This window comes from Brachyistius frenatus, unplaced genomic scaffold (assembly GCF_029030835.1).
Source record: "Brachyistius frenatus isolate BFR_SWC_R1_liver_20210118 unplaced genomic scaffold, ASM2903083v1 Contig_30, whole genome shotgun sequence".
Lineage (NCBI taxonomy): Eukaryota > Metazoa > Chordata > Actinopteri > Embiotocidae > Brachyistius > Brachyistius frenatus.
In genome coordinates, this window is record NW_027210629.1 from 1,597,423 (window position 1) to 1,885,780 (window position 288,358).

General features: G+C 40.6%; 5 protein-coding genes across 15 annotated transcripts in view; all 5 read left to right on the forward strand.

Moving 5' to 3' along the window:
- Positions 1-10,828: 10,828 nt before the first annotated feature.
- Positions 10,829-16,028, forward strand: LOC138621351 (coiled-coil domain-containing protein 112). Its single transcript, XM_069699339.1, has 14 exons — positions 10,829-10,888; positions 11,423-11,553; positions 12,271-12,392; positions 12,610-12,699; positions 12,844-12,919; positions 13,225-13,351; positions 13,447-13,563; positions 13,758-13,895; positions 14,461-14,582; positions 14,719-14,845; positions 14,981-15,148; positions 15,335-15,433; positions 15,573-15,691; positions 15,823-16,028. The coding sequence occupies exons 1-14, from the start codon at positions 10,829-10,831 to the stop codon at positions 15,851-15,853; spliced, it is 1,527 nt and encodes a 508-aa protein (XP_069555440.1). The 3' UTR covers positions 15,854-16,028.
- Positions 16,029-16,304: 276 nt separating this feature from the next.
- pggt1b (protein geranylgeranyltransferase type I, beta subunit) lies at positions 16,305-28,721 on the forward strand. Its single transcript, XM_069699500.1, has 9 exons — positions 16,305-16,432; positions 16,792-16,910; positions 18,868-18,932; positions 19,308-19,459; positions 20,104-20,236; positions 22,386-22,431; positions 24,611-24,795; positions 25,419-25,527; positions 28,251-28,721. The coding sequence occupies exons 1-9, from the start codon at positions 16,305-16,307 to the stop codon at positions 28,415-28,417; spliced, it is 1,104 nt and encodes a 367-aa protein (XP_069555601.1). The 3' UTR covers positions 28,418-28,721.
- A 6,652-nt stretch (positions 28,722-35,373) lies between these two features.
- On the forward strand, positions 35,374-67,005 carry trim36 (tripartite motif containing 36). Of its 8 annotated transcripts, none has more exons than XM_069699487.1 (14): positions 35,374-35,964; positions 41,274-41,520; positions 45,139-45,204; positions 48,698-49,044; positions 49,852-49,998; positions 51,280-51,375; positions 52,428-52,565; positions 52,763-52,878; positions 54,008-54,129; positions 59,227-59,344; positions 59,463-59,668; positions 62,116-62,299; positions 62,768-62,881; positions 63,594-67,005. In XM_069699487.1, exons 1-14 carry the CDS (start codon positions 35,902-35,904, stop codon positions 63,961-63,963), a joined length of 2,334 nt encoding a protein of 777 aa, XP_069555588.1. In that variant the 5' UTR covers positions 35,374-35,901; the 3' UTR covers positions 63,964-67,005. The 8 variants fall into 8 exon arrangements, with proteins under 8 accessions (XP_069555588.1, XP_069555589.1, XP_069555591.1 ...); XM_069699488.1 differs by having other exon boundaries at positions 41,274-41,508; XM_069699490.1 differs by having other exon boundaries at positions 35,375-35,964; positions 45,139-45,168.
- A 1,142-nt stretch (positions 67,006-68,147) lies between these two features.
- Positions 68,148-190,159, forward strand: ccser1 (coiled-coil serine-rich protein 1). Of its 2 annotated transcripts, XR_011310943.1 has the most exons (12): positions 68,148-68,388; positions 74,207-75,224; positions 75,891-76,308; positions 78,862-79,046; positions 87,790-87,880; positions 90,109-90,214; positions 107,698-107,872; positions 111,991-112,068; positions 122,083-122,160; positions 126,226-126,306; positions 181,679-184,334; positions 190,102-190,159. XR_011310943.1 is itself a non-coding variant. In XM_069699499.1 (11 exons), the coding sequence occupies exons 2-11, from the start codon at positions 74,232-74,234 to the stop codon at positions 182,501-182,503; spliced, it is 3,030 nt and encodes a 1,009-aa protein (XP_069555600.1). In that variant the 5' UTR covers positions 68,148-68,388; positions 74,207-74,231; the 3' UTR covers positions 182,504-186,566. The 2 variants fall into 2 exon arrangements, 1 of the variants encoding a protein (XP_069555600.1); XM_069699499.1 differs by lacking the exon at positions 190,102-190,159 and having other exon boundaries at positions 181,679-186,566.
- Positions 190,160-227,875: 37,716 nt separating this feature from the next.
- The window catches only part of grid2 (glutamate receptor, ionotropic, delta 2), a 475,952-nt gene continuing 415,469 nt past the window's right edge, over positions 227,876-288,358 (forward strand). Inside the window, exon 1 of one of the 3 annotated variants that reach the window (XM_069699497.1) lies at positions 227,876-229,030. In XM_069699497.1, the coding sequence (XP_069555598.1) occupies positions 228,943-229,030 (88 nt within the window). In that variant the 5' untranslated portion in view covers positions 227,876-228,942. The remainder of the gene's footprint in view (positions 229,031-288,358) is intronic. The other 2 variants (XM_069699496.1, XM_069699495.1) reach the window with 2 other exon arrangements.

Below are 288,358 nucleotides of genomic sequence, written 5' to 3' on the forward strand. Positions count from 1 at the left end.
GTAAGCTTATTGGTGTGCATACATGCTGAACTTACAGCCTGTGCCTCTGTGATTCCTTTCAGCCCCTCCGGCCTAGTAAATCTATCATCACTGTCCCTTTAAAACAGGGTTTAAATGGAGATAGATTGATCCCCTGCACTGATTCCCCTTTGATTTCTTCTTTACTTTGATGCGCTGGACACGGCATCGTGTTTGTATGAGTGGAGCACCTGCTGACTGTAAAACAACAAGGTGGTGACTGAGAAAATGGTGCTGGGAAAACGTGACCGATTACATAAGAGCCCCGGCAGCTAAAATAGATAGGGAGGGTATTAACATGGGGATCACTGTGGTCTGAATCTGATACTTGTTTGGACTGGACACCCCGGCCTCTGCCTCACAAAAACACATGAAAAACACACACACACACACACACACACACACACACACACACACACACACACACACACACACACACACACACACACACACACACACACACACACACACACACACACACACACACACACACACACACACACACACACACACACACACACACACACACAATACTCCCTGATTGGACCATGGGGGACTGCTAATTGTGTGTGTGTGTGTGTGTGTGCGCGCGTGTGTGTGTGAGACTGTAGAGGATGAGTTATCTATTGTGTGTGTGTACTGTATGTGTGAGAGTGTTTGCCGATCTCCTAGCACACTGGCACCGAGACTTTCCACTTTGAGTCAGCTGTCAAAACAACACTCATATAAATAGAGGGAGAATTAGCTGGCATGGCAGTGATTATAACAACAGATACACAAAATCAACACGCATCTGCAAACGACACACACACACGCACAGATCCTCTTTTGACTGATTTGACAGTCACTGAAGCTAACTAATGACTCTTGACAGGCGTATTAAGACACTTAAGGAATGATTTGAAGATAGTAAACACATAGAATCACACACACCATCCCCAAACACACACTCGCTCTTTTTCCCTTTTTAAAATTTTTTTTTTTTTTAATTTTTATTTGTTTTCATTTATTGGGCAGAAAACAAGTGTGGGATAACACACCACGACGCCCCTTTAATATTGATTTCAAAGCCTCCGTCCAGCAAAAGAAACACAGAGTTTAGAGAGTTATCAGTTCAAAGTGTTTTCAGTGTCCAACTGAAATTAAATAGAAGTTATTTTTTTCTTTTTGTGGATGTAAACTCCAGCGTTTGATCCGTATTTGGGAGCCTTTGTATTCAACATGAAATAATCATGGCCTCATAACCCTTAATTGAATCTGTCTGAAAAACTTCATCCGTGTGGGTTTGGTTTAAGCAGATGCAACACAGACAAAAACACAAATACAGAAATCCTAAATGGGAAATACATGAAAATTGTTGTAAAATGTGTTTATTAAAGATTTGATTCTCATAATTCGAGGCCATTTTATAAAATACGTTTTCAGGGTGTTGAAACATTATTGAGATCATTTCTTGGAAACCAACAGACAAAGAGCACATCTGTCTACACCTTGTTTGATCTCCTGAGTTCCTTCAATCCAGTTCCACTTGTCTAATAAAGATACATATGGAATTTCTACATTTCATACATATGGATTTCACTGTCTTGTACTCGTGTTCTGTGGCTAATTCGGGCTAACCTGGGCAGCCGATACTGGTGACTGTCCAGGCACGAACACACACAGGAGTGGGCATCCTGAAACTCAAGTCCTGCTTCAAGTCATTGACATTTGGCAGCAGCGACGCTGAAAGACCCAGGGGCAGTTTTACACACAGATTAATCAGGAATTTGTTACTTCAGTCTCCCAACGCCACACGAGGTTCATTTATAGTGTCTGGAGCTCAGGACTCTTACTTTGACACTGAGAACTAAAGTTTATGGAAACCATAAACTAACTTGATCCCCCCCCCATATCACTCGCTCTAGGTTTACCATGACCTGTTCACTCTCTCACATATGCCAAGATCTATCTTGGTCAAGAAAGGTGGGGGATTTGTACTGTATGATGGTCCTGGAAGACTTGAATCCAGCATTTCCCTGACTTTTAGTAAAAGTCACATTTAAAGGGATTTGTTTTTGCCTTGAGAATTTGCATGAGAATTTCCTGCAGCTTAATTATCAGAAAGTTGTGAACTATACTTCTAATCTGTAATGCCCCATGACGTCCAGCAGAGACAACATTTTTTTAAAGTGGTTTCTAAAATAACCTCAACATGTTATTTTACTTAGATTGCCACTCCAATGAAACATTAGCTTAGCTTCCTGTAGATGCATGTGAGGGCTTCATATCAAGTTTCAATAATATACCACCCATAAGGGGCAGTTTTATTTCTATTTACTGTCCATAATTAGAAGTTTGGCAGGCTAGATAAGAAGGAGGTGACATAAAAAGGTAAATATAAAAGCCTGCACTAGCTGTCTTCTCATGATGACTAATCAAAAAAGAGCCTGTCACGTTCCGCTAAAATAAAAGCTCACGTTTATCTCTGGCAAGTAGAAAGCATGTTGAGTTGAAAGCGTTGGTGCTGTAGTTTGCTTTTGTCATTTTCTGTATTTGTATACTTGGCCAGGGCAAAAACGTTCTCCTTTTTCTCCTTTTTAAATGCAGCTTGCACCACAACAGTTCCTCTTGATCAGTTGAAATGTTTGGCTGTGCCCACATTTGTTGCCAACGCCAAACCATCTGCCACAAAGCAACACTGACTCATCGGGCCCGCCTACACTCTTTTGAGAATCCATAATTTCCACAAGGTGCCTCCTTCTCTATCTAATCACCATGTACTCTACCTTCCCCAGTATTTCACTGTGGCTCTGCAGTGCTGAATCAAACACAGAACTGAGTGTGTGGGCGCAAAGTGTTGCAGATAAAAGAGCAGTCACGGCCAGAACCTCAGCCTCGCAACAAATGTGTGAATATAATGCTGGTTTTTGACAAAGCTCATCCAAATTTCTTAATTTATGGAACAAGGTTAAGTTCTCTATTCTATTCTATTCTATTCTATTCTATTCTATTCTATTCTATTCTATTCTATTCTATTCTATTCTATTCCTGTGTTTTGTCTAGTTTGCCTGTTGGACAATTATGTCACGCCTCCAGTGCCCAGACACATAATGACATGCATGTGTGAAAATGCACTCACACACACACACACACACACACACACACACACACACACACACACACACACACACACACACACACACACACACACACACACACACACACACACACACACACACTGACAGTCTCTCCCTCCCTCTCTGTCCTGGCACCTATCAGTAGTTGATAATTTACACAAAGAGCGTCAACAGTGTTTGGTCTGGTCCTGAGCTGCCAGGAACAAGCAGGGACAGATCAAGTGTCCAGAGAATAAACTAGATGCTCCAGCCGGCTGGTGTCCATTACTCATGATCACACCGACACAGCTGATACCTCACTTTAAAACTGTACTTCTGTCTCTCTCTCTTCTTTTATTTTCCGTATTTCCAGTATTCCTCCATGAGGACATTTTTTTCTATGATATATTTGTGTATAATCTTTCTATACTCGTCTCTTCAATGGGAGACAGAAAAATGGGGGTGTGGTGTTAGAAAGTATTGAGCCTTCAGATCATCTTCTCAGGATGTCTGTCGATAGTGGAAACATCAGGCTTCCTACGTCCACACTTTGTTGTTTGACAGTACAGCTCAAGCAGGGAGTGTCTGAGAAGTGTTCTTTAGTCATTCACAATAATCAAGGGTGGAGCACTAAATTACAGCGCTGCTTGCCACTGTCTTGTGTGTACAGTATGTTTACTTCAGTTTGTTTTCTGTTGCTCTCTTGTTGGGCGCAGAGAGGCTGAGAGAGGTCATGGGCGAGGCAAAGGGAGGAGAATAAATGTGAGCTTATGTGCCCACGTGCCAGAATAAAAGTAGAAACCCAAAGTTTTGAAGCTTCCGTCAGTCTGGCCAGTTCACAATGCATAACATTTTTCATTGAACCTTTTATGTCTGCAGCTGATGTGTGAGCACCTCAGAAATCCAAAGTCTCCTCCAGAAACCACAGGGACACGACCAAACTACTGCTTATAGAGGTGATGAAGAGGTGGTGAAGAGGTTTCAATTTGAAGAGAAAAGTCGTCTTCTTTACTGACAGTCGTCTTTAAGAGGTGAACTTTCTCTATGTGAAGATGGTCTGACTGCGATGTTATGCCTCTTAATAAAACACTAGGGAGGGGTAGGGTGAAATCAGCATAGACTTTAGAGCGGTCAGACTGCTCATTAAACCACACACACACACTCGCATGTATCCGAGCACACTGTGAACCCTGAGTGGCATGTGTGCAATCAACTCCTCTGAGCTTGTCAGGTCATATCTGACAGATTCACTGCCCTGTCGTTAAGGCTGAGCTGATTTAAGAAAAGAATTTCAGTCTTGCCCATATCTCAATTTTTATTTCCCCAGGCAAAATGATATGAGAGCATTACGTCAACAGTGAATAGAAGCATAAATCAGCCTATGCAAACAACACACTCAACTTGTGTTTTTGCACTTCAGTTTTTGTAAGGATTAAACAAACAAGATGTGTTAATTATTGAGCTTTAGAGGTGTCAGATGTTGTTACCTTTGCACAGAGCAGGATGGCTGCCTCCCCATGTTTCCAGTCTTCATGCTAAACTAGGCTAACGTCTCCTGGCTGTCCACAGTACAAACAAGAGAGTTGGGATAATCGACAATTTAAAATAGTAGAACATAAGTATTGCTTTATAGTGAGAACATGTTCAGATTGAATGTGGTGCAGACATTGGAGTTTGAAGAGCAAGTTGAAGTTACCCTGCTCTTACCGTCTGTGGCAAAATCGGCAGAGTTGCAGCTGAAGTTAACACGTGATCATTAACTGAAACGCTTTCCGTTACTTCTTCATCTTTTTTCTCACTGAGTCTTCATTCGTCGTTTCAACCTCAGCATGTTCTCACTAAACCTCATTTGTCAGAAAAGGCACTGAAACCTGAAATAATTCAATGCTCCAAGTAAACTCGAAAGTAAATCAGATTGTGTGTATCCCATGACAGTCGATGATACTCCCTTCAGTCGGAGCTGGAGTAGACAGAAATCACAGACACGAAGGCTGACCCACTTGCAACAACTTTGAATTAGATATCAAGAGTTATCACATGATTGTTTAATTGTTTAATGGATATAATGTATAAAGTTAGCTTGGGCAGCAGGACTTACTACCTGCACATTCTCTATATTATTGTATTGGTAGAATCTAAAAGCTCAGTAAAAACATGATATGGATTATAGCTTTTACAAAGCCTTTTTGTATTTTTTATAGAGTATTTCTAAAATATAGAAATAAACCTTCATTTTTAAACAATCTCACCACAAGGTCCATCTGATTGCCACTCTTGATGGCACCACATGATCTTCATCAGCAGCTGATTGTTCCTTTTGTTCTTTGTCAATATTTTAAACATAAAATTTACATAAAAGTCTAGATAATACTTATTGACATAATCCTGAATATAATATGTAAGATTTAGTACCACATCCCTCTAAATAAAGTAGTTGAGTAAGGACATGTATCTCTTAGTAGGTCATATAAGGACAGCGGTGAAAGGCTTCTGTTGTACATCGCTGTGTGAAGAGTGTGGGTGAGGTGAGGACTTATGTCACCGTGGATATGTGAGAGGCACTCTGGATAAGAGCATCGTTTTTATAGTGGAGAATGTGAGTGAAGCGACAGTCAAAAGAGAGCTGCTGTGCGGCCAAGTGCTGCCGGATTTATAAGGTTTTCTAAGAATAGCAGAACTAATAGTCTTCCTGATCAAATCAACCAAATAAGCATCAGCTCCCTTATTCAAGAGTGAAATTCAGGGTAATTTACTCTCATGGTTCTGACTTCACTTCGACTTCTTGGATGCACTGATATGGCTTTAAATTATATTATTCAATAATTTCTATTTAGCATCAGGTTTATGAGCAAGTTTCGGTAAAGGAGAATTTCTGAAGTCATGACTTTATCACCAGTTTGCTTATACAGTGCGTGAATTTTTTTTAAATTTTTTTTTACATGTTGTAGTGTTAAAATGTTTTTTAAATGTCACTTTAATCTAGCTTTATTTTTTTAATGATGCTTAGACATGTTTGAAAGACACGGTTTTAGGGCTGCAACGATTCAACATGAAAATGCCAGAAAATTAACATTTTAAGGCAAGTACTTCCATAAAAACACCCAAGTAGTCATATGTATTCTGTATATGTGTGTTAATACTTCAACTCATTTCAAGCGGGACAAGTGGAGTGAGCTGAAGTGCTGGGCGAGTGGAAACTTTGGCCTGATGTTGGTGTTAAATGAAAGGTCAGAGGAGAGGATCACTGAAGTTATCAGGATTCAAACCACAGGGACTGTTAAGATCTCTATGCCAAAACTTCAATCTGTCCTAATGTTGTTTTATATTTTCTTGGCCTAAAACCCCTTAAATTGGAGTGTGGCCAACTTGAAGACTACTTGGAATGGAAAACATGCAAGGACAAGAGAAAAGCCAAGGGAAATTATTATTCTTGTCTCATGCCCTCCTCAGATTTCTGTGCTCCAGCTCGAGGTGCTATCCCTGCCATCTTTGAAAAGTTGGGGGCTGCAGGAGGTAAATGAAGGTCACATGTAGGACCGCATTAATAGAAACTAACCGGCAGACATGCAGGAAATTCAAAAGTTCATAAAGCAGGCATTTTCAATTAGTTCAAAAGATAAGTTGCAGGAGACGTGTTCAGTTTGACCAAAAAGGTCCATTCGCAGAAATGTTGCTGTGTTGACGTCACAGAGAGAGAAGCACAGCCGCAAAAGCAATTACACTGATCACTTTCCCCTTGCCTTCCCAAGCTCCTTACCACAAGTAATTTACTGATATGTGTACACACACACACACACACACACACACACACACACACACACACACACACACACACACACACACACACACACACACACACACACACACACACACACTCTCTCTCTCTCACTCTCTCTCTCTCACACACACATATATACACTCCCAAAAGCATGTGCCCACTCTGGCCTGCCAAAGTCGAACATGCTCAACATGTGCAGGATGCAGCCAGATCGTGTTGCTCTGTGACACCATATACAATTACAGCAGGTGTCAGAACAAACCGTGTGTGTGCGTGCACGCGCGTATGTGTGTGTGCGTGCGAGCGTGCAAGAGGTGTCAAACAATTCGGCCAACTATCGTCAAAAGCCTCACTAGCGCCTACATAAGTAGCCAAAGGGTTACATAGATTCACCACGAAGACACCCGCGCACCTGCCATGCCTAAAGCACGCCTAAACGTGGAAACGTGTACTTTGGCGAGCAGTAACAAACGCCACATCTGCACAACACTACATCTATACAACTGTAAAGGGACATTGTTGTCGGCGCAAATCGTGTTTTGTGCGCTGCTGCAGACGCCTGCACGCCCAACCCGTAATTCACCGGAGGCTGAATCGAGAAATCCATCTCTGTTTTCACCACTAATCAACCAGAGCGGTGAACTATTGTGTTTCCCTGGAGACTTACAGGTGTGTGGTTATATGAACTGCGGCCGCGTCCTCACAGAACACCCAGTACTGAAAACGAAATTAACTTTCTTGACATAGCCTCCTGTAAACTTTTAAGTTCGACGTGCGGGAATGTCGGCGGTTGTTTGTTGTGCGCCAAATGGAATTTCACGTTCAAGTAGGTGTGACGTTTCTGGGCACCAAATCGGATGTAGCCTACCTTAGGTGCACGCGCCTTCATCATTTAATGTGAACTAAAGCGCCAGCGCGACAATCTAAACCACATTATGTAACTTCTGTGTCTCCATTCAGACTGTGTATGTTGTTGGCATGCTTAAGTGGGTGCTAGTAGGCGTTTGATGACCGTTTGACACCTCATACGCTACACCTGCCAAATGCCACCTGGTTGATTAATGGTGAAAACTGAATTTATTGACATGACCTTCCTAAATTCGACGTTGGGCCTGCGGGGCGTTGGCAGCAGCTCACTAAATATGTTTCCTAATCACAACAATGTACCTCTACGCACGTGTAAATGATCTATCAAGGTGTAGTGTAGGTGTGGTGTTTTCTGGAGCTGGCAGAAGTACATGTTTACTCATCGGGGCATAATTTAGCCGTAGCAGGTAGGCCTACGCTGGGAAGGTACTGTGTGTTCGTTGCCTGAATAGTTAAGACACCTCGTAGGCATGTATCCACCTGTGTGTGTGTGTGTGTGTGTGTGTGTGTGTGTGTGTGTGTGTGTGTGTGTGTGTGTGTGTGTGTGTGTGTGTGTGTGTGTGTGTGTGTGTGTGTGTGTGTGTGTGTGTGTGTGTGTGTGTGTGTGTGTGTGTGTGTGTGTGTGTGTGTGTGTGTGTGTGTGTGTGTAGCCAAATTAATTATTGTTCTGGGCCACCAAACCTTCTGTGCTGAAGCCAAACTTCATATATCTCAATTTTGAGAAACACAACTTTGTTTAGGAGTACGCTCCATGTAAGAACATTATAAACTAAAAATAATAAACGTCTTAAAACTGGAGGTTAACAGCTTTAACCTCCACTAGACAAGGCCCTACTCGTTGATATCGAACTTGAATAAATTGGCAGATCAGTGGTGATGAATGAACTTGTAGCTTTTTGGGGGGGCCCACCGGTGTTGGTGTGGGGCAACGAGATACATCCCACCAGTAGATGTGTATGTGTGTGTGTTGAGGAGGTGCAAGTGTGCGTCCACGGTATGCATCTTTGTCCGTGCATGTTATTTATGTGTTTGTCCACACAGTTAACCCTTATTAAATCAGGCATGTTGACTCAAAATACTCCCATCTAGCAACAGTCTAATAACCAGCAGGAGTAAAAGTTGACACACTCAGTCACCTGTGCTAGAAGAGGAACGCAGCTCACGCTCTCCCATTGGAAACACACACATACACACATAAACACACAAATAAACACAGTGGCAGATGGCATAAATAGCCCTCTCTCGTTCAAAGAACTAGCAGAAATGGAGCTCATAGTTCCAGTGTCCATGAATGCAAAACTGACCTCTCAGTTTACAGGGATCATGACTCATAACATTTCCAAATAGCCCATTACCTCCCAAGAGGTCAAAGGTTCTTGCTTTCCTATCTTTCTTTCTCAGTTTTCCTCCTGCATCTATCGGCCTCAGGTCGTAAATCCATTGTTTAACCTGACGTTTTAACATGAGTGGGAGAACTCGAGCTTGACGAAGGAAAATTTCAAGATAAAGGCCTGTTTTGAAACAGACCTCTCTTCCCATCCCGGGAGCAGATTTTTGTTGTTGTTTAAAAAAAAAATCTTAATGAGGAAAACACTGATTTTTATGAGAGAAAGTGTCAAAAAGAACCAAATTATTTACTAGTTAGACAAAAAAAAGAAGTTATACTTACCTTCTTACTTCCTGAGCCAAAGCTTTCTCTATAGTTGTTATAACCTAAATTTCAACCACATACAATACTTAAATCATGTTTTGCGATACCTTTACTTTAATTGAGTATGATTCTACTCCGCTATATACTCCAATATAATCAACAACTAAATTGAGCTACCCAGCTGTATTTAAAGTAATTAAAATGAGCTCCAACTTTACCAGATGTTTACAGATTAATGCATTAACAATTATAATATGACAACATAAATATGACTCTGGAACAAGCCATAATGTACGAAAGAGGGATTTTACTTTTGGTACTTTATTTTGAGTTAAGATTTGTTTTCCTAAAGTTATACAAAAGTCAACAAAAAAAAGCCTTTCTCTGCAATAAAAAAAAAAGAGGTATACTTTGTTAGAGCTGGTTAAAATGATTCAAAAATGTATATTTTTGTGCATAAATATACTCTTGTCTTGTGTGGAAATCCCCTACTTTGTAACAATATGTTTGCCTGATCTGTTATGCCAACCATTTGACGGCTCATCTGATTGTCTCTCTTATCTAATTAAGTGAGTCCCTTGGCTGAGGATGAATTCAGGATATTGTAACACTCTTCATTAAGGAGAGCGGTTGCTATTTATGTTGCGATGACAACTCCTCTACTGCACCCATGGGAAAGACCATCCCCAATATCTGCACTCAATAATGGATTCAGGTTACTATTTATACTCCCTACGCTCCCCTCTCTTTCGCTCAGCTCTTTTCTCACTAAATTGTCACTTTTCCAGCTCTCGAAATAATTATAGCTGTTGGCCATCATCATCATCATCATCATCATAATAAAAAAAAAAAAAGAAGCTGTTACAGAAATAACCGAGGCCTCTGTAGACATCATTTAGACAGTTATTTAAGAGGACTAGATGTGTAGGTAACTCAAACCATCTAGTTGTGTGAAGGTACAGTCAGATGCAGAAAAATGCATCAAACACAGCAAATCAAAATTCAGTCTGACTATACTGGCCGCAAAGTGAGGACACTAAAAGGGAGGAGGAGTTTTATATTTTGTATTTAACAGACTAATTTGAGGATTTTTTAAATTTTTTTAAGCCCACTCAGTTTGGTTATCTCAGGGGGAAAAAACAACCCAAAAAACTAAAGTCAGGCAAAGATCTCATTCACAAAAACAAACAATTTAGTGAGATTAAGCGCGTATGTTGTCATGGCTACAGTCTCTTAGTTACGTTCGGTGTGCAGCACCAACCAGTCTAACAGGTTCACGTGTTATAATACTGCGAACCAGCACTCGTGAATGACGAGCAGCGTCCTCTGCTGGTACAAACGAGTAACTACAGAACTATTGAACAGGAAACTCGTTTTTTAAATAAAGTTTGCTTTTGTTTACAGAATCACTTAAACATGGCCTCCCTAGCAACCGAAAGACCCAATGATAAACATTGCTCAGTAACTACCACAGAGGTATTTTCCTGCATTTGATTTAACAAAAAAACAAAAACAAAGTGACACATATTAGGCAGTCGTAGATGTTTAAGTTCACTCGTATGTTTTACTGTTTTTCGGGGAAGCAGGAGATGTGGACGAGCTGGCGTTCGTCAGTCAGTGCTAGCCAACGTTAGCAAAGTTAGCTATCAGAGGGCGGGGGGGGGGATTGTTTGGTAACTTTAATGATTTTGTTACTTATTCTTGTTACTGGCTTCTTGTAATCGTACACTCGTCATCAATTAATGTCATTGTTTTGTTGTATCTGCCTGGTACTTTCTTGGAGGATACGCTACTTCAGTGGCGTGTGTCCGACAATGGATGCCTTCTGTCTGTCACAGTTACCCGAGGTGCTGTATTACTAGATTGACAACGGGGCCCGGTGTTGTATTATCGGACGCAACGCTGCGAAAGTTCAGCGTTTCCGAATTTGTTAAAATTATACCTGCAGTTTTTGTCACATGGTGCACTAAGATCAGCTCTTGTGTTTTGCTTTTACTCAATTAATTTCAGCAGGGAGAAGGAGACGCTAGTGTCCAGCGGCCCTGCACATCGTCCCCGGTGATCATTGACAGCGGGGACTTCCGGCAGACCAGACTGAAAACCGCACAGTTTCTCAGGGAAGCCGAGAAGAACAGGAGGCAGTAAGTGAAGCTTCTCATCCATAAATCGCTGTAAAAATGACAGGAATACCGTACAATAAAGTAAATCCGATATACTACACGTTTTGTTTCGTCCAGGCTTATGTCTGATCAGTGTTTTATGACCTGCAACAATTAGTTGATGAAGCAAATTCGTTTATTGGCAGAAAATTCATCACCGACTATTTTGTTAATCAATTCATAGTTTTAAGTCACTTTCTAATGATAAAAATCGTAAAAATCTTTGATTCCAGCTTCTAAAATGTGAATATTTTCTGGTGTCTTTGATCCTCTGTCATAATAAACTGAATATCGTTTGGCTGTGGATGGATGGTTGGTTGGGACAAAAGAAGACATTTTAGGCTGCAACTTTAGCTTTGGGAAACTCAGGTCAACATCTCTCACCATTTTCTAACATTTTAGTGACCAAACAGCCATTCGATTAATACAAAAAAATAATCAACAGGTCTATAATAAAAGTAATCAGCCTTATATGACTTTGAGTATTAATTTCAGTCTCAGTTATTTCACACATGTACTATATTTTGTAAGAGCAAGCTTGCTCATTTACGTTTTATACTTTTACTTTCAAGTTTAAAGTTATAAAAAGTTAAAAACAGAAATGTAGGCCACATTTCTTATCTGTGCTGTATTAATGTAATCAGTTATTAAACCACTGTAACGTATTGAAGCAGTCGTTTAACTTTTCTGTTCTCACAGGATTGAAAAGTTGGAGAAAGAGAGGACACTCAATGGCCAGTGCAAAAAAAATGGCTGGACAGATGTGTCCGGAGAACTGGAGGAGTACGAGAAAGGGCTGGAGGAAGAAAGAAACGCTGAGAGTGGGTCCGACATTTTCTCAAGACAGTTTAATGTGGTGACAGGGCCTCTCAGACAGCCTTTTTACTGCGGTATAAAATACTCTTCTGTCAAGACTTATTGTATGTCTAGTTTCTTTCACCTTCACCAAAGGAACTCTCTGGAGTGGAAATATCCGTCCGCACCACTTTACCACTGCTATTCATAATTTTCTCCTTTTATTTTTTAATTTTTTTTTAGAGTTGAATCTTGAAAAGCAGCTCGTGAAGATCCATAACGGTGTGAGGAAGTTTCAGACACATCTAATTGATGTGAAACCAACTCCTGAGCGTAAGTTCTGTCGCTTGCATCAATACATCAATATAATAAATGCTATTATAAAGTACTGCACTGCTATTTATGAGCATAATGACACTAATTGTAAAGGAGTACAATGCATTGATAACATTTCTGCCTTTGTACTTGGACTTTCAGTGATTGAAAGACTGAAGGAAACTATGTCGGAGGTGGAAATCTCAATTAACAATCTAAAGGAGAAGCAGCGGTCATGGTAACAGGATACACAAAGCGGATTTGGACCAAATTATAAAAATACCAAAAAATTCAATGCGCTTTAATACAACAACTCTTTAATAAATACTTCATTTAACTTATAATGCTAATGACAGAATGTATATAAAGAACACAGTATTTAATACAATGGAACCGATTTTATATGTTTAGGTCAATAAAAGTAAGCAGGCAGTTAACAGCCGAATGTTAGCGAAAACAACAGTGACTGCTTCATACTGGGTATGAACACGTCTTTAAATTAACATATTATAAATAATCTTTGTGTTTCTTTGTTCCTCTCAGCTTTGAGGGATTTTTGAAGGAAGAGAGGATGTGCAGACAGGAGATCACTGCCTATGAGAAGAAGATTGAAAACTGGAGCCTTGCTGTCAACTTAAATGCCAAACTACCCACAGCTCCCAGTGTTAAGGTCAGTCCCTCTTCATCTGGGTTCCTGTGTGTATTTTCTCTGCTTTCCATCCGTTATTCAACGAACCTCATTCATAGTCTTATCTTTTCCATCAGACCAAACCCTCAGACAGAGACCTCCCTGCAGAGGTCAGAGCACTGGAGGCTTTCCTGCAGAAGACAGGAGGTCCTTATGGAGGCTGGGACCAATACGACCATCAGGCCTTCCTTAAAGTAAGTAAGACATCATTCTTTCCCAGTAACCTCTTTATTTCACCACCTTCTACTTTCAGGTCCTTGCACAGTCAGTGAGCATCACTCCTTCAATTGGGTTTGTTCAATGTTTTATCCTGTTAATTTCAGCGGATGCAAAGCCAAAAGTCCATCACCTCAAGGTTGTTATCTGACTTAATCTGCTTGATTGGTAGGTCTGGACGAAGCACAGTGGGCAACCTACCTACAGGAAGGAGGCCAAACTGTACCTGACTGGTAAAACACTGGAGGATATAGAGCAACATGAGGACTGGCATCAGGAGCTGATCTACCTGCAGGATAGAAAGAGAGAGGTAAAGTTCAAGAAAACAGTCCTCAATGCGCTGTGAGCCTCAACTTCTTGAGGGCTTCTTGACATTAAAAGTGAAGTGTGCCATTTTTGGTTGTCAGAGTAATAATAAAAAAAACACCACACTTCTGTCATTTCTACTCTCTTTTTTTGTTGTTGTCAAAATTCAGTTTTCATGGTAACTGTGGGGGGCACTAAATTTAAGAATTTTAAGAATTTCATTCATTTCATGTATTCAACAGCCTACAATTTAATGTATTCTACAACAAATGAGAAGAGAGAGAACTAATTACCATAAACTTTTCCAGCATTATTACACTTTTGATAAAGGCCCATTTGATTGGCACACTCATCTTTTATCCACCAGGTTGTAGGTACAATATAGTTTAAACTTCACAGACAACACAGCACCTAACCCCTCCAGAAACCAGGAACAAACCCTGACTATGCCTATATATATATATGCCTTATACTTTTATTAACCTCAATAGGTTTTCAGTTTTTTTTGGAAGATGTCTACTGAGTATTTTGTGTCTCATTTTACCGCTCTTACTTAATACCATACCCAGGCCATTCAGCGGTGGAAAGCCACCAAGCATCAAGAACGCCAGACCAGGCTACAGAGTCAGGAGGAGACAGGAGAGTCAGAAAGGAGGGAGAAGGAGGCCAGGGGCCAGGCCCAGCAACACAGGTGAGTCAGAAAAGGAACAGAGTTTAAAAAAAAAAAAAAAATCCCACCTCATCTAATGAGAACTCAAAGTGTTGGATTTTATTGGTCTTTGTTTTTTTTGTTTGTTTTTTAGCATGTTTGGCCTCTTCTGTTTTAGGACTGAGGAGGAGAGGAGGGAGGTGGCACGGCGACTAGACGAGTGGAGGGAGGAGAAGAAAAGGAAAGAAGAACAGGAAGAGGAGCAGAGACTGACTGAGGAGATACAAAAGAGAAGGCGGGAAAAGGTGATTTTATCCATGTGTGTGTGTGCCTGTGTTATTTTACTGGAGTTGTAGTTATGTAGTTATTTCAGGGTAGCTGCCCTCAACAAATTGCAGAACAGTTTGCCTCCATCAATCAAAACGATTTCTATTTGTTAGGAAGAGCGCCGACGCCAGCTGGAGGTGAAGCTGACTATTGAGGAGCAGCTCCGACTGAGGAAAGAGGAAGAGGATGAGCAGGGGAGGAGAAGGAGAGAGGAGGAAGAGAGAGAAATGGAGGAGAGGAGAAGGGAGGCAGCAAAGGGCATCAAACGCTTTAATGAAAGGGTACGATGTCTGAGAATCACAGAGACACAGGGAAACACAAGACCAAATGTTTGCTTTAACCCAAGGTGCCTGGTGTCACTACTGTCAGAGGCCAGATTTAGATGTGGCCGTGAACACGGTTGTTGTTCGGGGAGGCTGTGATGTCACCATACTCTGTAAAGTACAAAGTCAACTGCCTTTCTGCAGGATCTTCACAAGGTGGAGGCAAAGCTTCATGAAAAACAGCTGATGCAAAAAGAGGAAGAGGAAAGACAGAGGAGAATCACTGCTCAGTTGAAGGAGAAGGTAAGCGTTACAGAGTGAACAGTCTTAGAATGATTCACAAAAAGAAAAACGTTTTAATCATTAAATCTGACCATCTTTAACACCTTAAACAAACAAAATAAAGAGGGTTTAGATGGATGTTTATTTGTTCCACATTCAGGTGGATGGTCATGTCAGCAGAGACCCTTCCAGGCTTTCCCGTCCCACTAAGGGATGGCAGGAGCGAATGAAACACATTGGACCCTCAGGAGGAGGGCCCGTCCTGCAATTGTTTCACAGGTCTGATCCCGTATACTTTTTGAAATTACAGTCGGTGGATCAGGTTTCTTCTTGAAACAGAAGGAGTGTTTTCGCTAATAATAACTTTAATTGCTTACTGAATTCCTGAAATCTTCTTTGTCTTGTTACAGAGCTGTTCCCACTTGGAGACAAGGCTTGTGATGAATCCAACAGAACAGACCTGAAAAATATTCAGTGTATTGTTAAGAAATAAAATCAAAGAAAAATGCACCAAATTGTGCCTTTATTTGAATTTACTCTGTGCTGCTGTTATACAATCTGTGAATCAAATGAGTTTGCTTTTCAGACTGGGAAACTGTTATTTTCAATAAATGGTTGCGAAAACTTCTCCACGTTCCTATCTGATGATCTATATTTGCTCCATGAGTGATTTTTGGTGGAAGGATGATAGTGACTTGTGTTTATCGTGGATTATCGAGCAATTTCCCAAAAGCAATATTAAAAAAAAAAAAAAAAAAAAAAAAAAAAAAAAAAAAAAGTCAGTTTGTATAACATCTCCTAGTTGTGTACACTCTTTGTGTGCGTCGCTCTGTTGTCCGAGCTTTTATTTTGAAAACGCCGGAAAGGGTTCCTCATAGGTGCGGATTCAAAGATGGCGGAGGAGGAGAGCCAGTTTGAAGAATTTGAGCAAATAGACTTTTTAAGGGATCGACATGTACGATTCTTCCAGAGAACGCTGCAGGTGTTACCTGAGAGATACGCATCGCTGGAAACAACCAGGTTGGTTCCCGGAAATGGAGAACGGTGCTCTGGTTTATGTGTTTTGGTTGGAGAACTTGACTTAGCGTCCGAGCTAACTGCGGCTCACCAGCAGTTTTGAATGGAGGCTAGTGCTGCTCAGCGTAGCATTCGTGCTAAACATCAGCCAGGGAAGTTGTGATAGAGAGAGATGTAGTAAAAGATGTTTATTTTAGCCTGCTAGCAAACCTTTTACAAACAATTTTTTTATTTTTTTTTATTTTTATCATCCAGTATTCTCGTGTGACTCCTCACTGCCACAGGTTTTTCTGGCCAGGCTTTCATACTTCTTACATGTTGGGTTCTTCTGAAAGAAATCCTAAATGTTCCTTCTTTTCCAGGTTAACTATTATATTCTTTGCCCTGTCTGGTCTGGACGTGCTGGACGCCCTGGAGGTGATTGATAGGAACAGCATGATTGAGTGGATCTATTCACTACAGGTTCTGCCCACAGAGGATCGTAAGTCGTCTTCCTTTTTTTCCACACCAGGCTGAGTTTACAGAGTTAATTTCCCCCCAAAAATTACACAATTATACATTATACATCGGCAAAAATAAATGAATTAATAATAAAAAAAAGGTTAACAGGAAGCAGCAGATCAAAAGATGGCAACGAACGACATCATATGCAAGTTGAATGAAGCGCCTCTCTTCTCTCTTCTACGCTCTTTGAATGCCCAAATGAACACATGAAGTTGGCATCGGTCGTGTACCTATAGATGGATCCAGTTTCCTCTGTTATCTTCTGCACAAAAAAAAAAAAGTTGCCAACTTTAGTATAAAAAAATTCTCCTGAGTCAGAAAGTAGTACTGTCAAGCCCCCTCAGAGCTTTATCAAACTAATTCATCCTTGTTTTATCTCTGGCAAGATCGTTTTTTTTTTTTTCTTTTTCAGTACTGTTTTGACAAAGCCAGAAGAGAGAAAAGGCTCGCCAAGGAAAGGGCCTCCTAATTTCTGTAGTAGGTGGAGGAGGTGCAGACACGCCCTGATTTCCGGGACGGGAGGGTGATCGTGTGTGAATGGTGACACCAGGAAAAGCATAACTTTAAGGAGTTTTGTGGGGACGTGATGGAAGTTAAAACTCATACCAAAGCATTTCGGGTACATTTCTCTATTATTGCTGTCGGACGTGCATTTGTGAATCCTTCGGTACCATCATGGTGGGAGGGGGAGAGGGGACTGCAGGGTGGAGGAGGGGGAAGTTAGCGTTATCGCCGTTATGAGTTTTTCTTTAAGCAAACATTTCAAAATAGTCTCGTCACATTTGTCAACTTCAGAGCTGTCAAACTTGAAAGCTGGTGAAACATTTTCCTACTTTTTGGACCTTGAAAGAGATTCTGTCCTCCAGGTGTCCCCTACCTGTTACAGCTGCACCTCTGAACATCAAGGAAAGTTTCTCTCTGAATATTTGATGACTCTTCTTTTGAATTTCATAATTTTTGTTTCTTTAACAAGCCACTCTGCCATCTGTTTGGATACCCGTTTAGTTAATTATTTAAGACATAAACCGAAATAGTGGAGAGATGGCCATGCTTGATTGGTCTCAGCTTTGCTGCTGCCATATGTTCGGTGTCTCGCTGGTTTCTTGTCATTAGATGTGAAAATGCAGTTCGGGAGGCACCTGAGATTTCCTAACGTAGCATCAGTATGGAAATGCATTTTTGATATGAAACTGTTCAGACTTCTGACAGTTGTTTATGGACGTATCCAACTGAACGCCGGTGTGTCGACTCGATTAATCTGTTTCTGTACATTTGTTTTGTGTAACGTGTGTCTGCATCTCTGGCACACGACTTCTGTCCATGATGCTGTTCGAGGTACCATTTTCAAACCAAAATGTGGTTGTCAGACAGTTGTTTTTGCAGCATTAGTGGGTTGAAAATACATCCATATTGCATCGTGTGAAATGATGGTACAGCTGTTAAATGGCAAATCTCAAGAATAATTGAGAATAATCCTTCCTGCCATGTAGATTTAGAGTTTATTAATCCCGCAGTGGGGAAATTTAGTAACGACATGTAGTGCAACATGACCAGTTTATTATAAGACTGTCAGTCAGAAATGGTGATATTATGTGTGACATGTAAAATTTTAATCTCTTTTTTTTTTAATTTTTTTTTTTTTTTAATGAACATATGTTGAACACTTCATGCAGCATGATGACATTTTGTCCATCGTGGTTTGCAATATGTTGTATTTCCATCATCGCCAGCAGATGGCAGCAGTGCCCTTTATTTTCTTTATAACGTTGAGCATCTTTGTGGCACCTGACTGAAGGTCATCAGAGAGTGAGACAGTAAAACAGGAATGCTTGCTTGGTCCATTTTCCCTCGATGTTTACACAGTACTCAATGCTGAACTTTTTTTTTTTTTTTTTTTTACATCTGTTCCTTCCTTTCTCCCGTTTCTCTGCTAGAATCAAACCTTAGTCATTGTGGGTTTCGAGGTTCGTCACACATTGGAATCCCTTACAGCACAAAGGTACTTTTCTTTACATTTCTTAGCCTAAAGTGTTTTCAGGTGTAACCAAACATTGTGTTTTGTGTGGAAGATGTTAAATGCCCCTTCATTTGAATTAGGCTAAGTGATTTAAATATAATTTGGGACACGGTTTCACTGCTGTGACCCCATGTTAATGCTGTTTTTCTCCATTAATCCTTCTCAAAATATTTAGATTTTAAACTGTTTAAATCAGTGTACCGATATGCTCTCTCACAGCAGGAGGTCTGAGCCATTTCTGCTTTATTAGCACCATCCCTGCAGCTGCAGGACTAGCACTCGGTGGCATTACCATTTCTTGTTTTGCCTTTCCACTGCAGCTGTATGAATGATGTCTCGCTGTGATACTTTCTTCAGGGTCCAGGTGTGCTCCATCCGTACGACAGTGGCCACGTAGCCATGACCTACACTGGGCTGTGCTCGCTGCTAATACTCGGAGATGACCTGAGTCGAGTTAATAAACAGGCCTGCCTGGCTGGTCTCAGAGCACTGCAGCTGGAGGATGGCAGGTCAGTACACACACACGCACGCACACGTACGCACACGCACACACATTAGCATTCTGACTCTACAGTGGCAGTTTCACTCTGACTCTGAAACACCCGAGGTCATGTGAACACTAGCTCCCTTAAAGTGGACTGACATTAACTCACAGTCGATCCTACGCTAGTAGATCTTTGGCCGCGTCCACAAACACACACACACACACACACACACCGCAAACACACGTGCGTTGTGTTTGCAGAATCATGCCTGGTACATAACACTATCTTGAGACATATTTATGAATGAGCTAGCAGTTTAGCAATTTCGGTTGACAGGCCTTTAACAATGTCATGTCAAATGCAACAAATTGCCATTGAAAATTGTGGAAATTTTCTGAAGTCAATGTCACCACTTTGACTCGGTCAAAAATGTCCAGTTTGCCCTCCTGTCCTCTTTGTCTTTTTTTTTCCCAGATCTAAAAAGTTTATGTGAAGCAGTTATCACAGATCCAGAGAAACAAATACATTAAAACTGAAATGTGTAAATGTGGCAAAATATTGAGATGTCTGTCTCGTGTTTCTGTCAATCCTCAGGACAGACAGTCGGCTAACTTCCTGTTTGTGTGACTCTTCTGTTGTTATGGCTCTCTGTGTCTTCTCTCTTTCAGTTTCTACGCAGTGCCAGAGGGAAGCGAAAATGACATACGGTTTATCTACTGTGCAGCCAGTATCTGTTACATGCTGGATGACTGGTCAGGAATGGACATCCAAAAGGCCATCGAGTACATCCGAGGAAGTTTGGTGAGCAGATGTTAAAAATCTAGACAGAGGTGGGGAGAATGTGAACCATGATGAATTAGTACAATGAGACCAGCCCGACAGGGTGGCTTTTTCCGCACCAGCCCAAGCAATGCTGCAACACTTGAACGAGGCGAACAGGCCACCCACTTTCAGGAGGTGGCACTCTGCCTAGAAATACTTCATTTATAATAAATGGCGGGGGGTGGACAGCAGTGCATCATGGTCTTAAAGCTGCAGCAGAGGGTTTTCTGCAGGAGGAAAACAACATGTTCAAACCTCGTGATGTGGTACTTCAGTCATAGTTTTGTCAGATCACTGACTGATGTTTATCTCAACCCTTTACTTTAACCTCGGTGGGGTGCAACACTTCAAAGCTCTTGGAGTGAGATGTTGTCATCGATCAGTCAGACTTTATTTAGATTCATACAAATACAATGTAACACAAAGTGCTTTACATGATAAAAACAATACCCCAGTACCATCAGACACACACACACACACACACACACACACACACACACACACACACACACACACACACACACACACACACACACACACACACCTCTCCCCATCCACACGCAGGCAATAGATTACTATATTATAACAAAGATTCAATAAAAACAAAGGGACTCGGGGAACATTATCTGTCACACAAATCAGGAAGGAGCAAACACCAGACTCTGAATTAAATGTTAAATAAAGTACTAATAAATACAAAAAAAAGAGTTTGCATTTTCAAGTCAGCACAGAGTCAGAGATTTAGCAAAAGAGTGTTTTATTACATAGCTTCCCTATTATTTACATGGGTGTGTATGCACACACACACACACACACACACACACACACACACACACACACACACACACACACACACACACACACACACACACACACACACACCGAGACAGAGAAAAGTCTGTTCATTATTTGATAGATAGCTGTAAATCATGACTCAAAGTATATTTGTCCGCTGGCTGAGTTCTGTTGGGTGGATTCCAAAAAGTCTTTGGCAAAGCAGTTAGTAGTTTGGTGAGTGTCGGTGAGTGTCGGTGTACGTAGAGCTCCAGCTGAGCGTTTGCGTGTCAGACCGCCTGGAACAGGAGACAAGTTCACCAGCCACACTGACAGTCTCTCTTACATTTGGATGGCGCCAGGTATCCATTTACTAACCTTATTGTTACGGTCTGAACCGACCAGACAGAGAACTGTTTCCCAACTCACTGCCATCTGTTGTTTGTATTTTTTTTTTTGTATGAACTGCCACTTATACTTAGAAAGCTGTTTTCCATAAAATTGCTTCAAAACATGTCACCGTTTCAGGGTCAGTGAGGTTTCTCTAAAACCTTAAAAGTGCAACTAGATCCCGGTTAGCGAAACCTACTCCAGGTCCTCATTTGTAATTTCCAAACGAGGTCACAAAGCCTGTTTTTAATTTTTCTTTTTTTTAATTGTCGGTTATTTTTAGCTGCTGCGCTCCAGAAAAATCTGAAATAATACTGTAAGTGAAACCCTTCTGGGAGCAAGACCACATTTAACACTAACATTTTGAATTAAATACAAGATGGTGATCACCTGGTGTACTTTAAATCACCTTACACCTCCACATTCAGTTGTTTAAAGTTTCCCCTACAAGGTGCAGTGTTGTTGTTTTTTTAACTGGGTTTCTCTTTGAGTTGCAAAGTCTTTTATATTTGTAATTTCACAGCAGAAAGTGTAAAAGCAAGTGACAGATATTTGGTAAAGAAAAAAAGTACCGTTTGTAGCATGCGAAAAAGCTATTACAAGGAAGTGGGGGAGGACACAACCACCGATAAACAAAAAGCACAACTGGATTAAAAGTGGGATCTCATTGTACCTTGTAACCCTCTGTTTTTTTTAATAGCAGTTCACAAAAAAAAAAAAAAATCTCTTAATCTTAAATGTTTTTTTCCAAGCTTTGTTTGTTTCTTTTCCTGAAAATGTTGGTGTTACAGATTTAAGTGGAAATAATGTTTTTCTGTTTTAATGGGGTTTAGTGAGCGAAATGAATACATTTACGTGTTTCAGCCTCTAATCTTTTTTCATGAGTGTAATGAAATATTTTGCTTCTAATTGAATGTTGTTGTTTTTTCCTCTCTCTCTCTCTCTCTCTCTCTCTCCCCCGCAGTCATATGACAATGGGTTTGGCCAGGGAGCCGGGCGAGAGTCACATGGTGAGTTTGATCATCTTCTAATGGTTTATACTCAGTCAAAGATATCAGAAGTGTGTGTTAGAGTGTGTTAGAGGTGGAGATGTGTTGAGGTGCACTAGAAAACGTACAGATTTTTTACACACTTTTCAGCTCAAATGCATGAATACTGATGTGATTTTTGAGTTCATGTGAGATCAAAAGATGCGGAGGTGCTTTGGCAGAGTCGCGGTCGGGTTTGAAAAGTGCCCGATGGGAGTAACTACTTTAAAGGATTAGCTATTAAAATCCATCTCTACGGTTGTGCTGATTAATCCCTCCCCCTGTCAAATTTAACCTTGTTACTCAGGCATGAAAGCCTCCATCCTACACGCATTCTCACGCACGCACGCACACACACACACACACACACACACACACACACACACACACACACACACACACACACACACACACACACACACACACACACACACACACACACACACACACACACACACACACACACACACACACACACACACACACACACACACACACACACACACACACACACACACACACACACACACACACACACACACACACACACACACACACACACACACACACACACACACACACACACACACACACACACACACACACACACACACACACACACACACACACACACATCTTCTCACACACACACACACACACACACACACACACACACACACACACACACACACACACACACACACACACACACACACACACACACATCTTCTCACACACGCACACACACCTCTCACACACCCACACACACACACACACACACACACACACACACACACACACACACACACACACACACACACACACACACACACACACACACACACACTTCAAAGCACTGCTCGGTAACATATCTGCAGTCACAGTTTTTGTCCTTATGAACGAAGAATTTCCTTATCAGCTTCGTGGCCCGCTGTGAAGGCCTAAATTAAAAACTATGAAATGAAAACTGCTTGAAGGTGCAGATTCTAGTGAATTTTCATAACTTCCCTCCTCGCGACAAGTTGTGTGATTAATGGCTTCATTGAGGCTCAGCTCTCCTCTGCAAACCAGCCAACTCTGTCTGAGGGCTGATTACACATCAGTAGAGATACACAGTGGATGTCCATTACCCATCCACCCTCGAAGCGTGTGTTTGCTCAGCACCAAGACCTCCCACACCGTGCACCTTAAATGTGCGCAGACTGGTGCACTGTTGTGTTGATAATTGTGCAGGGCAATACGAGAAACATGGTGTATACATTAATATTCCTCTAGTAAATTCACTGTGCTGCATGGGGGGGGGGGGGTTAAGTCGGGTGTGAGTATTTATCAAAGTATCCAAAATGGTGCCAGAAAGCAGCGTTTTTGAGCATTTTTACTTTTTTTTTTTTTTTTTTTTTTAACTACAAGCCGTCCGGTAGAGTAGATGGTTTTGGAGACCCCACGGATGTGTTGCATTCCGATTCATATTTATCCCGTCTTCCTCTGCTTCGGGCAGATAGTAAGCCAGACATGGTTGATTAGAGGCTCGTGTGACAGGTTGGCAGATTTACACTCCTGACCCAAACACTTCACCTCACCTTCCTTTTGTCTCCCTCCCTCACACGGGAACACACAAACACAGATATGCAGGTCGGGACGGCGGTAATGTTTAGGGGTCATTTAAAAGCATGGTGATAATGACGGCAAGGTTGGAGAAGGTGATGAATATTCCCCGCTTGCGTCCACACTGATAGTCGATGAACGCTCGCATGTTTGTATGACTCCAGCTGAAAAGGCTTCGCATTCAGTCTCACCTTAAACCCAAAATTCTGGGGAAATGGCATACGTTGCTACCCCACACAAATGTTAAAAAGGGCCGCCTAAAGCATCTTAATACCACTGAAAAGTCTTTAATTATTCTGTATACTCGTGTGAAACACCAGGTAACTCCATGTTATCACTTCCAAAGAAAGGTTGAAAGTGAGAGTAGCAGCTTGCTATCAATTATTTGGCAGTAAATGGGCCCACACACTGACACACCCTCGGTTTTTTACTGCGGTGCCCTGTAATTATCTCGTTGTCTTGTCATCAAACCGTGTTGGGATGAGCCGTTTTAATCAGACAGCAGTTGTCAAATTGAATTGTGATTTACACGTATCTGTTGTGTGTGTGTGTCCAGGCGGCTGGACGTACTGCGCCATAGCCTCTCTGTGTCTGATGGGTCGACTGGAGGAGGCGCTGAGTCAGCGGGAGCTGGACAGGATCCGGCGCTGGTGCATTATGAGGCAGCAGAGCGGTTTCCACGGCCGTCCCAACAAACCTGTAGACACATGCTACTCCTTCTGGGTGGGAGCTACGTTAGAGGTAAAGATGGATGGAACGCACACACACACACACACACACACACACACACACACCTACACACCTTCCTGCATGCATTGACATGTAACACATTATAACGCAGTGTTTATTCTCACTACCTAAACCACTGGGTTAAAGTTTCACATCTGCAACCCAAAATATAGAAAAACCTTTCAGCATGTGGGTCAGAACTATGCTAGAGGTACACACATGAACACGCATGATCCAGACAACCGTGAGCTTAGCAGCTATGAGTAAGCCCCACACACACACACACACACACATACACACACACACACGATGCAGGATAACTATGGATTTCTGGGTCAGAAGTGTGCCAGAGGGACAAATGTGCAAACAAATCATTTTTACGTGGTAAACACTCAAGTGTGTGATCACCGATTGCAGGAACGCACCTTTATGAAATGCAGTGATAGCAGCGTGATCTCTCTCTCTCTGAACACAACACGCATCTTTGGAACTGAATTTGCATCTGAAACCGTACAAACAGCCAGCTGAACATACTGAACAGCTCTCTGATTTTCTTCCTGGAACTTCCCCTTGTACTTCTCTCTCACCCTCTTCCTCTCCCACCCTCTTCCTCGTCACACTCTCTCCTCTCCCAGCTGTTAGACGTGTTCCAGTATTCGAACTTTGACAAGAACCGGAGCTTCATCCTGTCCACGCAGGACCGGTTGGTGGGCGGCTTCGCCAAGTGGCCGGACAGCCATCCAGGTACATGATGCGACCCTGAGAGGTGGCCGTTGCGTGAACACGTTGCAGTGGACGCTCGCCGTCGTTCGATGCAGTGCAAATAAAAGCGCACCTCTGGAAAGACAGTTGTGAAGCCATAGTTGTTTATATGGGTCTTGTCTCGGTGGGGTTGTCGCGCCTCTGCGCCAGCGGCAGCTGTAGCTGGAGGCACGATGTGTTTGGGTGGTCTGTGCATGCGAACATCCGTCCTGTTCTCATGAAGGCAAAATCTCAAGAACTCCTTGAGGGAATGTTTTCACTTGGCCTCAAAGACGAACCGATTAGACTGTAGTCGTCTAAGGTCAAAGGTCACTGTGACTTCACAAAACATGTTTGTGGCCATAAGTCAAGAATCCAGATCCTAATTATGACAACATTTCACGCAAATGTCTCAATAGCATAAAATAATGAAGCGATGCCATTTTATATTCCAAAGGTCAACGTCACTGTGACGCCATAATGTTCCCGCAAAAACACTTTCTGTTGTCCGCCGTGAAACTCTGGGGATTGAACGGATGTTCTGTGCTGGCGAGTTAGAGATGTGTGTGACGAATCAACATTTTAGAATTTGTACCTGCTTTGCAGCAACATTTATATTTAAAGCATTGTCCGCTGGCAATCGGCTTTATTGGACATGTTATGGATGTTATAGTACATGCCTGGACAGACATGGGACGCAGACTACAACTTGACTGGTTGGCAGAGGAATACATCCACGAAGCGGTATTTCTCGTTTGCACCTGTACAGGTAAACTAAAGTACAAGTGACACAAATGACGTGCTTTATAATACTTTAAAGGCCACAGAACGTTGCTATTTATTTTTCCCCCGAAGCTTCCCATTGAGCACAAAGCGTCGGACGATCTAAGCGGTTCGCGTTTCTTTTATTTTCAGCCTCTCGGTCTGACCAGTTTCTACCGCGCCTTCCACAGGTGCAGAGGTCAGGGTGGAGTTGCGTTTGGCAGTTTTACTTGAGATCAATGGAAAAGCTCTTGTAACCCTAAACTTCAATGATCTGTGTGTGTGTGTGTGTGTGTGTGTGTGTGTGTGTGTGCGCGCGCGCGCGCGCGTACGCGTTTGTGTGTTCTTGTAATGTGTAATTGATGAGGTGATTGTTCGTAAGGTAGCCCAAGGACACAGGAGATCGAGCTCCTCACATTACAGGAACAAGGCAGAGAAGATGGTGTGGATGAAACGATGAGATGACAAAAAGACAGTGAGAGTACAAAGCCTCGTAAATATCGCTCAACAAAAGAAGAGTTTTAGGACGTAAAGGCGACTCTGCTCCAGTGTGGGCTCAGATAGCTTTGGATGTGTGTGTGTGTGTGTGTGTGTGCGCGCACATGAGCGGTGAACTGGTCTGGGAAGATATGAAGAGTAACAATAATCAAACAAAAGAAGATGCTGAGTATTTGCGAGGCAGATCTGTGGTAAATGTACTTTGAACGTTTGACACATTCTGGGTTTGTCCACAGGTCGGAGGAAGGTCAGGTCATTACTGTTAGTGTGTTTTCTATAAGCAAGAAATATGTCTCTGGAAACTGATTTTGAATTGTTTATATTTGAATTTAAATGATTTAATTTGAATAATTTCTCTGAAAAGTGGAGTCTGAAGAGCATAATCTGAAATTGAACTAAATTTGAAACTGAATTTCGATAAACTTGAAACTAAATGTAACATTATGAAATTGCATTAATTTGCTCTGCAACTATATTTGATCCTCATAGATTATTCAACTCTCTGTGTACTTCTATGTTCAATTCGCAACATTAAAATTCAGGTCCGGGAATTTAACTTTTAATTTGTGCTTCGCACATGCAATCGAGTTCTCTCCTTTTCGGCCAATCGGCACCTCATGTAGTCCTGAAGACAAACTTCTCCCACGTGTCCTACCGTCTTCACGTCTCTGACCATTTCCTTCACTCTCATTGAAGTGCCTGATGGAACAGTATCTTCCACTATAATCATCAATAACGGCAAGAGCCCATTCCTGTTTGTCAATATTCCCTCCCAACCCCCTCAGAATGATTTGACTGTTTATGTTGTGTAAAATGTTCCATCGTCATCAAAACCATGACATAGTTAGACGATACTATGAGCGAGTACTGCAGGCGATAATATGGTACGTTGCTTAGTGACCTTCGGTGAAATGCGATTGTGATTTTACCACGTTGCGATGTTCTGCAGTGTCGTCCAGATTAATTATTCTGAACTAGCTGTTTTAAAACAAATATTTACGTTTTCGCATTGATTGATGCAGCTAATGGGGCTTTAATCGACTCTGACGTCTCCGTCCAATCATCTGTCATTTCATGATAATTCAATTGCTGCTCCATTTACTGGCCGCTGTAGCGTCTACTCTCGTCCCAGGGGAGGGAAATGGCGTGCATAATTTATGTCCGCTTAACGGTGCAGTTCAACAAAACTATATCGGGGAGGTTTTTAATGGGAGATTAGATAATTATTGTCTTATCGATTCTGTAATGGGGAATGAGGTGACAACCTCCATCTCTGTCTTATCTCTTGATTATTGTGAAGGCTACGGCCCTGTCACATGCAGGTGCACCTGCTCTGATGCATGTTCCCATGTCTGACTTACATTCTCTCTCCCACCCCCACCCCCCTCCTCTCCCCTCCCCCCTCCAATCTGTCCTGTCACCCCTTCATCCCTCATTGTGCTCCTCATTCTCTCCCCCTGTGCCAGACCCTCTCCATGCCTACTTGGGGCTGTGTGGTCTGGCTCTGATCGGCGAGCCCAGCCTGAGAAAGGTCCACCCAGCTCTTAACATCACCCAGAGAGCCTTCGAGCACCTCCAGCAGCTGCAGCAGACGTGGAGGGACAACACCGGCAGCTGCAGCAGACAGCACTGACAGCGGGACGCGCCGCAGCTCTGTCCTCTGAACAGGTTCAGTAAATGGGAGGTTGAAGTCGACTGGACTTTTGCCGTGTGTCTCGAAAGACGTCGGGCCACTCGTCCGAGGGGCCCTCGTTTCAGGAACCAAGGGCAACTTTTCATCTAAAGCGACTTTTCTGTTTTAGCAATACACGCCACACTTTTTCGCTGCCTTTTTTTTTTTTTTTTTTTTTTATTAGTCCGCAGTAGTCAAGAACAGTGTGGTTTGTGAGAATATAATGATGTGCCAGAAAGTCAAATTTGAGTCACTGGAAACTTGGGAAGAAAATCCAGATGCCTCCATTTTGCAAAACATTTTAGATAATGGCCTTTTTGGAGTTTCCCTGTTCATTAGCCTTATTGTTGTAGTCAAGAACACCTTCCCAGCCAAGGATCAACACAACCTTCAATTCACATGGACATAAGAAACGCCCTCTCGGTCAACCTTCCTCACAGTTTGAGGGGGTATCACAGTAGACTTAGGGAACATCTAAAGTGTCTTTTTAACTGGTTCTGGAGTCACCTGTCCAGCTGAATTATATCTGTATATTTTAAGCAAACATAATCTGGTAATTTATGGGGTAAATATGGAAGATGTTAAATCAAATTATGATATTTTTTTTTATTTAAAGACGACTGAAACAAGTCCCTTTCCTCCAATCATTATATACAGCGTTTGTTTGCTTTGCTGCTCTTCTGACATTTCCATCTTCTTTAAAGCCTTGAGCTCTCCCATCCTGAAGGTGATTCCAGCCTGGCAGGTTCACTCTCCTGAGCTTTTCACTCCAGCATCTTCCAGTTTCACCACTGCAGGCCCTGTTCAGTGATCGAGGTTTAAAAGATAATTGGGCTGCTGAGGGGAAATTCAGGCAAGAGGCGGCAATCCAACTTTTAGGAGAAGAGAAAAAAAAAACCTCCTAAAAAGGAAGATTTAAATGGGTTTAGCTTACAGGCCTTATCATCACAGAAAATCTCATTTTTGTTTGCATCTTTCCTAAGGCAAACAGAAAAATAGATTGCGCCTCTTCAGGGAATTGGGAAGACGGTGAAAATCCCTTCTTTCCCGTAGGGCAGTAAGCTGTCGGTTTTAGCGGAAGATCCCGTCCCGACTCCTGCAGCCTGAGCTGATCCGAACTGCACTGTTCACTCGCTTCCATACTCCCTGCAAGGCAGAAATCAATGGAAGAGAAATAAGACAATGGCAACACAACTTGAGGAAATGTAACCCTTTGAACTGCGCTGGGAATTGACACGTTATTTTCAGTACAGAAAGGAAGCAGGGCAAAAACAAAGAACAATGAACGTGTGCAGAATGGACCGCCGTGTGTCAGGAAACACAAACATGTATCCAACGTGCCGGTCACACACCCCCTTCCCCTCCCCCCTCCCCCCCTCTAAAGTGTTGATCACCGCCAAGACTTGACGAAGGTTTGTGATCCTGCCATCTACTCCCGGACTCCCCGCCACTGAGGCAACGCTGACTGGACGGTCTGCACAGGTGCTCACAGGCATTAAGAACCACTTGCAGCGCATTCAAGTCGCCTTCGGGCCTTCTTGCCCTCGACTTGGGGGTGCGCAGCGGGTTTTAAAATTTCAAATACGATCCCAACGCGGTGACCCCGCGGCGCTGAAACTCGGAAGCTGCACCTCTTGCCCTTTATATCAGCTCTCCCGAGTCCCAGCAAGCAACATTTCCAGCTTCGCGACATCCATCCAGCCCCCCCCCCTTGCTGAAGCCACACCCTTTCATTATAAGGCCACTGTCTCTACAAACACCTGCTCCCCGAGAGAGGAGGGGACGACTTCACAGCGGGTCAGAAATCCAGTCGTCGCATCTGCAGCGTTGGCACCTGCGGGAGTTTCCCCGCGTGAAGCCCCGCCTCTTGACTGGTTATGAACACTGGATCGCCTCTGCGGTTTTGATTCCACCATCTAAAATAGAGCTGCTATCCGCCCCTTGTGTTTCTTCCCGCCAAGTCACCCTCCTTTTCGGACCTAAAAGGCAGACCAGTCGGACGGAGGGAAGGAGAGAAGAGGTGGATAAATAAATCATTTGAACCATCTATTATTAAAAGCAAACTGTCAGAGGCTGAAATCTCCTCTCTGAACCCAGACCACACCCCCAGAGTTAGATCGGTTTTGGTGGAGAAAACCATCACTTTACTCAATACGAAGCTCTTATTATTTGATGTTACTGCTTTACCCGAGGCAATAGGCTTTTCTACACCTCTGCCGATCATTTTCCTCTAATATTTTCTTAGTTTAGTTTCGTTTTCTTATGCCATCACGGTTTTGCACAGGATTTTGTATCGCCACAATCGTCTTTTATATTGTCGTACTTTTCTCAGACGTCGCAGCTGCTGAAATGAGCCTCAAGACACAAATGGTGTGATTAAAATGTGCTTTTTAATTATTCATCGTCCAATATCGAATATTCTCAATATTTTTGTGTTTCACGTATTCGAGGCCCCTGAATCTGAAGTCAATGCGAGTGGTCCAAAATACACCGAAAGGAAAAACTGCAGTCGCTGCACCGCTGTAGGCGCAGATCAATTGAAATTGAATTACCCCCTCCCACACACACACACACACACACACACACGCACACACACACACACACACACACACACACACACACACACACACACACACACACACACACACACACACACACAATGCTTCTTCCGATATACCATTTATTTCTAGCACAGGCTGCCATTCTGTCCTTCGCCGGACTCAGAAATGTGCCTCACGTAGCCTCGTTTTGGCTTTCTACACATACAGCGCACTTATATTGGGTTTGGCGCGGCTCTTTCTATCCACGCGGGCTCTGAATGTTCGTGCTCCTTTGAGGATGCGGAGGAAATATCTACTCTACATGCTCGCGAGGAAGAGGAGGAAGAGGAATGCACTCGGTAGGCTGACTGGTCGGTCGAAGTCGTTTCTGGCTTTACCCGTTCACGTCCGATCGATATTCTCCGGGACGAGGGAAGAATTCAATCAGGCGGGACCCACGAATGCTCACTCGACTTTTAAAAAAAGGATGCGAGAGGGACGGTGACGGGTCCGCCGCTTCCCGCAGACGAAGCCTGCGTCTCCTACTTGCGCTGCAGTCGACGCTCTTCGGTTCGCCAAAAAAAAAGGGGAGGGGACCTCGGCTTTGCGCTTTTTAAGAGGGAAATCTGTTTGGATCGCCCAGAGACGCGACGACGGGTCTTTTGAGATGCAGCCATAATGCCACACGCGGTCAACCTTTGCTCTATGAAAAAAAATACGTAATGTAATAATAAATAATGTAACAATAAATGTAATGGAATTTATTTTTTCTATGCTTTGTAGAAGTATCGAGTGTAGATACATATGTAAATGTCTATAAATATGTGACTTCTATTGTGCAAGTGGTCAAGACGAGAAAAAAAAAAGAAGAAAAAAAACCCTGTTTACAGCCACATCCGTGAGACGGTTGGAAGAGCTGGATGTGCAGATGTTGGCATGTGATCTATTGTAGTATTTCAGCTTTGAAACTGGGGACAGTCATGTTGATTCTACCTTGACAGTGCAAACTGTATTTATGGTAAATAAAACGCGTACTAACTTTTACAGTTATCTCTGTGTTTGTGGGGTCATTTGTTTGTGTTTTTCCACACAAGGATGTAAAAAAAAAAAATTGGCTTTTGGTGTATAAAGCTGTGCTGGGGACATTGAAGTAGAGAGCGTTATCTCCTTCGCAGCATGATCGCGCGTCTTCTCGTGACATAAAAATCCTCAAAATCGTTCAACCGCTGTGAAAACCGAAATCTCGGCGGGGATCTGCACCGCGTACGCACAGAAAAATCGCTTGGTTTTTTTTTCCTTTCACCCGCATCTTTCCAACATGAACTGAAATCGATCAGGTTTCTGAGCTACCGCGCTAAAAAAAGGGAAGGTGGTCATCCTCCCGGGACCATTAACGTCCCGACCGGCTGGTTCTCAAAATATCTCCCTCTGGGCAGGAGTTTGATCGACAAAAAAAAATACAATTTAAGGACTTCTGTTCATCAGGGACAAAATATGTGGCTTTTTCTACAAAGAGAACTCAATGACTCATAACCTGGAGGTGTCGGTCGGTTCTGCTTAGATTTTTTTTTTTTTTTTCCCTACTGTTGTTTTAGTCGGAGGGATCAGAGGGATGGAGGTCAAAGAAGAGAACGCAGACTTCACGTGTACGTCGTCATGGAGACGAAATAACTTTGGCCTTTAGTTATAAGTCTGTGGCTGCCTCCTCAAACCCTGTTCACAGTGTTGATTCCTGCCTCTCTCTCTCTCTCTCTCTCTCTCTGCTGTCTCGACAGCTTGTTAAATAATTAGTGCAACAAAAACCTTCAGTAAGGGAGGCCGGGGGAGAAATTGATCAAACACCTGTTGAACAGAGAGAACACAAACCTGCGGGAAACATGACGCGGTTGACTTGTCTTCTCTCCACGCGCAAAACCGATGTGTTTTCCCGCGGATGTACAGAGCTTGCTGATAGCTGAGATGTTACAGTCACCAGTGGCTTTGTCCCTGGAGCCGGTGGAGGACAGTGACGGACGCTAAACCCAAGACCGTGGGTACAGCCTTCATGTGTGGGTTGGAGGAGTTCTTTTAGTGAAAAAGGCCTATTGCTCCATTTGGAGACGGCTAGATGGAGGCATTGTTACGATCACTGCTCGTCAGAAATTAGATGTTATTATATCGTTCACCTTTAGCATGTCTCTATCCGGTTCAAACATGGCACTTTTGTTTTTTTCCTCCTCATCTTGTCCCCCATCTTTTCCTGCTCAGGTTTTGTTTTCCTTCCCTGTATTCATTTAAAATGTAACTATCTTTACATGAAAAAAGAGACCAAGCAAATCTTTCCTCCTTTGGGTGTTATACGATTCGTGGCAGCCACGACAGCTGATTTTCTTCAAGGAAGGCATTATTTCCTGAGTGCGGCTCGATGACTCAACTGCTGTTAGTCTATTTTTAAATGACAACTGAACTACATTTTGCCGAATTTGCTTCAGTTGCCTTTCATGTTGCTGCCATGTGGATGGCTGATGATTTTTTTTTTCCTCTTCTTTGCTGGGTTCAGTGACTAACACGTAATTAAAAGCTGTGGGGGAGGGGAGGTTTCACTGGATGCAGATCAAACATGCAAACACTCTCTTGAGTCCCACCTGGGAGCAGTCACAGACTTCACTGCTGGCTGTGATGGGGTAATGCGATCCAAACAAATGTGGGCCTAGTGATGTCCAATCTGAATGTAGAGTAATGAATCTTTAAACGGTACCAGATTACACATTTTGTGACTTTGCATTTTTTGAAATCATTTTTAAAGAAGGAAAACTGAGGTTGGAAATGTATTTTTTCCCCATGTGATTAAAACCCAACCCAGAATCGTCTAGAGATGCTCCCCCGATAGAGCTGCAGCTGTTTGGGTGTGGTTAGGCAGCAGTTAACTTACACCTTTCTCTGTCATATGAGATATATTTTTATTCAGTATATTGTCACAGAAAAAAAAAAAAACTATGTATAAATCAGGCTTTTTAAACATTGATGACTCAAAGTTTCTACCAGAAGTTCAGTTCATTGTGGTAAAAAAAACTGAAGCCAAGATCACTTGTCATTTGTATTTCTTTGTCAAACCCAGGAGACAGAACACTTAATGTTTTCATTTCTGTTATTTTGATGTCTCTTGAATAGAGCTGTTGCTATGGCTTTCCATCATATGATAGGAATGATTCATATACGATGAGGCACTGAGGTGAACTAAAATGTGCTTCTACAACAGCTGTATTCTCTGTAGTTATTAAACCTCAATCAGTTCTACTTAGTAAAACACTAATCAATGCAGTACATTGATTATTCAGTCTGGTGGAGAGCACTGTGGTAGTTATGTGGCTCTTAATGGAGCAGTCAAGTGTCATTTCCACAGATATTATACTTGAGCACTAGTATATCAAAAACTACTGGATGCACTGCAGTTAAAGCTGTTACACACATTAATGGTTCCCTGGCAGTGAAACTGCTGACTTTGGTAATTCCTTGACTTTTCATTTTTCTTGCATGAACATGACATTTCGCTGTGGAATTACATTTCTGGATTTATTCCAATAATGTTTGGTGCAGACATGCATCTTCCCTTCAGGCTGAATTATAACTTTGGTAACTTTGGTTTATGAGAATGTGGCCATCAGCATATTAAATCAAAGTACAGCTTCAAAGAATTGCTGGCATGTAGATACAATCTAGAAACCAAGAGGGAGATTTTAAAGATATTCTATTTTATCTATAAATCAAATTATATTTGTATTTTATCACAAAGTATTAGACCGTTTTACTTTTTTTCTTTTTTTTTTTTTTTAACCCCAATTCCAATGCAATTAAGTTAATTTTGAGTTTACCTCTCACTAGAAAGGACGGGTTTTTTTTTCCAAAACGTACCATTTTGCTCCACTGATGTCAGTCCACAGTGCTCATCACAGTGTTGGGGAGCTTTTGGAAACACAGTTTTTTAGTTTTGTCATGTTCCACATGCTCAGTGGGGTGGAATATGTCCGCATGAAGCCATGATGCCATCTGCTGACGCGGAACAAATGGCATTGCCAGAAAAATTAAAAACAAGAACTTAATCCGGTCTCACGCAGTCGCCTCACATTCCGGCTCTAAGCGTGAAACGGGTCTCTTGTTTGGATGTGTCACATTCAAGTGGCGATTTATCTCCCCCAGGAAAACAAGGGGCAACTCCTCCCAACAACCCCCCCCCCCCACACACACACAAATAAAACCCTGAACGACCAAAGACCTGCTGCAGTCTCAAATTTGGCTTGCAATGACCAGAAGTGGACCCATGAAGTAACACTTGAGCGCGCTGCCAGACATGCGTAAATGTCCAACTTGACTTAATGCGGCACTAACAGATTTATGACCCCCTTCCCTCCCTCCTCCTGCCCCTTAATCTTCAGGATGAGATTAATATGATTGTTTTCTAGTGATAGACAGATTAAATTCCCTGTAGGTTGATAAATGGCAGATCAGGCGGATACAAAGAGCTCTGTGCGTCGAGACATCGCCGCTGAGGGATGATGTAGGAGGAGAAGGAGGGAGATGGTACAGTAGACTACACGAGGGCGGGGTTTTCCCTCCAAGATGAGGCTAACTAAAAATCTAATTGCAGCCGGCGCATATACTGTAGATTTTTCGGACAGACATAGAGAGAGGGAGGGATGAAAGAGGATGGTGATGGAGGGGATGTGGTCTGAGGAGCGGCTCTTCTCTCTTCATGTACTGTCACCTCCCCTGTGAAGCTGTGGAGCTTGCCATCCTGTTTCTTTAAGCCGGCGGCTGCTGTTTGTGTGTTGTTTTTTTTACCTTTTTAAAAAATATATATATATATATATATTCCCGTGCGCCTTGACCGCTCTGTATACTGTGTTCCCACCATCATCATCCGAAGCCATGTCGGACTCTGAGGACATGACGGAGTTCGCCAGTATCGTGGAGCGGATCGAGCGGGGCGAGGTGAGTCTCATCCGAATGATTTACGGTCCTTCTGACAGCAGCGGTCTGCCTGTCAACCGGGCCGGCCTGCAGGGCTGTCAGAGGATGGAGAAGGATCCCCACAGACCTCTATTCTCTATTCTATTCTATTCTATTCTATTCTATTCTATTCTATTCTATTCTATTCTATTCTGTGTTGATGTCACATTGTGTTCTATTAGATGAACTGCTCATATTGGCCCATGATCTGAATTATTAACTGGTTATCTGTTCTATTAATTCAATTAGGCCACCTGTACTTAGACCCACGCCCTCTATTCTCTTCCTTTAGAATATGTATTGTGTAACACTGTGTTGTTGAATTATTTATTCAATGTTATATTTGACTGATATACCACTAACTCACACTAACCTAGCTCTGATATTTTAAGATCTGAGGTATTAATAGACCCCTAGATCCCCCCTTTCTATTCCCCTGCTATATTCTTTAGTTTAGGCTTTGTCTTGCAAGGAATATGTCTTCTTTTCCATTTTTAGAAGAAAAAAAAAAAAGAGCATTGTGAGTTTAATTAGAGGCTTTTCTGGGCGTGTTGGTAGTTGGATAGTGCTGCAGGGAGATCACAGACTTCTGTCAATATGTGGGACACTTGGCAGCAGCTGTGCAGCGAGACGGAGCGCTGAGGTGTGTATGTGCCTGCATAGAGGTGGGAGGGGGAGGAGGAGGGGAGGTGTCCTTCTTGCCCATTTCACCCATTTCAGACTGACAGAATGTGTTGAAATATATCTCTCCCGATCACACTCTCTCTGACATTCATTCATGCGTGCACGGAGATCTGCGCACGTTTCACGCGATAAAACAAAGAGCAGACTGTGTACACGCAACTGACTCTCTGGCCAGCTTCAGTTTCCAAATTCAGTCATGTAATCAGACTTGTCTTGCATATTGGACATTACATATTGGTTTACATGAGAGTAAAGTAGTGTTGGGATTATCACCTAAAATTAAGATACCAGCAAACATAATGTACAACAGAGGACTCACTGTGAGCGATTCTTTGTCTCGTTCCGTAGACTACAGCACAAGTGAATATAATGTCACAAAATTTCCCAACAGCTGTGTGACACTGTTAAATAGATTTAGCGAATTTGGACCAGGTTTATATTGTGGAAATGCTCCAGATATTATACAGTATCATAAACATTTTAGCTCTGAGAATAAAACCAGGTCACTAATCACCCTTTAGAGGGTTGTGGGGAGGGTGGACCCCCATCCTGGAGAACCCAGGTACACCACGGACAGGTTGCCAGTCAGTCACAGGGCTGACAAATAGAGACAGACAAACAGCCGGGGTCATGTTGACGCCTACAGGCGTTTGTCAGTGAACCCAACCTGTATGTGTGGACCGCGGGAGGAAACAGGAGCAGGTGCAGGGAGAACATGCAAACTCCACACGGCCAGCCGGCAGATCCGAACTCGCAACCGCCTCACGATGAGGCGAAAGCGAGATGATACAGTCCACAGTACCACTACAAAGGACCCAATGAAACTGTCTGTATTGTTCGCTGCCAATAAATGCTGCTGGAAAAGAATGAATGACTCAGCAGAGTAGTAAAGATGCCTCCACTGACTGTGCACATGTTGGCCGGTATATCAGTTCAAACATTTCCTCCACTTTATTCTCTGTTGCTGCACAAAACTGTCAATGCTGCACTTTACTTCCTTCAGAAATTACAGCTTCCTCCCAACCCCTCCAGCCCCAAGCCCCCCGCACACTGTTACGCAGTCCATTTTGTTCTCTATAACCAAAACATGATTGGGTTGACTTACAAGGCGGCCCCGGTGTACAATAAAACTAATAGCAGACCTCACCAATAACCACTGCGGCGAAATGTTAGCAGATCGTAAATCCCCTGAAATAATTAAAGACCAACGTGAACAGAGGTTGCAGCTGACATGGGACCCTTCTGTGTGTGAGGGTTGAATACAGTAGCCCAGTGTTGAGATCGGAGACTCTGGAAACCTGGGTAGCCTTTTGTATAAATGATAACCAATACTGAATTTGAGAGCTTTTGTGTTTTGTTTGCTAACACTGGTATAAGACACTTTACTAATGACCCAATTACAATTTTTTTTTATTGCAACTTTATTGCCTCTTTCTTTTAGAGCACACATCAAATTTTGTGTCAAAATTTTGGGGAACAAAAAGAAGTGGCAGGAATTCAAATTAGTTTTTTTTGTGGGCGAGAAACTCAAGCGTTTTGAAAGCTCAACGAGTGGGCCCCCCGTTATGTTGAAGATCCATCGCCGACTGAAGTGCCACCGCGCAACATTTCAGGACATCTGGACCGAATATTTTCACTCGGACGCCTCAGAATGTCACAGTTTAAACTCTGTGTTGACAGTCCGACTCCGGGGGAAGAATTCAAGATGAATAACGACGCAAATGTTAAAGAAAACCCACTCGGCCGCTCCTGACTTTGATGCACCTTCTTCGGTCTTGAACAGTGACGTTCTGCCCCTTAGGAAAAGTAAACTCCACTCAAAACACCCCGGCCCGGCCCACAGTTTCATTTCCGTAGGTTTTCCGAGGCATTTTAAGGGTCTCCATTGCCGAGTTTGAAACAAAATATGACATTTCTGTGCTCATGTCCATTGTGAAATCACAAAGGCGTACATACCACTGCTTACAAGCATGAGTGTAACTCAGGTTGCTGATGTTGATCGAGCGACGTAACTTGCAATACTTACTCACTGCAGTTATTACTTCCCTCTGCTCCGTACACGTGCTGCGCTGTTTGTGTGCAACATGGAGTTCCTGAACGTTGTATAGCCTTCTCAAGCGAGCAGTGTGGCACCATGGGTGGCAATATTCAGTCTACCACTTTGGACACAGTCTAAAACATCTCAACAATATATTAGATGAAGTGCCATAAAGTTGCGTGCAAGCCTTTATGGTCCTTCGAAGATGACTCCTATACTGACTTTGGTGATCCCCTATGGTGCCACCAGCAGGTTGTAGTTCAGAGGGAAATGTCTCTGTTGGATGGGGTGCTGTGACATCTGCTGTACATAATCAGAGTCCTTAGAGGACAAATTCGACTGATTTTGGTTATCTGCTGACTCTTACTCTGGTATTAAAATCTGCTGGAAGTCTTCACTTATTCAGTGAAATAGCATCAGACGTCTAGGATCGGATCCAGTTGACCTTTTTGGCTCAGCATGACATAGTTTACAAACCATCTGATGGATTGCATCATCAAGTTTTGTACAGACAGTCACGTTCCCTCGTGGACAAAGCTTGCTGGCTTTGGTGATCCCCAGACTTGTCATTTTGTGCAAAATTTTGTGTAAAACTGTGCATGTGGCTCAATCCACACTGCACCCCAAAAAAACAATAAAGCTTACCTATTCTCTTACCTTAGCCAACATATAGATCCCTTAGCTTGAAATAGATAGATAGATAGATAGATAGATAGATAGATAGATAGATAGATAGATAGATAGATAGATAGATAGATAGATAGATAGATAGATAGATAGATAGATAGATAGATAGATAGATAGATAGATAGATAGATAGATAGATACTTTATTAATCCCACAAGGGGAAATTTTGTCACTACAGCAGCATTATAGATACAGGGTAAAGCAATACAAATAACAGAGTAAAAAAAAATATTAAATATAAAAATGCACAATATAAACAATAAAATAGAAAAATATTAAATTAAATTAAACTAACTAAACAATAGTGGAAGGATTTATTGAATGATAATGATAATAATAATAATAATGATGATAGTGCAGAATTGCAAAACAGTGCTGATATTTAAACACTTGAAAGGGCCAGAATAAGTTGGAGTGATGACTTTATTGAAGTTTACGTGCAGCAATTGAAAGGCAGCGGCGGCGGCTCGTACGTGCAGTCTCTCCCCACCACCACCACCACCAACAACACCACTCTCTCTCTCTCTCCCCACCTCCCTCACAGTCCCACCTCGTGTCTGTCTGCCCCCCGTCCCTCCCCCGCCTCGGCCCGCCTTTGCACTGCAGCAGGGAAGAGGTTGCTGATTCACTCCCGCCCCGGCGCTGCCTCCCCCCCTCTTCAGCTGCAGCGTCACTCTATTTAAATTCACTCAGCCGTCGCTGTCGGCATCTTCTGCTGGTCGCGTCCGAAGAAGTTTGTCCTCCGGCCGAACTAAAAAAAAAACAAAAAAAAAAAACAAAAAACAAAAAAAAAAAAACGCCGTGTCGACAGAAGGCGTTTGTTCTCACACGGGCTTTGCATTTTCTCCCTCATCATGTCTGCGGAGATGCGGCGGAGCGGCACGATTGCGGTAAGAGTTTGGAAGTTGGGGGAGAAAAGTAGATTTGTGGATTTCGATTTCGACTCGTCATTGTTTAACAGCCCGTAGTGCCGCCGCTGTGGACGCAAAGAGAGCGGGCATTGTAAAACAAAACAAAAAACAAAAAAAAAGATAGTAGTTCATTGCCGAGTCCAATCTTCGTTTGATTTCTATGATACGAGACTCTTCGGAGAAGTTTGGGAACAACGTTGTTGTTGTTGTTGTTGTTTTTCTTCCCCTTCTGCGTAAACTTCCTTTATCCTGCTGTGTGTTGTCTTTTTAAACACGTGCCGAGGCGTTTTCTTATGTTTGTTCAAGAAGAAGCCGGAGGAGGACTCGCTTCATCAGGATGTTTAAATCGCACCACCTGAAATAAATCGCACTTCGCGAGGACAGTTCTCGGTGTGGAGCCGCTTGTGGAAACTAAACCGTCTTTTTTATGTGTGGAAACGTGAGCTGCTGGAATCGTGCATTTCACTGTTTCTCTATATTTAGCCGGGTTAATCCTGTCTTATGTAATGCATCAGAAACTCGGTAAATACAACTGTGGCTGGGGCAGTTACAAGAGGGACTGAACTAGTATTTTTTTTTCTTTTTTTTCTTCTAAATAAATTGACTTGGGTAGGATGAAGAATGATTTTTGCCATCCATCTTCCCACTTAAAAGAACACTTCCTCCCTTCTGATGGAGCAAAAAAATGTTGTTTTTTGAAGACAATAGCCCCCTTTTTTTTTTTCCCCCCAGTTGTATTGTTCAGCTCAAATGTTCCAAGATTCAAAGAAAGCTGCATCGTGCCCCCAAGCTTCTATCAAGAGTGATCTCTGAGGCTGTTTCCGTGTTTGACTTCACCTCGCGCCTCTTCGTCTCTTGTTGGAGTGTATTAAAGGAGGGAAGAGGTTGTGGTGATGCTTCTTGCAAAAAAAAAAAAAAAATCCTGCAACATCTCACCATTTAAAAAAAACCAAACATGTCTCCATCATCAGGTCCCAATCAAGAACATCGAGAGGGAGCTGATCTGCCCCATCTGCAAGGAGCTCTTCACCCATCCTCTGATCCTGCCATGCCAGCACAGCGTCTGCCACAAGTGTGTCCGAGAGCTGCTCATGCTGAACCACGAGGACTCTTTTGATGCCGGTTCAGAGTGCTCCCTGCCGGGCAGCCCCAGGTCCAGGGTGCCCTCGCCCTCCATGGAGAGGCTCGACAGGCTTGTGAGATCAGGTGGGTCTCGGGGTAAGAAACCTGAAATATTTATTTTCTCTTTTACAGGAAGGACTTTATTGCGGGAAGATTAGTACGAGGCGGTGGATCAAACATATCTCCAAAGTCAAAGGCTTTTCAGACCAGTGTGTTGATGCATTAGTTGGAACTAGTGCTTGTGATGTTGCATGATTATGAGAGTAACGTGAGCTGATGGGGAGCTAATAATCCGGTGATAGGAAATGCAAGTATCAAATTCTTCTTAGGCTGTTTGTAATGGGTTCCAGGAAAGGCAAACGGAGTCATGACAACTTCCATTTAGTCCGTCATAAAACTTCAGTTTTCTTTTTTTTTTATCATCTCCATGATTCAACAGGTTTCATTGGCTTGAGCCCGCCTGGGGTTTACTTCCATTGAAAAAGCTCAAGTATTTCTCCATTAAGGAACTATGTGATGCAAATTTAAAAAAATACTACCTAACTAACAAACAAGTCCAGGACTTCATTAACCAATAAGCAAATCTTTAGCCAATAAGCAAATCTTTAGCCAATGCAAATTAATGGATCAGACTGAATGGGCTCATGGAAACTGAGCAAGGCTGAAACTGGGCCGAGTATTATTGTTTGATATTTAGGTTTTGGTGTGGCGCAGACACAGCCCCTCCTCCCTTTTCTTGTCCCAGATAAAGTAGAACAAACATAAAAATCATTTTGAATAATTTCACCACTCGGCCATAACACCAGGAGTCATCACGTCCTCTAATACCGTCTGCTTTTACAGGCTTCATTAAAGAGAGCAGAGGAACTCGACGAGCTGTATTTTGGCTTTCAAGGCAAAAGAGCTGTTGACAAGCTTACTCAAACCTCCAATTGTCTTCACTGTCTGCCTTTTTAAATGGCCCGGGGCCATCAAACATCCCCTTCAATCATGCGGAGTAGCGATCGTTTCCACTCCTTTAATCAGATATACAGGCGGTTGTGTGTTATGTACACACGAGTGAACAAAGCACATCTGCAATCTCCTTTTGAGGTATTTTAAACTCTTTTAAAAACCAACCTGACCTGAATGGAGGGAACGTTGAGTCGTCACAGCATTTGAAAGTTCTCTGCTCAACACGTCCCACTGCTGCGGCCAGGCTGGAGCAGGTCAATGTCTAACCCTTGAGAACGGCACGGTGGGACACAAGGCTGCCTTTCTGCCTCCCGAGAGCTCTGGGCGAAGGCCATTCCCATTAAAGATGTCGTGTCATTGGCACACTTGGTCTTTTTGGTGCGACCAGAGCTGTCTCTGACTTCCAATACATCCTAATTCTAATCGGGATGTTCATGCTGGAGAGATGATTGGTCAGCTTAGATCCTAAAAACACGAGGTTTTTGAGCTTACTGTCGCCCCACAGTGCGTTTCGTAAAGAAAACAGAGGAGGTGCTACTTGGTGATGAGACGGCTACAAAATTAACGGGGAAAAGCACAAAATAATGCAAAATTTCTGCTTGTATGTCGGGATACAGAATAACTAACATACTTTACTTATTTTGAACTAACTGCAAAACGCTGCGTTGTGAAACGGTTGCACGTTTGTTAAAGACAGCTTGAGCAATAAACCAGTGTTGAACTAGGACACAATTTGGGACAAAATAAATGCACACACAGCACCCGAGTCCCAAATCCATACTACACACAGGCAGCTAACAATTCTTTTTTTTTTTTTTTATCATTGATTAATTTATTAAAATAGTCTGATTAATTTTCTGTCGATCTACTAATTGAGTCGATGTTGCCACTCTATTAGACACTTACTCGAGGTAGGTTTTGAGTATGTTGTGTGTTCATATTGGGGAAAGTGACAAAATAAAGTATACCTAAAACAGTACGCTTAATTATGATATATATATACGAATCAGCGGCCCATACTATATGAAACTTAATATTTGGTGCTTCCATCTTTAACTAAGATGTCAGGTTGCCTCAGAGCAAACGCTGAGAATATGAACCAGACGTCCAGGGCAAAGCAAAGCAAAACAAAACAAAAAGATCCCCAGAGCATAGTGAGGAGAAAACATTTTTGTGGGCCATTCAGCCTCGGTTGAAAACCAGCGAGGCCGGGCTCTCGAACACAGCCTCCCTCATTCAGAGTCCCTCTCTTCACCCTGAATGAATTCATTCTTCACGGGCAGGACTGCATCTGTTGCCGCAGAAAATAATCAAATCATGCTTTTAAGTAAACAAATCTCGCGTCTCGCCGAGAGCCAGCTCGCGCAGTGACAATAGCCTCGGTGTAATTTGCGCACTCTTATTGCTGCCTAAATTTAAATGGATGCGCAGTGTTAAGTCATGCATAATCCTCATTTTAATGTACAGTTAAAGGAAAGTAAATGAATTCGGCCAGCGTGAAGCGTGCAGTGGGTCTCGTACACGTGGAGGTTTCCTCGGGGATTATTCGGTGAGGTTGTTCCTGTGTTAATTGTATTCAACCAGCAGGTTACACAACGCTAAATTTCACTGCGTTAAGAATATTTGGGGAACCTCGAAGTACGTTACGGAACAAACTCGCGGTTCTCCGACTGCGTTTGCCAGCGGGAGGTCAGATCGTTGGTAGCCGCGGTGACGGAACCTGCCTGTCGGGAATGAATAGGGGATTTTAGATGAAGGGAGAGGAAGAAGAGACTCGGGGCTATATTTATCAGCTTGGACAGCCTCGCCGCGCTGCCGAGACGGAGGAAGGCGGTCACTGAAACTTCATCGGCACGGCTTTGACGGGAGCTCCTGTTTAAAAAAAAATAAAAAATTACCACTTGAAATTTGTAGTAATGTTTAAAACACTTGGTTCTAAAAAAAAAAAGCAGGATAACATCAGTTAGTTTTGACAGCTGAACTTCTCATGGCTGGATTTTTTTTTTAATGATTTAGCGAATGGAGCCGACGTTACTGCCAGCTCAGACAAACGGTTCAAACATGGATGGCTTTTACTCTTTTCTGCGTCTACTCGGTTTATTAAAAAAAAAAAAAAAAAATGGAAACCCTGTAAAACCGGCTTAACGGCAAACTTGAAGGCTAACGTCACGTACAAGATGTCATGGCAGAGACTAAAGCTTCATGTTCGACGGGAGAGGTCTGTCGGTGTTCCTCAACTGTTTATGCCCATGTCGCTAAGCTGACCACATCCTGGTTTCATTTCACTTCAAGGGAAGTTTTCTTCTTCTTGAAAACAAATTAGTATATTTCCCAAAAAGCCAAACAAGACAACAGCCTGAATATACTCATTTGTAAGGTGTTTTTTTTTTTTTAATTGTTTTTATTTGTTTAAAAAAACAAAATAGTTCTGAAAGTAAGTTTTCCCACACAGACGGTGTAAAAGTAAACATTGAAAATAAATTAAGAGTTGATTGTACTCTAATAACTGTTCACATCCTGTATGAATTGTTTAAATGCTGTTTTGTATTTCACTCTGAACTGCATTGCCAGATTTTTGTTTAATAGTTTCCTCAGTTTACTTTTAAGTTGGCTTTGTTGTTTCTCCAATGTCATGATGTGTTTTTTTTTTTTTTTTTTGGTTTTTGTTTACAAAAAACTGGATTCACACATCTTCTCACGTTATGTATTGTTTCATTTTTCTTGTTGGTCTCACCTCACTTCTCTGTTCATTGCTTGCAGCCACAGTGCGAAGGTCGTTTGGAAGTCGAGGTAGACGCGGGCTCCGTGTTTTGAGTAGCTGTAGTAGTGAGTACAGTGTTACTAGAACCCCCTGTGAAACCCTAGTTTGGTTCTACCTTTTCTCTACATGGTCCACTTTAGCCCTGTCAACATGACCGTACAAACTCACACCACTGGTTATATATAGAATAGATCTTATTCAGGGGAGTTACTGCAATTAATGTTGTAAAGCATGCTATTAATTCTTCATTAGGCACTTAATGATAGGTACTAATAGCTGAAATTAAAAGACCCTTAAAAATGTCCACTGAGCATGAAAGTGTTAATTCTTTTACTTAAAATCAACAGGGCATTTTAAGATGGTGCTCGGAAGAGGAAAATAAAATGCTTCGGGTGATTTATTTATTTATTTTTTTCAAACTTTAGCATTGAATTTTGTCATTTAGAAAAATGAGCGAAAGCAAGGGAGAGGGGAACAGTGTGACCCTTGAAGAGGACGATGAGTCGGCGTACAAGGAGACTGACCAAGTAGTACCTAATGGAGGGGCGCGTATTAAAGACAGTGAGGTTACCAAGTGCCTAAAAGGCATTGAAAGGAGCCAAGGCCAATATTAATGAGATCGGGGCGAGGAGGTTTCCTAGGAGTTGAAGTGGGGCAGGAATGTGTGTGCATGTGCGTATCTGCGTGCACAGCTAAGCTTTGCATTCATTTCTCTAATCACGGTGGCAAAGCAGCTTTCTTGAGACGGAGAACTGTAGGTCTCTGTTGTTTCTGAGTTAAACAAACGCACACTGAGGGGAAAAGCTTACAATATGTTTGGGCTTGCCAAGATTCTTAACTTGGTTTTACTGACTAATATCGGTTTGCCTTTAGGGTTCTCTTTATGCTTCACTTGACAATCGTCAGTGTTTGAGAAACAGTTTATTAGAACACAGACGTGTCTCAGCCTATCTAATCATTTTAGTCGTGATGAACTGATATAAGTGTCGTGGCCAAGTAAAACAAGACTGAATGTGAGCTTTGTTGCTCCTAATAAGCCAGCTAATGTGGTTATTTGACATACTCGGTGGATGTTTTTAAGAAGAAATGCCATCCTCTTCTTTCTTCAAAGCACAAAAGAGATTTCTTTCCTCCTAAACGTTGACATAAGATGTCGATTTAAAAGCAAGCGAAAATAGGGATTTATTTTTTCGTCAGCCTTCTTGATACTTGATGTGATGATAGCTTGACAATTCAGATTTTATGTTTGCATAGGAAACAAAGAAACCTAATGTGGATCTCTGACATTTAAAAAAAAAAAAAAAAAAATTATAAATCACTCTCGAGCACAGACTGACGGACCAAAATGTCAGAACAAATGTTTGGATTGTAAAATCACATTCATCAAGCTAAAGTAAGCACAACTCCACAGACTTTTATCTGCCCTGTAAAATGAACAATGAAATGATGAGCCGGGATGCTATACCAGATTCCACCAGCCATATTTAATTGTTTTTAACAAATATTCAGTTAAAACTGCCGACGCATTCATATTTACAGTAACCAGACTACGTCTGTCACGACACCTTAAAGTGCTCAGTTCGAGCGTCGTACTGCGACTGAAGATCTGTGCAGGGCGAAAAATCCAGTCCCTTTTGCTGTGCAATGACTCGTCAGTTTGTGCTATCGACTCAGCCTCCCGCTGCAGCTCCATTAACCAGCACACACACACACACACACACACACACACACACACACACACACACACACACACACACACACACACACACACACACACACACACACACACACACACACACACACACACACACACTCTGCTGCAGGCTTCTCTGTATGGACATATGAATTTATTCGCACACACCTTTTGTCCTGACTAGAGAACCGGAGTCAGTATCCCTACATGACGTGCACATGAATAACATGCACGCACTCGCTCACTGTCTTTGCAGGATAGAAAATGACCTTCTGCGTCATTCGCAGGTTTAAATATGGAGGCTTTCTGCCAGACTTCCCTTTTCGTCCAATGACTTCGCTTGCCTTGACAAGACCATGTCCTCTTCATCCCCATCATCAGACTAAGGTTTTCATCATAACGTCACACCACAATGTTAAGTTCATCTTTTTCAAATGAGCTCGGGTAGGAAGGGTAATTGATGTGCAGCAAACATAGCTCAGTAGTTCATTTCCTTTGTCAGATCATCGACAGATTTGAACTGTTCCTGCACTGACACAGTCTTCAGTTCTGCTCACACAGCATGCACATTGCTACAGACATCACATAGTTTATGTTTGCTGTTCTTTCACTGCTTTTCCCTCGGCTGCACCTTTTTTTTTTTGTGTGTGTGTGTGTGGAAGTGCTGTTTTTCCCAAGTAGTTTTCCTGTGTTTCGCTTACCTGAGGAGTGTTTGATTTAATTTTCAGGTCCTCGGAAACGGAGTGGAAATACTGGCTTGCTAACTGAGATAAATCCAGCACTCCTCGCTTCCCCTGTCCCCCAAAAACGTGAAGCAATATTTAAATTTTTGCGTGTATGGACTTCAGTTTGCTGGCTTTGAGTGTGGCAACAGTGTTGTACAGACCCTGCTTGTGTCTGTAACGTGGCCTTGTGTAGCAGTTCCTATGTCTCCACCTCATGTTCCTGTGTCTCTGCCTTGTTATGATGCTGCTGCATCAATAACAAGCACGTGTATTGTGACAATCTCTTGAAAGCATAGCTTCAAGAGAAGATATGTTGTGGAAAAAGTGTTGATGCATTGAACTGGACATTTGAGTTATTATAGTTCAATTGCTTGAAATTTTCATTTAAAACTTTTGCTTAATTTCCATGTCCCACAGTGTTGTTCAGTTGCATCGCTTGAGTTCAAAATGCTGTGGTTTGTCTTACTTTTATTTTCTCAATCGCTCATTATACGAACAAAAAAAATATTTTATTTTGTCCAGATCATTGTGAGCACTTAAAATACTCTTCACTCCTCTGGTAAATATTGAATGAATGAATGAATGAACAAACAGAGAACCCTCTATAAGCTCCAAGGATGCTATCTTCCCCATGACTATCCTGCATCTCATCCCTCCTCAGTATTGCCCCAGTACTCTTGGATGATCTGTCTTCCTGGACTTTTTTCCCCCTGTATGACAACTGCTCAATGCTTTGCCTGTGCTGGTATTTCGCTCCATACATCATTCCTCTATTGAGCAGTGGTCATTGTGGAAATAAAGCACAAAGGGAGACACACTGAGGCCCTATTATTGAAGGCTTGATGTGTCCAAAAACATTTTTGCCTTAAGACCATTCTTGACAAGTCAGCGCTGATGAGCTAAGGCTGCTTTTGTGAAACTCGGCCCAGAATCTGCTGAACATGAAACGGGATTCGCATTTTTCAAAGGCCCAATTTGACTTGGAAACTATTCCTTCAGTGTGATCTGAAGTCATAGGACACATGTTTCTCTCGTGTCAAAATAGGGCCTCAGACAAGACTGGAAACTGGGTGGCAAAAAGGCTATGAATCCATGTTATTCATGTTCTTTCCTCACTTGTCCTCCTTTGCTCTCCTCCAGGTTCTATCTCTTCTCCGGGGTGGCGCAGAGGGTCTGTGACTCCCCGGGTCACCACCATCCCATGTCCGGGCTGCCAGCACGACATCGACCTCGGCGAGCGCGGCATAAGCATGCTCTTCCGCAACTTCACCCTGGAGAACATCGTGGAGCGCTACCGGCAGGCTGCGCGCGCCGCTATCGCGATCATGTGTAACATCTGCAAACCTCCACAGCAGCAGGAGGCCACCAAGAGCTGCATGGACTGCAAGGCGAGCTACTGCAACGAGTGCTTCAAGCTGCATCACCCCTGGGGCACGCCTAAAGCCCAGCACGAGTACGTCGGTCCCACCACGAATTTTAGGCCCAAGGCAAGTTACCATCTCTACCTGCGAGAGGTTTCTTTTTCTTTTACCATCAGACTCAAAGACGACAAACGAAACATCTCGAGTCAGTTGGACTTTGAACATTTTCAGGAGATAAGTTGTCACATCAGACGGAAAACAAACGGTAGCGTGTATAGATTTATCAACGCTCAGTCTTGAGGTTGAATCCATTGGAAATGTTTTATATGGAGTCAGATGTTGCAGTTTAATGCAAAACGCTAGAAATCTGTGACTGTCTTATCTCATCATTCATTGTTCATAAGACGTTATGGGTGTTGGTGAGTTTAGTACAGTAAATAGAGACTCGGTCATCTTTATGTACTCGGGGGGAGAGAGCTCCAACAAGACTTCTATGTTGATAGTGTTTTTCAACCTTGTCTATATATTGACATTTTCTGTCCAATTCTCTATTGATGAAGCAGCTAAATGTAGTCGTGTATAGCTTCTGATGTTTTTCATGGCATTTAAAAAGTGCTGATTTAACTTCTATTTTAAGACTCATCAGGAAATGGTTCACAATGAGCTTACGTCTTTAAGTTTACCTTCCTCTTTCACTTCAGCTAGTTTTTGATCAGTGTTTTGTGAAACCAGTGTGCAGTAATCTGTGCTGTTGAACTTTGCTGTCGAGTATGTGTGCGCGCATACTTTCTTCGGTCTAATTTTAACTCCTGACTGTTCTGTAGATTATGTAGCTAGTGTAACTGTATAGTATGCGGCTGTGTGCAGCAGTTGTGCCCAAGAAAAACTGCTCCTCGGGGAACAATGAAGTATGTCTTGTCTGAAATTTCCCAGGTGCTCATGTGTCCGGAGCACGAGATGGAGAAGGTGAACATGTACTGTGAGGTCTGCAGACGACCAGTGTGTCACTTGTGCAAGCTGGGAGGATCCCACGCCAACCACAAAGTCACCTCCATGAGCAGTGCCTACAAGATCCTCAAGGTAACACAATCAGACCGAGAGAAGATAAGCTGATTACTTGTGTGCCAACTGGATGCGCTGGAGTTTATTTAGTTATCTGGGAATACTTGAGTAAATCGGAGTGTTACACAATACTGGTTTATGACAACGGGTATACCCGAATTTGCACACAATACCACTGTTAACAATGACTTGAAGTAGTCATGGTGGAGCAAAGCAACCTTCGAGTTTAGAATTATTGACGTTTTAAAAAAAAATTTAAACAAGGTTTTCAAGGCAGATTGCTTCTCCGTTCAGTCAAGCATCTGTTAACAGAGCTACTTTTAGGAATACGATGTTTCCATAGCTACACTATTTACCATAAAACCTGAAAGCGAGTTTTTTTGTGGTGCTGTATGACACACCGACTTGGCCTTCCATCGCTCATCTCCTGCTGTAATATTAATGCCTGACCTGTACCTGTGCTGAAATACACACGCTGTAGATATCAATCTCTGTTTTGAAACCAAAACCCAGGCTGACTATCTGGGTTAAGACTCGTGTGTGGTCATCAGATTTTTGTCTCTCCGAAGATTTAATTTCAATCAGTCTGAGTGTTGGGTTGAGCTTATGTGGTGACAAAAATGTCAGTAAGTCGTGTTTCAGGACTGTGTTGTTGTCACGGCAGAAGTAGGCAACACAAAACATTGAACCTTTTTAACAGAATGGGTTTTAAATTAAAATGTATTGAGTAGCAATTTATTTTTGTTGGCGTAAACTCCATCCAGTTTAAAGGGCATGTTGCCAGGTGGTTCAGCAAGTCGAGGCAGGAATCTGTGTGAAACTCAATATGCTGGTTTGTGTTTTGACACAAACAATGGGGTGCTTAATATTAAATGAGACTATTTGTTCCCCATGATTTTGTGTGCATTGTATCTTTAAATTGCTGGAAGGCATATCAGATATCCTGAACAGTCCCGGAAACCTTTGTCAGCCTGGAAATGGTTCGGGTTTCAATTGACTTGATGCGCAAAAATGCACCGTCATTTTTCATGTCCGGAAGTTTTCTTCAATCGGGAATCACTTCTGGTTATAGCTGAGGCTGTGACAGTAATGAGATGAGAGAATATTATCAGAACTAATGCTTGGGAATGTGAGCACATCTGTAGACGCAGATAAATCCCACTCTGTTCCTTAAATTGGCACATATTCTAATGAACTTCTGTGTGTCTGCAGTGTTTGGTGCAGATATTTCCTTTGTGTCTCAGAGTTTAAGGCCTTGTGAAACTCACTGTAAATGCGGCTGATATTTTCTCTCACCAGGAGAAGCTGGCCAAGAGTATCCATTACCTCATCAGCAAAGAGGACCAGGTCAGGACTCAGATTACTGATCTTGAGCTGCTCATCAATCAGACCGAGGTAAGAGAGCTGACGCATGCTGCTGCGACGCCAACATCCTTTGTTCACTCCACTCTTAGAACTTCACAGTATGTGGGGCAGGTTTTTTCCTTGTTTTTATCATTTATTTTAAATCTCCAAAGGGTCAAATTGCTCGTTACAATTTACAATCACACTGCACGCATTTAACTCGTCAATTAAAGCCTCCATTTCTGATCTCTAACTTCACCTACTCCTCCTTTCCAAAGAGGTTTCACAAGTTATTTTAACGTCTCTGAAATTATTTCCTAACACGGTGAAAGTGGTACATTTCAACCCTGAACCTGCTTTTAAATATAGTTAAGGTGATGGTTCTAGAAAGCAGAATGAATGTATTTTTTTGTTTCGTTTTTACAGACATAAATGTTTGCTTGGCTTTCTTGAAACCAGTCTGTTGTGTTGGGGAACAATTGTACATTCTCTCCGTCTGAATAAGGAAGGTCACTAAGCAAACAATACGCAAACGAGGAAACACAGGATTTGGCTACTAGCTTTCCTCATGATGTCTGGTTTTCAGCCTCTGAGCTTCTTCCCCTTTTATGTTGATGCTGGTTCTAAATGAGAGGAGTATTCAATGCACCTTTGCTTTCAGTGAGGGAAGTGTGTGTGACTAATAGAGACCGATGTCTGCGGTGAGCTTTAGTTTTTGCTCCACTACCTGTTCCCTCTTTAAACTGTAGTTATGTGATGTAATAAATATGCCTCTGAGTATAACTTACAAAAGGGGGGTGTCATGTATTATTGAACTATTAACTGTGTTCATCAACTTTCTATCGAACAAAAGTTGAAATAAAATGAGTAAGTAGAACTGTACCTATTCGTGTCACTGTTTTCTCTACAATCTTGTGAGGAGAAGAAAAGAAAGGGGGGAATCGTCACGTTCTTTGTGCTTTGGTTGACTCGGCACTCTGACCCCTCTGAAGAAAGGCATACTTATTGTACCTTTTTGTATGTTAATTTAGGGAGGCGATATATGAAAAGAAAATTATATTTACGTTGTACATATTAATAATAAAATTCTCTTGCTCTTAAAGGAAAATGGCCAGCTAGCAGAGCGTCAAGCCAACGAGCACTTTGAGCATCTGTTTGAGACGCTGCAAGAGAGAAAATCAGAGATGCTGCGGTCCATCGAACAGTCCCGCACCCGACGCCTGGACCATCTCAAAGGCCAGGTATAAAATCCTGTTGAGTATCCTCTACTCATGTTATTTATTTTAACTCTTCATGCCTGAATTAAACTCATGAAGAGTGTATTCTTTTTACCTCTCAAGATCTGTCTGAAAAAGAGTGAAAACAAGCCTTTTCTTCTGATCATGCTGCCAAGATAATTGTAGTAACAAATGGGTTCCGCAATGGTGCTATTTCGCAGGTGGAGGAGTACCAAGGTATGCTGGAGAACAGTGGTCTGGTGGGCTACGCTCAGGAGGTGCTGAAAGAGACCGATCAGTCTTGCTTTGTACAGACTGCAAAGCAGCTGCATGTCAGGTACACAGCCTGGCGATATTGACCTTATCATTAATGACTTTTTTTGACTCTATGTTGATCAATGATAATGGCCAACTCTGAAAGAGTTCAGAAAGTTGTATTGTATCATCAACTATAATCCTGTCTTAAAGTCAAGGAAATAAAGTGTATGTATTACGATATAATAGTTTGCAAGTATTGCTGATTTAATATCAGCATTGCGGCAATGTGGAGATGCACAAATGACCCTTAAGTTTGTGATAAAGGTGCTACAGTCCAATTTAACTGAAAACTGATTTATCTGTTGGGTGAAATATTGTAGTTAAAACGATCCTTGAGCGAAAGAAGTCGGTGATTTAAGAGTACTCATAAATGTATAATCATGTACATCGCTATTCTTTTGATGTGGAGTAATCAAACTGTGCTCTTAAAACACACCTCCAGTGTCCAGGAAGTTGTCCTCTTCTGTTCCGATAACAGGAACGTGACGCGTTTGACTAAACTGTCAAATCTTTAAATAAACAGCTTTAAAAAGATTACCAGCTGATAATTGATATCAAATTACAGGAACGAAACATGATTAAAGAAACTCCACAATGACAGATTGACGTGTCTCATTTTGTCCACATACAGTGAATCATCAGCGACCGATATCTTAACTGGGATTTGGTCCCGTTTATTTTGGGTGACGGGAGTGTGTCGGGAACACGTGTGCACACAGGTTACCAAATTCAAGGGCAATTAAGGAAAGACGGCGCCGTGTCCAGTCAGTGTGTTGGAGTAGCTTCTGCTCTAAGCTGACTAATTGATCTCCATTAGACGCTTTGGTTAATCCGGGAATCATTTCACTCAAGAGCAATGATACTGCGGCCTGTTCAGTTTTCTCGTGTCGACACATGTTTTTTTTTTTTATTTTTTTATCCTCTTTTTCACTTCTGAAAGATATATAAATATAGACACAACTGACCCCACAGTACTAAATTGAAAAGAAAACATATGTTGGGACATACCTGTCTGCCTGCAGTGAATAGTGGTCCTGTTTTGTGGTAATATAATTGTTGATCTTCCAAAAGTATGTTTATCCAAATTTAAAATCGGCCCTCTGTTAATAAGGGTTTTATTATGCCGTGTCTGCCTTGTATGTTTTTAGGATCCAGAAAGCCACAGAGTCTCTGAGGACCTTCCACCCTGCAGCTGACCCCTGCTTTGATGAGTTCGCGCTGGACACGTCCAGAGAGGAAACTCTTCTCAAAGAGATGTGCTTTGGCGGAGGTACAGCCGATTTATTTCAGTTGCTCTATATGATGTGAAATGAAAATTTGTTTTCTTGCACTGTGCTTTAATTTTCCCAGGTATGATGTTTACTTTGACACTCTTGCTAATTTCAGAACTTCAATGTGACTGAAATATGAATATGTTTACGGGCCTCTTTGTGAACCCTGTTTGCAGGGGTTCTCTGCGCTCAAACAATATTCCACTGATTTTAAAGGGCAAGCTGCTCATTCATGGAAAAAGTGACCATCAATTGATGTCTGGAAAATATGGTGACATTTTCTGCTGCTATTCATGTATGAATATGAAGACGGTCTTTGTTCATGTCCTCTTGAGCATGGCAAACCATGGCCACATAATAATGAGCTTTGACATTTCGTAAGTATAACACATAAAGCTGTTCTTTAAAACTCTGTAATGTGGCCATAATAAGTGTTTTGTCATTACCTGTCCATCACAGGCGCAACTCTGTGAACTCTGCTGTGCTAAGAGGTCAGAGGTCATCTGTGGGCAGCTAAATTGGATAAGCACGTAGAGACATGGGAGCACTCCCAGTGGATTTTACTGCTCTGTGAAGCTTTGTTCTGGTCTGCTGATTTACAAAGGCTCATTCTGTAAACAACTGCTCAGGTAGAAGTTTCCCGGGGATAAAAGGATACATACTTCTCTGATTGCACTGGCATTACTGCCTTGTTAGAAAATACATTATTCTACGGTACTTTAGCTTTACTCATTATTGAGGCCATGACGAGGAGGAAAAAAAAGAGCAGACTGTGCTGTTCGAGGAATAGGAATAATCATGTCTGCTAATATTGCGACATACCGCTGTCAGAATACCGACACGGTAATTATCCTGTACAAACTTCAACTGTTGAAATAATGTCTTGGGAGTGTACAGTGCTTTTCAGATGATGAACAGCAATTTTCTGCTAAATAAACTTTTATACATCTCGATCAGGGATAAGTTATGTTTTAAATCGGATTTGCCAGTTAATTTTGTGAACGTTGAAGCGCTGTAAAGGGCTCAAGAACTTTGTGTGTTGAAGAAGGTTGTCAGACATAACAGCAAAAATTCAAGTAATCAGTCAAAGTTGCCACAAGCAAAAATTAAAAGTCTTTCTGTAGATAATTGAGCAAAAATGTCTCGATTAGGAAGTGTGAATAATCGCAAGTCAGTAGAAGGTCAGTCAGAGGCAATGTTAGCACTGTAAAGAGTAATAGTCTCTGACATTTATCATAAAGATGCTTGGCTGATGTGTGTGGCAATATTTGGTGAAAACAGTAATTACTGTCATTATTATTTGTGATGTTTGGCTAAGTCCAGCCGAGGCTTGTTTCAAACGCCTTTTCTTGTAGTTTTTATTTAACCTGATGACATCTTGCGTTTGGGTGACTGATAGGCAGAACAGTATTGAATAATCTTTGTTGCAGACGGTGACTAAATTGTGACAGCTCTTTCAGTCAGTTAGCCAGTGACAGTTGACTAGTGTTTGAGGTCATCTTGAAAACTAAGAGCAGCTGTCTGTGTATGACGAGCTGGTCGGTGGCAATAAAGGCTTTCGTTTTGAGTGGCAGCTGTGCTCCTAGATGTGGAAAAAAAAAATGATTGGTGGAATATAGGTTGCTGATATTGCCGAGTTGTCTTTGGCGCAGATCCAATATTGCGCAAGTGGATGCAAATAAATAACGGACAGTTGTCTCGGTGACCGTTGGTGACAAACAAAGCAGGGGGTGAGTTTGTGGTTGTGGGCTTTTGTTGCTACAGGGGAGAGCAGTTTGCCTCAAGTCAGCGACGTGAGACCCATGTCAGAGGTTACGGTTGGCTCTGTAGATTTAAACGAACTAGAAATGGACTAAAAGATACAGTTGGACAAAACTATGAACTCCACTGTGATTTGTTTGATAAAGGAAGTAACTGAAAGCTCTGTATTCCAAAAACATTGCCTATAAATGGCTAGAAAATGTTTCCCTCAGAAACCCACAAAGACAGAGAGGGGAAGAGAAATGGTGATGAAAAGTAGGTTTTATAGTGTAGGTGTGAGCTTTTGTCTTTGAAGCTTCTTTTGGCCAAATAATGTCAGTGAAATGTAACATATCAGTAGGCTGCAGTGTAAAAAAGAAAGCAGGAGGATGATATTGCACACAACAATGAACAACTGCATCTCCAGAACATACTGTTCAAAGATAACTTTGTATTGAGATAAGTTCTCAACCCAGAAAGCTGTTAAAGAACATTTGAAGAAATTGCTTGTGATTTCATCATCTGTGACGAAGTGGAAAAAAACTAAATGCATGTAAACCATTAATTGTGTAATTTCTATGACTGTGTTGATGTGCATTCAAAATTTAGTAACAGTCACTTGTTTTTTTTTTAACCAAATAAGCAAAAAACAATAATTGCAATTTTTTTTAAATTTAATTGCTGAATTTCTATGCAAGTGTAATTTTTTCTTAATCTAGTTTGTTTTTCATTAACAGTATTAACAGAGTTATAACTCATCTACTCTTAAAGTGACTGAATATTCATCATTTAGCTTATTTGAGTTTTTAATGACAAAAATGCAGCTTAAATGAATCAGTGCTGCATCCCTTTGGGAAAGTGGTGCGTGCCGCATTTGGCTGAGCTATTATATGATTATTATGTCATATTGATGTGTGTCTTTAATCCCAAATGGCCTGCGGGAGTAAATGATGCTCTTATGCTGAGCTCAGAGGGGGAAAAGGAGCTGTTGGTGCATTTTATATACTGCAGTAATTTAATTTAAGTCTTGGCAGATGATGCAGCAGTAAAAACCACCACAGTGTCTCTGGAAAGTTTCACTTGGTCTTCATCCAGTTCAAATAAAGTCTACAGGACACTGAAAAAAGAAATTTAAGTCAGCCTCAAGATTTTTTTTTTTTTTTAAAACATAAATGCGTGTCAGATCTTGCTGCAAAGAGGGTTTTAGTATTGTCCTCTGCTCAACAGTCAGCAAAAAACATCACTTGATATCGTACTCTAAAATCTTAGATGTGATTGCCAGGCGGCTTGTTGGTGTGTAAGGCTCCCATGCTGGATTTTTGCTCAATGTCTGTCCTGTTTTCTTCTTATATCCTGTTCTCTTGGATAACCATGTGTTTGCTTTCTCTCCCATGTTAACCCAGCTATGGCCCTACTCTATGGTTTTGACCCCATGCTCTGCTTCTTAAGAGGCTGTGAAAGACTGCCTTGTCAAGTCTAAATGCCCGTTTGTGGTCCGTTTCAGATGGAGTTTCCTTAAAATGTCGGGCTGAGAACAGCGCTCCTTTCAACAATTTCCTCTTGACAAACTTCACAAACACCCTCTTAAATATATGAATTATTGAAACATTTTCAGCAGGCGCAGGGGAATGAAAATGGACATAAAATAGACTAACTCCCTGCAGTGATTTGGCCTTGCTTCTGTCTGTCTGGCAGCGGTCTGCACTGTATGTGATCAATAGTGCTTTTTTTTGTTTTGTTTTGTTTTTTTCTTCCTTGAGTCACTGATCTAGTGCTGCCTGTTGTGTTGGGTGGCTGTCTGCCCTGTTTGGTCCTTGCTTGTTGGTCCATCTGTTGGAAACAGGTGAAAACATGAAATCACATTTGTAGCATATGGTTGGATTCTCTAACAATGCTGGTGTCTCATTAACTCTGGAGTGGTCACTCATTACTCTCCTCGATAACTACTCATCTACATGAATGATTGAAACTCTTCAGTATCAGGAAACTTTGTTTATATCTATTTGTAAGGCTCAATGGCCAATGGTTGAGAGATCAAACTGCAAAATTTCTCGTGACTGTATTTCCTCATTCTCCAAGAAACAAATGTGAAGACGTAAAAAAATGAAATACTATTTTTTATCTTGCATTATTTGATAATGTAAACGTGTTTCTGTACATACAGTTTGAGACCAATATAGCAGTGCATTTGTGCATTTAAAAAAAAAAAAAAAAAAGCATTGGGCTGTGAGAGGAGACATGCTCATGAAGGAGAGCTGGCAGGGCCAAAAGACTTTGAGCCTCCGAAGTCACTTGGTTAATCCTCAGTCTTCAGAAAGCTCAGTAACTGTGGTGACACTGGTCGACAAGAGGAATCCATCTGTAGGGGAAAGGAGCTTTAGAAAAGGGACGGATTGGGAATTTCAAAAATAGGAAGCGTAGCGAACTAGAGAGGGGATAAGACAAAGGAGATGAGGAGGGGGATTCTCACAGGGAAAGTGATATAAATGTGGAGACAAAAAAAAATCGCCTTGATCCTGGAGCGAAAGACGCTGACCTACATGGTTAATGTCATGCAATTGTGTTTCTGTACAAAAATTAGCTGGGAACTGTAAATGTTAATGTGACTGAAAACATTAGAATCCGTCCTCTGACATAAATCAGGTTGATGCTTCACAAGAAAATTCTACCACTACCAAAAGGAGAAAAACATAATATATTTAATGGCAAAGTATAGTGGAAGAAAGGTGAAGCGGAAGAGAGGAAGAGCGAGGTGGTGGTGGTGGTGTTGATGGTCGGAGTGTTTTTACAAAGTGTGTTTCCTGGCAGTGAGTCTGTGAAAACCTCTTAAGCTCCATTATGCAAGATAGTCTTGTCCATTGTCCTGAGTGTAGTCCTGATCCTACCAAATCCAATCTTTGCCACACTTGCATTGCTTCATTTGCTTAAACCCCAAGTGATTCAGCGGAAGTGCAGTACTTGGCATGATTAAGATCCAAGTGATTTTTACTGTAACTGCACTGTGTTCACTCCACATTTTCAATTTATGCATATAATCTGTTTAAATCATGCTAATCGCAAAGAAAAATGTTTTCCAGCATTAGCCTCTCTAATGTGAAATGTTTTTAAAACGTGGGCACATTTTTTTTCCACTTTTGCTCAATTTTGGCAGCGTTTTAATATTTTATTTTGTTAGCTGCATATGAGACATGTAAAACATAATATTTTAGGCCTCTTCTCCCTCAAACACGAGGTCTACTTGTTTACTCACTCGTAACTGGTCTAGGATCACCTTTTGTAGACCGCCTTGCCATTTATGGTTTACGTATTATTATTTGGTTACTTTGGTCTTCTTGCCTTTTCTTCCTCTTCTCCAGTTCCTGACCCGCCGCTGATCGACTTGTCCAACAGCAGAGTCTATAATGAGGCCTCGATCTGCTGGAGGCTGTCTGATGACCACCTACCTACAGATCACCACATGCTTGAGTACCGCAGGTGGGTGGAAGTAGACCCAGAGACGAGCTGTGTGTGTGTGTCTCTGTGTGTCTGTGTGTGTGTCTGTGTCCTAATTATTCTAATCATTAAAATCTTTTTTTTGTTTTTTTTTGTCCAGACTTGGAGGCCCGAGTCAGTCCCCTACCCAAGAGGACGGTGAGGACAATGGAGTCTGGAGGGCCACAGACAGGGTGTACAGTTCCAGCACTGTGGTGTGTGACATGGAGCCCAACAGCCTTTACTCCTTCAGAGTCCGCAGCTGCAGGAACTCCATGTTCAGCCCCTACAGCCCCGAGGTCACCTTCCACACACCACCTGCACCCGGTAAGCCTGCGACATGTGGTTGGGTTTGTGTTCTGTGCCTGTCCTTTGACTCTTTATTTAGATGTAAATCGAAAATGGAGGAGTAAATGAGGTGTTGAAGCAATTTAAAGTTGCTGCTGAAGACGAAATGTTGAAAAACGTAGTATAAAATTGGACTGACTTTATTTCTTAAATTCACTAAAATCAATCCGTGTTATTTGTTGTTGATGCCAAGTGCATTAATTAATTAATTAATTGACGAACTGACTATCTGAGGAGCAGCCCCTGTTATTGGGCCTCTTTTTGGCCAAGGCAACAACTAAGCTCCTCCGTCCCCTTTAGCTCTCAGAGCACGTCTGAGTGGTGAGCATTGTGCTCGATCTGGAGGAAGATTATTAGAACACAGATGCTTCACCGTTTTATATTTTGAATTCTGTTTTTGCATGTGTAATGTAGATGAAGCACCCTGGTGTTTTAGTTTATCACCATGGTAATGGCTTTGATGTTGTTGGATTTTTTTTTGTTGTTGGTAGATTTATGAAACCAATATAGCTTTTGTCTGAGTATGTGTGGGAGTGGATGGTGCTTGGAAAAGGAACCTGCAGTTGCATCTGTTGCTGGCATTCCGCTTGCCTGAGCGAAGCAAGGTGGAATTAATTTAAAAAGGATCATCATCCCCAACCATCTGCTCGGCCTCAATTAAAATCGCATTCTCTCACTAAGGGACTGTATCACTTTGATTCATATCCTCACTGGCAATCATCACGTTCTCCTCCCGCAAGGCTGCTTTTGTTGATGTATCTATACTGTGTTTGTAGAAGTCTGGGATTTGCAGTGGTGTCGGTGTCACTAAGTTTTGATCTGAAGATTTTCATAATCAACATTTACCCCTCCCACGGCTGGAGCCCGCATCAAAAACAGTCATTTTCACATTTGTCACATCCCTCTGTGATCTGATAGGGCAGCACAACCCCTGTCATTTTTGTGTGAGCGTCTACATTCCTGTGCTCTCTGGTTCGTGTAAGACTGAGTGGATGGAGTCGGTGTGCGTCAGTAATGAGGTGGAATTTCAAGCCAGGGTGAAACGCAGAGGACAAAACATACGCGCACGCACGCGCACACACACACACACACACACACACACACACACACACACACACACACACACACACACACACACACACACTGTCCCTTCGCGCCACGTCACGACTAGCAAAGTTACAGTTTGAGTTGACAATTTCATTTTTTAAAATTTATTTATTTTTTTAAAACAGCCCCTTTATAAGAGTTTATTTTAAAAAAACATGCAAGAACTTGAATCAAATCTTAACTTGCACCCTCTTCTGTGACAGGTGCTGCAAAGTCAACATTTAACATGCTGTAAAGAAAGTCATTTTATAAAGCGCTGTGTACTTGGTAAATTTGTGAAATTAAGAATTGTTGCCGGGGGACTAATTTTCTGCCGCATCAATTATATTTGCCCCCATTTTTCGAAATTATTTTTTTAAATGAATGGAAGCATAATTTTCCAATATTAGGCTAATGACACAGGCTCTTTTAAAACATGCATGTTAACTATCACTTTTTAACGTTGAAAATGAACAAATTCCACACCACTAGTCGCCAAACATAAAGTCTAAATAGTCGAACATGGTGTCTAAATTTAATCAGTAGTGATGACAAGCTGGTATCAAAAAATGCATACTTTAAACCAGTTCGCTTTTGTTTCAGACTTTGTAAAAGATTTCAGGTGTCCATTTCATTATGATGCTATAGCAGTCAGTACCAGTGCATCCCTGCTACATAACATCATATAAAACTGCTGCAAAGTTGTCTGTTCAGCCTTTAGGCAGGCTTATACTGTTATCATTATCATGCCCTAGTTGTTATAAGACCTTCCCTAGACACATGCAAATTAACTGGTCTTCCCCAGTGTAGACCTCAGATTGTATGGGATGGTTGAGTGAACAGGCATAATCATGTCGGCCTATATGGATCCTGGATTATGGTAATTACTGCCTTTGGCCCATAAACTATTTATGAAATGCATTTAATTGCAACCAGAAGAGGAATGTGAATGGGAACTGCTCATGAGAAACAAGGACTGAATTTAATCGGGCTGTTCCTCCTCATGTGTGATGAGGATAGCAAGTAGGGCTTTGTTGAGCTTTTTAAGATTGTGTTACAGCGCCCTCTTGTGTCAGCCTTTGTTAGTTAGCCAGTGTTAAACCTGTTCCAGAGCGAGCAATCCACGGCTTTTTGCATGAATTGATAGCTCAACCAAATCAATTATTTTCTCAATGCAAACTTTTTTTTTTTTTTTTTTTTAAATCCTCTTTTACCTTTTCTGATTGTCACGTCATCTTCTTCTATCCCACCTCTGTCTTCCCTTGTATGTCCACCTTTCCTGTATATTTTCTTACACTTCTGTCCTCTGGCTATTTCTGCCTTTTTCTCTTCACATCCAGCTTTTGGGTTCCTGTTCAGCGACAAGTGTGGATTCAGCACGGAGCGTCTCCTTCTGAACAAGCGACGGGACACTGTGGAGAGCGTCGCTGGCATGGCCTTCCTCCTCGCAGCAGAACGTGTGCAGACGGGCAGCTACATCGGACTAGATTACATAATTGGGGACATGGGTATCTCTCAGGGAAGGTATGCAAAAGAATAAATGACAACACTGGAACTTTTTACCAAGATGTTATATTGAGCAGTGTGGTTTATTTGATACACAAGAAGTGAACCTCAATGTTAGAAAGGGAAAAAGGTATAAACTTGTACCGACCTTAGATGTTAACACACACAGGCAGTGGAAGTTGCTGGTGTCTTGCTTGTTAGACTATCAGTACGTTATGCAGTCAGACTAAAAAAATATACAAGAGGGAGGGAGCGGACGTAGAGCTTTATTTGTGTGCACAAGGTAGGTAGGTAGGTAGGTATTTACTTTATTAATCCCCGAGGGGAAATTTTTAAATTTTTTTTTACTACAAGTCTGTAGTATTATTAAGTTGGCAGTTCTGTGCCATCTTTTTTTGCAGCAGAGTTGTCGGAGGGCAAATCAGAAAATTGGTCTAACTTCCAGTCATCTAATAGAAAATGTAATTGCTCTGTTTTGTTTTGCAGACACTACTGGGCCTTTAAGGTGGAACCGTATTCCTACATGGTCAAAGTTGGAGTGGCCTCTGACACAAAGCTGCTTGAATGGTTCCACAACCCGAGAGATACCAGCAGCCCAAGGTATGTGCAGGCAGGCGACCATCATTCAGTCAAAACGTGGTTTACCTTGTCACAACTCTGACTGCAACACAACACAAACAATCTCAGCACAGCGTTAAGTGTGTTTGAGTCATACCTAATCCTGTGATGTAAGAGAACCAGTATTAACTCGTAAAGAGCTTACACGCAGACAAAGCCCGCCTTTCTCACCGGACCAACTGATGCAAAAAAGCATGTAAAGGAGCGCATGATTTGTGCAAATACATTTTAACTCTATGGTAATTACATAATGCATGCCAAGTGCCAAGCACCAGGCAGCATACGGCCAGTCAGCAGAAGGGTGACTGTGCATTTTTCCCTCTGAAGAAAATGCCTTAAAATCTAAATTGCTCGTTTCACAGCAATTAGATAAAGAATCCTGCCGAACATTAACATTCACAATATTACTTATACTTTTCTTTTTTGATTAGACATTGAATGTATTTGAACTCGTTGGTCAGACAAAACAAGACGTATGAAGGCGTCACTGTGGCCTCAGGGAAATTGTGATGGGACAATTTCACGTCCACATTCTATAGATCTGACAATTAGTTGATGAATTCAGCAAATTGATTGACAATGAACGTGAATGCTGGACACACTTGAATCGACTGGGAGAGTTATCACTCTGCTTTCGGTTTCACACCTGATTATGACACCCCCCCTCCCCCCACCTCTTTCTTCCTTTCACCAGGTATGACCATGACAGTGGGCATGATAGCGGCAGCGAGGACACGTGCTATGAGCTCTCCCAGCCCTTCACCCTCCTCACCATGGGCATGGGCAAACTCTTCATCCCCAAGGGCTCTTCATCCTCCTCCGTTTCCACAGCAAACGCCGCGTCCGGTGACCCCAGCAACCGCATGCTCCCCATCCCCCAGCGCTTGGGTGTGTGCCTGGATTACGACGCTTGCCGGGTGTATTTCTACGACGCCGACACCATGCGGTGCCTTTATGAGAGGCAGGTGGATTGTTCAGGAACAATGTATCCGGCTTTCGGCCTCATGGGCAGCGGCAAGGTTCAACTGGAGGAGTTCATCACCACGAAGAAACTGACCTTCTGAGGAGGGCTGCAGTTCGCTGATGCATTACGTCCTGAATCGATTTATTGTTTTGGTATGTTCTGGGAAGAGCAGGTTTTATTGACAGGGTGATGGGGTACAATCCAAAAAGATTTTTGAGGGTCAAATGAGATGGATGTGGTCAGGTCCTGAATGTGGAAATGGGATATCTGCCAGAGACTGGTCTATTTCGAGTTGGCATGTATAATGTATGACCTCCGCATTAGATGATGACACTGAATATCAGTCTTCAGAGGTTGGTTTAGACATGAAAGGTCTTCTCTACATACCAAAGGCTCTGCATCTGGTAATTGTATTTGACCTGGTTTTAAATGCCAGCTATGATCCGCTGTTGATGTGGACTTGGCTGCACAGTTAGTCTGCAGCCACGTTAAATCTTTGTTTTAACATGAAACGCCTTTGAGCTTCCACTTCCACTTCCTCTTTTGCCAGTTTAATGTTTATAGATCATTTTGTGCGTGTTAATTATTGGGTGGTAATTTTGCCTGTTTTCTGTAACTGTTTGTCTAAATGTAGCAGCATAGGTTTAGATGTAATCTTAGTGGACCTGAGAGCCTTGTAGCTACTTTAAAGCTAGTGCCTTTGTGCCTTTTCTTTTTCTTTTTTTTTAAGGAAATGGTTCACTTAGTTTGTTCTGGCAAGCAGATGTTTGTGTCATTTGCGCAAACATCATGGAAATACCTATCAGCTTAAATACTGTATGCGGATTTACTGTAGGCATAGTTTGACACTGGTGTTAAAGTTATTGGTATTCATTAGGACTCGTTATTTACCTATTTACTCTTTATCACAAAAAAAACACTACTTTTCCTACTTGTCACAGTTCTGTTAAGCTGTTTTTGCACAATATGATGAGTGACTCATCGCACATGATAAACCTTTACAATCATCACAGTTTGATCACTACCTAGTTAGCTTCTTCACTTTTTAAATGTTGCCATCACCACATTGACGTCTCACACTCACAAAAGAGACTTGAATCCTGGAGTTGTTACTTTGATTTCAAAGCCTCTCACTGTTTTCTCTTTCACACGTGTTGCACAGCACTGAATGTGACGTTGAACATCATAAAACTATCCAGGTACCAGACCACCGTGCTCTTGTAGCCAGCGGCCGTTGGACAGCCACAAAGTCACAATTAGCCAAAGCTTTTTGGTTCTGGTGCTGACTTAAAGTGCAACCCACAGCTTTGCAGCCTCACAGCCTTTAAACCGTTTAGAAACAAAACACAGTTTTTCAGGTTCTTACAAGAAGTGCTATCACAAAACACACCGTTCTGTACCTATGCTGTCAAAACCACTGTTTACTTGCAGTGCTGACACATGAAGCGTGGCATATTGTTTAAGTTTGGCTATCAGACAGACACCTAAGTGGTTTATTGGCTTTGATTAAATCAGCTCAGATGTTTAAGTCTAAGAGAGCACACTAAACAAGACTTGTTTGTTTGTTTGTTTGTTTGTTTGTTGGGAAACCACACTTTGTTTTGGTGTAGAGACATGCTGTACAGTATATGTGCCTGCACGTGGATTTGTTTGTGCATTTCTATATATTTTGATTTCTGGAGGGTTAGGGTAATTGGTGTGTGTTTTCTCAGGTTTCTGGCCCTGATTGGGGCCCATTGCTACCTACCTCTATCCATCAGGCCTGGAAAACCTTAACTACTACTACTGTACCTTTCCTTACAGAAACAAGTTTATATTGAGTTACAGCTTTCTTTTTAACAGTCAGTTCATGATCTCTGCCTTGTCATTACCGTCAGATAATAAGCAGTTTTTTTTTTTTTTTTTAGACTTTGATTTTTAAATTTCATGTACATATTAATACAGGCTATATTATTTTCATTGAAATAAAATAAATCATAAATGTTCATGTAATTGGTGTTTGCTTGCAAATCAATATAAATGGATATTACTGTTCAGCTGCCTTTGTCAAGGGAGCATTTTTTTCAAATGGAACAACCTTTTCCTCCTCTTGGTGTTGGCTTGATTGGTCTGTTTAAATATTTAGGTTTTAGATTGTAATACAGAATACATACATCGTTTGTTTTGGTTTAAAAACATTGAATACATTTGCTCTTGCATTTATCTGAGCAGAAATGTTCTCCAGTCTCAGTGTAATATCTGATTACTCTTGATAGTCTGCAGTCTCACAGATGTTCACATCTACTGTTTTAACTCTAATCCTCACAGACCTGAACCCTGATTCTAGTATGTTAAAATGGGCTTATTAAACATCTTTTAAACACATCTATGCATTAATGAATTAGCAGGGCAGGTTAACTGTTTTATTTCCATCACAGAATGTATTCTTGTTCATAACAGAACAAATGGCTGAATGTTCTTTTTGTTATTGTTGTTGTTGTTGTTGTTTTTTTCCTGTTGGTTTGTTCCACTTGGTATCACAGCACACTTATATGTAGTTACAGAAATCTGATGAAAAGCTTGTATTCTCAATACCACAGCTGATTTTAAATTTAGATGTATCCTATGGCCTGCTTTTCAGAAATGAATTTAGAACCAAATGTTTTGCAGGCTGGCTCTCAATCTAATTTAAAGCTAGCACTTTAAAAATCTGTAGCATGTCAGCAACTGTTTGGCTCTGCAGGTGTGTGTAATACGTGTGTGTGTGTGTGTGTGTGTGCAATATTAATAAATGGGCTGTAGAACCGAAGAAAACGTTATAGACACACAAGCCTATAAAGACAATTTGCACTAAGTTTATAGGTTGTGGTTTTAAATGGGCTTTCTCTGGATATACAAAAAGAATTTAAAATGCTACTTGTAAATGTTTTCCCCTCTGTAACACTCAGATTTTGTTTTTCTGATCTCTAAATTTTAGTGACTGTGCATTTGTCCCTGGTGTTTTCTTCAGAGGATTGGATGTAGTGTGTAAGTGGTGGATTTCTGTATGTGTACTATGTAAAGATGTGGAAATATTGTTATTTGCCCCGATTCCTGGGAAGGTTACACTTTTTAATTTGCTGTGTGGGGATTCCATCGAATAAAACTAGTGTTTTTAACTCTATTTAGTCTCCAGTCATTTTTCAGTACTTGTGCAGATTTATAGCTATGCTCTGATTAGTTCAACAGGAGTTACCATTGGTCAAAATATGTTTTGGCAGACATTGCAATCACTACACATTTGATGCCATTTAATGAAACAATCTAGCTATTCTTGCATTAGGATTTTTTTTTTTTTGCGTTAGGAAAAGCTCTCTTGCAATGCACATTTGAAATCGAACCACAGATTTAGCATATTTACTGTATTTCAAAATCTGAGTTTTTATTTTCTTGAAGTAGCTCATATGTTGAGGTATGTTTGTTTTGTAACACGTCTGTGTAGCTTCTCTGGAGCCTTTGCCTCCTGGATTGGTGCATCGACGCACAACAAAACCCTGAAAAAAGACTTGAAGAATCCGTTCAGCTCTGGCACTGTCTTCACACGCTGTCAGTTACAATATGGCCCGAGACAAATACACAAGATGAGGGTATACCTTAGCAAAGTGATTTTTGTCAGTTAATCCATTCAATGACAGAAAAAAAAAGTATGGATTACACATGTATACATATATTAATACTGTATGTTTATCTGCTTTTCAGGAGGAAAAGTAGATAAACATAAATTCTGTATGCATTATTCTTAACTCTGCCCACCACCCAGTCCCATGTTTAGCCTTAGATCTGCATCTTTATTGCCTACACTTTATTGATTTAGTAGTGTCTTAATGCACTTCATTTTGACAGTGAGTTGTCTATGCTTAATTTATATATAGATATATATTTTTTAATTTCTTTTATTTTTACTTATTCTACTTGATTTTGTAGCCTATACGGTGTTCATTTTAATGATGTTTTATCTTTTTTTTTTTTTTTTTCTTTTCTCAGCGGTGATGCTTAAATTGCGGTGGTGTCTCAATAATAAAACAAATCCCATCTTAACATACCAAACGATAACAAATCGACATTTTTAGGAGGTCAACTAAATGTCAAATTCATTTAATACGAGGCTGCAGCCCTCATAAATCTTGCGCTGTGAACAAAAAGAATCGACTCCCCAAGATTTTGGAGGTTTTGGGAGATCCACCTGCTTGAAGGATGCTGAGCTGTGGAAGTCTGGGAGGAGGAGGAAGAGGAGGAGGAGGAGGAGGAAGAGGAGGAGAGACGTCACGCGGCGCACGTTCGCGGCCTGTCGTTCGCAAACGCGGAAGGAGGAAAGAGGCTCTCCACGTCACTGAGGTGTAATACTGGCGTCAGTGCCAACACAAGGTGCTACCTCAGTACGATTTCAGTACCGTCCCCAGACCTCCTCATGCAGGATATGGTAACTCGCATGACCACGAAGCGAAGATACATTCAGCTGCTTGTGCTCCGAGGGCGCGTCGGCGGGGACTCCGGGAAGCCGCTGAAGGTAAACGTTGCGCACGGAAACTGGGGACGTCTGTGTGTTCGTCCGCTAACTACCTGCTAGCATGACCCGCCTCATCCAACCGGACGGTGCGTGCCGCTGTGTTTCCACCCCCCCCTCCCCCCCACCGGACACCGCCGACCTCTGCATCCCCAAGAAAGCGATACGCAGCGTTTGCAATTGATCAAAAACAAAAACAAAAAATGTCGCAGGGACGTATTTGCGCCAGTGCCGGCGCGCTGACCCCCAGCTAGCTTTGTCGGGGATTTAAGGTCGGTCCGGCTGCGCAGCGATGTTTTCGGTTTGACAGCAGTCGGCGTCCCTCTTGGGCTGCTGCTGCTGCTGCTGCTGCTGCTGCTCACGCTCACATGCTGCATGCATATCGTCTCCTAAATCTTTAATCCCACAACCACGGCGACGCAAACCGACTAAAAAAAAAAAAAAAAAGCAGCCGGGCCCGGTCGGTGACAAGTCTGAAAGGAGTGTTGATAACACCGTCAGCGCTGAGTAACAACGAGCTCGGGCCCATTCATTGTTTATGATTGAGATGATGTGGACGCATTGGAAAACACGGTGCCGCTATATGAGCAGTAAAGAAGCATATATTCAGCAAAAATTAAAAACAAAACAAAAACTTAATGGGGCACGGCATTCGTCACAGCTGCTTTTGAAAACAGCTGTCTCCTGTGGCTCTGGATGAGTCCGGAAATCAGAGTTATACGGACTTGGGGGATTTGGAGACTAAAAGATTTTCAAGAAAAGCCCTGACCTGGACCCGTTTGAGCCCAAATGCATGTCTTATTCAAACTGATGCCTGCGTGTGCGTGGCTGGCCAACCTTGACGTGGGGGATCTCTTTACTTCAGTTCCGTAAGGTGTTAATGTTTAGTTCAGTGTTGTGTTATCTTGTTGATCAGTATTTGTGTTTTAGCCCCTCTGATATCGCTGCTTATTGCCATGTTCCTTTACTACCTGCGGATTTAGGCTCAATTAGGAACAATGCACTATTTTGATAGGCAATTAATCATGTTGAGTCTTCTTCTTTTAATGAAGAAAAAAAACAAAACAAAACAAAAAACCCCGCAAAAATTCCCTGATTTCAGCTTCATAAATGTGAATATTTTCTGGTTCCTTTAGTCCTCCATGATAATAAACTGCATATCTTTTGTTTGTGGACTGTCGGGTTAAAACAAAACAAGACATTTTAGGCTGCATGTTGGGTTTTTGAAAACAACGGTTAACAGTGTTCAACATTTTCTGACATTTTAAGGACCGAACAGATAATTGATAAAATAATCATCAGAATAATCGGGAATGAAAATGATCATTATTTTCAACCCGGGCTCTGAATAATAATGTCAACTAAGCTAGACAAGAAGAATGTAGGTATATTAAACTTTCTGAGCACAGACTGTATATAAAAGTGGACGAAGCTGTCAGCTCTGAAAAACGAGGCCAAAGCGAAAGTGCTTTAAACTGCAACAAGTGTCGCCAGAGGTCGACTCCACAAAAAGTGACGTTTTCAATAGACTCACTCAACTTCAAGTCCAAAAAAAATTCCACAAGTTTTCTGTATGCCATTCGCTAAACTCACTCTTCCAGATTAGTGTTCTGGAGGTCCATCTGAAAATAATCCTGTCATTAATTGTAAAATAAACTTCAAAAAGCTGTGTTTTTGGGGGCGTGTAGGTTTGATTGACAGGCTATCGGTGGGCGGGACGTAGTATTGGCGGGTTTCCAGGTTTTCCGGGTTGTGTGTGTGTGTGTGTGTGTGTTGTCAAAGTGCTTGCCTATGTGTTTTCTTGAGTTTCGGGACATTGTGCTGTCTGTCATCATGGTTGTCCCTATTAACATACGGTACCCAAATGTGGGATTCATGTTTTTTATAGTAGGATTTGTAGTTCCAAGATGGTAGTTTCTTGTTTTGCTAGTGGCTTAAAACCATTATTTGTTCACACTAGCAGCGTTTCTGTGGGGCTGAAGTTTTGTCATTTCAATCTCTGGTTAAACAGTCATCCTCTTCCTCGAGGGAGATTATATTTCCTCACCTCTATGGTGGAGGTGTGTAGTTTTGACAAGCCTGCTTTCAGTGATTTTTAATCCATTTTGTGGAAATGGATTTTCATTTCAACACAGATTGATTGAAAAAAGACGTTATAACCTGAGAGCTTTTCTAACGTAGCTTAATGTTGAACCTGAATTAAAAGAAAAGAGAACCTGTATCTGTCATTACATCCGTCTTATTATTGTTTTTCTCTGTTTTGCATTGACTACGGCATTAGAGCCAGCTTACTCCGACTGAAAATACACACTTTCTAAAATCAAAAGCGCCCCAGGCGAAACTGAATAACTAACCCACTCAGTCGGTTGTAGAAGCTCTGTGTTACATTTCTTTAAAGTCATCTAAAGATCAGTCAGGAAACTGAACTCTGGTATGAGTTTTTCTTCAGTATTCAGTCATTATGAAGAACAACAGTACAATGTCGCCTACATGCAATCTTTCATCACATCTAAGAGGCCTGTGCGTAATATGTGGCCGCTGTTGTGAAAAAGATCCCGTCAAGAACCTGTTTAATAGGAAACACCCAGTTATTCACACCCCATACACACCTTATCTTATACCTATCCACCTTATTTAACATCTTATTTGACACCTTATATGACACCTTATATAACACCTTACATGACACCTTATTTGACTCCTTATATGACACCTTACATTCTTTCAAACCGACAGATAATCACATATCAGAGTAAAATTTCACAGCGACGGGAGTTTGCTCTTCGACCACGTTACACGTTCGTCGACTGATTATTAACCAGTTTATGCTGCAGTTGTCGGGTGTGTTGATAGGAAAGTGCAGACCACACAGCGGTGCAGAAACGAAGGCCTCGGTGCTAATCCGTTTTGTCTGATAGATGGTGTGTTCATTGGGAGCATGGCAGAGGGAAATTATTCGGATGATGTAGCGATCTAGAAAGCTGCAGATGTGTGTGAAGCTTAGAGATCTATTAGTCTGGTCCACTCCGAGTGACCTTCATCTATTTCGGCCAATTTCTAAGTCCACGTTTAAATGGAAGTCTGGCAAACCTGCAGCGCATCAAGTTGTGCTTGCGCTGCACTTTATCCTTCCAGACAGCAGCACTACCAGTAACTTGAGGGAAAGAGGAACCGAGGTGAGGGGAAGTTTGCTTCTCTGACACAGGTAGTGTCACTTGTTGTGCAGCGAGGAAGTGGGAAGATGCTTCAACGTCGCGATGCCGCCGTTTGATCTCTTCCTGTAAGTTCCAGCCTGTCAGACTCTTGTGTGCATTCGATTCGATGATTGAGAAATGTTTCAATGACATGGCAGCATTCGGTCATTACGCGCAGTACAATAACGCAGCGGCACGTGCCCCTCCCTTCCAGAAAACGTGATCACCTTTGACCCAAACGTCACGTGATCGGTCACCTGTGAAACCGCGCGTGTGGTTTGGGAACATTCTCATAGTGTAACATGTGAAGCCCACGCGGATTCCCATGTCAAACTTGTCCGCACATTTTCCCCGTGTTATCAAACGTAGCAACATGTGGCAAACATGGTATGTCCCACGAGGAGGGACAAAAAACAAAAACGGGGAACCGGTGTATTCTCTGTGAGGGCCTCAGCAGTTGGCGCTTGAAGCGGTCTGAGCCTATAGCTGTCCAACGTTTTACTCCTTATGAGGCTTAACACACAAAAGAACAGAGCTGTTCTCAATCTGCTTTAATCTCCGTCTAATACGTTGGAGGACGGTTACGTTGGCTTAATGACCGAGTTCGGCGTGCCACGGCCCGGTGAAAAAGCTCGCGTTGGTGGTGTGAAAACCAAAAGCTGCTGAACTGCCGGGTCTTCTGAAAAGGGAGTGTCTGACAAGGCTGCTGACCCCGCAGTGTGCAAGTCTCGTACAAAATGTCTGAAAAAGGATCCAAGACGGACGGCGCTAAGTATAACTGCATTTTGTTGCGCGTGTAAATACCACGTCACTGTTTTACTACTGTACGTCTTGACTGTTTTTTTTTCCCATTGGCCTCTTCCTCTATTTACGAATGGTTTTATGCGTTATCGAGTTAACTTGTAATGAGAATCGGGACCTGCGTGACATTTAGAACGTGATGAAATTTACCTTAAAGGCGGTGACACGCTAATACGCCACTTCAATTAAAGGGTGTTAATGTAAGCTCATTACACGCAGATCAAAAACATAAACCGTTCCGTAGCGCCGACGGACGCAGCATCTTCAACTTTACAGCCGTCAAATAGTCACTATTCAGCTTGCGCATAATAGGGAACAGTGAGAACGGGAGCATGTACAGAAATGAATGCCTACAGATAATCTGACTCAAAATGGGGAACTCGGATAAGGTCCTAAAAACATCGAGACAACAACGCCGCTTGCGGGTGTGTTCACCGAGAGACTCGCTCGTTGTAAAATTGCAGAAAGGGTCTCGTTAGCGAGGATTACATGAGGAACTACCTCCGTAGGCTGATACTCTTGTTTTCTAGTCTCAAAGACAAACTGTGCAGGAGAGAGGTTGAGCCACTGGCAGAGAAATTCAGGTTCGCTGTCGTTTGTCCAAAATCCCTGTCGATTTTTCTCTTCTTTTGTCATCTTTTGCGTGCTGTGCTTTCAGTTCGTACTTGATTTAATTATGTTTGGGAGAACAGAGCGGGAGGATGATCAGAATCAGCTCTTTTCATGTATTATTACTGTGAGCCACCGCAAACTCTCAAACAACCGCAGTAACTGCTGCAGTTCGGTTTCTGGTACGTCCATCCATGAAGAGATAAAGATGATGTTTCTCTCTCTCTCTCTCTCGCTGAACTTTCCTTCCCTCTTTGCATGTCTTGCTCTCCCATTCTGGTTAGTCATGTCTCTATATGATTCAGTTGTCAAATGAACATTAAGTGCTGTATGTGGTATGTTAAGTGAAGTCAGCGCTCCTGGTCTCATACCAGCAGTAATCACATCTGTTCGTTCAGTCAAAGCTCAACCGAAACATATTTTTGACTTTCGGGGACATAAAGCTTTGAGTGCCTGATTAGATTTTGTGTTTTTTTTTGCACAGATCATGTTGCTTGACCTCATTTAAGAATATAAGAAACTCTTTGTTACGGGGGTTATGTGACATGCCTTTGAAGTTTTGGTTTAAAAGCACAAGCTGACTGAATGACAAACTCGGCCCCGATTGTGTGAGAGTTCACCGATCTTTATTCTAATCACGACGTACCTGAAACGGAACCACACCTCGGCAAGGCATCTTCAGTACGCTCGGTATTTGCAGTTGATAACCACCACTATGTGAACATTTGAAATGAGTATTTCTTTTGACTTTTTTTTTGTTTTTAAATGTTTTCATAACACAAACTTCACAGTGAGTCTTGCAGGAACAACAGGATAAACAACGCTGTTCCTGTTACATTACATTGCAGTGCCTGAAGAGCATCAATCTATCTCCGACAAATGACACCGCTATTTGCAACAGAGGCATCTTTCAGTGTAAAGATGCAGCAGTGTGGGAAATGTGAGATTTCTCAATTCAAACAGTCTGTGGACTAAAGCGCCTGTTGTTTATTTGTTTGTGTATGGGTCCAACATTTGCTTAGAAGGTTAGTGGATGTCATTTTATTATTTGAGATTTATTGCCTGCCAGATTAAGGAACACATTGTGTGTTTTAAGTTGTGACACGGTTATTAAATGCAAAGAAAATGAGGGACTCTGCACAGTCTTGTTTTTGCTAATCTGTTTTGATGCATGTTATATCCATTTCATGTTTTTGTGGGTTTCTTTGTTCCCTCAGAGTGCACCACCGCCTCAGCTTCTAGATGGGTGAATCCGGCTCACGGCGTTCCACACTTGTTTCCCGCCTGCCAATCTTCCGCCGCAGCAGCAGTAAGAGGCAGGAGTCTCTCCCCTCCTCTCCGTCTTCAGGCGGAGTGGGAAATGGCGTCCACACCTCCTCGCCGTCCAGCACCAACTCCAGCTCCGGCAGCACCGGGAAGCGGCGGAGCCTTTTCCGCACCCCGTCGCTGAGTTTCACGACCAAACGACACAGTGAACCACGCGTCCAGCCCATCAATTTAAACCTCACCCCTCCCCTGACGCAGGGCACTGACGCAAACGGAAACAACCAGCAGACGATAACGTCGTCGGCGTCCACCGCGTTCAGCGATGGCGGCGGACGCCCCAAGTCACGACACTCGTTTGGGTTTGGCAGCCACAGGCAAAAGAAAATCACGCGCTCTCACACCGAGGACTTCGACAAGGCTTCCTCATCCTCCTCCACAGCCAATCGAAACGTGTTCATCAACTGCATCAGCGGCTCGGGGGCCAATGAAGGGGACGACTCGGGGTTCCTCGACGACTACAGCGGCGGCAGCAACAACAACAAGCGGTCGTCACGCCAGAAGAAAACCCTGCTGCCCAAGTCGTTCTCAGCTCACCACCGCTTCTCCCGGACATCTGATCACCACAGGCCTCCGGAAGTGAACCTGGAGCCGCCGAGCTCCGCCGTCGTCACTCCGGGGGCCGAAGGGCTCTCCCCGGGGTCGTGGCCCGGTGAACTGCTGGGTGCAGGGGGAGAGAGCTCGCTACAGTCCCCCATGATATCAGAGGATCGGACCACGGCCATCACCCCTTCAGAGTTTATTCCCATCACAGAGGACTCTGTGTCCGAGGTGGACGCGCTGCCGGTTCCCAGCCCCGGATGCGGTTCGGCCCCAGGACCTGCATCTGCGCCTGCGCCGGACGCTGACGCCGCTCCGCCGGAGCCCCCGCCTGCTCCAGAGAACTTCAGCATGGCCGTCTCTACCTCCCAGGTAGTGTGCTTTGAAATCAAACAAGGTTAATTGATGTAGACATATAGTTTGTTTCATATTAAAAGGGTTCTCGTAATCGTCATACAATAGTTGGAGTTTGCTGATGAATATGCACCGTGTTGACAATCAGGAATTTATTTGTAAAAAAACAACAACACGAGGGCTTCAGGAATTCACAAAACAACAACGGGTGCCCTTGAATTTCGAGAACAACAACCATAGAGGAAGAATGTCTGTGACTACCGTTTGGGGCTGAAATGTGTGAAATGTGAGCATCAGGCTTGAAAAGTCCTTTTATTGAACGAGCTGAGGCTTTAAGAAGAAAACGTGCGTTTGTCTCCGGACCGCCCTTCACATCTCACACCTTTGTGCACAGAACTTATCCTCCTTCAAAAAGTTATTTCCTAGCCGAGGAGGGAACGACATAAATGAAACCCGCCGCAACGGGTTTCAAAAACAAAGCTCTGCCTTTCACTTTTAGGCCACTGAAGAGTAAATACTGCGTGACTTTGCTATCTAAACATGCCCACTTCGGTGCCTGAGGACAAAAACATCCACTTAGTACCCACTCGCTGTAGTGAGATTGTCTCGCTGTCAACTGTTAGCTTTTGGCCGATAAAATTTGTCTCGTTTAACACGCACTCAGTAAAAATGTCCTCTCCTTAGGTTTTCTTCACTCCAGCCCAGTCCAGCGCGGAAAAACCGTTACTGCCCGACACCAGCACAGCCAACAACACGGACTACGAGACGGCCGTGTCCCTCTCGGAGCCAGAGACAGCTGTTCCCTGCCTGCCCGTGAAGGAACAATCACTGGAAGAGAGGAAGGAGAGGGAGGAGGAAAGGAAGGAAGCAAGGAAAGAGGTGTCCGCCGCAAAGAGGAAGGAGTTGGTCCTGGAGAGGAAGACGTGTTACCACACGGAGACCACCAGTGAGAGCGAGACATGTGTGGTGCGCAGCGAGGGCTGTCACTCCAACCCCGAGCAAACGGAAAGGAGGACGAGACACGCGCTCTCTCTTCATGAAAGAGGAAGCTTCTGTGGCTGCCATGAACCCAGGTCCTCGCACTTGAGGAAACCACATGCAGGTATGGAACTCATGCAAATCGCGGATTTGCGTGCACCGCCGCAGACACGCGACTCTCATGCGCACGTGCACAGCGGAAGTCACAGAACCAGGTCGATCCCGTGGCGACAAACTCAAGATGTCCCCATCAGAACTCGTTTGACATTCCCTTTGCGGAGAAGGCTCCCTGAAATTGATGACCAGGCATGTTGTCTCAAAGGCAGCAACACCACTGTCTACTTGCTTAGCAGTGACCGTGCGTGTGGTCACTAACAGTGCAGTTTGGTGTAAATGGAGCCACACACACACACACACACACACACACACACACACACACACACACACACACACACACACACACACACACACACACACACACACACACACACACACACACACACACACACACACACACACACACACACACACACACACACACACACACCGTCTTTGTAGACTTAGATGTGTGTACAGTATACAGTCACTGTAGTCATTCAAAACATTGACAAGAATTTGGACCAAAATGGTTTTCACAGTAAATGTTTATTAAGTAGTTGAAGGGATGTCATTCTTGTTGTTGTTGTTGTTGTTGTTGTTCTTCTTCTTCTTCTTCTTCAGTGTTGTTCGTTTTTGCTACTTCCTTATTCATAACTGAGCAAGTGTGAATAAGATTGGCAATTAAAAATCTTTGAGAGTTCATCACCAAGCCTCTTTAAGAGATTCTCGAAGGTAGCTGGTGAGTGGAGGTGGTGCAAACCGGGCTAATCACGATTCAAGTGTTATTATACTCGCGTCTCTCAGCCTGTTTCCACTCCATGATTGAAGATTACGAGATGACAATGGACATATGGACCATAATGCCTTCCCAGTTTCCTTCCTGCCTTCCAGTTTTGAATGAAAATGTAGCAGCTGCAAAACAGATTCAAAACTCTTGTAGCTGTCACTCATTCAGACAGTTAATCTGGAAAGCCTAATAAATCAATGCCAGTTTTTGGCTGACTGAAGCAGTGTATGTTGTACAGAAAACATATTTCTTAACCAAAAAAGACGTGTTACTGTTCTCCTTACTTCACCTTCCGCTGCTGCAACATATTGCAGAGATATTTTTTTTTTTTTTTGCCGCAGTTCTCTCTGGCAACAAAATGTAAACAATTAACTTTTTTTCCTAACTCTGCAGCATGTTATTATGATTTCGGATCATTGTTTAGCTCAAGTCATACTTAAATCAGACCCTGAAAAACATAACAATTGTGGTGTTGTTTATACGGGCAAAGACATAAGATTTTTCAAACAGCAAATTTAGGGTTTCACAAGTACTAAGTAATTAACTGTGTGAGTAGGAATCCGAGTTTAGTTACTGCAAGGGGTCACTGCATATTGGCAATAGTAAAATGTCACTTTGTTAAGGCTCTCCTTGCAGTTGAAACCATGAAGGCGTTCATAAGAGATGTGTGAAACTAATGGGTATTATCGAGGTTCAATCATGATCAAAATTTTAAATATTCAACCAAGTGGCTGGGATTACATTTTCATGTATAAAACATGGACATTTATACACATACACATTCTAGCACACGTACTGCTGTCATCTTTCTCTTTTATTAGAAACTGTGGAAGAACTGTAACTGTGTGTTGTAACTGCAGAGTGTGTGCTGCTGTGCATTTGAAAGTCGGCATGATTGTACGACCATCTGCCAGCAATCGTTTAGTGTTGTATTAATGGCCCGGTTTTACATTATAGTGTAGTGAGCACACACACACACACACACACACAAACTCACACACACACACGTACATATAGTGTGTTGCAATCCATGCTTGTAGCTGAATATTAAACTGCGCTGTGAGTTTCTAGCTTGCAGTCTTTGAGAGCTACAGATAGACTACAGTGAAAACCGGATGAGCAACAGAATTTTCTATATTCTCTATTGCAAACAGTGTCACAGTTCTTTATGATATAGATCCCTGCGAACTGTCGGCCTTTCTGGGGGTAATATTCAAAATCTCAAGTAAAATGGTTGTGTGTGTGTGTGTGTGTGTGTGTGTGTGTGTGTGTGTGTGTGTGTGTGTGTGTGTGTGTGTGTGTGTGTGTGTGTGTGTGTGTATGTGTGTGTGTGTGTGTCTGTGTGTGAGTGTGTCTGTGTGTGTGTGAGAGAGAGAGAGAGTGTGTGTTAGAGGGGTGGGGAGGAGCAAGAAAAAGGAAAAGAGAAAATGGTTGGCACAAAGTCCTGTTTTTGTTTTATTGCCTGTTGCTCAAAAAGAGGATGTGATATTCTCTTCCTGTTTTCAATCTGTGTTGGTAGTCAGGCTAAACTCGATTATTACAAAACAATAAATACAATTTGACCGAAAACAATAAAGCTGAAGCGCTTCATGAAGGGAGATTTAGTAAAAGCTGCTTTGTGAAATAGTTTATGAAAGAAACCACATTTCTTTCAGGAAACGGGGCTGCTTCAGAAATATAATAAAAAGATGATTATATCTCTGCTTGTGGAATCACTGTTACAACAATTTCACCTAGATTCATTATTTCTGACTGACTTTGTGATTCTCTTTGTATCTTTCCATCCTCCAGCTTCTCTGTGTAACAGTGCCAGCCCATATCATGAGGTGATGCGGATGGAGAGGCGTCTGCGCTCCTCGTCTGAGGGGGCTGGTGGGCCTCGTATCCATGGAAACCACAGAGAGGCCCCGGGCATGGAGGGATGTGGTCTTCTCAAACACAGAAACAACTCCTCCTCATCTAAACTGGGAAGTCTGGTAGGTTTTAAGCTTAAGTGTGTAGTTGTGTTTGTACGCGTTTCATTTTACACCATATAACGATGGTTTATTTGACAGGTTTTGAAATGCACAGTGTAGTGTTTATTCAACAGTTTACATTTTAATTAGGATGTTTACATGAAGCGTACACAAGTAAAGCCTCAACGTGTACACACACACATGCACAAGCAATTAGCATGACTAAATGGCCTAGTATGTACTACTTCCTCGTCTGTACATCGTCACAGTGAGGCTTGGCAAGTTTGTTTGTATAAGCAAAAAGGCAGGTGAAAGGACTTTATATAAAGCAAAGCAATTAATTAGAACAACATTTAAAAAGGAGAAAACAAAAATCAATTAGGAAATAAAAATGAAACGGAAAAACAAATGACCTACGAGGAACACATTTCTGTGCAGTTCCAGGCCAGTGATACATCGTCCCAACTTTAATTAAGGAACTAAACGCCCAGCAGAGAAAATGAATCCACCCAAGACACAGAAAAACAAGAAAGAAATATGCGTGTTCCTTTGTTGGGGTTGTGTATGTGTGTAAGCATATATAATTATGTGCTTTACTTTATACTTGTAATTTAAGTAACTTTTTCGTAGATTCCTATTGATTCCCATGCAAGTCATGTGTCGAGGTGATGAAGTGCTTTTTATTGACTCTTCAGTTTCTTTCTTACATGCAGTGCCAGCGTTGAAGACATTCATAGAACCATTAATATAAAGATTTGACCTTTAAATGTTGGCACGTCCACTTAAGTCTTCTATTCAGTCTTGTTGTGTTTCCCCCGTCAACAAACAGTTGGGAACTTTGGTGACAAAGAAACTTTGTGTGCATTGAAAGGACCTGAACACATTCTCCGTGTCTTGCACATGGGAAAGGATTGCGATGTGATATTCATACAGCAACTTGAAATGTGTGAAATAAACTCGGCGATGATTTAATGTCCAAATACTCGACCAGAGACTCTAAAAAAAAACCCAAAAAAAAAACCCACCATCTGCCCTTTACGGTTTATTTGTGTTGCTGTTTACTCACACTTACAACTCTGCATATTCAGGACAAGAATAATGCTGCCATCATAGAGAAACCAAATCACCGATACATTTACAGGATGAGCCCTGTTTTTAAATGGTATATAAAGAGGGGATGTAATTGGCCACAATTATAGCGAGCTGCTAACGCACTCCCCTGCAGGATACATTCTAATCTCACCCAGTTACATGCCTCTGGCCATGTCAATACAAGAAGTTTTCAGGCTTGCCGCGGGCAAAGCGCCCATAGTGCTCTCAACTTTGTTTTGCAGCTGTGAATCACAAACAGTTTTGTTTTTTTTAATTTCCACTCCATTTCAATTTAAAAACCTCAAAACAACAAAAACATTTCCACATTTGCTGAAAGGGTTTATTTTGAAATTGATTGTGCCTGTTGATATTCAGACCTTGGACAGAGGATGGTGTTGGTGTTGGTGGTAATTGAGTATCCTGGTAATCTCAGAAGCTGACTTCTCTTAAACATTTTCTTATTTAATAGAATGTAAAGAGAGTTAAGTTAGAAAGGTGATGCATTCAAAGGTAGTCAATAATACTTTGTTGATTTTTCTATGACGGTGTTCCCACAAGTTAATGTGTCACACAGGACAGATATTCAACAGCTGAAGTTAAGAAAAAAAACAATCGTTAACTGAGTAAAACTCTGTGTACTTAAAAAAAAAAAAAAAAAAAAAGCATGATAGAGGTGTTGTTTGTTAAAGTCAGCATTTTGCCTTAAATATCTTTAAATTTAAGTTCAGTATGAGTGTGAACGGATGAAGTACTTTGAAAAACTTCAGTCATCTGTAGGATTTAAGAGTAGTATCATCTTTGTTAGCTCAATCTGTCCAACAAACATTGCACTTGTATTTATGGATGCATGCTTCAGCTATATCTACTTTTCCTTCTGGGAGTAAGCTATAGCTACTGCTGCATATGGGGTGGTTTTCTGTCAACAGACACAAGAGAGCTCAGTGGGAGGAAAGTAAGCCAATCCCATTTATTTTACCAGGGACTATAGGCTTCTACTAAGAGATTAGAAAGGGCAGGGATATACACAGCACGTTGTTATGTACCTTCCAGACTGCCGACTGCCTCTTGACCTACACTTCACTAAACATGGTGTAATCTCTTCCTTTCTTCCTCTGCGCCTACAAAGGGCCCTTTAGGGGCCTGATCCCTGGAGGAAAGCTACAAGTCTGGGAGTGTATATTACATGATGTACCACCACTCTTTGCCCTAATGAAAGGTTTTTTTTTGGTTAGCTGAAGGCACTTAAAATAGTCGGGGCTGCGACGCCTTTTACCTGCATGCAAAATGTACAATATAGATACAAGTACACAAACGACATCTTCTAAATGAATAAATAACTAAAGGTAGTGAGGGTTTGAATGAAAGGATTAGAGCGGTGTGCTCAGTGTTTATACAGATACTTTGTGTCTGACTGTGGTGTTTATGTTTTAAGGAGCCATGTGGGACATTACATCCTTTGCAAGGTAAAACAGAGACAACCTGAAACAGTGGTTCTCAACTGGACTAGCATAAGGACCTGCATTTCTCTTTAGTCATAAAGTAAAGCTTTTGACATTTATGAGCCACTTCTTTCACAAAAAAAATAGTGCCGTAATACACGATGCCTCCTGGTCGTTATTGCCATGGCAACACGAATAGATATTGATTATTGCAAGCGCTGCGTCATGGTAAATGCATGACCTTCAAAATAAAAGTACATCAGAAATTCTGTTGACTTCAAAATTAACATATAACGGTAGTTTGACTTTTTTTTTTTTTCTCCTTCACACATCCGCGACCCGCACAACATGGCCTTGCGACCCCCCCTTCCCCCACCCCCTCTGGTTTGCACTCCACTAGTTGAGAACCACTGGATGAAAACATACCAAACTAAACAGTGGATATGTTTTATTGCTGCTGTGTCATTGCAGCCCAGGCAGAATATAATTATTATCAAGCAAATCCAGATTTGGTTTGCAAGGACACGTGATTAATTTGTTGAATTCAGAGATAAACTGTGAAGCTTATGTTTGCTTGAGCTTGTTGGGTGATCTCATTCCAGTTGTCATTGTTTTTTTTTTATAAATCCCTTTGGGAAGCTGTGAGATATTTATTTTACCAGCATATTCAGTGTTGGTTGCTCATAAATCTCTCAATGACAGCTGTGATAATGCCGTCACAGGCTGACAGTGATTACACTCAAAACTTGCTCACAAAAAGGAATTACTTAAGGTGTTCTTCAGAAACTCTCTCTTATCGTACAGACAAGCAGAACAACTTAGAACGTACACTTTCGTTGGTAGTTTGAGTGACATATATGGCAGAATAGTTCAACTGCAATTCACTTTACTTGTGAATTGCTGATCAGGTGTCTCAGCGTTTCCTTGTGTTGCTTATGCATATCAACAGTTGCTTGACAGTTTGCTTGATAAACAGTGTTGTAATAGAGTGATACTTTTTTTTTTTTTTTTATGTCATCCAGTCTGATTGCTGCCTTGAAAAAGCTCGATATCCTAAGTTGTACTTGAATTAATCAGATAACAGATCCTCTACCAGACAGAATTTGTAATAACCACAACCAGATGGTTGAATTTTCAAATATAAAACATTGATGGCTTTTTGCAAGTACTAGTATTATAACGAATGCTCTCTTTGCCCAAAGATATTGCATAAAAGCAGTAACAATTATCATACACACATCAAATCAAATTTCAAATCAAACCATTTTCTCTGAGGCTATGGTTTCCTAATAAGTCACAGTGGAGTGCTGAGAGTAATGGTTAATGAAACAAATCTCATGACTAATACAAAACCATTCATAGTTATTGGCACCAATAGCTTGCTGGGCCAAAAGGCTATAAAATAGACAGCACTCATATTATAATTTGAGGTTAAGTTTTGTACAAATGCTGTCCTACTACCAGAGAATATGGCACAAATGAATAGCATGCACTACATATTTTATTATTGTAGTTAGCTATCTGTATGCTGTATATCTTTACAATCAGTCATTTTCTTGCTGCATTTACATGTTTGTAATACAAGCTATTCTTAAAACCACCATATTCCTCTACATGTACAGTAAACAGATTCTATCAATGCTTCAAACAGGCTAATGCTATTTTTTTTTTTTTTTTTTTAAATCTATCTAGTATTGTCTAATATGTTTTATTGTTTAATGGTAATTATGTCTAAGCCCAACACCTCATTCACTACCTGAAAGGGTTTATTTTAAAACTGCATTAAGATTAATGGAATGGTAAATATACTTAAAAAGAATAGTGTTGTTTGTCAATTAGGGGCTTATTAGCTATCAAATAGGAAAAAGACTAGAGGACTCAACACCTTGAGGATTGCCTTGGCTGTATAAATGAGATTTAAGAACATTTATGTTAATTCACTGCAACCATTCACCTCCAGGAATGTGCCTAAAGAACTCTCAGACTATCCTGTTCACATCTTCTTGGTGATACCGGTGCATTCAACAAGTATTTTGTCCTTGTCTTATTTTGAAATGACAAACGAGAGTGAGCTTCTAAGTCGATCAGGTAGCTCAGGAAAATAAAATCTTTAAATTTAATTGTAAATTCTTCACATTTAATTGTAAGCTGGTAATTTGTAGTCTTTAAGTAATTTCACTCCTTGCAGCTTCCGACTGGAAATAATAACACCCCATTTAATTAAATTAACTTTTGCCGCTCAAGTTCTTTACAGAGCTTTGAAATGTACGTCTTTGTACCATCTTCTTGGAACACCCATGACAGCAAGGTCTTTTTCATTGTAATGTATACATCAGGAGTAATCATTGCAGAAAAAGCACTACTACTCACTTTAAATAAATAAATAAATACCGTTATGTCCCAGCGAAAGTGCTTCCAGACCAGATTACACCAAAAACAATGAGGCAAAAAGCTGGTGGGATACAAAATAGCATTGATCAGATTCTAAACAGAAACCTGCAGCTAAACTTCTGCTCACTACAGTCAATCAGCACATCTCCTTCCCTGCTGCTGTGTCATTTTACCACGCCGTTATAAAACAAGGATATAAACAATTAATTACTACAATTAGACACCACTACTCTCAAACTGGCTGGACAGTGGAGGACTTAATGATTTTGCAGGCCACAGTACAATCAATCTGTACTCAACATGAAGAGAATAAATCTTTACTTATTTTACAAATGAAGGGAGTGCAAAATCCTGGTGGAAATATGGATCGACAATGGCAACAGCATAAAGCCCTGGGATAAAGTATTTGTGTGTCATGCGTTTTAAATGGCATGGTTTGTTGAATATGAAAAGGGTTTTTGCTTTGCTCTGGGGTGACTGATTATTCTGTATTGACAGAAAAAGATAGTTGTTAGGAAATGACCATTTTCAGGAGATAAACTGTGAGACACTGGGGGTATTTTTTATTCATCTGAGTTTTATTCAACAAACGGGTTTCCAGTTTGACTGGACACTCAATCCTCTATGCCCTTGGGCTCATTGTAAACACAGCTGGCTATGAAGCATCCACTCAAACAGAATGGAAGTCATTTGTTAGTCTGTATATTTTCCATTGCTAGAAGCTATAATACCTGCCCGCAAAGCTCAATCGCTCTCCCTTGATCTTAATGCATTTGCCACCCTAAAGCTCTGAAGCAATGTCATTTTCATAGACTCTATATGCGATTTCCACAGAGTGTGAACAGAAACCGGTGGTTTTTAATGGATAGAAAGAACCTCTTGCTTCCTGTCATCCCTGTTTTGGATGTCATTCTGCTTGGCAGTTAAGAGATGGAGCCATCTTTTAATGAGACCTGAATCCGATATTATCTCTATTAACTCAAAGATTATACTCACTCAGATCACATAAGTGAGGTAAAAAGGTGACAACTCTGGCTTGTAAAATCATATTAACACATTTCTGTGGTTAGAGGTGCATGTTAAAATGGGTAATTTAGCTTCAAATGAAGTCTGTGTGCAGTAGCATCACACGGTACGGGTCTTCATTTCTTTTCTAATACCTTTCAGCTATTAGCTTTAATGCCTGGAATGAGGTCTTGTTTTCAGGCGCACATAACACTGAAATGCATTCTAGTTTTTCTCTGATGTTTTCTGCACTGAGTATCAAGTGAAGACCTGAGAAAACAGCACTTTAATGTTACATGGTCACACACATAGGTTTTGCCTGGAAGAACACTATTTAGAGGTAGAGTTTAGAGGTGTGGTGTAATAGTCAGACATGTCACAAAGCACTGAGGCTCTTACATTTAAATAGGAGGAGATCAATACAGAGAGTGGCTGGGAGGTTGTTTATGTCCAAACAAACAGTGATGAGAGCTGAACAGAGTTGGTTATTGAATTTTCTCATCCATCTGCAGATATTGCACAAGACTGGTGCATTTGGATCTTGATATTTCGCTCCGCTTGTGGTTTTTCATGTTTTAGTGCACACAAACTCAGGTGCCGATGTAAATTGCCCTGAAAACCTGTGTGTGTACTATTACATTTCTTTTTCAATTTTGTCTAATAGGTTGTTTCAGGTACAGAGATTCTTCAGAAGCAGCTCAAAGCACTGTTGATAGTAAATAATTAGTTTGCATCCGCTGAAAAGCATTCTTTGTGGTGCTCTTAATTACTGATATTTGTTTAAAGGCTTATCGTCCACCTACTACATGTTCCACAGCCTAAATCAATGATGCAGAATTTTTTTGACTTTGTATTTTTCTTTTGGGTCTATACAAACATGCTGATGGTGAAAGCATGTTCCCTGGAAAACTGGCAGTAGAGAATTCCTTACACAATCCCAATTAGTCAGTTTGTCAAATGTCTTTTTTTACCAGTTCACTTCCTCGCTGCAACTAGTGATAAATAGCTCCAATAATTATATTTTCAATCAGTAAAATATATGCTATGTTTCAATCATATTATTTTCCACTCTTTATTCTTGAAGCAACAACTTTTTTTCTGCAGTGGTATTCCTTTTTATGACCATCAGATGGCAGCATTGACTTTTGAAATGTAACAGACCCAAAAGGAACATCATCTTACTGCATCATTATAACCTCATCATCATGCCAAGTACATGGTGGCATTTACTGAAAGATTACAGTGAATGTGAGTGAATATCTGGTGTTGAGCATGAAGCCTGACTCACTACAGTCCTGTGGCTATTGCTCATTTAAGATGGAAAGAACGGGAAAAATCGACATTTTAAAACTGTCAGTGGGTGTACTGGTGATAATGCAGAACCACCCAGGGTGGAGGACTGTTTAAAAAACATAGAATTCTAAGGCTTCCTGAAGTTTCTCGAACTATTCTTGCTTTGTTTGCTGGATGGAAAACAGTATCTCTGATGTCTCAGTTATTCAAATTTGGAATTTACACCAATATCAGAATTACAAATTGTATTTTGAAGGTCTTCCAGAGAAAACCTCCCCCAATGTACTACTACACAGCCTGTACATTTCTTTTTTTTGTTTTGAGGGGCGTTTATGTGGCGTCAAACTTAATTGTAATTTTTGTGGTATCATTAATTATCATGTAAATTACTTTAAATTTAGTCATTTAATATTTGTAAGCAGATGATCTGCTTTGAATTCAGTGGCATTTATCAACTTTTAAGCTCATATTGCATAACCATATTTAAAAGATTTTATTTTTACTTTAATGTGGAATCAGTTTTCTGTTTTACATTGTTTTTTGTTTTCATGTTGGACTACATGCAACCTAGTAGTACTAGTGTACAGTAATTCGTATGGGTTGATTTATAGCCTCAAGGGAAAAAGCCAAACAACAGTCACAGTTTTCCTTGAAATTGTATTTTCTTTTATTTTTGTGTTTGGTTAAGGATATCAGTGCTTATACTTGGATCGTATTGGCACAGAGCACACTTTTTTCTGCAAGGTATATGGAATAAAATGCCAAATAGTTGGTGTTAAGTAATTGTTAGTTTTAATTTCAGAGCCTGCAAAATTCATGAGACAAATGCCTTTATGATCATACAGTTTTGAAAATCACATGACTGAGCAATGGGCTGCTTCTTTTTGTCATGGGGAGTAAGTACTGTCGATTTACAAGGATTTTGTGGTTTGTTCAACAGATTTGTTTATTTTTCTTGTGAAGCACAGGGAAAGCTGACAGATGTTCCACAAAACTACAAGCCTCATTTTGCACATTCATTGCTTTCTCAAACTAAACTCTAATCGTCCATACATAACAAGAGTAGCAATTTGTTTTCATGAGTTTGGATGCAATGATGAGGGACTAAATATCTCATTAAGTGCAGGCAAAGTGAAAAAAATACCACGCTGTAATAAAATAACTAAATGCATCTTTTTCTGATTCTGGGATTTCATTCTGAATGTTATGAGTCACCTGGATTACGTTGATGTAAATCTTTTAATAATTTTCTGCTATGTTGTCATATCTTTTTGTGATCAGTATTTTTTTTAATTATTTTTCCTCCTCAGGGTTTGTGGAAGCTGTTGGATTAATGAGTGTCTCACTAAAGTTGTATTAAAATCATTAATCATAAGGATTTGTTTATAGCAACGTTTTTATTCTTAAATGTTTTTTTTTCTTATTAGGAATGCAGAAAAGCCATTAATCATACTGTTGTATATTAGAATAATAAAGAATATAAGTGTACAAATGTATAGTCTGAGTTTGTTTGAAGTTTATGTGGTTTTGTTTTCTTCCATCAGGATGTTCTAAACAACCTGGGGTCGTCAGAATTGGATGAAGACGATCTTATGTTGGACCTGGACCTCTCTGACGATCAGCGACATCGACATGGTAACCGTTTTATTGCAATTGCCTTCATAATGTTGGTATAGTGTTAAAGTCAAGCGCAGAATGTAACTCTATGAGCCGCTGGGTCATATATACTTCACAAGGTCTTTTAAAATTGTAGGTTGATTTCCAAAAAAAGTCGTTGTATTCTGTTGTTACAAACTAAACATTAAAATCCAGAGATCATCGGTCACACACTTCACTTTATCTATATCTACTTGTCCTTCTACTCAAGTGAATGTCCGCTCATATTTTCTCATATTGCCACAGACTTCCGCCCCCCCCCCTTCCTTTCTTGCTTTGACTCTTCACTTCTTCTTTGCTGTTGTTCTCTACCTCACCATGTTTCTCTTCATTCTCCGTCTCTCTTTTTCCTCATTAAGCTGCCTCTGTTTCATCGGCTTAAAACATGAAACCAGTGTTCTGCCTGCTTCATTCAACATGTGCCACAACTTTGACGTAGCTGCCTCATTTACAGCGATTTATCTCCTCTGATGTTTTGGCATTTCAGTCACACTCCTCCTGACATGCCTCATGGTTGAAAAGTGGCTGTCAGAGAAGAGTTATTGCTCGTGCCCTGCCACAGTGCAGCACAGCGTGCCAAACACAGTAACCCCAGCTTCTTTTCATACAGCACACAACGATATTACTGTCTTGAATGAGTGCAGTGAGCGGCGATACCTTCCTCACATGTGAATGTGTTCACACTTTAAAACAATTTGAGCTCATTAACTATCGCGTTCATGTCGGAAGAAGATGTAGTGAAGTTAAATGATTGACTTTTTCAAGCATTATTGTTATTTATAGGAACATTGTGTTAATTGGGCAAAATTGCAAGCTCTTGCATATACAGTCAGTATTGATTATGTTTCTGATGATCTATGCTTGCAAATGTTTGCTTCATATTAATAGACATCACGCTGCACAGACAAAATATACACATTGACTTGACAGTTGGTGTTTGGCTGAGCATGACACATGAATAAAATGACTCGGCAGAGGAAACATAAGCTTGAAATGTGATCACCCTTTATGTCTGTGATTCAAGTTGCTCAGATACAGGGACTACATGTTTGACAGCGGCGTGGTGCATCTTCATGTAAGCACGTCTAGCTTTGACTCTTATCCAACAGAGCTCTGAATCAAATTATATGTTAAATTGAGGTTGGATTCATCTATCTCTCGGCAATATTTAAGTCCCAGATGGGCTAACAGAGTATTACAGTTGCAGTCAAATAAAGTAAAATACTTAGCAGCACTGTGGAGTAAAAACTACAAGAGGAACTTCAGCCCTAATAAACTGTATTTCCTCTGCTCGTGGGGTTTGGAGAGTTTTGGGAGAGAGAAGGTGGGTTTAAGCTGAGCACTCACACACTCACACACCCACACAAAAACACTCGCATACGCATTGAAAGCATCGCCGCAGGCACCGGCTGATCCAGAGCTAAAGGAGGCACCATCATTAATACACACACTAGCACACAAGCGTGCATGCTTAGTCATTAGACCTAATGGTTTGCAGACTGTAGCATGAAATTAAGAGGTTTGATGAATTGTTTTCATGAAGTCAAGGGACTCAGACTTTGTGCTGGGAATAGAAAGAGTAAGGTTCTTCCACACGCTCAAAGTAATGACACATACGTGCACACACAATCAGGCAGTGCACACCGTGCAGACCGACTCGGGCACATGTAAAGGTTCCTACATAGATGTATACCCAGCTGACCCGCAACCATCCAACCACCGCACACAATCGAGCACCTCATTTGCACTCCTCAATTTTACCCCTCTCGGGTGGCTTGTTGAAGCCTTTATTAAAAAGCAAGCAGTCGCACAGCAATTTATAGTCAGCAGTGTTCAGCTGCAGGGTTGTGTGTTCAGAAAGAGAGGGAGACAGAGGAACCTTTGCAAAGACATGGAGAAGTGACGACTGTTGGCTTCATCGCCAACTTTTACTCCCCACTCTTCTGCATTGCTTTGTCAAATGTGCCATTAAACATAGACCTATCATTTTTTTTAAACGACTAATGATATCGTCCCGACTGAATTTTACTAAACTACTCTGTGACATGACTGGTGCTTTATAGCTTCTGATTCAGTTTGGGAGGTGTAAATAGAGAGTTATGGATCATATTGGCTAAAATATGTCACGGTCAGGTTTGTTAATCAGACACAAGTGTCAGCTGAGGTTAGAAAAACCAACTTGATCTAATGATTATCTGTGTGTGCAGTGTCCAGAGAAAACTCCAGCCAGTCCCTGGCTTCCTGTCTCAACCTGCTCCCCTCCCCCTTGGACCCATCCGGAGATCGCATCACAGGGAAAGAATCCCATCACAGGTAAATATGTCTATTTGTGTGAATGTGCTGTATGTCCTCTCATATTTTCTATAGGAAAGAGAAGAGATTTAAATGGACCATGGCAAAAATTCACAACTGTTGTCGGTGTAATTTGATAGAAATTCCGTGTGAAGTTGTGTCACTGTGTAAAAGCAAATGACAACTGGTAGGTTAAAAAAAAAGACCTCTGTTTTATATACTGTACAGTATTCTTTACTACTTTTAAACATAAATAATACAATGAATGTTGCCATTTCTCAATTAAATTGAAACAAAGTGCAGTTCATAGAAAACAAACCCTACTCGACTCGATACTTGGTGTGGCCACGCTTTCCCTTTCCCTTTCCCTTTCCCTTCCTCGGTACCATTTGTCAAGGTTTTCGGCAGGTAGGTTGTTCCAAGCATCTTGGGGAACTTGCCACAGTTCTTCAGTGTATGTAGGCTTCCTCAGTTGCTTCTATCTCTAAATGTAATCGCAGACTGACTTGGTGATGTTGAGACATGACTCTGTGGGGTCCATACCATCTGTTGCACGATGGTATTATAGGTTGGGTTGAATAGAACCACAAACCTAGAAAGAAAAGAAGGGGAAAAATGGGCCATGGTCTGGTTTTGTTTGACCTATAACAGGATCTAGGGATCTGTTTTGATACATTTACCCACCAGGCATTTATCCTCTGTACAGTGTAATGTCATTACATTACAGCAATATAGCTTCTTTTTTTTTACAGCACACTGAATTGCCGCGGGAGAGACAAAGAGAGAAAGACAGAGGGTTATTGTCTATTCTAGGAATTGCTGATCTTGAATGTTCTGTGTAAATGCATTACATGTTTTATGTCTTTTCTTCCCTTGGAGATGAGACAGAAAGAGGGAGGCTAAATAAATAAATAAATAAATTCTCTTTGAATAAATATGCAAGCTGTCTTTCTGTTCTCCTCTGTCTCCCCGTAGCCAACTGCTGAAAAAGAACACTTAGAGTTTCTGTTTGTACATACCACTGCCAAGGACGGTTCCTTATCTGACTTGACTTGGCCACTTGTTTCTTGTCGACGCTCGGAATCAGGATAGGTCTTGCTGGACACGCACACAAGTGTATACACATCCACTCACCTGCACACACATACAAAGCATGTGGATAGGGCTTATTTGGTTTTATGGAGCCAGTGGGTAATAAAAGGGCTGTATCACCAGTGGTGTCGTCCGGTGTTCTGTCTGACAAGCCAGCAGATGATTATTACTTTACCTTTCAGTGTTCCTCTCTCCACTCGCTAGTTGAATTTATTTTATTTCTGCTTGCACCCATAGAGTAAATGCTTCTGTCTATCTATGTTTTCCCCTGAATAAACTGGCTATGATCGTATTTGTTTGCGGAGACAGTGCAGGTCAACTTGTGTGAGTGGTTTTGAAGTAGAGGTTGAAGGATTTATACTACACCGCCGAGACACAAGGCTTAGCCTGAGTTTCTTTTTTTTTTCTCTCTCTCTGAGAAGGGTTTTTATCACGCTTCTAACACTCTTGGAAAGTTTCAATGAATAGAGAGACATTTTTTTCCATCTAGACAGCGTCAGTGAATCATGCAAGTCGCAAGTCAACCTTTTCAAGACATCAAGGTTTTTGTCAGACAGTTCATTGGTTGTTACAATTATACTGGTCTCACTTGTCAGTGGAGGAGCATTCATGACCGCACACACACAAATATTTGTATTAGTTCTCCTTACGTACAAGGTCAAGGCTAAAATGTCATTCAGCTGAATCCAGTTTTCTTCAGTGTGATTGAGTTTGCATGGACTGACGCATCGCAGTTCAGCCTGGAAATGTCATAACATGAGGAAATGGTTCCATCTCTTACAATCCAATCAGAGACAGGTATTATGATAGTTTCCCTGTAGCAGAGAAAGGAGATGAATGAATACGGTGCTTTTACCAAAAAGCTATCTTCATCATGCTAACATACTGATGTGTGCAGGTATTGCTTTTATGGTATGTTTACAATTGTTCCCTTCCTAATTTACCTGACAACGTTTGTATTAACATTAAAGGTAAAGTACAGCCAAGTCTGTTAGAAATGTTGTTTGGTTACAAACCAATGTTTTGGACAAATTAAGAGTTGGCCCTGATGATGCTATAGAAAACATAGGTGCCAGAGTTGATACCCATCCTGAGAGAAGGCTTGAATGTGTGCACCAAATTTCAGGACGATCCATACAGCAGTTGCTAAGATACATATTTTTGTTTGGACCAAAGTGGCAGATCAATTGACCGTCAGATTGTAAATTTCCATCTCTGGAGCCATGCTGCTGATGTGGGTCAAAGAATATGCAGTAATTCCACGTTTAAAAAATCATGGTATGCCTGAGCTATGACTTGTATGCCAACTTTTATAACAACTCGACAGACTGAACTTAAGTCCTGAACCTTGTACTCCAAAATGACTTAAGCCTCCAAAACTAACAGTGACACAGTGATATGATAGGGGGCTTAGAGAGAAGTGTGTGTTGAGTTAACTCCTCCACGGCAAGGGAGCAGTTTTTGTAGCTGAAATTCAGAGCTGTAGAGTAACTTCAGAAAACATTAAAAAAAAAAGACTGGATTGAAAGTGCAGCTTTAAATCATACCACTGAAGCGCAGTCATACTTTCAGAGTCTTCTTTCTTTTTATTTTAAAGTGAATTTAAATATTGTGTTTTATTTAAAAAAGGCATGTGATTGATAAAAAAAAAAATTAAAAAAAATGTAGATCAGTAGCTGACGTCACCATGGTAACATGATCATGTTTTGATTTGTTTTCATGCCTCGGCGATGGTCACAGCCATAGCCAGGTATGTCTGGCTGTAAATTCGTCCCGTTACGGTGAACACGATATCGCCAGAACACTTTGACAAAATTTCTTCAAATGTCTGACAAACGTTCACTTGGCCTCAACGATGGCCTGATTCGATTTTGGTGGTCAATGGTGACCTCAAAAGACATGTTTCTGGCCATAATGCAAAAAAAAAAAAAAAAAAAAAAAAAAAAATCATACACCAATTATCACAACATTTCACACAAACGTCTAATGCGATAAAATGGCGAAGTGATAACATTTTATGAAAGGGCAAAGGTCAACTTCCTTATAAAAATTCAATGTTCTGCAACAAAACTTTTCTGTCTATCATTCAGCGCCATAACTGAGGAACAGAAGGGGAGAATATGACATAGAATACTGACACTGATCTTGGGTGTCCAGCATGAAATGAATAATCGTATCTATATTCGGTGGTGTTGGGTCCACAATGTGTCTGAAGTCTCTATGTTTTCGAATTTGTAGCTTCTTTGCAGCAACATCCGTATTTTAAGCATTGTCTATCAACTTTATTGGCCACGCATGTGAACTCATGACAGGATATTTTCAATATCTTCTCTACATGTATTATTTAAATCTGGACAGGAGTGGATGTAAACTGCAACTTGACTGGCATACAGCTACGAAGCGGTAACTCTGGTTGCTCTGGAAACTGGGGCAGATTAGATAATAGAGCCACATACAAGTTTCTTACCCTGACCAAGATGCTGCTGCTTGCAGGTGTTAATTTCCCACCACTTTAGTTCAGCGTCTTTACTGATTTCTTCTGACAAAACATTTTCACACTAATTTATCTGTAAAATGAGTGAAGTTTGTGAGTGAAACACCTGAAATTGGAGGGGAGAAAGGGAGCAAAATGTGTTTGCCCAGGGCTTCCTCTATCTCTCACACACTGTCTTTCGTTCTCTCTCGGTCTATTTTGCTCTTCTATTTTGCTCTTTGTCTCAGGTTCCACATTCCCTCGGGGGGACATTGATTTGCTGGAGGCAAAGCAAGCTCCCTTCTGCTCACACACAAGAAAACATAAACAGACACATGCGCAGTTGTGTTTCCATCATTTTAGAGGACATTACATTTACTAATATTAATTTCAGGAAGATGTACCCTGACCTTAATCTGAACCGAACCTAAAACCAAGGCTTGATAATAAAATGAAATGATTTACATTACGTGAATTTCTTTTTGTCCTTAAAAGGTGGGCTGGTCCCCACAATGTGACTAAACAGATTTAGGTCCCACAACACACACACACACACACACACACACACACACACACACACACACACACACACACACACACACACACACACACACACACACACACACACACACACACACACACACACACACACACACACACACACACACACACACACACACACACACCTGTCAGTCAGGCTGTCCAGAGAGAGTATCAGCTGCAGGATACTGCTGGCTGTCTGACAGGCTGCACAGAACATCTGCTGTGTATGCAAAAACACACACACACACGCACGCACGCACGCACGCACACACACACACACACACACACATGCGGTATTGCAGACATACCTTCTCTTTGATGTATGACAGTTGGATGATTTTGATGGCAGGTATTTAATTTGCTGTGTTTATGACTTTGTAAACATTAATACCACAGTAACAAAGCTATGGCAGTAAACAGCCATGTGCTCAATCTCCGTCTTAATTTTTTGTGGCTGCATAGGTTTGTAGAAGGAGTGCTACAGAGACAGAGGGGGATATTTAAGGACAGAAAAGAGAGACCTGAGACATCCGAGTCCTCATTCAGAGTGTCCTATATTCACTTGAACATCAATAAATAAGGGAGACATGGAGTCACTATGTCCCCCTTCACCTTATACATGTTGCACAGCAGCTGGTGAGCAGGGATCATTCATCAGAGACAGTATGCTCCACAGTAGTTTTTAATCATTAACAGCTTGGGATAAAACCAAAAGGATGAGAATAAAGAAGGCATAGTTTAGTTTACTGATGCCACTGTAGAGCTACGTATCTAGAGCTACAACTAATTTGTTGTTGATTCAACTATTGATCGTTTTCTCGATTTATCAATTAACTGTTCTGTTAGGTATAATATGTACATCGTGTAGTCAAGAAAAGCAGATAAGTCCTCCACATTTCAGGCACTAGACCTTGCAAATGATCTGCATTTTAGCTTAAAGAAATCTAAATGGTTTCCGATTAATATTTGGTCAGTTGACTAATTAATTAACTGACTGATTGCTGGAGCGCTGGATGTTTTTACTATGGCTTTGCATCAGCTTTACTTTACAATGAAAGAGTTTTTAGAAAAATCTAATTTGGGTCAAATTAGCTTTAGCAGTGAGCAGTGTCATTTAGTAGTGTTTTTTTTTTATGAACTAATAACACATTCATATTTAAATGTTGAAAGCATGCAGTTAACCAGAGTTACATGCTGATAGGTGAACATGGAAAAATAAATTTTTGGAATCAGTTATATGGCAGATAAATGATGAGTTTCATGTGCTGTACGACATAAAGCTCTCTTCATTATGTTGTGTACTCCTTGGTGTTCAAATGCCATCTCCACTACATTATAATAATGAATGTTCCTCAGTTATTGCTGGCAGAGGTTCAGAGGGCGCTTTGGACCAGTGAATATTTGTGCTAAGAAATTGACTCCTCCCTCGTCTCTCCTATACAAAAAGACGTAGAGGAAATAAAACGTTGACAGTCGGGATATGGAATGCCTGTTGCTATGGTAATGCCCATCTGCTGCCTGTTGAGTGCTCCCCCTCGATTCTTCTTTCCTTTTTTTTTGTTTTCATTGCTGTTGATTACAACGTACAAGACAGGTAGTCTGAGGAGAGGACATTAGAACACTCACGGGTCCTTGTCTTGTCAATATGCAGTGGACAATCAGGAAAGTCTTAATTCCCATATCTCCACTTCTGACTTGAGGATTATTGTGCAGCTAAAACATTCACATGCTCCTGCAGCATAATAAGGCTCATTAGGAAAATGTCAACATTTGTGGATAGGTCACAATTCTCCTCAGTAACAAATTAACTCTATGTGACCCTCATTTGTAGTTTGGGGGTTTAATGTCTTTTTTTTCCCCAGTGTTTTCTTACGTTGTGTCTATGAAGAGTGCGAGAGCAGAGGAGCAATTTAAACAGAAATAACTGGGTCTTGTAAATTAAATGCAGCATAGAGGGTAGCAGCGAGATGACTATAACAAAGGCAGTAAACTCACAGCTGTCATAATTCAGTCAGATGGGTATTACTGTGTTTTTCTTCTAATTCTACTCTTCTAATTTGAAAAGACACCCTTCTCTCACTTTCGGGTTTCTATGGTACATAGTGATACTCTCAGTTGGCTCTGCAGTCTCCCGCAGAGACCTGTAATCTGCGTTTATATAGAATTTTCTCACACACTCACGTAAACAGGGGAACAAATTAGTTTAATGTTCAAACGATTCAAAAAGTATATCAGCCATGTTGCTGTCTAATCCCACCTGACTGAATGTAGTCAGCAAAAGTAACACACGCATCTCCTTCTACAGTAAGTCATATATACCAACAGACATTCACTTACGTGCACATTTATACAAAAAATAGACAAGCATAAAGAATCCAGCTGAGCCTTGGAGTGGAGCTGGGGACAGATAAAATGCAAGGCAATGTGATTTCCAGACACAGACACACATGACGTACAGTGGGAGTTGGAGGGAACCGAGTCGATTTTCATTTTTTGGTTCAGTTTATAACGATGCATATTTTTAAAATCCAACAAACAGTGACCAGACTTGGTCTTTTATCTCATATTAATCACATATTATATGAAATGTTTTTTGTTATTGTTTTTTACTTATTCTTCACAGGAACATTGGTTTATTGTTGTCACAGTCAGTGCCCATAAATTGTTCAGCATCATGCTCTTAAGAAAGAGAGAGGCAAAGCTATGGCTATACAGTTTGTTCTGACAATTTCAATTCCAAGACCAGCCAAAAACACGAAACATATTCAAAATTCTTTGGTGTGCATCAGTTGCTTATTTCTTTTGTGAATTGTTGTTCAGCCTCTAATTTACATCACCCTATTGGGTTTATTAAATGTTGAACACAGGGAGACTAATTAGTCTTGGCATTTGTTTTTCCCCTCTTGCTTTGAGCGGGAACTTGTGGTTCTGATTTGCAATGCAGAGAAAAGCCTTGTATTGGCAATAAATAAGACATTCCTTTGCTTTCCATTTGTTTTTTTTAATCTACTAGCCTCTTCTACAAGAAGGAATTATTAAAGTGTTATCCACTGTTAGTCTTGTATTAACGAGTATTAAGACATATGGCATTAGTGTTTGCTTTCCTGTTATAAGCAGCATCTGAAGAATATGAGAATACCAAAGAAAGCAGTTCTCGCTTGCAAAAAAATGCATTCTGCAGTGATACATTGAGATGTTTCCAACTTTGTTTGTTGCTTCTTAAAACATGCCTTCTACTGTTGACAAAAAAAAAAATAAAAATCACATTTTGTGAGCACTGAATATTTCCTATGAGAACGTGTTGCTGATGTATTTTCCCTGGTAGGGCTTGCGTCAACATTATTATTAATATTACCAGGGTCAGGAAGAGAACGTTTCTTTACAGATGGCATAGAGGCACTTTGTAGCCAAAGACTTATAAGTGCAGTTGGTTTTTGGCAAGTACATGGCAAGTTGAGAGACGTTTATTCTACATTAGCATAAGGACTGCAACAAGGGAAAACTGCTAGCCTGGCTTGCAGCAGAAATGTAAAAACAGTTGCTCACTGAAGTCTTGTTGTCAGAGAGATGTTGCCAGGCTCAATACCATTGATCAATGTCAAGTATGTCTTCGGTAGGACGGGTCCTTCCATGTCTGGTCCCTAACAGGCGAGGGGATTCAGATAACACATAACAGTGCAACCACGCCGAGCTTTATTGACACTTACTGCTGTGTTATGTTCTGGAAATACTGTGTATCCCTGAATAGGTCCAATACTTGTATGTGGGCATACGATTGTAGGTATTTTAAGGATGCCGCTGAAATTCTGGGATTGAAGGACTTGGTTCTAGACCTGGTTCTAAGGATTCTAGACACTGGAACAGTCCTTCCTCAGGATTTGATGATGTAGCATCTTAGAGCTGCAGCCTGCGAAAGAGGCACGTTTGAAATTGAGAAGGACCCATTGTGTATGTTCAGAGACCAAAACTAAAAGCTGAACTTGCTCACCATATCTGGCAACACACACTACAGCTGGAGATGCTGCACAGAAGTACTGGGGCACATACATTTTGTGTAACCAAGATACAGTTATAGCATGTAATTCCACCGAAAACCAAACTGTTGTTTTTCTGTTTGTGTGCAGAAAAGCAAAAGATAAAACTACAGATATTTTACCTTAATTGCTGAGCTTTATGGTTGTCAGAAGGCATATTTTTTAACCTTGACAGAGCCAGGCCGATTGTTTTCCCCAGTGATTTTTGCTTCCGACAGACAGAATTCATTGTTAACTTGAAGGAGGTTGCAATAGATTATATGCATAGTACAAAATCAAAGCAAAATTCTACCTGCTATTATAGTACAGCCATCTATATGTGTAAGGCCTAATTAGACAGCTCCTAGTCTTATTTTAGTATTGCCATGGAAACAGCTTTTAAAGAAAAGAGGAAGAGGAGCATATGTCACTTTATTATCCTGAATTGTAGAAGATATTTTGTGTTACATTTGCACATATTTGATTCATTAAATCCAAATCAGAGCTTATGTAGTTGAATATAAAGAAGACGTTCTGTTTGTGTGGATCAACAAAAAAAACCAACAACACAAAACCTAAATATCCAGAATTATAAAGGGAATATTGGTAAACATTTATTTAGAGTTGCTGTCAATAAGAATATAGGATGGGAGCACTTGAATCTCACTTGAGTGTAGAGCTTGTCACAATAAAGGCACACAATCAGGATAATTGTCATTTAAAGCAGAACCTTGCTATGACTCATGATGGAAGCCTTTGCTCTTAGGTGCTATTATTTTGTCGTGATGGGGACAACAGTGACACCACAAAATGGCGACAAATAAGACTTATGTCTCGCCTTAAATAATATATTTGGCTCTCTGAAAGGAAATTAGGCAGCCTGAGAGAGACTCGAGGAAATTGGATGAAAAGCATTGCGCAACTACATTTAAATTTATTTTGTTGTTGTCGATATTGCAGACTGTCATCATAAAACATTAGCTGTGTTTGTCAGCTGACAGAAAACATATCCTAGACTGAGAATTTACAGCTTCGTGCACTTCCCTCCTCCATGTTTTCTCTTCAAAGCTCACTGCAGAAAACCTACATTTAACAATGTGTGTTTGGTGCCACATATTGACAGCAGTATCATCACATCGTCGTACCGCCAACTGTGATACATATTGCCAACTTATACATTATCATTCACTTACTATAGGCTGCGAGTATCAATTGTATTTTGAAAATCCCACGTGAGATTCTTCATGTTGCTTCTCATGGCTGCAGGGTCAGCTAAAGTATAATGAGGCATCAGTTTCTTGAACAAACACAGTTATAACATAATTATTTGGCAATTGAAATTCTGGTCCTTTATCATCGGGGCTTTAGTATAAATAGTGCAAAATTATCATGTCCTTAAGTAATGAACAGAATAGATAAACATGATTATGTCCTCCAAATAATAATTCCCTTTGGGTGCGTAATTTGCATTTTTTAACATGGATTTGTTGACTTGCGTTTATAAAAGAAAAGATCAGATCTAGTCAACCAGTGGTTGCTTTTGGGATCAGTTGTCACCTGTGGCATTCAGGCTTTTTATTCAGTTGTCATTGAGTTACTTTAAAACATGTCGATCCTTAAATAAGAGGTGAGGAAAATCCTGTATCGCTTGCATAACAATGTTAACTCAAGAGAGTGACATGTCTAAGATTCCCTGGGGCAGTAAGTCTTGGTAGTGGACTTTAAAAACTCACAGCAGGGATTTTGTGCTAAAAAGTGAGAATGTTCTACTTTATTAGAATATTGCTTTAAGGCTTTAATACAGGATAAAAATACAGGATGAAATCTTGGGCAATGTGGTTTGGCAATTTTCTCTGAAATAGGAAAATGTAATGTGACACATGGGACCAATGTTAAATAGATCTCTTCAAGCAACAAAAAGTTGTGATAGTAATTAGCGCAAGTGTTCTGATAACTCCCTTTGGTTTCTCCCCCACATGAAGCTAGTGTGGTGCCTTTTTTATGGGTTAACATCGCCGATGCCAGAGCAATGGATGAGCAGACAGGACCATAAGGTAATACGTCAGAGAGAATAAAATAAGCGAGAGTAAAGTCAACATGAATACAAAAGAGGTAGACGGCACAGATTTCTTGCAAAACAAGGGCAGATTCAGAAGGTAATACGTCAGAGAGAATAAAATAAGTGAGAGTAAAGTCAACATGAATACAAAAGAGGTAGACGGCACAGATTTCTTGCAAAACAAGGGCAGATTCAGAGTTCAGAGTGCGAAGGAAGCAGAAAGGACAGCTAGGTTAATCAGAAAGTTACTCCTGCCATATTATATTACTTTTATATTCTCTCCCTTTCTGTGTCTGAAGAGCTCCATTCACCATTAGACTCACTGCCTGGAGCTTGGCTTGTGCTCACTCTTTAGTCACAGATGCACTTTATGTCGGAGATGAGTTTAATGGCGGCATTAAACATCCGTTGCCTCCGGTGCTGAATGTAGATGAGTACACTGTGTCTGCCCGGTGGAAAGAAGGAGTGACAAATGAGGGTGATCGTTCTCTCTTAGCTCTGGTATACTGTTGTACTTCACTTGTGCAACCGTTAAAGCACACACATGATACACAGATGTCTGCATTACACACACATGTACAGTCATAGTTACACGTGTATTGTATTGTCCCTGTATGTTCCTTGTTGTCAGTAAAATTTGAATAAGGGAGAAGTTGGCAAAGGGAACTTGCTGTGTTTCACTGTTAAAGTGTCTTTTACTATTATTATTTCTAAAACAATGCAATCTTTATTTTGCTGATTGACAAGTGTGCAGCTCACCACTCACTGCTGCTAAAGATAATGTACTCGAATCCCACATCACTTATTTGACTAGCAGTCATTATTTGTCATGTCACACACTAACTGAACATTATGCAAACCAGACATCTAAGGGTTTATATAGGAATTTCTTACATAGGCTCTGTGTATTGATTACTCTTCGTGTGGCTGTACATACTTATATTGTGCGTGTGCAGGTATGCGCCAGTGCTGGGAGCCAACAACCCGGTAATAAAACACAGTGTGAGTAGTAAAATAAGGAAAGTCATAAAAAAGCGGATAATTGGCTTTTCTCTGGTTGGTGAAATGGATCACTTCTAAAACTGCTGTTGAGAACTGGCCTCTAAGAGGAGGAAGGGCGAGTCGGGAAGGATGGAGATGTGAGCAGAACTGAGAGAAAGACAAAAGGTGAAAGGAGTTGGAAACAGGAAAGGAGAGAAAGGGAGCGGGAGAATATCCATGAAAATGAAAGAAAAAGGAAAGAACAGAAGGAGCAAAGGAAAATGAGTACACAGCAAAAAAAAAAAAGGGTGATTTACTCTTCCCCTGTTTACTTTTATTTCCTCCGTGTAATTAGTCTGAAAAGACTGTCGAGAGAAAATCTCAGAGAGAATGTTTAATTGCAATTTAATCCCTGTATTCAGTTGTAATTATCGCCACATTGATGTTCTCATGCAGTACCAGTTTCATCCGCTAGCTCGCGTAATCATACATCTTTATCAATTCAAATTAGGACTTTGTCCACATGTGTAATCTTCTAATTGACTACTATCACAGAACCCTATTCCCTGCACTCACAAACAAACACATAACCTGTTCAGAGGTGCAGCGTGTGTGTGTGTGTGTGTGTGTGTGTGTGTGTGTGTGTGTGTGTGTGTGTGTGTGTGTGTGTGTGTGTGTGTGTGTGTGTGTGTGTGTGTGTGTGTGTGTGTGTGTGTGTGTGTCTCGGTGTGTGAGTGTGAGAGAGAGAGAGAGCTGTAAAAAAAAAGAGAAATAGAGTGAGAGTGTCGGGCTATCGGCTCATGACAGTGAAAAGACAGATGACCCTGAGTAGAGGAATGGCCTCCCTGCCTGTATAACATCTATCATCACTGAACAGACTTGTCTGCAACTGTGCTGTGTGCTTCTTTGAGTGTGTGTGTGTGTGTGTGTGTGTGTGTGTGTGTGTGTGTGTGTGTGTGTGTGTGTGTGTGTGTGTGTGTGTGTGTGTGGGGGGGAGGGAGGTAGGGGGGGGGGCGGTTGTAATTACCTGCACATCATGAGACTAACGCTTAGCTGGAAAATGACTCTGTCTACCCTGTATCTGCAGTCAAAAATATATACTCTGACATACTTATGAACGTGTGAGCACACAGAGTCGTGTTTCCATGGACATTGCATTGATTTGCATTTATTTCCTGGAGACTTAGTATTGCTTCGTTCGGTCAGCTGGGAAGTGGTAAAGTTCCCATTTCCCAGTTAAAAGCGTTCATGTGATCAGTCACCAGTGCTCTGTTTGTGTGTTGCAGCAAAGTAACGTGAGAAAAGCAAAGCAGCAGCAGGTCAAATGCTTTCTAATCTACTGGCATGATTTCTGTTACAGTAACAGTAAGTAGGGAGTCAGAAGGCTGACGTTACATTAGACACACAAAATTTACCTCTAAGACAATTTTATGAAAGTAATTGCAAAGAATCGTTTAATGTGACAACACCCAGCTCAAATTAATATGAGCTATTGTTGTGCTGAGCAAGTATATCTCTTCCTATCACTACAAATGTTGTTAACCTAATCTTAACATCAACCTATAACCAAGTGTTCAACCTAAAACTTTCTTTTTGTTTTCAAAAGGGAGACGAGTCCCACAGTGTGACTGTCTAAACAGATTTATGTCCCCACACTATAAGTAATGCATGTAAAATCATACACAAGCAGCTTGGCAGTCTTTGCCAGTGCTACTGTCATTGATGCAAAACCATTTAATTCAAAGTTTTCTTCCTTCCATACTGAAACTAGGGTTAAACAGATATCCTGTTCATTTTATTCTGATAAAATTCTTGAAGGGAGGTTTCAAAATATGAAACCGTTGATGGTGCTAATATTTGTGGTAGGAAATGGCCCATCACCAGTACCATGCTTCTAAAATATAGAAATATACATCAAAAGTTATTATTTGCCTTTGCAGACTTGGGTGCAAATATACAGTGACTGCTATAACAAGCACATAATATATAAATTCAAATGTAAAACAGTAATTCAAATACTAAAACACACATTTATCAAGGTGAATTTTTCTGGGCCCTAAAACCACCTAGTAAAGTTTAGATTACAATTATGTTTAAATACTTCGCGAGTAAAACCTGACCTCGGGGGACAAAACGAAACAAGATTGTTGTCAAAGTCAAAAATATTTTACTTTACAGGGATAAAATGTGATTACAAATTGTAGTTGCAGATGGTTGTACTTCGTTAGAATAAAAAAAAAAAAAAAATGAAACCATCACAGAATGTAATTTCTATCACCACAGACCGCATGACAGGATGAAGGTTCCAGAAACAAGTGCTATTACCATTTTTCCGCAACACATTTCCAGACCTCAGCTGCTCAGTTTAACCAGAGCTGTTCAACTTCTAGTCCCCTGAAAGAGTAAATGCCTTGCATAAGGACACCTCTATGACTGTTGTTTTGGGTGAGGGAAGTGCCATTTGAATCCTTCTCCCACTCACTTTCCTGTCGCTCTGTGGATTTGATGTGCACCACAGAGGTAAGAGAAGAATCCAAACCTGGAACCCTGGTGAATGTTAGAGAAAGGGCAAGAGTGTCAGGCTCAGAGAAACATAAAGATGTCAAAAAACAAAAACAGAACACAAAACAACCTTTTGAAGGAAAAAAAACAACCCAACCTTTGTTTTGGCACTGCGCTGTGCATTTGACACGGCGCTTAGAGTGAAGAATGCATGATTGATCATTTGTCATTTATTTACTCTCAATTTATCCCGCCTGGATTTCAGAGTGGGGCAACAGAGAAATAAATGGAGAAAGTTCCCTATCCAGAGACGCCAGGCAGAAACAAAACGCTACAGATAAAACTGTTTCAGAGGGGGAGCAGCACCCGTGGCTACTTGACAGACCGCATTCACCTGTCCTCAAAGGACAGCAGGCTTCCTCAACATTTGTTTGAGGCGCTCAGCAGAATCCCGAGGGGGACACCTGAGGCTGTGATACTGCATCAGTTTAGTGTCGTAGGCTGTCAGAGTGATGGTGGGAAGGGGGGGGGGGGTGTAGAGGTGGAAGACGAGGGCCCAGGCGAAGGGTGGATAATAATAGAAGGGCAGGTGAACAAAAGAACAGTTAGAGTGAGGGTCGCATGTTAAGAGTGGTTAAGGTTTGAAGATTGATGAATAGAAAAAGGAGTTAAAAGGGGAGGTGTGTGTGGGGGTGGGGAGGGGGGTAGATGGATAAAGGGGTGAGAGAAGAGGGTGAATGAATGAATTTGCAGTCCGAGTTAATCGTCCGTGCCACTGTTTACTTGGTGCTTTTTCTGGGGAAGTGGGACAAAAAGGCATCTAATTTCCTCTCACCTCCCTCTAAATGGCTATCAGTCAAAGAGAACACGGTCTCTTGATGATGAAGAGCTCCTCGTTTCTGCGTCTACATCTGCCTCTTTACCGCCATCACTCCCCTCTCCTCCTTTTCTTGTTATGCAGACTGTGAACTCGGAGGCTGTCTGTGGTTCTCAGACAGCAAGGTGGTATTTCTCAGCTCACCTTTTGAAAATGTCACAAAGGAGGTGGAATACGCAATCCCCCTTTATGCACTTCTGTCAAAATATCATATCGCCGGCAGAGAAATGTTAATGCAGGAATTTAGCGTATTGATTTGATTCATCTGTAGGTTTGTTTTATTTGTTTTTTTTCCCAATATCTTGGTGGCAACCACCTGAAATAGCAGAACTTCCAATAACCATGAATTTGTTCCTATTGTTTGCTGTCACTCAATTAGGGAAATTTCTATTATTACGGCATGAATATGAATAAATATGGTAATTTGCGATTTTGCTATATAGTGCATGGGCGAACAATTTAAATAAGCATATCTTTATTTACGTTACATAACATTTATAACATTATGTGATCACTTTGGTGAAGTTGATAATTAGCAATTGCTTTAATTAGCAAGATAACAAGATATGTTTGCATTTGCCCGGTCTGTACTTGGGTTTCTATGATGTGACTGTGTTTCTGGAGTGCTCTGTTAGATAATTTGGAGGATTGGTTTCGCAACCGATTTATAATTACAGTGGTAAAACTGAAAGATGAATTCGATCACTGTGCTTGTGGGAAAGAAACACGTCGATATAATCCAGTCATTGTATAGTACAGGTGATTGTTAACAGTCTTACTCCTTCAGAGGCTAACGATTCAACAGGCTTTTGTTGTGTCACCAGTTGACATTTGAAAAATCTCGAATGACCAGGTGAGGGTCATCTCAGCATTTATATTAATTAAAAATCTGACTGTAATTGCTTTTTTGTTGTTGTCAATAGGTAAAGGACTCATTCCATGTTTAGGGTTATACACCAGCCGTTATGGAACGAAGGTTGTGGTTATTTTCACTTTGTTAATTATGCTTTTGAATTCCCATTGTCACACTGTCCTCCAATCACTGTCCTTATTCAATTTTCTACATTTGAGTTCTTAGCGAACCGAACATCTGAGCACACTCAGTATCATTTTAGAGTGCATTAGTTGTACCCATGAACATTGCAAATGTTCTAGTGTGTTTCAAGTGTTTTTTTTAAATTTTTTTAATTTTTTATAATTACTGCTGTGTGAGGAGGGTTACGTGTACCCATGAACATAATGCTCATTCTTAAATGAGAATGTAGAACATGAAAAATGGCTTTTTTTAAAATTCATCTGTTATCACTGAATTATAAACCACAACACCATCTGCAGAGCCATCAATCATTTACACTCAGAATTGTGCAAAAAAAAAAAATCATAAAATAAGCTGTTGTGTCTGTATTCCTAATGCATTTCACATTTTTGATGTATGTTTTGTATACCTTCAAGTCAACAAAAGATGAGGGATTTTGTCACCGAGCGACTTTGTAAACTTCCGTTTTGAATCCTCGATTTCTGTATTTTGGCTGTCGCCGTCTTGCTATTTTGGAGGCAGAAGTGACCATATTTGGAGGATTATGACCTGTCTGACTCGATCCCTGCGGACACTGGCCTCACTTTTCACAGTCAAAAGCTACGTTCACTTTAAGATGAAATTCTATAGCGTTTACATTGAGCAACCCTGTTGAAAGTTCCTTCCAAAACCTGTCCTCTGCTGTACAAAATGCATTAGATGTTTAGGGTCAGACAAAGCACTGTGGCCATACTCCGGAGACAAAAACATTTGGCTCCAAAGGCCTGTTTACTGTTTAATGGACTGAGTTCCCAAATGGGACAGTTAATTAAAACAGTGTTTTGGTTGTTGTTTGTGTTAATGTGTGTCTGAGTTCAACCCTGTGCCACCACAGAAGTGTCACAGCTGTGTGGAGGGTTTCATTGTTTTGAAAGCTTGTTAATAATCAGGCTTTAAAGAGTGACTGATGAACTGGTCTTTTTTGGAGAGTTTTCACCCACACGCCTACAGTCACGCAATCAGGTGCATGCACAAACATTACACGGGGTTTAAAACTAAACTTCAAAATACAACAATGCAAAACACAAATCCCTTGACAATGAAGTATCCTGTAGAGTTGAAAATAATGGTAAGATGCAGGATTAGAGCATGGACTTTGTTTGTTTGTGTGGGAGTATGTATTTACCTGGAAGTGTTGGTTTTAAATCATCTTAAAACAGATTTGTTATAGAAATGAGTGGCCATCAACATGGATTCCTTAGTGGTCCTGTAGAGCAGCTGCTCTGTGTCGGTACTGTTGCAGGTCTTGGTTTCCTTTGTAACCTTTGTCGCCCTGTCTAATTTCCCCATGTGTAGAAATCTCTCTTCTTTCTCTTTAATTCTCTTTTTGTCTCATGTCTCCCTCTTCTGTATTATTTAAAGTGACTTAGTGTATAATTTAGTGTCATGCATTTCACTGAGCAACTTTTTGATTCTGCGAGTGGGAGGTGCTCATGCTGAAAGTTTCAAAATCTCCACACAATAAAAAAAAAAAAAAACCCCGCAACAACAGATGTGTGTATCGCTGCTGCTCTCTGTGTTATGCAGACTGATTTGTATTGCTCTGTAGATAGTTTAGTGTGTTCCAGCTACTGTAACTGCCACACAGTATTGTTCCGCATACTGCCAAAAGTTTTTGTTCAGACCATGTTTGTCCATTGTCGTTGGTCACGCATGGTATCACAGAGAATTCTGGGAATTACTGAAATATTCAGAAGCAGCTGTTATCTTCACATTACTGCGTAATGTATCATCTACACTGTCAGCGCCTACAAAAGGCAACAATGAGTTCCCACTGGTGGACAGCGGCGGGGAGCAGTGAAGGCACGTCGGTGATGGAGTTTTCACGCTGACTCGTCCTGACATTAACATTAACTCTCTCCTTTACCTTCACTCGACCTCTCTTCCAGGGAACCCATCCGTCCGACCAGCCTGCTGCCTGCCGACTGGAGCGCAGGGCTGGGATTAGGGAGAGAAGACGACCCCTTACCGCCGGGCCTGGAGACCCTTCCACTCCGACTAATGCAGCAGGACTGCACCGCTGTCAAAACCCTGCTTTTAAGACTGAGACGGACACTGCAGGAGGTATGAAAATGCACACCGCCACAAGCGCACAGACTCCTCTTGGCTGGAGCTTCGATACAAATGAAGGGATTCAAAATGAAGATTGAACGTTATTGTATTTTGTGACTCTCGTGCATTTGACTGTCACGGAGCACAAAAGTTAGACCAGACTAACAGCCTTTCTCTTATCAAGTTATACATGAATCAAATTGTTTTAAACCAGTAAGGGCAAGGGGTTAGCAAATAATACAAAGCAATTTCATCTGGAGTCACCGTGCACAGTGCTCCTGCCATACATTTTTTACTTCCTTTTTTAATCAGCTCTATTTCAGTTCTGTGAAATCTTGTCAAAGTGATTGCTTTTCCGCCTTCTAAAAGGCCTCTTTAATCACTTTGTTTTGTTAATTTAATCAGATTCTGCATTTGGACGAGGAAACTAGGAGGCTTATTTGAATATCTGCCATCATATTCTTTATATGTACACAAACACACTCACAGTGCACACATTGATCCTACTGTTTTAGACTACAACTCTGCTCTTTAAATGCTTTAACCTGCTTCGATTTTTTTTTTGGGAACCCAGTAAAATTACATCCACACAGATGTAATTAGCTGTAATGGTCACTTAGTAAAGCACTGATACATTGCAATTGCTTCCCCAGGTTTAACTGTGTCAACCAGGGAGCCACATTGACTGCAACCCTGTGCTGTTATTTAATTGTTTTAGCTGCCAGACTGCTCTACACCCAAATTTAGATGAATGAAGTAACATTTCTGCTTTTAGACATTTACATGTTATGTTTTATTAAAATTTTATTGAAGAGGAGGGAAACTGTTATTATTGAGATTATCCTGCTTTTTGGCGGTAAATTGCAACATGCATGACTTAGAATTATGACAGAGAAGATAAACAATGTAATCAACCCTGAATGTACATTGCAATTTTAGTTTTACATTATAGCCCAAAGAAGACCAAAAGGATGATTTAGTTTTACTAGACAATGGCAGAGGCCTGAACAACTGCTTTTAAAGGGTTTATATCAGAGTGCTGTTTATGATGTTTTGTGCATAATGCATATGCCTTATTTTTTTTAATGAAAGTGCTAATATTTTCACTATTACTCCTTGTTACCGTGTTGAAAAATGTATAAAACATTTACATACCAAGATGGATGTTAGCAATATCATAAGTTCAGGAAGTTGAGCTGAAAGCACATCTGTAAGCTTTGTCTGGCTGCTGCTTTTTGTCATCTGCTTAGGGGACTGACCCTCACCAAATATAGAAATATTATACAGCCTCATACTCACAAATACACAAAAAGACATATAAAAGGGTGACCAGAGCTTCCCTAACACCCCACCATTAGTTTCTCTAAGCTAAGATCAAAGCTAGCTGTGAATTACAGACCCCACAGGCGTATGTATGGCTTTCTCCAGATCTTTTCGCTGTTTTTCTCCCAGGACCACTGTGAGAGAGACATGGAAATGATGAAATAATCATTTGTAGAGAGAGACATAAACTAAAGTGGTGATAGAGAAACTAAAGGGAGAGCGAGAGAGACGGTACACACGAGCAGAACATTAATATATCAAAGAGGACAAACTTTGCCCTCTTTGCTTGCTCTATTGTGTCATTAACTTGCAAATCGTGTTACTTTCCATCAGCAGATATAATTTTTTTCTGCAACAAGGGGAGGGTGATTTGGCATGCATTTTTTTCCCTTGCGTTTCATTTGCTTGACCTTCTGTTGTTGAGCCTCCCTCTTCTGTTCTTTTACTTTATACATCCGCTAACTTCCCTTCTATTCCATTCCATTATTTCCTAGTTTTTTTGACATCATTTCTATTTCTAGAATCAAATACGTTATCAAATATTGGAAAGATTTTGGAAGTTGCACGGGAGAGCATTTCTAAAATGACCCATCTCTATGTGCATTCATGTTTCTGAATACAACCTTTCCTGTTTGTCAATGTGAGCCATGGATTCTAGCAAAACTGAGGTCCCATTTGTGACAACCTATATTGTACTATATCCACACACATACCGGCTCAGGTCAGATGGACTCTCACCCCTCAGACAGCAGCTTATTCTTGTTGCGTCCACCAAATCATTTGAGCAGCGCTGCGTTTTATTGGTGGATAATATGTGTGTGAGATGTGTAACTGATTACATTCCAGGTTGTGACGTTCACTTCTGTGGCTATAGTTAAACCAGCTTTTGGAAAGAAGCAGAATTGTGTAACAAAGGTGTGAGCTCATGCGCTAACCGTCAACATCTGTTAAAGTTTTGGTTTACTCCTACAACTGAATTCTGTGTGTGACTGTACAGGAAGATGTGGAACAGATATGAATAAAAAAAATAACTTAAGGCAAGTAGAGTATTTTCAATTCAAAATCCCTTTGTGCTTGCCTAAGAACTCACGAAATCGCAGGACAGCATTTTAAAATGGTGCTGCTGGCCTATTAAAAGCTAAATGTCAATGACAGAGAGTGGGAATGAATGCCCCTTGAGTTATTTGATTTGGTTTTCATTTCTTGATCTCACTGGTATGTGAATGTGAAATAAAGGGGTGCATCAAACTACAAAACCTGCTTTACTTTCTCAGGCCATTCCTCATCTGTAGGCTTTCAGTTTCAGTGTAGTGCAAGTCATTAAATCCGTGGCTCCCTGGCAGCCAGTTCTTAAATCTGAAAGTATTTTTTCTGAACCACTCCTAATTGTGGGGACAGTTGTGTGTTTGGGCCTGTGAGATAAGGGTGACCTTAAAGAGAATGTATTCGAGAGACAGAGTCTAGGTGTCAGTGAGTGCGTGCCTGTCTCTCTACATAGGGAAAGGCATTGATCACCGATGACACATTGAGGGCCTCACGCCATAGCACACCTATAATTCTGATAGGGAGGTATGCTTCCTTAAAAGGTCAGCCAAACCAATAAACCACCAAGTTTATGCTGTGCAAAGATTTGGGCTCAAACGCTTCAGAAGTACCTGAAGTAGACCAAAAATCTACACATTAGACTTTTGTCTAAAAAAGCAAATTTATAATGCATCATGATTGTATCTGATCATCTCTCCCAAACAACAGAGGGTTTGGTTTGTATGTACATCTGCAAAAGGGCAGCGTATGGTGAGAAACCGACAGTACTGGAAATCCGGATGTGTAGAACATCTTTTCTCATCTTTCTCATGTCCCTTGTCATATCTTCCTGGTGAGTGTGCTGCCATGTCCTCACTATGCAGCATTGCATCAATATCAGCAGTCCTGGTTGAAGACATGACTCGCCTCTCCTGCTTTCCCACCTGTCCAATCATAACCCTTCACAGGCGACATTTAGACCAATTCGGGCCAGCATCTGCTCCTCTTCAAGGACCATGTTTCTGTGTCTGTATGCATCCTTTGTCACATTAATGTATGTATTTATTCAGCTTCCTGTGTGTGTGTGTGTGTGTGTGTGTGTGTGTGTGTGTGTGTGTGTGTGTGTGTGTGTGTGTCTGTGTGTGTGTGTGTCTGTGTGTGTGTGTGCGTGCGTGTGTGTGTGTGTGTATTTTGGTACGCCCTCTAGCTGCCCCTGCTCTCTGCCCACTAGACACCTGTATCAAGGATTAGTGCCAAAAATGTGTCTGATCACAGCTGATGTTAGAAAACACAGATTATGGAAGAAATCAGGTGAAAAAAAATACAACATGAACCTTTGTCAGTTGTCTTGATACAGCCACCTCACCTACATCTACATTTTTGTGAACCAAAGGTGGTTCAAACCTTTAGATTAATTGAATAGATGGAATATTGCCTGACAGATATTCAGTGAAAAATACTACAAAGATTTAAGATTCTGCAGTGTAAATGAGCACCTGTCTTCATAGAACCAGTTTATTACGCCTGCTTCTTTTTCGTTATTCAGTAGCCAGACTTCTATGTGTAGTGTTTTTCCAATACTGCTTACAATAAAACAAGGTTGCAAGAATTGAAAGCTAAAACAAAACTTGCAGAGGCTTTAATTTAGTCACAGAATGAAGTATTGACTAAGACCTGTCCTGTTAAAGTCACGCTGCGCACATCACTAGTTTATCATCAGCACAGTCTATATCACACCCCTCATCTTGATATCATTCATATATTTATGCTTTTGTCTTTTGCAGAGCACAGAGACAAGTCCTTTCAGCAGCCTCCAGTCTCTACCCATCAGCCCTTGCAGTGAAAAGTCCCTTCCATTTAAGGTAACCTAAAGCAGACCATTTTATGCTGTTGTTTGTTTATGCATCCGCACAATACTAAATTTGTTTGTGTTCACGTTCAGCGTGAGCGGGCATTAATAAAAGCCACAGGTTCTGTTGTGCAGAAGTACCTTTTATAGTGTGACTCAGCATAATGAAAAACATTAATAACAAAGGCACTGTCTGGCCAGCTTAAAATGTTGATGGAAAACAGAGTTCGTGCCATAATTTTATACATACAGAGTTTTTGTGTTGAGCTCAGTTGTTGTGCCTTTTGGTAGCCACAGATTAAACTATACACGTACAAAACCCTCAACTACACTGAGCTTGCGAGATTAATTAAAAGAACACAGCAGTCAATCTGTGATCAAAACTGTGAAACTGAGTCTTCCTTTGATCCATGTGTCTCTTTCAGTTTTACGCTTATCAGAACAATTAACAGCCTTTTTTCCACACCAGCTTCTAATGAATCATAAAGAGATCAAATAGGTGGAAACAGAGCAGAGGGGCAAAGCAGGTCGGGTGAAAGAGACGGTAATATAATACAGATGAGAGTAGCAAAGAGAGTGATGAAAAGCAGGAGAGGTGGGGAGAAAAGGGAATGAGAGAGGGGCCAAGTGCTTTGCTTGCCTTGACGGGCTCCAGACCTCCTCCGTCAACCTAGTCCATCAGAGGTTGGATGAGATTTATTCATCTCTGCAGGGAGCATTTGTGTGAGTGCTTAAATGCATGAGTGTGTGATCTTAGTTTACCAAGGGACGGCTTTTGTCAGGTTTTTCCCTGGGACTTGTTAGGTCGCAGCAGAGTTCTTGTTAGACTGTTAGAGGGGAGCAGAACAGTCAAGTCCTCAACTCGGTGGTGCTCGTCTGTGGTCGTGTTTGCTGAGCTGCATTGTATTGTAGTCTGGGAAAGGAAAAAAAAAAAAAAAAAGGAAAACTACTGACAGAGTGCCAACAAATATGGAGCATGGCTGTTTACTGAATGTACTGCTATACAAAGTGTGTGTGACTGCACCTATATCGGTGTACCTGTGTGTATTTTGAGACAGGCTGCACGCAGATTTTATGTTGGTAGAGTCGTCACAGTGCATTTATTTGTGTGTGTATGTGTGTGGATGAGAGAGACAGTGTGGGTGTTTGTGTGAATAACTGCCCTCTTTATTGACCTACATGGAGTGTCGGTGGCAGCTGGATGATAAGGAAAAATTAAGAATGCAGGATGGGACACAGTGTGAAGACAGCAGCTCGGGCTCAAACTCTCTCATGAAGAAATGTACAGATGGACAGACAGGGAAGGTGGACAGCTTGAGAAGTGGGATCAGAGGGCGTGGTCAGTTCAATTAAACTGTCCAAACCACAGATGTAGACTTACTGTATATGAAGAATTCACTATAAACACTTCACCTGGAAGCAATAGATAATTATAGAAAAATAATTTGCAATTAATAATCTAAAAGTTTGTATTTCTTAAAAGTTTTTTTAGGGCATCCCTGCCCTGTGGTAAAGCGACAGACAGAAAGCAGCGCAAGTGAAAGGGTGCAGTATGCCACAAATGTTGCTGGCCCAAATTGAAAAGTGGACATAGCTGTCATGTGGCATACACTGTAACTATTTGGCCTGAAGGACGCTCACTCCTAAAAGCTGAAATTTGCCTGTCAGCTTTACAGTGTTGTTTGTATGTACTACAGATTGAGGGTTTTTGTGTCGCGAGGTGTTGCTGACAGACATAACGTGGGTTAAAATAAGCATCACGGTTCATTCATACGCAACACATATGACCTCCATTCAAAGAGATATTCTAAAAGTAAGGCTTCAACTCGCTTCAATTAGCTGCATCCAAGTGTTGAGAAAATCCAGGCAAAATTCTTGCAAAACAGTAATTAAAAGCCAATTTGGAGGTTTGATTTTTATTGGACATTTGCAAGAAAACAGCTTTTTATTTTTTTTCTGATTAGAGATGGAGCTTTCATCATACACATCCTGACCAGGAGAGGGCTATGGTTTCTCAAAGGGAGAGAGATGGAGGGAGGGGCAGCAACACGGAGATTGAAATAGTTAAAGAGGAGGGAGAAAGCAGCAAGAGTCAGAGGAATGAGGTTAGGCAGGAGATGGAAACAGGTAGAGGAATAAGAGACGCGTGTGTCTATATATAGGGAAGAGAATGAGTAAGACAGTGGGATGTAAAGGCTAACCTTTTGACAGCGCTGGAGGCACGGAAAACAACATAAAGATGGAGAGGGCATATTGGATGTGTAGAAGCTGAATATGAGGAAAAATGCGCGACACTGAGAATAGGACACTGTTGCTCGACTGCAAGATAGATTGAGGAGAGACGGGATAAGTGAGGTTGTTGGGGAAAGTGCCGGAGCTACAGTTGAGTCGTATACGTTCGGTTTGATGACATCGACTTAGACACGTAAAAGAGGAGAAAATGAATACAGCGCGAGAGATGGAGGTGAGGGAGCGCAAAAATGAGGGACTAGTTTGAGGAAGAGGGCGGTAGAGAAAGACAGCAGGGAGGTGGAAGAAGAAAGCGAGGGAATGAGGGAGGGGCGAGAAGAAGAGAATTTGTCCTGGCACTCCAGAAAACGACTCTGCGGGTGTAAAAATAATCTACGGTAGCCACCTGAGAGGCTGCAGTGTCACAGTGCGCCCTAGTTTAATTTAGACCCAATGCATATGACACGATTTTCTTTTTACCAGATTTTGTCCCAGTTAAAGTGTTATACTGTATTTTAGAAGAAAGTTAAAAAAAAAATAACACTAGATTTGCTGCCAGAGGTGTCTTCCAGGCACCAGCGTGTTCATAAAAAAAAAAAAAAAAAAAGTCTAGGACAGCAACTTTTGTGCCTAATGAATTGACATTGTGTACATTCACCTTTATTTTAGCAGACAAGAAGACCTTCTTTTTATAGTGAAACATTTATCAACGTGTCAGATGCTGCATAATTAGAAATTAATAATGTATAATTCTAATGAGTGTGAATTTGTAATTATAGATCGTTCACCACAGTGATGCCACAATATGAGAGGGTTAAAAGGTTAAAAAGAAAGTATGCATGTGCGCGCGCGCGCACACACACACACACACACACACACACACACACACACACACACACACACACACACACACACACACACACACACACACACACACACACACACACACACACACACAAAACAAACTCATGCAGAGATTTAATCAAAGAAGTTTACAAGAGTTGATGTCCTGAATCCCATATTTTCTGTTAAATTTCTCTTCCTCTGTATCCGTGTGTCCGTGATGTGAGTTGTTGGGATAAAACCCTTCATAGTGAAATTTGAAAAGTCCTTTTACATCACAAATTATTCATTACGCTAACATCTTAGAGAGAGATGGTTCAATCTGGGGTTGGTTGCATAAAGGCAAGTTGTGCACGGATCTACTGACAAAATTGAAAAGAAATATTACTCAGCTTAAAAAGTTTGTCACGCTGCCCTCAGGCTATTTCAGAACTAAACAGATGTGTTTCTGAAATAATAATCCGTGGAACCTGCTGATAAGAGCTAAACATGACTCATGGTTGTAGAGTGACAAATGTTAGAAGGAAGATATTTTAGAGACTGTATAAAAACCTTAGAAATACAGATATGTATTTTTTCTATTACCACACAACTTTGGAAATTCACAGTAAAACAGCCTTATTAAAGTTTCATTTTTCCAAAAAGCATATGAAGCATTAAAGGCATGGCCAGCTGTGCTTTTAAGTTTCAGAAGTCTTAATTCACTACGAAACACATAGACAAGCGATTATTATATCTAATAATCTAAAAGTCCAGTTATTCGTTAGATCTAAGGCATAGTTAGACTCTGTCTTTGTGCAACCAGCTTCTGCTCCTCTGATATTTAATTTCTTACATCATCAGTGATGTGTCTGTGAGTTCCTGTCTCTACAACATGAAATGTAGAGGAAGTCCAGTATTTAACCACATTTAATTAGCCTCATTTTATGACCTCTTATTCTATATTTAATGTCTCGGTGATAAATTTAGACATAAAGAAACAAAATGTATGTTGCTACGTCTCCGATTGCCCATATATAGGTGACATCTGTCTTCTGTTTCAGTACTGGTTCGAGAGGTTATCTCACAGTTTCTCTGTGTACGTGTCTGTGCAGTGTGCATCCAGATGCACAGAAAAATCTTTATATTTCAAAGTTCCTAAATCATAGCCAAGTTAAGGTACTACAGTGACCTGCTCTTTATATTCTGAGGATATATATCCTGCAAGATGTGATACTGTGTATGTACAAATGACACATTTGTAATCACCTCTTCTCCTTGCCGCCTCTCTTGCCTTGAACAGTGTGTATTGAACTATAGTTAGCCAGGTAGACATACAGTAGATAAACACTGACAGCTTGCAGACAGAAAGAGACAGATATAGATATAGACAAATATTTCATACCACATATAGGCAACGTTATGCTGAATTAGTTTGTGCACAAGTCTTTGCTATATTTTGGTTTTTTGTTTGTTTTGTTTTGTTTTTACCCAACCACAAGCGTAGATATAATTAAAAAATGTAGGTATGTTATACTGCAGATCATCCAAGCAACCGTACGAAACAACCCGCGATCATCACACCAAGGACTCAATCAAATTTGGACTTGGTAACAGTAGCATACTACATATTTATCAACAGGAAAAGTTCTTTATGTGAACATGCAGACAGTAATGCCAATCAGCACCACACAAGAACTCTGCCGCGATCTAACAAGTCCCAGGGAAAAGCCTGACAAAAGCCCTCCCTTGGTAAACTAAGATCACACACTCACACGCATGCATGCATTTAAGCACTCACACAAATGCTCCCTGCAGAAATGAATACATCTCATCCAGATCACACAGCTCTGATGGAGGTCTGGAGGCCGTCAAGGCAAGCAAAGCACTTTGCATGCAAAACACAGTGTTCAAATGTGGGAAACTCATGTTCAGTTCACGTCTAATTGGAGATCTCAAATCTCAGCTATTTTGTCTTTCCTGTGATGGATTAAGTTTTGTGATCGCATATTGAGGTTTTTTTATGTTATATTTTAGATCTTTGGAGCAAGAATTCTTGGTTGTTAATCAGGCTACATTCAAAATTAAAGGTGATTAAGCATGAAAAACTAGCTGCCCACAACACTGCTTCCCTTTGGGCTTAAGATTCTTGGATATTGCTAAGACATTTAAATAGCAGCTTCATGCTATTCTTTTCAGATTATACTTCTTAGTTTTGTTTAAGTTTAATGTAATTATCACTTCTTAGACATTTCCCAACATGCTGTTATCTTGTCAAAAACGAAGTTGGTAAGGAGACGCTGTTGGATAAGGGGTGACTTTAAATGTAGCGAGACTCAAGGACAGTACTGGTCATGCTATTTATGCCATTTTTTTGTATCCCCTCTTGCCCCTTCAAGTCACAAGCACTTGTGGTTTAAGAGGTGTAAAGTTATGATAAGATGTTGGATAAATTGGTATAAAGATAGCAAGGAGAAGGCATTTAATCATGCTGTTTGTCACACCCCTTTCCCCAATTTCAAGAAACAGGCCATTTGTCAAACAAATTGAAGGGAAAGAGGTGTTGAATTAATGGATAAACAATCCTCACATTTCCTCGATTGTGTATTTCTCCCAAAAAAGTTAACAAATTGAATAATTTCTGCTAACACAGGGAATGTAATTCATCTCCATACCCTCTTCAACTGGCTGCTGATTGCAAGCATAGAAAGGCCTCAACCTCCTTACAAAAGTGGATGCACTCCAGTGATTTTGATCAGATTTATCCCCACTGAGGCCATTCCAATCACATTAGAAATAAATTCGCATGCCCCACTTTTCTTCCATAGCCTTTTCTATTCAATTCAGCCCTGAAGAATTGGTTGGAATGCCACCTGATGGGTGGCTTAATGCACTTTGTGTTGCTTCTTTCAGCAAACGGAATACAAATTGTGATTTAAGTTTATATTTCTTAAGCTTTTCCTCATCTTAAATGATTTGTGCAGCGTAGTACATGGTAGGGCTGCTTAGGAATGGGTTTTTGAACCAAATGTCCACCTGTAGATGCTTTTTTTTTTTTTTTTTTTTTTTTTAATGTCCAATGCCTGATATTGAAGGACCTTACTTCTCTCTCTCTTTTTATTTTTCTTATCATTCTGGATTTTTCTCACCTCTCTCCTTCTCGTTCGGTCTGTTTACACTCCTAAGGTGTATTTCGACCTATAAACGAACCACCCAGGGCAATAGTCTTCATCGATTTAGTCGGATTTGCCTGATTTCCGACAATTAAAACACAACTACTATTTTACATGCAGTGTCACACACACACACACACACACACACACACACACACACACACACACACACACACACACACACACACACACACACACACACACACACACACACACACACACACACACACACACACACACACACAGGGCACAGAAGGATACCCACCATGCGGTTGTTGCCAGACAGCTCATTTAGAACGACCTTCAGTCCTATTCGGGTGAGATTAATTTTAGAGGCTGACTAATGTAGTAATTGTCACTGCATGTTAGTCATTTTTCAGCCCGAATCTCATGTTAGTAATTTTAGTGCTGTCTGTGTGTGTTCTGGTAGGAGGTTAAAATAATCCTTATTGTCTATAAATATCGTTATCCCCCCCCAGGCAAAGACAGTAGTGCATTCTAATTCAACAGCACTGGGTTTTGTTTTTGTTAATTGTTTTTCTATTTCCTCGTAGAACAGGTATTTTTTTTTTTTAGGTTTTAGCACAATGGAAGCACTTAGCAAAGCTTTTAGTTTTGTCCTCCTTGACCATTATCTTGCGCCAAGGTAGAATCCCCAACACACAACTCTATATCAATTAGACCTGTAAAATGAGAAAAGCCAGGAAATAAAAACCATCAAAACTTTTTCAGACACGTCGCAGATTTTCAGTGTCTTGGTATTTATAATTCCTGGAAACTGAAACGTGGCCACCACCTCTGTAGCTGTCAAGTTAAGACGAGGAGTGTTTATTGGCACAGTCTTCAGGAAATGAGACCACACTTTCTCAGAATCAGCTCATGTTCTTGCCAGTTGGCTGAACAGCATCTGACCCTCTGACTTCCCACCCACACCTTTCAAATGTCAGAATTAGGGGAACTTAACTTTCCAAAACCTACAATGTGATTTATATACCCACTTCATGCAGTCATTAGCCAGGTTTGCAGAGTCGAGAAAGAAAGCAGGTTTGCACTTATTTCTCTCTTTTTAAAAAAAAAATTTTTTAGTCTTTGCACGGCTATTCCTGGCAATTTTTCATGTGAATGCCCAAGTGCAACACTATGAATGCTTAACAGAAAAGATTGTCTGAAATGTTTGGGTCTTATCCCCTTCTTTAAAGATTCATCATGTCTTGTCGCTCTCTATTTTTCACCATGATGATTACTTTTTGTCTTTTCTTAAAAAAACAAAACAGTTTTCATCTCTTTTTTTCTCTCTCTTCTTTGCAACGCCGATTCTTCTTGCTTCTCATGCACATATATTTACGCGTACACACTTAACCAACACCTCACACACACCAACACAATTTATCCTGCACTTTGCTGTAAGTACATTGTTCAATGCCAGAAACTGTTTTGCTGCTCTGCCTTAATATCTATATACCATGAAACATACACTATTGTTTTATCATTGTTTTGTTACACGAATAGAGGGAAAATGTGTAGCCTTCGGACAGCATGTTGTTTCTTTTTGAACATATTGCTGCCTTAATCATCAAGTCGAGTATTGCACTGCTATGCCAAACTTGATCTGGATTTAAAAATACTTTTTTTTTTAAACATTTTCTCCCGGTACTTTGATATTTCATTCAATCAACACTCAGAAAACGGACTCGGCTGGAGTACGTTTGACTGTGAACTGAATCAACCTTCCTCTCAACAAGTTGCTTAATCATGCAGAAAAAATACGAATTTGATCTTTTTAAGGATGTTTTTCCACTTTGAAAGTCTTCACGAGAACATTGATATAGCACACTAACGTTTAGTGTCCTGAGGTGGTAACGTATTTCAACAAAAATATTAAATGATGAATTACAGAGAAACGTTTAGTATAATTCAAGTATTTTTTTATGTTAAATTTGAATGTTTTTAGAATTTTTCAGTCAAGCATTGTTTTGAAATGACTGTGTGTATTATCAATTCATGAACAATGCTATCGTTGCACAAAATATGTACAAACTCAGTTGTAAAATGTACAAGTGTTTAACTTTCACCTTGGAAACATCCCTTTTTAGTGTCCAGCAGTAATTTTTCCTTGATAACTCTTTTCCATGTGAGCATGTGGAACAAAAAATCTTTAGGTGACAAAGAAATTCTGGAAACGTGTTGGGATTCAGTGTGCAAAAATACAGAAGAAATCGGTACTTAATATTTTTTTGCGTGGGACAAAATCTGTATTGAGCAGTGTTATCTTGTACAGTATGTTGGCTAGTAACTTCCATGGCGTCGTTGCTGACAGATCAGGCCCGCCTCACAATTGACATCCGATGGGGCTAAGGTCAGAAAGTTAAATCTGCGGGCTCAGTTTAGCCTTTCTCTCCCTCGTACAGGTTCACGAATGTTCCCAGAAATAATTTTGTTCCATCACATGACCCCTGGGGCGCTCTCTGCTCGTGCACTGCACAGTTTACAGTTTTACATTTTCTCTGAATTTTGATGTGACTTGAGGTAATTGTGAGCTTCCAGTATCTGTCTGCGTTTGCATCGGAGAGGTCATTTAAAGGACGGTGTTGCAGCTATAACGGTTCCCTGTGGTCTCCCTCTGACTCTCTGTGTGTCCTTTAGCAAGATGGCTCCCCACGGTTTCAGACCATCATGCCCAGCCTCAGGCCCTCTCTGTCCTCTCCTTCTCTCTATCACTGCCTCCCTTTCCCCACGTTCCTCCCTCATTTTCCTCCTGTTATCTTGCCCCTCTTTCCCTCCTCTGCTTTAATGTCCTTGAAGGAAACGGTAATGACCGTCTGTCTGTCATTTTGTTCTCTCCATCTTATCGCTCATTCTCTCTCACTCCTTTTCTCCTGTTCTCTCTTTTTGTCTCGCCTTCTCACTGTGTCACTCTTTGTCCACATTTTAAATACATTTCCATTTTAGAATTAAGTTGAATATTTTAGTGAAATCTGCTCGGTCTAATTCATTACTTTTGAGTTCCCCCATGAGCCTTCCCCTGGAAGCTCCTGGTTGGCTGCTCCAGAGTCCTGGCAGGGTGTAAAGATGACGAGGGTTTAGAAAACCCTCACAGTGAAAATGAGGTTGGCAGACTTACATTCTGGCTGGTTGCACCAAGTAAACAGAATTTATGTCAAATAATTCTACGTGACAAAAATAATTAATTTTTGCTGTGTATACATGAGACAAGTTAAATAACGTTTGCGGCACGCACGATCACGAGCATCAGACATGTTTTAATGTAAGACAGTCTTACAAGCATTTAAAATGTATTTTCTTTTTCCCTGAAGCATTTTGAAATTTGTCTTGGAAGTTGCCATAAGAAAAAAGTTATTTTTATTCGTATTATTATTCTGTGTAGCTCCTTTCCATCTTGCCTACAGTAATGTCTCCTGACAAGCCAAGGTCATATTAAAGTGCTGTGTGCTGCGGGGTGCCGCCATAGAACACAACAAGTTTATCACAGAGATGTAGAGAGAAGAGGGGATCACAGTCCTGCAGCATGCACCACACGGCAACTTTATTGCACATACCAAACACACTCCAGCAGGACCAGCAATGAATACACTCATAAATACACATAAAATACTTGCAAACACACACCCATTTATGGAAACTGCCAGGGAGTCACACACAACCACACACACACACACACACGCAGACAAAGACCTTCGTATGTTGTTATCCTCTTTGCCTCTGTGTATTGCTTTTGTGGGAATATGGTCCCTTAGATACGTCCTGTGTAATGTTTAACAGCGAGTCTTGTTTCTTGTGTTTAGGATCCCAGCAGAGAGGAAGCCTTGCTGCAACAACTGAGGGAGAAAGACGAGGTGATTCTCAGACTCCAAAGTGAACTGGTGAGATCCACGTTTGTGAACATAAATGATAACTTGGGTTTGGGTTGACCTCGCTTCTGATATAAATGTAAAACAAAATATTATCATTATTATTATTATTATAAAAAAACTTCACTTTGATCAAAAGTGGTACTAGTTGGCAGATGCGGCATTTGCAGCCACAGGATTGACTGTTCGTGATCATTCGGTGGTATGCATACAGGGAAATAAAAATGACTAAAAAACTAAAAATCCCAAATACTGTAAAGTCTTTGCAACTAATTAGAGAAGCAACTTCATATTTCAGACACTGCGAAATAGAAGATTTGCTCATCTATTTATATCTCTGTCACAGTTTCTTTCTCTTCTCCTCTGATTTCCTGAACTTTGAAATTAATATTTAAAACAGCTTGAATGTTTTTGAATTATTTGTTTTAAGGATATAAATTAATGACTAATTGCCTTTGAAGCACGAATTTGCTCATTCCCTTTTAAGAATTAAAAATCATTATTTTTTAGAAAGGTTAAAAAAACATTTCAAAGAACTCCTAAAGTTGAACTTTTATTGAAGTCGGTTTCCCCAGTTCATTCCTTTTATGATTTTCTACTACGGTGTGTGAGACTGAACACTGCAGAGGGCAGAGTGACAGTAAAAAGACTGACCACAAAATGAGAGAGGAAGTGAATATGAGGAGAGTTTTATAGTTGGCTTGAAGTCACACCATCAATATCACATGGAAGCAGAGAGCCTGTCTTCCATCTTTGTTAATGTAAACTGCTTGTTCATGCCAGCTTAATGTAATAGCAAAATTATTGGGATTCCAGTGCAGCCAAACGACAACCATATATATATATATATATATATATTTTGAATTGCCTTTGGAGACAAGTAATAGAAGCAAACAGTGGTTTCCATGTTTGGCTATTTGGCATATCCACAACATACTCATGTAATAGAGAGCTTTCCATACAAAATATATTGTCCCGCTAGTGATTTTGGAAGCTTTTTTGTTGGATCATCTGCAGAAAGGCTCTGTACGGCAACACTTTTCATAATTTCTTCTCTACACGTCTGTAATTTGTCACCTGTCCCATCAAAGTAATGCGATACAGACATTATGCCAGGCCTTACCAGAATAATATGCCACTGTTGGTGTGGTACTGTGAGAGATGCCGGTCCGCTGACTTGAGCCTCATGCGGCATCTGTTTGTCTGATCACTTTCTGGCACTTGATCAACTTGAGTTTCTTCCCTTTTTTCACTCTTTCCTCTCCTCTCTCATCCTCTCTCTCCCTTCATCTTCTTGTCAGCAGCACCTATCATCTCTCTTCTCTCTCAGTGATGTGTGCAGTTATTGTGGAATTAACACCAACATTATGCAAATTTTCACGAAGGCAAAGCATCTAAAAATTATTTCTCTCTCTGAAATTCATGTTGACAGGCAATGCAACATGCTTTACACTCACACTAAAACACATTTTTACGCTTCTCGTTATACCTTCAGTAATAAACAAATCTGTTTCTGTTTCTGTCTCTCTATTGTGCACAAAATGTAGTTTCACACTGCCTCCTGTATACATTAAGGACATCTCAGTGAAAGTCGATTCAGTCGTCCATCGTATTATAAATGCTCACTTATCCGTTTTCCTCCATAATGTTTATAAACGGACATTAGACCTAAACAAATCAGCATTTAACGTTTTAGAAAACCGTTTTCCGCTTTCTTTGTAATGTACTTTATGTTATTCAGATGGGATGGGTCTGAGTTCCCTACAGCTAGAATGTGTGTGGTGCAATTAAATATTGAAAAATGGGAAGTCTTGCCATGACTTCCGTTTTAAAGAAAAACATGCAACAGCTGATACATACTCATTTCAAAAGGAAATGGAATCAATTAAATGAAACATTTAGAAATGAATGCCTTAAAATGAGACAGTCAGAAGTCATTAATTGTGACGATTTATTTTCTGCTATGGTAGTATTTAACCGTGACAAGTAAAGACGTCATGGTCAATAAGGTTTTTAACCAGAATTTATTTCACCTAGCTGTGTCAGGGAAATGTGATATGTGCTTGGGCTGGTGCGCCAAATGACAGATTAAAACACAAATGGCACCAGTGCAGTGCAATGTCTTAGTAATATTTCTTTGTTGGACCTGATCCAAGGAGTGTCAATAATATCTCAAGGTGGGCAGACACATTCACGGACTGTCTTCTTTCAGCTCTTCTTCGGTTTTAATCTCTGTCTGTGGCTGGGATCAATAACTTTAAACATTACTTTTAATGGAAATCTCAATTATAAACTTTTTTTTTAAATTAGTACCTCTCTGACTTAAGTATAGTCTCTGTTGATAATAAGAACAAAAATACAGAACATCACCTGATTTTTTTTTATCAAGTCTGAATCACACTAGCCTTCTCTTTACGTACTTTGCTTTGATTCTTCTCTCGTCTTCTTCTCTTTCCTGTTTTTTTTTTAAAATTTTTTTACCTCTGTTACACTTTCTTTCTTATTTCCTCTATCTCTCTCTTTTTTTCCCCCCACGTTACACATTAATCCATCATTCAAGGTTTCAGATATGCAATTACCTTAGATGCTAGATATGCTGATTACCCTTCACAGTGTCTGTTTGCGTGTTTGTGTTCATCTGTTTGGCACTTCTCTCTGACAGAGATGTAAAGGCTCCTGCCACCAGCTGGATTTGATTTCCACACACTCCTGTAAAGGGCTTGTATGTTTTTTTTTATGAGAAAAAGTTAGCAAATACCTGTTTTTTGTGTATATTCATAAATGGTCTAATATTATGCCGTGTCCTCGCAGCTACAGCCTAACCTTATTTTTATCTGCACCATATGCCCTTGGAACCCAGGGCGTTGGCATTGCTTCAAATTTATGAAGTTGTGCAGTTTTGGGAGCATGTTGTGCGTGCGAACGGTGGTGAGGGGGGATACTTGTCTGCGTGTAAAGAGAGAGTCTAAAAGGGAAACCTTGCCTGCTGCAGCATTTGAAGGAAAGGGCAGCTCATAGCCAATGCTCTCCTCGCTTTGCCTCCGTCTGTAAATCTGCCAGTGAAAACCTATGAATTATCTCCGAGAAGGACCTGCTCGCTGGCCGGCCATCACTACCTGTCACTTTTTACGAGTTTTCTTCTCTCTCTGGTGGTGCATTTTGTTGAAGGACTGTGCTCCAGCTGCAACATTTAGCAGCGGAGGACCTCCCTTGCTTTTCATCTAATGATAAGCAAGATTAATGAAAACAGATTTTTAGCTCAACCTGTCAGCTCACTTGTGCTGGATTTGAAGAGGACAGTATATATTTGGGTTGAGAGCTACAGCATAAATTACTTTTCTTTCATTCTCCTGACCATAAACCTGTCCTTACACTTCGTCCTAATTTGGTTGATTCATTTTAATCAAGGTTAATGAATTTCTCAATATTTCATTGCCGCTGCAACTTCCAACTCCTTCAGCTCTCCAACTCATGAGCAGTGTAGGGTGAATGATGAGCGACATCGTCATAAAATGACAAAGTGCTGGGTTCTTCTCATTCACAGGACTTGCAACTTGACTTTTCAAATAATCACATAGAGGTAGTAACACCGATAGGGAGGTTCTTGGCCAAGGTAAAAGTGCTGCATTTTGAGGGAAAGGCCCAATGCTTTTCTCTCTGTAAATCTGCCAAACTAAACCCATTAATTATATGCGAGAAGGACCTTTCTAGCAGGCTGGCCAGTACTAGCTGTCACTTTTTATGAATTCTTCTCTACTTGCACCCTTTGCCGAGGGTCCCTGCTCCAATATTTGTCAGTAGAAAAGTTCTGTAACCTCTTGGATATCCAGAAGAGGCAGCCAAAGGGAAGAGATAGTTGAGGCTGTTTAGAGTTGCAGTCTCTCCCTCCCCCCCTTTTGATAGCTAACTAAGCATGGAAGCCAGCTGCACCAAGTGCTGCGAGTGGAGGCAAGGCAATAAGTCTGCTGGGAGAATAGTTGTTCTCATTTATTTGTATTTGATGTTTTTGTTTTTTTTTCTGAGATTTTGGACACGGCCGATGGGTGTGTGTTTGTTTTTTTTGTTTTTTTTATGCAGGAGAGTGCCAAAGTGGCCCTGAAGATGAAAGACTGCCAAATGACTGACCGTACCACACAGACGGAGCATATGGGGCCAGAGGTGAGACGCTCACAGAAAACACGCGCACATTCTCTCTTTCGCTCTGTCGGACTCAAACACACACAGATGGTGTCGTGCACGACATCCAGAACACCTGACTCAGATTCTATATCACCAAATGAGGTGAGACAGTTGTATTGGGAATCTTCACTAAAGCTCCTTTTTTCTTCTCCCATGTTCCTACTTTGTTTTCCAATCTGGGATAATGCATTTTAAGCTGAACCACTGCACCTGTCTCTCCACACTTCCTTCCTCTCTTTTCCATCTCTTTAATCTTTAATCGTTTCATGTTGAGATAAAACTCTAATCCGTCTCAGTCTTTCTAAAGATGTTTTGCTGCAGTGACAGTCATATTATAGTCCACTACCTGCTCCTCCCCTTCTCCCCCCAATTCCCACAGTGCACAGAGAGAGTGCCTCCCTGCCTGCCTGCCTGCCTGCCGAACGCCCTCAGCTGACATGGCCTCTTTGGCTTCACTGGGGGCTGACAGTATGGGAACGCAGCAGACTTAATGGATGACTGTCTAAAAATGGCTGCCTGCATTGGAAACAGGAGCAGAGTTTTGGGGGTCTGTTTCTTTGTCTCTCTTTTCCGTCTTTTAAATCACTTTTTTCATCTCCTCTTCTGCTCCAAAGGTTCTTTTATACCTTTAATCCTGCTGTGTATGAAGTGACAAAAACACATTGTTAAAGCGTAAAAGCTTTGCTTTTGTTTGAGTGAGTCGGTGCACAATATCCACACTGACGTACCGACATATGCACAAGTGTTTGAGTTTACTTTTGCAATGTCAAAAGCGAAATGCTTTGCTCTTGACATTGTATGAGTTAACTCAAACTGCTGTTACTTCCAACAGCAGTAAAACTTTGCATGAGTTGTTGTGTAATATTTACCTGCACAGTTTCTGGAAAATAATAGTACACAGTTATCAGTTTTGTATTGTTTGGTTATTTGTATGATTATTCGACCTCTGCTGTTATTTATGGCAAATACCAGTCACAATGAGAGAGAGAGAGACAGAGGGAGAGAGTTGCTAATGCGAGGGGGAGAATGTTAATTTGACGAATCAAGGAGCAGTCAAGTGCTTCATGCACAGAGGTTGAAATGATGCACTGTTGATATTGTGGGTGCAGAAGGGTTGGCAAACTTTGGGTGCACATATTATCAATGGATCTGTTCGAACCCCCCACACCCCCACCCCCACCCAAAAGAAAATGCCCTCCCTACCATAATGTACTGTAAGTTTCGCTAGGAGTACAGAATCCTAAGGAGACAGACATACTGCCGCTATAAAATGAACTAACACAGTTAAATGAACAGTTATGATTCTGCTCTACCATATTACATCAAAGCTTCGCCTCCCAAGCCTGTCGTGATATTTACTCTTTAATATTGAAGCCTGCAGAATACTGAACTACAACACAGCAAGGTGATGCATTGCGTTTGGTTATTTTGCTACATCCTGGTGGTGGCAGGACAAGATCTGAGTAAACTATTCACTGTGGATCTGGTGTGTGTGTGCCAGGGCTGTAACAATGTTCACCCAAATTAGAGCCTAAGGATGGGAATTGCGCATGCCACCTTCACATGTCCGTGAAGTGAGTTAAGCAGCTGAATGGAAAGACATTTATGCAAAGTGTTTGTGTCAAACATGCTGGAAGAGCTTTCATCTTTACTCTACCTTGTTGGAAATGAAACTATTTTGCATTATGAACCTTCAGTAGATGGGTGTTTGTTGAAGCAGACAAGGAAGAAACACTCAGAGTTGAGAAAGTTCTGCACAGGTCATCTGTTCACCAACTAAAATCAGTCAGTCTTTGCACCAAAATTACAGTGTCGTGTAGGATTGCTAGTGACACTCCCCTTACTTTGTTTCCTCTGTCATGCAATGAGTCACCGACACAAGTCCAGGCGAAGACTTGACTGTGCCTTCGAAAAATGCCGCTTTGTCGCTACATTCGTTTGAAGTTACAGCCCTGAATCCTATCATTTTATCATACCTGTCATCAGCACTCCTGTCATTTGTCTTTTTTTGAACATTTATTCCTTCCTTCCTTCACTTCACTTCGGTGTCTTGCAGCTGCACACAAAATAACACGCACAGGAGCGTTTTGGTCCGTTCGCCCCCGCTGACCAATGCAGTTTTCATTCAGTAGTCTGAAATGGCCACATGCAGTTGTATGTTTTCTGGTACCGGAGGAAGTGTGCGTGTGCGTGTGCGTGTGCGTGTGCGTGTGCGTGTGTGTGTGTGCGTGTGCGTGTGCGTGTGCGTGTGTGTGTTTTGTGAAGCAGCCATTAGTCCTGGCCTTGGACAGCAAAGTCAATAAAATGTGTTGCTGAAAGTTTCAAAGTAACTTCACTCAAATAAGTTGCATTTAAACCTCAGACAGTATAATTCACTCATTATTGGGGGTGTTTGTGTGTTTGACGTATTGTCATGCATCAAGTGGCATAATTTCCCCATCAGTATGGTCATGCCATTAACAAGGTATCAATTTAGTTGAGCTACTTCATAACTCATTGTTTGTCCAGACATTTGTCTCTGGCCCAGAGAAAGATTGGGATGCAAATTGAGAGGCTGAAAAGTTGTTGATACCCCCGGTGATTTTTTTTTTTTTTTTTTTTTTTGGGGTGTAAATTATGATTAATTTTTATTCATTTAATTCAAACTATTTTCAGACACTCATTTTGATTTGTCTCACCACAACCACCAGATAGTGAAGAGTATGCTCCAAAACAGTGCATGAAGAGAGGTTTACTCTCCCAACGGCTCACACACAGTTATGTCACTTCTCAGAGGTGAAGAGGTCTGATTGATTGGCGGGTCATCATTTGAAAACAAGAAGGGCCTTTCGTGTGTCGTTTGCTCTGCAGGTGGAAAACAGTGACATTAAAGTACCAGATATTCTGTATGGGGTCCTCATAGCTGTTGAACATGCTCATTTCATTGCTGTTGGAGGTATTGTAGTATTCCGAAACGTATTTACTGCGTGGTGCATGCTCGGACCCACAGCGACCTTATCTTCCCAGCGCAGTCTGTCCAGTTTTAGGAAGTCTGGCCGGTGCTCTGGCGTGTGGCTTTGCTATCTATTATAAGACCATTACCTAGCCATAGAGTCCTCCATATGCTCAGGCCCCTTGAGTAGATGGGCTCTTAATTAGAGGAGCAGCTGGCTGCCCGCTAGCAAGCTAGGCTAGCAGCACAGGTGACTTAACTCAGCAGTAGCTTACAGCATGTGCGGCCTGATTTCCCCCCCCCCACCTTCCTCCCCTTACCAATGTGTGCGTGCATGTGTGCACGACAAAGAGAGACAGAGCCCTGGGTGTATGGGAGATGCTGCAGCAACGAGCAGAGGCCTATGTAGGTTAGCTACCCCAGTGCATCGAGGACAGTCGGCCAGCAACAAAAAGTGTGTCCACAAGTGGGGCAGCTATTTCCACTGCTTCTGCTTCTTCACGGGGTCGACCATCACACTCATCCTCTCACTCTGTACCTCACTCTCCTTTTCTGGAACACCCTTGTACTTTTCCTCACTACAATGTCCTCCTCCTTCCCTTCCACAGTCTGCCGCTTTGGTTCGCTGATCCCTGAAACGTGAAGAAGTTAGCCTCCTCTCCTCTCCTCTCCTCTCCTCTCCTCTCCTCTCCTCTCCTCTCCTCTCCTCTCCTCTCCTCTCCTCTCCTCTCCTCTCCTCTCCTCTCCTCTCCTCTCCTCTCCTCTCCTCTCCTCTCCAGGAATCCATTAGGGATTGTCCTGCCCTGGTTTCCCTGCATCGGACAGTCTGTCCTAGGGACAGCTCCTGGCCCCATCACTCTGTAAAAAGTTGGCCTAAAGTTGTATTTCTGTGATATAAAGTTCCTCCTTTATTCTACTTTCGCAGAGCTGCCTTGAGTCTCACCGAGTTCTAGGAAGGTCAGGAAAAGGAAAAGTTACTTGGGTTGCTGGAATGCATCTCATTCTGTCTCACTCCCCAATGTTCAAACCATTGTTTGCATTCATTTTGTGTCCAATTAAATGACAGTTTAGATTTTCATCATGCACATGTTCTAGAGCTGTAGTTAGTAAATGGAAATTTACAGTTTTGTCAAAGCTGTCATAAATAATTACTCCTACAGTAAAGTTTTACCTAGATTTACACAGGCGAACTGATGTAATATGCAGTATAGTGAAAAACAAACTACAGGACCTCACAATCTACGAGATATCAGTCCAGCCCTTGTGACCTTCTGAAGCTGTAAATAGAGCCAGAGCTGATTTCATTTTTGATATGAAGACATATTGTCAGAGTAAATGAGTGAGAATGATGAAAAGTGGCACCTCAGCAACTGATTAAATGTGCAGCAAAGCTTACTGAATTTGATCTATAACCATATAAAAGTCCAGTCCTCAAATGTAAATAAAACATCTCTCAGCAGATACAGTATGCTGCCATAACTCAATCGTTAAGTAGTATACAGACACAATATAGCTCACATTGGAAGATTACTGTATTTTGTAATATAATCATTGTAATTTTGACCCTTTGCAGGCCTCATCAAAACACTTTTTAGCTATATGTCTAACAGTGGGACGACAAGTGGATCTTGTCAAATATGCTGCTAAGGAGGACCCAGACATCCACCGCAAGTGGCAGCGTAGTGTGAGTCAAACACAAACGTAAAAATGTGGTATGACCCCATTTTTTTTTTTTTTTTTTTTTTTTTCAAGTCAGCGCTTAAACATTTCTCTGTCTGCGAGTGTAGAGCTGGAAGGTAGGGTGAAAGGGAGACTGAAAAAGAGTATAACAAGAAGGAGGTTAGAAAGAAAAGGCAAGGAGCTGCTTTATGTCCCGCAGAGACTCTTAAGAGCTGAAGGTATGGTGGCTGTTGGAAAGTTTTTTTTAGATGGGATTGAATCGATTGAGATTGCTTTCTTTCAGCGAGCTAATTTCATGGGCATTCTTAAAAGGAAAGTTTTATGGGGGGAATCAAAAGCTCTTCATGGTTAGCGCTCTCTTGTTCCCCTTCTGACTGCTTTCTCACTCTCTTCCTCTGTCATTTTCTGTTCTCAATAGATTTGTGCAACTTTTCTTTTTCATTCTCTTTTTCTCCTCTTGCTCCATGCCCCCCTCCTCTCTCTCCTTAGTAGTTTCTGAAAAGAATGTGCGTAGTTTATTTTCTGTTTGTGGGCTATTACATTTGAATAGAGAAACATTTAAGCACATCATGCAGCTTCTTCCCCTTTTGCTTCTCGTTCTATTTTTATATCTTAAAAAGAAGTAGACTGAGGTTTGGAGGGAGTTGTTATCTGGAGAGGAATTATATCTTTGGGTTAGGTGGGTCATTTCAAATGAAAAATGTTTTATTGTATTTATGTGTGAATTTAGGTCTTGTTTTGAAGGCCCCCTCCTGACAAGCTACCATTATAAAACATTAACATGTGTAAACATTAAGAATGTTGTTATTCAAAGTCTGCAAAATAAATATTTATGTATATATTTTCTATGGGTACAAAAGCCCATTAGTATAATTGGGACATTAAGTATGAATAACTTATATTTGTATAGGATATACTCAGTTTTGGAACCATTCCCTGTTCTAAACCCCAGATTTATCGGTTTCTGTGGTTTCAGGCACTGCTCACAGCTGTGGCAGATAAATGTTTTGATATACTTCGATATGTTGGATAACCAGAAACCCCCGACAGCTGATGTCAAGACAGGGCAGCAAAAAAATAAATAGATATTCAGTTATGTCCCTGCGTGACTCTGAAGAATGAGGTTGAAATGCAAATCTGTAAGTAAAGGGCACGTTTACTCTGCTGATCCCCCCCTGTGGGGAGCAACCCTTTGAAGTTGTCTCAGGGAAAAAAATCATCAAGAAGACCAGCACATAGACTTGTATGCAGTTTAAAATGGAGTGTGCCCAAATTTTCTTCAAGTGATACAGCTAGATCTGTAGATTTGATCTGTTCTTTATTATTTTTGGTCTTTTGTCTTGAAATTAAGTTGCAACACTGAGTTAAACCGTAAAAAAAGCTCAAAATGACAAAGAGCTTTATAGAATACATAGGCTACGTCTTCAGAAAAAATAAGTGCTTCCGATGGTTTTTAAATCATAGTAATTCAACATAAACAGTATGTGCGAAAAATTTAAAATAGAACTGGAAGGGTGTTTAAATGTAATTCATGTAATTTAACACCTACAGTATAGACTTATGCAGGAAAGTGTGATGATTGACAGCGAAATTCTCATAATAAGACCACATTTCCCATAAACCCCATCACTGCCAGTTTTGTTTGTTTTTTCTGCAAACCCGCAGGCGGATTGTTTTGATGATGAAAGAAAAGGTTGAAGAGCCTCACTAACTGTAAATGAGTCGTGTTTTGGGTTGATAAAGCAGCACACTGCTCCAACTATAAGTTTCTATTGAATATGTTTATTGCAAATAAATCGCGGGAATTTCCCGTAGATATGGTAAAGATTGGTTGAATTTACATTAATTATTCCATCACAAGATCATGATTGCCAAGAGGAAAACGGTCGCAGTCAGTTGCAGTCATGTCACTTGCTTATTCACACCACCTTTCAGCCATGTGAAAATGTGTCGCTACGCTTACAAAAGAAGCTAAATCAGAACCATTGATTCTTCCTCTTTGTTCTGTGGATGTTTTTGTTGGCCGTTATTGATCCAGTGAGTCTGGGGATGGTGGGAGGAGGGGTGGGGGTGGGGGCTTTAGTCTGACATTCCTTTGCTTATTATTGCTGTGTACAACGTTGACTCAGATCATGCTCAGCAGACCCCTTGTGGAGAGAGCGCTCCTAATGCTCGCCACTAGCTGGTCCTTATGTGTCTTCCCGGGGCTGGGAACCCTGAATCAATATGAACGATGAGATTAGGATCACATGAATCTGCGTCATCAGTGCTCTCCACGTCTGTGCCAGTTTAAGTGGGAGGATGAAGGGTCCATTGCTGATTGTGACTATGTAGGTCTTCAACTCCTATTCCTGTAAACTAGATCATTTTGTACAGCCCAGTCCTTACTGAGTAATGGTGCTGCTAGGGATAGAAATAAGAAAGAAAGATAGAGAGAAAGAGGAGGAGCATGAGAGAGGCAGATTTCTGCCCTACTTACAGTTTTCATACGTTCTTCTCTTTACGTCTGTCAGACTTCTTGTCCTTCCGTCTTTCATCCCTTTCTTGTCAAAATTTTATGATTTCCTTCATCCCTCTTTTCTTCCTCCATTGTCCCTGTCCATAAAAAACGCCCTTGTTTTTGCTTTTCCTTGCTCTTTGCATCTGTGAATTCATCCTCTTTACTCTGATCCATATCTCCATCTTGATATTGCTTCTCCTTCCTGTGTCCCTGCCCAACACCACCTTTTCCCTCTGTCATCTTCATCTCCTCCCCTTCCATCGACCTCATCGTTTTTAGTCTCCACACCCTTCTTCCCAAACATTTTTTTATTTTTATCTTCTTTACCTATCTTTCTCTTCTTCCCTTCCATCATCATCATAATCATCATCTCTTTTACACGTTACTCATCCATTCTTTGATATGCTTTCGCTCTGCTGTCCTTCATTTCCATTTTTATGATCAGCCTTTCACCTGTATAACCGCTCCATTCACATTCCCTCCCTCTCCTTCATCTCCTTTATTACCGGTACTCTTTCACCCTGCCATGGTCCCCCCTGTCACTGCTCATCCTGTATTACAGTTTGTTGCCAATTCTCGTTAACCCTCTCCTCCCCTTTTCTACTGAGATTTTACTTAATGCTATAATGTAAAAGACAGAGAATCAGTGTGGTACGGGAACACTGGACAGCATGAAAACCCTCCTTGGGATCAGTAGTTATTGATGGTCATAACGTGTACTGGACAATTCTGTGGTGAGTCTCTCTCACATACTGTCCAAAACACAATTTATATCCATCATTATAAATCCTTTACAAACTGTGTTGTAATGTCAATGCCATCACTTTTGTCTCTGTGTACTACTGCTCTTCTAAAGAAGCAACACAGTGACGTTAGTCAGTACTTAAGTGTAAAAGTGACATGTTGAAATATTCCTTTAACAGCACTATCACGAATAGCCTTGTTGCTATAATGCAGCAACATGTTTATCACGCTTATACTGCAATACCTTGTACACAAAAACACACAATATATTTTGACAGACTGAACAGTAATGATGCTCGTGTACTAAGGCTATGAACCATCGCTACTTTATCTTAACCAAGCTAACGTTAGCCCTTGTGAACATTGTAAATGGTCTGTACTTATTTAGTACTTTATCATCTTAGCGGTCTCAAAGCGCAGGAGCAACTTGGGGTTTAGTGCCATGCCCAAGGACACTTTGGCACGTGGACAGGAAGAATCGGGGATCAAACCACCAACCTTATGATTAGTGGCAAACTTGCTCTACCATCTGAGCCACAGCCGCCCCATGGTGTGTGGAGCACTGCTGCTTCATGTGCTGCTGTAGCAATTGACAAAACAATATACATCGGCATGTTGTTGATATAAAATTAACATCTGAAACTCTGTCAACTTGAACAGGACTTTGCAGATACAGAAGCCTGTCTTTGAGCTGCTTAGATAAGTTTGAGATGTTCCTGCTTTCATTCCAAGTGCTTTGTGACACCCTTTTCTTCCTGGCTTTTAGTCGTCCATAACCTGCCTGTGATCATCTTGAATGATTGTCGACATACATGACAAAGTGTTTTTTTCCCCCCTGCAAACCTGTCGCTGCAGCAAGTGCAGCTGCAGCAACAGACATGTTGTTTTTGTTTTGTATCTCCAGCATCTTCACTACTTTCAGAATTTTGGCATTGACTCCCTACTGTACATCCCTAGTGTAAACTGTACCATTTGTTGATAATATTTAAAAATGCTGTAAAATAAAAAGAACTAAGTCTATAATAACTATAATAACACTAACTCGTTACTGGCACCATTACGGCATATTTAGCAGTCCAGAGTATTGTTGACACAATAGAATCTAGCACTGGTTTTACCACTACAAAGCATCTACACATTAAAGTAGTCCACTTGCTGCTGCTGAGCAGACCCTTGTATTCAGACCAAAGGAGCAGTTAATACTGTTGGCCTATTAAAATGCAAACAGCAAAATGCAGCAAACTTATTGGACTCTTCAAAATAAATTTGTATTACAGTAACAAAGGATAATTTAAATGTAAATGTATATACAGGCTGTGTTTCCTCTGGTACCTTAAAGGAGGATGCCCTGTTTACCAATCATATTTCTTCATTCATTTTATTTCAGTGTTTGGAAATTGAAAATAATTAGTAACAGGAATAGAACATTGCCAGCTGGGACAACATTAATACGAATAACGTTGGTAACTATGGAGGAAAATACCATGGAAATACTGTTAGTTGGGCATTGTGCCTACGTGTTTACTCAGTTGCCCAAAAATGTTGTCTTTGTCTCATGGCTTCTCAGCACATTGTTGTGGAATTGGTATAACATTTGTAGTTTTTGACAAGCGCATCTCTGTGTGGGTACACGAAGAACAACCTTGCGTGGGAACTCGGAGAACAAACCAACAGTATTTATAAACCCTGTACTTCGCTGTGGTGTCACCCACTAGCTCTATTTTTTCCTTCTGCTCATCAAAAACCAGAGCCATAGACGCAAAGCACCTCACACAGTTCATCAGTGTTACAGAAAGGCAGCGAGTGTACAGTCAATAGATGTTGCCAGGCCTTTCAATTGAAAGTAGCAGATGAACGTGTGTAGTGTAGCTATGAGTAAGTGAATGCATGAATAGATTAATGGCAGTGTGCGACTGGTACGGCCTAACTCAAGGCGCCGGCATTCAACTTTTTAAACTGCTTTGCATCACTGACAATATATTTGTTCAGTTTACATGGACCTGTTTGTGGTATTTTACACGTAACGTGAAATGTCTGTCACTGATGAAGGCATATTAAGGGAGCAGGCAGTGTTGGAGGTTGATTTACAATTGCTGTGTGTGAAATATGAAGCTTTGTTTCTCTCTTCTGATCTAACAACAACCCTTCTTTGTCTCTGTCCTCCTCTTTTTTTTTTTTTGGTTGCTCTTTGTGTCATCATGTCTTCTGTTTCCAGGGCATCAAGGCGCATGGGAGCGCCACTTTGTCATCAAGGAGACAACTGAGTGAGTGTCTCTGTTCTGATATCACCTGACTGGACGTGTCGTGGTCTACCTTGATGTACTAGATGGGAGAACAGAGTGTCTTTGATACTGAGGCTTGATTAATCTGCATGGCTCCAGGTCGATTAAACTCTGATCTGCAATTGTTTTACTTCACAAATCAGCTGATAGAGTGCTCGGGTCATTTCTTTTCCTTAATCAGAATGGATTGAAGTTCTTGAGACCCTTAGGTAGAGTAATAATTTTCACTCGAGGTGAGTATTCATCAGTGACTCATTTCAGTGGAATATATTGACAGAAATGATAAAAACTATAGTTACATCATCAAACACTCTGTGTCTAACTCATTTACATTAAAATGTGTAAATTGATAGATGCTGGTTATGAGAAGTAAAATCATGGTGGATAGAAAGATGAGCCAGTCTTAAGTATTAATCAAGTCCCGGTATGGAGACCTTGTGTGTGATGAATGCCACCTGCACTGCCTTGTCCTGTGATGTAGACAAGAATGCTGCCTTTCGTACCAACCCGAGTTAATCCTTCCCAAAGGAATGGTGACCCAGAAAGATCTCGGATCTGAGATCATCTCTTTTTTGGTTGAAGTCAATATAACAGAACAGCTCTGTCTGTTCGAAGCAGCTATACAAGCCAATGTAATATTTTCTGTGGTTTGTGTCGGAGGGAAAAAAAATTGTTTGAGCATCAGACAGTGGTGCAGATAATTTCTCTTCTACTGCAATTCGATGGTGCAGATCATTTCGGTTATAAGCCAGAGATCTTTACAAATGACATGGTTTCAGATACTGAACAATGTGCAGTTCGTTCCACCTCTCTAAGCTCACAAGGCATTCAAGTGCTTAATCAAGTTTTTAGCTTATTTGAAAGAATACAAATCTGTATTTACAGTACGGTATTTGCACGGTAAAGTGCTCTGAAGAAGAATCATACATGCTGTCCTGACAACTCAACAACCACTCCGGGGTTCTCAAAGTATTTGCTGTGGTTGTAAGTGGCGTCTTTATATTTCCACTCTTTTTTTTTTTTTCTTTTCTTTTTTTTTTAAGTGTTTTCATTCATAAACACTTATCAACTGTCTGGCAGGACTAAGAACAAGCATTTCAGCTCGAGTGTGTTGTAATTTTACAGTCAAATTATGAGACTAAAAGAGAGCTCATGATATCAGGCTGCAGACTGTGGGAAAAGTTTGCATTTTGAATAATGCAGTGTGAAACACTGCACAGAAAATATTATGTTGCAGTGGAGTTCAGGAATTTCCTCAAGTGAAAATGCCGCAGGGGAGGAGAGCTAAACAACGTGTATGTCTATTCCCTGCCTACCAACCCGCACTGTACTGGGTCGTAGTCGAGCATGCTTTTAGGATTCAGAGCACCAATGTGTGAATGCAGTGTCCCAGCCCTCCTCTTCCCGTTCATTTGTGAACTTTAACCCTGCCTGTCATTGCACTATGAACCGCAATCCCACCTGTCAAAATGCTCCGGCCCTTTATTGACCTGTGTGACCTGTGACCTTATCCAGACAGGCTTGATCCTCCCCTCCAGTCCCCACTCAGCCACACTGACATTACATAACACACACACACACACACACACACACACACACACACACACACACACACACACACACACACACACACACACACACACACACACACACACACACACACACACACACACACACACACACACACACACACAAGCATTCAAAGGTATTAAATGCACACAAAGACCAAAGTCAAGCTCAAACTCAAGAAGGACCCATCAAATGTGAACCATACACTACTAAAGAGCTGTTTTTGTGTTTTTTGTGCACACACATGTGCCTCTGAGGGAAATAACCCCTGTTTGAAGGTTAAAGCATAAAGAGACAGTAAGAGCCATTAGACTGCCATTTAGGCAAGGGCACCTACGCACTTCCATGCTTTTGTATGAGTGTGTGCTTGTTTATCTGTGTGTATGTGTGTGTGTGTGTGTGTGTGTGTGTGTGTGTGTGTGTGTGTGTGTGTGTGTGTGTGTGTGTGTGTGTGTGTGTGTGTGTAGTTGAGTTATTTTTGCCAAACATCCAGCTTTCCAGCAAGAAATGCCTTATCGTCTTTGAGAGTGTGTGTGTGTGCATGTGTTCTAATGTGTGTGTGTGTGTGTGTGTGTGTGTGTGTGTGTGTGTGTGTGTGTGTGTGTGTGTGTGTGTGTGTGTATGTGTTGGCGATTCTTTTTGCTCATTAAACTCCTCAAGGACTGACAGTAATGCTGGGCTGTTGAATTATTAGTCACTTCTGGACCTGTTGCAGGCCAAACTACATTAATGAGCTAAACCTCATTTATTTAGCAAGGTGAAATCAAGTGGCAACTAGTGTGGCTGAGCGCTGAAGTCAGAGATGCGTCTCGATGCAGTTCTTATAATGTCCACTAGACGAGACTATGTGCACTGTACATCATTGGAAAAGACTTTTAACTCATTGGAGTCAGAAATGTTTCTTCCATGGCAGTAGCTTATCCTCTTATGTGATGTTGGGGGCAGTTTTCTACATTTGATCTCCATAAAGAATTCATTTGGGTCTCAGAGGTGTATGTTTTCTGACTGTTTTTCCAAGCTCAACCCTCTGTGGTGGTGGTTCCCACTCGTTCAGCACACTGATCTCCTTTCTGGTTCCAAGAAGTTTGGATTTTTTTTTACTCCAAACAAATAACAATATGGCACTGTGTGATAAACCTGAAGCCAAGGCATCATAAAGCTGCAGATGATGTCACGGACACCATATCTGTTCGACAGTCTTAAAATTCTGACTAAAGTCGTAAACCGTAACATTAGGATGAAATGTTTTGCAGTGCACGCACGAGAGCCTCCAGGTGGATTAGGCCTTCTATGAATTCATTTGAATTGTAAATACACAGAGACTTTGTGATTAAGAGCCTTGTAAAGCATACATCTGCATTTACTGGTCAACAAAGCAGTTAGTGCTTGTGTTAATGTATCTGCGTGTGGTACAGGTGGTCCACTGATATCCACATCGTTGGAAGGGGAAGCAGGTGGAAAGAGTGGAAAAGATAAAGAGGGAGAGAGAGAGAGTGTGTGTGTGTGTGTGTGTGTGTGTGTGTGTGTGTGTGTGTGTGTGTGTGTGTGTGTGTGTGTGTGTGTGTGTGTGTGTGTGTGTGTGTGTGTGTGCGCGGGTATTCAAGCCTGCCCAGTGGCAGTCACAACGAGATGAAAGGTGTCTTTACCCAGGTGGAGGAATGTTGGAGGAAGTTTGTGTGTGTGTGTGTTGCACATGTTTATAAGTTGTCCTGGGGTCTAAAGAGGGCAAGAATGAGTCCCTGTTACGAAGGTTTTGGTGTGTGTGCATGCATAAATGGCTGTATCACATCTTTGATCCTCTATTTTGGGTACCCATTGTGATTCCCTTGTTGCCTGCCTCAGACAGGCAGATGAGAAAGTGTGGGTGTGCATCTGTGGATGTGCTTTCGAGCCAGAGGCAGATATTTTCAAGGTAAAATTGGAAAGAACCAACTGGCACCTGTCATCTGCAGGTGGTACTTTTCAGAGGAGACTGAAGCCAAATCATTACCAACAACCACACTGCACTGCCATACAAGAACCACAAAGGTGGGAGCCGTGTGTGTGTGGTGTGTGTGTGTGTGTGTGTGTGTGTGTGTGTGTGTGTGTGTGTGTGTGGGTGTGTGGGTGGGTGTGGGTGTGGAGGAGGGGTTGTGGGGGTGTGCATGTTTATGCGTGCCCATGCAGGAGGCCAGCTTCAATGCTGGCTAGCTGCCAGAGCACTTATCTAACCGTGATCCACAGCGCTACTCACTGTGACTCCTAATTATAGACAGAGGCACTCAAACAGACACATATACACACAGTTTCTACATGCTCTCCTGTGTACTATTCACGCTAATGAGGCTCACTCCCTGAGGAAGTACGCACACTCCTCTTCGCTCATTCATGGAGGCCACCAGGACCACCTCCTGTGGCAGCCCAGCTCCCAGTCCTCTACTCTGAGAGAAAGTTACGCTAATGCGTAAGCACAGACAGACACAACAACCTAGAGAGGCCAGTTTAGTTAGATAGAAGCAGAAAAGTAAAGAAAAAGTGAGCGCTGAAGAAATGCAGCGAGAAATGGAGCAAAAGGAAAAAAAGAAGGGATGAAAGAAAGCTGCCATGGGGAGCAAAGGAGATGAGAGAGCTGGACTGCCAAGAAATGAAGAAGCCAACAGATAGAGATCATGTTGAGGGGAGTGGACAGCAGGGGACTTGGAATGGCTTGTGAGAAGAGCAGAAAAGGAGAAGAGATTTTGTTCTCTTTACTTATTGAGATCCAGGATGCATGATCACAACCCCCTCATGGTCCCACAGGCTTTCTCTGCGTCCCTCTATCTCCATGTCTACCTCCCCCATTTCTCTCTCTCTCTTGCTCTCTCTCTCTGTTTCCTTTCCTCTCTCATTGTCCTCCTGCTTCCTCCTCCTCCCTCTGTCACATTTCGACATGGTGAGGATGGCACTCAGTCAAACGCTTAAATCCTTCAGGATTGGTCTCAGGTTGCATTAGCATGTTATACATCACTTTGCCATATGAGTTCAATAAAAAATATCCGTTCCGGTAGCACTGAAGGACTTTATGCCCAAATCAGGATTTCCTAAGGTAAAGGCAACATGGCTTCTTGTGTCTGAGCATTAACAAGCTATTTACAACTTACCACCTTTTTTTCCTTTTCTTTTTATAAATCCTGAGTGCAAGACCAATTCAGTGCACTTAACTTCCCTTATATGGCCCTCAAAGCTTGATGAAAACATTCCAGGTGATCCATAATTAGTTTTCTAGTGCACCTTAACTGTGCCTTGCTCCTGCGTCCTCTAAATAACTTTACGAAGGTAACAGCACTGCTTCCACCACCTTCTTATAGGCATAGTGCTGACAGAGGAGAACAAAGCAAACAGGACAGAACAGGACAGGACAGAAGGGACTGTAGTGGCTACTGCTGTGCGCCTCTCATCCCAGCTAACCCCACCGAGCCCCGGGGGCAGCACAGGGGAGAGTGAGGGGCTGTCAGCAGAAGGTGTGCATGTGTGTGGCTTTGTGCGTCTAAGAAAGGAGAACAGAGAACGAAAGAGTATGCATGTGCTTGCGCAGGAGTCTCTGATCTGTGCCCCCGTGTACGGCTCTTGTCTCCCCCGCGGGCAGGGCATAACGGCACAGGGAGGTGGCACCTAACTGGGCACAGATGGCAGCGACAGACAGACAGGGACGGCGGTGACACAAACACGTTAATAAATAATTATCTGAACAATGACACTGGGTACACCGGACTAGGACAGGAGGGGAGAAGGAGCCGAAAAGGGACGACGGGAAGGAAATGGAAGGATGAGGGTGGAAGGGGGACGGAGAGGGTAAAGGAACGAGACAACATTCGAGGTTGTGAGGGAGGTGAGAGCCGAGGGGGAGTAAAGGAATCTCAGGAGAAGCTGTCAAGTTAAAGACAGAGGAAATGAAGGATGATTAAAAAGTTGCAAAGGAAAATGTGTGAGCTCCAGTAAACATCAACAGCTGTTGATATTACCAACTCCATACTTAAAAAATGGCAAACTAAACTTAGACTGAACAAGTGAATCCAGAGCTGCTATTTCACTGTCCGCAGATCTGAAGCTTAGAAGGCACAACCTCAAAGGCACAATTTCTTTTAGTTTTGCGTCTGCAGTTCCTTAGAGGAGTTACAGTGGGAAGCAAAACGGAGAGATCAAAAGGCAAGTATGAAACTACGAAAAAGAAAATAGAAGGTGGAGAGAGGGCAGGGGGAAGGCACTCAACTTCAGACAAAAAGAGACAAGGTGAAATATATAAATTCACTAAGAGAGAAGAAAGGGCGTCGATAGAGAGATGAAAATTGAGGAAAACATGACAGAGGAGAAAAGAGGAAGTCAGTTACTGTACATCGAAAGGAAAGGTGAAAGGCAGATGAAAGAAATACGCCATCCACTGACGGAGTTGTGATGGCTGTAGGTGGACAAGAAATGCAGTGTGTGTTTCTTGCTTGCCAAGTGTTTGTCACAGCATGCATGCAATTCTGCGTGAGTGTGTGCCATGTGCTGACCCATAACTACTCTTATCTGTAATGAATGAGGAATGGCTGTCTCTCTCTCTCTCGCTGCCTCTTGGCTCCCTCTCCTTCTCAAAGGCCATCCTCCCTCTCTGTTCCTCTTCTTTTTTTCTTTCATCCAGCACCTGTTATGCTTCCCCTCTGTCCTTTCTTTTTTCACTCTCTGTTATTTTCTCTCTCCCTCCCGCCAGCTCTGCCAGCTTTCGGTATCAAACACCATATCTGTGGTCACATATTAATACATCTGAGTCGCTGGTTAACATAATTAGAGGTCCAGAGTTTGATTGCAGCAGGCGTGCGTGTTTGTGTTCGTGTGCTGGCTCTCTGTTCTAATGTTCTAAAAAGCTTGAGACCACATTAACATTTTCACTTGGGTGTCCAGAGGCCTCCGTCTTTTTTTTCCCCTTCCTTTACTTCCTTACTCCTTTGTCGTCTTCATTTTTTTTTTTCCTTTTAGCTACAGCAGGTCATGTTTTGCTCACGTATAAATTCCTCCTACTCGAGGATACAGTCAGTGCGTTCCTCACTCTATTGTAAATTCATTGTATGCAAGATTTTGTCTTTAATATTCTGCCTCCTGTGTATCCTCCTTTGCCTTTACTTTGAGTTCATTATTAATTTGTAATGGCTCCCCTCCGCATTGGATATCTGCAGCTCTAAAGTAAAAAAAAATACGTACAACTATGAAATGGCCATACCAGTAGTGGGTACTCTTTCTAACTGGGGACTTTATCTTTTACATTAAGAATTTGTGTGTATAGGCCTTGTACTAATTGTACTAGATGGTACATCAGCTTTGCTTTATTGTATGTATTATTATAATCAATTAGCCTGATGGGAGGGGTTTACTACATTTGAAGGGGCTTCCTCAGGATGGAGGGTCAGTGTGGTTACAGAGAATGTAACAGCTACTTTGTTGAGACACCGTTGACTTTTGTAACTTTTTGGTTCAGAATCTTCTAGTTTTTTGCAAAATTTGTGTTGTTTGTTGGTACCTTTTTCTCCTTGTAAATATGTGTTTGCCACCAATCTGCACTTCGGGGAGACAAGCACAATACATTTCACCATCACGGTACCTACGACTATGCCATGTTATGTGTTATCTGAGGGCTGAGGTTGAACCCCATCACATATAGAAAAAAAACATCATTGAAATATGTTACTCAAAAACCAAAAAAGAGCATAAATTAATTTATAAGTGCTGTGTTAGGCTGAAAAGAAGAACAGTTTAATTTCTCGACCAGAAACAAATAATGGCAGCAGTTTTAGTTCACACAGGCGGAAAGAATGACGAGTGAGAAAGAGGGTGTCCCACATGGGAATTACTTGCTTTCAAACGTCGCAGGATATAATCTTGTCTGACAAAAACCTGTGTTTTGAGTATCAAACATTTACTGTCTTTAAAGTAGAGTGGAAAGATCGCAGCTTTCTCCTTTGTTGAAGACAGCAGTTGTGGTCTGGTTGGTTTCACAACCAATGCAGTGGATTCCACCCTAAACTCTGTTTCACAGGTATTAAAATGTCCACTCCTTTAGTCTTATCCACCCCCTCTACTGAAATCTGGCTTAGCATTTTATGCGTAAAGTTTTCACCTATTTTGAACGTGGACTATGTTTTGACATGATATAGCCACTTTTTAGCCGTGCTTCTCTGATTTCTGCACCAGTAATACATAAAATAACATTATCCCTGACTACAGTATTGGCTTCTGCACCCTGAAAGTTTAAATTACTGATAAAGTAGTCATCATCTATAGATAGTGTTCGGCCATTTTCATAAATCCTAAATTGTACTGGCATTTCCACCCCTTATCCTCTCGTCCTAGTCTTTGATCCTCCTCTCATCTGCCACCACTCTCTACTGTCCCTTTTCCAGACCTCCTACTGTCTTGGCATCCTCTCCAGGTGCTGCTGCCTTTCATGGCTCCTGTCTCTGTCTCCATGTCTTAGCTCTTCTTTCTCACTTCCCTTTTTAGATCACCATTACTTCTGCTAGCACAGTGTCTGCGTCCTGTCTCCTTTTACTTCTGATGCATTTCTTACATGTGTTTGTAAAGTCAATCTATATGCATGTTTGTTCTTCTGAGTGGACGAGTTTTTGTGTGGGTAAAGGTGCACATTTGCTGTTACTGATTTCGACTTTCTTGCTGTTGAATGAGCTTTTATTTATGGTTCTGATTAAGTTTGTATTTTTGCGAATGACTGTTGTCTGAAAGTCTGTGTTTGTAATTTTTTTTAAATGGCAATGGATTTCATTTTTAAACTGTGACTTACTGACACTTATTTTACATCAAAAGGCTTTTGGTAAGCTCTTGCTTTTTTATGCTTTAATTTCAATACATACTTAATACATGCAATCATTGACTTCACTTAAAGAATGCATTACTCTTGTAAATGTTCTTTCATTTTGTTTAATGCAAAAGATGTGATCCTCAGTCCATGTAGTATCCAACTTAGTGTTTGGGACTACATTCACCCACGCCGTTTCCTTTCCACTCAAACACATCTCTGTGCTCCTTCGTGTGCCTCCCCATCCATATTCATCCTCGTGCTTGCATTCATTTGTATGTGTTCCATGCCGATATTCCACCTCACTCATCTCACCGCGCCATCTCTTTTGTGTCTTCTCTTATGTTTTTCCATCCATACACGTCTACCTCCATTTGTCCGGATGCAGTAAGCAGCATGGTATGAAGGAGGAGTGCAACAGGTACGGGTGTCTGGGTTGGGTCACACAAAAATCCTGGGTCTTAAAATTGCTTTCTCCCATTGCTATTTGTTTTTATTTCTTTCCAGCTACACTGTATATTCAATATCTTATATCAGATTTGTTGTGGAGGACACCATCATAGAAACAAGACAAGAAATCCATATGAATGTCTTGCTGTTTTTTTGTTTTGTTGTAATTGACTGATCTAATATAGCAGCCCATAGACTAAGTAATGGTCTTTTCGCCCTCTAGGCAGGGATAAGCTCACAACTGGCCCATGTTAGTGTGTGCCATCTACCATCTATCGATCATTATCTAACCGTTCATTGCTTAGCCTGTTTCTCTCTCCAATCAAGACAGCTGAACATTTGATTTACTTTTGTTATGGTAAATGTGGCCTCATGAGTGTATTCCAAAGCATTCTAATTCTACGTGGGTCTCAGTGCTCTCAAGTGGCTCTCTCATCCCTGCCAAGTCTCCTCTCCTCTCCTCTGCTCCTCCACTCCTGGAGATGGAAATCAAATTCCATCTGCATGGTCTAACAGCGTGTGTGAGAATACAGAAAAAGAGGAGAGAAAGAAAGAAGACAGTGATTGATTGCGGCACGACAGCCACTTCAGTCCGTTGAGACACTACTTTCGGTAGTCATTGACTTAAGCATACATTTAACTGGGAGTTTCTAGCTGTAACACAATAAAAGAATTGACTGTTTTGATTTAAGAGGATGAATCTTAGTCAGACTCTGTCTTTGAGAAGCCCCATAGTAATAATCACCAATCGAAAATAATTCCTTTTTCTGGCTGCAAAGATTTACAGGAAGATTTATTAACTCAGACACCAGTTTTATGGTCTATGTTCTTATAATGCCTTGTGAGAATGATATTTCAATAATCGTATTATGTAAAGTTTGATGTCCTTAAAATAACCTGCATTCATCATTTCCTGTTAATTTCTAATCAACATTTATTGTGCGCCATTCGTGATTCTCTTTTGATTTATAAAAATCAATCCGTTTGACTCAGCAGTGATTTGCATTCCCTAACTACCTGTCTGAAGTAATTCATGCTGAGTGAAGCCACAGGTTGGCCATTTTGATTGATGGCAAGCGATTTGCATAGCTGTGATTGCATTGCCCTGTTGGCTGAGCTGGGTGTCAGGACTCATCTCAAGTCCCTAAATCTGAGGCTAAATCAGTTTTTGAACTGCTCTTTACACATCATACAGCATTTATATGCTTATCGGATATGCCTGAAGGCATGAATTCATCATATGAATTATGGTTTTGCAAGTGGACATAGGTGTCTTTTTTTCCCCCTTCCACTGTGACTCACCTATTGTACCCTTCTTGTTTAGGCTCAGGGCACTGTGTTTGTTGTGAAGACTATTAACCCAAAGGTTATTGTGTGACTTTTATAATGTCGGCTCACTAAATGGTAGCTCCAGCTAAGTGTTTGTCATCTGGTAGATTTGGAGTCTTTCTTATTATATATGTTCATCAGCTGAACGAGACAGTGTTTGACACTGAGCTCGGGCAGATGACAGTGTCCTCAATGTGCATTAGCCTGCATTGTACAAAATTGTCTGACTGAGTCGGATTTTGTTATTTAAATTGGCCAGTGAGGACAAGTCTGGGCAAATGATCTAATGAAGAGAGAGTGTGGAAGATTGTTAGCGTAATCGGTTGACAGCCGCATAAATCTGCCTCTGATAGAGATATTCCTCCACCGAGAGGAAGGCCATGCTGCTCACTTTGTCTCCAGTGTGTTTTAACACGAGAGAAGTTAATATTTTGTCTGCCCTTTGCTAATGATGTGACATGTTCTTCCACGGCTGGGGATTACATAAAAGACATGCTGCTGAATGAATATAAAGAATATAAAAGGAAAACTTAACAAAAAAACAGAACAATATGTAGTCCCAAACACACAAACAATGATAGCCGGCTTTCAGACAACAACAAAGCCAGTGAGTTCCTCTTTGAAATTAGAACGGGGGCCTTCACTTCTCTCCGTCAGAATTAAAGTGGATCAGAAGGACATAAAGACACACAATAACAAGTTGAGAGTGCAGCAGCCTTCAGAGCAGTCCATTTCCCCTGACTTTACACCCTCACCTGCCCCTTCTTTCCTGTTCAGTGATTGATTCATTTGCTCTGACCATATGAAGATGCTTCATTTACTGCAGAGCATTGTAAGCATTGCACAGTTGACCGATTGATCAGTAGTAGTAGTTGACAGACTGTGGAGCTTTAAGCACTTCATTTCACGGATGGGCATTGGAAGTGTGTAGCTCAGCGTGAATGTGTGCCGTCACACCACAGCAGTGGTGTGTGCATGCGTTATCAAGGATCTGTGTATTTGCTCGTGTGGAGGTGTGTATTTGTGTCCATATTTGAGAGGAGTTTGTGGTGGTGTGAGAGCAGGGGAACAGCTGGTATTACTCACCATGTGAGGATCTCAAGGGGGTAAGACATGAGATTATCCTTAGAGCACAACAGGAAGCTGCTTAAACTCTCCTCGAAACTAACCAAGCACTTCCTTTAGCTATAGTACACTTTGCTGGGCATGAGGGATTCACGCTACGCTTCTGCCTCAGGTATTTCCTTTTTTTTTTGGTTACATAATCAATTTGTGCACTTTCTAGTTTAGCTGGGCAGGTAAAATCATTTCCAGCATTTCATTTGTAATTTAGCACATTCATAGGACAATATTGCTCACATCTTGTAATAGTAATTCACTATTTTAATGTATCTTTAGCTTATCAAATTGCTTTGGTGACATTCAGTAACAGTGGGGTATGAATGTAATGCAATGAGTTCTGCCCAGTAGCACAACATGCACCAGGATATTAAATAGGATCTTTCAGAAGTCTTTCTCTCCCCCTCTATTTTGTGCACACTTGCCTTTTTCCTTCATTACCATGGTAGACCAGGTCTTTATTAATGAAGGGACATCTGTTTCATTAAAGCAGAAAGATGCCTGGGAGAGGGAGATGGAAGGGGTCTAAAGAGGAGCACATTCAGCGAGCGAGAACAAGCGAGGGCCAGACATGGAGAGATGCCTGGTGGTTGCAGGGTGTTTGAGACCGAGTAAATGGAAATAAAAAGCAAAATGAAACAGAAATGCATGAAAACAATTAAGAGGAGATGTCTGACCTTTTAGGCAATAATCTTCTCATTAAGACTGATACAGTGCAGAAGTGGTCCCAGCTTTCACACCCATACGTGTACAAATTACCTCTCATTTATCATCATAAAAACGCTACCACAAACATAAAGGCCCTCACAAACACACATGACTCTAAGACAGAATAAAATAGTAAAGCATTTCATCCATCATGGTTATAGCATGCAGCATGAATGATTAGAGAATAACACCGCCCATGGCAACTTTTAACCCTTTCTACCGTGGACGTCCCTGTATCGAGACCAGGGTCTATTTGTTGTGAAAATACCACTGGCGCTATTTTTAAATGGTTTTAAAGCATGGCCAATTCAGTCAAGAGGCCGCCTGGTGCTACTATGACCAAAATGGATGTAGCATTATTGTGATCTAATTATATCGCATCAAATTTGGTAGAGAGAATTTACAGTTACTGTTGAAAATTTTTGATTTTAAGTTATTAAACCTCACTCTGGCCTGGTGATGAGGATCAGGTGAATTGTTTGTATTTTGATCCCAAGGAGTTATTATGGTCTTACAGTTTTGCAGCTGTTAATGACTAAATTTGGGGATGCACCCTGTCCACTGCTCACAAAAACGTGTGTATCTCAGGAACTGATGAAATTTGTACCAGTTACTCAATACAGGTCATATCTTTCTCCTGCTCGTGCACCCGCACGCAGCACAGCACTGTGGCGTGCACGAGCAGGAGTCTCGGAACTTATTGATCTACCCTCGTATTACTCATAGCTCATAGCTTTAAAATGACTGTGCCAAAAACAGTGCCGCAGGGGTAAAATAGGAAACCAAATCATAGAAAAATACAATTTGTCTATCCATAAAAGCAGTAACATTTTAGTAATAGAAATATCGAGTTGACCTATGTGAATTTGGGATCACAAATTCTCTTTTGAAGGATGAATTTACAATTGTGGAGACACTGAAACTCTTGGCACCATTTTTAATGTTTGTAATATTGCACAGTTGGTCCACCTCATTACTACATAAACAGTTACAGTTTATAAATAAATATAAGAATTAACAAGAACATTTGGAAATTTGTCCATTGAATAAGTGTGACATATTTTTGCTGGCTCAATGAGGTATTATGACTGTATAGCCTAAACATACTACCATATATATATATATATATACTATATCACTACACAGAGAATTGTTGATTTTTATTCAACGTCACTTCATATTGCAGTTGAAATTGCTAGATGGAACAGGCTAATATGAGTTTGAACTTTAAATGTTTACTGATCTGCATGTGTCTGATCTATTGTAAGTATTTCAGCATCTCCTCCTAATGTTTGCAAGGCAGACAGCCAAATTACCCAACCGGCTGGATGTTGTCAGTCATATAAGTTTAACTTAATAGGTAATTTTACAGCAACTTTGTGCTGATTTTCCATTACGTAGTGAAGGTAACCACACATGTTCATTACCGGTGTTGCTCCATTTCACTAGTACATATCTTTCACATGACTAAGATGGAATAATAATGGCTAAATACATCAAAAGACTAGAAGATTGAATTACTGTCATTCTTGCCATAATAGTATTCAGCTTTAATTTAATGTAATTATGACTACCAGTTGAATGTTTAATTCAGGTAGTTATTCTCATTTAGTATTATCACATAATTGCTGCACATTTCTTTCACAGAGCAGAGTTACCTTGCTTCGTGTTATCTTATTGCATGAACCCTTCTGCTGGAGAACCAGTCATTTTACTTTAAAATATTAAACAAATGGGAAAGGAACAAAAACACCAACATATCTTGATACCTTGACACACAGTCCTGTCTCGTTTTTACCTCACTAAGAAATGAGGTTTGCGATTCATAGCAGTGTCATTCACAAGTACAGCTAGCCACATATAGTTATTAATAGCTTTTGTCCAAAATAAGAACAGAACAATTTAATGACCTAAATGAACCACACTTTTTGAATTACACGAAGACATCCAATTTGTGCTTGGAAAGATGCAATAAACGATAGCTCACACCTATTGTACCTCAACAGCTGATGGCCATCAACTGGCTGGCTGAGGGTGTGTTACGTTTGCTGATTGTCCTTTATTGGATGAAAAATAATAAAAATTGAACAGGACATTCACAACTTAGATTCGGTATTGTCATTAAAATGGAAAGAATAAAAAAAGATTAGGTTGGAAAGCATATAAACTGTGAAACAACAGCAAAGTAGAACAAAGCAGACTGAGTGGACTAGTAGTGAAATAGTAGTAAAATTGGACTTTATTTTAACTGCAAGTGGGATATTTAAAGCCAGGGTGCCGGGTATAGTAAGTAGGAAAAAATGAGAACAGTGGGAGAAAAAAAAAAAAAAAAGTGTTACAGAATGGAAGGTGGTAAGAGGAAAATCAAACTGAAACAAACTGCAAGATAAAGAAAGAAAGTAACACTCAAGCCAAGAAAAGGGGCAGTATCTGCAGTGTTAAGGTCATCCACAGCAACTGAGGTATTACACACGTGCACACACTCAATGGCCAAGGTCAGAGAGAGTCACAGTAGGATCACAAGGTCCCTGCAGAGGGCCAGGTTATAACTGACAACTGTAATTAGGCTAATTAGTGCAACAAAACCATCATCACAGTGGGTAATGACCTGGGCAGGCCAGCAAGGGTGATGGATGGGAGCATGGATGGATAAGAGAGAGCGAGAGCAAGAGAGAGCGAGAGAGAGAGAGAAAGAGAGCGCGCGAGAGAGAGAAAAGCAGGTAGACGAAGAATATAATTAGGGTAAGGCTAAGGGGAATGATGGATGGATTAGTCAGAGCGGGAGAGAGAGCAAGATAGACAGCCATTAACTATATGAGGATCATGGAGAGAGGAGGTGGCGATATGAGACACAGACGGGTGAGCTGTTAGACACCTTTGATCTGTCAGTCTTCGACAGCCTGTTGTGCTGTTACCGCCTCAAGGGTTTTTTTCTTTTTTTTGGTGTTTCAGCCCGAGTTTAATTTGAAGCAGCCCCCTCACAACACATTCAAAATACTGTGTGTGTAATGCATCTGATCTCAGATAAGCTTTAGTCCCACGGCACTCCAACGGTGAATGAAAGATTAAAGTTGAATGTTTAATGTACATTAGTCTTATATCCCAAAAGGTTTTAGGTAAGAGTTTAAACTGAAAGTGTTAAATCATGCCTGTTGGCACTTTCTTGTAAATAGGGACATGGTGCTGGAAAACCAAGGCGAAACCTATTTACTACAAGTTAAAGCTAAAATGGTTATTTAAATAATTTGTCAGTCGCAATCAACAATTCTGTTAATTCATCATTACAGTAATTGATAAAGAAAAATGCTAAATGATAAGGGTGTAGAAATGTTTGTCTTTTAAGACGCATTACAATGTACACCCGGAAAAGTAGGCATCGATGCGGTGACAGAAAACAATCACACAAAATTACAGTCCACGTTTCCCATACATTGGATCTACTTGAGCGGCAACCACTCTGCTTCATTTTACATAGAACGCCTCTTTTTGGCCACACATCCATCTGAGCTGCGGGAACTGCAGTGACTGAGTGGGGACACAAAGCTTATTTTTGCACAGCTGCCTAGGTAGCATCCGCTGATAGCCTTAATGTGAGGCATTTAGGGGACATCTGTAAATTGTAGAATCTACTGCTGGCCTCCATGTCCACTTATGTAACATCTGTAAACACTAGTGTCTATCAATAGCTTGTATAAAAGATATTTGGGAGACATCTGTAAATTGTAGCTACAGAAAAGAACCAGGGTTACCCTCTCCCGCTTCCAATCATTGATAGATGAATCATAATTGAATAGAATCGTGAAACCAGTTAGAATTCACACATCGACTAAAAGTTCTCTTATTCCAGTTTCTCCAATTGTGGAAATTTCCTTCCACTTTGTTGTTTGGTTGGATAAATATTTTTGGGTTTTGGACTTCTGGCTGGATATTTGAATATGTGCTTTTGCAAAATTTAGAATTTTCACAGTTTTCTTAATATATTTTTGACTTAAGTGGTCAAATAGTTGTCATAGTTATCAAAAAAGAAATGAAATATTAGTTGTTGTTTTATTGTACCAGTTGGACCAGTTACATTTTGTAGATTTCATTGGTTTGCAAATTAAGTTAAAAAGTCAACTGTCCATTTTCTGGACAATCTGGCTTGGTATGTTGTTTTCTAAAAAAAAAAAAGATGGCCATCAAGACATTAATCTTCATCCAACTGCAGCGTTGTAATGCAAAAGTCAACCAAAACTATGTAAATATTTTTGGTACCCATAAGCCAAATCTGTACCCACCCCAGCCCATCAACTCAAGTGGCTCATTTGGCCACAAACACCCACACATCCAACCATCCGGCCACAGTCTCGCTTCATATGGAATTAAATGTCTTAGAAGCAAAGGACATGAAAGAATAAGACACTTGAGTGAAAGACTGCGACACACACACACAGGGGAGAAGAAATGGGGAGTAGAAATAATTGTGAAATGGAGTGCAAGAAGGAGCGATGGAGAGAAGTAGAAGTGTATGTTTCTACTCAGGACTGTGTACATCATTTAATAATTGGCAGCTGCAGTGGAACGCACCAGCTGACCTCTGTCTTAGTGAATATATAATATACATATATACTTGTATTTTAAAATATGAAGTCCTTTCATGGATAAGGCATTTCAAGTTGGTTTGACTGAATCAATTTAAAATTATTCTAGAGCACCTGAAATGTCACAACGAGGAACTGATATGATGGGTTAAGAAAAGTTGATGGAAATATTTTTTTTCCTTTCAGTGCAACATTTATGTAGATCATTTATAGATTATGACATATGAAAAATATGCCACACATACACAATTTCACAATATAATGCTGTTTGCTGACAACACCCTCATTTTAGTTTTCTATCCTTTTTCCCTTCACCAAATTTGAGAAGTGGGTAACAAGCTTTGAGAGTTGAAAACTAATCCTGAAACAGGCAGTTGCTCCAGTTAAAGAAGTGATGTCGAGCTGCTTTGCATCAGTCCCTGAAAATGCAACATGAGGTCTGTTAGTAATTCTGTCTTACTCCTTTTTGAACTCTTCTTCTCCGTCAGTCTGAGGGGGAGGATTTAGGTGGGCGGATGGATTAACTATGTAATATTGGTGCAGCTCTGCGTAAGATAAGTAAGCCGCCTTTGCAGGACTGGTTCTGGTAAGATATAGTTTGATGCCACCCTGACCCTTTTCTACTTTGTCCTCTAGTCATTCTTATTTGTTTGTCAAAATGTTGCGAGAAATGAATGTATGGCTCAGCCAAAGGAACGTTTGAGCAAATGAATTAATCAGGACAAATGGATGGATTCTTTTTTAGAGGTGTCAGGGTAAATTTCACAGTTCAGTATGTATGATAGTTTGGTCATTGGTAAAAGTTCTGTACCTTTTCAGTACAGCAGAGAAAACAAAGGAAATGCAATAAAATAACAGTTTTATCATCTACGATAAGAAATGTTCAACAGTGGCACATTGACCTTAATGCTTACTGTCACAGTGACGGCACATAAATACTGGAATATTGTCCAAAAAAAAAAAGATAACACCAATGTCAGTAATGTTCTTTTTTAAGACCATATCTTCCATGTTGGAGAACCCAAGTGCCATTGTTCCTCAGTTCAGGTCATATGCAACAAACGTTTGCCCTCAGACAACATCGCTGTTAAACTTGGCGTTGACAGTCTGACCCTGGGGGACAAATTCATGGTGCACAACCCTGTGAATGTCAAAGAGAATCCACCTGTTTGTGCCCATGACCAGATGTGTCTGTTTTGGTCTTGGACAGTGACATTCTGCTCCTCTTGAAACGTGACTGTCACTTCAAACATTTCACCCGGCTCATTGCTTCTTTGCTGTAGGCTTCCTGAAACATTTTAAGGGTCTCCGTTGGCGATTTCCTGAATTCGACACAAAATTTTATGTGGACTTTCGGCCCAAGTTTAAGGTACATGTTGAAATGGCAAATTCACATATCGGTGGTCACAAAAATGTGCGAAACACAGTTGTTGATGCTCAAGGGACGTAACTTGGAATACTTGCGAAAGTTATTGCTTCCCCCTCCTCCACGGGCATTACTGTGCTGCACTCTGCCAACAGGGATAGTTTTCCAACTTTTTGATCACACCTCATACACATACCATTAAACCCCTATTCATTTCCCTTTATCGCCCTTAGTTGTTAATTATAGGCCTGCCAAAGTATCAGGAAGCCTCTATAACAGTTATGTTGATCTGCTTGAATCATAATTTGCTAATGAACATTATACCCGGTGTGACCTTGACTACTCGGTAATCTTAATCAAGTATTTTCTTTTTGATGCAGTAACTTTCATGTGCATTAGCAGACTGAATCAACAAAAGAGATTTTCTTCAATAGGGGGATGAGACACCTCTCCTTTAATAATTGAGCCAACTGACGGGTGTATTTTAAATATAAATCTTGAACAATGTTGTCTGGAACTTTTCCCACACAGAATTCCTAAAATAATCACCAGTGCAAGGAAAATACCGCTTTGAATCAGTGCTTTTCCTTTGTCAGTACTCCCATTTAGATCTTTGTTTTGGCATGGGGAAGTATGGCTGTCTTGCTGTATTCAAATCTGCATGCTCTTGGTTTGTTTCATGTGACTCTAAACGATGAGATTTATTCTCCAATCAGATGATGCATTTGTCTTTATTTTGCATTGACTCATGTTGGTCTTTCACAGACAAGCTCATTAAGATTGTTACTAAATGGGCTTCAACAGCTTTAATGAGTTTTTCATTGTCCCATAGTGGATAAAAAGACATTTCAAAAGGTCAGATCATCACTGATATTCTCTGTTAAAGAAAAGTGACTCTTGGATAGCTGCCCTTTTAAAAGTTATGCTATCGTCACTCTGCCTTAGTTAAGAAACAACTTTAAAATACCTCAAATTCTCACTTTGATCAAATGAAAGATATGTTTATGTCTTTAATTAATGATGGATACAGCAAGCACAGAGTTGAGATATGAATAAATCTGTTTATCTTTTAAAGCTAAAGCATAGATGGCAAAGCCTTTATTATGAGGAGTCAAAAATACACATGTATGTTTTTGTGCATCCCTAAATAAAGTTTAATAATCTCAGCTCCTCGTGTTTAAAAGGGAAAAAGGCTGCAGTCTGCAGTGAGTTGTGTGTGCAGTTGGAAAGGATGCGTGTATATAAGAGGTAAGAGTGAAAAGAAAAAAAAAGATTATTGCCGTAGTTTTCCCTTGGTATCAGGCAGTTATCATGTGACTAAGAGCCTTGATTTTTTTTTCATAATTTATGACAGGTATTCATGTGGAAGAAGTGGAGACATGTCATTGTCACTTTGCAAGGAATTTCAAGTGTTATGTTGTTACGCACTGTTTTCTGTTTTTTTATCTGGTTACTCAAATGTGATTGCAAAGAGTTTACACCTGTCAGATCACAGGTGTAAAGTTAGTAACTTTCCCACAAAAAGACTGGCATGAGGGTGCATTTGTTAGAAATAAAATACAGTAGCGGCGGAGGTCATTTGGGACACGCAGTTTGTCAGGAACGAAGGGGATGTAAGACAGATATTTAGAAGTAGCTGGAGAGTTAGGATAGAACATCTCAGAGATGCCATGGGTGCCAATGGAAAGGAAACAGGAGTCTCTATAGTGTAAGCATACATTGCTTGTAAAACTCTCCAAGGCATTTAGCCTGAAGGCCCTCAGGAACACTTCCACCAGCAGGCACTGGAAGGCCCTTTTGTGTGCCAGGGTTACAGCAACAGAGATAGTGGTAGAAGCTGCAGGATGTACAGTTACATCAATTCATCGTTTCCTGAATGATTCTGTGTTAATTGAATGTAGTTATACTACTTAAAATGTTGGCTCTTATATTTTCCATAAGCACAGGTCCATTTCTCCCTTTAGTGAATTTGAGACTCTGAATGACCCAACAATGGAAGTGTGACTGTGTTTCTAAATGTTAGCCACTTGATGAATCTGCAAGGAATTTTTCCTGGTTTCTGCCTCACTGTAACCTTAAGTAGGAATAAGCGAATGTAAAAATTGCTTGAATCTAGTCATCTGCATTTCGTGGAAATTTTTAGCTCATAAATGTAGCAGCATTCTGCATTCAGCAGTAATGCTTTGAGGTCAAGGTGTCCCATTTGTCTTTTCTTTCTGTGTCAGTTACAGTCAGAGTAGCACAAACAAATAAGTAGCACCGAGCAGTTATCTGCAATCGTGAGAAGAACCAGAGCCTGTAACCGAGCAACTTCAACTTAGCATCTTCACCATGTCTTTGGCTTAAAAGTGAAGTTTGTGCAGCATTTGTTCATTCTGATGCTGAAGAGAGACTGTGCAAAACATGTTCACCATTTCTTATCTAAAACTTTTCTGTGTCCTCAAGCTGTATTATGTAGTAAAAATATACAATATCAGCTCAGGACTTGCAACAGCAGCCGATGCTGAATGCTGTGTTTGAATGTTTGTTTGCATATATATATATATCTATGCATTAGAGTGAGCCACGGTGTCTCATAAGTGTATCACCATGTTACTGTGTAATGCTGTATCAGTTTGCATCATCTTTAACTTTAACACTACCAGAAGGGAGCTCTAAAACAGTTAAAGCAGACAGTCTGCTTGTCAAACACTCATCTTCAATGGAAGGAACGTAGAAAGAAAGAGAGGGTTGAGTGACTTATAGGCAGAATGAGAAATTGAGGGTGTGTATGTTAAACCCAGAATATATATATATACATCACTGACATGTATGACTGACAGAAATCATATCGTATCATGCAACAAAAAGGTGTTTTTCATCAACGCACACGTGAGTTCAATTATTTTGTCTAATTAGTTGTGTTATGAAGACCTTGTGGGCGTGTGGAGACTATAGTGGTTAACAAATTTCAAAAAAAAAATTGTCACTCCTTGTGGTGCTCTAAATATTTAATCTTTATTACAAACATTTTGGTGGCGAGTAGCTCCACTCAACCTAAACCTGAGCAGAGGTGCCGACAGTCACAATAGTTGTGGAGGTTTAGAAAAGGGAGGAAGTACTTCTAATTAATTCCTCATGTTCTATATTTGTTTTTAATGTAGATTAATTTGTATAGATTTGTTTTCACTACATGAAATAATCTATTTTTATATCAGTGTAAAAAAAAAAAAAAAGCCTGTAATTACATTTTCTGTGATTCAGTTTTGTAAACAATAACAGGAAAAAGTCCAAAGGGGATAAATATTTTTTGTAGGAACTATGTGTGCACAGAAGTGCTTGTGAGATTCGGGAGGCTGAGATAAAAGACCATTTGCCTTTGAAGAGAGGCCCATATAAGAGATCTGCACTGCTCTACATACTGCTTGAAACCTTTTTTTTTTAGTCATTTTAAAAATTTAGTGTGAAACTAGGCTTTATTTTATTTATAATTTTCATTCTTTTTTTTCTTTTCTTTTTTTTTGTGATATGACATTGTGTTTCATTGCATTGCTGTACGTTGCCTGTGTCTCTTTTAGCAAATTTTCCATGAGGATTTTTTTTTCTCCACAATAATACTGGAAAAAGTATTGCCTTACATGTTTCTGCCGAGGTTTGAGTTTTCTAATTATTCCAGTTATGTTTTGTTGTGAACATGTATGCATGTCCATTAAGACAAGAACCAGATTTAATTTTGCCCTAAACAGTTGTAAGAAACCAATAAAACTATTCATATTATTACTCGCTTTTTTCCACTCTACCAGACACACATCCCCAAGAGTTTCATTCCATAATTCTAAAAGAAATTGGAGTGGGAACCAAAAAATATATTTCCCCAATTCGCTCTATGGCAACAAGCTAAATAAATCTAGCAAATAACAGGCTTTTGAGCAACATCAGATAGCAAGTCAAACAAAATGAGTCACAGTAATCATATCGCACTACAGGCACACGTGTACACACATATGTACACACATACTGCCGAATGTGCATGGGGACACACAATGGAACACAAAAAGCCATGTTCCAAGCTATTAGAAAAAAAAGCAATTAGTTTTTGCTTCATCTTTGAGAATCAGAGGAGACGCCATGGGAGTTGCACATTCATGTTGATTGAGAAATCTGGAGGAGGATGTAAAGGAGAGAGGAGAAACTATAGGATGAAGAATGTGCTGTTGTGTCTGAATATGTGGAGAGACGTAGAGAGAGATGATCAAAACAGATGTGCTCGAGTTGGTGGAAAGAACAGAGATGGAAGCTATATACAGTATGAACATGAAAAATACACAGAGGGAAGCACATTGACGGTTACTGCCAAAGCCAGTTAAAGCCAATTTCCCTCCAGCATTTGTATCAGGAAAAAAGAGAAATGAAGTGAAGTGTTTTTATTCAATGCTGCTCGCTCTTTTAATCACTGTCATGCAGCATATAGCTGAGATTGTACTTTGGGGCCCAAAGCACAATTTGAATCTGCTGAAATTGTTTAAGATTGGATTTGATATAATGTCATTAAATTTAATTATCTGAACAAATATTTAGTACATTTCTGCTGATCAGGACAACCTGATTAAACTAATTTCCCATCTTTCAGTTGATCTGTCTGGATGTTACTTGTAATGTGGGAACGGCTGAAATTGGCATGGCTACAAAATGAAGTCCATTATAAATCCCTGCTTTTGTTAATTGGTAAACTTGGTAGCAGCGGATTCCATCCAGATGTAATTACATTTATATTATAGTTCCATATGCTATACCTGTTCTCTCCTAACACTTTCATGATAAAAAATAAGTGGGCATTTTTGTCTGCAGTGAGAATTTCTTTCTTTTTTTTACCACAATGCCCAACATTAAAAAAGCATTTTCTAAAAAAAAAAAAAAAAAAAAAGTGGAGACAAATCTTTTTCAGTTGAAGTTTACTGTGATTTCTCAAGCATTATTCTACATGTTCATTTATTTATTTTAGTTCTGTCTGTTCCAGACAGTGATGGTTTGAAGATATGATTGAGAAGGTTGCTTAAGTTGTTCCTCTATTTTTGGTATTTCTTTATTGTTTTGAAATGTATAAGCAGCACTCTGGTCTAGAATTGGTCAAAATACATTGTGCCATGTTCATCCATTCACTTTTATACACTTGAATTTTTTTTATCTCAATAGCCAAAGAGAGTTAAAACAAAAGATGGACAAGTCTTATCAAAGATAATGTGTATTTATTATATTTTCATTGTATAAAGTTGGGAAACCATGCAGGCTTGTACTAACAGTTAACGATCTTTGCTTGGCATCTCTTTTCAAACATAACATGCAATAGTTTGTTCGTTCTCAGGGCAACACATCCTCATCTAACAGATGAAAGCCAATTACATGACTCTCATTAACTCACAGTCATCCCCTTTGAACATAGTTAATCATGCATGTGGTGGCAAGAGGATAGAGATTAGGAAGCATGAACACACATGCCGAAACATGTCAAGGCGCTGGGGATTGTTGTATTTACATAGAGTGCTGAAACATAAACACTAATGTAAGATTTGAATTAGAAACGGGCAGCTGTGGGTTTTAGTGCTGCTACTATGCAACAAAGGCATGCAGTCATTAGTGTATATGTGTGTGCTCTGTGCATGCGTCTTCTGTTGGTGGACATTGGAGGATTCTGCTACTTTTGCTGCAAATGGTGTGTTTGTTTGTGGCACTGCGGGCCGACATTTGCTCTTGTAGGTTGCACAATAATGTGGTGTCAAATGATACAAGGTCCCTGCGACGTGAATAATGTGTGCGTGTGTTTGTGTGTGGTGTTCACTGACACATGTTGGTGTGAAGCCAGATGACTCAAAGGGCCAGTGGTTCATTGGGCGCAGGCACATAACTTCAGTGTACAGTAGAGAGCATATGAAATCAAGCGTGCATCCAGTGCAACGCACATCAAGATGTCTCACATGCTTACACACATGCTGAGGGGACACACACACACACACACACACACACACACACACACACACACACACACACACACACACACACACACACACACACACACACACACACTCTCTCTGAGCACAGGGTGGTCTAACTGGGCCTCCGGTGGTTCAGGACAGATTCGGGACACTTTGGGTTCATTAGTCAAACCAAAGTAGGACAGATACCTTTAGAACTTAACTCTCTTCTGTTCTTTTCTCTTCCTCCTCCTTCCTACTCAGTCTTATCTTCCGCTCTTTTATCCTCCTCTGTTTTTCCCTTTCTTCTCTTGACCTCCCACTTTTTTTTCCCCCTCTTCTTCTCCCCTCATGTGTGTGATCTTTTCCCTTCTTTTTCAAAGTCTCCTTTTCATCTACTGGAAACATAAGGCCATCTGTAGCAGTTCTAGCCCTCTCTTTGTTCTCTTCATGTCTTTCCCCCTCTGATAACGCTCCCTCGCTCTCCCCTCACCCTTCTTCTCCCTGTGAGATACACAAGTGTGGACGCAGATACAAGCTGTGAGTTTGATCTGACACAATTTGCTGCAACATTAATGAAAGCATAAACTCACATGAATATTGATGAGCTATTCTTTTGCAATCTGCACATTCCGGATGGCCTCGAGGCAAAATAGTAAGACATATGCGCGCACACACATTCACACATAAAGATGGAATATTTCACTGACAAATATTGCAAATGAATGTTCAGTGACAACATGAAATCTGAAATTGTCATGATTTCTCCTGTCTCCTGCCTCTGGGTGAGACAGCTCTCCCCACTTAAACACACAGACACACACACACACACACACACACACTTCGGTTGTGATCTTTTTTCCTTTGTTGACTTTATGTGTCCAAAAGGGAGTCATTTGTATGATGGATTTTATTCATCATATCTGTCTGGATGATTCTTATTATAAATGTTTATTTTGCTGTGTCTTGCTGTGTTTTCTTGTTCACATGAATTTCATTGTTTTTAAAAAAAAATAATTCCAACAGATATTTGATTGATTGATATTTTGTGAAATGCACTTACTTGCTTTAAGTTAGATGTGAAGATTGATACCACTCTGTGTCAGCAGCCCACCACCTTCCTTCCAGCACCTTTAAAACAACACATTCGGTTATATTTTAACAATTGAAGCTCATATTTAGTACTAAACTACCCAAATCTTCTTTTGGTAGTTAAGAGTGAATAGCTACTTGCTAAGTATCAAGTCTCAAGTAGCAAATCTCTGCAGAGAAAAACAGATCTGCTCGTGCGCAGATTGATGCACACAACAATAACATTTCACATTGTAATTGCTTTGTTTCTCATTTTTTGTGCGTTTCCCCACTGCTGTTTGCCTGTGTGTTTCAAACAAGCAGTGTGTAACTGCACAGTGCACTCACCGACGGAGGCACATTTTACAATCTTTATAATGCTGCTGAAAAGTAAAGTAACAGTTAAATACTACGCAACCGACTTAAGACCGGGTTCTTTTTCGTCAATTGCGCAACCGCTTTACAGCTTTGCATCAACATAACGATCACCCATCAACATTGTGAGAAACTGAAACGAGGAAAGACACTTGCGTTGCAGCAGATGTAAGAATCAGCCCGTTATAGTTTATCTGGTTTGTCTAGTATGAACAAAAAGCAATGGGTAAAGTTGACAAGTCAAGCTTTATCAAGAGTTATAAGCAGGTCTGTTTCTCTTTGGCACAGTGACTCCCTGCAGTCTTGACATCACCATGGTTGCCAGGGAGCCAGCAGAGACTCCAGACTTCTCATCTGACTTTAAATTTATCTCAAATAAAAATATTTTACGACGCAAATATTTGGCGTTATAATATGTTGGTGTGACTGTAAGTGATGGAACATGACACCGTTAATTTGATGCTACTCAGGAATAATCCACCAGAAGGGCACTCTGTCAGAGAAGTGTGGCTGTGTGTCTGGATGTTTTCTCTCTCTGTTTGTGTGCATTCCCATTTGAAGGTGGCTGTGAATGTGGGAAATTGTCTTTCTGTGCTGGGGGCTATTTTGCCTTCACATTGAAAGCTTTTTTTAAAACTCCAGGGCAGTCTCATCAAAAATCAAATATGGATCTAATTTGTTTTCATGAAAGATTACAAAACTCAGACAGTGCCGAGGAAAAGTGTTTACACAAAGTTTGTATTTAATAACTTCATAAACTGAGTGAACTAAAATGTTAACTGAGGTTTTTTTCTGTTCTCGCCCTGTCCTCACAACTTCAGGGGAATTTAATGACCTTTGAGAAACACAGCTCCTCAAATTTTAACAAACCTGCGTGGCTCTGTTTGGTTGTGTGTGTATGTCTGTGCGAGTCAGTGTCTTTGTGCATTCCTGCAGCACTCTTTCCTCAGCGCTTTTTGAGGATACAATGAGGATAATTAATCATGGAACGAATCTTCTCTTTCTGTCTCTGTCTTTCCTTCCTTTTGTTCTTTCTCTTACATCAGAACTGTTGTATGCGCATACAACTATTCTCTTTCATGTCTGTTATTGTCCTCTCTTTGTGTCGTCCCTCTGCTTCTTTTCCTCATTCTGTGTTCTCTTTGCTGCTGTTTCTCCTCATGTTTAATAGGTAAGGAGAGAGACGCACAGACAGAAAGTGTGTGTCCGACTGGAGGACCTCAGGTACTCACAGATATGAGACAAGGACACGTTCCTGGGTGTGCACCTGCACTCGCTTATAACACGCGGTACATAGGCTAGACAGGCACACATTCCAACTCATGTGTGCCTCCATACAAACAACCCTTCATAATTCAGCACATTCACCATGAATAGCAGGAAAGACAGCTGACAGATTCACTCCAGAGTGCCATGAAGGACACGGATGCTTTTTCTTCTGTCCTATTATAATAACATGAGTCGTAATGTATTGTAAGTATTCTGCAGTAATAAATTGATTAAGCACTGAACTGCCGAATTCTCCTTGGATTACATCGATTTGTCAGATAATGCTTAACTTCTGATTTCTGCTCAAATAAGGTTATGTTGTATTTCACAACCAGATGTGATGCTTTGACTCATTTTGACACAACGGATAAACAGTCAAATTTTGTGTCTCGCTATTTTCACATTTGGGATAAATGGAGCACAATTTGCATTTTCCAGGTATCTCAAAATTATTTTGCTCTTGTCTTGCTCAAATTTATGCCTGCTGTTTTGTGGCTCTCTGTAGATAATCTTCCCAGTGAGGTTGGTTGCTCTTTGGCCACCTGAACTGCAACGGGCAGTGAATTAAATACTGCCTTTTAATGTATCTGCCGATAACAAGGCTAAAAATGGGACACAGTGCAGAAACAATGACAACACCAATGTAGAATGTAGGCTAATGATCTCTGTGGCTTTTATAGGAGAAAAGATTCAATTATTCTGAACAAAAATAGTTCATTAAAACATAATTAGAACAAAATAACTTTTGCAAACTCATTTTCTGTGTCCAACCTCATTTGGAAAATGCTTCTCATTTGGAAAAATTATGACTTTCTGGATTCTTTCCAGGAGCTGTGCAATGGCAATTCTGCTCAGCTTATCCTAGCAAAGTTTCTGTTTATAGACACACAATTCTACCATGAATTGTTGCTCAAAAGATGGTTGCATTAATAAGTTAGGCTTATAATGGCGTGGCTACACTGTTATTGCCTTCTGTGAATAATTGTTTTGTTGTGTGGCTAGTGTCGGGCTGCTCTGGATAGTCAGGCACAGTATGCCAGTCTGTAGTACGTGTCCTTAACAATTAAAGATCCAATCAATGTAAATATGTGTGTCTTGTGTATTCAGACTGATAAGCCTCCATGGTCTTTGCGCAAGGTGGGAAATATTAAAAGAAAAAACAAACAATGTGAAAAGTCTTTTTGTGAATTGACGTCCCGTACTCATGACGGCTGCACTGCTGGATCACCTATCATGGCTTTAAGTGCTTTGCCATTTCTTTAATGTAATGGTTTTCCTAAATACTGGGCTTTTTTAAATGCATGCCCACTAAGAACAGAATGCAAAATATTTGCCCATAAATATTTGTCCTTAAAGTAAAGAGAAAGAACAACTAAATCACAAACCTCTATGAAGACTATATACCTATCAGGCTAGTTAAATTAGTCATTTCCGACATTTCCGACTCTGTATTTAACTGCCATACATCATTAATTGCTGCCAGTGGGCATGTTTATTTACAACCCTGTTTCCAAAAAAGTTGGTATAATGTAAATATAAACTAAATGCAATAATTTGCAAATCTCATAAACCCATATTTATTTGCCAATAGACCACAGACAACATATCAACTGTTGAAACGGAGAAATATTTTTGTTTAATAAAAAAAAAAAAATATATGCTCATTTTAAATTTGATGTCAGCAACACATCTCAAAAAAGTTGGGACCGTGGCAACAAAATACTGACAAAGTTTTGAAATGCTAAAAAAAAAAAAAAAAACACCTGGTCGAACATCTCGCAACCAATTAGGTTAACTCGCAACTGATCAGTAACATTACTGGGTATAAAAAGAGCATTTCAGAGAGGCAGATTATCTCAGCATTGAAGATGGTGACAGGTTCATCACTCTGTGAAAAACTGCATTGGAAAATAGTGCAAAAATTTTAGAATAATGTTCCTCAACGCAAAATTGTAAAGAATTTGTGAATTTCATCATCTACGGTACATCAAATCTTTAAATGATTCAGAGAATCTGGAGAAATCTCTGTACACAAGGGAAAACATTATTAGTGCTCTGTAAGCACTTTCTACCAAAGAAACGGCCTCAATGGACACTGATGACATTGTCCTCTGTGTTTATTGCCTGTACAAATAGTCACTTGTCTGGAGCTAACTGACCAAATGGGGCTTGTTTTGTTTTTGTGAAGTAAGGTGCAGACCATGCTGTTTCAAAATCCCCCAATGCAAGCAAAAACAAGATCGGCTCACTAAGTTGTGACAAACGGGTACTTGATCATTTCACGGCCTGAGGTGCTGATGCAGCAGAGGCACAGCGGGGGCGCAGATGTGAAATGGGTTGAATTAGGATGAATTAATTGTAGGTGTGTTGGGAGTTGGCAACTGTCATAGCCAATCAAATCAGCTAATCTTATTTTCCTTAAAAGCAGTGTGCTCCTTGTCATGGCACACATGACAGATGCATAATGGAGAGTAGAATCCAGGCCAACTTCACCCAAGAGGAGCAACCAATGTTCCCCCCCTCCCCCCATAGGGTCACTGCATTTTACTCAAACAAGCAAAGAAACAACAACTTCAGCTTCGTAGCAAAATGTTGATAAGTATCCTTTGGTGTTATTTGAAATCGAGTTTCATATATTTTCTGCTTGGCAGCAACTTGATAACACTTTTGTGGCAAGTAAAGTTTTAACTCAGCAGCTAGGTGATAACTGCGTGCCAATTGTTCTCTTGTGTGCTACGGTGATGTAAAAAACATTAAGATTACTGTATAACTAAAAAGGTTTTAAAAGGAAGTATTTCTTCGACACTGACTGACTGTATACTTTACACTTTAGGTTAAAGCCAAACATTGTTGCCATTTAGCCCAAAAAGTTAAAAGGAAAATACGATTCCCTGCAATCAAACATGTTTTCCCCATTCTCAGCAATGTCACCAGTACCTTGCTTAAAATATTTGACGGTCGAACTCTCTGTCTCTCTTCCTATCGCTGTCTTGTTGAGTGGAGGGTGGGTGTGCAGGGCAGTCAGATGTTTTCAGTGGGATGACACAGGTGGCAGCTGCAACATTATCATCAGGCCTCGCAGACATCTGTTGGAAAAATCTACCTACCTCTTTTTCCTTCCTTGGAATTCTTCTTTCTTTTCAACTCGACTCTCCTCTTCTCGTCATCCATCATTTTTCAATCTCTCTCTCACCCTCACCCCCACTTCTCAGATTGACTGTATTGTTTCAGCCCACCTGGTCTGTCGCGCAGAACAAGATGAGAAAGTGGGAAAACAACTCATCAGCTTTGGCAACTGGCAGCAGGGTCGTTGTGTGTGTGCTCACGTGTGTGCATGTCTGTGCTAGTCAGACTGTATGTGTTGGTAAAACAAAAATATTGTCGCATACCTCCGTGCGTTTGTGTACTTGCTACAGTACAAGGACATAATTTGATTTCAGGTGTGTATGTATATCTTTTTTTTTTTTTCAGTCGTTTAACGAGTGTGTGCTGACACATCTGCATAAGCAGACAGGCCACCACCTTCATACTCACTCCTCACTGTTCACCATTGTGTTGCAGGCCACTCTCACTCACATACACAGTAAACAGACTCAACCTGCGTTTGCAAATGTGGTTACGCTCTCACACAAGCACTACCGCTGCTCCAATTCCTGAGCTCTCCCACATGATGGATCACTCTGACAGTCCTGACCACGCTGTCATAACTACAATCTTCATTGTTTTCCTTACTGTCAGTTAGCGCAGCTATCTTGTCAAACTTTTAAGCCCCTATACTTTATTGTTATCTTTTGTGCCCATATTTTAGTTTTTCCATATTCATCACATGCACAAAGCAGCACACAGTGTCGCTGAAGATACCAAAGTTAGAAAGTATATCAAAGCAATGAGTAAACACATGGAAAGAAAGTCCCACACCACCATACGGCTGAATGATCAAACTTTATATCTGCTGGAAATCATTCCATAAAGTGTCACTGATAGATGTCTCTTGGAAAATTTAAATCAACTATATGTCTTAACAATTGGCTTTTGTCAGGAAACGGTATTATATATATTTCAATAGAATAATGAGGTATTATTAAGACTTATACGGAACTTTGGCAATAAATTTCCTCATCTGAGAAAGTAAAGAAAGAAATCTGGGAATATTTGATTTGAGAATATTTTACATTATTCTTTAAAATAAAGAACCTGCAATTTATAAAGTAATGTGGAGTTTGTTTATAATGATACAGTATCAACCTAAGTCTGCCCTCTTTTAAGTGCAGGGACATAATTATCAGGTCGTAAAAACATATATTTCCATTATTGGTGAAACAACTGTCAGTATGTACTTTGTTGTAAGCGCACCGCACTATGAGATACATCAGTAACAGGATTGGATGTCAAAAATCGTATCATCTATTTTATCATCTATTTCTCCATCTAAACATGTGGGAACCTTCCTTTTGTGGTGTCAGGGCGATTGTTTTGATTTTATTTGTGAGGTTTTGTGTCCTTCATTTCTGCTGCCACCCAATTGCAGTAAAGCAAAATGGAATTTCAATCGTAGTTCTCACAGCACTGAAAAATGGTCTTTAAAAGATTCAGTAGCAACACGTCTTCACATTTTTCTTTAAGATAAAAAAGCATACAACTTAAAACAAACTGCTGATTACCTTATAACACAACAGTAACAACCCAATTCTGCCTACTTTTAAAACACATGGTTATTATTATCGGGTCATAAAAACATATTTCCATTGATGGAGAAACAACTGTACAACTGCAAGTATCTTTGTTGAAGGACAGAAATTGCGCTGTTATGTTAATCCGAAGCATTGCCCAACATTGCAGAATACCTGGTAGTATGTATGATTCAGCAGTACTGTAAATATTTCACTCTCTTGATCCAATGAATATTGTTGTTTAGTGTACCTGGGAGATGATTGGTGCTGCGTACATGGGAAATGACATAAGTGAAATTGAGGCAGTGGAGTTTTGGGTAAATTGAAAGTTTCATTGTGAGTTTTGCTGGAAGTCCAGAGAGGATGCAGTGACGGTATTCCAGCCACATTCTGAAATGCTTCTTATGTGACAGTGGAAGGATAGTGCATTGCATTGTTGGGAGGGTGACAGTCTGAAGTCTAAAGAAAATGACGTGTCTACATTTTTTTTTCCGTCATGGCTTGACAGGGAGCCAAAGCAAGAAAAGTTTATGACCACATATGAGGAAGAGATGGAGAGACACGGAAAAGCCAGAGTTTAAAAGTTTAAAGAGGTTCCCGAGAAGTGCAATAGAATGTTTTGGTGTGCAACAGTCAGTGATTAATGGCCATGCATATTGGCAATTTAAGTGTTATGGTGAAAGCCTTGGGCATAGAGCAAGACAGCATAGCTTTTGAACCCCCGCAGCCTGGAGGGTGAGACTGATGGAAGAAAGAGAAGCCAACAGTGATACCCTGATTAAGGTGGAATAATCCCGGGCCTTCTGCCAGCTCTCAGCTAGAAAAAAGAAATGTCGAGCCAAGGGAAAGGACACTGACAAGAGTCCAACTCTAGGTGTGGCCAGGGTTCCTCTTCATGAGGATAACCCCGAGTAATGCAACTCTGTTCAACACAAGATAGATGTTCAGTGTCAGATTTGTGTGAGCATACTTGATATTTCTAAAATGTAGTTTGGGAACAGTACGTTAGCACTGATGGTTGCAGCACGCTGTCATCACAGTCAGGCAAACATTCGGTGAGCTGTAGTGATAGCTTACAGGAGCGTATTAGACACCGAATAATGGGGAGCATAGATCACAGCTTCTGCAATAATTAGACAGCACCAGTGGGCACCATGTTGACACCCGGGGGAGCAGCCAGGTGCAGCAATCAATCCAGTTACAGCTGAAGTGCACAGGGAATAGAGTTAGCTTCATATACTAGTGTGGAGCTAAAATCAGTTGGATGCAGATTTTTTTGTTTGTAACAGAACAGGTAAAACATCCATTTATTCATGAAGTAAACCCCTAAACCTGATTAAATCAGGCAGCTAATCCCGCTGAGCCAAAATTGGCAGCAGCACGTGACAAGCATATGATTCCCAGCCATCTTTTAAATATAGAATCGTGCTGTTTGTAAAAAAAAAAAAAAAAAAAAAAAAAAAAAAAAAAGTAATGCTTTAGTTTTATACCTACAGAGATCATGGTATGCAATGTGCCTACCTTTGTGGTAGGATTGATGTAGACTAAGTCTCAAATTTCATTGGGAATTGAAGCTATTTATTTCTTTGGATACCAATGGGACCTTGAAATTGCCAATAATGACACATTAGTTGCTCCTGAGTAGTTACTGTTCATTTTAGCCCACTTTCTTTCACCTTTTCCTCCTCATCTAAAATCCTCTTTTTTTTTTTTGCTTACCACTACCCCTCTATTTCTTTACTTTACTTTACTTTACTTTCTTCCTTCCATATCTGCCCTTCCTCATCATCCCATTTCCTTCCCTCATCTTTAGTTGGTCCCTTTTCCTTTTTTTTGCTTGTGGTTCTGGGCAGTGTTCACCAAACATATTGGAACAGGCTGGTGGTCGATGAGTTTTGCCATGATTACACACACACACACACACACACACACACACACACACACACACACACACACACACACACACACACACACACACACACACACACACACACACACACACACACACACACACACACACACACACAAACATACATGTGTACATGCGGGTACACGCAGACCTGATGGAGATGGTGGTTGATGAGCAATGCCAGATTCACAGCATCCATGCCCATCAGAGCTGCTCAAGAAACCTCATTAGGCCTCCTGGCCACAGCATGGCACTGGCTTCGATACTCGCCAACCTGCCTTTTTCACTCTGCGCGGAATTTGCTGTCCTGTGGCTATACACTTTTTCAACATTTACAATCATAAGTTGTGACTTAGAATTACTGATCAAACCCGTGTTCGGCCACTCCAGTCTTAGTCAGTGATCACATTGGAAACCATTGTAAAAGACGATGCTCCGAACACCCTGCAGTGATCCAGATCTCACTGAGGTGTTTTATCAGTTAGAGGCGTCTTGCTGTTGCCTGGCAACATGTAATCAGCCGTCAGTCAGTTGTGCCAGAGATGCATACAGTCACTATTTAGAGCAGCTACATTGAAGCAATTATTTAACAGAATTTTTTTTTAAAGAAGGAAAAGACAAATCTAAAATTCAATTTATCTGGTCCATTCATCAAAAGAAAATGTTAGTTTCTACCTCAATAAGATTTGTGTTAACGTTTTCTAGTTGCTAGAAGTTAAAAGGTTTCTTGCTGATCAAAAAGTCATCAGAGGACATTGTGGGCTCATTTGCATTATGATTACATAGTATTCGTGATAATGATCCTGCTCTCCCTGGGTGCTTAGCATGGGATAGAGCTTCTCCGTGGCAAGGAATTTGAATTGATTAGATAAGAAATGGGGAATATGTTTGTATGCCCCAACATATCCGTTTCTTATGAGGTGGCTCTTGAAGCCATCGTGCAGCTCCCAAGTGTGTGCCCGAAAATGAGTCCACATCACGGTCTATGTGCTGTTTGCACGGCTTTAAGTTTGCAACTTTTCACTGAAGCTGTTGGTGTAAAACAAGGTTATTTCCATCTTCAAATTTCTTTCAGCGAAATAGGCAAATGATGAAAAAGCCTCAGACATTGTAATATATTCAGGCCTTCAGCCGCATTGATATGCAGTGAAACTGGCCTGTCTGAGATCCTCTAAGTTTACATATTCATCAAAGTACAGATAGACACAAGATAGACCCAGTTTAATTCTTGCAGAGTGCAGCAGGTTACTGTGTTTGGCTGCTTTTACTCAATATAATATCAACTCAAAGATTTTTTTTTTTGCAGTAGTACATTGGCAGCATTGAAGATTGGTAGCATTGTGAGCCGTTTACCTGTGCATAGCATCACATTAGTGTCCTGCCTCTCAGTGGGCGCCTCCATCAGGACGGTCCAGATTGTTACATTCGAGCCAGCTGGTTGGCAGTTGCCTGCAGCCTGGACTAGATTGACAGTTCAACTGTTGCTCCTCTCTTATTCTCCATCTTTCCTCAGCCCCAACCCCACCCCAACTGGGGGGAGGGGGAGACCCCCCCACTTCTCTCCCTCTCTGTGGTCTTCAGACTGCAGCAGAATACAATCAATCCTCCGGCTGTCAAGTTCAATTCGGCCTGTCTGCTGCTGGCACTCTGAAGCACCAAGCTATAGAACAAAGTAAGAGAGAACGAGGGACAAAAGAAAGGACAGAGTGGTGAGGAGGGTGAGAAATGAGAAAAGACGGGAGGTCAAGATGGGTGACAGAAGGGGAGAGACAAGGAAAGAAAAGAAAAAACACACGGAAAGAGAACAGACTTTGTGACGATGCTCATGCGTCCACACATTCATTATATTTTGCCAAGGATCCTGAAGACGCTGCTATACATCTCTTGTTAACATAGATATTCTCCAAATAGTTACACAGCTGAAAGCATTCGCACTCACTGAAGGCAAAATGATACTGAATTAATTGCAAGGACAGAGCACATTACGCTTGCTAATCTGATGTTCACAAAAATGGACAGTTTAAATACAAGATGATGTCCATTTCAACAACAAAATCCCATGACCATTTTATAATCCAGTTTCAACAAACTGCTAATAGATTTAATTCCATACAAAGTAGTTGACCACAGTTATGAGAAGTATCACAATGTGGGGTGCTCATCGACACTTTTTATGTCCTTTCTGGCAATGTTTTACTTTGGTAAGTTTTTTTTTTACTCTGGTGTACTTGCTGTCCTGCTCTGTCGCAAGTTTTAGTAATTCTATATGACTTGCATTTTAATGTACATCTTACTATATAATGTAACTTTAATTTGACATAAAAATCCTAGAGACAGGTGAGGTTCGGAGTAAGACAGCCGTTACAAAACGCGTAGCTGTATTGGGAAATGGTGGAGAGAGGCAGGGAGTCGAGGGGAGACAAAGGTGGAAGACTACAACAAAGTCGAGATAAAGAAAGGTTGTAAAACCAAGGATGTTGCTACAGGCTGTACAAGAGACTGTGTTCCTATGGGGGTTGTGTATTAATGAAAACCAGCAAGTTCAAAGTAAAGGTATGCTATGGCCTTGAGACACCAGACCCAGGCTTATTTTCACCCTTTTTTTTTTTTTTTTTTTTTTTTTTTACTGTTTGTTGAAGATTAATCCAGCAAAGTGCCTTTAAAGAGACTTCTGTACACACTATGTTTATGAATATTCAATGATTCTTTCCGGGTAAATCCCACTATCCAAGTATATTGTGAACAAGAGGAACAGCTAATGTTAAAATGTCCTCTGACCTGACATTGAAACCAAAGAGCAGAGGTAGCAAGGCAACATAAAGTGATTTCCCTTCTATTTGTTAACGAGGCCATAAATAAGTGCAGATAAAATTGTAAAATATTAAATGTTTTTTCAAGTTGAAGAAGAGACACATGATTTGTCACTGTACAAAAATCCAAGTTTGACTGTCAGTTTGCTTGATAGGTGTTCTACATGCATCCTAAAAGTGAGTCTAATATCCAGTAGTCCCAAGTATTTATAAAATTCAACAGTTTCTATTACAAACGCCGAAGGGTTTGGATATGGGCAATAGGGCTGATTAATCGACTTTGAGAATAGCATCTACTTAGCTTTGTTTGAATGGAAAAGAAGCTGATGTTTGATGAGAGAGATGTGAAGTACATTAAAAGCAGACTGTAGATTAACAATAGCCAGATTGAGAGAAGACCCATTGGCACATAAAATTGTGTCATCTGCATAAAAGACTCCTCTGGCTTTAATGTGTTTTATGACTGTCAGTTGAGAATTTAGACTCCAGGGTTTTTGCTTAAGAGGACAATTTTGTGATCGGTAGTTTCTTAAAGATTATGTAAAGTAAATCCAGAGAGTTGCCTCTAAATTCATTATAAATGTTAGAAATTTGTTGCTGAAAATGTGATAAGACTGAAACCCATGTTGTACTGAAGTTAAACCGTTGAGCTGTTTCTCTTCAGTTTGTGGTACAGGATTTTTAGGCAGGGCTGAATTGGCGACTCCATGATGCCATGGAGCTACCCCACAGACTGTATACGAAGCCCTCTGCATGACTCCTCCCCTTACATGGGAATCGGTATACAAACCTGGAGCGAATTAGCACCAGTGGTTCTCCGGCTCGATTGCAAGTTGCTCCGCCTGCTATATTCTACATGTCAGTGTACAGTTAACCAGCAGTGTCTCCTGCCACCCGGAAATACATCTTCCCTGGATGCCAGAGTTTGCAGAACAGCTTGGTCTCATTTCAATTTCAAAAAGATGATCAAATGAAGAACAGGTAGATTTGTGTGGAGCCCCTCTGGTGGAGAGCCGAGGTTCACCACCAGCATCTGCCTCTGCAGTGACCAATTTTACACCGTTTTTGTTTTTTTAACTTCCACCGGAGACAAATGGGGTTTCACGGATACACCGCTTTTATTAGCGTCTACTTCGTCCTCCCGTTACACCAACACCTGGCACCGTCAGGCTCCCCGCTGAGTGTAAGTTGTCCGTGTGCTTGTTATATTTAAAGTAGATAACTTTTTCCACACTAACTCACACTAACTATAGGGGTGTAAAACAGCATAATTTGTATGTAATGTCAGCGAACCTTCGGACATTTAACGTTATATTGAGCTATGACAAGGAATTGTAATGTATCTACCTCGGAAATTTTATGCTTGATGGTAATAGTAAACATGGACCAAGGCACATCTTGTCTTCCCGACGAGTTATCATTGATTAGCTATTTAAACGCTAAACCCACCACCCAACAAATTAGGGTGATTTATTTGATTTATTTTTTTTTTTACTTTGGAACAAGTTAGAATTACCCACCCTCTAAGCCACATTAACAGGGAGATTTGAACAGGCTTATCCAAAATGACCAGAACTACATGTGTGATAGGCATGCAGAGAGCAGGTGGCGGTAGGGGGAGACAAGTGAAGAGACAGACTGATTCTACTCGACCAGAGCGGGTTCAAAGTTTGACTTGACATGTCATTTTATACATGCATTCTGCATACATGTTGCAGACGTTTCAAAACTCAGTGTAGAAGACGTTGATGTATAAAACAAACACAGCCTTAGAGTGTTATTTTTCCTTTCCATTCTGGTCATGTCTTACAGAACTGGACCTCACAAGATGACAGATTGATTCATCAACTTGCAGTCTGCCTCAAATCATTTTGGCTGTGTGGATGGACCAGGACATGGACAGCAGTTTTTTTTTTTTTTTTTTATTTCCTCTGAATTCCCTGCCATATGGCTAAATTTTCAGAATGACAAATAATCCAGGGATTGTTTGTGCTATTATTCCAAAATTATTTCATATATGTCTTTCTAATGTATGTAATGGTTCTTTGTATAGGTTGAGAAACCCACTTGAAAGTCTTTATTGTTTGCAACGGGTCCTACTTGAGAGTGTAAAAGATTTTTTTTATTAAAAATATAATCAAATTTGATATGCAGACAATAAAACTATATGGAAAAATGACAGAATACATTGTGTTTATTGATAGTCTTACTTGATGTAGCTCGGTTCTGCTATGCGTGTTTCCAACTTGAAGAAATGTTAGAGAAAACTGACTGAGAGGAAAGAATTTAACTTTCAGTTTGATCCTGCTCAGAATTAAATTCCGGTTCTGGTTGCTCAAACATGTAAGGCTGCACAAGTTCTATAAAACTGCTGGATAGAGCATCCATTTTCCAGGTTGTCGCTACTTGAGAGAGGCAGCAGCGGTCTGCGACTGGGCGAGGTTTCAGCACCTTCAGCTGACACGCCCTCAGCGTTTGAGAGCGCAGAACTGCTGATTATCTCACGATTTTGAAACCTAATTTAATATACTTGTGAATGTTTTTTTTTTTTTTGTTCAAATTTGACTGGGTAGTTAATAACCTTTTTCTGTAGTATAAAGAACTTCCTATGTCTACTTCACACGGCCTTTAAGTCGCAAGGATCCCCACCTTCATATAATGAAGAAGAGGTGGGTTCATTTTGTGTGGAGCCCCTCTGGTGGAGAGCTGAGGTTCACCACCAGCACCCGCCTCTGCAGTGACCAATTGTTACACCGTTTTTTTTGTTTTTTTTTAAATTTCCACCGGAGACAAATGGGGTTTCACGGATACACTGCTTTTATTGGTGAAGAGGGCGTCTACTTCCGTGACCTTCATCCTTCCGTTACACCAACACCTGGCACCGCCAGGCTGAGTAGAAGTTGTCTGTGTGCTTATTATATTTAAAGGAGATAATTTTTTCCACACTAACTCTGCTACATTTTGCTGGAGGTGCAAACCATGAACGTGATGATAGGGTTGTATAACAACATCATTTTCATGTAATGTCAGCTAATGTTAGGACATTTAATGCTATATTGAGCGATGACAAGGAATTGTAATGTATCTACCTCGGGACATTATGCTTTTTATGATTTTCTGACTTATAAAATAAGTTACAAATGTGAATTAAAGGGTACTGCAGTTAAATCAGCACTAAGGTGAAGGAGGGGAAGGCTCTTCATTCTCTGATTTGTTGGGGTTTAAAGTGACCAGTATACTGTGAACCTCACCTCAACCTACCAATGTAAAAGAGCATTTCCTTCCAGAGTGGAAGTTATTACATGAAGAACCTGGAGATAGAGAGCCAGCACTAATGAAATGTTTGTTAAACATATTACCAGATGAAATCAAATGAGGATTAAAAGCCTCACACATACTTGATTTGTTTGTTATGATTTGATTTTCAAAACGAGGCAGGGCAATGACTTTTTCAGGCATTTGATAAGGTTCCAAAACTCAGTTGCATTGCCAGAGGTATTTCCAAGCGAGGGCAAGTCGAAGTCAGATTCTGCTTTTTCTAATATGCCTGATACAGTTACTCTGTTGGTGCCTCAAATGTTGCCAGTCAGTCAGATGATTGGCGGTTTTTGGCTGCCATCCAAACAGCATCTCTGACAATAAGAGCTGTGGAAATGAGCAGTGTTTTACTTTAAACTTTTCGTTGGGAGTGTGTCAAAAATTGTGTCAAAAATGATTAAGAGCTAGGTCGGGGTCGGAGATGTTTTCTTTGTTGTCAAGGTCAGAGAATTACAATCAAATACATGTTTGAGAATGTCTAACAAATGCAGTTGGGCAGGTGTCACTGATGTCGTAAGGAAAAACTGCACTAGCGGGGTCCTTATGTGGATTTTTTGTTTCTATAAAATCTGTCAAAGTAGAATTATGAGCACCGGATTTGTTGGTTGTGAGAGACTAGAAATCAACTGATGTAAACTAAGTTTCAAGGAGGAACCCAAATGTAAATCACCCAAAATAACTAGCTCAGAACTAACATGAATCTGCAAACAAATATGAATGAGAATGTATGTTCTGATAAAGGTCGGCAGGATGAGGAAGGATCATTTGCACTTTTTCGTCACAGTTAAAAATGTATTTAGTTATAATTTAAATGGGATTTAGAGTACCAATTTTGTGGTTGTACTTATTGTATCTGCACTGAACACCCCAGCATTTCATACTTTCAAAGAACCGCTCGATTACTTTGTTCATTTGTTCATAGAGTATGTGGGTGTCACAGAATATAAAGAATTCACATTGACAAACTTTGCTTCTCTAATCTTACTGCAAAGAGATGGAAACTTTTGGGGTCCAATGAATTTCATCACCATGGCCCTCATTAGAAATAGGTGTGTGGGTGTAGGATACTGAGCTACGGTGTGTGATTGATGGCAATTACAGTCGGAGTGCTTTGCTTACATTGGGTTTGTGTTACACCTAGATGTAGCTGTAGTTAGTTGCCGTTTCAGGCAAACTATAGTCATAAAATAAGTCACCTATCCTCGCTCTTCTCCCACAATAAAAAATTACCAAGACAGGCGACGGCAAATGTTGAATAGGGTTGTTTTAGGGGTTTAAGGAGCTCTTTTATGCAAACTCGACTATTACAGCATTGCTGTGTTCTTCACTGCCCAATAAAAAGCTACAGCTGCCTTAAATCACTCTGATTTACTCAGGTCTACGCGTGTGTGTGTGTGTGTGTGTGTGTGTGTGTGTGTGTGTGTGTGTGTGTGTGTGTGTGTGTGTGTGTGTGTGTGTGTGTGTGTGTGTGTGTGTGTGTGTGTGTGTGTGTGTGTGTGTGTGTGTGTGTGTATTTATAGGACAGAGAGTGAAAGAGAGAATCTCCAGAGTGTTTGCACACACACAGGCTGCTCTGTCACTGGCAAAGAGGCTGCCTGCTTGCCGCAGAGAGTGTTCTTGAGAAAGGACACCTGAGTTTGTAAATCAGTCCTGCTCTCTGTCTCCCTGCACCTCGCTGTCTGTTCTGCTGTTGATCTCATTTTTCTTCATCTCTGTTTTTAATCACCTTCACCGCTGGTGTCTCATTCTTTTTCTCCTGTCTTCTCACTCCTTTTCCTTTCCTATTTGTTTATGTTTGTCTTTCATTGCAATTGACCTTTTTCTTCCTCTGTGTCTGTCTGTCCGTCCGTCCCTCGTGTGTACTCACACACACACACACACACACACACACACACACACACACACACACACACACACACACACACACACACACACACACACACACACACACACACACACACACACACACACACACACACACACACCTTACAGCTAAGTTTTCATTTGATTATTTTCTAATTGTCTGTCGTCCTAACTCGGATCGGAACTGTTCCTCTGATGCAGAGCATATGTTTCTACAACCAACTCTTGTACTATGTCTGGTAATTATTTCTTTCAAAGTTGTCTGCCAATTTGTATCTGACTATTCTCGCCTTACCTTCTGTGTTTTTCCTGAAATGTCTAATGGCAAAAAAGCAATTTATTTTTTTCTTTTTTTGTAAGATTAGCGATTTAGCCCTAATTAAGCCGGCCCACATAAACCTAAAAAAACCATACTAGATATTCAGCACCACGGCAATTCCCTCATGTTTTTTCACAGGCACCATGTCGAAAATTTGGCTGCAATATAAATTCTCACTCCTCTTAATTAGATCAAGGAATCTGCAATAAGTCTTGTACTGTTTATCCACCCATTAGAGCCTATTAGAAAGCCAAGATGCACTCCCCAAGCTCTTTAAGTAAGCTCTATAGGCAACGACACTGTTTGATGTCTTGGCAGAGCGTTGTTGTGGGCTGTTTTTACAGTTGAACATAAAAGCATATAGACTGAAGTGTTCAAGTACAGATTGCTTGGCTTCACTTCAGATTTTTTTAATCTGAAGCCAATGAGCATGTCAGCAACTGTCGCTATGTCTCTGTACATAGTAGGTGGGGTATTACAAGTATTAAAGCCATGTTGCATGGGTAGATTAAGATTGTATTGACAAATGTGACCGCCTTTTTGTAGACAACATTTTTAATAAACCGTGTCTCTTAGATGTCTGACTTCTAAGAACGCCACCAGTCCAGATGCACATATGATGTATAATATTTTCTCCTCTTGTCCCAGGAGAAATTGGGACATGTTTGTGTTAACCATTAAAGGTGAAAAAAAACAACAACACACAAACAAGAAATTCATTCCATGTTATCTTTAAAGTAGTGAAAGTCTTTGAATATCGATATCAAGAACAAAAAGGTTCAAAGGAAGGTCGAGCCTTTTCACCTGTTCATTTTTTATTCCTCAGTAAACCTTGTTTACTTATCATATTTACCCCCCCCCCTGCACGCCATACTGCCTCAGACTAAATTAGAGCCCAGTGCAGTCACAGCTAAATCCTTGTAGAATTATTTCATACTTTGAAATGCAAAAAAAAGAAGAAGCTAGAAATAGCACCTCACAGTAAGATATTAAAAGTCTGGTGGTGTTCAGGGGCTGGAAGCTTTCACAAGCCATTGCACCGAGAGAATTTTCCAACTACATATTATAATTAGTACTACTTTCTTTTTACTGCATGGAAAGAACTGCTTTGATAAATCTGTCTGTCCAAATACTCATTAAAGGTATGTACCATGTACAAAAATTATTTGAATTTGTTTTATCTAATGATCCAGCATGTACTTTTAGTGATACTGATACCTTAATTTGTCCTTTTTGTCCCCATATTACACAAAGTTGTGAGCCTAATAACTTGTACCAGACTGGCTACATACAGTAGTGTATGGATAAAGCTGAGTGTGCGCCCCAAAACAAAAAGAGGCTCCACAAAAAGGTGTTTAAACACACATTGTGGCCATGTTGGATCATGTGATGCATGTAAATTGACACCTGTAGCACACACACAATATCATACAGATAGGAGAAGAGTGAGTGCAATTCAAATTGTTGATTTGCTGGAGCGTTGATCCACGTAAGCACTGGAAAATTGGACAGTGGAATTGACCCAAAGATTAGTGCTAATTAGCAATGATACTGTGTGTATCAATACACTACTGGTGTGTGGGCCGTCATAGAAAACCATTATTGACATGTTATACTCTGCGGATGTGTGTTAAAGTACCCTTTACACCGGGATGTGTAAGTAAGGAAGATGATACTGTACGATACGACACAAAACAAAACAATATCATATGATACGATACGATACGATATTGCTTTATGTGCAGTTCACCCTGAAATTCATGCTGCATCCTGTGGCAGTCTCAGTCAAGAGATTTATGCGCATTAGCATACAGTATCACGTGATACTTTCCACAGACGTACAAAACACTCCACACATATCACATTATATCCTCAGGGTTCAGATCAAGTGCATACTGATTTTCGTTTAGCAACGCTCATCCATAAAAACAATTCTCCAACCTGTTGCATTTAAGTTGAGGGACTCTAAACCGCCTACTAGAGGGCAGAAGTCGTGTTCTCTGTTAAGCAAGGAGTTAGAAGAGATACTGTTAGCCCATCTGAGCATGCCCTTGTTGCGAGTTACTTGAAAGGAGTGTACCACTGCTAGGCCAATAATCTTCACACAGATTTGCATTTGATTATATAGTTTACTTTCACAGATAGACTGCTAAGCAAGGCCGCACCGCAGTACAGCATGACCTTCTGCATAACTGATTTAAATAAACAGAAAAGTAATCTGGCTACTGGCTCCTAGAAAATCGGAGACCACAAAGACAGTAAATGCGCTGCTGTATCATATTACAAATGCATGACAGGTCCATGATAGGGTGGCATGTATCAAAACACTGAGGTATTTATACGAAGAAACCGAATACGCTGCACCCCAACTCCTCATTTCAGTGTTTTGTTTTTGTCTTGCTTCTGATACTTTGGCCAGTTATACATCACAGCAAACATTTTTCTGCCCATAATTTGTAATTCACACCATCAGCCTTTCACCTTCTTTGTGTTTTGTTCACTTTCTCTTCGCGTTTCCTTTCTTTAATTTGATTTCAGGTTGAGAGTATTAGCTCATGAATATAATCTGTCTCATTGACTTAGCATTGCCATTGTTGTACTGTATTTATTCAGTTAGCTGTGTTCTGGCTAATTACATTTATACCTCAAATTTCTGTCGACAGGCTCAACAAAGTCATTGCATTTCTTTAAGAATTCATTTACATGCGCTCATGCAGGGAAATACAATGAAAGCACATGTGCAACATGTGTGAACGCACATATGCAATTAAACAGACACATGCTCACACAGAGGCACAACACACACACACACACACACACACACAGTGTGTCGGCAAATGTCAACTCGGCTTACTTTCCCATGAGGTTAAGTGTCGGATGAGATTGTGTTTCTCCAGTGCACACTGCACACTTTATCCCAGCGTGATTCTGCTATATTTGTGTGTGTGTGTGTGTGTGTGTGTGTGTGTGTGTGTGTGTGTGTGTGTGTGTGTGTGTGTGTGTGTGTGTGTTGAGAGAGAGAGAGAGAGAGAGAGAGAGAGAGAGAGAGAGGGGGCAGTGATGAGATATGTTTCATAAGGGGGTGCAGTGGAGTGTGAAAGAGAACAGGTGGCTCTTGTTTCTGCCATCTAGCTTTATGTGCCATCTTCCCCATTGGGTGTGTGTTTCTGTGTATGTGTGTGTGTGTGTGTGTCTGTGTGTGTAACAGAGAGTTAGATCCCATTGCTCTGTGAGGGGGGATTTGTGCGTACCTCGAGTGTATATCTCAATACATGTATATGTCGCCTTATCCTGTTTCTGTCTCAGTGTGTGTGTGTGTGTGTGTGTGTGTGTGTGTGTGTGTGTGTGTGTGTGTGTGTGTGTGTGTGTGTGTGTGTGTGTGTGTGTGTCATTCGAGTGGCTGTTCTTTAGTGAGCAGGGTTCCGGTTGGTTTAGAAACAATTAGATGAAGCTGCAGGAGCCCAAGGAGATCGTTCTCCAAATGTCACCCAATTAACGATCTATAATGTACACACAGCAGCACTCTCTCTCTCCTGGTCCTGTCTCTCTGTTTGTCTCTGTCTGTCTGTGTTTTCCATTCTCACTCTTTGTCTCCTGAGACATGTTCAGTGAGTAATGTCTGAAAAAATGGCAGGTTCCCATCACACACTCACAGACAGGCAGAGAGCAGAATAAAATATCAAGTCTCTTTAACATCTGTCTTCTTCTGCTTCTCTGTGTCTTCCCCTCGCTCAGACCAATCATCCAGGCCAGTGGTCAGGACTCGGCAGCAGCAGCAGCAGCAGCAGCAGCAGCAGCAGCAGCAGCCTTGCTCCAAGGGACCGAAGGGTAGCGCGGGGCGTGGGAGCAGCACTCGGAGGGGACCTCTCTAACCTCCCCTATCACTGCCCACCTTTGCATGGCCGGCCTTCTGCTTCTGACCGACACACTGCCAGGGACGAGCGCCACTACCAGGGGATCTTGGCACAGTCAGCGGCCCGCAACCCTGTCCTAAACCCGACTGCGGACCCCTACAACCTGTCAGCCCAAGCCTCAGCTACTGTACCAGCCCAGCATCAAGTTTCACACCCGGACCTCAGTCCAAATCAAAGCCCCGGCTCCGCTTCGGCGGCTCCCAATCACACCCCAGTTCTATTTCTGTCCTCCAAGCAGCCAGAGGCCGTGTCCTCCTCTTCTGAGTCCCTAACTCCGGGAGGAGGAGGTGGAGTGACTCTATCAGGTGTGGTGAGGAGAGGAGGAGGAGGAGGAGGAGGAGGAGATCACCATCCCCCCAGCCATATCCCCCGTGCAGTCGGGGCCAGTGCCTCTTCAAGCCTCCACAGTCTTGTGGGCAAAGGGAGCCCCTCTCCGAGCGTTTCCTCATCCGACCGAGCCTCGCCTCCACCTCCCACTCCTTCCTCAGCCTCCTCTCTGTCCTCCACATCCTCCACGTTTACCGGCCGTTTGGGACAACCACCGCGAGGCCCTCTGTCTCTGCATAGCTACAGTCGCAAAAATGTCTTCCTGCAACATTCCCTACACACTGCCGAACTGCAAGCTCTGACGCAGCGAGACAGTTGAGGGCGCACGGACGTTTACTCCGTTCCAAACCGTAAGCGGCCGTATCATCAACTTCAGTGAGAACATGTGACTTTGAAGAAAAAAAAACTGCTGCACTTTCTGTAAAAGTTTTTCTGGTTTCACGGTCTCAGTTCCCCCACAATTCATCAACCACACGCGCTTACAATCACACTTGTTTCTCTTTGGGATCAAGACCAGCCCTTTGCTGACATTTTGTTCACAGTTTTCCTCACTTAAACACACTCACATGCAAGTAGACACACACACACACACACACACACACACACACACACACACACACACACACACACACACACACACACACACACACACACACACACACACACACACACACACACACGCACACACACATCAGGCTGAGTATGAAGAAGGCACTCACCCGTCTATCAGAACTCCCACGTTGTGTCACGCTGACAGTTTAGATGTGCTTACGCCCACAGAGGCGAAGTGCACACAGACTCACAACCTCACATCCACTAACTCCCGAATACACACTCTGACACAAAGACATCATCTGTGATGTCTCTGCTTCACCATCCGCACAAATATCACGGTGTTAAAACTGAATGAAGAGATGAGGTGTGTGCACTGTTAAAAGATGTATTTATTATCCATTTATTTTACCGTTTTCTTTTTTTTTTTTTTCTTTTTTTTTTTTTTTACCAGTGGAAACCATGTGCTGCTTGAGGAACTATGGGACTGACCATCATTTGTCCTCATAAGGATCTATTCTAACATTGCCAAATCCTACATTAGATCAAATCCTCCTTCCTTTATGTTCACTTCCAGAGGTCCAGATTAAGAGACTTGTTTAGATGAACATCCACAGCTACGCTCCTTTTACTGCATGCTTTTTAAGATTTACAACAAAAAAAAAGAAAAACCCACAGGTGAGCATTTTATACTGCAGCAAAACTGGGATGACTTTGATCGTCTTTTCATAGTGATGTCTCAGTATCAACTTTCATCTCAAGTGTTTCAAGAAGGCAATCAACCATCTCATAACCTCGGAAGACTTTAGCCTGTTTGTATAGTGTTTGGAGAAAGAGCCGCTTCTGCTTCTGCTCACATAAACAATTAGATGTACTCTTGGCTTAATACTGGGCCACAGTTTTGTTTTGTTTACGGTTTTTTGTAGCGCGACAATGTTGCAATATTACCCACATTTTATACTAGAATCAGTGCGTACCTGCGATGTAGTAGAGTAAAAAAAAAAAAAAAAAAAAAAAGATAAAATGAAGATTTTGGTTCTTAAATGAAATATTTTCCATTCAAATAATTCATGAGTTCACAAAACCCAAACACCTCAGACAGTGAGTTTGAACAGAATACGATTTTTTTCATTTGACACAACCAGCATTGTGTAATTTTTCTTACATGTCAGCCATCTTTTATCATCCTGACCTCACGTGTTGGTTACATAAAATAAAAACGGACCTAATGATATGGCGTTTTGGTATTATAATAAGGCCAGCAATTATGTTGTTTTGGACAGTGAAATTTATATGAACTTGAACTGCCACATCCTGCCGAGTCGTCCATTACTCACACTTTTGTGGGGCAAGACGACGTATCGCGGTTTAATAAGTGAGAAAGCCCGACTGGACTCTGCAACCAGTGCGATCTGCCACTGTTGAATAGATTTTGCTCTGCTGAACTGACAAGACTATCGAACTTTCCCGTCAGAGAACAGATATTCTGATGTCAGCCGGGAGGCGGGATCCTGCCCTGCTGCTGAGTGCATTCGACACACCATGTTAGATGTTGAAAAAAGTTGTTGACCTTGTCTGTCGACACCAGGCTGTAAGGGGTTGTGTGTGTGTGTGTGCGTGTGTGTGTGTGTGTGTGTGTGTGTGTGCGCGTGTGCGTGTGTGTGTGTGTGTGTGTGTGTTGTAATGCACACCTCACGAGTCAAGGACTGGGTGGAGGTGAAGAAAACCCTTTAGGAAGGCAGCTCTGCTCCCAGAAGTGGAAGCCACCACTCTCTCTTTGGTCTGTCTCGCTTAGTCACCACTTCTTCTCTTTTAATTCCTTTTTTTTTTTTTTTTTATCCCACCATCCCCTCCGTCTCTATCCGTCTCCGCCCTCTTTATCTTATTTTTTCATGTATACATGAAACTTAAACTCCCTCCTCCGTCCGCCGGCATCCCTCTCCATATCATGCAAACTTTAGCTGCTTTCCTCTCCTCTTTTTTTTTTTTCATCCGCTATCTTCCTTCAGCGCCTCCCCCCCCCCCCCTCTATCCCGGGTCTCTCCTTCTCTCTATCTCTCTCATCTGCGTAGCCTACTTACACAGAGCTTGTATTGTCATGTAGTGTATCTACAACAGCCTCTGTTGCGGCGGCTCTCAGTCCCGGGCTTTGGGACGCGCGGCGGGTGTCAGATTTTCATTCCCGGCTTTCTAATCGGGGAGTCATTTTCTACCTGGTGAATGCATTTAACCACCCGGTACGATAGAGGGTCGGCAATAACGGGCCTCCCGAGGTCCTGGACTGAGAACCGCAGCTGTAAATGTGAAGTCGACGTTCCCCCGCGTGGCTTGTTTACAGGTGAACGGAAACGATGCTTTGTCGCTCGCTGACCTCTCAAGAGAATGCCGTTTACGTCCATTGTAGACGCGCGCATCACCGTGCAGTAGACACTGCGCGAGAAGCCACGAGAGAGTTTTTTTTTTTTTAACCGTCTTTGCACTGCCCGCTCAGATTTCATTTTTTGTCCCGCTGCGTTTGAAACGGCTGTACTCAGCTCAGCTGCCCTCACACTGGAAACCGCAGAGGTCGGCTGCCGGTTACGTCGCGTCACGACAACATTGGGCAGCATCTGAGACAGCCGTTCAAACGCAGTGCTGAGGTCTTTTACAAAGAATGAACTAATACTGAGTTTCACTTCTTGGAAACAAGGGTCTGCAGGAGAGGCCACACCTCCTAAACCACAATTCTTCATTTCTACCAAGCAGCACGTTGCGCATTTAAGACACTACTTTACATTTGTTGGAAATTATTTATTGTTTTTGCCTTATTTATTTTGATTGCCATAGGAGCAGTTTTCCTCAAAAGCATCTTGGCACTGACGTATGAAGGTCAAAGTAATGGTGGAAACCATGATGGACATGACAGTAATAATAATCATGTTATTGTTATGATTTCATTCAATCACAGGTTTTATGCTGTCCTAGCTCTTTAATGCTCTTACTGTACTTAAGTTGTTTTTCTTTTTGAGTTGCTGTAATAATGAAATTGAGCTGTAAACTTGTACATAAATTATTGATTCATTGACATTAATATTGGTTCATGAGCAGTTTGTGTTCATGGAAATGACAATTGATAATAATATGTTATTAGTTGGCACACAGGAGATTAAAGGACAACAGAAAGACTTTTTTCAGTGGTAGAGGTCAAATGCAGTCGAAGGTCTGAGCTAATACCAAAGTGTTTCAGGCTGCAGTTACACACCAGAAGACAAATCTGATAAAAATGAATAAACTCCATGTTAAATTTTACACTTAAAAGTGAGTTTTCTTGCTCCCGGGTGTCGAGTTGGTGATCCAGCTCTTCCCCTCTTGGAAAATCTTTGCACTGCGGCTGTTTTTGCGCGAGGTAACTTTGAAAGAGTTTATAAACTTCTTGCCTCAGAAAAGTGGATGATGATAATCTCTTAAAGCTGCTTTTTGCCGTTCAGGTTGACATGTCTGAGTATATAAAACTACTGGGCAGACTCATACTGTGAGCCCCTGACCATTTAGCCCATGTGAAGGAACGAAAAAAAACAACCTCTTTCTTCAGAGTACTTTTTCCTTTGAGAAAGTTTTGAAATGTTTTCTCTCTGACAAGAACTGTTTTAATGGGCTAATCTGTGGTCAAAAAAAAAACCTTGCAGTGTATGTTTACCCAAAGTATTGTCTTCAGTTTCTTTCCAACATAGTTTTTGTCACTGTCACAGCTGTTTGTTCACCAGAAATGTTTTATCAAGAGATTTTTTTTTTTTTTGTCCACTGTGTCCTTATCGTTAATATTTAATACAAATAAAATTGATGAAAACATCTGTCGGAGACTGTGATTTTTGATCATTTTATTTTCCATCATTAATGTTCTGCTTTTCACGACAAAACTGGGTTTATTTATAATAGGACTGGGACACACCGAAGCAATGAGAACGAATGATGGATTCAGCTTTAACGAAAAGTGCAGTACAATAAAGCAGTAAATCCAGGGGACCTCGGTTGCCTCTCTCAGGCTGGGTGGATTTCACTTTACAAATCTCTGAAGAAAAGAATGAATACAATCAAAGGCTGAAAGTAGAACATACAACAAAGCAATGAATAAAGAATCTTAGGGTCTGTCGCTGCAAAAGATTGACTCAGTAAAAGTTTTTCTAACTGCAACGTTGGAGTGGACTTTAAAAGGTGGTGCACGACAGCTGGTGCAGACAGAAGTAATTCTACCTCATTTGACATCAGCCTCCAACCTATTTGAGTGAGTTTTCATTTGGCAGTGACCATAAAGTAGGGAAGTGTTTAGAAAATCAATTACACTCGTGTGAGTTTGTGTGCACGCGTGTGTGTGTGTGTGTGGGATGCAGACTTTGACTGTTTACCCCTTAGGGAGGACCTGTGCACACTTCTCATTTCTGGACTCACTCAATTAGTGTTGGTGATGTTATAACTGGCTGAGGAGCACACATGCACGCACGCACGCACACGCACACGCACACACACACACACACACACACACACACACACACACACACACACACACACACGGGATTAGAAGACAGCAGCTCTGATACTAACTTTCTGTAATTGATAGGGCGGAAGGTCAACACATCAGTAAAGGAAAATGAACTTGTGAGATGCGGTTAAAAGCTTTGGGAAACTCAAGTGAGTGGACCTTGAGTAGAGGTATTTTGGAAACTCAGAGGTTTCAAAATAGAGAAAGTATTGTGAAGCACTAAAGTCAACCCCCCCCCCCCCCCCCATCCCAGCCCTGCAAGTACTGACAGGAGAGATAGCCCCGGATTTTAGAAGGAAGCATGACAACACACGGAGATCCCAACGACTAACACCCTACAAAATAGATAATGCAGGAGCGCTTAGAACAAGACAGAGGACGACGATCAAGCTTCAGGTGGTCTGGCAAAAATATATGTAGAGGATGTGGGTGTTAAAAACAACAAGAGGAACCCGGCCGCGATACTGAAGATTGAGCCACGAACACATGAAACACAGCAGAGAGACTTGTACCAAGTGGACCTGTTAACAGCATGTTCAGTCCACGTTAGAGACCACTAGTATCAGTAAAAAAAAATACCCGGGTCAAAAATAACAAGAACATCCAACAACCGGCGGGGGTCGTTTTCGGCTCCAGACAGGGAAAGATGGTGGAATAAAACACTCAGTGGAGATGCAGGCAGTACTCGTTGCTCTGCAGCAGGACTGAGGAGAATAAACCAGGAAATACTTTAATCTGCTATGATTCTGTCTCAGTTCTTAAGAGCCTGACATCCTTCGAATCCAGGCGCCAAGATATTCTGTTCAAAGTATTACAAGTACATTTCGGCCTCGTTCAGCAAGGTGTTCATGTTGGTTTCAGCACATTTAGGTCCGAAGTGGACAGAGCAGCAAATCATGCTCTATCTGGAAACAACACAGTCCCATTAAGCAAATCAGATGTCAAGGTCATAATTTAGTGTAACGCAAAATGTGTAACGCTGAATAAAGGTGTGTGTGTGTGTGGGAGGGGGGGGGGTCACCTTCTATACAGTGTAAACAACAAAGTCAACAGTAAAAATTACGAGTGGGTCAAGCTAAGAGAGGATCATTTGCAACAGAATGAAGCAAAGTCATTTAAACATCCGACAGCTTTACGTGAGTACTGTCGGGTTGAGGAGCAGTCATTGCTAGTACTAATAAGATCAAGAAAGACAATAGACTCAATATTCAATACACACTGTTTTATTGTCAAACACTTTTAATACCAACTTATTACTAGAAGCATACAGTATTTTATATTTTGAGTGGTTATCAATAAAGACATTCGATAAATGAAGGAAAAATGTAAGCGCACCTGGAGTTTAGGAGCTCAGTGTTAAAACTTCCATGAGGCTGCCAAGTCGGCCAAGCAGAAGAATTTTCTTTAAGTTTATTAGACAGGCAGGATTAATACTTTCTGGTCTGGTCCTGTTGTGGAAATACTTGGGACGTCAAGCCTCCAGATACAGTATATCAGGGCAGGAAACCCTTACAGGGAGAAAAAAAACACGTTTCACGTTTTCCACATGGGACACATGTAATGTATGACAGTATTGCAACACGTGATAACATGGGGAAAATATGGGGAAAAGTTTTCACATGGGAATCTACATGGGCTTCACACATGACGCTATGAAAATATTCCAAAACACGTTTTCCATGTGCAAAAAAAATACATATTTCACCATCACGTGCGGTCACGGGGTGACCTGTTTTCCCTTGGCTGACGGTTTGATTAGTTATTGATGGGAAAGCGCAGGTGTTGATCAACGACATCAGTGAAAGCCCCTTTCCTAAATGTCAGGGAGACAACAGGCCTTAACTCTCTGTGGCGATCAGTCGTATTGTAAACACCTGCTGTGTCTTTAATTTGATACTTAAAGGTTGTTTGCTGGCTGTCTGGGATGTGTTTTACAGCTATTTGATGGTTGCTCGTTGGATTTTCTCTCATGGTCTAAATGTTGGGCTGTATTATGACTGATTAGTTTTCATAGGTCACTTAATTACTGAATGAATTTGGCATACAAGGCTGTTTTAGTCACTCGTAAACAAACTTTTTGCCTCTTTGGACCTTTCTCACTTCATTTCTTTCCCCTATTATTCCAAACAGCACCTCTGCTAAGGTGCGGTTGAAAGGAATTTAAGTAATGAAGTTTTTAGTCATCCAAGAGTTTTGTTTTGCATATCCTCTTTCCTCGTGTTGCCGATTTAAACGTTCACTTTTGGGAGGGTTACGACCGCCTGTGTTAAGCTTTATTGAACATTGCAATTTTTGTAGTTTACCGTGAGGTAAGAAAAACATAGAGCGGCCCTGCAGGGGACTGAAGCGCTATGTCAGCGACATCAACAACGCACAAATGTCTGAAGATCTTTTGATCATTTTTTGATCCGTCTCATACGTCTCAAGAGTCAAGAGGAGGACAGCAGCAGCTCAGCAGCAGCAGCAGCAGCAGCATGTGACGTAAACTAGTTGAGTCTTTCACGTTTCTCGCTATAACTTGACTTGTGGACAGATCAATAACAGCATCTGGAGCGCTACCAGGCCACTCATTCAGACTGTCGCTCATAGCTCTTGGCTTACTGTGCTGTGACAGGCACGCTTCCCTTATGTCTGCAAGCCTGAAGGAGGTGGGTGGTGTTTGTGTGCGTGTGTGTGTGCGCGTGTGTCACACACACACACACACACACACACACACACACACACACACACACACACACACACTGCTCTCAATTATTTGCTACCTTCTTTACTATTCTGGCTGAACTTGGGTTTTGAATTTAAACCATTTTTGTCACTGTGACATGCGACCATTGCCTCTAGTTTCATAGTCTGTGTGTGACAGAGAGTGTGTGTGTGCGTGCGTGCGTGCGTGTGTGTGTGTGTGTGTGTGTGTTTGGGTAGTGCAGTCGTGTCACTGTCACTATGCCGTTCGTCAGAATCAGCGTGGATGTGTTGGATCCATTTAGCGTTGTCCACCATCTGTCTCTTGCTCTCTTTTCTGCTCTTACTCCCTCCATTTCTTTGTCGCTGTTGTCGTCTCTCTCTCTCTCTCTGTCTGAGCAAATCTCCCTGGTTGTCCCCTCTAACTGTCCAAAGCAAACTTTATTATTGTATTGCATGGCCAAAGGGCTATTAGATTGCTCCCTTTGCAGCAAAGGCAGACACATGTGCACTCAGCGCAGCATGAATCCAGTCACTTTTGGTACACAGTCGCAAGCTTCTCTCTTGCTCCAAGTTAGAGATTACAGATGCACACACACACACACACACACACACACACACACACACACACACACACACACACACACACACACACACACACACACACACACGCACAGTCCCTGCCAACCCACTTACTGTAAAATCAGGCTTATTTCTTGGATGTCTAGTTTGCAGCCCATATATTAGAGAGCTAAAATCAGACACAGCTCAGGCTGATATGGGTGTTATGGCTGAACAGACAGACTATTTAAATAAAAAAAAAAAACGTACACCCTGTACACAGCACTATATTATACGCTATCAACCACACACTGGGAAAATATGGCCCGGGTGCCCAAACCGGCCCTGTGGACATGCCTTACCTTCTAAAAATGCACCTTGTAATTTGTTACTTTTCATTCATCATGTTTTTCTATATACAACTGTAGCTCTTGAAAGAAACAAACCTAAACCATCGAACTTAATAGTCCTTTTTTGTAAAATAAAGTGTGATATCTTATGCTTGTTTTGAGTTTTCTGTTGACATTCGTATTCTTGTTTAATTCTTTTTTTTTTCTTCTTTTAATTGGCTCGCCGTTTGCGTTGCCTCCGTTTTCGTTCATTTGGCATTTGGTCTCTTTGGTGTCTTCTTTCCGTCAGTTACTGACAGGAAGAGATGCCCATCTGTAAGCTCTTGGCTGAGATTTCTTTCCAGTGTATCAAGGAGATGTGAAGACAAAGCGAGAATTATCACTATTTCCTCATCACGCTTACTGTAGACTGCGAGGTGATCGCAGTCCACGTGAGTAATCTTGGCTGTTTTACACATTCGAGCCAAAGTCCATCAATCTTTCCAGACAAAAGTGTGCTCCACCGAGCCAAGATGCCTCTGATGTTCACAGTGTGTGATTAATAGAAGACAGCCTTATAAATATAAAGGTGACTATTGGAACAGTTTCCCTTTCATTTCAGTCATAATGAAAATTACCAGGCACTGCTTGAAGGAAAACTGGTTATATTACAAAAGCTTTTTTTTTTCTTTTTTTCCTTGTTTTGTTAGAATTTGTCACAAACTATATTGGTGAAATTTAGAAATGTGATCCCTTCACATCCAACTGGGACTTTTTTCTGGGACTTTTTTAACAGACTTCATGTGCCTGTTTTATCTGGATTAAAAGTATTTGCACTTTAAAAACAAAAAATTGTTTTTGTTTTACTACTGTATTTTAGGTCGATTCTTCTCATTCGATTGGGAACCCTTGGACGCTTTCTGTTTCTAATGGGTGAAGTTTCCTAATCCCAGTGATTTAGTGATTTTAGTTTTATTTGTTATAGCATACAGTATTTACGGTTAACGGTAGAGGGTAATATGGCCAAACTAAATAAACAACATAAAATCATTAACGTTTTTTTCACATCAAGAGAACTTGTGGTCCCTTGCCGGAGACGGCCACTCTGGTCCACCCCTGCCAGCAACAACCAGTCGTTATCCGAGAAATTTAGCGACAAGAGTGACAAGTCAAATCAGTTAGAAATCCAATGGGTTACTGAACTAGCTGTTTGAGTTAACGTCTGAAGAACGTCTGTGACAAACCTCTAATTTACCGCCTGCATCTTTTCAGTGACCGGATGAGTCTCCGGTCTCTCTGAAGACCTGCATTAAACTGCTTCATAACATCCACCGACATCAAACATATTATCAAACCCGCCTCAACATCAGCAAAACGATTTCTTTTTAACAAGTTAGTCTTCTTTGGTTTATGATATATGCACATGTTCAATAATAATAGCTTTAATCCCATGCCCATTTTGCTCAGTTACAAGTGAGAAAAGTCTCTGATTCATGTTTATTGAGTGTTAATCTAACAACAGTGAAGTGTGCTGAATAATATCAGGTGTTATCTGCTCAAACCAGCAGCTTTAAAAAAAAAAAAATTACCACACAGGTATTCCCTGCACTGTGATTGTTGTCACAATAGTCTGACTCCCCTGATGGCCCGTGGATGGACACGAAAGGAGCTTCTCCTGGGGGAGCTGAGATTCATACCTACTCCCTTCACACCCCCAGTTTGAAGCCCAAAACACCCCAGTGGGAGTTGAACCCTGAATCCCGGTCTCGAGTGTTTTCACTGCCGGGAGGTTCCCGCTGAGATATATATTTAGAGATATTGGCAAGATGCACTCTGTTAAACAACTATACTCGTCCCAGATTTGTAGGCATATTGGCATCTAAAAAAAAAACATGACTTCTGGTTTGCATCATTGTCTTCATGGTGATTCACATTTGCGAGCCATGTCAGCCTGTAGCGTTTCCTTCCAGAATCACTCTCCGGTCCTGCGTGTGAAAGCAGATTTTTTTTTTTTTTTTTTTTTTTTGATATGGCTCGACTTCTTAACACGTAGGCATCATTTGACTCTCAGCTGCACTGCTGTCGTCCCATATGAAAAGGAGCAGATTTCAGATTTTGGCTGACATTTTCAGAATGGCTTTTTTGTGTCGAACCAGGCAGCTGCCTCAGTTTTATGTGAGCGTCCTCAAAGGTGCTCATGTTGCCCACTCAGTGTCTTTCTGCTCTTCGCTACTGGACTACCATGTGTAAAACACAGGACATATTTAGCCCGAGCTTTTACAGAAAGCAGATGGTTTGGTATTATGTAGAAGATACTGTTAGCACACTGATGACTCCTCCAGTCGGCCCACTCGGCATCTCTGCTCTTTTCCTCCTCCGCTGAGACTCAAAATATTAAACATAATGGGCCATTTTTGGCTTGTAAAACGATAACTGGCACGGTGATGAGTGTAATTTTACTACCATTTTCTTTTTAATTTCTTCCTCTTGCCCCCCCCCCCTCTCCTTCAGCCACCCGTCTCTCTCCTGCTCATTCAGTTAGCATAATGTGAAGACATCAGTCCAACGAGGCTTCCTTTTGCAGCTTTTAGTGTGATTTCTTTCTTTTCTTTTTTTACTTATAAAAAGCGGGGTGGTTGAATGGTTGGATCGATACATCAGTCGGGGCAGTTTTTTAAAACAGTTTTACTGTTGCCATGAGAACAAAGGTTGCATAACATTAAGAAAGTGGTAGCTTTAACACACAATTAAAGGGATCATTTTACCCCAAACCATGATCTTTCCCTAACCCTGTTATTTTTGTGCCTGAACCCAGCTTAGGGCTCTAGTTCGGGGGGAGGGGGGGGTGTATTTAAGGTAGCAATAAACAATTTATGGAGTTGTACTATATGCGTTTAGAATTGCTGTTTAATTCACTTTTTTTCAAAAAAGGAAATCTCTGTTTGGTCACAGGACTTAAATGTTTGTGTTTGTTCATTCCTGCTATTAGGTGTTAGAGGTTATAATTTTATTTTCCTTTCACCTAAAATTGTTTTACTTTTTTTGTTGGTATTACAACTGTACACGGTTGCAAATTTAAGGTCATGTTTTGTTGATGGAAAGTGGAAATTCCAGCATATTGTGATGAGATTTGATACTTTGTGCATCAAAAATCACTTTTGCATCGCTGTCCACTTGATTATTATTGAAAGGGTTTCTGATCTGATAAAAATGTCCACGATCATTAATCTGGCTGTCCAAAATCTTAATTAGAAACTTGGAGTTACTGCTAACTACACTGAAGTCCATCATGTTTCAGGCTACAATTTGAATATTGTATTCAAGTTGACTTTTGCTCCTCATTCAATGACCTCGGCATTAGATCAGTGAAAATAGAAATACTTTAAAATGTGGTATAGAGTATATCTGAAATTATTGTGATTTTATTTTGTCTGTATTACCCATCGTTGCTGGAAACATCCATCCATAATGTGACTTTTGGATTTATTTCCACTAAAAAGGGTAGTGGGATAGTGAGTGAGTGTCAGCAGTGAGAGACGATGGTGGAGTAGGTGACACTGACAGGCAGCGTTAGGAGATGACAGGTCGGGCATTTTAGGAAGAAAAAAATGCAACGAAAAAGAAAAATATATTGCAGACTCCTGTAGGGAACTTCAAGGGGAAAAGTAATGCATTGAGATTTTGACGATGATGCGTAACGACTTAGTGGACAGAGAGGTTTATGTGTTCGATTTGATGCTAGATCCACTAATAGAAATGTGTCTGTGTGCTTTTTAGTCAGCATGTGTTGCAGTTCAACTTTTTGTCAGTGCAAGACTGTGTGTGTGTGTGTGTGTGTGTGTGTGTGTGTGTGTGTGTGTGTGTGTGTGTATCTGTGTGTATCTGTGTGTGTGCGTGTGTGTGCGCTCTGTTGCTGCAGCAGCTCTGTCATGGGACCACAGCGATGACATCAGGCTCATTTGCTGCATAATTATCGACGGAGCTGCCTACACACACACACACACACACACACACACACACACACACACACACACACACACACACACACACACACACACACACACACACACACAGAGTAAAGACACTGTTTCTTGTTTGAGCTAATTATGCAGGCCAGTAACCTGCCATATGGCTTCTGCTAGTTCAGAATCAGTATTTGTGTAGATTGTGTGGGTATAGATGGTGTCATTGTAACACAAAGTCAGCTTGAGCCCGAGGCCGCCGAGCGGATGACAAAGGAGGAGAAATCTTAAGCAGTGCCGACAGTCCAGCACCGTCTAGGTATCGGTCGGGGCAACGTGTTCAAGATGAATCAAAGAAATATTTAATTATTTATCCATTAGTTAGTCAAGTTACGTTTGATGAATTTTCTATTACGTTCTTCACTGTTGGTCGAAGAGGGAAGAGGAATAAACCGTATATTATGGATAAATGTGGAGCAGAGATGTTGACAGACAGATCAGCTAAAGGATCTGCGTAGAAAAGCATTCAATCTACAGTAATGCTGTCTGTGCTACAACGAGAGGGACCTATTATGGATTTATGGATTGGAAAGTTAACACAGCTTTGCTGCAAAGTCACAGGGGGACACTGTTGCACTGTTTAGCTGAGAGAATGCAGCAACAACTTTGGTGATTTGTTGTCACAGAGATGTGAAAACTGGATAGAGCACTCATCTGAAATGAAAACAAGAAAATAGAGGAAATTAAATTATCACGTATAATAGGGGTCAGCACAGTAGCTTGTTTGTTAATTCAGAGAGAGTGTTTATAAACTGGATTTCTGAAAATGAAGGAATTCTGTGCCCTTGCTCTCAATATGAGGCTTTATCTTGATGTTTTATCAAACTGAATGAACATTTTTTTTGACAACCGTCCCTATTTTAAATAAAATGACAAATTGCTCTCTAGGGATATTAAAAATGACCAGATTTTCTGGAAACCCAGAGGAAAATCCATGAAATTCTTCAAGATGATAGACCACCCACCCAAGTGGTGAAAAGAAGAACCAGCCTCGGGCTTCAGAGGACCCCTGAGAGATGAGAAAATGTCCCACACCTGCTCAACTCTGTTGCACACACACTCAAAGATACAGTCGCTAACACACATCGATATGCATCAGATTTACGAAGAGCGCTACTCCAGGCTCTTGTGCTTTTGCTTTGATGCGTTTAAAACTGAGTGATGCTGCTGCTGTGTGTGTGTGTGTGTGTGTGTGTGTGTGTGTGTGTGTGTGTGTGTGTGTGTGTGTGTGTGTGTGTGTGTGTGTGTGTACGTGGTCACATAGCCCTGTGTCCTCATTGATGCGGTGATGTTAAGGTTAGCCGTGGAAGTCCAAGATAATCTTTACTTTTTAGACTTTGTGATAGCTACAGTTGCTCACTGTACTGATCATGACTCGACAATTTTTTTTAATGCGTTGTTGGCAGTGAGCCAAAATGTTGCTACAAGTTTTTTTTTCTTTATTTCTCCATCACTTTAAGTAGACAAAACTTATCCTTCCATTATTCTGGTCCATTATTTCATAAATATTAGAAATTGAAAGGCTTACCTTTTAACATTTCTGAAAAGCTGACTTAGATTTTTAATGCAGACAGTTACAGTGCAATTTTTGTCTCATAAATTTCCACATTGATACGGGAAGAATGGTGCAGAAAATGTTGGCAGTCTGTCTCTCACTTTGTCACTCCATTTAACTTTTTTTTTACCAAAGTCAAACTCAGTCACAGCTGTTTTCATACAAAGCTAAGATTAGATATTATTAACCAGCATGATAAATGGCACACGTTGTATTCAAAGTTTTGACATATTTACTGAAGTATGATGGTCACATTCATAAAACCGTAATGATGTTGTGATACACGGTCATACTGTTAAGATGACAGATGAATTAAATAGTTGTGGCAGTATGACATAAGTCGATTGAATGTAAATCTGTTATGTTTATGACTCTATGTAACACCTGGCGCCAAGTGGCACAATGATCAATACAAGTGTGTTCGCTAGTTTCGGACAGACACAGGTGTCGTGTCTGTGTCCAGCGCTCACGTTTTTTAAATTGCAAATGTATTTGGATCCATAAGTGCGCCCATGGGCATGTTGGTCTTAACATGAGGTGTAGCCAGACACATTTTTGGTCCATAGCAGCAGAAATTCACCGCACAATTGACCAACAAAAACGTGGTCTTGATAAATGGCGCATTATTTTACTATTATTACAATTTGAATGATTTTGATTGTTTACATGTACCTGCTCGATTTGCACACAAACAGATGGGTTTCATCTGCAGAGAAGCGCTCGTTCAGTTTACTTACCAATTCCACTGTTGCAATAGTAACGCGCCAACATGCGAGTGCACCTGGCTCATAAAGAGAATGGGAGGTGACACGAGTTTATTTCATGTTGCGCCCAAATCTTACCTATGACTAATTCGTACACTAAATACCACAGCTGGGACCCGTGCCCCTTACTTTGTGCTCAGATTATCAGCCCTTAAACTGGCAAAAGTAGATTCGGTCAGACTCTAAATTCACTTGCAACATGTGCTTTAGACTGTGCACTTGCAACGTTAAAATATAGCCCTACTTCTCATTTGTTGTCTTTTGCACAGCGTGAAGAAACAGAGAAAACACATTGTTCACTACGGTCGAAAAGAGAACAACTATATTCTTCTAATTGAAAACCCACGCAACTTTCATTTTAAGGCAACAAAAGACCAGCAGACGCTGTAGAACAAAAGAACAGTGTTAATGCATAACTGAGCTGTCTGCCTCAGAAAAGTGTGAAAACAAATGATCCGAGTTGATTGAATCTGATGGATTTAAGCTTATTTAGGTATTTTACTCAAAAATGAATTAAGTCAATGTCAAAGGCTTATCAGCTGGACTAAACAAGACTCAAGAGGACCAAATTATATCACGGTTAACTGCAGCATTTGCGGATCACTGCATATGTTTAAACGGCGCCCCTGGAAAATCCAACCACTGTGACAGCCTCCAGTTCTGGCAACCAACCTCTGACAACCGCCGTCTCTCAGCAAAGAAAATCCAACGAGAATGAGAATGAATGGATTTCAACGAAACGCTTGCGCAGCTGCTAAATTGTGACTCAACATCGCCTGACATGGGTTCAGATGCCTGTGATTTTGGATAATGATGATGATGGCTCTTTTTCTGAATCAGTATGAGCCAAAACGCATCTCCAGTATACCACAAAAATTGGAACGAGAAATGCTAATTCAAAGTGACCACCTTGCAGACTGTGACGAGAAACAGATGCCAGGGGGTGGAATTGTCAAGAAATATAGCAAATGGCAAAATGTTCTCAAGATGTATACCGTACCAAAATGATATGGCCAAATATCTCTCTGAAAAGATCTAATATACTGCCGATTCTTTGGGTGCAAGAGTCTTACAAGACAGCAAGATGAGGCCACTCCAGGCACCAATTACCTGCCTCATCTTACATGTTGTAGTAATGTTTGTGCTCCTGGCAAGATCATGCAAGTAGTGTTGTCCTACACGCTGGAACACACACGTACACACGTACACACACACACACACACACACACACACACACACACACACACACACACACACACACACACACACACACACACACACACACACACACACACACACACACACACACACAATATTACGGCACAAGACATTTTGCCTGCACATAATTTATGTCGTAAATTACGAACATGAAATGTTTTCAACTCAAGGTGAAGATGATAAAATGACATTACAGTTCACTCTATGCATGCTGAAGTTGTTGAAGACGAATATAAGCTCAGTAATACGCAGCCTTGGACCACTGGCTGGATACAGTAGAGCGATGACATGTGTGGTATCCCACTCATCCTGATTTTAGAAGCCAAAATGTTACATAACAGAGTAAAAATGTCTTACCTTTCTTTGTCTGACTTGTTCCCTTACTCTTTCTTTTAAAGCTCACATATTTTCCCTTTTTTTTGTGTGTGTTTTTTATTTGCAGTCTTGATATTAATAAGATTATAAGAAGTATTGAAAATATAGCTTTAACATCTTCTCTCTTAAGCTTTCTTGAGCTCAGTTGGGTGTATTTATAAATGCTGATATTCTGGTCTTGTTTTCAACAGTTTTAAGTCAAGATTTGTTCATTGATAGCTTAATTTAAGGCCTTCATTGCACTTTTTTTTTTTTTTTTTTTTTTAAAGTCACGTAACAATTGTAGCTGTCATCAGCTCTAGTTATGTTCACTTTTGTCTACCTTCTGTGAGAGTGAGGCTCAGCCCCGGCCTTCATGAAACACAGACACGCAGCAGAGCTCACAAACAGAAAAAAATACCACCATACTCAGTAACAGAAAAATGTATGAGCGACTCTCAGACTGCGCTTAAATGAAACGGATGCACGGGGACTCGGTAAATAAATAGTTATTGGACGTAACGTTCGGGGGGAGGGCGGGAGGTCCTGTTAGTGGGACGGTCCGCCCTCCCAAGACAGTGGTAGGGGAAACACTGAATGGCATTAGCAATGTGGTAGTCTTCTCTGACGTAGTTTATCACAGTGGTCATAAATACTGTTCACAGACTTTACTGTATCTAAAAAAAAAAATATGTCCCCTCTCTTTTTCTGAATAATTGGTGTTTAAGTCTGTTTGTCTGTCTGCCCACCACTGTATAGTTTTGTGTAGAAGAACTGTATTCGGTGAGAATAGTCAAAGTTTTGGATACCTGGGTACCAAAAGGTCCCCGAGACAGAGATAAACTGCTCGGCTCAGGCCTATAATGTCCTGGCATCATCAAGGCCACTGCCTGTGCTTCTTCAGCTAAAAAAAAAAAATGTATTCAACAAAAGACGAAATGTCTTCGTCGCACTACTGCAGGTCTGCTCCACACCCACCTTGTCAGGCTGAGGTCACTTCACCCAAAGAACATTTGAGTTTTCTGTATGTGTAAAATGTTCCAACATGCGCCACATCAGCAAGAATTTCTAATTACACTGGCTACTGTAATGCTGAGATGCCCGAGATTACATTTCTGCTCATGCGGTCGTGTGCGACCTCAAAGATTCTGCTCTGTTTGGTGGTTGTGACTCTTCCTGTCATGGGTCCCTGTACTCGTTGTTAATATTATGTAGCGATGTTGCTTTTGCCGTCCCACGTCTCGTCTTTTCTTTTGGTATCATTTACTGTCATCAAAACACCTCCCACATACCTGGCCGCTGATCTCAGAGCAACAGACTGTCACAATCGCTCCCATCCATAAAATCTGTGGTTTAAATGTGTCACAGAACAAACCTTTGTTGTTCGGTGACTTCATGCCACAAAGCAGTTTCATGTGAATAATAATTTAGCTTCAGTTGACTGGCTAAAACATTTGCTCTGTTTTTGTGTATTTAGTAGAGTTTTGCGTGGGGTGGGGTGGGGTGGGGGGACAGCCCCATTTAAAGCCCTGCTGAGCGGGGTGAAGAAAAGGTGCCCCATGCCACACGCTCATTGCTACTCCCCACCACCCTCCATTTGCTTCATCTACCCCGCTGGCACTGGCCGCAATCAGCAGTGTAATTTTAGGTAGCTGTGGTTATGGACATGCACCCGCCACTTTTCTAATGACCTGAAATTGTCCCTACCTTCGAGTGAAGGCTCACTTGCTGCCAAATGATGAGAGTGAATGTCTCTGTGCTGCTGCCACGGGTTCATTCAGTGCTCATACGAGCATGTAAAGTAACCATGAAATATTACTTTCTCATAATAGGTAAATCTTTTCCTCCTGTTTTTTTTGTTTTTGTTTTTTTTTTACATTTTTTTTGTCCTGTCTAGCTAATAGTTATGATCTCATTCACTTAAGTATGTTTGTTGAATGACCGCCATACATAATATTCATGGACGAGTTCAGCTCCAGAAAAATGTGCCATTATAGAATAAATATGATATGACTTTCAGGTACTAAACTTGAGAGCCTCGGCTCTTTGGGGTTTAACCACTGTTTATTTCGGTTTTTCAGCTGAGTGCATCTGTGACAAAAAGGGGCTCAGTAGGGCTTTTCCACGGCTTTCCAATGGGTCGTTGCTTTAGTCTAATGCTAAACAGTATTCTGTTCTACGGGTACTTGATACAAATAATAGTTTTAGTTTTGAGTGTTTTCTATGATTCTGTATTTTCCCCTCAATGGAAACTTTGGTACCACCATCAGGGTTGGACAGTTGTAAAAATCTGTTCCTCATAACATATTACTCATTAAACAGGAATTACATTACTTTACTAATCACTCAGCAGCAAAAGCAATGCATTACATTGCTTGTTAGTTTAAAAAAAAAATTTTTTTTAGTGATGACATTTCCTGAAGATGATCTACAGTATTTTCTGCTTTGTGTTAACCAGCTTGACATTCTGACAGACTGTATACTGAATATATTTACCAGTATAGTATTTGATTAGATACAGTAGATGGGATCAACAGAAGCAAACCAAGCTCAATCTTTGACACTTTGGCTCGTTGTCTTCCTGAGAGTTTGTCAGTTTGGTCTCGCTGTGTTCACTGGGCAGGTGGCCACTCCCGAAAGCGGAGAAATGGTAATCACAATGTCATGTAATTTAGATTTGATGTATTTTTGGTGATGCTGATGTGTCTTATGTCTGCCACAGATATGAGTGCATTAATCAGGAGTCACCTCATTTTTTTTTTTAAAGAGTTATAGAGACCCGTGTACAGTGCGAGGCAAAGCTAAAAGGAAGATCTATTTAGTAATGGAATGTATTTGGAAGAAAAATCGTTCCACTTATTCGTATATAAGAGACTGCATATTTCATAGTTTATTGCTCACACTTCCACCAGTGCACTGAAACAGTAAACTCTACTGAGAATTGAACAAGTATAAATAACTAAATTATATAATTTAGAAAACAATTTTTAGTTGACCCTAAATATCCTTTTCTGCATTATATCCTTAAAAAAAAAAAAAAAAATCTTATCAGTGCCTGTCAGTGTCATATCAGGCCAGCATATATGCCGATACCTATATTTGTGATAGATATTGGTTAATAAAAGCAGTCAGACTAGTTTATTTTTCCCACTAATATTTTTGTATGGCTATAGAATAAATGGTAAAGTACAGATTTACTCTTTAACCTTGTATCATGTTCTTCTTCTAATTAGCAGTTTAAGAAAACATAACTTGTCCAGTATTAGTGTATTTTGTCAGGGTTTGTGTACCTTAATATGTAACTTTGCAAATGAGTGACGCTCATACTGTCCCAGAATGCATTTCAAAATGTTATTTATTTATTTATTTTTTATGTGAAGGGTCTCACTTTTTCCTTACCATAATTAAAACCAATTAATCTGTAGCCATACGATAAGAGTGATCATAGTGTGAGGATGGAGAGAAATGTGACAGCACAGCATCAGCCAAAACCTGTCCCCCTGAATGTATGTACCCTGGCAGACTGAGCTGCCAAAATACTCAGAGCAATTTGCTGCTGCTGTCACTGATTTGGATGATTTGTATTTGTAGAACCTATCCAAAACCCGATCCGCAACTTAAACAGTGAATCTGTCGAGAAACCCTCCTGGATCATGAACACTGACCTTCGTGAACACGCAGTCACAGTGACACACACACACTTTTTTCTCTCCTGCTTCACCTTTTCTGTTCTTAATCCATCAGACCATGAAGTGTTTGTCTGGAGAATATTTATTTTTGACCTGTTTTATGGCTCCCTCGATGCATTGCAGCTGCGAGCAGTCATGTGTCTCATCGATAATGAAAGAAAGGGGAAACAAAGGGAGAGGTGGGGTGGAGAGAGACGTAAAGAACCAGAGTGTGAGTGAGTGAGTGAGTGAGCGAGCGAGTCATGGCTCCATTTGATAATGATGGCCCATTGGTTCAGAAGTGCGTGTCGCAGTCTCAGTGGCAAAGAAAAGTATTTGACACGCTCAGGACATTCTTTGGTTCCTGCCTGCTTCAATTAAGTTCCTGCTGTTTGTGGCTTTAGAGCCTGTGGCTCCACTAATCTGATGTGCGTGATGTCAGTGACTGCATTTGTGTGTGTGTGACTGCTTGTGCTTGTTTTTGTGTGTTTGCAAGGCCCCCCTCCCTCCCCCTCCCCGCTGATGCATTTAGACCACGAAGGTTTGTCAACTTATTTTTTTTTAATGTTGTTGGCTTCACCTCCAAAACAAACTTTTGCTTTTTCTTATTCCCCCTGGTTTGACCATTAAGTTCGAGAACAAGGTTTGAATTTTGCAGCCATCATCAAACACCGCAGAAATAACTGAATGGATGAAAAGGCAAAATTCTCCAGAGGAAAGTCTGTGTTGTTACTTAAGTCAAAGGGCTTTATTGGCTGTACATTTAAGATCAAGATGTATTTTGTTCAGAGTTGTTACCACACTGAACCTGTTCCAGATGTACATAGCAGGGCGCTTACAACGGTTAATACAATAAAGGGCCTAAGTTTACAAAGTGCAGAAGTTTATACAGTCATTAAATAAAACAACAACGAGAACAGGCAAATGTAAGTAAAAGTGCAAACTATTTCACTGCTGTGATCAGTTTATCAATATACCAACATTAAACATAAAACATTAACACCAATTTTTTTTTATTTTTTAAATACAATCAAAAGTGAGAGCAGCAGGAAATGTAAACCAACGCCACTGTAAGTGATAATTCACCAGTGAAATTATGATGTTTGCATGTTACCCTGACCAAACATTTGGACAGCTGTAGCCACACTGCTACTTAGTCTTAAAAATGTCCCTCATATTCTTGATCTAATATTATAAATATTGATAAGTTATTCTCTTCCAAAAACTATTGTATTGTCCTGAAAGTTTTCTGAACTTGTGTTTTTGCTTGGGTGGCTGAGTTCGATGGATTGTCCCTGTTTTATCTGTGGCTTCCCCTCCAAATTGTCACATCATGTTTACGTCACATTGTGCAGTATCCAGTTGGCCATTGTGTCAAGGTTTTGATTGGTTCTTCCTATTTTGAATGATGAAACTGCCCTCCTGTTTGGTTTCTTGTGGCAGTAACTAGTGGAGTATGCTGACCAAAAGAAAGCTGTGGGCACAAGTGACAATTACTGGATTTTGGTAAATACTAAACCACATCATGTCAAGTAGAGAAGAACCATAAAATAGACAAACTGACCCGGTAATGTCCTTTTGCATAGAAGGTTGTATTGACAAAACCCGACTGGAATGAATCAACGCTATATGTTTTTCTGATGAATCTTTCCCAACGTTTGTAAGAACTGCTGGTTCTTCTTTTAAAAGTTATCCAGTTTTACATTAACCTCCTGGGGACTCACACCCTTTATGAACCCTATTATCTCCATTATATGCATGCTATTGGGAAAGAAAAAGAAAATGTACCGGAAAGTGTGAAAAAAGGAATAAACCATCGCGCACTATTGTGCTAACAGCTTGACATGGTAAGATAATTTAATCACTGACTGATTTTAACCATTTTGATGGCCTTACTTACCCCAACATGTATGAGACTCTATATCCTGTTTAGTAGCAATTTTATCATCAACTTCTTTTATATGTTTTGCTTTCTGCCTGTATAACTTGATCCCAGTCCATCAGGGGCTGAATTCTTCAAGTTGAGTAATCTTTACACCATGCTTTGGAAGATTTATGATCTGGCCATTTATCATCTCTGAGATATCAATCCAGCATCAAATTCAAAGGTTAATGTCCGATTGTGCCAAAGGTCCACAACAAGCTAATATTCGTTGTTATTCAACTTTCTTTCCTCACATCTTCTACTTACAACCTTTTACTTTTCATGACAGGACACGTGTCCATTACAAGGGTTTGCCCCCATTCTCTCTAATGTTCAGTATCAAGCACAAAGAAATTAGCTGCATTTATCATTGAGAGTTATTAGTGAAACAGGCAACGATCAAACTGTGTACAATGGCTCCGTAAAACCTGCTTGTGTCAATAATGGTCAGTCATTGATGTGGTCAAATATTTGTACGGTTTTTGTTTCTGTTGTGCCCTATGTGCCAAGTAAGTGACGATTTATTTAAGCAGTCTACAGTATATAGTCATTATTTTCTCATTATGTAATTGCTGGAACAATAGGCTGCAATGGGGAACAGATTAAATGGAACTGTTTGAATAACAAGGAATTTGGCTCACTTTTGATGTACAATATTATTAGTTCATGGCCAAGTAATTGAAAAAAAATACTCCTATACTGTGATCTGAAACAGTTTCTTTTTCCTTTTGTTCAGTAATCCAACACAAGTACGACCGAAATCGTCGTTTTACAAGATTCAACACACTAAATCCTTTTTAGTTTCTGGATGTGTCAGAGTGCAGCTTCACTTTGTCACTGAGGCTGCACTCTTACATCCCTTTGGAGACTGATGACTTAAAAAAGGATTTCTTTCCGCAATCAATACTGTAACACATTTGTTGAAAGTGCCACACCACCTCCAAAGCTTAGAGTCATCTCTACCTGTCTCTAGGTCAGATGCAGCCCTTATCAGTGGTTGGGAATCAAGTCGGTCATTGTCATTGAGTCCTCCACGGCTTCTACATATTGCAGTCGGTCCATTTGACAGAGGCCCAATAGACCAGACAGCTGACTTCATTTTATCTCACCCATTCCTCCTCCTGCCACTACTCCCTCACTTTATCAATAGCTTTCAGGGTCAGCTGGCGAGACAGACAATTAGGCCGTTGCTCTTAGGAACGCCAACACTGTCTACATATGTGTGTGGGGTGTCATGGTCAATGTGACAATTCCAGACAGTAGAAGGACATGAGTTGGTATTTTCTATACAAGTTATATAATAGAGCAGACGTGAACTACAGCGGTATATATGTAGGCCGGCGAGCAGGTAGTTTCTTTTTTTAACCAACAGAAAAGAAGACGGGGACAGGAGAGATGAAAAGCCTCTCCTCTCCTCTCCTCTCAAGAACAAAATCTCATCTCATCTAAAGGAGAAAAAAAAACAATAGCAAAGGCCGCAATGAGAAGAGCACATTTTCAAAACAGATCACCTCCCCCCTTCTCTCTGAAACAACTCGGGCAAACAAACGAGTGAGAGGGAATATGAGCGTAGATGTGAGAGGGAGGATTGATGGGGGATATTGATAGAATTCACACTCGTGGTTGAATTGACAATTATCTGCAAGATGAAATTGGAATTGGGCTGTAGAAATAGTGGGGGACCTTTTTGCAGTTAAACCCAGATGCAAATATTGGGATAATCTATATGAGGGGTTGATAACCTCTGTGCCTCATATATCAAAGGTTTTAATAGCCTACTTTCCTTAAAACCCCTCTTAAAAACCGAGGAAAGGGGGATATCGGTATGGGAGGAGGAGGAGGTAGAGGAAAAGAAAGGAAGAGACAGATGCAGTATAGAGCTAGAAGCAAATTCTCCCCTTAATTTGCAAACCATAAGCAAATTATTGGTGCACAATTTCTTTCCTCCTGCTAATAGCTGGTGAGGCAGCTTGTTTTGGGTGGCTTGCATTTCTTCCCAGCTATCCATAAGATGGCCAAACACCAAAGCCACTGCTCTGACCTGAGGCAGCAAGACTCACAGGGGGGTAAGGAAGAAAGTGGAGAGAGAGGAGGAGGAGGAGGAGGAGGAGGAAGAAAAAGAAGAGGAAGAAAAGAGAACCATAAGAAACCCATCCAATAATGAATTCTCAGTGTATTATGGAAGAAAAAAATGTGCAAAGGTTAGCCAACATAAAAACAAAACAGAATCAAGGCAAAGTCACTAAGAAGAAAGATTCAAGTAGATGATGGGAATCTCAGTTGCTTCATGGTGATAGTTTCTCCTCAGTCTTCTGTCTTGTGTTATTTGAAGGGCATGCACAATTAGGATAGCTACCGGGTAAGCGTTAATACACCAGAGGCTGTCTCTCAAAAGAGTTCACTTTCCGCCAACGTGGATGCAAGAAAACACACTCAATCATAGTCACAAATGCAATTGGCTGACAAAGCCGGGGGAAGGAACCTACTTCCTATTTAACGTATTTCTATGCTCTCCGTCTCCTCATTGGTTCAGCATGATTAATGAGGCTTCCCTACCTCACAATCACTCGGGTGACTATTGTGTGCGTGTGTGTGCGCGTGTGTGCGTGTGTGTGTGTGTGTGTGTGCGTGTGCGTGTGTGTGTGTGCGTGTGTGTGTGTGTGTGTGTTCCCTAGTCTTGTGATGTTCTCCCTACACTGTTGCTCTCCTACATTACATTGTATATTATTTGCATTTAATTCAAGGGCAGTCCATTTTTCTTCTTCCAATGATTTTTTCCAAAGTGGATAAAAGAATGAAAGTACATTTTAAATCCATGTACCGATACCTGGACATCGATGCTAAGGTTCGACCGATATGGCTTTTTAAGGGCCGATACCAATAATTGATAATCAAGGAGATCTTTTTGGAACCGATATACGTTTGCAGTAAAAAATGTAATCTTTGTCAAAATGTGGAATAACAAACCCAAATAAAACTTAATTCAAACAACTTTAAATCCATTAATGCTGTCACTGTTTAATGTTATTATGAAGGTATATTGCAATTTGGGGATAATTATTGCAAATATTAGCATCCTCACTACTAAATGCTGATATGTGGTCTGCTTTCCAGCAGTTAAAGGTTGAGGTTTCTTTTGGGGGGGGTGGGAGGGGTCTGGTTGGTGGTGGGAAACGCTGGATAACGAGTCGATACGGTACGAGGTGAACTTTTATCAAGCACGTGTGTCGTTAAACTGTCAAAAAGAGTCAATATGACACGATTGCGGTGTTTTTGCAACTTCAGTGTAGAGGACTGTGGTGTTTTTAACGTCTGCATTATCTGCTGTCCTACCTTTTGAAACAGTTTTGCGCTGCTGAGAACTTATCTGCCATGGACTAGCTCTTCTGTGGCCATGTTGATTGGCCATTACTCGTGAGTTGTAAAAAAAATCTGATAAAGCTGTAGGCAGGACATTGCTCAACACCACAGAGTCGTGACTGCAGACTGAGACACTGCATAACTGCCACAGCAGCGCTTTTTTTTTTAATTCATTCATTTTTATCGCTGATTGAATAACAACAAATACCGATATTGATTGTAAAAATGCTAAATGTCGGCCCTGATAATCGGTCAGGCCGATTATCGGTTGACCCCCAATCGATACGGGTTCCTGAAGGATCATGTTTTTAAGTCTTTATAAAATCCATTTCATGAAAATTTTTATTATGTCACACTTTACAAATCTTTAGTTTATATGCAGTTTAGAGGGGGAGGGTGTAACCCAAGTTGCTTTGCTTGTATTACCTGAACACCTCACATGCTCAGTAGGCACTAACTCTACTACTTCACTGCTCTTGCGTTAACGTAGCAAATGTTAAGCGTTTTAAAAATGAAAACGTGTTGGTGTGGTTCTAGCCTATATATAGAAATTTGTTACCGAAACAAGGAACTTTTTGATACTATATAGCACCAAAACAATTCAGTTGGCGCCATAATAGTGTCGCAGTTCAGGCTTCAGTACTCCCACTGAGGCAAGATAAGACATTGGAAGTGTTTTCCTTTTCTTCTCCTGAAGGGCAGAGGGAGTCCATAGCCAGTGTCCCGACTGAAGTATTGTGCTAACACTAAACCAGCTGCACACCATTCTGAACCTACACTTACTGCTCGTTCACGTTATGCCTAGTGAATTCCAAAAGCAATATCAGTTTGAATAACACCAGCGATGAGGCAGCTTACCTCCTGACTTGAAATTACAGCACGAGGTGAACTGCACAGATGGTGGAGTAAGACAATATAGTGTGTGTGTGTGTGTGTGTGTGTGTGTGTGTGTGTGTGTGTGTGTGTGTGTGTGTGTGTGTGTGTGTGTGTGTGTGTGTGTGTGTGTGTGTGTGTGTGTGTGTGTGTGTGTGTGTGTGTGTGTGGAGGGGGGGGCAGATTGCTGTTTTTACCATATTTTTCTGTTGCTTTGGCATGTGTTTTACATGTGTTTTTGAAGTGGTGAAAGATCGATTCCTCTTGTGAGGTCCTTCAATGCCTGTATGCTTCTGTCCCTGTCTGCCTCAGCACTTATAACACACACACACACACACACACACACACACACACACACACACACACACACACACACACACACACACACACACACACACACACACACACACACACACACACACACACACACACACACACACACACACACACCAGATCAGTAGTAATTTATAGGGGCCCTGCCCTTGTATGTTGAAGTGAGTCATACATAGAAGTCACATTCATGCACAACAGATAAGATAACATGGAGTAAGCAGTTTCCATAAATATCATTATTTCTGGCAAAGTTACAAAATTAACATGATTAAAGCTATCACTGAGTAATGCTGTGTCTACATATTTGCGTGTATGTGAGCATAATCAGCAGTAAATCACAAGTTTGGAGGTATGGTCAGGTTGAAAGTGTTACAATATTGTTATTATATACAGGAACACTCCCATTTTTAACATGATAGCTGCAGCTTTCTTGGATGGCATACGAACTATGTAGCTACGCAGCATGTGTGTGCACTTTTTTTTATTGTTCTTTTCTTTACGTTGTGAGAATGCATATGTGTGCAACAGCAGGGGACTTTCTGGAACATAAAAATTGAATGACAAATAATTATGCACAGATATATTTTGTTGCTGCATTACAAACGAAACAAACATTGCCCCAGACCAGGAAGGAGGCCATCCATCTCTTCAGTATTTAGTATATGATATAACAAACTTTTACATTTATTTGTTGACCTAAATGTCTGACAAAATATCCATCTTTGGCTTTGATCTTTTGTTAACTCTATATTATCACACACACAAGCAACCACCCAGTAATAAAACTTTAAGCTTGGATACGGCATCAACTGAAGACCACGCCGACCCATCTCTTCTAAAGCTGCCTCCCAAATGCTGTTGCCTTACTTATCCAGCCTGCTCAAGATTTGCTATAAACCCTCTGAATCTTTGGACTCCTCACAATCTAATGAAACTGTGAGTGTGTCACTATTTATTGTATTAAAATGAATTTCTACTGGAACTTTTTCTCTTTACTCTGAAATGTCTGTACAGTTCATGGAACTTATCGTATAATTCATGATGCCAAACATATTTCCCTCGTATGTAATCCTTTCTATTTAACTTAATATCCTTGTGGTACACTGGACCAATCCGGTTATAGTGTAGCTGTAACCACACCTCTTACTGTTAAAACACTCTGAGCTACTATGAATATAGTATAGTACTCAAACAAAACAAACGTTACATTTTTGGTATACCAGCCACTTTTGCTCTTTGCTCTCTGAAGTATACCAACAATGACACAAATGCGACTTGCACACAAGTAAAGCACATCGTTGTAACAGCTGATTAAAAATGTGTTTATTGTCTTATTGACTTGGGTTCACCTCTCTAATATGATTTTGTTGATATGGCCATGTCATCAGAGTGTGGCCCTTCCCTTTCTTTCCTGTGCTTTTGTTTCCAATATAAATAACACCCCCTGCTTTAAAGTGAAAGTCAGGTACTGCCAAATATTGTAATAATTTTCTATTTCTATGTGATCCAAACAAAGAAAAGTAGATAAGGGATTTAAAAAAAAAAAAAAAAATGCTTATAGTTATATAGTCAGTGTGTTTGTGTTTTTTGATGAAATCTTTAATTACGTAAGTGAACTTGTATCTGTCTATCTAACTAATATTTAAAATTGTGGACTATTTGTCGTGAATAGATTTCATTGGACTAATGATCAAGGAACTCATTTTGTATTGTATTTAAAAAGCTTATCATAAAATGAGCTATGAGACCATACTGCTACAGAGGTATTATCTAATAGAGGTTTGACTGTAAAGCATTCTGTTTGTGTCTGCAGGTTTTATTTCTGTCTATAATACCTGGTCTTTACCAGTCTTGTTATAATTCTCTGTATGCAAATCTTGTAAACTGAAAGTCAAGCTTTGCTGGCCTTTAGAAAAAATATTTTTTTGATGTCTCTAATCCTCACCAACCCAAACAAAGAAAGGATGGTGGGCACAATACTGTCACATAGGCTTTACATTGGCTTTGAAGAGGCTTAACACGTCCTGCTCTCCCCAGGGTAAACCATTTGGCATCCTATCTGCTCAGCTCTATTCATCTGAAGTACTAAGAGAACAACCAACGGTTTAGAGGATATCATGAGGCCACTTTTTTTTTCTTCATTTTTTACTACTCTTGCTCTGAGAATTGTTATCTTTGGTGTTGCATTCCATAAATGTTTGCTTGCTGTAATTTGTCCAGTTTTAACAAATGAAGTAGGTCAGTAGTTACACAGTGAAGAGAGAAATACATATTTGACAGGTTGAGTTTAGGTGAAAAGCGTTTCACAGATTTTACAAACGAGTTCCCTCTCTCTTCATCTCCGTAGATGAACTTTAAGATTGTGTCCAGAGAAAAGGATGAGTCAGAGACATAGCAGGAACAGAGTCCTCTGCTGTTGGCTGAGAGTACTACAGGTTACTGTAGACCAAATCATACAAATTGTGATAATGCAACAGGCATCCACACCACTGACCTCTAAAACAGGCTCTATACTCATGTGTCAGAAGTTCGTTTTGATATGCTAAGTGGGGAAATTATGTGTTTATATTTCATGGAAAATTTTGAATTTGTAGTTGGGTTAAATGATCCAAAAAGAGACGGGGAGAAAAAAATTGTACATCATCTTTACAGGAGCTGCTTTTGGTTCAGTCCATGCGTACTGAAGTCAAGATTATGATATCTCAGACTGTACCTTCACATTTAGAGAAGGATGAAGGCTAGACATGGCGGGATGACACACGAGTACATCAGGAATGAGCATCGATTTATTGCACAGAGGGTCCCCAACCAATCAACCACTGCCATTCATTTCCAACTGCTATTGTTAATTTAGAAAAACATAAAGACCTGTTTCTATGTCAGAAACAGGTCTTTAGAAAAGCCTTAACATCTCTGAGAGGGAGAGTGTGAGGAAAAGCAGAAAAAGACAGTGACGCAATGAGACATGTTCCTACAAGTTTGTTCTGTAAGAACGGCTTCTTGGACATTTTCCAAAGGTTACAAGACATCCTTGAAAGATACAGCAGAGGGAAAGTACGAATACATCTTTCAGATGGAATTGAGGAAGTCATCTGCTTTACTGTCCAGGACTTCCAAGAAATAATACTTATCCTCTGTTGAAGGTTCACACTCCAATACAACTACTAGATTATTGTATGATATAAAACCATAACCTCAAGCCTAGTAAATCTGTGAATACACAAGGGATGTAACATTTTAATAAAATTTATGAATAGTATTAATATATGATGAATCAAATCTGTATGTTTTTGTTTTGATGATTGTCATCTGTGCTATTGACAGTGCATACATTCATTGTCTTTTTTGGATGCAGAAACTGGGGATAGATCATTTCGACATCACCCCACTAACCCATGTAGTTAAATTTGAACAAATTGTGAAATGAATGCAGGTGAATACACAGAGTCTTTGATCATTTATTCCTACCCTCCTACCTCTTTCCTTGGCAGCTGTGATAGAGTACAATGAGTCAGTGAGCTGTTTTTACTTATTTCCTCTTCGGCTTCCTACCTCAGTCTAAGAGGTGGCAACACATATTATATATGTATACATGTGTATCTATGGTATCTTTGCTATATATCTATCCATATTCGTAGGCGATCTAAGCCTTCTTTAATACACACAAAAGGTTTATTTTTCACAAATTGTGTTCACAAATTTGTTAAAAACCATGCTTGTGAGCACTTCACCTTTGCCAAGATAATCCATTCACCTGACAGATGTGGCACATCAAAATGCCGTTTAAACAGCATAATTATTGCAGGTGTGCCTTGGACAGGTCACAGTAAAAGACCGCTCTAAAATGTGTCATTTAATCATGCCAGACGATGCCACAGATGTCACACGTTTTAAGAGAGTATGCAGTTGGCATCTTGACTGCAGGAATGTCCACCACAGCTGTAGCCCGTGAACTGAATGTTCATTACAGGAAAATAAACCATCTCAACCGTCGTTTCAGAGGATTTGGCAACCATCCTCAAAACCACAGACCACGCGCAACCACGCCAGCCCAGGACTGCTACATCTGGTGGCTTTAGCAGCAAGATCACTGGAGACCAGCCACCCACATAGCTGATGAAACAGTTGTTTTGCACCACTGAAAGGTTTCTGTCAGAAAGCGTCTCAGGGAAGCTCATCTGATTGTATACGTCATCGTGTGAGTGAGCGGTTCACTGGTGTAAATGTTGTAAACAGAGTGGTCATTGATTGCAGTGGGGTTTATGGTATGAGCAGTAGTAACCTATGGACAACAAGCACCGGTGCAATTTATCGATGACAATTTGAATGCACAGATATAACGCGATGAGATTATGTGGCCCGTTGCCATACCATTCATCCGCTACCGTCGCCTCATGTTGCAACTTGATAATGTCCGGCTCCGTGTTCCTGGATGCTGCAAACGACCCAGTTCTTGCATGGCCTGCATACTCACCAGACATGTCGTCCATTGGGCATGTTGAGTATTGCCTGGATCGGCAAATATGACCGTGTGTTCCAATTCCCGCAAATATCTGTAACTTCACACAGCCGTTGAAGAGGAGTGGGCTGGCAGTCCGCAGGACACAATCAACAACCTCATGAACTCCGTGTGAAGGAGATGTGTCGCACTGCATGAACCAAATGGTCGTCGCACCAGATATATTTGTAGCCATATGTAAAAATTCTGCACATTTTAGAGTGAACTTGACCAGTGACCAGTCCAAGGCACACCTGTGCAGTAATCATGCATAAAGCATTTGTGCACATAACAGAAGGCTTAGATATTTTACCTAAACTCATTATTATTATTAAACCCATTTGTAATAAAGCAAAGAAAGCGACAGTTCCGCATTTACCAAACTGTTTTCTTGTTTGTATGTCTCTTAAATGTTACATTTTAGTACTTCTAACCGTTTCAATACAAAAGCCATTTTTTTCTTGTGTAGCTCTTGGTTACAACCTAATGACCAACATGAGATCGGCTAATGGCCCTCTGCTCAGTGGAGAACGAGAGGGAGAGGAGGTAGATGTGGAGAGCAAGAGGTGGAAAGAGAAATCAAAGATGAGATATGAAACAGGAGAGAGAGCGCGAGATAAAAATCAGGCGATATGACACTGAGGATGATGGATGAAGAGATGGAGAGGTTGCAGGGACTGTGTGGCTGAGCAACATGAAAGAGAAAGTGGGCCGCAGCTGGGCTGAAGCTGGGGCAGCTATTAACAGAGCCAAACACTGTCGAACAGGGACTTTAAAGTGCGCTTCAATCTGTGTGTCCCAGTCGGTCATCATTCCCTACATATCTTACATCTTTTCTTTAACAACACCTTTCATCAGTCTGGTGTAAAGCAACAAAGAAACCCTGGCCACTAGAATTACATGCCTGAAGAACACAGTTTTTTTTTCCTCATCATGACCGTCATTTAGTAGAAAATATTCTGCTCTTTGAAAAAAAATCTGTGAAAAATCCATGATTTGTTTTGGACGTTTAATATGACAGGACGAGAGAGAGATGCATCCAAGGTCCCCAACCACCGCACTTCAACCATGGATGTGTCAGTACATCGTCAAAGCCTTAACCTTTAAACCATGGCGTTTCACAAATTTCTTTTTTAAACGGATGTTTTTTGTGGAGGCGGCATTTATAGAAAATGAAGAGCATCATCATTTTTTTATCCAAGTAAAAGTTCTCTTATGTAACTCAGACCTTCTGAATATTGTGAGTTGCCATGTAATCCAATTTTTTTTGCTCTTTAGTGTCTTGTAAGGCCATCTAGGCTGAGGAGGACATTGGTCAGGGATTTTAAATCAAACAATTAGCACCAACTCCACTTGCATACTTTTAAAAAAAATTTTTTTACCGATATTAGTTTGGCTCACTATCATTGAGTTTCATCCTATCTTTGGATTAGTGATGATTTATTGTCAGTACTGGCTCATAGGCAAAATAAGCTTGAAGAATTTTTCAGGATTTGGTATTGACCCAGCTGTTTTTTTCCCCCTCTTTTTTCAAGAAATGCCTTCCGGTAACACATTAAATGTTACGGGGTGGGGAAATCCTGTAATAGGTTCAGAGAAGCCAGTTTACACAATTGGGAAAAACTTCCTGAGGTTATTTTGGAATTTGCTGGACAATGATGATACACAGAGTTGGGGGAAGCTCTAACCTTATTCTAAGTTGTGTTACTTGATCAACATCAGCACCTGAGTGACACACGCTTGTATGGTCACTGCCATGTGCGCATTTGCAGTGTCACCATGTTGAGCAGAGAGTAAACAGTAAATGTTCTGCACATGTATAGTGCTTTACAATTTGCCTCTTACTGCTGTCCCAGAAATGTGTGTAACTCGGGTGTTACTGCTGATCAAACGACCTTCTACTACTTCCTCACGAAGATTATTGCTTTCCCGTGCTGCGTGCACATTATGGTGCTGCACTACGTTTGTGCACAACAGGAGCAGTCTTGAAACTTTTGGTTTGCCCCTTGTACATAGTGTCTAAATAAATTCCTCCGAAAATGCTACGGCAATGAGAAGTGTGGGACACCCAGCAAAAATAAAAAGGCCAAATTTAATCTTTTTGCATAGATGCTCCAAATACGTTTTGGTCTGGAGCAGCCACACAGACAGACCAGTCACAAAGTGCTTTGATGACTTACGGCTTGATGATCTTTTTTTTGTTCGTTTAAATTTTGAGTTGCTTAAATTAAGTTAAGTTAAAAATGTCGGCATCCCTCATTCCATGCTATTGTTTTGGGAGAATGTTGAAAATATAAACTGCATGTTTCTAAAACAGGATAATCTCATTTTCATCAACATCACAAAGGACCAAGTGTCCAGCTGTGATTACATTACGGAGAAAGGCATGGCATTTTAGTAGCAAAGAGTGAGTGCACAGACAGAAAGGTGAAATAGCTGGCCCTATAAAATGAATCGATACATGCGAATTAGTATGCTGGATGCTAGGTTTACTGAACTTTAGACAAAAAGTATTATTTCCAGCACACAGTAGCTGTGTTTTGTAGTAAAGATGATATCCAGTGTACAGGAGAAGGAAAAGAAATGGAGATAACACTGAGCAATGTACTCGACAGTTGCAGCAGCTTTCTGTTGTGATGTATTGTGCACATACATCCACATTGCATTGGCTGCACTGTGGACCCAGTACAGCCACTTCTTGATTCTGTTTAATATGAACCTCTTCAGCACCTTCGCAGTCATAGTGAATATACAAGTTTTACAAAGAGAAAGGATGAGCTTTTAATTATATTTGAGGTGAAAGATGGTAAAAGGTCGTGAGGACTCTCCCAGCTTGAAAACATTTGTACTATTACCACGTACAAAGTTGTTTTCTTATTTACACACACAGTGACATCTCATTACCACAGAGTGTCTGAACAACTTTTCATTGACACATTTTTTTTAAAACAGTGTTTGAGATGAGAAGCAAGAATAAGATCCACTCGTTCAGCAGCATACTTCAGCATACAGAGCTCCTGTGAAATGTTCTGGAGACCAGTGCAGAGCTTGGTTGGATTTCTGCAAGAATTTACAAGTTAGTTTTGTTGAGTAAGGATTTATAAAATAAAATACATAGAGTTGAAAAGAATTGTTTTTTTTTTTAACACGATTTGTGATAGGTATTGTATCGCAGCTAAGGTCCTTCTTACCATAAGGATGTATAACTCATCCCTGGGCTAACTGAATAACAATAAAAATGAAATAACCAAACTTGTAGCAAACAACAGTCCACTTCAGTTCATCCCATACAGTAACCAGAACAGAACAAGGCAATCTGTTCTTCTGCACAAGCCACAGTGGGCGGCTCTAATGCTTTTTACTGGCAGAAAGTGATGCTTCTGGTCACGTACTGTAGGACAGCGGCATACATTCAAACATTTAACCCCTTCTGTCTGTCTGCATTACACAATGACCGTAGTGAGTGATCATATGTGATATTAGAATTAAGGACCACTTCTGTTGAAATATTTGAATATCGCACTACCTCATGCACTTCTTGTTGATCTCTTGGCTTTCTCTGTGTACTGAATTTGAAAATGGCCGAGCAGTCACAGTCAGTGCCAGGATACCATGGTGCTTTCCATATTCAATAGGGTGGTCGGTGGAAAAAAGCTAACTGCAGGAGGTTAGCCTTGGAAATATCTCCAATAATATAAAATGATAGGAGAGAGGATAAAACAACGTTGTGTCAGTATTGTAGAGCATGCAAACTAAAATATGTATTATCTGTATAGTCCGTGCTGTTGCATTGTTACAATGTAGTTATTGCGACTGAGCTAAAGAGCGTATAGTATCTCTGCTTTGTATAATAATGGACTTTAGATGAAATAGTGCTATGCATCAGCCCCAAAGATGGCAACAGAGGTATGATAGTGAGCAGCAGGGGAGGGTTTGTAGTGCCTCCGTGTGTAGGAGCACTGATATGAAAAGGCTTTTTAGACTGTATGTCTATTTACCAAGCTTCCATGATTGGAAGGAATGGAGACTAAGGTTTATTTTGGACGGTATCATTCTGCTCGTAGTATGACCCCGTGTTAGCAAAATGTCATCAAATCGGAAATATCGATCATTCATTTACTCGTAGTATAAATTTGTATTCCGTGTTTGTGTTTTAAACGTCATAATGTACATAGTTATTGAGCCTCAGAATAGGTTACTGCTTAATAGTTGCTGGGCAACATCAGGCTTGGGACTCTCGGGTGTTTACAAGGCAGGGCCCTGATTTAAAACTTCCACAGATTGTTCTCACATTTTGAACAGACTCAACCTTGAACTGCACCAATATAATAGCACTGGCGCGTCCCTTTGACGATGTCCATTGGTAAAACCAGATATTCATGCTCATGTTCATGTATGGTGCTGAAAATTTGCAAAGCTTATCGTTACGCAGTAAGAAAATAGATTTTTTTTTTTTTTTAATGTATAATTTATGAATTGGTTACTTGCTTCAGTGCTGTGGATAAGAAAAAGAAAAATATCAATGAGAATGTTTTTTTTTAATTTTTTTTAATTCAGAGATTTGTCAGGACAGCAAAACAGAGATCCAGTTTAGTGAAGGTTACAGGATAACATTTCAAGCCATAGGGAGTTCAACTGCCAATGGGGTCACTCATGCTAGAATAGATTCTCACTCATGAAACTGTAAGCCGCTTAGCATAAAAGCATCCACCAACTATCACATGTTAATGGCCTATATTACCATATTTTAGCTCCACTGGGTAAGCACAGCTCCCAATGCAGTTTGAATGTGGTTTGAATTTCCACCCTTGGTGAATGGCTGCCGGGATATTTTTTGCAAAAGCTTCCCATTGCCAAATTCTTCATTACTTGGTATGATAGAAGCTGATCCGTTCATCAAAGCAGAATCTTAGTGGTCAAACATTTCCTCTGACACTGTGTGCAGGTACTGAATGGATTACTGACTGTACCTCATGGACATTTGGTCTGATGAAGAGCAGACAGGCAATCCTCATGCGGTTGAAAGCCCACAGGCACAGCATGTAACCGAAGCTGTTTAGCATATGCTTGACTGCTATTTGTAAAATGTATTTATTTGTATTTATGGTGTTGCTCGTCAATTTAGGTGGATGGGATATAGCACTGACGTCAACAGCATCCCCAGTGGGATGTTTCATTGCAGAGTGAACAGGTCTCAGTTTTACCACTATATTGAATATGTCCCATGCTGTTAACAGCGGGAGCCTAATAACAGGCTTAAAGAGTAGCTAATACTGTGTGTTAGTTCTATATTTTAACCCAGTTTATATGGCCAAACTTGAACTAACCTACTTAACTTCTTTTCTTCTAAATGTGTTTAGCCTAATGACAATATTCAACATATATCCCTATATTTTCTTTTAATCATGCAAGCACATGTCTAAAGTTTATGTAAACACAAGCATGATTACCAGTGCTTGTGCAACATTTCAAGCCATCATCAGGTCCATAAATCAGTCGATCCCTGTAGGTGTTGCACTGTGAAGTGTCATTTTACATGACTTCACACTTGCAGAGAACTTGGAAAACTGTCTGTATTAAAGGATAGGGTATAAGGAAACTGGTGTCACTCGGGATGCGACTATACACCTGGTTTGTTCAGCCGTTCAGTTATGTAATGTTCTCTCCCCTTACCAATGTATCAAATTATCAAATTAATGTATCAAATAAGTGTGTTTACAATTTGAAATAAGGTGTGGATTCTTTAAATTGAAGCTTGTATGTACAAAGATGATGTCAACAGAAAAAGGTGAAAAAAAGATTTCAGTGCAAGGCCAGTCCCCGTCATGTGTGCGTTCGTAGTGGTAGTATAGTAGTTAAGTCTATTTTGATGCACACTATTAGTTGGAAGATTTTATTTGCTTCACTGTACTATTGCACATTTGAAATGGGCCTTAATTTGCTTGAGTTTCATTTTAGCACCATCCTACTGGACAGCTCCATGACTGAGCAGGAGTCTTGCAGAGCATGTCAGCACTATTATATGGGGACAGCTCCCCAAAAACCATCTGTTACTCTCTGGCTAACCTACAACCGCTTAAACAATTCTTATGTGAAAAATATGCCCTTCATCCATGGGTTGTGTTTAGCATGACACATCCAGGCACTCAAGTGGAAGGTTAAAAATAAATCAGCAATGCATATTGGCGTTTTTGCTTATATATCTAATGAAAGCAAAGTAGTAATTCCACACAGCTTTAAGTGAACCCGGCAGTAAATGGATGACTGAGTGACTGAAATTAAAATTATTCTTTCAAACTGCACTCAATAACTTAAAATGACATAGTAAAAGCATGTTTTTAGAATTAAAAACATCACAAGTCACCTCTCATTTGCAAAAGAGCTTAAATTCTTTCTTTCATTTGTATTACAGTGAACCCTCGTTTTTCGCGGGGGTTACGTTCCAAATAGAAACAGTGATAGGCGAAGTCCGTGAAGTAGTAACCTTTATTTTACAATTGAAATAGATAGAACTGGACATTAAATATATCTACATTACATATAGTCGTAATGTGATTTCAATGCACGATGCAAATCCGTGAAGCAGCGAGACCGTGAAAGGTGAGCCGCGTTATAGCGAGGGTTCACTGTATTTCGAATCCTTGAGATATGGTAAAATAATTGATAGGTGCGTGTGTGTGTGTGTGTTTTTCTGTGTTTGCTTATACAATTATCTTTGAGGGGACTAGTTTTCTTTTTATTTGATCAGAATTAGGACATTTTGACAAATTGAGGACATTTCTGCCAGTCCTCACTTTCTCACACACCTTGAAAGTGCCATTTAAAGGCCAAGACTTGGTATTAGGGATAAGGTTAAGGTTTGGCACTTGTGATGGTTAAGGTTAGGGTAATGGGCTAGGGAATGCATTATATCAGCGAATGTCCTCAAGATAGGTGTGTGTGTGTGTGTGTGTGTGTGTGTGTGTGTGTGTGTGTGTGTGTGTGTGTGTGTGTGTGTGTGTGTGTGTGTGTGACGTGCATGTATTGGTAATGTTATGTCAAAAATAAAATGTCCACCATTACATTAGCATCATGGGAAATGCTTTGTTCCTCATTTGCACTTCACAGGTTCCAATCATTCGATGTATGTATTAAAGTGACATGAAAAAGGGGATACTGAGATAGTTAATGTAATAGAGGGAGAAAAATAATGGAACAAAGGTGTGTTTCTGTTTAATTACTCCCCATAAGACCCTCTCAGGACCATGAGTTAGTTCAATACCAAGGCCCCAGGCAAGGGTCTACCTCTTTCTCTCAGTCTTTCTTATGTTTTCTAAATCTTTCAATCTCTGCCTGCCAATATCCATCACATCCAACTCTTCACCCTACCATTTTTTTTTTTTTTTTTTATCCCCTGGGTTAAGGGGAATAAAAGAGATAAAGGGATTTCAGTTTATGGCTCACTTCAGAAGACTTCATTTAAGTCCAGACATGTGATAGAGAGGTGACTATATTACGAATTAAAGAAGGCTGAAATGGTGGGGAATCAAGATTTTTGCCAGCGGTTCTAATATGCAAATACAGACACAATACACACACAAAGAGCGCATGCAGGTCAAAGCCTTGATCAGGTTTCTTATCTTCACAAAACACACACCTTTTCTTTCCCCTTGAGAATATCCCAAAATCCCACATATTTAAAGAAGGATAAAGACCAAAAACTCTTTTGTGCTCTTTTCACCTCATCCTCTCTTCTTTTTCATCGCCTCTACGCACTTGTCTGCCCTCTCTACTAGTCCTACCATTCTTAGAAAAAGAAAAAAACCTGAGTGTGTCAATTATTCACTTAAGAGTTTAGCTCCGGGTTGTGTTTGTGTGCCTGGTGTATGTGTGATCTTAATACCACAGTTAGATTTAATGGCGGCTGGGGATACGTTTCTCTTTGGGAGATTTGTTCCATGTTGTTTGGGTGCGTTTGGGATTAGATTGGATCCTGTGATCCACGAAAACGCATCCCTCTCTGCCACATTAGGCAACCATTAGCATGCAGCAGCCATTGGTAGGTGGACAGGTGAAGCACCTCCAACATATTGCTAGGTAAACACAAAACAATAATTGAATAAGATGGCCCTGCCAATGATCAGTAGAACGGTGGTCATTTATTGCATTCCCAGGAAGGGTGGTGATCGAAAGCATCCTGTTATTGGTTTGAAGTGATATTGTGCTTCCTCTGTGTGGCCTAATTCAAACCATAAAAACAAAAATAGATTCCTATATGCAAATAATTATGTGTAATGGGTTTTCAAGTGCCAAACAACTACTTATTATTTGCAATGCCACACAAAAGGAAAAGGGATAGTTGTCACCATTTATTGACCAAAACAAACCAGTATGCCCTATTGTTTAAAGAAAGTTTGACACAGGTCAGCCTTAGTCTTTACTCATGGTTAAAACAGAACAAAATTGCAGCTTTGGGTTTGTTAATGCATACAAACATCAGCTTGTTCTGATCTTTGTTCTTTGTTTTCTGTTTGAGGAAAAAAAAAAAAAACATCTCTGTGGGTTGCAGGACATTTGAAAGTGTCTGAGGGTGCTCAGGCTTAATAATTGCTGTCTGGTCTTTTGTGTGAAAGCCCGTCCAAGCTAACACACATACATATACACACAAACAGATGCACTCAGAGGATGCACGCTCCTGATAGCAGGTTTTGCTTCTGACACAGTAATGTTAGCTTTTACTGCCACTGTCACTTAATGGCTTCAAGCATAGTTGCTTTATACAATGTTCAAAATATATCGCATTAACTCACACACGCACGCACGCATGCGCACACACACACACACATGAATATACAGATGCAGACCTCCCCCCCTCCCCACACACACCTAAAAGACAATGTCCTTGAGAGCTTGTGACAGCAGTAGGTTTGCATACTAATAAGCCATCCAGCTTGCACCTGAATTACTCTGCTTCTCTCCCTGAAGCATAAGTGCATTTTTGTCTGCTTCTCATTAATAGCGTGAATGTGTACCTTTTAGGTTTGTAAACTCATCAAAAAGCTTTTATATATGTTCACTATAGTAACCAGATTAAATTCTCACTGAACACCCACAGAGTCCCAAACATCTCCAACAGGACTGTTCTTCTAACTTGCACCAGTAAAGGGCAATGGTCCTCAAAGAACAAAGGAGGAGCTTACAGGCTTTTAACATGTTTTCACTCATACAATTAGATCACTGATTCACTGCATGATTACAGGAAAGATGGATGGGAAAAGTAATGTAACATACAGAAAATATTTTGCTTCTCAGGTATAGCAGTGTTTAATCAATGACTCCAACATGTATTAATACGTTAGTAAGTGGGATAACAAGCCTCATATAGTTATGTACGTTTCTGACACCCTAAAAGGCTTCATCACATAGTTACGTTCCACCAGTGGTTGTAGTTATATTACCACATTTAAGTACTGTAATTACTTAAGTAATATACTCAAGTGCTGGCCTTTATAATTAAACAAAATCAAGTTACTTTCAATCTACGTAGGTATTTTCTTTTCATGCCATTTTATGCTATTACTTCACTATTCAGATAATTAAAATTGCAAACACTTTGATCATCATGTAAATTGCTTTTCATGTTGAAATGCCAAATGTTTCATGTTTGCAGATTCTCCAAATAGAAAATTTGCTGCTCTTCCTTCTGATTATTTTAATAAATGCCATCTAGTTTTTAGTTTTGATTATTTGTTTGACACAACATGCAGTGTGAAAGTGTTTGTTTTCCTAAATTTTACTTGCCCAAATTTCAATTTCATAGATTTTAAGATTAGATTAGATTATCGGCACATTAGTTCAACCTGAAAATAATTAGTTGTGCTTATACAGAATAGCATGAGGAATAATAATGTAATGATATAGTATCACACTATATCAGTCACAAAGAACTGGGACAGTATTTTCTTCATTGAGAACACTTACCTTTATTACAGGGAATGCCTTCTATGATTGCACTTAGTTTTTTTTAGTAACATTTTGAATACAGGGCTTTTCCTTTTTACAATGTGGTATTACTACCTTTACTAAAGTATAGGCTGTTAATCACCGGCCCACCACTGCATATATTCCACTGACATCTGACTAACATTAAAAATTCCATTCAACATTTTGTTAACTGGTAAAATATTTGTGTCTAAAAATGTTTTCTCAAAATGATGAAAAATATGCTCTAGGCGCTTTTCCTTGGTTTTACTAATAAAGAGGTCCTATTCATAAATTGGAAAATTACTTTTCGCAGTGTGTTTGACAAAGTATTTATTTCATTGGAAAAAAAACCGCTACAGAAAAGAAAATTGATTCTTTCCAATAGTGAATCATGTTCAGTGCTGTCCATGTATCCACAAATTTACATGGGTAATGTTGTCACATCAGCTGTTTCTGACCTGTGCTGACACGTTGCAATATTACAATGTAAAATGTATCTTTTACGATTCAAAGTCCTGTGTTCAAAAACGTATTTAAAAATGTAAGATGTACCGCTAATGGTACATTAACACTGAAATACTAACTCTATTAAAGGTGTAGTGGGCCATTTTTGACCAATAGGGAGACGGCAAAGCAACATTTCTCCACGTTTGTGTCACGTCTTCTACCAGCATGTGACAAAGACATGAATGCACAACCACAGCCATGGGGGCTGTGACACACGTTTTCAGTGACTACACATGTCATCAGTTGGTTTTAACAGTAGCAATGTGCTAATGGAAGAGGAGAGGAAGAACACTACAAGCAGATGTCCATCAAACCATGCAACTTAAATATCACTTTTTAGTGGCATTTGACACGTGCATTGGAATTTGCCATTATTTTACATATCATACACAGTGATTAATCAATCAATCAAGAAAAGGAAATAAGTTCTGGAAATAATAATTTGCTATGGAATAGAGACATCTTTTTGAATTTATAGGTAGAAACAAATGTATTTTGGGTGAAATTTTCCCCCCAGACTTTTTAGGTAAAACAAACTGTTCTTATGACTTGCTAAAAACTGGAATCCCCGATTTACAAAAGTATTCAGACCCTTTACAGAGGCACTTCAGATTGTTAACAGGTTAATCCTGTGACTCTTTGGGATTTGTGAAAAACGTGACTGGTGGTAACCTATGACAACCTGAATTGGTTTAACATAGTTTAGAAAGGGAGACACTTGTGTATGTTTAAAGGTTTCACAATCAACACTGTATGTCTGACATAAACTGAGCCACGACGTAAAAAGAACGCTCTGTCGACCTCTGCAATGAACGGGTGGTAAGGCTTTGATCAGAGCAAGGATATAAAAAAACATTTCCAAAGCTTTGAGTGTTCCCGGGAGCACGGTGGCCTCAATACTTGTGAAAAGGAAGAAGTTTGGAACCACCAGAACTTTGTATAGAGTTGGCCATATGGTCTAACAGAGGAGTGGGAACCCAACAGTCACTCCAACGGAGTTTCAGAAGTCCATTGCAGAGATGGTGGCAACGCACCAGAAGGATGACCATCCTAGCGGCACACCATCAATCAGGCCTTTATGGTTTAGCAGATGGAAGCCACTTTGAGTAGAAGACACATGACAGCCCGCTTGGAGTTTGTCAAACAGCATTTGAAAAAGACCCTGGGAGCAGGAGGAAAACAATTCTTAGGGCTAAAGAGACAAAAAAGGATCTCTGGCAGAACTCCAAGCACTATGTCTTGCGAACGCTAGGCACTACTCATCACCTGGCTAACACAGTACCTACAGTAAAGCATGGTGGTGGCAGTATCACACTCTGAAGACGTTTCTCTGTAGCAAATACAAGTAAACTGGTCAGAATTGAAGGGAGACCAAATGCAGCCAAATACAGCGGTCCTTGAAGAAAACCCACTTCAGAGTGCTGCAACCCGAGTCCGGGGTGATGGTTCACCTTTCAGCACCACATTGAACCAAAGCAGACAGGCAGACAATGCTGGAGTGGCTTCAGGACAAGTCTCTGATTGTCCCCGAGTGGCCCGGCATAAAGCAAAGATTTAAAGAACCTCTGCTGAGAGACCTGAAGATATCAGTTCGGATGCTTCCCTTCCAGTCTGACGAAGCTTGACAGGATCTGCCAGGACGAATGGGACAAATGGCCTAAATCTGTGTGTGAAAAGCCTGTGGAGACTTACCCAAGAAGACTTAAAGCTGTTTCACTTTTACAGAGCAGTGAATTAAGTGTCTAAATACCTTTGTAAAGACAGATTTGAATTTTTTTGATTTTGAATATGCAAACATATCTAAAAATCACTTTTTTTTTAAATTTTCTCACTGTGGGTTACCGAGTATAGATTGATGGGTACAAATTTATTATACCTTCTGAAGCAACTGTGCTTTTCTTATATACGCAGACTGTGTGCTTGTGTGACTGAAAGATGCCCGATTTCAATTTGTGTCCACGTTGCTACTTTTTAACGACAACAATTTCGCCTTTTTAATCGAGCGCTGAGGAAAAAGCCTCACTGCAGTTGGTGGCAATAGACCCCCAGGGAAGAGAGAATACTAGTTCTGCACAATTAAAACATTGCTGCAAGGCATTAACATGGTGAAAAAAATAATGCTACCCAAATGGTCTTGGGAAGAGGACAAGGTGATTCTAAGGTTTGGTACTGTGAAGTGTTCATTGAAACGAGATAATTTTCTTCATTGGTCCATTTGTGAAAGTAAATTGGCCAAAAGGAGGTAAACTGAGAAGTAAAAAATCAAGGGTATGTAGAGGGGACAATACATTTACTATATTGTGAAACTCACTAAACATTTCTTTGCTATTCTCAGTTTTATGACCTGTAAAATATTTTGAATTTCGCTGCCCCCCCCCAAAAAAAAAAATCACATTTTGGCGATCTGAGATTGTAAACTGACAGCAATAATATGAACATATATACAGTACAAGCCTTTTTACAACTGCGTATGTAGGTCACAGCTACACACCTGCTCATCAGTATCCGCACTGTCTCCAGCTCGCAGGACACCCCTGATAGAGGAATTACATCTTCAGCCAACACTCAGGATAGATATGTAGGTCTGAGTGTCCGCTGCCTGTCTGGTGTGAGATTTACTCCTTCAGACCGGTGATTTTCAAAAATATATTAACTGTATTGTGCAGGGAATGCAATCATGCGAGTGCTCTTCAAGGTTACACTCAATCTCTTTGCTCAGATGCTGTCTAAATATTTTCAAACATGTTAGAGATTTCAGCCTCAAATCCAGTCTTACTTTACCAAAGAGTTCACAGAATATTTTTTTCATGACACTAAACTCGGATGAATTTAACAGAAAGTAGAAGCCTCGCTTTTCATGGTTTTTATGAATAAGTTATATCAAATAATGGGGCTCTCAAAATGTTTTTAGCAAGCTGTATTTTTTTTTTTTTTTTACCCAGTGTGATTTAACGTGTGTGAATACACAATGATTTATAGTCACGAGTTTGGATACAAAATGCCTCGGTGGCATAAATTGAAGGCATTTGTATGTTATTTAAAAAAAAAAAAAAAAAAAAAAATTATTCTGATGAATGCACAAAGACATCATTAAAATTCTTTAATTTGACTTTATCTTCCAGAATATATTTTTGCTTACAATACCTTTGCTGTTTAATTTTGTTTTTAGTTAGCTCACTTGCAGAGCAAGAGACGTTCATCTTCAATATGAGTGGTTATATAAAGATTTAATAATAAATCAATAGCATAAAAAAAAAAGAAAGAAAGATGTGAGAGCAGCTTTCACAGCATCAGTATCACTGTCAGTTTAATCTCTCGTTCTTTGAATGCATACAAAAGAGTGAGTCCAGCGGTAGCATGTCTCTCTCAACCCTCCTAATCTCTAATCCAAGGTCTGGGGCAGATTAAGAGGAACCCTGGGGGCTCCAGGCTTTCAAGGAGGGATGTAAGGATGGATAAATGGGTGATGGTAGGGGGTGGACAGAATAGATGGACAAAAGGATGGGAGGATAGTTGCAGTGGAAGAAAATAACTGTTTACAGAATGGAGAGAGGAGGAAAATGTTTGAAAGGTGAAAGTCCCGGTATTTGTTGTGAGTAAACTGAATTAATCAGAAACTGCTCAAACAGCCTCAAAGCAGGGTAAAGTCGATGGACATAAATTGGTAATGTAAAAAAAAAAAAAAAAGGATTACATCAGTGCTCGTTTAAAGACACAGATAACCTCAAGTAATAGTCAACTGGAACTCCCATCGCCAGCTCCTGTTTAAAAGGAGGCACAGACAGCGGGTCAATGACTGCCCAAAGGGCCTGAGGCAGAGCTAAGGTTGTCAGAGTACCCCTGACTTCATCTCTCTGTCGCTCTGTTCGACTCCGCATCCTCCGCCCTCCCTGATATTCACATTTCATCTCTGTCTTTAACCAAAGGTAATTCCAGACAGTGGATGCGCGCCACGGCTGGCAACTGCTACTGCTCATAGTTGCTGCCGCTCTCTCTTTTTCTCTCTCCTGGGTCTCCTCTCTCTCTCTCTCTCTCTCTCCCCCACACCCCTCCACCCCCTTCTCTCTCCCTCACTCTCTCTCCCACACGGACGCAGCGTACTTCCTCTTCACCAGCCACCGTGCTTGCTGGGGCTGACGCCAGTACCCGCATACGGAGTGCGGACCGCGGAGTGTCGTCGTGGGTACCCTCGGTTCATTTACCCCCCCCACCCCTCCTCCCTCCAGATAGCCGAGCGTGCATTTTTCCCGTCCTGACGCAGAAAAGAGTAGTGTCTTTGGAGCTCTCTCCACACCGGTCTCTCTCTCATCTCTACGGGGAGCAAAAGACAATTTCGGAATATGGTACCTCTCCGTGGTAATGCCATGTGACAAGGCTTTTCATCATTTGGTGTGTCTCTCTCTCCCCTCCAACAAAAGTCGCCGCTGGCGTCGCCTGGCTCTGGTGATATTCAAAAGAGTGGCTAAGTGAAGGGAAAAAAATCAAAAACCCTGGGAGACATGGAAGTTTTGGCCGTTGGCTGGGTCCGCTGAGGCTGCTGAGGCTGCTGCTGCTGCTGCTGCTGGTGGTGGTGGTGTGGTGATTGGTGCAGGGGGAAACTGCGTCGCCAGATCTCAAACGCTGGGGATCTCGGGTCATTATAACAGGACTTGCTTTTCAAGATAACAAGGTTTCCCCCCCCCCCCCACGTTTTCGAATGGGTACAGATTTCTTCATTTAAATGAGCGGCCACATCCTTCAGCCTCTCTGCTCGACTTGACGCGTCGGCGTTTGGATGCGGTTTGTTTTCTCTGCGGCTCAACGTCTCTCGCCCAGAATATGATTTAATGTTGGGAGGAATTTCAACAGGGTATCAGTCTACGACTACCCGGGAATCTCTTCCTCTTTTCATCTACGGGCAAGCGTTACACTCTTAACGTCAAGAGAACATATCAAGGCAGAGATTACCGGGAATTTCCTTGACCACCCTACAGATGGACTAAAATAGACGCTTCGGTTCTCCGGATTTTTAACTCTGTTCGCTCTCACTCAGAGAGCTGTAGTTTTCTCTGGTTTTGGGGGGAAATATCTGCGGACATAATGAAAGTTATCCCGGCTTTGTTGCTCGTTGCCGTTTGTTGGAGCCAGGAGTGGAAGTCGGCGCTCTCGGATTCAATCATCCACATCGGTAAGTTACTGCGCTTTTCTTTCTCTCCTCTAAACCGGCGGTCACAACGAGGCTCCTTGTGCTTCTCGTGAAACAAACGGGAAGGTTTCAGCCTTGATATGCGAGGCGCTGCTTAAATCACAGCGCTGCTGGCGCTTTCTTTGACGCACTGTGGCATTAAGTGGGCTTTTCTACGAATGTAACATACTTAAGTGGGTTTCAAGATACATTTGGACAAAATCGGCAGCTGCTCAAATTACAAACCAAAGATCTGTTATGCGTTGTATGGACATCATTGAAAATGAAGTTTGCGTGTGGGATGGATGATAATTGAACAGTTGCAGATTGTAAACGCAAGTGCTTTTTAGTCGTTTATTGTTGATGGTTGTAAATGTAATCAATAAGGTGTATATGAATTGATCGACAAAGGCGGGCAATGTCCAGTACGGGGACTGCACTTGCAGGGTGCAGCGTTTCCCTGAATTCCACGAAAAATGTCTATGCGGGCACACGATGCGCGAAAAAAAACAAAACAGGTGGTTTCGGATGGCGTACTGTTGCCCTGCATGGCAGAGGGATTATCCTGGATGGCAGCAAATTTTCTACTTATAGATTTTCCTGAAGCTCAATGGCATTACCACCTTACTTCGTGCGCTACTGCAGTGCCAGGAGAGAGACAGAGAGAGAGAGAGAGAGAGAGAGAGAGAGAGAGAGAGAGAGAAAAAAAAGAAGCAGGTTATATGTTCTAACGTCTTTTCTGCCTTCCGCCACCACCGGCATAGTGTGGCACTGTTGTGTTGAGTGTGATTTCGACATCAAGGAGCTACTCTTTCAGTCGATGTCGGTACCTCCGGCTCTAGGTTGGGGAGAGAGTGGGAGAGGGGGGGGAGGGGCGGGAGGGGGAGAGGGAGAGATGACAGTAGAGAGCGTGCAGGATGAGATGAGGACGCGAGGTGGTGGTGGGCACACATAATCGCTGCACAACTCGGTGGCCTCGAATGGGAGAGAGAGGGCGCTGTGTGTAGGCGCGCGGGTGAGAGTGACGAGCAAAGCGCACACCCACCCACCAGCAGCAAGATAAGCACCTGTCCGAGCAGAACAGGTTTTTTTTTTTTTTTTTTTTTTTTGGACATCCAGATTTTAACATACACTTACACATGCACACACTCAAACGCATCACAGACCCCGCTGCGTTACGCTGCCAGGGAGGGAGGACTGGCCTGTTTTGATCCGTTTAGACCTCTGGCAGCTGATTTTCACAGAGCTGACCCCAGGCCACTTTAGTGGCTACCTGAACACAATGTGCTGAGTGCTGGATCAGTTCGAGGTCCTCTCTGGGCTGCAGACCAAGCAGATGGTTCAAATCAGACTTACAACAGCAGCTCGGCCAAATGAATGAGATTTGGTCAAGTAGACAGTGAGTGCATATTCTCCTGTTTGCACACAAAATTATCTCACCTGTTGGGGAAACCAAACATTCCTGATGCTGTACGTCATGTAGTGACGGTTTAACTGTCTTCCACCCTGTCAGTGCAGTAAGGTAAATCCCAAGTGCTCAGAAGCTTCGTTCCACATACTGGGGGAGGGGGTGGGGGTAGTTTGTGGTTCTGGCCCTACGGGGGTGGCAGTGTAATCCACTGGTTAGACGGATCACCCTGTGACTGCATGGTTTGATCACAGCAGTAGACTCATGTTCTGCAAGTGTCTCACAGCAAGACTCCGAAACTTTACCGGCTCACTGACTGCAAGTTTCTCTTGTCGTGTTAGCAATCTGACTAAAACTTGTTGAATATGAAACATTTTCAGGCTTACTAAGACTAAGACAGAGATCTATGTAGGCCAAGCACTTGTCAGCTCCTGAAACTGGGTCAAGGTTGTCTGTGTGTACTCGTCTCTGCTTTGTATTTTAGCTAAAGGGATCTATATTGTGCTTTTCAGACATGGTGTCTAACTGGCTCTGTGGTCCAGGAGTAGATTCTCTGAGGTTGAGTGTTTTTGAACTGGCATGTGAAAAAAATAGTTCTTAAGATGTCTTGTAAAGTGATCGCTTGTGTGTTAACCTGTAAACATTTCTGAAAGTGTTTGGTTTTTATCATGACCGTTGACGGATAATCTTGGCCAACATGGATACGTTTATGATAAAGTCAGCTATAAATAAAAATACCCCTTCTAGTTTTATATTAAGCCTCTACAAGTGTGCACAACTACCACTGAATGCAACTCATTTCTTCTCCCACATATAGCCTGCATATAGCCTGCACTAGACATACAGGCTCTTAGACAGTGTTCAGTGTTTGCATTTATCTGATTGTCTATATTTATATAGGCATCCAGACCTACAGATAACATCTCAGTGCACTGTTGTAGAGAAGTCAGTAGTTAAAATGAGGCTGTACAGCCATTGGATTTACAGAAGAGGAAGCTCTCAAATCACTTCCAGTTTGCAACAGAATCCATACAAACTCCATATATATGTTTAAAGGAGCCAATTTATTGACATGAATAATGAGCGAGCCCAGCCATTCCTCCTCGACTTTAAAGCGGAAACCAGGCCAGTGAGTGGTTTCCATTTATCAGAAGAGACGGTGGAGTCAGTGTGTAGTTTATTCGTTGGCTGAAATTATTCTTGCTTAGTTACAACTCCATTTAAGCAGTGTGTTATGTTTTTTTTTTTTTTTTTTACCCCCCCCCTCCCCCTCGTTGCATAAACAAGCACATGTGCATGTATGTGTCTGTGGGTTTGAGGACAGAGGATCTGTGTGGGTGGTGGGTTGGCTGGTGTGATTTCAGTCAGTGTCTTTTCTCTACCCGTTCTCCCTAGGTCTCTCCTGTCCACCTTATTTTTAATCAATAGTTAATTTCCCTCCTAGCCGCAAGTAGTTTGAATCACAGCAAAAGGTTATCACCCCCCAGAACAATACCCCCCCCCCTCCACACACACACACACACACACACACTCCATCCCTCGACCACCCCTCCTTATCCTCGCTTCTTCATGAGATAGGCAGGTTATGGATACAGTGGGCACAAGTATAGGAGAGTATATTATAATTTGTCATCATCATTTCATTATAAAAGGTGGTGTTTTAAAGCAGTAGAAGCCACAGTCAATCAGAATTTAGCGTGTTGCTACATTTATAGCTGAAGTTGTTTTTTTTCACTATCTTCTCTATTACTCATACAGTGCTGACCCCTCCCTCTATCTGTCGCTGTCTGTCTCTCTGTGTGTGTGCGTGTGCGTGTGTGTGTGTGTGTGTGTGTGTGCGCGTGTGCGTTTGCGTGTGTGTACCCATGAGTGTATCCTATTGATTTAGGACTGCATGAGAAAGGAAAAAAAAAAGTACCATACCCAGCAGGCACATCACTTTGACATGCCAGAAGTAATCCCTCTTTAATCTCTTTGTTGCTGTTAAAGATAGAATGAGGGGAAGAGAGCGAGAGATAGACAGGCAAAGAGAGATGTATATCAAAGGGAGCAAAGATGGAAGTCGGAGAGTAAGAGACACTGACAAACGGTAGATTTTGTGTTTGTATAATATACCGTTTTTAGCTGTATGAAATGCAAACACGTCGTGAGAGGGTTTCCATTATCTTGGTCATATTAACAGCAGAGACTTGCAGACCTTTTCATCTTGCTCTGTCCAGGCATTAAATGTGATTGAGCTGCTGGTGAGCTGGCACTACTGCCTCACCCGTCTCTCTTTTCTTTCTATCTCTCTCCCACTTTGTCTCTCTAATGATCAGCATGCAGCAGGGGTGGGTGGGTGCGGGGAGGGGAGGGAAGGAGGGAGGTGGGGGGGCGGTCCACTTGCCTCTTGGCCCTCGTGTTCTGCATGGCAATTGCTTTGTGCTTTATGAAAGCAGTTCATATGGATTTTGTGTTGACGGGAGAGAGACACGCAGACAGAAAGTGTGGAGGCATGTGCAGAAAGTCCCTCTGATTTGTGCACTCAAATTAAGGCTTCACTTTGGAGTCTCACTGGTTTTTAGCCATGCAGCGTGTCGGAGTGCATCCACGGGCTCATCATGCATCACAGATGAGGCAAAGACGCCGGCTTCTTTGCCTCATCTGTCAGCCTGGTTCAAATTGTGAATTGTACATGTGCTTACTTCTCTCTCTCTCTCTCTGCGCCCATGGTGCTCTATAATTAAGTTGTCCTGTCCGGACATTTTAAGTTTTCCTGCTTGGTTTGAGACTACCGATAAATATCATTCATAATTGAAGGAGAGGGTATTAAAATGATGAAGACATTATAAGCTATATTTTTGGTTTCCAAGCATCCCTCTTCAAGAGTAAAATATTTGTAAGCCTTTTAAAGAAAGAAACTTTCAGGTAAAGAACTTCAGGAATGTGTCGAAATATAGCTCAATGTCTGAGGGCTGTGTTTCGCCAAGAATCTGGTGATGAATCGAGATGAATTTTTTTTAATTTAATTTTTTTTTGGGAAAACTGTCATCTTATAAAGAACAAATGCATAAAATCTGAGTAAAAAAAGAGTAAATTGTTCTTGATGAGAACATTAAAATTGCATGTATCAGTATTTTTTGGGCCATCGAAGAAAAGGAAGTAACATTTGGCCTCATTAGTAAAAAAAAAAAGTGTTAGCAGGATACCTTAGGTAAACAAATTAAGTAAATACATGCAAATTGACTGTGTGACATATACTATATATTGTATATATGAAATATACAAAATTCAAGTGAGATTTTGAGAATCCAAACAATATCACAAAACATACTTTTGTGTTACTCAGGTGTACTGATATTTTCTTAGACCCTTCAAGTGCAGGATTAAACAGGTGGTGGCATCACACGTGAGTTGAACCAAAATCATGAACTTAAGCAAAAATAAAACTGAGGGAGAAACAAAATGAGCGAGTAACAGCCAAACCAAGAAATTAAAGTTTTTTTTTCAGGTGTCGTAAAAGGTTCCACAGTAAAGTGCAAATGTTTGAGGTTCTGAAAGTAAATTGAGGAAGTTTTCAAAAACAATGCAATGTGCAACAAAACTTAAAAAAAGCACCAATTGTCCTCCGTACACTTGTGCACAGTCGTTCAAGATAGCTGGTAGGAAGGTTGTGTGGAGTGGGTGGGTTATCCTGTTTTTTTCCTCTTAACTTTTGTGTTATTCTGGTCTTTTCCTTGGAGAAGGATTTTTAAACATCTCAGTGTGTGTGTGTGTGTGAATGGCTCTTCCCGTCTGGTTTTGTCAACAAGTTTCACAGCTATCAACACGACTTCCCCTACAATACTATCCTTTTCCGTTTGTGTGTCTGTGTGCACACATGTATTTTAATCTGCAGTTAGGCACCAGTTTAGCTGGGTGGGGGCTAGGCAGTCTGTATTAAATGCTTCATATCTTTTGAGTTATATGTCTGTGTGTTGACAGTTGTGCTGGACCATGCTATCTTTGACGGGGAAGATTTAGCACCTCATATTTCTCCGTGCATGAACGCTAGTGTTTTATGTGAATATAATTCACAGAGGTGCAAACCACGTGTCTGCTTTCTGTATGTTTGTGTGCCATGTGAGGCTGTTATGCATCCTCTTGTGAAGGAAAGAGAAAGACAGCAGCTCTGACGTCTGTACTTGGCCACTGAGGCAGAACCCTTAACCAGGCCAAAGAGAGGGAGAAAAAGAGTGTGTGTGTGTGTGTGTGTGTGTGTGTGTGTGTGTGTCTGAGGTTGAGATGGACTGACAGCTAGCTGTGAGAAGAAGCATGATTGCTTGTCTGAGGTTAGCTGCAGATGTAGGTGAGGAGAGACAGGTTGGCCCTGCCGAAGGTGCTTCATCTGACCGCATCAGTCAGTGATGCAGGTAGAACAGACCAGATGGCCTGGGAAGGACTTGTACAACACAGGCCCTTGTTCCCAGATGATTGTATCCTGTGTGGTGTGTTTATCCAGTCGGCAAACGCCGAACGTCATCTGAGGACAAGAACCTTTGTTGTTCACTGGAACAAGTGTCTGCTTGTTTCTGTGAATATTGACTTAAACCGCTTCTGTCAGTGCAGAAGCATACGTGAAGATTACACACACAAGGTTAACACAAAATATAAAAAAAATTGTAAGTGTATGCTTTTGCTGCTGCTCTATAGTCTCAACATAATGTTCTAATTCTGTTTTTCAGTTGCTGGGTCGTGACCTAAAAGTTGGTTTTAGGGCCATTTTGAGTGGGTGGAGGATGTGCGAGTTGAAAATAAAGTTAAGGGGAAAAAAAAAAAAGTCCAACTTGTATTTTGAAGACTATAGAACTTCAGCTGTTGTGCTTTAATTCTAAAGGATATAAATTCAATGGCACAGCATACACACGCAGTCGCTGTTTGGTGACAGTTTGTCATGACAGTAATGACCAAAACTGACGTCTTTACATCAGTAGTTAGTTCTCATTCAAGCATTTGTCAACAGGGTTAGGATTAGATACATCTGCTTTTTTATTATTATTTCATTGGGTCTTTAACTATTTGCACTTCTTCATTTCAGATTTTTATCAGTGCATGAAGGCATTACTTCACTATTTTTTGTTGAATAAATTTGAGTGGCTAAACAATTTAGGTCAGGACCTAATTACTAAGGAACACTATGAGTCCCGAGGCTAGACCCGTTGAGAACCACTCGTGAATGAAGACATTTTCACATTGCCTGCTCAAAGTTTTGTTCATGAAAAGAAAAGCTAGATGGTTAGGCTGTGTGTGTGCTGGAAGTTCGCTCCCTACAGTAGCCGGGACTGAGGCTTTAGGCTGCAGGTTTGTCCAGAGATTTTCTGGGTAATATAAAATTGTTTTAAGAGCTTCTTAACAATGTCACGTCACACAGCTGCATGTCATTCAGTATGTAACTGTGTCTACATACTGTATGAGACAAAACATACAGATGGATTCATTCAAAACCAGAATAACGACAATTCTCACATCTCTCTCACCAATATCACTGTCGCACGAATTACTCACACTATTTAGCAATTATTATTCAAAGATGAGTAAAGTACAAATATGTTGAACAAGCGGTGAAACTCAGTAGAGTAATAGCATTTATATGCAGTGAGTCTTCTCCGGGAAGATTGCCTAGTATGCAGTAGGTCTCTGTAATAATTGTACTGATGAGGGAAACTTCAAAGGAAAGTGAAATCTTCTTTTTTAAGGACTAACAAGACTGTCTGTTATGTGGTGGGTGTTTTTCCAGGACCCAAATGCAAGCTCACAGACTTGAGGTATAAGTTCCAAAATACAGTCTTTATTTGTAATAAACAAAAAACAAAAACAACAAACCAAAAGGTGGCACCTCTCGTGTCCACTTACTTCCAGTCGGGAGGGCAACTCGACCGACAGCTCCAGGGGGACACGGCTGACGGGGCAGCCGGCAGACCAGCGGAAGGGACGGCGTCAACAATCCTCCGAGCCGGGAGGGCAACTCCACCGACTGGTGACTTTGACCGGGAATATCCGCAGGAGGCACAGAGGCCGGAGGAACGGGAACAGGACTGACGGAGAGCAGACGGAGAGCAGACGGGTGGCTAACAAAAATGCACCGACAACCAGAGTTGTGCAGGGGCAGGTTACATATGGTCTGGGGAGGTGATCAGGGAGATGCAGCACACCTGCAGGTGGTGATCAGGGGTGAGTGGCTGCATCTGCTGGGACCGGTGAGGGGCGTGGCTACAGACAAAGACAGGGGACACAGGAGGAGAGGTGATCGGGGGCAAAACGGAGGAAAAAACTGGACTCCTGACACTGTCAGTTTTGTGTGAGTGTCTGCATGAATGTGAATGTCTCTGGCATGTACTGTACGACAAATAATATGTCCTTGTCTTGTGTTCATCCTTTCTGTATGTCTTACTGTACATTCTTACAGAAGAGGGAATATTTACAGCTGACTTCTCCTTCCTCTCTCGCTTTCGTGGTTTTCATGGTCTTGTTCACTGCTGACTCAAATGCTGTTTTCAACTTGCAGCAATCTGCTCCGTGCCTCACTGGGGCCGAAATTGCATTGTATGCACATGCAAATGTTATCGTGGATACACTGCATTTGTGTCCCATCTCAGACATGCATGTGTGTGAGCATGGTCATGCATTAAGCATTGGTACATATTTTCTGAACTTGCAGCCTCTCAAAGTGCTCATTGGAGGGAACACCTCCGGACCACAATCTGTGTGTATGGGCACATGCCAGCGTGTGTGTGTGTGTGTGTGTGTGTGCGCGTGCGCGTGTGTGTGCTTTTATGTGTGTGTCTATGTGGGTGCCAGCTTAATTTTCTGGCAGTGACACTCCTCTGAATTATTTCCTCTCCAACAAATAATGGGCAGGCGACTTTTCATAGCACTATAAAAAAACCAGAAACCATTGCATTGCCAAATTTGTTCTACATTGTGCACATATGCACATGCACCACAACAGGAGACACAAGAGATACCCACAGTCAGACAAATCTGCACGCTGACACACACTTACAGCACTTTTAAATCCAAGAAACATTTCCTTTATAGTCTTTCTTTGCTTCATTCATTTGTAAATGATTCATTGAACAGCGAAGCATGGGGACAGTTGGCTATGAACGCCGTTGTACTACAGCTTCTCAAATATGAGAACATGCGTGTCTCGTGGTGCCACAGTTTTATCCAGCTTACTTTTTTTGTTTCACACCTTTTTGACCATTGACACTCCCATGATCTTTTACCTATACTGAGAAGGAAATAGGTCATTTACAAAGGTTTAAAAAAAAAAAAAAAAAAAAAAAAAAATGCATTCCCCAAATACATTGTGTTTCCATCTTCAAACATTCAAAGTTGTTGCACTCTTTACATTTAAAAATTAAACAGTGTTTACATTTGAGAGAATTTATTGACAAGCGTTTACCAGTAATTACAGTTTTAAATGAAAAGGAACAAATAATATTGCAGTTGTATTTATTTGGTGGTTTTTTTGGTGCATTTACATTATCTTCACAAAAATGCTCGACTTATTTTGAAATCTGACCTTCTGGTAATAAATTCTACCGTCAGCATAAAATTGAGAATCCAAAACATGAAGGTTATTACATTTAGCATTTGTCATTTTTCACCTCTGCAGCATCCATGCATAAAACACTTGTGAGGAAAACACAGATAATGCAGACCACCAGCTACACAGTATGGAGAAGTACAAACACACATGGTCACAGCAAAACAAACATGAACATAAAGAGTTGACAAAATTACAACTGTGTTGAATTTCAAGTAGGACTTCAGGCTGTGGCTAACCTGCATTTGCTTTGAACGGGTTTCATTTGTTCTGTGGTCACACATGGTTTTGTAAATCCATTTTTAAATTTTTTTTTTTTTTAATATTTGCACTTGTAGACTTGTGCCAGTTGAATATCGGCCGTTTCATTTCTTCTAATGACACACACCAAAGGAATATCCGCAGTAGCTGTCTGCGCTCGCTGTTGGTCGAAACCTTCTTCCCTTTCATGCTGTTCCAGTACTCTTCTATAGCATTTCCTCTATTAGCGCTTGACTTTATTCCCTCGTGTGACAGTGAATGAATTAGACAGTGGAAGTCAGAGCTGAAGGTTTCTTCGTATTGTCAGCAATATGCAGTTTGTTTTCTCTGCTCCTGTCCTGTATCCCAACTTATAGTTCGCCCCTCCTCTTTCCCTGTTTTCCCTCCCTCCATTGCTCTCCTCTCTCCCTTTTATCTCCACCTCCCCCTTGATATTTAATATGCTGTCAGTGATTACAGAAACAGGCATCGGAACTGAGAGGTGTTAAGCACTTTGCTAATCACTGTCATGGAATTGTAATGTGCTGTTTGTTTGTTTGCTTGACACACTTGGCACCCCGTCACAAAGCTGCCTGCCTGCGCCCATCTGGATTGCAGCTTTCAGTCTGGATTTCCCTTTAGGGTCTAAAGAAGAAAATGAACAAATTGAGTGGGAGGGATCAGTAACAGTAGATATTTGCATATGGTTAGCATTTTTATGTTCAAAAAATGTTCTCATCTGCATGCAGACACACGAAGTGACCACTGTTGTTCCTGCCCACATTAATAATTATAGGTCATCACTGCTTATCATCCCTGCAGATTACTGTGGTTAGACCCGTACGTTCATCGAAATAAATTGAGGTTCAACTTCTTAAATGAGAAGTAAGAGAGAAGGTGAGCATTTAATAGATGGCAGGTTATGTATACCGTCTTCCTGTGCTAATAGTACAATTTGTTGCATCACACATCCGATTCAACTAAACCAGTTGTGCGTTAGTCATCACCAGAACAGTGACTCACCGACCGCGGCCTCCCACTACATCTGTAACCATTGTTAAATCACCCACTGCAGCTAAAGTGTAATTGATTCACTTATTTTTGTTGCCATTAACCCATCAGAAGTTAAAATGAATATGGAGGTCTTGGAGCCAGAAATGTCGATGTGTGTGCGTGCGTGTGTGTGTGTGTGTGTGTGTGTGTGTGTGTGTGTGTGTGTGTGTGTGTGTGTGTGTGCGCATTTGTGCTCATGTGCATGTCTCAAAACTCAATGGTGTTCATTTTTCAGTCAGATTGAATGCACGGGAATGTATCTTGGTGCCTAAGAACAGACATTTGATTTTTGCAAACACACGTTGTTTAGGTTACAATTAATGTAAATGAATTGGTGAAGTGCCACCAAACGTATTAAATGCTTGCAGATACTTTTTTGGGGGAATTTTTTTTATGCGTTTATCATTTTCTTTTAGCAAATGATCAAAAGAGGTCTGAACCAGTGAATATGACAGAAAACCTTTAGTGTCAGAGATTGTGTTTGTCAAAAGAGTTTTTTGTTGACTTTTAGACAGAGACCGGAGCCAGAATACAAGTTCAAAGGTTTAATCAGCAGTTGATTAATCTTGTACAAGAGGAGCGTTTTAACAATGCACCGACATCATGTGGTTACAGAGTAAAAGGCTCAGAGTATGAGCGTTTACAGTCAGCGTTTATATGTCTCTTGTGGGCGTGGTCCTCGTCGACTCAGACGATACATCTCTCTTCAGGCTGAGGCCTTCATATTTATCTATTCGATAAAGGGCCTGTTATTGACTACTTGATGAAAATAACAAGTTGCACAGCAGTGAGCCATCTCTACACAGGCACAAAGAGTTGTTCGGGGACGTCTGTCCACGTATTTTACCTTATAAAAATGAAATTCTTATAACACTGTTTGATACAATTGTGTTCAAATTGTTAATCAAATGATTGATTTTGCTCTAAAAAAGATAAAAACCAAAAACAAAGTGTTCTTATTTTTGATGGTTAAATATACTGTATGTTACTTGGGAAACCAAGTGATGACATATTTACTTTGAGGATAGATGTTATAGATTTGTATGTATTTAAAAATACATTTGTAAAATTAATCTGTATTGAAGGAATTGTTATAATTAATCATGATTGGATTTTAGGTGACATTTCTCTGGCATAATGGACAAGTAGAAACTGATTTAAAATGGTACTAGAATATAGCCCAAATTTCAATAGAAATGACCAATATTGTTATTACTATTATTATTATTATGTTATATTTCAATATTGGAATAATTGTAATATACATTTATATCACTGTACTGTCCCTCATCACCAGGTCATAAAAGCTGAGCGTGTATGTACACCCCTGGTGAGTGGAATATACAGTATGTTAGTCTACATGTTTAGAACAGTCAAACTAAGTGCATCCATGCAGATCAGCACATTGTACAGTTTGCATTAACACAGATCCTGAGGCTAAAAGTATGTCCTGTCTCATCTCGGTCCTGATTTATGCATTCAATGCACGCAGTGCAAACAACATTAGATGACAATAAATATGCCCAATAGAGAGGAACAGCAGGGTGCTTGAGTTGGCTCTGTTGGCTGTTCAAACAGCACTCTGTGATAAACATGTGATGGGGGGGTCTAATTCTATTACTGCAGGTTCTGTTGTAGTTAGAGATAATGCTAGTGTGTCTCAGACTTCCCTATGTTTTTATAGTGGCCTTCCTCAAAAATATAATTTACAGCTAATCTGCTTTTTTTTTTTTTTTTAAAACATGAAAATATATTCATACCATTATTCATCAGCAACGAGTATTTTCCCTTTTACATGGTTTTCTGTGAGGATGTATAGTTATTGTGTGCACCTCTTAATAAATCTACAAGTGCTCTCCGATGCCTCCAGATAATTCACAGCTTTATAATAGCTTACAAATTTCTATCCTCAAGCAGGTCGAATAAAACCTTCATTGTTATTTACAACAATGAATGCCACAGGGACTGGTAGGACACAGGCTACTGTATTGATCATGGCTGCAGGTTTTTATGCAGGTTTCACAGTCTGTAGAATAGTCACGGCATCCAGATTAAAGGAGGTGAAAGTTAGGTACTTCTCATCGCTCCTGGGAAATGTTTTCCTGTTTTACATTTAATGAACCTTGAGCCTTACAAAAAAGCAGTCTAGCCATAGTTTTGGACATTGATTGGAGTCATATGCTGTGTTCCAATGGCGTACTTACTTCACACACACTATTTTGAGTGCATAAGTGCGTTCACACTGTCAAATGCGCAAACATGCAGTGCGCTACAAGTACCTGGATAGTGCACTCAAAACGGTCAAAACAATGAGTGTGAAACGTTGGACACATTCGGCATCTTGGCTACTAGAGGAAGGGGCGGGAACAACAACATAATGAATTTTCTAATTTAGGCATCCGAGGAAGCTGCAGATGTTGCAGAACACCGCAAAAGTTTTTATTTTTCACCACCATATTGCTGCTGGACTGAAGCCATCAGTATGCTTATTGTGTGTTAAACAGAGGGAACAAAAATACATTGATTTCTGGGTAAAATAATAAAAAGCTGCAGATATGTTGGCGGCTGATGCAGTCACATGCTACGGTTATTTCCGATCCAAAATGGCAGTGTGCGATTTGAGACAAAACTACTCCATTAAAATTCAAGCACTACACATGTAGAAGTCCTAACATGTAAGAGTATTCTTTGTTCATGCACTAGCATTAGTTATTACAAAGATCTCCACCTCAGAGTGTCTTTGCTCTTTACAGTTGTATTATTGATATGCCTTAAATTAGAATATATTAAAAAAAGCCTATTGTGTCCCCTGTGAGTCCCAATGTTTCTTGATTAATGATTCTAACACTGAATTGCAGTGCAGAAATGAACCTGAAGCTGTACATGTCAGCAGTCTAGAAATCTATTTTCAGTGCATTTTATGTGGCGTATGTTACCTGTTTTTTCAGATGGCACTGGACTTTGTGTTTTAGTATCCCAAAAGAGATGTTTCCCTTGTGATTTCAAACCAAAAACCTCTAAAGAGATGTCTTACTTGACTCCACACTGGAGGACAACCAGCACTTTGTGCACAATGGAATCTGTTATTGAGAGCATCATTAGAACCTGTCTGGCTGCGGCCAGTCCTCTGGGTCCTCTCTCCCGCTCACCCCCTTCTACTTTCCACTTGTTTTTCATTTACTCCACTGTCTCAGTCTCTCTCCTCTGCCCCCCCCCCCCTCCTGCCCACACATGCACTTTCTTCACTCCAGGCTCTTCAACCGTCTGCTGACCTACAATCAGAAGAAAAATCTCAGTTTTTCTTTTCATCAAGCTTATGTTCTCGCACGCATTCTGTTTGGGCTTTTTTTTTTTTTTTTCCTTCTGAAATGCAAACGACTTGTTACCAGTTTCACACATGCACAGTCCTGGAATCTTTCAGACGGAAAACTTTATAGCTGTGCTCATTTATACAGTAATTAAATCAAAGTCCGTGCTGCAAGTAGTCACAGTTTTTGCCTCCTTGGCATCTTTGTATCATGTAGTATGAGCTGCATAGAGGACCACAACAATATGTACAATCACAAACACCAATACTCACAATACTCAATAGTGATTAAGAAGTGCTGTCGCAGACAATACAAAGGATAATACAGCTCAATGAGAAAAAAGTAAAAACTGGGTCCCTCGAACTCAGAGGCTTATACTTTACACAGACTATTATAGTCCACAGCTTTTTTTCAAGGTTATAGCTTAAAAAAATTCTATTAACTTCGAGTGGCTTAGGTTTCTTGGATTTTTCTCCTCCCTGGTTCAATCTGCCAATTAAACTACATGAGATTTCTGTCCACTTTTCTCCTGACTGACTTCATTTGGCATACCTGTCTTTGAGTTTGTGTCAAAATAGAGGAAAAATAGATGTGTTCACTACCTTGCTGTACTGCTGCAACTGGCAGCTGTAGAGTTTTTCTAACCATCAGTAATCGAATGTTTGAGGTCCGACAAGTGACAAATTGTTACCAAAAAGCAGTACGTAATTTATATTTACTACTGTTCAGAGCAGGACACAAAGGCACAAAGATGTTCGTGAGACAGAAATAGAGAGAGGGAGAGAACACCAGAAAAATCCACTTGACTGCAACTTCGGTTGCTGGGTAATAATTCTGCCATCTGGTTTGTATCTGTAAGATGTATGTTTCTTTGAGTGCTATACGACCACTATTAATCTTCGTCGTCAAAAACATGTTAACGATGTCTGGCTTCATTAAATAAGATACATTTCTTGAGTTTGGTTTCAATTCATGCCAACCCTGCTAATGTTAGCTGACAAAGCTGCATGGGTGACTTATGAGAAGATTTGTTGCCTCTCTATATTACAGAGGAGTGTGCATGTCTTTCAGCTCAAATGTTTATGCAGACTGATTAGTCTCTTCATCTTTTTCACCATGGTACCAGTCTGCAACTTGACTGAGTCTCTCTGTTTAATGTAGCATCCAGATGCAAAGAGGATGGAGTCGGCAAACCAAGAACAGCTTAACAAGTATGGAATAGAGAAGAAGTCTTTAGAAGTAGTTTAAAAAAAATTGCATTATTTATTGGTTCAGTTTTTTGAACGGGAACTATCCATTTTTTTCTGATTTAACAAAGTCCAGGAACATTTTTGTTTCCCCTTGCATTTTTCCTCTTATCTATATTTAACTAACACAGATGCATTTAATACATTGAATTTTCTCCACCCTCCTTCAGCTCACCCCTGCTCGAACAGATAGTCTCAGTAAAATATGAAGTAATTGGAATCTGTGTGTCTTTCCTTCAGGGAAAGCTGTTTACTTCAGGCAAAGCGTTTATGCTACATGCAACCAAGTAAAATCACTACTAATGCAGTTTCATTAAGGGCACTGTAATGTAAGCAATAAGGAAAGGTTTGGAAACTGAATGTCTTTATTATGCTTACTCTCTTGACCCTTCAAAGCACATCGCAGAGAGAGAGCCTGTGCTTACTTTACCTTTATTATGTATAACCATTATTCACTTGACTAAAAATATCTCTTTGTGGTATTAAATAAAAAGAATTAGAACTGGGTACTGGTAATCCTTATGCAAATGACTTATTCAATTACACTGTGGTCCTGAGCATAAGTCTTGTAGCTAAATCTTAAAAAGTTAAGCTGAAAATCCTCTTTAGTCTGAAGGTCCCAGCTCTAATCGTCAGGATATTGTTGTTTTTGGTCCTATTAATTCCTCTGATTTCCGGTGACCTGCGTGTGTGTGTGTGTTTTGTGTGTGCAGGACAGACTATGAGTGGACGTATTTTTGTGTATGCATATAAATGCCTTTGAGGAAAGGTCACTTTGATTTGTGCGCTGTTCCCAAATTGTCTATCTGTCATTATGCAAAAACTGTAGCGCATGCTCTCACACATACAGAGACAAACTTGCACACAGACACTCACATTGAAGGGAGTTAGCAGAGCTTAGGACAGGACATGCACAGTGGGACAATGCCGTAATTCAGGAAAGGTTTAGTGGTGAGAGGGAGAGCAAGAGTGGATTAGTATGTATTGGGGTTACAAGGCAGCAAGAGTCACAAGTCAAGATACAGAATTAAAGCGGAATTAACTTCAGACAACAACGTGGTGACGTGAAATGAATGCATTTTCACATGTTAGTTCCTTTTTTGCCTGCTGCCACTTTAGTGATAATATGGACACTTTAGGCTAGTGAGTCATGGATTTGTGTTCTGTTTCTATGCGTTCACGTGCGTGTGAGAGAGCTTCTGGTTTAGTGTAACATCCAGTTGGTACATTAGAGTGGAGCAATACAACAAGGTTTTTACAGCTTTATGGAAACGTTAAATCCTGCAGTTGTAGCACTAAATTATCAGAGCAGATAGTATGCGCATCCCATCATTCTATTATCATTCCATTTTTAAAGATGTAATTAAAGCGATTAAACACATTTGAAATAGGTTTTGATGAATTAAACTGGACTTGTTTATATATGTATAGGAGAGGAGGTGCCACACTTAGATTACTTAGATGGCACCGACCAAATTCCTTGGGTACAATCTACTTAAGCAATATTACACAAGAGGGTGTTCTTTAACGTGATAATTGGCACGCTGTCAAGTCTGATATTGCGATTATACAAGTCACCATCTGAATGAAATATGTAATCTAAATGTATTCATATTGTGGGGCAATTCGCTCTCAAAATACAAAACTTTTTTTGTGAATGTGATCTCCGTTTCCATGGGAATACATGGGGTTTGACTAATAACTGGAAAACAATCAGTCGCGTCAGTAGAAGTTAATGTAATGTATGCAATGTTTACCACTCCAGGAAGTTGTCCGACCCTTAGTAACGACCCTAGCAACAGAGACGAGATCTAGTCCATTTTTATTGCTTTTAAGAGATCTTTTCTCAAACTGAATAAATACGGCACACAGAAACACTAAACTGCGTAGCTCACTCAATCTTGTTGCAAGTACGATATCCGCTGGAAAAAGATATCGATGGACTCACGTATTTTTAAGATTTTAGCACCGTGTCATGTGTTAAAACCAAAACCGGTCAAGCTTGCCGCTGCTGTGATTTTAAGTGCCAGACTACCTGTGGTGTTACGGTATGGGTGCTAGGAGCGACAAGTAATTTCACCAAATGGGTCACATTAAATAGACCTATAACACGTAAAACAACATTATACTGCATACAGAAAACAACCTTGGTTACACTGTGAGAAAACTAAAGATTTGTTTTGTAATTGTTTAATGTAACTTTCTTTGGTATCAAAAAAGTTTCGTTCAGGAGCTCGTTTTGAAGGCAAGATATCGGTAGAGGTACTGACAATGTCTGAACCATACCCAGTGCTGTGATAGAGTGATGGCATACGTCAAACATTCTGTATCTGTGTGCCTGTCTGTGTCGATAAATATACTGTATGTATCAGACGTACAGTTCACACACCGCAAGTGGTAGAGACCTTGGCAGTCAGCTGTTTATGTGCACAGACAAACCAACACTCCACTCCAATTCTGGGCTGTCTTTTCTGGCTGTGCAGCTCAGCAGCTCAGCAGAATATGAGAACAGACAGTCTTATTTTCCCATCTCCATGTAGTTGCTGAGGGTTATGCACACTGGACAGCCATCTAACCCCAGCGCATTACTGTGCAGTCAAACCAAATCAAGCTTGTGTGCATGCTTTCATACTGTATGTGTGAGCCCTACAAGGGTCAACTCGGTGCATGGCGCTCTGTACAGTATTCTTGAATTTGTGCGTGCTGGCGTGTGTTAACATGTTGTGGATGTACGTACTAGTGTGTGTGTGTGTGTGTGTGTTTAATGTGTAATGGGCCTTACTTTCCTAAATGGTAAAAAGAAAAAGACGAGCTGCTGCTGATATGTGGCCTTACTCGGGGAGAAAAAAACGATATAAGTGAGAGGTTACACATACTGTGAAAAGTGAGCCAACGTTATACATTCCAGTGGGAAGTTGCTCAACAGCTGCTAATTATGTAGTTCGCTCACGGTTTATTTGATTCGCTCTCATTCACATTTCATCTAAGTTGTCAGAGAGCTGTTGATTCAGCAGTTTGAATTTGACTCATTGTCATTTTGACAAAAATTAACAGTCAATAGTGGTAATGACCTCCTTCGTCCCAGTTGATGCTATAGACACAGAATCACTCCACTTTACAAATGACTTGAAAAGTTGGAGGTTTAGAAGTGTGTCCCCTCGTTTTATAATGAGGTTATAAGACACTGAGTGCAGACTCCATTCTCTGCACAGATCTTGCTCTTGAATCAGGCATTGCAAAATTCAAAAGATAGGCTGGGTAGCAATGTCTAATAACTACTGGGCTAATCCGGGTTTTTTTATGTGATGGGAGAACATATAAATATTACAGTGTGATGATATTGTTGCTAGACGTTTTTGTTGATATTGTCAACGGCATAATACAACTGTATGCAATGTTTCCTGCAATGAAATGTGTGGTTATAGAATACAAAACCTGGGATGAAGCGGTACGCATAATAGTAGTCAATGTCAACACAAATAACTTTGTAAAAACAAATATTAAGCCATGACATTTTAATGAAAATTTTGTAACAACTGTCATTACCGGCAGATATTGGGAGGATTCTGTTTATTTAGTGGTCAGTACACATTGGAAGGAAGATGAAAAAGATGTTGTCCTTGACAACCAAAATAAGTGCATGATATGCACTTTACTCCAAGGAGCAGCAGTTTGTGTTGTGGCCTTTGGACATGTAGTTGGATGTTTGTGGTTTATGTGCATGCATTTTTAGGTTATTATGCAGTGGATAGTGACTGCAGACTAAGGGGAGCGCCTTTGGCAGAGTGAGAAAGGAGTGGTAGAGTACATGCCCTTTCAGCACCACTATCTCATATCAGTTGAGGGTTCCCGCATTTGCCAGCTGCCCTGGATGAAAATACTCCGCATAATGAAAATTCACTTACCATCTTATGTCTGTGTTGGGTTACTAATTTAATTTCAGAGTTGTGATTTTCACCACATGTAGAGGGTGCTTATAATTTTTTTTTAAAGAAAAAAAACGTTTCTGCTTATTTAAAAAGAAAAAGTCGATTTTGAACAACGTCCGACTCGACACTTAGTTTCTCAGTTAGCTGTCCAACCTTTCACGACCGCATATGAATGTATTCTTTGCATAATGCTTAGTACTATCTCGCGTAGCTAGTTGTGTAAATTGACGAGGGCCAGTAGGTCGAAATATTTTATTCTGCCTGGTGCAACTCTCTCATTATAGACAACTTACTTTTTAAATTATTATGGCTATCAATCGACTGTAAAAGACCCCCCCACCCTTACTTCCTTCCAGTTGAACTCAACTGAATTATTAGACTGCAACAGATGGCTCTCAAGTGCGTGGTTATCTTCTCCAAGGGTTTTGGGTTTCCAGTGCAGTTTGTCAGGAGAATTACAGAACAGTATTTCATGAAACTTGGTGGAACAGTGTAGCGTGAGCTAAGGAAGAACCCATTGGACTGCTTCAGAATCATGGGGAAGATACACAAATCATTTTTTAACTTTCATTTACATTCTGAGAAGTTTTTTGTTTTACATTCTCTTGCCATCGCGCTGTGCTGTTTTTCATTGATTTATCTAAATCTTATCTCATCAAAACTAAATGTCTCTGCAGTGGCTATTTAAAAAAAAAAAAAAAAAAAAAAAAAAAATTAAAACACAAGCTTGCTCTACTTAATCACCTGTGTTGGCTAAATTTCTTTATACTTAACATGCTATTTTAGATCTGCTATTCTAGCAATTAGCAGTGACTTCTGTATCTCCCTCTCCTTCTGCATCTCTCTTCTACTCAGTGTGTCAGATGTTTAGTTTATCTTAATAAATATAGTCTTTTTGCAGCATTGGAGGCAAATCTTACCAAAATGTAAGCACACCATGGAAAACAACCAATTAGTTGTAGTAGTTAATCAGGCCAAATTAGCTGGTTTGAGCTGACCCAACATAGCCCCTGTCAAACCAGTACCTGTAATCCACTTGGATACAAATGTACTTTCTCAAATTTCTCAAACAGTTGTTCTGGATCACTTGGCGTCAGTGTTTTCATTGCGGATAATCGTAATCATTTCAACAAGATACAACAGCAAAGATGTGGGGCTCTGTTGATGGGAATGTTGATATCATCAAGTCAAAAACTGTCAGCCTGGAGTGCTGCTCGGGTGTGTGAATTGTTGTCCCTCTGGTGCTCTTCAGTTCTTTTATTTTTATTTTTTTTACAGTTTTCATCATTTAAAAGGTTTGGAAATATATCCAGACACGGTGGATGCAGATGCAGATTTGCATGTCATTCACTGTCAGGTCAGGTCTGCGCTTTCCGAGTGGCCATATAGTATTTCATGTTTTTTTTTTTTTGGTGACTGAATTTTGGTCAGTAACTCCACTCCATATGTAGTTTTTCTAACTAATGGCATCACGTGTAAGCTTTAACAACATTTCAGTGAGCAAAAGACCACAGAAAAGCTAACAGGAAACAGAACAAAGCTTCAGTGCCTTGCAAGTTTTTTTTTTTTTAACAGGTGTCAACCTAATAGAACATCTTTTCTTCAAACAGAACAAGGTGGTGGTAGGAAAGAAAACTTGTGAAATTATATGTTGAGTCCAATCTGATAACCAGCCTCCAGGCTTTGAATGTGAATTCATTTTAAGGCTCCTTTTTTTCAGAGCAAATATAATATTGAATAGTAAAAGCCTCAATGTATGTACAGGAGACATACTGTATGCCAAGATTTTGTCCAAATCCAAACTCAAGCATTTTATTTAACTTTACACCACACAACCACTCAAAGTGAAGATTATGTTTGAATTAGCATCCTCTAATTCTGAATGGTTGTATGATAATAACCCCCCTTCATCTTAATTGCTTGAGGCCCACTCTGCTTTGATTTTTTTCCCCAAAGCATCCTTGATATTGACAGTTCTGGAACTGCAGAAAATACAACAAATATAAACATAATGAAAACAATTTGATACATTTTATCTAAAATTCTGTAAATGGGCTTTCACTACAGATATTATTTATTTGGATGAATCAACCTAACGGACCTCAGAAGCTGTTCAGTAAATGTAACCAGTAGTACTATAGCAGTGGCAATGGCAGGAATTGCATGAGGCTGGTGAATCTCTCCCTTCGTCTGACTTGGCAGGACATTAATGAGACCTGATGAGGTGTTGTCGGTTACCTGCTTTGCCAAAGTACAGGCTAGGTGCTGCTGGCACTTGTGTTTGGCATCAAGTGTGATAGCCACGAAAGGAGCCAGCTTGATCTGTCTTACTTGACCATTGATGATAGATGGCACAAGCAGCACCAGATTGATTCATCATTTACTCTGTAAACAGTTGCTTCCATTGCACTTTTTTCACATTCAAATTTTGAATATCTGCTTATCATTTAAAGACAACTGTTCAAAAGCCAGATATTGGTGGTTCACACTGGGAACACAACTGCCTTTAAATTGTAATATTTAGCAATTAAACTAAGTCTGGGACATGTCAAAGTTTCACATGGAGGAATTCACTAAAATTAAATGGAAGAATACATTAGATTGTGCTTCACATTGGAATTTAAGCATCTTCTGTCAAAGTTTAATATATTTCTTGAACAGCTTCCAAAATCAACAAATGCCAAGTGCACTCAGTTACTTCGCTCACAAGGGGTTGTTTTCATTACATAAAATGTCAAGTACAATAAAAGCTGCCTTAATACCTCAACACCATTACCATGTCCCTTCTTAAGGATAATACACCTATCAATTACATTAACTTCAGCATTAATGTAGGCTGCCAAAGTTAGCTTTCAATTATTTAGTACATTCTACTGCGAAAGTGATACATTTATTAGTGAAGCATCCAGGTTTCTGTGAATATGTTGTTATAATCCTGATGGGAAACTCCATCTTTTTCTCCCGCTTTGTCTTGGTTCTGCATTTCCTTTGTGTTTTTCACTGACATAAATGACCAACTAAACAGAAAGACTAGCAGGGGGCTTTGCGCTTTACTCTTCCATTATTTCAGACCAAAAAGATTATGAGAAGCAAAAGCAGCATTTTCCATTAGTGAACACACAATAATGTCTTTTTCATATCTCTCAATTATGGAAGAAATGGAAAATGAAAACTGGCTCATGCAGGGAGATGCGGTGAAAAGGAAATGGGTTAAAAGCAGATAAAAAGAAAAAGGAGAAAACGAAGAACACGGAGGGGAGTTTATCAGACAACATCTGTCTTCTTCATTATGTCTGTAAGTGTGATAGCATCTTTGATAGGGTCAATCTGTGGTCACCGGAGAACATGACTAGGAATGAATCACCTGTCTACTGGTTTCTTTTTCCCGTCTTATTGTAAGTCGCTTTGGATAAAAGTATCAGCTAAATGAAATGTAATGTAACGTAATGTAATGTCTCTTCCTAACATATCTCTAGTTCTCCGTCTGTTTCCTCTCCTTTCTTTTCTCCCCAGACTTTTTGATGCAAAATGTCTTTGTTGTTAGTACTCGCTCAAACAGAGAAAATAAATGACACGCAGGGATGCACAGTGCATTCTGTAATAATAGAAAACGGTGTTTGTATACTGGTATATTTGGATGAAGGATAGCATGGTAAGATTGTCCTGCATATCACAGATCAATTTGTACTGGCAAACATCACATGCACCTTGTGAACAGGGTACTTAGGGGACTTTGAACCTGGGGTGTATAACACTGAGAGCACAGATTCTGGTAATTGATTTTTGTTCAATTTTATCTCAAAGGGTGAAGGACAAATTGCTGCCCATTTAAAAAAAATAAAATAGAAAAATAAGAGGATATTTAATATAAACAATCAAGTTGCTTTTCTTCCCTTCTTCCCATTTGTTTTCATCACAGCACTGTGTAACGGATAAAACAGTCTGGAGCAAATCCATCATAAAAAACCGCCCACTCAGGAAATCATTAAACAGGTTGGTTAGTTTTTTGAGAGGGATCAGTGCATTCATGCACCGGTTGATAGAGCCATGGAAATGGCACAAGCTATGACTGCACATTGCACCATTTGCTTTTGACATGGTTTGAGCAGGCAGGGAAAGCAAGTGCAAAGCCAGGTAATCCTTGACACCAAAAAAGCACTCTGCATTGCATTAATGTTAGTGGCACATACGCTACTGCTCCATTTCATTCTTCATTTAGTGTAGACACAACCATGTTTACTTAAAGCTGCCAAGTAGAAGAAGGGCAAAAGTACAAATTAGCCACTTAGACCTGATTTAAATGCCATTTTCGCTGTAAAAAGCTCTGTCACATACTATATATTGTCAAGAGATTACAGCCAGCTTGAAGATGGTTTTCTAATACGGATGCTTTAACAATGTTGCTAAGAAGAGAATTTTGTATTACGTTCTTAGACTGGCATGGACATATGGGCACCTCTTGCGTTTAATGAACCTGATTTCAATGTTTTTTTACTGTCTTACTGTCCACAGTAATATAGCACAATGAATTAAAAAAAAGTCACTTTAGTTTATGCACAAACCTAATTAATAATTAGGTACTGAGGTGGAACAGTGTTGTGACAATACACACTGCTAATTTGCTTCATACAGCTTTGCGTTTTTTCTTTTCCTCAAGATGATATCAGATACAGTTTACCAGCTGCTTCAAGTCTTTTTACGCCTTTTTGAGATGAGGCAGATATTCATATAATAATAATAAATAATATTAATAACAACTCTGTTCTCCAAATATAAAGAAACAATGAGTCTTAGCTTTCATTTTTGAAAAATTCTTATTTTTTTAATTGGAAACTTTTCTTATGTACTTCAGAATACCCACATGACGACTTGCACAAAAAAATCCGTGGTTACATTAATAAGTAAAGCAGTGAAACCAAACCAGGACTTGAAGGGAAGAAATTAAACCACAGCTAGAAAAAAAGAGAGGGAATGTAAAAGAGAATGCCAGGGAGAGAAAGATGGGGATTTTGCTAATGTTGGACATAGTATGCGGATAAGATGAGCAGTCATATTCAATACCATTTGAGTCCATAATTCTTAATTTCACAACACAGTTGTTATGTGGTGGGTGTTTTACCAGGACCCAAATGCAGGCTCACAGACTCAGGTATTGGTTCCAAAATACAGTCTTTATTTCCATAAGCAAAAACAAACAAACCAAAAGGTGGCACCTATAGTGTCCACTTGCTTCCAAGTCGGGAGGGCAACTCAACCGACTGATCCAAGGAGACACAGCTGGCAGGGCAGCCGGCAGACCAGCGGACAAGCAGACAGGACCACTGGAAGAAACAGAGTCAATAATCCTCTGAGTCGGGAGGGCAACTCCACCGACTGGTGACTCCGACAGGTAGCTCTGCAGGTGGAACTGGAGCCGGTGGAACGGGAGCCGGTGGAACGGGAGCCGGAGGAACGGGAACAGGACGGACGGGGAACAGGACGGACGGATGGACGGGTGACTAACTAATGAACCGACCACCAGAGGAGTGCAGGGGCAGGGTACATATAGTCCGGGGAGGTGATCAGGGAGATGCAGCACACCTGCAGGTGGTGATCCGGGGTGAGTGGCTGCAGCTGCTGGGACTGGTGAGGGGCGTGGCCATGGGAGGTGAGGAGAGGAGGACACAGAACAAGCAGACAGGGGACTGAGGGGACACAGGAGGAGAGGGGATCGGGGGCAAAATGGAGGAAAACCAGACTCCTGACAACAGTGTCACGGACTATATGTGAAGATTCTCATTCATCCGTAGTTAATTGAATTGTTATCTAAAGTCAACTGGACTTGCTTGAAATTCATGAAGATCTTTTACCTCTGATCCAAAAGGCTTCTTCAGTTCTAACTGACTAGAGGATGATCCCACGCTTGAACCTGTTGTTGGGGTTGTTAGCACCGTGAGGATTTTTAAGGTCACATATTAGACCGATCTAATAATATTAGACCTACCATTACAATTATAGACCGTTCATTTCTTTGTCAGTGGGCAAATTTACAAAATTGGCAAGGGATCAAATAATTATTTCCTCTACTGTATCTGTATCTCCTTTATTATCCATTCAAATTTTGTAATTGTTTTTCAGTTATGAGCAGATAATCCAGATGATTTGTCATTCAGGTTTTCTCAAAGGTAACCAAGCAACATGAGTGGTGCTTGAAATTACTTCATGAAAGAAGAAGGGGAAGAAGAGAGGTGAAAAGACAGTGAAAAGAATAAGTAAAAAGAAAAAGGATAAGAGTTGTTTACAGAAAAGGGGAAAGCAATAATGAAATAGATAGAGATGAGAAGATTGATAAATAAGAGAAGAATTATAAGTGGTAAGATTTTTCCTGTCATTATACTTTGGTCCATTTATTTACACAGTATGCCATTTTGTAAACAAACTAATGTGATTTTATGTTGAGCAAAAAAAATAAACTGACATTTCAAAGGGATAGGAAGAGTCATGCTTGGGGCAATTCGGGTCACTGTGACCCGTAAATAAAGGAGTAAATAGCCTCTGTGTCCTTTCAGACTTATATGGTGTGACAGCAAAATCGGACTTTGATGATTGCTGAACTAAACTAGCCTCTGTACTAATCAGGCATCAAACTCATTTAATATGTGAAAGTAATCTCAGTTGCAACTTAATAGTTTATCATTTATTCATTTGGTAATTATATATTCCAATTTTTTTCGTCTTCATATTCATTTATTCTTCAGTAATAAAGTGCCCATGTTAAATCGGATGTTGCATTATATCTTTTGAAATACCCTGTTCAAGGGACTTACACAAGGACTGTTTAGGTTAATGTATAGCCACTAGTGTAACTCTTGGTTAGGTGCTTTGCTTTAAAAGCATGCCTGCTTTGATACACACAGCTGTAAGATTTATTTTGGCTTCTCTCTGTATTTTACAAGATAACATTTTTATCAACACATTGAGTGTTTTAGGTGTTTTTAAGTTCTAGGAGAAAGAAAGCTTTTCCACAACAATCAACATACAAAATTAAATTAATTCAAAGGTTTTGCTGAAGTTCTTTTTTAATTTTTTTAAATAATTATATGAAATTCAGTTTAGCAAAATATGTTTACTTCACAACAGAAACACTAATGAATCACTATAAAGTATTACTGAAATTAAGAGATTTGAAAGAAAGTGTGCAAAGGAAGGTGAGACGCTCTTAAAAAAAAACAACTAAACTGTGGATGCTGACAAAAAAAACACGAAATGCAATAGGGGATATGAAGAGTTTATAGGAGGTGGTAAGACATAGAGATGAATTTGGAGTGAGAAATGAGAACATAAAAAAGTAAAGTAAAAAAGATCTGAGGAGAACCGAAGGCAATTGGAATGAATAAGTAATTAACAGATTAATATTCAAAGAGATGAATTTATATTAAAATTATAATATATATATATTGTGTCAGTCTGCTCACTTCACAAAACAGAAAAAAAGAAAATTAGATCGTTTCTGAAAATCATCTGTGCAAATCCTTTTCACAGTACATTTGCTTTACTAGTAGATTATATGACTACAAAATGCAAATAGCCATCAACCAATGATTTACAAGAAGGAAGAAAGGTTATGGTTATGATGGAGAAAGGAAGGAGAAGATTATCCTTTTTTCCTTGATTTTATTTTAACCAGGACATATACTATATGTAATGTTTTAGTGTTACATTTGAACAAGAGAAAATAACTTAACAAAAATGCCATAGTGTAGATACAACCCAAACCACCCCAGAGTGTCTCGTCTAGCAACACAAACCAAACCAAATTGAAATGAATTGGATTTGTTCTCAGACTGCTGTTGGAGATGGTGCTGTAATAAAACAAAAAAAAATCTGTGGAATCACAGCTCCTTCTGGCCTGTTGTTTAATGGGGTTTACACCAAATAAGAGGAAAAAACAGTGTGACAACACAGCAAATATTACAGCAACCCCATAATTTTACCTTTGTGAAACAAAATTTGATTCGATTCAAACTTTTTTATACCACTCACTTAAGTCAGAAATGTTCCCTTTTTTCCCTAAAGCTGTTGAATTCCACCAACAAACACTTTTACAAACCTTCAATCGAGGACATCTTGCAAAGTAAAAGGATCATTTTAAGTTCTCAGTACAAATCAATCAATGACAATCAACACCCCAATGTACAGTTTGGTTTTTATTCACGGTTTATTGTTTTCTCTTTTTTGAGAGCCCCATAACTTGCTCTAAATGGCAACAAAATAAACTCACCTGAGAAGGCAGTGGGGGATCATGTCTCTGTTGCTGTTCTAGTACACCAACGGTTGGTTGGTACACTTGTTCAAAAGGAGGGATCGAGGTCAGATCAGTCTGACCCTGTCTTTTTGGTGTATTGCTGTTCCACGCGTATATTTCTGAAGGTGGTTTCCGACAGGAAGTGGTTTTCAATGTCGGTCCCCCCTGGCAACATTAGTTTCATATGCACGGCTCCTTCAATTCTTGCGGCTTTTACGCCACAGGCGGCTGCTGTTCACAGACTATGATCTTATTATGCAGCTAAATCGCATGTGTTGTAGTTCAAATTGGCAGAAACGGTTAGGAATATGACATCAGTGATGTTATAAATGCTGCCATTGTCCCAGATCAAACATTGAGGCATATGTTGATTCATTACCATTTCTTTTTCATTGATCTGATCTCTGCTGGTGAATTCAGATACAGGAAAATTATCTCCTGTTTCCTTTTATTCACTAGTTTCTGTGGTTGCCATGGTCACACGGCAAACTGTGGTAGAGGTGAAAGGAGAAAGTTGAACCACTATCAACCCATCAGTCAAAATAATCTACAGTAGAAGTTAGCACTGACAAAGACCCCAGTATTTAAATTTGTTACAAAGTGATAAGGGAAAGGAGGAAAACAAAAAAATCATGACCCATAAAAGGGACAAAGCAGAAGAAAGCTTGGGAAGAAAAAAGGGGAATAAAAAGAACAATCCAGTGATTTCTGCCAGTAGTTACCTACCAAAATGAGACCAAATGAAATTATGAACCAAGAAAATAAAGCATTACTGTTCTAGTTCTCAATTAAGGTTACCCTGTATAATACTTAACCCTAATGGACAATATTAATAGAAATGATTTATATTTAGTTGTAACTAAAAACATTTTTTTGTGCCTAATCATGATCCAAGTCTTTTAATTGTACGTATCTGAGACAAGAGTGTGATCCTGTATTTACCTAAAAGCTGTTACGTTCCCCGACTGATGTCTAGGGGAGGCGGGGAGTAACAATGTAAATAAACCAGGAAAAAAAAATGACCACGGGCATCGAATGAATAAACGAAAGGGATTTATTAACAATAAATCAAACAACCATATAAAGGCAGAAACTTAAAACTACTCTCCAAAATGGAAAAAGCGGAATAAACAAAAGTGATTTATTAACAATAACTCAAACAACCATATAAGGCACAAACTTAGAACTACTTTCCCAAAAGGGGAAAAGCAACACTACAGCAATGCTCAATCTACCACAATACACAAGCTAGCTAACTGGTCACCTTCCAATGCACTGGAACACAAAACACCTACACACAAAACACCTACACACACACACACCTACACACACACACACACACCTACACACACACACACACACACCTACACACACACACACACCTACACACACACACACACACACCTACACACACACACACACACACCTACACACACACACACACACCTACACACAAAACACCTACACACAAAACACCTACACACACACACACACACCTACACACACACACACACACACCTACACACACACACACACACACACCAACACACACACACCTACACACACACACACACACACACACACCAACACACACACACACACACACACACACACACACACACACACACACACACACACACACACACACACACACACACACACACACACACACACACACACACACACACACACAAAAGCCGATTAAATATGTACCTGGTACACTGCAGGAGCTGCAGCCTTGTAAATTTAACACACATTTTTCTTCATGAGCTCCTTAATCTTAATGTGGAGTATGCTCATTAGCAATATTACCACCAGAATGGGCTTGCTTACTGTTCGAAGCTGGCATTTCTTGATATTTAGAATCATTAAGCACATACCCTGTGGCGATGTTTGCCCTTTATCCTTCCTACAATTTTTGGACAGCTGTGGTTAGTTCAACCTGAATATTCTGCTATTTTTGATGCGGCCTTTCTCACCCTCTTGCTCTTTTTGTGTTTGTGCACATGTGCGTTTATTGTCTGTGGGTATGTACAGTACATTTGGATTTTGTGCATATGTGTTGCTAAAGTGCAGTAAATAAAATTGTGAGTAAGTAATATTTAAGGAGGCTACTTCTTGATCAGTGCCAAGGTTTTTTTTCTTTTTCTCCCAGATGAACATGGTGGCCACAACAGATAGCCTACATAATTAGCGATCTGGTGGTTTGGGTGAGAAGGGTGGCCTGAGGTCAAGTCAAATTCCCTGCCCGAATTATTGTCTCAGTCCGCCCCTGGCCACCAAGTTGCAGAGAAATCACAATTATCTGTTAGGGGTGGTCTTTCAAGCAAAAATACTATTCGAAATTTGTTTGGAACTATTTCATTATTAAATATTTCTCTGACGATGGCTTGAAAGGAATAAAAGGTGGACTGAATATCCTATCCTGGACCTCAGATTCAGCACTTAGGGTGCAGACTTCATACATTTCTTGTCGAACTAACTTCTTTAGGGAGTGCTTTTCAGATATGGAACTGGACCAGTCTTGTACAACGGCCTCTAATGTGGGAGATCAATTTCATAACAATATGTCAAAAATAAATCTTTATTTGGGTGCTTGAAAACTGGAAAATTTAAGTGGCTGAAAAGTTCCCGAATGGCTTTTCAAATGGCAGAAAAGTTCCCAAATGGCACATACTGACATTTGGGTGTACCAAGTTCTCCATTCAAAGAATTTCAAAATGTCAGAATATTAGGTAATGACTAACTTGAGTGACAGAAAAGTTCCCACTGACATTTTGAAAACCTGGGTTGTCCATTGAAAGCATTTCCAAATGTCAAAATATTAGAGATTGACAAAAATCTGTCATTTAGAAAATCTTTTTATGTGATGACCAGGTTTCACATTATTTAACCCAAGTGTCAGAAAAGTTCACTCTATTCTACTCTACTCTACTCTACTCTACTCTACTCTACTCTACTCTGTTACCATCCATTTGAAATGGTTTCACAAAAACGGGTGGAAACACACCTCTACATAACACTGTAGTAATGTATATTTGTAAAATGTTCAAAATATGCAAGTATTGGTTCAGAAATGTTTGTGGTTAGTATTATAAAAATAGTGATTAGTGACCACAAAACATTTGTTATTTCCATGACTTTACCTGATTTCCATAATAACCTTTTTTTTATGCATGTAAATATTGAGAATATCCCCTCTTGTTTTCTGAATTTTTTCATTCTACCAGCCTTACTTTCTTCTACTCACCTACTAGTTGATGTTATTTCCTATTAAGTGATTTTCATTCCTTCTCAACATTCAGTTCTATCTCTGCTTATCCTTGTCTTAGTTCTGCTTGGTTTTTTTTAGTGGGTTTAAGCAGATGTGTGTGTGTGTGTGGAGGGGGGGTAGAGAGAGAGCGAGAGATAAAATACAATACAATACAATATCAAACCTGTTCTGGCTGCATATTCAACATGTTGGTGTTTTTGTTTCCCAAAGCGAAATTCAGCAACTCTGTCATGTTCAAGCATCTGCTTTTTTGTTTTGTTTCCTTCCTCTGTTAGACTCTCTTGTTTACTTCTCAAAGATTTTCAAATGCATAATTTTCAAAGCCAAGGTCGCCAGCTTGGGGCAAACACCAATAGAAAGCAACATCAAAATCACCTTGTTTTCTTCTCTCTAAATGTGAAAAGGGAAATTCTTTTAAAGGAAGAACTACAAAGCAATACAGAACAAAGTTAATCACTGTGGGAGAATGCCAGGGGTTGATAAATGGAGAGACTGAAATGTAAGCACAACATCAGCTATTTGTTGTCTTTGTTGCGAGTTTTATTTTCCTTCTTCACCCTCACTGTTCTCTTTCTCTCTGCCTTATTTCCGTGCTCTCTTTGTCATATCTCCCTCCTCACTCTCTTCTTCATTCTCCACCGCCTTTTGTTTTGTCTACTTATGGTTTTTGTTTTCATTCTTCCTATCTCTACGCCTTTCTCCTGTTTCACCTGCTCAGCTTTTTCAGTGCAATTCTATTTGTGACGTGTCAGAGGTCCACGCAAGCTGGGTGTGAGCTGAGAGAAAGTGTCACAACAAACAACACAGCACAGAAAATATTGATTTAACGTTTATCTCAACAGTGCAGTGGCTCTTGAGAAAATTGGTGTCAGACTAAGGAGTTGATATAATGCACAATAAAAGAAGCATGTCTGTGGTGTATATCATTGTGAGCATACAGTATATTGCGAACCCAGTGCATTGATACAAGTTGTTACCATAAACTATTTTCGTCTCTCAGACAGTGCTTGAGGGTTGTTTATTTTCCTTTGCAATAATGCTTTGCCATAAGAGAAGGTGAAATTTGAAGTTGTTTGTGTTTACGGTCTTGTTGTTTGCATGTGAATTAAGTGGTATGTTTGACCACCTCAACTATGTGTGCATCTTTGTGTGTATGTGTGCGTGCCTGTGCGAGGATAAAGTGTTTTATACGGTCTTCAGTGTCCGTACAGAATCATTGTGACAGCAGATAATTCTTTTAGAAGAGTCCACTTAAAATGAAGCTCAGAGGATTCAAACCTCGTCACAGCTTGAGGGAAGGGTGACTAAATATAGTAACCCAACAGACACCCTATCATAGTTGAACACACACTAAACACTTGCTGCTCTGGATTGAACCAGCATCATATGCCATTAATATTCACAGTCTGTCACTTCGCCACATTTTTCACTTTTATCAGTGTTGAAGATGCGTGTTGTGTGGACTTTACCTTTTCAATTTCAAGTTTTTCTTACAATAACAATTAAAGCACAAGCGAGTTATTGTTTGGCTGATTTTGTCCAGAAAATGTTAGTACATGTACGGTATGAAAACTTTTTTACACCACATAATGCTGAAAAAGATGCTTGGATTAATTTAAAAATGGTCATATTTGTTAGTGTTTTAGTTGATAGTTATTAATAACTATTACATTCCCGGTGAAATTCACTGTTTTAGTGCACTGATGTCATTTTAGATAAATGAAGTTTATTGTTAAATTGTAAAATATCCAGCGTTCATTACAAGTCATTTTTACAAGTGTTGGGTAACCAAATTTTGGCCGATACACAGATATTTGAATTTTACCGGTATTACTACTGGTATCATTATCGGCCCCCAGGATCCGGTATTAGTTGGGTTTTGATAGGGATAGCACCTGAATATACAATATGCAACCATTTTATTGATCCACTTATTCCTAATTATGGGTCATGTGGTCTAGAGCCTGTTCTAATGTGCATTCTTTGAGTAAGGTCAGCAAAACGTCACAGGTCAGCAGTCCTGTTAAACGTTCAAGCTCACATCTAAGGCATCTTAAAATCTCCAGGTCAACTGAACTGTTGTTGGAAAGTTGTGCAGATGAAAACCAGAGGATGTTAACCTCTTACAACAGTAAACAGGCCAGAAGAAAGAATTGAATCACGGCTCTATTTCACTGTAACATAACTGACCCTAGGACTTTTGCTTAACACATATGTATTAAATCTACAAACAGCTTTAAACAGGCACAACTGGGATACTGTCTTTCATTTGGCACAAAATTATATATTGTATTCAAGGCCCAATAATTTGAGTTCAAAGACAAATGAAAAAAATTACTTTGCAGGTAAATGATTGAAATATGGTAACTAATTACTGCCATCAGCTGAATGTTCTTCGTGAACTTATTCGTATGCACACTAATGAATAGAAATTGTTATCCTAAAGTGCAAAAATCGCTGGCAGCAGCAGTTGTGGCAGCATCCATAGTAGGATTTCAGAGCTTGTGGTTTAGAATGCAGCTCATCATTCAGTGGCCAGTATTTCACCAATCTGAGAATATGTAGCGACATATTCAGGTCACAGTTGTTAGAAGCAAAAAAAATATATATATATCATGTGCTTTTCCAGGTACTTGTCACTGGAAATGGGGTGTTTGTCTAAGGGAAAATGTGAGATTGTACAAATGAATGTGTATGGAAAAGAAAGACTGTCTCACCCACCAGGGATTGCTTTGATCCCATCGATCAGTGACAGCACTTCTATAATGAAGTTCTCTCTCTCTCTCCCTCTCTCTCTCTCTCTCTCAGGTAGTTATTGAGAAGTTTTTGTCTTTAGTCATCCATCCAGGATCTGTCCTTGAGCAGCACATTACCTGACAAGTTCAGGTCTATCAAGCAGTGACTTTTATTTATGCTCGTCAGGAGCAAGTTTCAGAGGAGGCAGTGTGCACTGTTGTAGACATGTTTTCTTCATTTAACCCAGCTCCCATGTCTTCATTTGGCCTCAGTGTTTCCTAAGCTCTTGGTTTGCTTTGTTTTTTTCTTTTTCTCTCCTCTTTTGTAGCTGTCTTTCAGTGACAGCTTGTCCATCAGTTGCAATATTTGCGCTGTTTTGATTTTCAAGTTGGCAATCTTTCAGTGCTCTGGTCTGCATCATTCCATTAGAGTTTGTGTTTTGCAAGTTTCAATCTTGACTTGACTTTGGGTAACACACACACATGCACACACACCCTAATAATTACATGACAAGAGCCACATAATCAGAGACAGTCACATGCTGAGGTGCCATACACTTCGGTACAAAGACTCGAATTGCGGCATCATTAGTTCGCAGGGAAACTTCTGACATGTTTTGACAAAAGTTGTCAATGCAGAGTGAGCTGTTGTAACATCCTTGCATTGATTTATTATTGGACTGAATGTCCTGTACATGCGTTACTTTGTGTTTGCATGTCTGTCTGTGTTTGAAATGTACCGTGCTCCTCAAATCTGTACTTTGTGCAGTACCAGATATTCCCACAGGACCAAGTGTTTACTGAAACTGCAACATTAAGTTCATTCCAACCTGAGATTTAAAGAAGAACACTGTTCAATAGCCCAGAGGAGGAACAAGCACTTTGTGTGCAGGTGTTATTCTTTTTAGATATGAGTGCATAAAAAGTCTGTGTTGTTTTGTATGTCTGACAAAGCTGGCTATTCAGTTGTCTCAGTATACTTTTTGTTTTCCAATACAAGCAGAGTATAATTCATTTATTTAATTGTCTGTGGAAGGACTTTACGGTACTGTGCCTCTGATGGCTGCCAGGTGTAGCTACAGGCAGTCATTTTGGAAATGGGATTTGAACCTGTAAAAAAGGCTTTGATGTTGGCCATGTGGCCTTTGACTGACAGTCCACTGGCCTGCTGCTCACCCCGACTCCTGAGGTTTCCCCGTCCTGGACTTTTGGAGCTTCTGTTTTAAGAATAAACAATGATTTCTCTTCAGACACACAGTTCTACTGTGTTTGTGTTGTAGGAGGTTACAGTAACAGGACCCTCAGAGGATGCCAGTGGTATTTCGGTAAGTTAAGTGTTTGGATTTGATGACAATATGCAACCTGTGTTAGCACAAATGCGCTATTGGCACAAAACAGCTGATGTTTGCACATGTGTGGACCGGTCAGTGTTTCCAGTAAACTTGATAGTGTTGAGTTTTGTTCAGGGCAGTTGGACATGTTTCTAAGATGTGAATGGTCCAAAAACACTTGGTAGCATGATGGGTTGTGTAATGAATTATGGCTCTATTGTGCTGCAAAATGTTCTCTGAAAAAAGTCATGGAGTTTAAGGAGTCTAAGGAATTGACATTTTTATTATACAACTTAAATACTTCTCTGCTTCTGCTTGTCTACACTGTGCCTTTTGTATCTTTGTGTATTCACGCATGTGTCTGTGCAATTTCCTGGGTGCGTGCCTGCCTGTCTCTGCTTGTCTCAGCCAGAGGGATGACTCGAGTTGGCAGCATCTCCATCTTATTACAGGGCTTTTGATTTCACTACAGAAGCCAAATGGGACAAGAGATGCAAGGAAACGTGCAAGGCAGTGAAAAAGAGAACAAATGTAATGTGGCTGTCGGCTAAATGACAAAACAGTTTTAGTAACCACTTCAGCCTGTTTCTGTCTCTTTGCTTATGTCTTGCTATATAGTTTGTGTGTGTTTCTGTGACATGAGAGGTTTAGGGAAGGAAGTCCCTCTTGTTCAGGTCAGATTTGCTACATGGATCCTGACAACCCCATCTTTTGCATAACACTCAGAAATAAGGACGGGCTTTTTGTTATTCAAATTGGAAAAAGCTTATCAGTTGCAAGGTGAATAGAAAGTGATTGAACCCTGTAATTAGCTTTAAAAAAAAAAAAAAATGATGTGGATTTTCAATCAATATTGATAGTAAATGTAGTCAACTGAAGCAATACATTCTCTGTCTCTGGGATGTAGCTGTAAAAGCTGTTGTTCTTCTGGCCCCCAGTAACATAGTTGGTGGCTGGAAGAACTGCAGGAAAACCGAGCTGTCTCGGTCACTAGGGGCCGCTCTTCATGCTGCACCAAAACAAAGCCTTGTTCAATTCAATTGAATTGCAGCTAGCTACATTTCCAACAGTGAAAATAGCATCACAAAATGAGTGCAGAGGATGTTATGGACAAGGATACATTTTACAGAGTTCTGCATAACTTATATATTCACTTGTATGTATTCGAGCCAGAGTATAGCACAGCGAGGCAGAGGCTACTGCTGCATTGACCGTGCCATCAGAGGATATGGCCAGTAGGGCCAGAAACTAAGCTGGCCAGAGCAAACAGTGACGGGTGGTTCCTTTGATCCAATTAATTTTCGATCCTAGCAGTAACTGAATCATTCTGCTGCAATGAATTTCATCGTTGCCTGTTTTTATTGGATACTATTGCTGACGCCAGGCGTGAGAGCAGTGCGAGTGTTACTATGCATTCAAGGTTTGTCCTCACTCGGACAGAGGTGTGCTGGGAGGATACCAACAATAAGCTGGAGAACAGAACTGAAACCAGTGTGACAGAGACGGCCGACGACTACAGAGCGGGTGTTTTTGTGACTTGACGCCATCAAAGTTGCCATCAAAGAAGACGAGGGTCGCGATACTGAGCAAAGTCATACAAATGGTTTTCTCCCAGCACTGTTGTTTGTGTTTCCAATAGCTGCTAACGTTACAGAATAGGGTTAGCTGCAGCAGCTTCCTGAGGAAAAACCACCTTCTTTCCTGTCTTTTAATCTATGCAAGCAATACCTTCTGACAGCTTATCATTTTTTGTTCGGTAGGGAGAGACTTGGCAACGGGAACCAACAGATTTCGGGGTTAGGCGTTAGAATCTCGAGCGCAATGCATCCTTGTACACGTGTGCGCTGCAGACAAAGTTGTGCCGGCAGGAAAACTTGTAAAAACACAGCTTTCTCTGTCAATGTAGAACACACTGAGGAATGTAATCCTTTAATTGACTACTGGTGAACATCCACATAAAAAAAAAATGCAATTATTTTATTTTATTGACAAGAAAAAAATAGAACAAAGGGGAACATGAAAAGGCAGAATCTAATGGGGTCAATCACAGTCGTACAAATCTGAGATAAAAGGCTGAGAATATCAAAAGATCGACTGAGCCGAAGTACCAAAAAAGGAAAGATCAGAATGTAAGAGAAACTGGACATACAGTAAGACAACGTGCGACATCTACAAGGAAATGGATGGTAAGAAAGAGATCCGTGTTTTCCTCAGTGCAGGTGCCTGCTTTCTAATGCAGCTAAACCTGGGAAGGACAGACAGAGCGTAGATGTGGTAGATGGGCAGATAACACCAAGGATCAGAGAACGAAGAGTGGATGAAAGGCTGAAAGAAATGGATGGATTCACAAGATACTGGGTGGATGGGGCGAATTCTTGAAGAGAATAGTAATGGCTAGAACAGTGGAAGCAGGGATTGAGAGATAAAGATATCAGGAAACCAAACATGATTAATTCAATTGAACTATGCTAGAGAGGTGAGAGAAGAAAATAGCAAAGCATAGGGAACAATGAAAGACATACATAGTGTAAATATAATCAGGCGGTATCACCATAGTGGCCGAGGACAAAAAGAAACGAGGAAAAGCTTTTGTAGATACTAATAGAACCGATTTTGTATGTTTCTGTGGTCTCCTGATATTCACTGATCCTTCGTGCAAACTGTTAAAAGGTCTGCTCCGAGCATGGAAAAGATAAAAGTGAACACCCTTTGAAAAGAAGTCACCTAATAATTGTGTACAACTATCTAATGATGGAGCTCAGACATTTATGTCTCAGGTACTTCTGAAAGACAGGATGACAGATTTGGCTCAATAATGATGCCAAGTAAGATACAAAATCAGAGCCAGGGTTGTTATGAAGTTGGGTGCTTATTGTGAATAAAAAACACCGAGTTTGCAAAGGGGAACATGGTGGGAGTAAACCTACTGAAGATTAATGAATCAGTTCAAAGATGAAACATCGCACCAGCATACAGAGTTTGAAACAAACTCCATCGCACCTATTCGATTTTATTTTTCATTTGATCTTGTGAAAATTTCACATTTGTTTGTGACTCACTCCAGGATAAACTGTTTGCATATATTATAGTCTCCTGTTGAATACATAGGCACAGACATTTCATTGAAAGCAAACTGGAGATGAACTTAAATATAACTGCTCAAATCTAACAGTTATGATTTATCTGTTTTGCTCCAAAACTCTGAAGTGACAATTTTTTAAAGAAAGTGCATAAGTGATGTTACAAACAGATAAGCAGATACATATACTGTAAATACACACCTTCATCTCAGTTTCCCAATGTGTTTGAAGTATTATGGCCATTTCTTAAGATTTTGAATTAAGCCACATTTAAAATTGTGGATTATTTATATGAATGTGCTTTGCTGTTTGAAATTCAGCAGGCCTGAAGGAATTTTGACTGTTGATGCAGCACACAGCTGCAACCCACAGGTCTTTTTGTAACAGTTTCCACTTTTCATAGGAAATCCCAGAGTGATTTCTGGGGTCATGGATAAAGCTGCATTGGCAGAGCTCCTGAGTCAGTGTGTCCGCTCTAAATGCTGTGTACCCACAGATGGAGGCATGCAGCATCTCCAAAATTAGCTGTGTATGTCTGAACCTTTACTCTTCAAAGTTGAAACACTAAATTTATACATAGGTCTGTAACACGCCAGAGTAAAATAGTGTTACACCACGTACAATTCATTTTGAAACCTCTCACACTCTACAATGCAAGTGAAAGTAATTATGCCTTTCTTTATTGCCCAAATATGAGTCATGGCCAGATATTTGCCATAGCTTGAAACCTCATGTTTTTATTATTTGTACCTGATTAAGTGTGTATATACAATTTTTTTTTTAAAAGGCTTTTCACATCTAACTAAAATCTTTTTGAAAATCTGAGTCATGCTCAGCTCCATCAGTAACATTATGCTTTACAGGATAAAAGACAACAACCTATAGACTGGATATTTTGCCCGACCTCTTGCAAAGTTGCAGCTGCCTGTAATTAGCATTACATTTCAGCCCTGATGGTTGAATAAGTGGGCTTCCAATTCCCAACACAAATGGCGTACCAACATGTAATCAGTGGGAATACAGAAGTGTGTACATGCATCAAGCACTTGCGTTTAAGATCCATTTTGCACTCTGAAGTAATATTGATTTTCCAACCATGTTCAATGCTATCTCAATCAATCTTATTCACTCACTGATTAAATATCAAATTAACATTGACACAAAATTAAATCAAAACTGCTCCATAATCAACAGAATTCTGTCATATCCTGCCAGGAAAGTAGGAAAATAACACAAACTTGTTCAGTCAACAATTACCAAGTCAAGAAAAGAAACCAAAACTACTTCAACTTGACCGTGATCAAAATATAATCTTGATGACAATGCAGTTCTACATTAGGTGTAATAGAAAATGCCAAAGTAATTGATTTGGTTGATTTGACAGAAGCTGTTGTACTAATTTGGAAACCCTGACAGTCCCTCTCCTTTCAGGATGACATTGTCTGGAGATTAACTGATGATGGATCAACAATAATGACAATAGAAACAAATTACTTGGTTAATATGTATTTCTCTTTTGAGTCCGTGTTCCTCGGGTACAAATCAGAATAAATGAAAAAAAGAATTGACAAGCAAACAAAACAAAACATAGCTCCCTAGCTGACAACACCAAGCTACTTCAGCAAAGTGATGTGAAAGAGAGACAAAAAATGATTTCCCTAGATGTAGGAGATAAACTAATCAGACCTATATAAATCTATGTCAAACAGGATTAAAACAGACTTTAAAACCACTACTTTTGTACATGTAATCCTACACTGCAGCCTCAGAGCACCTAGAGAAGCTGATGTTGGCTTAGACCGTTTAGACCAACAGAGCAACTTTACCCAAGACTTTTACTGATCTTGTTCAGTGCGGTTAAGGGATAGGTGATCTTTCTGGCCTGCGCTGTCAGTAGAGGTGTTGTAGCAACAACAGCAACAGCAGCAGCTTAATCATCCACATCCACAGAGAAAAACACGAGTGCCTCTGCCCAATAACATATCCAAGTGAAAGCAAAAGAGAGATGAAGTGCAGGGGGAAAGCCTTTTAGCTGGCCATTACTTGCTCTTCTGTTCAGAGCAACCAAAGGAGACAAAGACAGATTGGCTTTCACTGTTACTGTACATACGGCTGGCAGACTAACCGCTACAATATCATTGCTCCTTTCTCCCTTCATCTTCCAGAGTACATGAAAAAACAGCTATGAATTTCCCATTCGTTAATCCGTTTGCTTAATTTGGTCTGGTTTATTATCCAGAGACAGAACTCAAAGGAATCAATCACGATTATAAATTCTCGCCTTTTGGGGGTTAAATATGTTGTTTGCTATAGAATTACTAAGCAGAAAACAACTTTGATGTCATTCTTTGGTTTGTGAACTTCCACTGTGATGCCTCGTGTTTGAATTCTGGCTGTTGCTATCTTGCTACAAGTGACCATATTTGGACAAGCTGTGTGCGAGCGAGTGGTGGATCTGACTCGATCTGATTGGGGGCCAGAAGACACTATGCCTCACCCACCTACAGCATAAACCTGACTGCACCACAGGCCTGTCAATCAAACAGATATGCCACCAAACATACCACCTTCTGAGGCCTAATATCTAATTATTGATGAGATTATTTTCAGATGTACTGAAAAAAACAAAACAAATAAGAAGTGACTTTAAAGAATGACACCAAAAGAACTCGTGGAAAAAATGTATTGACTTTGTATTTCATGAGAGAGGTTAAACAGGAATCTATAAAGCCAGAGCCTCTGTGGAGCCAACCCCTACTGGCTCTCAGTGGTATTGCAGTTTAGGGCCTCACTTTTCAGACCTGGAAGCTACCTATGAGAACAACCAGTGTCACAGAATACTTTGATAATTACAAAGTAAGAGAGTGGCAAACTAAATTGCCTGTTCCCCTTTTCATGTAAACTTTAATATATATAAATAGTAACACAGAAAATGAATTTGGATATTCTCACTTCAGTAGGAAAAGCATTTGTTTGTACGTGTTTGAGCAAGAGTGTGTGTGTGTGTGTGTGTGTGTGTGTGTGTGTGTGTGTGTGTGTGTGTGTGTGTGTGTGTGTGTGTGTGTGTGTGTGTACTGTGCCAGCAAAGAAACAAAACACAATCTGTATTGATTATGAGTTTGCACTTTTGCACGTGATAACACATGAATGTAAGTTTAGCAAACTGAAACACAAAGAAGCACTTAAAGCAAAAATACGTGAAAACCTTGCATGCTGAAGATTGTTTTCTGCAGTAAGTGTATACTCCAATAAAGCAAGTATATCAAGTGAGTGTTCAAGCAAACACAATGCTTTCTCTGAATTAGTAATACAATGGGAGCTGGTGTGAAAGCAAAAAGCACTTATTTCCTTGGAAAACAGCCACAGTGTATTCCTTTTCAGAGGAACAAGCCAACTATTTCCCCTAACTCATAAAGTGTCCAGCCTCGAGTCTCCAACTGTATCTTCATTTGAAACATTCAGATGCCTTTAAATCCATCATTACAACACATACACTAATGTGGCATAACCCTGTTTAAAAAGCAAGTACATCACTGTGGGTTTCATTAGAATTAAGTGGAGTTTGTATCTGGAGATCCTCTCTGTGGTCACAATTGGGTTATTAAAACAGTTTCATAAAATCAGCTTTTTATTAATTTTGGTCTTTATTATTTTATAATTAAACTAATAAAATTGATTATCTAGTTGTAACACTGTGCAACAGACTTAGCAGGCACTACTAATATATTCAAAATAGACAATAACGTCAACACTCATGAAACAACCAGATGGGTAAAAACAACAGGAGGGATTTTCTCAACAGTGTGTAAATGTTGCCACATACACATACAGGACAACAGTTTATCATAAGAATGTATTAAAATAAGTAATAATGAGCAACAATATGATAATCAGGGCACCGATGGTGATATGAGGTAGTAAGGCAATGTATAACTATTCTTGTGTCGGATTGAATGAGTGTAAAGGTGGAGTGGATGCAGGGTGAGAGAAGAGGTACGTGCCTGTGAGTGCAACTGAGGAGGAGGAATTGAGTGTGTGTGTGTGTGTGTGTGTGTGTGTGTGTGTGTGTGTGTGTGTGTGTGTGTGTGTGTGTGTGTGTGTGTGTGTGTGTGTGTGTCTACAAAAGTAGCAAATAAAAGAAAGATGACAAACAGTTGAAGACGGACTTATCACAGTTTGTACGTACTGTATGACTCATGAATGAATAATAATAAAAAAAAAACAGTTTCCTCTCGCAATATGGTCACACTCCTGAGTTCAAAAGAGTACCAACCTCATTTAATATCATCCTCATGGGGATTTAATTTTACTTTACCCTTAAATCCAGATTTCATAAATCATTCAAAGTTTGTTTTTATTTTTACAAATATAAAACAGTTAACAACGACCGCTTATAACCTTTCATGCTTTTTAAGCTTCTATTAGCACTTAGAAATAAAGAATACTGCAGATAATTATATTGCTTTTTTTTTTTTTAAATGATCCTCGATATGTTGAAACAATTTTCACTTGACAAAAGATCGTTGCGTTCGTCAAATAATGAAACTTGAAATAGAACATAATCCAGCTGATGTTGTGTCTACTGTTGCTTTTATGTATGAATCAAAACAACACCACGGTGAAGATCGTGAAATGACACGTGAATTGTAAGTCTGACACTTAAAGAATAAATCACTGGAGAGGATGATATGCATGGAGTTCATTTACTAGTTTTAGCAAAAGAATAATTTTGAACCAAAATATTACTTTAATGGAGTTAATATCAGACAATTTGCTGAAAAAGCATATTTCCAGGCTCAGATGGCTTTCTGCTTGTATTGTAGACAGTTTTTTATTACGTTTGTGCCCCCTGCTTTTTATGTACTTTGTATATCTAAAAAAAACATCTCCAGTGTTTATGCATGTAATAGGATGTGCTTACTAGATTTAGAAAATCTGTTTTGATAAATTGTCTTTGAATCATTGACTTTGGTTCATTGACAAACATGACTGTGACTGTGTATCAGCAGCCAGGAGACTCAACCACTGAAAATCCACTGTTGGCTACTTCTTCAGTGATGGACTGAGCACTTAAAATATTGCTGCATTAGGCTAATGATGTCATTAAGAGGAAGTCCAAGCAAATCTATAAATGTGGCCTGTTTATATTTTTTTGAGTATTTTGTTTAAAATTTTGAAACCATTTAAATTTCAAACCAACAAAACCAAAATGATCTGAACCTAGATATTTGGAGCGCAACATGTATATACTCTAACATGTCTTTGTGTGCACATATGCACATGTCAGAGTTTTGATCACCAGACTGTGGAATTAACATCTTTCTGTGAAGTTATGCTATAAATCCAGTCTCAGGCAATATGCTACAATGCAAACCTTCGAGTATGAAATGAGGCAAGAATATCATAGTGCCCATTACATTTTATACTCATGAAAAAAATGTAATTTCTTTCCTATCCATTGCACTCACTGGCAGTGAGACTGAAATATGAGGCATATTTAATTGACTTCAGCTATTCGGGAGGCTTGCGTGCTTAAAGCTTACCCTGGAACAAAATAAAGCACACGTTGACGGTGGTTGAGGTGACAAATTGAAAATAAATCATTGAAGACTTCATTTTTGCTCAGTGAAAAGAAAAAATATTTTAATATATAAAGAAAACTGTCAGCATCAAACCAACCAATCACAAATGTTTAGAGCCAAGTTAAGTAGAGTTCATTTTCTCATAAACAAGTAATTTCAAAGTATTCTGAAGCACTTGACCCAATCTCCTCTTCAAAATAATATGATAATGCTCGAACAGTAGACGGTCTCCAATTTCTGTGTTCCAGTCCCAGATTACACAGTCGGAGAGTCCAAACATAAATTACTGGAATTCTAAAACTAAGAAGACAGCAAGCTCCTTTTAGTTCCCCTTTGAAATTTGTTTAGAAAACTCAATACCCAAATTCCCTCTGTCTCCACATTTTATTTGAATATAAATAATGCCTTAGCGAAATGTGCACTTTCGCTGTTGCAGCTTTAACCAAATCCAGATATGTCAAATCTTCTATTCTCTTTAATCTAATTCAGTGATACTTGGGGGTCTTTTTTAAAACCGTGTGCCATCCAGAGCACAGTCAGTGTGTGCATGTATGTTTCTGTGTGTATGTGTTGCTAGCAATGTAGTCAGACTGTTAGGCAGGTTCAGGAATACAAGTTTCCACATTTAGAGAGCAATGACTTAAGTTAGCCAGGCTGAATAGGGACACAAATTCACTCACTCACTCACTCACTCACTCACTCACTCACTCACTCACTCACTCACTCACTCACTCACTCACTCACTCACTCACTCACTCACTCACTCACTCACTCACTCACTCACTCACTCACCCACTGTGACTTGCTCTCTCAACAGAGAACTCCTTTTTGTGATGCCCATGTCTTATTTTTAGATGCTGGAATGTATGCAGTTTTTAGTGTCCTTCAGGGGCTTTCTCTCAGCCATGGGACAAGCTTTATAAAAGACAAAGAGAGGGGGGAGGAGGAAAAAAAAAGCACCCTTAGTCTCTATAGCACTGTTAGGGTTGTAAGTGTTGTAAGGTCATTGTAACCTTACTGAAGTGCACAATGTACTTAAAGTTTACTTAAAGTAGATCATGTATTTACACATCAATAATACTGAACATCAAATTGAATATATTTTTTTCTCATTGCAGATTATATTCATAGAAACAAGAGAGAAATGAGATTCTTGGATTTATTTCACAAGCATTTACAAGACTGTCAAAGTTGCACAGGCTGTCAGTAAAAGGAAATGCCACTGCTCTGTATGTGCAATAAAATAATGACATTTCTTGACATTTGGTCTCTCCTTGCGTCAGCAAATGGCTCTGCAGGCTTTGATCACAGCTTCACTTGATGAGAGCCCAGAGACATAAATGTTACAGAAGCTATGCAAGTTTTTCCCTCAATTATTCAAATATGATGTGACTCACTGAAAGTGTATGTCTAGAAATGTACTGCGTATCAAATCATTTTCCCTCCTTTGTTCCCTATGTGATTGTGGCTTGATATGAAGTCTTTATTGGTTCTGTTAACACACTGCAGCTGATCACAGTCTTTAAATACACTCCACCTCGCTACTCTGCCCACTTTCATTTCCATAGGTCGTCTTTTAGTTTTAATCCACAGAAATTGTAAAAGACCAATCAAGTTTCCCCCTCTCTGTGACTATATAAATCTAATATTCATAAAGCCATGACCATTTCAATATAAATTTAATAGCTCTGCCTGTCAACTTAACGATAGCAAAGTCTTCTTACTGGTTTGCCGTGCTGGCATTTTAATTTGCCAGGTGTAAATCCCTAATCACAAACCCAACATTTCATTGTAATTGCTGTGAACAAGTGGGACGAAGGCAAAGAGAATAACACGGCCTTGTGTTTATTGAATGTTATGGAATGAGCTCCCCACCGACATCAGGACAGCGGAAACTCTGTACATCTTCCGCCGCAAACTAAAAACACACCTCTTCAGACTTTACCTTGAACAGTAGAACTTTAGTATCACTTAACATGGCACTTACTGACAGCACTTTGTAGTTTGGCTTTCTTGAAGAAATTGTATTTTCTTAATTCCTGTTGTTCTGGGTTTTGTACCCTCATGGTTGTAAATGCACTTATTGTAAGTCACTTTGGATAAAAGCGTCAGCTAAATGAAATGTAATCTAATGTAATGTAATGTAATGGGTCAAAGGATTTTACAAATTAGCTGCAGTTAAACATGACAATAATGCAGGCTTAATTATAACTCCATATGAAGCTAGGTTACGGTGCATGCACTGGTGTAAATATCTATACAACAGATGTCAAGTTAAAAGCCCAAGATTACATTTGATTTGCCCCCGAAAGCTTCATGATCAGCAAGCTTTGTGTCTGTAATCTCTATTTATTAGAACAGCTGAACACCTTTACATCAAGCAGCACAACATAATATGGCTAATAGCAGTCAGAATATTGGCCTGTAGCAAACTTCTTGGACAAGGCGGCAGAGTATTATGGGAGCATTTAATTCACAGCTTCTCTGTGGTTTCAAAGCTATTAAAACAAATGGGATTTCTGGTTCTGTTCACATAATGGGGCACTCCTTCAGCCTTTTGCATCAGCTAAACTGAATACTCTATCTGTGATCTTATGACTTCCCCCCTCATCCTTCCTAGTTCCTGTCCATACCCGTATGAGCAGACCCCATATATATCTTAGACATAGTTAAACACCATAGGCGGTGCTCATAAAGTTTAACGTTAGCTCTAACAAGATGTCAAGGTCACGCTGCTGTAATGTTATAGGAAGCCCGTCTCTCTCACAATGGTAAGTAATGAAGTTCTATTGGTCATAGTTGAGGAGGCCCATTGTTCGGCTCAGAGACGGAACATTAATGGAATGGATTATTCACGACAGCCTGTTGAAAGGTTTATCACTCAGTCAAACCGGATTGGCTGTACATACAGACAGACAGTGAACACAAAATGCTGTGGACTTTTTATTTTTCCATAAAGGGGGTTGTTAGTATTTCCTGGACGTTCCATAAAATTCAATTACCATCGGTGTGTATTAGCGACACTGCAATTTAGAAATATTGCATACAATCTCCTGGCAAGGTCAAAACCTAAGCATCACTGTTTTGCATTCCCCAGGAAAGATTAGCATCCAGATGAAGTTAAATCCTTTTAAACTAAAAAAAACCAAACTAATAATCACAACAAAAATGGACCGCTCAGAGCAAATTTACCGTTCTTCCCGTTAAGAAGCATGTCATTAAATATTTTTTGTTCCGTCACTCTGAAATGTCAGAAAAATTCTCTCCTGAGGAGTTCAGGACCAGTTCAAGTCTGACAGGCACTAAGTAGAGGAAGTTGTCTGTGCATCGCTCCGGGAGATTAGTAGGCTTCGGTTGAAAGGCTCAATTCTTTCTCTCGTTCTCCTTTTCACGTGTTCTCCCTGTTGCTCTCTGATTATTTGATCAATAATCTTAATGGATGAATCACTGTTTAGTGTGAGAGGGGGAAAAATGGTCAAGGGAGAGACAGAGGGGATGACTAAGGGAGGGAAAGAGATTGAAATGGAGAGGAAGTCAGAGTGCGAGCAGCAAAGAGCTTTAGAGCCTTGAACATGTGTTATTTGACACAGGAGGTTGTGTAGCAAGTCCCATGAGTGTTTTTGAGAGTGTTGGTGGTGGTGGTGGTGGTGGTGGTGTGTTGGCTGCTCACCTCAAGAGCTCCCTATCATTAAGTACATATCCTGCCTCCTATCTGTGCTCGCCTTTTCTCCTTCTGCTCTTGTTCCCTCCATCTGTTTCTCTAGTCTTCTCAATCAACCGCCGATCCTTCATTTACATATGTCGTTCCTCGACGTTTCTCCTTATAGAGAGCACATAAAGAAGATGTACTATCCCGTTGCAAATCACACCACCCCCATCTCCCCTGAAATGAGATGAGATGAAGAGGAGGCAACGGGGTGGGTTCTCGGATGATTCATACGAAAGAACTGGACTGCCTTAAGCAAGTCCTCGAGATCATGTCGTTCGGCGGTGTGGTAATGTGGAAACCTGCGGTGTAACAACATGGCTGCTAGTACTGATGTGCATTATGAGAGAGCACGTTGCTTTTGGTAAAGTTATTGACTGAGTTAAAGAGAGTAATCATAAGTGCATGGGGGAGATAACCGTGTTGGGTTTAGGGATGGCCAATTTGGCCCTGAAATAATATCACAATATTTCAGTGTGTTTCTGGGATAACAATACCAAACCACTATGGTCTAAAACTATACTATACTATACTAACTATATTACGCATTTTTTACGATTATGGGTATGGGTATTTTTGTTTTTATTCAATCGCCGATAAAATGAATTAACTAAAAATGCGCTGCTTTGCATCTCAGTCTGTAGTCATCACGCTGTATTGAGCAATGGCCCGCCTACAGCTTTATCTGATTGGTTACACCTCATGAGTAATGGGCTAATCAACGCTGAAAACCTCTCTGCCACTGAAGCGAAGTGAGCTTCTCTGTGGCAGAGAAGTTCTCAGCAGCTTAGAGGACTTGTGTTTCAAAGGTAAGACGGTAGACATGACAGAAGTTAAAAACACCACAGTCCTCTACGCTTAAGTTGCAAAACCACCACAATCATTTCTTATTTACTATTGAAGAGTTTAACGACAAACGTTGCGTTTCATTAAAGTTAGTCTCACACCGTAGCGACTCGCCGGTGTTTCCCCCACCTCTGTCTGAGGAGGGCAGCCCTGCAAACGGGACCTCCTGCCCCGCCAGAACCAAACAAGATACCATGTTGTTTAATGAGTCCCTGTGCTCTCGCCTCATTTCAGCTGCTCTTCTGTTCGCTCTCCGAGTATCATGAAGGGCGGTGTGTTGCTCACACAGACACGGCAGCAGAGCAGAGAGGGGACGCAGGTGACGTTACTCGAGTTTATCACAACTACATTTCGTTACGTGACTGTAAAAAAAAACGCAATAAAAGCCCAAAGTTAAGTTATCAATGAACAAACCCCCCAGCACATTTTAAAATCATGTATCAAACATTCTGCTTGTGGTTCAATATAGGATTTCTTTTGTTTTTACAATAAATACCCCACATTGCAATATGCCTTCATAATAAGATTACATAGTAATGCATTTGTTTATTAAAAGTCGTTTGAATTCAGTTTTGTGTTAGAATTTGGTATTCAACATTTTCACAGAAAGATTTGTATTTTTACTGCAACTGTATATCGGTTCCAAATATCGGTTTATCGGTCTCCTCGATTACCAATGATTGGTATCGGCCCTGAAAAAGCCTTATTGGTCGATCCCTAATCGTTACATTGACAAGTCGGACTGTTGTCATATGAATGTTTTTTTTTATTTTTTTTATCATGTTAAAATATACACAGACATTGTTGTAAACAACAGGATATGCTGCATCTCTATTCAGCTTACATGAGTGATTACATAAAAACATATTTCAGACTTGGATTTTGGCTTTGGTTCAGAATTTCAGAAGGTCGAATAGTTAAATGTGGAAGGAAAACAAATGGGAACAATAAGTGCAAATGTTAATCTGAATCACTTAATTTGATATTAGTGCATGAAAACAACAGTTCACTCAATTGGTAAAATTGTATTCACCTTACGTTCCTTTCTTATGTCGTATAAATAGAAGTTGTTCCCTCTAGGTCTTTATATCAGTTGAGTTTATGAAAAGCATTTATCTCAATAAACATATAGATTTATGTAAGAAATACATGGTTCATTTCTGATCTCTTTCCTACGTATGAATGAAATATACAGTATGAGTGGAGAGATTTGTCAGGAAATGGTTTCTTCTCCTCTGCTGTTGCTTATGTTTGTCGGAGGCTACGAAATTGGTTCCACAGAGTGCTTTAAGCTCATTGTTTTAAGGTGCTTGGATTTGCTGCCAAATCAAATGTCACAGATTTCATGGTTAAATGAGTATTTATCTGAAGGGCTCTAACAATATGTATGCAGTTTTAGTTTTTTAACATAACCGTTTTTTGTTTATATTAGAGTATAGTCACAAATCATGTTTTTCTTTCTTTCCATTTTCTTCCCAGTGTAATTACATGGAAAGAAAACAAGCTTCTCTGCAGTTTATTCATTGGGTAATGGTGATAAATAGCCTTTTGGTTCCACTTATGACATTTCTGCCCTTTTCTGGCTTGTCTCTAAAAAACTGAAGTGGAGCTATTATTCCGCAGTACTGCATTCATCAGGGAAAAATGGCAGCGGAATTTAACACGTGTTTTGTGGGGATGTAGAAGGTGTAATTTAAGGACAAAAAATATACTGTCGTTATTTAGAAACCCTTGTGATACCACACTATGATTTGTATTCAGCCTTTTCATACATCCTATATGACCATTCACTTTATACCTTTATTTTTGTTGAAGGAAAAATAACAGAAGAATACTTGTACTATTTCTCCTTGCTAAATCTTGATAATCTTTTCCCCAGCTGATCCAAATGAGTCTAGCTGTAGCCTACCAACACCTCACTAACGCCCTGCAAAACAAAGGATGATGCAAAGCAATAAAACAAATATTTCATTCACAATTTTCAGGTTTATTGACTCAGTTTGTCAATTTAAAGCAATTTTGCCATTTTCCCTAGGTGTACAAGTTAACCACCTGAAGACTTGAGCAATATTATCAGTTTGATACAGATCATGTAATTATGTGCCACAGCACATACATGTTGAACTGACACAGTCTGTGCTTCTTCAGTGCGAATGGATTTTTCTGTGATTGCCCAGCGGACAGCCAAAGATAACCTCAGTCTCAGCCTCATTTCAACCTAAAGATGATGAGCTCTATTTTGGTTGGCCTGATTAGCAGTTTTGCGTTTATCTGGGGCTCCCATGACACAATCTGATAACTAGGGCTGGGCCCATACATGCGCGTGTGTGTGTGTGTGTGTGTGTGTGTGTGTGTGTGTGTGTGTGTGTGTGTGTGTGTGTGTGTGTGTGTGTGTGTGTGTGTGTGTGTGTGTGTGTGTGCGTGTGTATTTGTGTGAGTTTAGGCCTGTTTGGGCTCCCCAGTGAGAGATTTATGTAATGTGTTTTACACCAAGGACAAAGTGTCAATGTGTATGTGCAGAAACACATGAACAGGGGTGTTTATGCAGATTTGTGTGCCTATGAATGGAAGTGATCTCACTTGTGCGTGAGAAGATGGCCATAATCCAGCATCAGACAGATGAAAAATATCTAATGCATCACATCTAACTTTCAGTCTCTCAGTTTCTTTTTCTCTCTGGGTCAGTTAAGGCCAGTGTAATGATTGCTGCAGTTAGATTTTTCATTAGAAGCTTTTCTCATTGACAGCAAGGAAGGACGGGATTGAAGCTCTGGCACCGGGGAGCACAATCACAACTGCCATCTACATTAATCACAGCAGCTACAACAAATCCGTTATCCTGCATCATTTCTGTTAAAACTATAATGAATAAAAGTGTGTTTAAATATTCTGGTGGTTGCATGTTCTGTTTTCTTAAGTCAAAATTGAGTTAGGTCCTTATCTTACCTTGCTGTGACTGTACTGCATCAGATTGTTATTTTAATGCAATTTAATTATCTCCGAAGGCCATTTATTTGTTGATAGGAAAGGATGCAATGCCAACTTCTTGTTTTATGGCTACTATTCTAGTTATTTATATGTCCATCTAAGATGTACAGATGTAATTCACTGTTTCTTTCCTGCCTGTGTTTAGTATTTATACTTTGCAGTACAAATTGTGCCAATCTGTATGGATAAGGCTTTTGTGCAGTTTTATAATGAAGTGGTCTCTGATCAGTGCAGCTACTCTATCATTAGAGTTGTTTAGTTTGGATTGTTAATTACAACTTCGATAGGAAGATTTACATTCTGTGATATTTTACAACACTGTAATTTACAGCCAAAAATCTGCATGATTAACTGCTGTGAAGTTTTCAGATAGAGCTCTGATTACAATTATGATTTCTTACCGGATGGATTTCTTAAGGCTGTCTAACACTCCATGTCAGTGTCTGTCACAATCGTTCTCATCTGTCACTTTGACTGTTTGGTTGTGGACTGGACTTTTTTCTGACAGTCAGAGACCAAAGGCAATTAAAATGACTTACTGGTATCTTATTTGGAAACATATATGTCCGTTTTGAAATGTGTGCAGTCCCATCCATTGATCGTATGGTTGCAGGTTTGATCCCCACTTCTTCCTATCCACATGCTGTGGTGTCATTTTATCTTAAACTCTACATATTGAATAATTTTCCTGTTTCTAAAGTTAATTCAGGAAAGGGTCAAGTCAAAGTAGCATTATGTCAAGCTTTATAGGATCGTAAAGGCTGCGGGGGTCTACTGTCTTTGACATGCTCACATTATTTGTATAGACAGGGCAATTGCTTATGGTTTATGTCAAAAATAGACAATGACATGTGAGTAAATGGTCCCGCTGGCAGATGGAAATGGAGAGAAAGGGGGACAGAAAGGAGATAGGAAAAAGATGTAGGATCTTAGATGGAGATCAACAGCGTGAGGAAAAGAGAGAAAGCAGAATTGCAGATCAAGCTCAGAGGGTGGTCTTACTTTATGCTTGCAGCTTTTCATGATGCAGCAGTAACAAGAGTGAAACTTTTCACCTCGAGCTGTAGAAAGAGAGGAAACCAGAGAGAACGTCATTGGGCTAGGTGTTGAGGGGCCACTGGAAGCGTAATTGCATGATGAGGGAACAAAAACGCAAAGGGGGAGGAGAGGACCGGTTTTCAATTCAAAATGTAAACGTTGGGGAGGGCCAGAACGGTTTGAAGTCACGAGGTCTTGTAAAGAAAGAGGCAAGGATGAGGGATGAATGCAAAAAGCAAAAAGCAGAAAAGAAGGGGATTGGAGAGCTACACCACTAGCTTTACTGCATAATGCATGTGCAGTGATTTGGTGCATGTAAACGGTGTGTGAATCTTTTATAAGACCAGGTTGACCAAGTGATACCATGTGGGGAAAAACTCAAATTGGCCAAAGTGGACAGAGCAGAACACTACGGGGGTAAAAGCGTTAAAACAAGCATATTTTATTATGTTGTGCGTTAATGCGTTTGTTTGTGTGTTTGTGGTGGTGAGGTAGACGGAGAGACAGACAGGTTTCAGATGTTGTGGTTTAGCTCTCTGTATGGATGGAAGCACTACCTTCAGCAAAAACAAGCCTTTTTCACAGAACAGTAAGCAAGTGAACCATGGGATTATACAATGTCAACTGCAGAAGTTTCAACTTCTCAGAAATTATGACTTTTAAAAGTTTTATAAGACGCCTAGGATTGTCTGATCGTCGGGGAGATAGTTGATAGTTGGGGGATTGCTGTGTTTTGTGCCGAGTGCATTTATGTTTCCAACTTTTCCTAAAATGACTCTAAGCGTACAAACAAACCAGGCCAATACATTCAAATGTCATTAAAATCCTCTATCAAATTCCAGTTTGTTAGCAGTTCTTTTAGTTTCCTTGTCTCTCCCTCTTTATGGTCTTTAGCCTCTAGGATGTCACTCCGTATCTGCTTTCAAGGTCTGAATAGAACTAACAAACTCAAATGAATAAACCTTCCATGCTCAATCCGTCTAAATATTTTGGCTGAAAATAAATTTAACAGGTGCATTTCCAACAGCGTTCACCACTGTTTCACCTTCTGCCTCCAAGAAAAGTCAAATTTCTGAAAATGTTTGAAAAAACTTGATCACTTGTTGTTGGAGATACAAACAAATATAGCAGGCACAGAAAGTAAAGAGCCAAACAAGTATGTCATGGTGAGAGAAAACCACTGCATTGTTTATTGCTTAATGAAAAAAAATTAAATGCTTTTAAATATGCAGCATGATAACCAGTGAGTTTATAAACATTTTACATTTTGAAACTGCAGCAAGCCATTTCAAAACTGCTAGTAAAGGCATCACACTTGGATTTCTTTCATCACAATTTCAAACCTCATTACTCTTCAGGGCCTTAGCTGCAGAGAACTGGAGCTCAGCAGTCTTTAAAAAAAAATATATATATTTTTTTTTTGCGTTTGGTGAAACCTTACAGAATTCCACACTTGAAGAAAAAAGCAGTTCACCTATAATGTGTCTTATTATACAGTCAGTTTTGCTATTTATTATGGGCATAAATCATATCTTTCACCTAACATAAAAAGCCCCCCCCACCCCCATAAGGACAGGGTGCAGGATTATACCACTGATGAGCTTAATAAAGAGTTTCTGTCAAATAGACCAACAGTATAATGATTAGTAATTTAAAAAAAAATAATGTGTTCAACCCTCATAGATGACATTCATAACATCCTTTGTTAGGGAAGTATACTGTTTATTTTTTTTAAACTAGCCCACTGGTGATAATTTTACCTCTTGCAACTCCCATTCTGCCATGACTAACTGTGATTTACAATTATATAACAGGCATTAATGATGTTTATGACATCAATCAGAGCTGCAGATGATATTCAAACTGTCTCTGTTTTTTCCAAAACTGTTGTGAAATCAATTTTACATCAAGAATGCTTGCAATTTTAAGGTTTTCCATATCACAGCCTTGAACCTCTGAGGGAAAAGTCTTAGGTGGGGAAATGGAATGAATTATGCTCTCTTCTGCTGCAGTGGTGCCCTTGGGTAAGTAAGGCACTTAACCCTGAGCAGCTCCGCTGGAACAGCTCAGTGGCCCACAGAAGACGACTGTAGATTGATCCTAAATTTGAATGTGTGTAAATATAACCGACCCCTGTGAGGCAACCACTGCAGAAGATCAGTTTGCGCAACATCCACAGATTAATAAATAAAGTATTTGCTCCTGAAAGACATTTCAATTTGCTGCTCCCTCAGTAAAGAGGATCAGCTGGTGTGAGTGTTCCACTTCATGGTGCTACCTAGAGTGTTACTGGTTTCTTTAAACAAACTGCTCTGCTGCCACTGCACATGACGCTGTCAAAATTAGAGGAACTGTAGAAGAATGTGCATTAATGCATACATGGTGGAAGCATGCATGAATACTCAAAGGAATAAACAAAAACAGTGAGGCAGGCCACACACATACACACAGTATACCCTTCTGGTTTTTGTCGATTTTATTAATCAACAAAATCATCCAAAAAAAACCTCACATCTTCATGTTTATTCCCTGAAATGCTCCATGGAAAGGAATGCAGAATAACACAAGAGAAAACATAGCTCAACCAGGCAATTTCTATCATTTTACCAGAAATAGGTCAGGTAAGAATAACATGGTGATGAATGCAAGATCATTCTCCAATGAAGCCAACTTCAATTCAGCATTCTACCCCACACTAACTTGTTCTGCAATCACCTCAGGTGAAGCAGCTGCAGCAGACTGCAGGCAGGTTTTGTCATAGTTTTTTCAACACTGAAAAACACTGCACCGAGACTGCTGGAGTTTAAACCGCTACAGCTCAACCGTTTCATTATCATGGCATATTCATGATCAGAAAATGGAGAGAACAGATTGACACACAAAAAGAAGAAGAAAAATGTTAAAATTTTAATGGTAAGACAAAAAGCGAAAGGAAATCTTGTAGCATAGGGCAGGTGCAGACTACAGCATAAATGAACAGGTTGGAGACCAAATATGCACTACATGGAGAAAAGAGCTGAAGACCCCCTAACAGCTATGGCTATGATCTGCCATGCAAACAACATAAAACATAGATTAGGGATGGTTCATGAATTTCATAATCATAGTCCTAGGCTTTAAATCATAAAAAAATTCAGTCAGAATAACAGAATTAAATCACAGTTTTTGTGACTATTGTTTTATCTTAAAAACAAGTCCTCTCTTTTGTTTTCTGGCTGCCACATGAAGGGGGCGGTAATGCACCTGGAAGACATTAAGCAACAAAAGCAGAATAACACGTTACTATTAAGCACTGGTAAAACATGTGGCAAAGAAACAGCAATTGCTGCACAGTTGTCTGGGTATGTATGGTTAATTATACATTTAAAATGTATCAATTTAAAAAAACGTATGAATAAAACTTGACCTTGGCATTTGTTCTTATGCAAATCTTTTGCACATTTATATGAAAGATGCACTGTATAAGTGAAAGGGATAAAACATACAGTGGTAAATGTCAAAATGTTTAAAAATGTTGTTGTATTTTGATAATAAGAGACACAAACATATGATAGGAGATCTGTTTGCATCTGGTTCGATTTAACTGGCAGATTTAAGATAAAGTATTAGATTCATTATTAGAGACAGAGATGGAAGCAAATTAAATATAGGATTGGAGACAGGAAGAGTGAGGGGTTCAGAGTGAGAAACTGAAAGTGGAGATTTGAAAGGAGCAAACAATTGAAGGGGGTGGCTGAGGTGGGAGGGGTGGTTGAGTGCTTTAGTGCAAAGTGAAAGCGGAATGAAGAAGTGCTGATGTCGGGACAGAACGAAGACATGAAGTTTGAAGCAATCAAGGAGGCGGGGAAGAGGGAAGCAAGGGGTGCAAGAGATCTCCAGCAGGGGGCCATGCCATTCACTCAAAGTCTTAAAAGAGGTATCTGGCTCGATCATATACCTCACCTTCCCCGGATCGTTCTTCTGTTGTTTTTTTTTTTTCTTTGCTCTTCTGCTATTTTCTCACCTTCTCTTCAGACCAAGCATAGAAAAAAAAAAGCCTTGGAGATTCCCTTTCTGTTCAATAGAACCTTTTACCACTGTCCGGGGATAGAGCATAACACTGAAGCCTGTTTTGCAATCCTGCCATCTCTCTAATGCATTAGAGTTATTTAATTATATATGCTGTTTGACAAAAGCTTTTATCTGCAGAACCCAAGGTAATACACTGAGCATTGTATTGCGAACAAAATACCAATGTGAGGCTTGCTCTCACACACACACACACACACACACACACACACACACACACACACACACACACACACACACACACACACACACACACACACACACACACACACACACACACACACACACACACACACACACACACACACACACACACACACAAAGGTTTAGGGATGCTTTAGAAAAACACAAATCTGGATTCAACTCTGTGTATCAGGCACAAAACCCCTCCTGTAGTGTATGTGCAGAAAGTGGATACCATAGGTGTGGCATGCTAATTAATACTGGAACAAACCGATTCAGTCACCTTTAGTCTGGCCAAGGTGAGAGATTTAACATAACTTTAAATAGTGGTCTGAATATTGCTGCTCTCTGTTATGTAAGAATACTCTTTTTTTATTTCCTATGTGTGTCAGTTTTTGAATATATGCAAAACAGAAAAAAAAAACAAATGCAGCAGGAGTCCTGTGGGTGATGAACAGCTTGTTGGTGAAACTCACAGACAGAGGATAGCAAGTACGGTGCAAGCCAGCAGAACGGCAGCAAAGAGGCAAAAAATTGGCAGTGCAGAAAAACATTTCCTCTGGTCACTAATTCTCATATGTGTGTCATAGGAACAAAAAGACACTCGTGACTGCTGAGTGGAACAGATACTTGGCTACATTAGGATTAAGGGACGTATGTTGGACGGACTTCAACCCCTATTACCATAACCATTACTCGTACTGTACCTGCTATGAGCACGATTATAGCTTCTTGTAACTGAACCTCTTGGTGCTGTCATACTGGTTTTGTACTGCAAGGATGTTATACAAATTAATTTTTTTCTAGCAATATATGTAGACTGTTGGTTGAATATATATGCTTGCGTGTAGAACACTACGTACTGCATGTACCCACACGTAGACAAAACGTCCCCATGTTTGTTAAATTCGGACTCTAAAACGCACGTTGTCGCACATGTACGCCATGAAACGGGTTTGTAGTTTCAAGGACAAAAGAGTATGTAATGGGCAGAATAACTGATACCATTTACTCACAGTACAGTCTGTCAACCTGCCCTCTGCCTCCCTTAACATGGCATTACATGGCCATTGGAGTGAGAGCCTGCATTGCCAGCGTGCATGCCATTCTGTGTAAATGACGGGGTGTGTGCGTTTATTCGTGGTCGCCGGTACAGCGTTTACATGTCAAGAAATGTGATCCTCTACCCAGCCGTAACTCACCTGCCCTGAACGCAACTGGCGCTTCTCGTGAAGGGTGCCTGCTGCTCCCTAGTAAGTAATGACAACATAAAGCAAATTTATAGCCATGCTACTCACTCAAATGGGAAAGGAGAGCACACACACACACACACACGCACACACGCACACACACACACACACACACACACACACACACACACACACACACACACACACACACACCACACACACACGTTGTGAGATATATGTCACTATGCTAAACATTGATCGTCTGCAGTTTTTTTTTTTTTTTTTTTTGTCAGAATAGGAAAGATGGGAGCAGGAGAGTGGATAAGGGTTACAGAGGAAGAGGTTGATGAACAAGGAAAAGAGGGAGTAGGCAGACTAATACAGTGAAAGAGGGACAGCACCCAGGCAGAAAGTACAGTATAGGAGGAGAAAATAAAAGAGAGACAGACTGAGGCTTGCTGCCTATCTAGCCCAACTCCATGAAGTTATATGAACTGCCCAAGAGCAAAGCATCGTGGTTATCAATCACTCCAAAATGGGAAGTAGGAGAGGGGAAGAGGAGGGGAAGGGTAGTGGTACAGAGGGGAATGGGTCAAGGTCGAGAGAAGGAGATGTGGAGTTGAGGGAAAAACTGGGCATTGGATGTTAAAATCGAGGTACAGGGTGGCCCAGATATTTGCTGACCTTGTCCTCATTCCCCAATCTGCTGGATGCCTCTCATATGGCAGTGGAAGTAAGGGAATGGAAGAGACAGAAAGACAGTAGCAGATGACGAAGTGGATAAAGATAAGTGCCAGATACTAAAAGTGGCTGTGAGGGGGAAAAAGTTGAATAAGACTGTGCTAGATTAAAGGGAAGCATGTCAATGTGAACGACTTTCACTTCCCTTCTGACTCTGCCTTTAACAGCAACCAGAGAACCTCGAAAACTTTGATTCCCACATTCAGACATTGACTCAAATTGGCCTCATTACCAACGCAGCTCTGAATCTCTCATCTAACACAAACTTTCTACGTGGTTGTGTGTTCATGTGCGAGTACATATGCCCTCCCGCCTTCTTTGCACCATCTTTGTGTTCACCTTCCTGACACAGATTAATTGACTTCTAATAAATCGAGGTGGAGTACCAGTTGTCTATGTAATGAGCGGCGCAGAGTGAATAGGCGGAAAATTAACATTAAATTGCACATCATGCTCTGGGTCTCGGTGTATGGTAGCTCACCTCATTTCCTGAGTGAGAACAGCAGGAGGCACAGATGTTTCATCTCGTCCTGGAAAATATTTCTAATTCCTCTCTTGTTATTAATAACAAAGGGCTTCTAACAACCTTGACTGAACTCCCTATGGTGCGTTATTAGCAAAGAACACAATTTAGTCATTGACATACTAGTCGGGTACTTTTGCCTTATGTTTAGTTCTTGTTTTTTCCCAACAAAGTGACTTGGATTTAGATTTTTTTTTTTGGGTGGGGGGGATACTTTTTTTTAATGTATTAGCATCAGTTGAGTGGTGCACCCCTCATTATGTTCAGTCTGTTTTATCAACAATGACACTAGTCTGCTGTAACCACAATGCCTCTCTTTGATGCTGAGTACCAAATAGAGATGGCCTGCCTCGGTGTTATATTTGGCACACGAGGCAGCTGGATACCCTTAACTTCTTCCAAACCATAATGGACACAACATTCAAAGGTAATCCCAGAAAATAAACAGCAATAAGTAATATTTGTTTTTGTCAAGCACATGCAGCATTTTTAATGCGTTACTCGCATATACCTTCATGTTGCCGGGTTACTCAGGTGTACAGCCAGTGAGCATGACAGTTCTGGTGAAAAAGGCTTTAGAAATTAATTCTGGACATTGTGCACAATGGTGGTAAACAATTAGCTGAAGGGAGAGTGCAAAACAAGGTCTTCCTCGAGGCGCTTTTTTTCTCTCTCCGGAGTCATGTCTCTTGTTTAGTTAGGTTGCTTCTCATGGAGGTGCACTATTTACAGCTGCTTTCACCTGCTTGTGGCCACCAGCCTACGTTATGCTAGGTTATGGAGACTATGAATTAATCACGAACTGACTCCCACTCTCAACTTCAGACAGAAAAAAAAAAAAAAGAAAAAGAAACCTCATCATCGACATGTCAGACTTGAGCTTGTCATTTTCTGAATCTCTTCAGATTTTTTTTTTTTCATGACACAAGAGAAGAGAGGTTATTAATAAATTTATGAAATGGTGCAGAACTGTATCTCTCTCTCTCTCTCTCTCTCTCTCTCTCTCT

Excerpts from the sequence above, each read along its gene's own strand:
- ccser1 (XM_069699499.1), top strand. The coding sequence starts at position 74,232 with ATGGGTGAATCCGGCTCACGGCGTTCCACACTTGTTTCCCGCCTGCCA. Across the intron at positions 75,225-75,890 it reads TGGCCGTCTCTACCTCCCAG|GTTTTCTTCACTCCAGCCCA; the intron begins GTAGTGTGCTTT and ends TCCTCTCCTTAG. Across the intron at positions 79,047-87,789 it reads CATCTAAACTGGGAAGTCTG|GATGTTCTAAACAACCTGGG; the intron begins GTAGGTTTTAAG and ends TTCTTCCATCAG.
- LOC138621351 (XM_069699339.1), top strand. The coding sequence starts at position 10,829 with ATGGCCTCCCTAGCAACCGAAAGACCCAATGATAAACATTGCTCAGTA. Across the intron at positions 13,896-14,460 it reads TGCAGGATAGAAAGAGAGAG|GCCATTCAGCGGTGGAAAGC; the intron begins GTAAAGTTCAAG and ends TACCATACCCAG. Across the intron at positions 15,692-15,822 it reads GTCCTGCAATTGTTTCACAG|AGCTGTTCCCACTTGGAGAC; the intron begins GTCTGATCCCGT and ends GTCTTGTTACAG.
- trim36 (XM_069699487.1), top strand. The coding sequence starts at position 35,902 with ATGTCGGACTCTGAGGACATGACGGAGTTCGCCAGTATCGTGGAGCGG. Across the intron at positions 35,965-41,273 it reads AGCGGATCGAGCGGGGCGAG|GTCCCAATCAAGAACATCGA; the intron begins GTGAGTCTCATC and ends CTCCATCATCAG. Across the intron at positions 59,669-62,115 it reads CCACACACCACCTGCACCCG|CTTTTGGGTTCCTGTTCAGC; the intron begins GTAAGCCTGCGA and ends CTTCACATCCAG.
- pggt1b (XM_069699500.1), top strand. The coding sequence starts at position 16,305 with ATGGCGGAGGAGGAGAGCCAGTTTGAAGAATTTGAGCAAATAGACTTT. Across the intron at positions 22,432-24,610 it reads AGCCGGGCGAGAGTCACATG|GCGGCTGGACGTACTGCGCC; the intron begins GTGAGTTTGATC and ends GTGTGTGTCCAG. Across the intron at positions 24,796-25,418 it reads GGGTGGGAGCTACGTTAGAG|CTGTTAGACGTGTTCCAGTA; the intron begins GTAAAGATGGAT and ends CTCCTCTCCCAG.